Source organism: Ceratotherium simum, chromosome 32 (genome assembly GCF_057802395.1).
Source record: "Ceratotherium simum simum isolate JZ-2026a chromosome 32, ASM5780239v1, whole genome shotgun sequence".
NCBI lineage: Eukaryota > Metazoa > Chordata > Mammalia > Perissodactyla > Rhinocerotidae > Ceratotherium > Ceratotherium simum.
In genome coordinates, this window is record NC_141931.1 from 3,162,369 (window position 1) to 3,450,726 (window position 288,358).

The 288,358-nt window shown below is 40.8% G+C and overlaps 1 protein-coding gene across 5 annotated transcripts; it reads left to right on the forward strand.

The window, feature by feature from the left end:
- Nucleotides 1-107,400: 107,400 nt before the first annotated feature.
- Nucleotides 107,401-241,531, forward strand: NRP1 (neuropilin 1). Of its 5 annotated transcripts, none has more exons than XM_014783549.2 (18): nt 107,401-107,460; nt 107,816-108,339; nt 111,700-111,874; nt 162,530-162,711; nt 168,229-168,456; nt 174,476-174,631; nt 176,451-176,617; nt 199,997-200,152; nt 203,378-203,522; nt 211,245-211,576; nt 216,238-216,382; nt 220,493-220,597; nt 225,093-225,152; nt 230,340-230,477; nt 234,891-235,165; nt 235,655-235,751; nt 237,890-237,940; nt 240,060-241,531. In XM_014783549.2, the coding sequence occupies exons 2-18, from the start codon at nt 108,267-108,269 to the stop codon at nt 240,347-240,349; spliced, it is 2,775 nt and encodes a 924-aa protein (XP_014639035.1). In that variant the 5' UTR covers nt 107,401-107,460; nt 107,816-108,266; the 3' UTR covers nt 240,350-241,531. The 5 variants fall into 5 exon arrangements, with proteins under 5 accessions (XP_014639035.1, XP_004425296.1, XP_004425297.1 ...); XM_004425239.3 differs by having other exon boundaries at nt 234,894-235,165; XM_004425240.3 differs by having other exon boundaries at nt 220,493-220,576; nt 234,894-235,165.
- Nucleotides 241,532-288,358: the final 46,827 nt, after the last annotated feature.

Below are 288,358 nucleotides of genomic sequence, written 5' to 3' on the forward strand. Positions count from 1 at the left end.
GCTTGGCTCCTTGGCTATCTCATATTCTCACTAGACTATAAACTCTAGGAAGGCAAGGATTATGTCTGTACTGTATAATATAATAGTATAACAAATATTTGGTAAATATTTGTTGAATATGTAAATGAATAAGCACCCGCCACACATCTGATTGGCACGAATTATTCTGACTTCAGTAGGGGATTTGCCAGGTTAGATGTCCCATCTGAAAACTTTGTTCTTAATCATTGTTTTAATACTTTCCAAAACTATTAAGAAAGTTTTCTAGCATTTGCCAAGCACTTTGAAATAGTGAGATAAATGTTCCCAGTGAAGGTGGCCTATTTTAAGTAAGACCTGGGTCTGGCTACACAGCACAAAATGGGCTGCCTTTACTGCAATGATGTCATTAAAGGTCATTTGTTGCAAGCATTGAAATTTACTGCTAGTTGGGAAGAAAGCCACCAAGTACATTCAAGGCCAGATTCAGACAAATGCTTGCTGCTGTTTGCGTGAATCGATGGCTGCCTCTGTTCCATGTGCTTTATTCTCAATAACTCGGAGCACAGTTGTTGCCACATTTGGAAAAGTAAGCAAATTAATATAAGAGGTTACCAGATTTCCTTTCTAGTTATAACAGAAGCTCATGATTGAACTGGTTAGCAAATACTCTTTGTTGATAATTAAGTGGTATTATTTATGAAATTTTACACAGAGGCACTAACAATATTAGCTTTTCACTTGTGGTTGCCAGGTTTTCATAAAGGAGGCAGCAAAAATGAAAGACGTTAGGCTCCAGATTATTAGGCTAAGTTAATTTGAAGGCAGGGGAATATTAAATTTAAGCTTAACAAACACAGGCACCTTTGGCAGAGGTTGATCAAGCACTCAGAGAGCCTCCATTTCTTACTGTGCAAATGGTCTGAGTCCAAAGGGACGAGCAGGGCCTGCAGCTAGACATGTGTAGGCATCATTATTTTTATGTGCTTCTTGTCACTGACATAATTGTGGGCTGTGCATATGTATTCTCATTTTGGCATAAGCACTAAGAGAAACCTCTTTAAAATATGAGGTTAATACCACCTAAGTGTGACTCAAGATCTGGAGGTTAATTCTTTAGTAAAGGGAATATTCAGCCCATAAAAAGAAATCCTAGCACTTTAAAGTAACAGCATTTATAGCACACATTCCTTGCAAAAGAAAATAACTGAAGTTCATGATTTCGATGAGGTCCTCTGGTGGAGGTATGTTTCCCGAACCCACACGTGCAGCAGGTTCTAGGTTTAATTTCCACAGTCTCTTGCCTCAACCTAATGAACTAGAAACTTGAGTTTTTTTCTTTACCCCTCATTTTTAAAATGAGACAATGCTATTTTCTTGAGGACCAGAGGGCTAATTACTTAATGTTTGCCAAGCACTTTGAAGATGAAATGGCCTATATTAAGTCCAGAATTATAACTATTATTATCACAAAGCTCAGATTAGGTCAGAAATTTTGGAGTGATGACTCAGGAGCCTACATGCAGGATTCTGGTGAGATTATGTCCTAAAACAGTCAAACCAATTCCTGCAATGATTCAGATTCTAAGGATTTATGGAGTTCAGCATGACTGTATTCCAAATCATGCAGGACTATAAAAATTAGACTGCACTCCTGCTGATAATTTAGAAAACAATTGATCAAAGGAATCTCAAGGACCTTTATGTCTGTGTTGCCTCGAAGGTCAAAGCCCTGCACAGTTAGCCTGACGAGAGACAGCAGCCGGCCAGCCGGGTGAAGGGCAGTGCAAGCTGAAGACAGCGGATGCAGACGAGCAGCAGGAACTGCCCATTACGCCAGATAGAGCATTTCATAAATCTCAATGCTAGGAACTAAGACATTTAGTGGGGACAAAGCCACCTCAGCCCTGCTTCCTCAAAGACCCTTTCCTGGGCACCATTGCTCACACTGATTTCTCATTAATTTTTTTGAACTTTTATTGAGGGAAGATACTAACGACAGGCTTCTTGTAAACGCCCTTTGTCCGATTGAGGAAGTACACTTCCACTCCTAATTTGCTGAGAGTTTTTTTTTTAATCAGGAATAGATGTTGGATTTTTGTCAAGTGCTTTTTTCTGTGTCCATTGAGATACTTATTTGTTTTATCTTTTTCAGTTTATTAATATGATGAATCACATTGATTGATTTCTTATGTTAAATCATTCCCGGGATAAACCCCAGTTGGTTATAATATAGTAATACTTTTATATATTGTTGGATTTAATTTGCTAAAATTCTGTATAGAATTTTGCGTGTATGTTCTTTAGGGACATTGTACTGTACTTAGCTTTTCTTGTAATGTCTTTGTTTTTGGTGTCAGGGTAATGCTGACCTCATAAAATAAGTTAGCAAGTATTTTCCCCTTTTCTGAAAGACTTTGTGTAGAATTGGTATTATTTCTTCCTTAAATACTTGGTAGAATTCACAAATGAAACCATCTGAGCCTGCAGCTTTCTTTGTGGGAAGGTTTTTAACAAAAAATCCAATTTATTTAATAGACATAGTTAGTTTCCAATTATCTAAGTATTTTCCAAACATCTTTTTGTTATTGGTTTCTAATTGTGGTCAGAAAGCATATTTTATGTTACTTGGATCCTTTTAAATGTATTGAGACTTTTCTATGACAGAATATGATTTATCTTGGTAAATATACCACGTGCACCTGAAAAGATTGCTTAAGTTGTTGGCTGGAATGTACTATAGACATCAATTAGAGCAATTGATTGTAGTGTTGTTCAAATCTTCTGTATCCTGATATTCTGTCTACTTGTTCTACCAATTGTTAAGAGAAGAATATAAAAATTTCTGATTATAAACGTAGACTTATCTATTTCTCCCTGTAGCTCTATCAGTTTTTGCTTCATGAATTCCGAACCTCTTTCATTACATGCATAAATGTTTAGGATCGTTATGTCCTCTTGACTAATTGACCGCTTTATCATAAGGAAATGACCTTTTTCTATCCTTGTTAATATTCTTTGCTTTGAAATCTACTTTGTCTAATACTAATACAGCCACTCTAACTTTTTAAAAATTAGTTCTTGCATAGTATATGTTTGCAATTCTTTTACTTTTAAACTATTTGTGTCTTTATCATTAAAATGTGTTTCTTATAGGCAGCATTTAGTTGGGTCTTGGTTTTTTGTAATTTAATGACCTCTGCCTTTTAACTAGGATATTTAAATTACTTACATTTAATATAATTATCAATATGGATAAATGTAAAGCTGTCATCTTGCTATTTGTTTTCTATTTGTCCCATCTGTATTTTGTTCCTTTTTCCCTCCTTTTATGCTATGTTTTTGATCAACTACATATTTTTTTATAATTCCATTGCATATCTTCTAATCATTTCAGATGTTTCTCCCCCCTTGGCTTCAGGAAATTCCTCACATGCATAATCTGGTCAGTACCCAGAGAGATACTGGAGGGAGACGCTCTGCACACCTCCAGAGTTCTCTCTCTCCTAATAGTATAATGTCCTGTGAATTCTAGCTGCCTTGGTCTCCTTGGGGTCTCAGCTCCATCTCCTCAACTCAGTTAGACCACCAGACTCTGCCTGGGTTCCCCTTCCCTACACAGGGGCTGCTAAGCTGGGGCAGGCAGTAGCAGGGGCCATCATAGGGCTTATGTCTTTTGTCCACCAGCCCTCAGGGATCACCGTCCTTTGCTGTCTGACGTCCAGTGTCTTGAAAACTGTTGTCTCGTATGTTTTGTCTATTTTTGTTTATGTTTTTGTTTTGTTGGTTGTTTCAGGCAGGACGGTAAGTCCAGTCCCTTTATCTTAGCCAGAATTGATTGTGGGTGGAAGGTGATATTATTGACAATCATGTATTTTTCTGATGCAAATTGGGTATGTTTTAAAACATGGGTCTGAAGATTTTCTGAAACTTTTCATTGAATGTCCTAAAATATTTAAGAAAACTGGTTGGAACTTTTTCTTATGTTAACTCCAAAATTTATAGTGTCATTAAAATATTAAAGCAAAGTTACCCCGTAACAAATAGCTAGTTCTTGCTCCAATTTAACAATCTCGGCAAACATTAATGTAACCTCACTCTCAAGGGCTTAGTTAAAACGAATGCCTGTTAGATTTATTTCATTTTCAGGAAAGAGAGAGGTCATTATGGCTTAACAATTACCCAAGTCCTTGCTTGATTTAATCTTAATCTATATACACCGGTCTACGTTTTGAAGACTATTATGTTGAATGAAACCAATTTATTATTGATATTGGCAGCTAAATGTTTACCCCAATGCCTGGAAGTTCCACACACAAAGCTAATTTACCACCATGTGTTATTACCCGAAAATATACATCTTCCATGTAGTTTAGTCTAGTACTCTGCAACTAATGGTTTTTTTAAAAAATGATGAAGAAAACCATGCCAATACTTGTACACTTTCCATATGTCATCTTTTTAAAGGGCAGTTTTTTCTTGGTTGTATTTCTCTCTGATTCTTTGAGAACTTTGTCATATATCAGCTGTTTTCCCTTGTTTTTCCCCAAACCCTTCAGTTTTCAAGAACATCTGATACGAACAATCCCAGTGCCCTAGATTTCTGTGTTAAGAGCAATGTCTGAACATTCTCTGCAGCAAATTGCTTAATGACCATCTAACTTGTTTTTTCTGGACAGTTAGTCCTTACTTTTGAATTATTCAAATCTTATATCTATCTATCTATCTATCTATCTATCTATCTATCTATCTATCTATAGATATAGATATACACACACAAGCATACATATATATAGTCTTAAAATCTAACATACATAATACATATTTATAAAATATATATTATATATATATACTTTTTTTTTTTGCCTGGCATTAATTTTCCTTGATTTTAAGAAGAGTTTAAGAAGAGGAAAAATAATGTCCTTAAGTTTGGAGGAACAAAGAACTGTCCTTACCGCCTGGGAGGAAGGGAAATAGATTTGTCAGAGGTTGAAATCTTCCTGTGTTCCATCCCTCTGAAGCCAACAGAGCCCCCCTAGAAGTGACGAAGATGAGGGCTTCATAAGACACTGACTCTCTCCATCCTCTTCTTTCTGCAAACCTGAACAGAATGTAGTCCCTCAATTTAGTTCTTTCTGCTTCAATTTACAAAACCCTAACTGACCTCAGGAATCTCACAATGCCTCTCTGGTTCTGGAACATTCTCAGATTTGGCCATGCCCAGTCTCTGCACTGGCTCCCCTCGAGCTGCACATGGCTTGGCTGACGCTGTGCCCACTCTCAGCTTCTGAGGGCGGACGTTAGCTGCCACCTTGGTTTTCTCTTTGACCTTTCTGTGTGTGTTACTCTGCGTGGGGAAATCACCACCATGGCAATTCGTCCCTCAGTTTCCTGAAGTCCTTCACCCAGTTTATTTTCAATTTCCCATTTCCTATTCATGCTGTGCGGCACTGGTACCGCATATGCCCGTTTTTCCTCTGCATCTCACCACCCCGCTTTGGGAGATGTACAGCTGAATGAGTGTAAGCAGATGGCCAAGGAGGTGGGGAAACTGAGAGAAGAAAAAACTGAAGCACGCTCGGGTAGAAGCTGCCTGCTCCCTAAGCTGTTTTGCCTTTACTGTGACCTCCCGTCATTAAATGAGCTGAGAGAGGGATGGGAGGATAGGGAAAATGGTGTGGAAATTGAATTGGGCTAAGAATTATAAGAAGCAAAAGAACAGATTCTAAACATTTTGCAAAGAAATGGTAGAAAATTGAAAGTTGAGTCAGTTGAAGCGGAGGAGATGGGAGATTGGTGAGGAATGAAAGAAGATACATCATAAAGGGAGCAGGGGAGCCAGATGTGACAGGAATTTCTCACACAAAAAAGCATGTTTTGCTGGGACCAGATTTTGTCCATGTTAGGTATATTTCTGAACTTAGTTCTGTGAAATGTCTGGCCCTACTTTTTTTCTCTTTTTCCACACAAGTGTTTCTGTAGCTGTGTAGGTTTGCTATAAACTGCTTTCAGCATGCAAAGGATTTTTCTGACAGAACCTTCCAAGGTACCGTATTTCAAAACTCTATGTCTGAAAAAATGGTAAACATGAGGACATTGTTATATTTTAAGTGGGCAGAGGAAACAAAGCTGAGGCAGGTGCTGGAAGTGGAGCACAAACGTGGCACGCATTTTCTGGAAGGTAGAGTCTAAATTTGACGTCTTTCACAGAGGGATGTGTGCCGGCCAAAGGAAGACTCAGACACTGATTATTGTAAGAAATCGCGCATATCAAGCTGGATCTTGCGGTCCATATGTATGCAAAACACCAATCAAAATGATGGGAATTTGTTTTGGTAGACATGGCAATACTGTACACAATTGGTATTTATTTCCGTAGCTGCCTCCTAAATAGGATGCATCTCTGACTTCCTAGTTTAAATCTTCTCCTACTTATCCTCCTCTTTGCCAGCCATTTATAGGAAAATAGGTGGGCTATGCTTATGTCACTAATGGTACTCTTGTTATTTATTTATATCCTTTAATTAGGAATCAGTCAGCCATAAGAAATGATGAAATCTGGCCATTTTGAGGCTATTATGTTAAGCGAAATAAGTCAGAGGGAGAAAGTCAAATACCATATGATCTCACTCATAAGTAGAAGATAAAAACAACAAACAAACACATAGAGACAGAGATTGGATTGGAGGTTACCAGAGGGGAAAGGGGAGGGAGGGGGGCGAAAATTATGATTAGGCACATGTGTGGTGATGGATTGTAATTGGTATTTGGGTGGTGTACATGATGTAATCTATGCAGAAATAGAAGTATAATGATGTACACCTGAAATTTATACAATGCTATAAACCAATGTGACTGCAATGAAATAAAACATTAAAAAAAATTAGGAATCAGTCAGCTAAATCACTATAGTTTTTAAAAGTTCATATCATCCATCCATATTAATTTCAACTTCCTTTATGAGGGAAAAGATGCATCTTCCATTTCTCTACCTTTACCAGGACAATAATGGAGCTTCTTACCTTTTTTTTTTTCCTCAAAAACAATGAACTAGGGATCTCCTGCCAGGATGAAGGGGGTAAGTCAGAAAGGGGAGAGTTTATTGGCCATTAGCAAGGTCACATGTCAGTTAGTTAAATCCTAAAGAAAGTTCCATAGGCCTGTGATTGCCTCTTTCTATGTTGTAGATACAATAGGAAAAAAATTAAATATAGTCAGTGCCAACTCCACCACTTAGCGTCTTAAATATTTCTCTCCTTTCTTGTCATCCACCATCATTGACTCAGGGCTGACCTCAGATGTGGAGGAGACAACCAGGCGCAGAGACAGGAGCAGGGAATGGGAAGGAGAGGCAGGGAAAACAGCTAAGTCTTTCCCAGTTTAAGAGGCAGGGTCTGAGCATGGGGGAGTATACGTACTAATTGATTGCAGCTTTGAGCACACTTGAACTAAGGGTCTCTTGAACACTCTCCCTCTCCCTCTCTTTTCTCTTTCTCTCTCTGTACATATATACACCTTTCACAAGTATTCTAAAGAGATGAAGACCTTCTGTACTTGTCACGGGATGTCCAAAACCATTTAAGAAGACTAGTTGGAATTTTTTCTAAAGTTGGTCCAGTTAACTAGGGTAGGCTATTAGACACTTAGTTCCCAATTTCATAGTGTGGTTAAAATTTCATAGATACCGTTTTGGTGGCTTGTATGCACACGTGCAAAGACATAGCCATTTTCCATGGGCAGAATAGCGAATTAGAACAACATTATCAGGAAACATGAAAACACAAGGCCTGGCTTTGACATCAGGCTTGGGCCGGTCACTTAACTCTCTAGCTCTTGGTCTCCTGAGATGTAAAATGGTGGTAGAGAGGAGGAGTCTGGCCAAGGAGGGGCAGTTGGTAATGTTGAACCAAATAAGCTCCTTCCCTTCAAGGCCTCTTATGGGAAACTTGCTTATAACTCCTTCCTAAGCACCTCTCACACCACGAGCACCCCATGACAGGAGGGCACCATCTCTAGGAGAATTATTTGGTTTTTATTCATACTTGTCTTCCCATGAAATGTTTGTCCAGGTCCCAAATATAACTTGTCTCTAATACGACTTAAATTAGTGAATATCTAGCCACAGTATATATCTCCTGAAAAATGATAGTGCAGATAAAATAAGTTAATTTCAGAATTTCATCAAGCATTGTTTTCTGAGACATTTATCCCTCAAATGGGAGATAAATATTCTTTCAGCATTTGAAGATTGACAGAAAGAATTCAAATATATGTAGTTTTATTTTGTCTTGATCTTACTGCCTCTGTCTCGAGTCTAAATGTAAATTAATTGGCAAACAAATTCAGAGTATAAAAACTGACCACATATTTTAAAAAACCATATCTCGAGAACATTGACTCTTACCTGGAGTGTTGTTGACACATTGTCTCTCATTTTTCTCTTTCTATAGTGGTAGTGCCTTTAGTAGAGTTTGTATTTATGTCTGTATGAAGCTAGATTTCACTTTACTTTCTCTTTATGGTCTTATCACATCGTTTACAAACACTTTATCTCTGTTACAGAAAATAAATGAAACTCCAGGCTTTTGATGAAATGTCATGCTGAAATGGATGGTCCAAAAATCTATATTTAGATGACTGACTCCTGTTTGAGGAAGACATGATAAATGTTTCATGCATATAAACTGAAGGATGATGGATTTAATGATCATACCCTAACTGGGGAATGCTATTTTGGAATAATTAAATGTTCCGTCATTTGCAAGTCTAAATAGTCCATTGTTAGTTCCTGTTTTTTGTCTGTCAACAGATTCTTCCATTTTCTAAAGGAAATTTATCATTAAAACAATTGAACTGATAGCAACATCCCACCAGAGTGTGTTAGCAATAGCACGTTTCATGGGACTCTAATTCATAGCTACAGTTGAGGAAAACTTAATTTATGGATAAGTCTGCTTCATAAATGACAAACATGACAAGCATTGTTTAAAGGCTACTGGTAGATATTTATCTTCAGGTATTGAAGAGATCCTTGGCTTGAAAAGGCAGCTTAGACTTTTGGCAGATGAAAAATATCATGGAATAAAAAAGCATTCAAAAAGTATTTTATAATTAAATAATTATAATTTCATAATTTTTGTGCTGATCCTTACATTTTAGAGGTTGTTATACTCTAAATTTCTTTTTAAATCTTATTACCAAGCATTTCAAAATAATTTTATCTAATTATCTAATTTTATATATATGTATATATAACTTAATATAAATTTTAATGTTTGACTCCTCTAGGTCTTGGTAGGCTCAAAATAGTGGTGGAGAGAAGGAGTGGGACTGGGGATTATATTATTTTTGAGATATAAATATATTTATCTCTGAATAATATATTATTATTTTATTACATATATTTAAATTGGAATAAATATAACTTCTTTCTCATGAAAATTCTTTTTCTTATTTATAAAATAAGAAATTTTTCCCCAAACTCTATTAAAATGTTTGTCCTGATGTTTAAGATCTTTATATCTTTCTCTCTCTCCCTCCTTAGAGAGATGATAAATAGATAGATGGAAGATAGAGAGATGTATGTAGATATATCAATCTTAAGTGAGAATGGCATAATCAATGCGTTAGTAATGTATATGAATAACAAGTCATTTAATTGTTGAGTTAATGGCTCCTCACCCTTATCACTGGCACAGTTATGTCTGTATGAATTATTTCCATAGAGCTGTGTTATATGAATATTTTTGAGAACCTAGTCAAAATTTCACTATTTCTGTGATGAGGTCCCAGAAATCAAAACAACAAGATCAATCATCAGGAAAGCCTGGTTACATTACTGCCCAAATTGAATCATAGAATTATTGATTCAGATGCTACTCAATTAATTATTAAGGTGGCTGAAAATACCAGACGGATCATCACCCTTCTAAGAGATTTTGCTTGCATTGCACGTGCTGTGTGGTCTGTATGTGGAAGCCTGAAAATTTGTAGATAGGAAGAACTGGCTAGGCCTGGCCAGACGGACTTCACCCAAGTTAGGAAAATCATTGCAGACCATTCAAAACTTTCTATTATCAACGCAGTGGCAGAGACACGTTGGTGAAGCAATACTAAATTGCTTCTGACTTGATTCAAGCCTCACTAATCATGGAGCAAGTAATTCATTGGAAGCCATGAGAACTCTGTATTGAGAGTCTTTTAACTCTACTTGGACAGGGTTTCTTGCAATCCTTGTTGATTATTTTCCTTAATTCAAGTATAACCAGCCATCTTATTGATTTTGAATGGCCTAAAGCAGTTTCCCACACTTCAGCAGGGCCTTTTGAAGATGCGTAAGTTTCTGCATATAGGCTGTAATGAAACAGGATGATCCAAACCCATCAAACCTGACCTGATTGATGTGGTATTTTCAGACTCTTTAATGACCAAATGTAGTGCAATCCTCAAAACCATTCTTGGAAATTTTAAACCCAATTTATGTGTGATTTCTATCATTAAAGATATACTGAAGCTCAACCATCTGCAATTTAGGAGATTTCATGAAGAGAACTATTGATGATTCAAAGTTTGCCCTCGAAAAGTTAAGGTCTTATACTGAAAATAAGCTTATATCAGTGGACATAAATGGACTTTTTTGAGTTTCCTTGAAAGAAAAAATCTTTAAGGAATGTTTCAGTAAATATTTTGAAAATAATTTAAAGAACAGAAAAGAAAATTCTTAATCATTAGAAATCAGCAAGATAAAGCATTGTGTAAGCTATGGAAAGGTTGATTGTTGATTTGTTATGAGTTATATTGTAAGTATTTTTCAAAATATTTTATTAATAAAAGTGGGACTATAAACATTAAAACACGAGAGGAGGTATGAATATCAAAATCATGCCATGACTCTAAATATTGTAAAGAGAAAGTCAATCCAACGTTATCATCAATGACTCACATGGATTTATTGCAGTCCTTGTTTGATTAGCCAGAACCAGTGATTAAAGATGTCATAAAAATAAAATGTACCCTCAAAATTTTTGATTTAGTGAATCAGTGTAGACATGGCTTTATCAGAGATTAATTGTACTTTAATCATAATTCTAACAATAAATGAACATCAACCATAATTCAAAATTATAGGGTGCTCAAAGAGAAAGTTGATTTAAGGAGGAAGAGAAAGACATAGCTGCCTTCATGCAGCAATGCCCGGTCTGGATTGCAGGAAATATTGTGCAAGCTACTGTAAGCTCCTAGAGGAGAGAAAACATGTCTTAGTCGCCTTTTTATTCTCTCACTGGACCCCACTCAATACCTTCTTGTAGAATTAATGATTTTTAAACAGTTATTTAACTGTTGAAACATTGCATGAGAAAAATAGAAAAGAAAAGAAAGGGAAAACCACTCACTAATTGTTTAAAAAATGGATTTTATTGCTGGCTCTGTCGCTTGCTTGCTGTTTATTGTTGTTGTTGTTAAGTCACTTAGCCTCTTTAATCCTGTATAAAATTAGAACTAGATCTTCTCTGTCTACTTCTTAAGATTGTTGAAATGATCAAACCAAAGATACATATGCAAGTGCTTTGAATATGGCAAGATACCAAAAGAATGAATTGATGATTTCGTTATTCGTATCCCTAATTCAAATTGGACAAGTGTGATTGGCTATCAGAAAGATATGTTAGTGGGCTAAATGCTGACATTGATCACCCAGGAAGGCTGTGGTTGGAATCACCATTCCAGGTGTCTATAAAGCAGACATCTGTCTCTATAGGATGGTATAGATTGAGAAGGGAACAACTGGACAAGAAACCTTCAAGACTTCTATTAATAGTATAGATTCAAGAGTTTTACTCCCATGTCCAATAGAAAATAGAGGATTTAAAATATTAAGCTAGTGTCTGTGAATGTTAGTTTAAAAGCAAACAAACAAATACAACTTTTAAAAAGTTGGGCGTTGCTGTGGACTGAATTGTATCCCCTCTCAAATTCATGTGTTGCAGCCCTAACCCCAATGTGACTGTCCAGAGCCTTTACAGAAGTAGTCAAGCTTAAATGCGGCCATAAGGGTAGAGCCCTGATCCAATAGGATTAGTGTCCTTCTAAGGAGAGGAAGGGAGACCAGAGCTCTTTTTCTCTCCTTGCACACGCACAAAGGAAGGCCACGTGAGCACAAAGAGAGAGGGCAACTGTCTACAGGCCAAGAAGAGGGACCTCACCAGAACCCGATCATGCTGGCACCCTGATCTCAGACTGCCAGCCTCCAGAACTGTAAGAAAATATATTTCTGTTGTTTAAGCCAGCCAGTCAATGGTATTTTGTTATGGCAGACTTATACAGGAGTTATAAAAAACAAAACCTGGATAATTACTTTTGAAGGCTTAAATAGAACCTGTAGAGATCACATTAAGAATGCCTATTTTCAACCATTGTGATGCTTAGAAATTAAGTACTCTATCTGGCTTCTGCTTGCCTTTTGCTTTGTTTTGTGCTCTCCTCTACAAAAAGTTAAGGGAGAACAAAGACATCTGTTCATTTCTGTTCCTTCCCCTCCCTTCCTGAGCAACACAACTTCATTAGTAGGTGGGCAAAAACACTGTCCAAGGAGCCTTTAGTCAATGGCCAAGAAGCTGAAGGAGGCAGCAGAGACTCTCTGCCTGGAAGTCTGAGAAATAATAATCCTGATAATCATTGCCACCTTTGATTAAGTAACTACTAAGTGAAAGACATTGTCCTAGAAATTGACACGGAATGTATCATTTTCACTTAGAAAACAATATAAACTAGATATTTTCTCCTCCTTCCCTCCCTCTTTTCACTTACTCACATCTTCAGAATATTAACATCATTTGTTTTTGTAGAAGTGGAACATGATTGTTATTTTAAAATTTGAGAAATTATAGATCAGGAATAAGAAGAGAGAAAAAACCATCCCCAGTCTACTACTCAGAACCAACCTTATCAATGCCATTCTACTCATGCATGCATAGAGATAAATAGATGATGAGTAGACAAACAGGTATACACACATATATACACGTATATATGTTTATAGACAGACAGAAAAGGGGTAATATATATACAAATAATAAAGTTAACTTGACTAAAATTTAATAGAGGAAAAATGAACTGAAATAAAACTGGAGAAATTTGTAAACTTGATAATATTTCTTCATCAAAAGAGACTTCTTCAGCAAAACATTTGTTCCACATAAGGTTACATTAAAATAAAAATATTTTTTAAAAAGATTAATAAATTAAAGTCGCATTTATTATTATTGATTTCCTACTTTAAAAATGGAGAAATTAGGGGCTGGCCCGGTGGCATGTCAGTTAAGTTCGTGCACTCTGCTTCGGTGGCCCGGGGTTAGCAAGTTTGGATCCAGGCGCTGACCTACAGACCGCTTGTCAAGCCATACTGTGGTGGTGTCCCATATAAAGTAGAAGAAGATGGGCACAGATGTTAGCCCAGGACCAATCTTCCTCAGCAATAAGAGGAGGATTGGCAACAGATGTTATCTCAGGGCTAATCTTCCTCACAAAAATAAAAATTAAAAAAAAAGGAGAAATTAGCACATTCACACCCTTCCTCCCACCATTCTCTCCTCGTTTGTGAGATACTATAATAAGATTTACATTCTGGCCTACTTCCATAATTCCCATAGTTGCCCAGATGTAGTTCTATATGCTAACACATAGGGTATTTTGGCTTTCGTTTTGTTTGTTTTTTACTCCAGTTTCTCTACTCCCTAACTCCATGTTTGGCACATCTCTTTCTTGCCTAGGTTCCATATTTCCATAGATTTTTCAAGGGCTCATGAGAGGTATATTCCCCAAAACTTGCATTCTTGAAGATGTGTCTCTCTTGCCTTTAAATTTGAAGGACAGTTCTCCTGGGTATAAAATTCTTTATTGCTTGGCTCACATTTTCTTTTCTTCTTTTGTTTCATATCACTCCACTATCTTCTCACATTAAGTGTGACTACAGTCAAGTCTGACCCAAATGATTTGCCTGCCTCGAATATGACCTGTTTTTCTCTCTAGTTCCATTCTTGCCCCCTATAATGCACTCTTATCTTAAAAGTTGAAGTGAGCTTTTGAAGATGTAAATCAATCACGTCATTCCTGCTTAAAGTTCTCCTGTTACTTCTCATATTATTTAGATTAGATTCCAAACGTCTCCCAGTGGTCTTCAAAGACCCTCATGATTCCGTCAGTCTCACCAATCCCTCAAACCCCTATTTCTCACCCACTAGCCACCCTGACATGCTCTTCTGTTTCTCAGGCTTCAGCATACCTATCTATTCCTTTCTTGAGGCCTTAGCCATCTGAAAGTTCCTAAGGTCACTGCCTGGCTGGTGTGATTCTCCTCATCACTCATGTTTCAGCATACATATCACCTCCTCAAGGAGGCCTTTTCTAACCACCCTATCTCTCCACCCCACCACCCTAAGCTCATTCATACTGTCTCATTACCCTGTTTTCTTTGCTTTACTCTTCACCCTGTACTCTCTGTCAATGCCCAACTCTGGACCAAAGACACACAATCAATCATGACTTTGTGATCCTCTACCATCCTTAGTTCATGCATAGGCTTTCTTTTATTTTATCGTATTTTTTGCCTCCTTTCTCATCCCCAGTTCCTTCAAAGGCACACATCCTTTTTCTTCTTTTTACTTAACATTATGCTTTTGAGACTTATCCATGGAGAAACACATAGATCTAGTTCATTTATTTTAACCACTATGTAGTATCTCATCATTTGCATGTCTCACATATTTATCCATTCTCTTATTCATGAACATTGAAGTTTTGCTCCAAATCTGTTATCCCAGACAACATTGTATCCACATATACGTCTCTTTATGAATCTCTGTGAAGGCATTATGGAGCTATATACTTAGAAGTAGAATTGCTGGGTTGGTGGTGTGTGCACACTCGAATTCATAAAACACTTTGAAATCACTCTCCAAAATGCTGCACCAGTTTGTGCTCCTACCAGCAAGGGGCCAAAGTTCATTCCCCTCTTACTTCCCTTTATCCTCTGTTAACACTTGATATTGTCTAACTTATACATTTTTACCAATCTAATGTTTATTGGGTGGATCTCACTGTTGCTTTAATTTGCATTTCTCTACTACATAGTGAGGTTGAGTATCTCATAAGTCATTTGACTTTCCACTTCTATTTAGTTTAGTTCTTTTTGCTTTGACTTACAGGGTCCATGTAAAGATTAATCTTTTAGTACGATTGGAAACATCTTCCCTCAGTCTGTCTCCTATCTATTGCCTTTGTTGAGTAGGTGAAATCTTTCATATTTATTCAATAAATTCCATCAATTTTCTTTTATGATTTATGATTTTTTGCATGTTATTAAAGAAACAATTCCACAAAATAATGTCACAAAAATAGCCCCTTACATTGTTTTGTAATAGATATGCATTTTGCCTTAAATGCTTAAAACTTGAAACTATCTGAAACATATTTTGGTGTAAGATGTGAGAAAGGAATATATTTTGATTTTTGTACACATGGTGAACTAATTTCCCCAGCACAATTTATTTAAATATTGACATTTCCCAATGGTTTGTAATTTCTCTACTGTCATGTAGTAGGTTTCCATATGTATGGATCTGCTTCTGATCCATTGCTCTAGTTGTCTGATCATTTCTTAGCACTAAATTACTTTAATAGTATGAATTTGAAATATGTCTTCATATAAGGTAGAATGCGATCTGCAGAAAGGTCTTCTTTTTAAGACTATTCTTAGCTATTTGTGGACCTTTATTTGTTTACATAAATTTTAAGCAGTTGGTCTAACTCTACTAAGGCTCTTACTGGGATATTGATAGCACTAATATTGAATATATACATTAATTTGGGGAAAATTAACATTTTTTAATATGTTAAGTCTTCCCATCTTAAAGCATGTGACATTGTTTAATATCCTTTGAGTTAAAAAATTGTTTTCTATAAATGTCTTGTGTAATTTTTGTTGAGTAGAACTCTACTCTTTCCTTGCCAGTCAATTTAGTTTGCTTAATTCTTTAGTTTCATGTTTACAGGTAGACATTTTTCTTTAGAGTTATTTGCTTAATCAATAATAAACTTGAAAATTTTGTACTTGCCTAGTTGCCAATATTTCATTACTTTCTCGATTCATTTCTCTACTTCCTCATTTAATTCCTCCAAATTTCCTCCAGAATGTGATTAAACATTTAGAGTTATAAAATATATAAAAATTTCCTTACTTTAATCTTGCATTTAAATTATAGCTTAGCTAGGTAAAAAAAAAAAAATTCTTTTCCTTTATACTGTGAAACTGTTACACCATTATCTTCTTTCTTCCAATGTGGCTATTGAAAACTCTGATGCTGTTATGATTCTTGCTCCTTTCTAGGTAATCCTCTTCTTATTTTGAAAGCTTAGGTGTTCTGTTTGATTTGAGTGTTCTTAAATTATTCTGCATTATGTTTTAGGTATGTGACATTTTTTCTCTCATTTGTCTTACATAGTACTCTATGTGATCTTTTAATGAGTTCTGATGTTTTTCTTTAAATTTCAGAATTTTTTGTCATTTTTTTTAATTGCTAGACTTTGTTCATTAATTCCATTTATCATCTTTCTTTCAAAGAACTTGAATTCGTAGTTGTTTTGGATACATTTTGTGGCCGTCTTTCTTACCTTAGGGCTGTCATCTGTCCTTGTTTATGACATCTGCTCATGGTAACCTGGGTGTGTAATCCTCAAGTTGAGTTCGAAGAATGGCTGGGACATGCTCTGCTCATTTTCATTATACAAAAGTATCTTATTCATCTATTTCTTTGCTTGTTTACTTTATCCCTCCTCACCAGAATGTAAACGCCACGACAGCAGGGACTTTGTGTATCCCCAGTTATATTCATCTTCCAAAAATCATGTCTTACATATACTACACACACAAGAACTATGTATTTTATGAATGAATATATAAATGACTCCCTGTACCAGCTAAAACAGGCGAAGTATGCTGTAGAATTGAAGAGCCTCACAATCTTGTCACTTCAAACATGTTCATCACGGGCACCTGGGGCTTTGCTCCAGTCCATGCTGACTCACGTACACAGGCTGACGGAGCCCCCACCACTAGGAGTGCGGTTGCACAGAGTAGAGGAAAGAGGTCAGAAAAGTAGACAGGGGCCAGATCAGGTGACCTTAGAAAACCAAGGTATGGATTTTGGATTTTATTTTTAGTGTGAGGGAATCAAGTGGAGAATTTTAAGAAGAGGACTGAGATGACATGATTTCCCAGGTTACTCTGGCTGCTGCGCAGAGAATGGATTGAAGAGAGACAAGAGTAAAGTCAGAGAGACCACTAAAGAGCCACTAGCAGTATTTCAGACGAGAGATGATGATGGCTTAGGGACAAGCGTGGTAGAGGGAGAGAGATAGAATTAGATGGGTTGGCATATGTTCTGGAGGTAGAGTTGACAGATCTTGTGATGGATTGAAAATAGGGAGCAGGGGAACAAAGGAAGTCAAGAGTGACGCCTAGGTTCTTGGCTTGAGCAACTGGTAGATGCTGTAATATTTTGCTGGTGAAGGGCAGACTGGGAATAAGTTTGTGATAAGAAATCAAGAATTTCTGTTTTGAATGCCAAGTTGAGAGCCTATGACTCATTTAAATGTAGAGGTCAAAGAGGTCAAATGGCCAGAGGATGTCAGGACGGAAGTGATAGATTTGGGATTCATTATCATATAGATGATAGTTAAAGCAATGAGACATGATAGGATTACCTAGGGAAGAAGCAAAGACATAGAAGAGAAGGAGCCTGGGATTATGAGTTAGACGTTGAACAGCGGAAGAGGAGCTAGTGAAGGAGACTAAGAAGCAGCAATTGAAGTGCTAGAAGAGCAGGGTGTCAGGAAACTAAGAGTAGACAGTGTTTCACAAAGCAGGGCATGTTCAAGTGCTTTGAAAGATAGTAAGAGGTCAAGTAAGACAAGGAGAAAGAAATGACCATTGGCGACTGAAGAGAGCAGTTTCAGAGGATGGTGGGATAGAAGGCTGACTGGAGAGGGCTGAGAGCTGAAATGAGATGAGAAGTGGAGATTCACCACAGAAAATTCTTTCGAGAAGCATTGCTTGAAGGGCAGTTGAGGAATTACACAGAAAGGCAGGATGTATTCTTTGTTTTCTCCTTTTGTCACAGAGGAATTCAAGAGTCTGCTCAAGTGAAAGAATGAGGAAAAAAAAAGAAAATCATCACAAAGTGAAATTTTCACAAAATCAAATGGAAGTAAGAAAATAGTTGGTTTTCTTAGACAGAAATTTTTAGGTATAAATTACTGGTTTATTGGGGAAAGAGTTCTTATCTGTTTTGCAAAAGAGCTAAAAAACTATGTAAACAATCAGATTTGAGCATTCATTCATTATTTTATATTGTTATTAAAATGCTGTAATTTTCAGTTATATGTATATAAAGAACTAGTGACATGACTATATTCTTGTAATTTAAAAATTATCGCATGCCAATAAAACTATTAAATTATAATTTTAAGCCATTAAAATGAATAATTTAAAGGCTGTGAGGAAAGCTTTCACTTTAATAAGTTCATAAGGTGTCAAACTTTGCAATTTATTACAGATTCTGTAGCTAATTTCCTATAATTAATGTGAAAGAAAAATATTTCATTGCCTAAATATTCTGTTTATGTATTCCTTTCTAATGATGAAACAAAAGACCTAATTTGTTAAAGATGTACTTTAATTGATTCCAAAGGGAACACTTAGAATATAATTTGCTGACTGGTTCTGTGCAATTCCCGATTCCCATCACTCAATGATGTCCACAATTTTATGATGACAAAACAGTACAATCATATAGTAATGTGATTGCCAAGCACTGGAGTTCCCAGTTAATTTTCACTACCAACCACGTGGTCTAATAGAAAGAACACTGGAGTTAAGACACATGTACTCTAGGCCTTCCTCAGCCACCAACCAGTTGGTTAGATTAGATTTTTAGGAGTTCACCATTTATGATTTACTTATGTAAATAAATTACCATATCTAAACTTTAGTTTGCTCGATGGCAAAACCATGATAGAATTAGGAACCATTCAACATCTCCTGCAGGATGTTTGAGAGACCCTCAAAGATAATGCCTATCTTTGAGAGTTCATACTACTCTACCAAGAGAACACAGCTCTAAGTCTGCTTCAATTTCAGCGTTCAAACATTAAAATTCTAATCACATTGGATATTTATTACAATATGGCCCCTGTGAAGGGTAACTCTTAAATTCTGCGACCCTGAAGAAAAGTTTTGTGATCTGTTCATAGAGCCAAAACTTCTCTTAGCTCTGGAAGTCATGATGGGCAGAACTAATGTGAGCCCACAACATGGTCCTGGCATTAGGAAGTAAACATCACGTGATGTCATGTGCATGGAATATGGAATATGAAAGCCAAGTCATTCTTTAAACCTACTTGTCATATGTTAGGCCCTTTATTAATGTGCTCGGCCAAGATGGGGTCTTTACTACTAAAGAGACATAGAAAATTTGGACTAGGTCCAGTGGAGGACATGACAATTATTAATGACTTAGAAATAGGACCTATGAAGAAAGGTCAGAGAAACTCAGAAATTTTCAGAGAAGAGTTAAGTATCTTCACAATTTAAAAGTGGGAAATTAACCATTAGGAAAGCCCAAATGAAGAAGAGTAGCCTGGCTGTAAAAGTTGTCAAACATTAGAAGTTTCCATGCGACAATGTGGAATCTTATCTGGAGGTGATTAAGCGTTTGATGATCTTTTGCTTGGATGGTTTCAATCTCATGTTATCTCAAGTCATGGGCTAAAGGCCATCTACCTCTTGAGGTCATTTATGAAAAGGGTTGTCAGGTTTATCTGTAGGGAGATATTTATTCCCTTTCTCAGACTTAGAGCTGGAACCAAAATGATAGAAATTGAGACTCTGCTTTTTCATTCTGGTAGCCAAATTGTCATTCCCTTGATATAATATGTTGAAATAAAAATCCACCCAGTACATAAAAAAAATCATTTGAATATTCAATTTTGGTTTCAGTCTTTCTTAGAGGTACCCTACTTGAAGTCTCACACATACTTGCTGAACACCCTGAATTCGCGCCATACTTCCTCATATCTGAACCTTTTCTTATGCTCTCCTCTCCCCCAGGAATGCCTTTGTTCACCCTTTCCATCTGTTAAAATACTACTATTTTATTTCCTATTCCTCAAGGCCAATTCAATTGGCATTTCCTCCGAGCAAACTTCCTTAGTTCTCTCCTTCCACTCTGTTGGAACTAATCTCTCCCATATGCACATATGGAAGTATAGCTTCTATAGCACTTGACTTTGTTCGTTTATTTTACTTCTGCTTTTCAAAATAGATGCTCAATTATTTATTTGCTTTTCTTCTAGAGATAAAGTTCCTTGAGGACAAGAGAAATTATTCATTCTTCTACTCCCCATAGTGACATGCATGTAATAAATAAGAATATTTCTCATAAAATATTCTCTGCAATGGCTGACATTATAAGCCCTTGCACATTCTTTTCTTCGTAACTGGAATATGCTCTCTTATCCTGAGAAAACTAATCTGTTTTTCTCCTTCAAAACTCTGAATAGGACTTATACCCTCCATTATAATTTTTTAAACTAGTCCCGCTGAGACACTGGTTCCCATTATTTTAGACCGTAGGCCAAAATCTGTGTTAGTTACCTATTGCTGCATAATAAATCACCCCCAAAACTTAGTGGCTTACAATTCTTATTATCTCACGATTTCTGTGGGTCAGGAATCAAGGCAGGGCCTAGCTGGCCTTCTGCTTCATAGTCTCTCACAGGTTGCAATTGAGGTGTCAGTCCAGGATCTGCAGCTTCATCTGAACCATCAGCTAGAGAAGGATGCCCCACGTGGGTGTTGGCAGGATTCAGTATCTAGAGGGTTGTTGGCTTGAGGTTCCTTGCTGGCTACGGGGGGCACTGGTCTCGGTGCCTTATTACCTGGGCCTCTCCAATATGGCAGCTTGCTTCATCAAAGCTGGTAAGACAGAGAATCCCTAGAATGTAGAACTTTTGTCATCCCAGTCCCATCCTATTTACTGGTTCTCCAGCCACCTTAAGTTACATGAGCTATTCGAGGCTGAAAAAAATCAATTCTTCTCCCTCTGTAATTCCTGAGGGGGGCACCACAGTGCACAAAGCATGTTTGACAAACAATGTTCCTTGACGAAATTCAAGTTTGAGAAATGCAACAAACTATATAACTCTCTAGAACCTTCACAAAACAAATATATATATATATTAAAAGATCTGTAATATGTTAAATTTCTGTGGTAAAGAAAATGGTTTAACTTTATGTTTTGCAGGGTTTCCCAAATTAATTTCGCAAGGGACCCATTTACCAATCTACAAAATCAGTGCTCTACAGAATGTACTTGCATAAATATGGTATGATTAATTAATATAAGGAGAAGTAATCACTTCTGAGAATGTACCCAAAACACAGAGAAACTGAAAGCACTTGAGAGGAATTTTATTCCATGTAAGCTACCCACGAGAGTGGGCCAGAAGGCTAAGTGGTGCAGTTAGAAGCAGGCATCATTGTGCAAATTCCCCGAAGGAGTTTGATAAGCAGTGGGTTGAGTAGGCTCAGCCCACAGGTGTGTATACATCCAGCCAAGAAACCAAATTATGGGTCTTGCTTGGGAAACCTACTTCAAATAGATAAGTTATTAACTTACTATTGCAAACTTGGGGTGTACCCCCCAACACCCTCCTTTCCCTCCTACTCCCCTCCCCCATGTTTCCAGTCTTAAGGTCAGTGGGTATTGAGGGAAGGGATGGAAAAGAGGGAGCAGTCACATCAGAGTCATGTAACTATTGCTTGGGCTATCATTTATAGAGAATTGAAAATCAGGACTGTGTTTCTCTGAGTAAACAATGCCAAGATAAAATGAGGCGGGGGGGATACCGTGCCATGAGGCACTTCTAGCAGAGGAGCAAAATGTGATGCAGACAGCTATGGAATCTGCTGAGCCGTGATCAACTGCCCGACAACGACCGATTTTATCCTCCCGTGAGGCTTCATCCCTTATTCCTCCAAAGCACAGTATTAATAAATTGTTCTGGAAAACATCAAAGTTATTTGAAAAGATCCATTATGGCATATTATTTCTTTATGCAAAATGGCTGTTTAACAAGATTGCCTCCTTGAACTTTTCACATGAATAGGAAAGCTAATCTCATTTGCTAATGGAGGCTTTACAGCAGATCCTTTCGCTGCCCTTGTCTCCCTTTACCATTATTTTATGGATAATAATTTACAATTTGTGTAAGCTATGGGAGAAAATACCCTAGAGCCTAGGGTGACATTCTCAGCACTGCCATATGGTATGAACATCCCAGAGGTGCATTTTAAGGAAGCCAGCCCTGGCTTGTTGGCAGCTTGAAGGGAAGGGGAGAAGGGCAGATGACCCTTGCCACTGAGGTGAGATCATAAGCTCTCACTAACTTCATAAGCTTCCACCCTTTGCTCAGAAATTCTATTCATAAGACATTGTTTGCATCAGTTATCATTAGGAAGGAGATGAATTCATAAAGAAGGAATTGCACCCCTCTTGCCTGTGATTTGAGCACAGAGAGGATGATGTGGATAATTAGGCTTCTTCTGCTGCTAGTGATTATTCAACTGAATACGGGAATAGGCAAGAGTGAACAGGAGAAATATCTTAGCAGGAAAAAATGCACTGGATGTGGAGCTTACAGAGCACTCAGATTCCTTAGTAACCACCCACCTGAGTTTGGGCACTGGTCAAGAACTAGCTGCTGTTTCTTCAGCTTGCCATCTGTAGAAACTAACTCCCCTGATATCATAGGAAATGTTTTATGTTCTATTTGGGGAATTCCTGTGTAATTTTATGTTAAATGGATGAATTCCCTCTGAGCAGCAAGCAAAGATGTTTTCAATTGCTTTTCAGAAGGGGAAAGAGAGGATGTTGTAGGAGGCAGCCCAGGTTCCCTGGATAGGAGAAGAAAAAAAAGAAGATTGAATTAACTACATAGGGTATAATAAAACAGAAAGAATAGGAAAGGAAATTAAGAAGTTATGGAACTTAATTTTTGCAAAGGTGATGTTATGAGTATTTAAATGATCTTTGGGATGTAATTTTGAGGAAAGTATATAACACAAAAGTGAAGTAATTTAGGTTTAATTTTGGTTTTGGTTCTTCCAGTCACAAGTACAGAGTAACTAAAACAACATTTTGGGGAAGAGGGAGGGGTTACAAAATTACTAGTATGTCAAGATTTTTCATTAGGATAAGAAAGAATGCTTACTTCTGTTGTAACACTTACTTTTATTCATGGATGAGTAGAAAGCTACCAAAAAATAGAATTTTAAGTCTGTTGACACTGACTTTGCCCACATTATGACAATTGTTATTTAACCTCTCTGATTGCCAGTTTCTTTGATAATATGTGAAATATACAGTCCTCTTCAACAGAAGCCGCCTTAATATTGTAAGGAATTGCAGGACTCCTGAGACTATGAGCCTTGGGAAGGAGCCAAAGAGAGGGGAGATGCTTCTTTGCTTCAATTTATTTTGGAGAATTTGATACTTCTTCAGGATTAGCATGATGTAAGAATGCTAAATCAAAAAAATTAGAAAGCAAAATATGTATTTCCTTCTTCAATCAAATCTTTATCCTGTGTAGAATTCTTGAATTAAGAATTAAAATTGAAAATGGACAGTCTTGAAAAACTTTCAGTGGAGGGTGTGTGTGTGTGCGGGCACGCGCACGTGTGTGTGTGTGTGCGCGCGCACACACGTGTTTAGCTAAAAGACCTTTTCTAGCAGACAGAAAAAAATGGGATAAGGAAATGCACCCTTAGAGGAGCAGAGACAAAGGAGACCCAGTATCTAGTGGTAATGCCAAAACCCCATCAAAATGCCTGTGGACAGCAGGTACCACCAGGTGGATGATCAAATTGATTGTACAACTGCATCAAAAAGGCTATGCACCATGTGATCAATCAGGCAAGTTAATATTTACTGTGATTTACTCAGCAAACAACAAAAGCACCAGGCCATCACATGATTTTTACATTGTGTTTATCTATTATTCTAATCAAAAGGTACCAATCACCCATAGCATTGGTCAATACAACAGTCCAAATTAATTCAAATATTTATTGAGTACCTCCTATGTGCAAAGCTTTGTACTAACCACTGTGGAGAACGGAAAACCTGAATGAGACATAAATCCTGCTTCTAGTTGCTTTAAATTTATGGCTATTCCTATCAGAGGATATTTTTGAAGTCTTATTCCCATGGTGGGAGTACCTTGAATTACATAACACGGTAACCCTGAAGAGTTTGTACATAAATGTTCACAAACAGGGTTATACTTTAAATGCTCAAGGAAAATTTTGCTAATTAAAAAAAATCATAAATTGTCTAACATAAGGCAAAAAAAAAAGGGCAGAGAGAGAAAGAAAGAAAAAGAAAAGAGGAAGAACTTTTATTAGTTGTGGTAGTCTGTGTTACTTGTAATTTTTGAATTTCATACTTATTTAAAAGAGGGCATAGGGGCCGGCCAGGTGGCGCAAGCAGTTAAGTGCACGCACTCCGCTGCAGCGACCCGGGGTTCGCCGGTTCAGATCCCGGGCACGCACTGACACACCGCTAGGCAAGCCATGCTGCGGTGGCGTCCCATATAAAGTGGAGGAAGATGGGCACAGATGTTAGCCCAGGACCAGTCTTCCTCATCAAAAAAAAAAAAAAAAAGAAGAGGAGGATTGCAAATGTTAGCACAGGGCTGATCTTCCTTACAAAAAAAATAAAATAAAAACAAAAGAGGGCATATCTATTATCTTGGAGTCGCATTCCATTTTTAAACAAACAGCATAATGTATCCAACCTTTTTTTAAAAAACGCGTAACATAAACATCATCTTTTCACAAATGGCAAAAAATGTTCCCTTACTGTGTTTACCACCAAGACACCTCATAAAGAGCAAAAAAGATTCGTTTCACATGAAAGATAATTTGTAGTGCACAGTGTTGCAAAGCAAATTTCCACTACTTTGCCCATTTAAAGAAAATGTCTTTTGGGCCGGCCCAGTGGCTTAGCGGTTAAGTGCGCGAGCTCCGCTACTGGCGGCCCGGGTTCGGATCCCGGGCACACACCACCGCACTGCTTCTCCGGCCATGCTGAGGCCGTGTCGCACATATAGCAACTAGAAGGATGTGCAACTATGACATACAACTATCTACTGGGGTTTTGGGGGAATAAAGGAGGAGGATTGGCAATGAATGTTAGCTCAGAGCCGGTCTTCCTCAGCAAAAAAAAGAGGAGGATTAGCACGGATGTTAGCTCAGGGCTGATCTTCCTCACAAAAAAAAAAAAGAAAAGAAAATGTCTTTTGTTGATTATGTTGAACAGTACTTTTACCCTGTCCTGTTAAAAAGATAAAGGCATCAGAATACATTTCAATTCCTGTCTTCAGAAATGATATTTGTTTTAAAAATAATATTTTTTCTTCCTTAAATGAATGTGGAAACATTAAAAATGTAATTTAAATGACCCTTCTTTGCAGTAACCTAATGTATTTCATGACATAATGCTAATTTATATTACTACTAGGTTTATAGAAAAACACATAAAGAACAAGCAAACATTGGCTGGTTGCGATTGATATATATACGTAGTATATAGATATGAAGGCTCATGTAAAAGTTTTAACGTGAAAAAATATTAGAACGCTTTCTTTTCATTTATTCTGATGGGCTGTGAAGGTCAAAGAGAGATCAATCCACAGGGGCCAGTAAAGTTAGGAGTAATTTAATTAGGGTTGTCTAGATCTGAAATATCATCTAATCCACTTATTGCTAGTGGGGAAATATGTGTATCTATATTTGTCAAAAGTGATTATGTACTTTTATAACCTGCGAAGAATTATACCACAAACTCCATGAAGAAGACAGCCCTATAGGAAAAAATTAAACTGGCAATATTTAATGTCATGCTCGACATTTTTTTAAAGTACAGAAGCATTTTTTTCTTTCTATATGCAAACTATGCATCAGAACAACCACAAAGGGTCAGTTAAGTGTTTGTGCACAGTCTCTTGCCGCCTAAAGGAAGCCAACTTGTCACACCCACGAGGATGACATTGCATAGTCTTTGGGTTCCTCTCAGCAGGTTACATTTCAATGTCATGTTACTTGCTGGTGTCATAGAACCCACTGTGTTGGAGGGAGGCCAACATGATTCATCACCACCAATCACCCTGCCAGGGCAGTTCAAGAGACGGGACTTCCCGATGAAATGTAATACACAGGCAGAGCTTGAGGCCCCAGACAGGATTTCTGGTGTGCTGGAGCTCTCGATCGCCATTTCCACAGGACCACACATGAGCGGCAGCTCCAAAGGCCTGTGTCATTCGCCTGGGCCTCCCACCCAGCAGGTGCTGTGCCAGCGTGGTGGACAAACGCTTCTGCTTCGTTCCTCCATCTGAGATGCCCGAATGCTGCTGCTGAGCGGGCACTGTTAACTGGTGGGATGTTTGTTTTACAGAAACCCTCGTAATTTTTTGCCCTCAGTCTTTCTTTGTAGATACTAAATCCACAGAGAAGCTGATAAGAGAAATTATAATTAACAATTAATAAATAAAGCTCCTCAGCAAGGAAAGTCCCTTATTCCCCAAAGCTTCTAGATGCATTTAGTGACTAATTGCATAAGCAATTCTGTCACCTGTGACCTTGCATTGAGACCTCTCATTATAAAGAGGGTTTCTCAAAGTTAGTCAATTTGTCCCGGGAAATGGAGTTGATGTAAAATTTCAATCCTGCCTGTAAGAGTTTTCAACGTGCTGATGTATGTTGCCTAGAGTTCAGCTCCAAAGTGGTTTGAGGTTTTTATTAAATTATCCGCATCTCATCAAGCGTTTTCCTAAGTTTTGCAAACCTCTGAGTGAATATAATGTTAGCCTTGCCTTTTTTCACAGGCCTGTGTAGGGCGGAGAGGGAAGATGGGGGGGAGGTGGGAATGAGGTTTAAGTTTATTGGACCACAGCCTTTGAATGGGCCTGACAGGATGGAAGAATGGTCTAACTTCTTCAGATCTGCATTTCTTCTGCAATCCTGAGATCTAAACAGCCAAGGTTTGTAAAAGCTTAGAACTTTTTTTATGAACCAAGAAGACAGCATTTAACTGGCAACAAAGAAGGGAAGCTGGTGAGCCATTCCCATGACTGGCTTCCAATGCCGCAACTGGAGCAGAACAGAACTCGGGGCTTCATACTGTGTTCCAGATTGCCATATGGGTTCAGATGAAAGTTAAAGTCAATGAGCTGGCTACTTTTCAAATCAGATACATGAAAATTTGGTAGGAACACAGGGGTGGGTTTAAGAAAATATACTTTAATTAAAGATCACAACATGTTTTCCACAGCTTTTCTGTGTTTAAGATTGGCAAGCCCATGATGAGTCCGCACTAATGACCATGGACAGAAGGAGAAATACTTGTGTCTCATGTTCGTATAACACTGTTTACAGACTTCTCTTATGGCGCTTACAATTTTATGGTAAAAAGATCTCGAGATGCGGCACCAGACAGACCCAGTTTTGAATCCCAGGCCTGCTACTTACCGTGAGACATCGGTCAAGTTGTTTAACTTCTAAGTTTCCTTTGTGTTCTGTTATTTATTGCAAGCCACTCCAAAATTTAGGCCACTTTAGTATGCTCATGAATTCTGTAGACCAGGATTTCAGTCAAGCCACAGTAGGGATGGCTTGTCTCTGCTTCACAAGGTCTGGAGCCTCAGCTAGAAAGATGGAATCTACAGGCTGCTAGAATACCTGAAGTTTCAGCCGGTACCTGGGTTGGGATGAATGGAAGGCTGGCTCAGCTAGCACTGTCACCCAGAGCACATAGACATGCCTTGGGCGTCCTCACAGCATAGCAGCCTCAGGGCATCTGACTCCTTACATGATGGTTCTGGGCTCCAAGAGCAAGAAACGCTACGGCAGAAGACGCATGGCTTTTTGAGACAACTTGGAAGTCACTTAGTGCCACTTATGCTGTATTCTACTGGTCAAAGCAGTCAGGAGCCTGCCCAGATTCAAGCAGAGAGGATGTAGACTCCACCTCTCAAAGGGACTATCAAAGAACGTGTGGCCATCTTTTAGAACCACCAGTATGACCACCTTATAGGAATCCTGTGAGGATTAAGTGGGAACATATATATAAAACACTATCATGGTACCAGGAAATTAACCGGTGCTTAACAAATGAAGTTCTGTTTAGTATTCTATTACGGTGATTAAGGTCCGAAACTTACCTGCCCAGCTGTGAGCTCCCACAGGACCAGGTCAGGTGGGATGTACATGGGGTTACCCTGCACTCACGCAACACCCTGGCACACGCTACACACAGTGAGCTAAACTTTCACCGGTTAGTTGTTGATTACAAGACTGAGATTATGAATTAATTAATGTACTTTTTGGAATCTTGTAGGAGGCAATGATACCTAAGATAGTTTATTAACAAATATTGTTTATGCCCCAAAGCACTTAAAGAAGGTGCTTTGGAATTACTGACAAATTATAATTTGGACATTGATATTGATAAATGTGCCAAAGCAATGATTTAATGTCATGAATATATAACTGCATAATTCTTTTCAAAAGCACTGGGATCCCTTATTGTCACTTATCAATGCCATTTACTTAGAGTCTTAAGAATACAACTTTTCTTTGAGTTTCGTTTGTTTTTTTTCTTTTAAATCCACACTGCCTGAGATTGTGGAAACCAATGAAAGGAGAGGTTAGACAGGAGAATTTTGCTGGCCAAAATGAGTTTGCACAGCTGTGAGCAATAAAATACAGCAGCCATGGCAACTCTCTCCAGCGTCCCAATAACACATCTGAAATGAGGTTATTAGAATTATTAATTCACATTAGTGGCTATTAAAATTACTACCTGCCGATTTGCTGCCTGAAAATCCTTTTCGTGTGTCTCAAAAGAAGGCCTTGTTTCCAAAGGGATCTAAATACTTAAATAGATGCCATCTATTGTGTGTAAGGGGTTAGAGGAAGACCAGCAGATAACAAAGCTTGCAGTGAGACTGGGAGAGCCGCCGTGTGAGGCAAGGAAAGCAGATGTAACGCTTTGTTCTGACGATGATGGCAAAGGAGCAACCAGGTTCTGATGGCAGGAATGATAACTGGATGCTCCCAAATTCCCTGCAAAGTATTACTTAAAACCCAACCCAGTATGAGCTGTTTCATGAAATTCTGAGTGGCATATAAAATAGTCTACCTTGGTGAAGCATAAACAAAATCAAAAGGAATCAGAAAACATAAGCCATTTGTAAGGAGGTTATGGGGATTCTCGGAAAACCCATGGAGACTTGGCTAACTCCTTTCCATCCCCCATTAACTCAACTCAAAAAGCAGTTGCCTGCTGGTTTAAGCAAAAGAAGAAACACCATTACAGAGAGGCCACGGGAGGAATTAATCAGGGGAAGCAGCTATACAGCTGAGAAAGTACATTTTATTTATGGAAATAAGCAGGAAAACACACACAAGGGAAAGAAAACATACAGGTATAGAAAAGTAACTATGGCAGTGAGACCAGAACCCCGTGTAGCTCACACGTGCCATGTGGTGAGTGTAGACCAGGTGTCCTCAGGAGCGTCTTCCTGGTGACAACAGTGGCCCCAGTGCCTGGAGCAGGAAGGAACCCCATCAATCACGCATAGGGTCAAAGAATGGGAGGCGTGAATAAGAGGACCTGGGCCCCTCTCGAATTCTGTTCACATGAGTAAGAAGAGGATACTCTGCACTTCTGCCTTTCGGAGCCAATCCGTTGAGTTCTTCATCCACTCAAAGGCAGTCTGCCATTGGCCCAGTCATGAAGGGAGCCATCCAGATGTGGCAGGCTCCCTCCACACTGCCAAAAGAGGGAGTCTTTTATAACCTCTGCATAAGGAGCCGGTATAAACTGTTCTGAGTCTAGAGGAAGCGGGGAGACTAAGGAGGAACATCCATAGGCGATGTGTAACTCCAGCTGCCATATTTTGCAACCAGGGCTTCAAACACACAATCCACAGAGGTCTTGGCTGTTGCTTCCAGATTCTCAAAGCAGTCTGAGTCACACAAAGCTCAGAAGTCAGAAATGCTGAAATTGTGGGACGTTCTTATGGTTTGTGGGATGATTTGATAATATGTTTGAAGTTGAGTCTGGCCTAGAAAACCAGAAGATATGTGTGCCCAAAGAGGTCCCACACAGAGACCTTCCTGAATAGGAGTCTGTCATGAAGACTGGCCTCAAAAAACCGTTAACTCCCACCGAAAGAGAAGAGCTTCCATGAGATTTTTCCAGTAGTAGAGACCAGATCGTACCTCTCCGTAGAGTATGTACCTGCAAAATTTACCTCTATTCACAATTCTACTCTATCCAGCAAGTATCTATTGAGTACTTTAAAAATAAATGGTCGTTGTTCTTAGCATTTCGAAGTCACAGTGCCTTAAAGTTCTTATCTACTGGCAAAAATGCCACACCTCTCATGGAACTACATGAAAAAAGATTTTTTAAAGGATTAACTGCTTACATATTTGGGCATTAAGATGGCTTAATCCTCCATTTGGCTTGATTTTCAAAGTTAGCTGTCTTTCTTAATGACAAAAATAAATATTTTTTTCTGACTACAAATGAATTCAAATTTAAAATAATGCAAAAGCATGAAAGTAGAAAATGAATACTAGTCAAGAAATCACCACCTACAGGTAACCACCTTCTAGTCTTTTTCCTTTTGTGTGTGTGTGTGTGTGTGTGTGTGTGTGTGTGTGTCTGGTATTCTTCGAAACTTACTTCTCTGTCTCTTGATCAGTATCCATGGCATCTACTTAGATACAGGTTCCCCAAGTCCTCCCCATGAGTCCCATATGGTTCTTTTCTTCAATCTCAACAATTTTGGATACAATCTCAGCAATAGCGTGTGCATTTCTATCCCTTAAAGCCTTATATTATGTTCGCTTCTAGGTTATTGATCATTTCATTTTTGTCAATTCCCTGCTCATCTTACCTTCTAACACTAGTGCAAAAATCAGCATCAGAAACTCCTCTTCTTGTGAAATCTTCGTGCACTGATTCTGCCTTTAACTGCTGAGAAGAACAGAGTGGGGGTTGCTTTTGTTTCTCTAGGAAAAGGACAGGTGGACCTGGCCATCTGGGTGTCATCTATTCAAAACATTTGCCCGTAATTCCCTAGACATTTTCCCCGATTTCTTCCAGAACACGTGTCCTTTTCCTCTGTCCCTTCCCACCCACTCTCCTTCCATTTCTTCACATCCTGTCCTCTGTCACACTGTTTTTGCCACTTCCTCTGTGCTTTCAAAATCAGTCTTGTTTTTATCTTGTCAAAATCTTATCTGCATTCTTTTTGCCTTCCTTTGTGTTATTTACCAAGTTTCATTCACTTAGATACCCAAGAATTCTGACTTTTATCCTTATCTTTATCCAAGAGCTTTCACCATCACCCCCATTTCTCTTTATCAAAATCACCAAAGATTCATTCTTTCTCTCTACAAAAGGAAGATTCCACAAGCTTGGTGATTCAGACGAATGCACTGAAAGGTACACAGACATAAATGCAATGAAAACAATAAAATCTGGACGATGAAGCCATCGAATAAACTCGCAGGCAATCGTGTTCATGTTCTTCATGTTTTCACCTCCTGTTAAAATCTGCCCTTAAGATGTGTCTTCTACGTTTGTGGAGTGAGTGGAGTTGTCCCCTGGGTGTAGCAGTCCCCTCTGCCCTCTGTTTCCTAGACACATCCTCCCTCAAGTCTTGACTTTTGAATGTTTCTCCCCATACATCAAATAACCAACCTAAAAATGAATCCTGTTTGTTTCCTTTTTAAGACACCTTCTTTCCCTTCTTGACTGTCAATAACACCTCCCCACTTCTTCCAAACTCAGGGCTTGTAATCATCTATTATTCCTCCATTTCCTCCTCTGGCCACATTCATTCCCATAGGACGTTTGCTCCACTTCCTGAGCAGAAATCTTACAAACTGAGCGTTTTCTTTCTCACTTCCACTCTGACTTTAGTTTAGGCTGAAATAATTTCCTGCTCAACCTGTATACAACCCCGACTTCCTGCCCTCCTAATGCTCTTGCTTATCTGTTCTCATTCTTAGGAATCTAAAATTTTACTGTCAAAATATTTTATTTTCTCAGCCCCCTCCACCATATTCCGTCCCCCTCAGATGTGCTCCATTCATGTGTTTTTTTCTCTTAGATTTCCAGATTGATTTTCATTTTTCAATATAAAAGTCAGTATTTCATGATATTTGCATGACCCTCCTTTTCATCTCTTCTGCCACTCACTGTCACTCCTGCCCTGCCATTAACAACCGGTTCTCATAGGCACCCTATTACAGCATCCTTTAACTTCTAGAGTTATTTCATTTTAACACAGTTGACTTAAAGCTTGAGCGCTATGTTATACATATCCTATGTACTGTACCCCCTTCCAGAACAGTTTGGTTACAAATAACAAGGATGCATTATATGTTGTTGCTGCATTGCAAATGATTTCTAAACCCGTCTTGTTTTGAATCACAATGAGCAGTGCCACAAGGCATCGTTGTTACTATTTCTTTAAGATCGCTTCATGACCTTGTACAGGAAATGGGAAGCGGGACGGCCCTAGAATAGCTTGAGGAAATGCTGTGTTGTGGAAACTGCCATGAGGATAGCATGGGACATTTCCTAAGACCCAGGTAAGAGCAGAAATAAGAGAAAGACTGTCTCAGCTGCTTCCCAGGGAGTTTTCACACCTTGAAAACCATGGCTCACTTAATGGAGAAGGTACTTGGGACCTCGGGACCAATTTGTCTAACTTGGGTGGAGTTGGGTTGGTGCCTGATCTAAGCACAAGGACAGAGGACCCAGCAGCCTGCTTTCTGAAATCTTCTCCTTGGTTTCCTCCTGGATACCCCCTCTGTGGTGTTTGCACTAATGCTTCAGCTGGAAGAGCCTTTTGAATCCTCCAGCTATGAAGACCCATATTTCCTCCGTCCAACCTAAACCTGTTCATCCATAATAATCAGTATGATGCATTAACCTTCTCCCTTTGACTTTGAACTCTTAGATATCACCTTCGGAGTCCTTCAGGACAAAGATGTATTGAAATGGCTGTTGCTGTACAACTGTCACAACTTAAAACTTGGTTTAAATGTTACTTCCTGTCCTAATGTTGCCCCAAGCTGGTCCCCTCAGACCGCTCCTGGGGATTCTGTCACAGTTGCTTGTGCTGTTTCATCTCTTAGATTTTAACACATATTAGCAAAATCTAAATGAGATTTTTCACTGAGGTAATTTCAATTTCTGCCTGAAGATCAGCAGAGAAAGCCGCCTGACACTTTGCCAGCTGCAGTTTTAGTGCTTTGATGGAAGGGTGCAAGCTCACTCTTTATCTCTTTATGGATCACAAAGGCCTGAACTAATTAGTACTTATTAGAAAGCCAATTAGAAAAACATTTTATTTCTCCATGTGGTGTAAATGGAGTATAGCAAGGTTGATTGTGGACCGAGACATTCTCTACAGCACTAATGCAGAAATGCAGACGCAGAGTCTGAAGGGCACTGCGCATAGGGTAGGGGGGATTTTCACCAGATAAGTCTGGGACCATGAGATTCTCTCTCGCAGATGCTAATTGGACCCAATGTTCTGCAAATGCTGGGTCTACTGCTAGGATCTGTTTGCTCTTGGTAATGAACATCCTCTCCCAATTTTGATCTAACAGCCCTAGCATTCCAACAGTATTCCTTTTTCATTCTTATTTTTTTCATTCTTACATTTGTCATTGTGGATTTTGTTTAACTGACTTTAGACACCAATAGTTACACATATATGTCATCTATTTTTGAGAACCTTCCATTTTCTTCTCTGACAACCCTCCTATTCAGTTATCCAAAGGTACACAATCAGGGTTGATATATATTTCTCCCACCCGTTTAACCACTTTAACCTGTACTGACTGTAAGTGTGCTCATGATTTTTCCCTAAGGGATCCTTTGCCAATTTTGCCAGCTGATGAATGCAAAGGATTCAGATTCATATTCTTCTATAAATTTTTCATTAGTTCAATTTATATTAGAATGCTAATGACTATTTAAGTATAAAATTCATTATATAACATATTATATATGTATCTATGCATCCATTCATCCATCCATATCTATCATCTATCTATCTATCTATGTATCTATCTATCTATCTATGTTTTTCTTATATGTACAAACTTTAATAGCAACCTATACACTCATGTGTCTTGGGAGGTTGGAAGGGAGATGCTTTTCCTGTCATATGCCTTCTTTGATTCAGACTCAATATGTAAGCCATTAGTGGCCCTCCCCTCACAACATGGATCTGTATGTGTAAATACGTAGGGTGTCACCTCTCCCCTCATTACTACTAGCCGCCACTATGTCCATTTTGAAATGGATATCATAAGCTCAGTAATTTCTATGTGGACAAAAGATATTTGCTAATTATCAGAAGTACTTGCTCAGGAATTTGGTTCTGTCTCACTGTTACTGCTGAGCTGACGAAGCCATCTGCTAGCCTACTTTCCTTTATTGTACAGTTTGGGGCCTCCGGTGTGTCATTCTGAAAGCCACTGCTACTCCCTAAATTGCTTTCCACTGCTCATATTCTTTATTGCCTTTGTCTTGTTTTAGAATCTTAGATTGTTCTCATCCTTCACCTGCCTTTGAGCTTAAACAAAATTGGCCCAGTTGTATGGGTCACTCTTTATGCGTATTCAAAATTAAATGAAAGCTTTAGCACAGAGAGATCTAAGACAGACATGTACTTATTTTATCCTGTAATATCAATTCTTTTTACGGAGAGGGGGGTTAAGGACAGATTTTCAAGGTTTGTGACTCTAAACAAAAATGCCCAAGAAGTTCCATTGCCCATAAAGTACAAAATAAACAGAAATCCACAGAAAAGGAAAATCCTTATGCCCCTAATATTGCCTTCAGTGCACTGGCTACTTGGCTGACATTTACACTGGTATTTTCTTCTAGTTTTTCCATGAGATTTGCTTCCTCCTCTCTTATAGACATCTCCCTGGTATCAATTTGTTATAAGTAGATATCAGTCACATGTTTCTTGTTATATCAGGTGCCAAATAATATATGGAACCACATCTGTCCCTAAAATCAACCCTTCCTTTTCATTCCAGAACATTACGATATGCTTTTTTATCCCCTCTCATATATCTTCATTTTAGACAATCAAGGTTTTGCATCCATCTTGTACTGATTAATGAGCCTTTGATTCCTGAAAGAAAAAGCTGGGACTAGATTTTTGAGTCATTCCTGACCCAGAGATGCTTCTACAATTCCCTATCCTCAAAACCCTGTCTAATGTGAAGAAGGTTCCAATAGAATCTGAGTTCATTTGCCACAAATTGAAAGTGTAATTCTTTCTCTTTTCAAAGACTCTTACGCATTGGAATGCTCAACAATGAGGTCTCCAACTGTACAACATATATCACATCTTCCTTCCTTATTACATATTATTCATTCTTTATGATTTTATTCCCAGCCAAGTTCCTTCTCGTTATATAGTCTGCTGATGCTACATTTTCCATACATATTTCTCGAGCCCTATCCTCACCTTCTGCCTGATGGGTTAAACTCCTGCCTACCTCTTTGAGGCTTGTTCTAGTCACTTGTGTGCATACGTGATTGACCGTTTTCCCTATTCCTCAGGCTTCGAGAAAGATCTGTAAGTGTGATGCCAGTTCTCTCCCCACTTTCCTCTGTCAGGTGATTGGAAGGGTGTTCCAGGATTTGTTACCCAGATCCCCCTGCATCCTGCCAGGACCACTCGGATCCAAGTCGCTTTTGCTCTTGGGATCAGAGTTAGCTCCTGAGATAAACATGGTCTTGCATTTGTGCAGTTTTTCTGAAAGCAGAGGTGGATTGGGAAAGATTGTAGGGTCCCCTGGGAATTAGGACTGCTGGTGTACTCTTATTTTCTGAGTAACTAAAAATGCATTTTTATTATCTATTGCATGTATAGGACATGATTTAAACTTCTCCAGTATAGTTTTGATATCTAGAAATTATGCATATATGTTAATATATTTTTATAGTCTTTGATGGCTGTACACTTTTTAGAATTTGGCAATCCTGAGGAAGTGAGGTTATGTCTCAGGAAGGTCACTTTTAGTTGTTCCTCCTGTCTCTACTCCTTTCTTCACATGCCTGTTCTTTTCTGACTCTGGTCAACTGGAGTAAATGCAGCTTTCCCACCTCATGAAGTCACGAAGCACCACTTCCCTACGGGTACCACTGGACCTGATGCTCACACTTAGAATGTGTGAGTCTGAGAAAATTGTTAATAATAAAATACCGTTTGAATACACAAAGTGTTGGTGTGCAACTATGCTACCTACCTGTAGATATATCCCCCCTCCTTCCCAGAAAATAATTTCAGAACAAAGATTCATGTTCCAGCTTCCCTTTCTCACACACACGCACAATTTCACCCCCACATCAGTTCAATAATCCACAACAAAGCCTTGCTCCTATCCAACCAACCCTGTCACCTCTAGTAAATGTGATCACTCAATAACATGCTAACAGCTTTTATCCTTGGTCTACTTATCAGTATTCCTGCCATTCAGTGCTCATCTTATCCTCCAGGATAAGTCAGAAACTGCTCCACTGTTAAAGCTTACTCCCTCCTCGCAGCTCTGGAATCTCAATCAAAACTAAAATGTTAGAGAGTCACGGCCATAGTTTTAGTAGTAAAAGTTCCCACGACCGCTGTGCCGGTGTGGGCATTCATCGACTTCTTCAAACCTTGTCCTGATGATGAATCAGCCTTTGACTGTCTTGTGATTTTCCCTCTTCCTTCTCATTGACCCTTCACAGTTCAGCTCTTCCCTCAGTCAGCCAGTTTCTCCCTCTGAAACTTTAGAGGAATTAGCTGATTAATTCTATCCATGCCAGAAACTTCAATTTCTTAAACCGAATATGTTCCCATCATGTTAGTCTTCTTTCTACCTTCTTTTTCCTTCAAGCATCAATTACCCTCATGAGGTCTCTTGTACATGATTTCCCTGGCTTTTACTAGTTAATCCTGCTTCTGTAGCACCGCCCACTCTGTTGGTGTCTGCACTTTTCCATGACATTCTTTACAAGCCCTGACTCTCTCTGTGGCTCTCACAACTTCTCTCACCTCCCCGCCTCCATCACTCTCTGTAGTGGCAGGAGGAGCTGTCCCTCTCCCTCTCTTGTCCTTGTAGAGAGTGGCCACGCAGGCTTAGCCCGTGCATCATTCAGATTTTTAGGAACTTGTACAGAAGTATAAAACCTCAATTGAAAGACTGGACTTTTGAGGGAACAGTATCTCTCATCCATCTAAAACTATCTCTTCTAGAATAGACAAACTGAAAAACAAAAGTAAATTTAAGTAACAAAAATATTCACAACAAAACAAAAAAAAATCCTATAATCACGACTTTAAATTACAATTGGAGACAGTGTAGCAGTAAACTGAAAGCTACTAACCATCTCTTTTTGGGTGGATGGGCCAACCGACACTCTGGTCATCTTCCCACCTTCACCCTCACAGATGATGGAATCTTCTGGGTAAAAAGCCACGGGCTATTGGAATTCCTTTCCTAACCCTGCTTTCCCAATCTTTGCACCACTCATTCTTTAAGTGAAAGTGGATAGGAATTTCTGCCTCTTCAGAGCATTAGGGGACCCCGTACAGATCTGAGGAGAAGCCTTAGCCCAACTCCCTTGCCCTGGCCAAGGCTGCACCAAATGGTCTAGCCCTCACTCCTTCAATCCTCTTTTGAATTGCCCAAGCACTGTAGATCCCAGCCAAGCGTAAACTTAACATTCATAGCTTAGTCACTTAATGAACTATTTAGAAGATCCATGGCTTACAGGAACCTGCGATTTGGTTGAGGCATAACTAGTAAGTAAAACTAGATGACCCCTAACAATGCTGATTTTATTGTGCTTTATTTATCATTTAGTTACTTACTATCAAAAAGTGACTAAAACTTCATTTCTTTCAGCTTTGGGTAAATTCATAAGTATTGCTATTACACATCTATACATTTAATAAAGGTGAGTTCATATTAGTTGTAGGATTAATTTTAATAACGTCATATAGTTGTTAGTTCTGCACTTATATCATGTTAAGTTTTGAATGAGACCACTGTATTTTTCAATGATATTTTATTGAATTTTAGAAAGGAGAAGAAATACATTTTATAAAGTGTTTTCAAGTTTAGAGAATTTACAAAGATCTAAAGACATCTTTCATCAGTGTTAAGAGTCTACTCATAAAGTGTTACATTCGGTACCCGTAGCTTAGCTTCTAATTTTACTTAATAGTTTCATCATATTTTCAGTCCTTCTAGCCGTATTATAAGCCCCTTGGTGGCAGAGAACATCCTGCAGGGCCTTGAAGACAGGGACCCTGCTCCATCCATCCATTCAAACCGAGGGGTCAACACAAGGTTTGGCACAGAGAAACTCAATAAATATTTTGTTTGCTTTGCTCCACAGCTCAATCAGTTCATTTTTATTTTCTTTAATCTTATCTATAGTAGATAATAGACAACAATTGGGCAACAAATACTGTTATTTGTGGATGGCTTTGTTCAATTTGATGCACACGCTAAAAGCAGGAGTAGGATCTTAGGACACAGAGACCGAGATGATATTATGAACCACTATTATTTGGATGGTTGCAGGGAGCTTTTCATGTATCTTACAGTCCTTCAGAGATAGAGTTTTGTCTTCTACTTAGTTTTAAATCTCCCTTACTGTCTCATATGGTAATGCATGCCTACTTAGCTACTCAACAAATTCTTGTTGCATGAATGCCACTTTCAGAGACTCCTATATAGCGAATTTGAGAGCTCGAACAGCTCCCTGGAGGAGTCAGCCTAAAATGGGATTGGGGAAACTTTGACAACAGCATAAGGTGACACATTATTATCAAGTGTTGGACTCCGACATGTGCTGCTTTTTGCCAGTTGGATCAGCTGCGTGGCAAACCCCTGTCCGGTGTTAATATTAAATCCTCTATCTCCGTGCTCCTCCCCAGGTCCCCTAAGTCCTATGGCGTGACGATTTGGGATAATGCAAAACAATGGTCGCGCTTGGTCTTTGTCTGATTTCTGATTAGTTTTTCTTGGTTATTTTCATACTTTCGCATTTCATCTGCCTCCTGAGACTTTGATGCTGGGCACATATTTTATTTATCTGAATTTTAAAATGCTGCCATCCTTTGTGAGAAAAGATAAGTGAGTGCTTTTTTTGTTCCTCCTGCGGAGCTGTTCTTTGTTTTATCAGTAACGCATGCGCTAGAGAACAACTTGAATGGGATCTGTTCTGAGTGTCTGAAGGGCATATGCAGATTGGAATTCATTCCCTCAGTGAATTTTTCTAAATTTGAGAAGAATTCACCATCCTCTCTATATCCATGCTTTAGCCTTGCATGCTGTGGTAGGTTGAATAATAGCCCCCCAAAGATGTTCATGTTCTAATTCCCAGAACCTGTGAATGTTATGTTCATTATATGACGAAAGGGACTTTGCAGATGTGATCAAATTAAGGATTTTAAGATGGGGAGATTATCCTGGATTATCTGGGTGGGCCCTATGTAATCACAAGAATCCTTATAAGAGGGAAGCAGAATGGGATTTGGCTACAGAAGAGGAAAAGGTGGTGTGATGATGGAAGCAGAGATTGGAGAGATACACTGAATATGGAAGAGGCGACAAGCCAAGGAAGACAGGTGGCCACTAGACATAGAAAAAGGCAAGGAAACAGTTTCTTCCTTTGAGCCTCCAGAAGGAGCTAGCCCTGCTAACACCTTTACATCAGCCCTGTGAAAGTGGGCTCTGGCTTCCAGAACTGAAAGAGAAAAAAATTATGGCAATTTGTTACAGCAGCAACAGGAAACTAATACACATGCCATATATTGTAAGCATTCAATTCACTTATAAAATGGCATGGAACCCTAGAAGCTCTCATTTAAACAGGGCTTTAAATGCCGTAGTCTAACAGCCCAAGTGATGTTTGAATCCCCATTATGACATCCATGGCAATGATCACTGCATGGAAAGGGAACTATCTACCCAGCATGTGTTCCATTTTGCCTCAGATAGCTCCATTTCAGGGGGATAAAACATATTACAAAATAGTTCTTCCGAAGAGAACCTCGATGAAATGGGAAGAGAGATAGGTTTGAATCTTGAATGCACCTGAGGCTCCTCATCTGCACAATGAAGATAAAAACACGTACCTTACAGGGTTGTTGAAAGGATTAAAGTCCCCAGCATAGTACCTGGCAAGTATTAGTCACTCACCGAATGATAGGCACCATCGTTTTCACTGTGAACCAAATCAATTTGGCCGATAGCTTCACCCTATTGGACAATCTACATTCTACGGCCACACAGCAAAAGTCTAATCCCTCTTCTTACAAGGAAAATCAGTATTTAATATAAATTTCAGTATTGAAAAATAGCAATGTCACCTGTGAGACTCCATCTCTCCCAGTGAAACCTTCCCGAATTCTTCGGCTATAGCTCACATGTCACGGCTTAAAGCTCCTTCATTATTTTCCAGTCTCAAACTCTATCCCATCCCTACTGTAGAAATAAGACACATGGATGAGGACAGGATTCATTGAGGGTTTCACAGAGCCAGTGAATAGGAAGGGAAAGATCAGCACCCATATTCTCCACCAATTTCCCCAGCCAGCTGCTATGACTCATTGTGGGGGCTGGACCTCTAGGTGGGAACACGTCAAATCATAACCTCTGTCCATTGACATTTACAGGATGATCTCTGTAGCCCAGTGCCCAGAGAAGAGGCAGGTTCAGGAGGAACAATTTGATGGTAAAACATGTGTATACAATCATCTCTACAATCTCTGAAGCACGATGCAGTGGCCTCCCTGATTTCACTGTCTCAGGATAGCTAACAAATGGTCTCAGCATGCAGCAAAACTTTTTCCCTAGTTCTGCCTTTCTCATCATGTCACTGGCCTACATCAAACCCTTCAATAACTATCTTTACTTGGCTCTTGCCTACCTCTGCAGTCCTCACCTCCTGCCCCATCCACACATCCCCTGTAATCCTTCCACCATAGCAAACTACCAGCAGCTTGGCAAAGTCTCCCTTGCACCCTTCCACACCTCCATCCACCTGGCACGATCTTCTTCCCCACCTACATCTGCTGAGCAAGTTCCCATTTCACCCTCAAGACCGATCTCAAGATCCAGGATCACCCCATCCAGGACCTCTGCCTTTACCCATCCCACCACATCACCACCAGCGGATGAATCAGAGCTCCTCTGTACGTGAGTAATACCATGTACTTGCTGCCATCATAATACTTATTTATACCCTGTTGTATTTGATGATCGTTTGTCTCTCTTCCACATGAGTTCCTGAACTTTTTGAGAGCAGGAATTTTTCATTTTTCTTTGCAAGTACTTAGTGCAGAGCGAGACAATGGAAAGAGCTCAGTGAATACATGCTGAATACAAAGATGAACATTCCTGTGTTCTCTGGCACTATGTGTGCCTTCACCTACCTCTCCCTATCTGGTTATCTGTCTTTATGTCACTAACAGGGCTTGCCACACACCCATCCCACATGGTGCATTAGAGTACCAACCTGCTGCAGATGCCCGGATCCATTCCAGGACGGCTTCTCTTGGGAGCAAATGCTCAGATGACCCCGCAACCCCAGAACTTCCAAAAATGGAAATGATCTACCTAGGAAAAACTATGTAGAACAATCCTTTGAGCTCTCTACACCAGTTGCCACCTCACAAGCCAGAATCTGGTCTCTGATTGATGTTGGGTGCTTGAATTACTTGACCCTGTCTCCTCTTTAATCAATTAATCATTTACAAAAAAGGCAAAATAATATAAATGATTATTTATTTATTGCTTTGATTCTTTTCCTCAAGCACTCTCTAGACTAGTCCATATTTCAGTGCACGTCGGCTCTCTTAAATCATTTCTTCTTGACACAAGCTGATTTCTGAATTTGATATTTATTGCAACCTACTTAATGTATTGCTCTGTGGGTGTTTTTTTCTTGAGAGCATTGAAAAATATGTGTTTATTCTTCCACAAGAATTGTTACTAATTTTTCAATGCATATTTATTTGATTATTTTTGTTGCAAAAAATTAAGTTGCAAGGTCTTAGTTCTTTTGGTTATACCCCATGCTGGGGAGAAAATCTGCACAAAAGAGTGACCCTGCTCACGTGGAGAAAGTGGAGCAAATTTTCTCTGACACTTTCCAGCAAGAGTCTTCAGTGATTCTCCCTATTCTCTTAAATTAACTAGTTACTAAGGCTTGATCTTACTGTTGTTTAGCAGTTTGTATCAATGCTGATTCAGCAGTTATCACTTATTTAAGAGAGAGAAAATTTATGTCTGTCTCTTGAACTCATTGGATCAAAAACATAAATAGTAAATCTAGGACACATTTCACAGAAAACACCAGAGGAGGTGAAGAGTAACAGATGCTGAAAATTGGTCTTTTCTGAGTGAGAAAATTTTGCCAATTTCCAGTCAAACTCAGATACCTGTACGACTGTCCTCTGCTCCCTACCTGCCAGGCCACCTAAGTCCTTGGCCAACAGTCTCCTTTAGAGATGCACAAATAACAAGTTTTAGTTGGGCCTAAAGCCAGACTTTTTTGCTTAAGCACACGTCCTGTAGTACCAACCTCAGTAATTAGTTGCTCCTCAGCAGCTGTACATATCACAAGGCACTGGGAAAGAGCCAGTGGCTTGGAGGGAAAACTAGCAGGCAAGACCAGCCCCATTTGTTTCTATGATAAAATGACTTATGCATAGTATAATTCAGTCATCTAAATAGAATGTTTGGAGGTTTAATAAGACTTTGGATACTTTTCCATAGAAAAATCTCTTTAGTAAAAACTCAAGATAAGATAAGATTTAGAATATTTTATGGTTAAGTGAATGCACAAGAGGCTGGGAGTAAAAAAATGCTGGAATATAACAATCAAATTAGAAAATGGCAAAATAGATAAACAGACACTTCACTGAAGAGAATATACAGATGGCAAATAAGCACTTGAAAAGATATTCCACACCAGTAACCATTAGGGAAATGCAAATTAAAACCACAATGAGATATCACTACATATCTATTAGAATGGCTAAAATAAAAAAAAGAATCTAGTGCTTGCAAGGATGCTGAGAAACTGGATCCCTCATTGTTGATGGGAATATGAAATGGTACAGCCACTCTGAAGAAGAGTATGGTAGATTCTTATAAACTGAACACATGCTATCATAAGATCCAGAAATTGTACTCCTGGGCATTTATTCCAGAGAAATCAAAGCTTATGTTCACACAGAAACCTGTACACGAATGTTTGTGGCAGCTTTATTCCTAAAAGCTAAAATCTGGAAACAACTCAGATGTCCTTCTATGGGTGAATGGTTAGACAGACTGTGGTACATCTCTATTGTGGAATACTACTCAGCAATAAAAAGGAACTTTGAACTATTGATACACAGAACAACTTTGATAGATCTCAAAGGAATTGTGCAAATAAAAAATAATGCAAATTATGCAAATCGATATCAAAAGATTATATACTGTATGATTCCATTTATATAGCATTCTTGCAACAACCAAATTATAGAAATGAAGAACATATTAGTAGTTGTCAGGGGCCAGGGAGCTGGAAAGAGAGGGAAGTGGCTGCAGCTTTAAGGGTAGCCCAGGGCATCCTTGTGATGGAACTTTTCTGTGTCTGGACTGTGCTGATGGTTATGCAAATCTACACATGGGATAAAATTGCATAGAACTAAATACACACATTTATAAATAAGTGCATGTAAAACTATGAAATCTGAATACAGTTGGTGGAGTGTGTCAATGTCAATTTCTTGGTTGTGATAGTGTAGTATAGTTACCAGGAGGGGAAAACCGGATAAAAAGTACACAATATCTCTCTGTGTTATTTCTTACAACTGCCTATGAATCAACAATTACCTCAAAATCAGAAGTTTAAAAAACTTTTAATGTTAGAAAAATACTTGTAGGCTATTAATTGATAAGATGGAGGTTTTAGGTCAATAAATTTGCTCTTCTGAGAAATGGTCACCCTAGGGACATGTGGCAGATGAGTAAGAGGTTTAAACATAATTTGGGGCACTAAAGCAGTGGATAACAGACCTGGACATCATCCCCAATGTTTCCTTTTCTTCATCTTCTTCCACACTAAATCATCAAGTCCTGCTTTGTGTACATTCCTTAAACCCTCTCTCCTCCCTTGTTTTCACCACCATTGTCTTGCTCCAGGTCATCATCATTCCTTAGATGATGACCACTATTCCAATAGCCTCTTGACTAGCCTCTATGTCTGTTCTCTTCTTTTTTGCAATCCATTATCAAAATTGCCACGGGATAGTCATCTTTCTTAAAAGAAAAGTTGCCTTTTCTTTTAAGGCAACTTAAGATGAGTCTTAAGACTCATCTGCTTCACCGGCTCTCAGTTACCTCCAGGACAATAATTCTTAAGCACTAGGGAGAAGCCCCTGCATGATCACACCATTACCTCATTATCCATCTCCGTTGCCTATCTCCTGTTTCCTCCCTCCCAGCACCTGGTGCTTCAAGGGTTCTGAACTACGTGGAATTGCTATTCACACCACAAGCACTTCTGGTTCCAGGCCTTGCTCCATACTCTTTCCTCTCCTTTGAATGATGCATTTCACCTCTTGTCTTCCAGGCAACCTCCTATTCTCCTGCAAAGACCCAACTTAGATATCTTTTCTATGAAACCTCCCTTGAAACCCCTAGTAGAATATATCACTTCATTTTCTGTCTTGAACATACTGTCGAATTTATAACATTGGCTCGTATTTGTTGGTTTCCATGTCTATTTCCCTTCTTAAACTATAAACTCCTTGAGAATAGCTTCCATGTCCTTTCATTTTTATCTCCTCAGGACCACATACAGTGTTTATTGAACAATAGGCACTTAATAAACCTTGTTGAATTGAGTTGGGGAAAACCTATGGAACTCCAGTAGTCTGAATTGGCTGTGGTGATTTGGTGTCAGTAATGAGAACAACAGCTGTGACTGATTGCACTGATGGCCCCAAATAATGATCTCCCTTTATAATGTGCAGCTCCTCCCACCAAGAGGGGGGTCTATTTCCCCACCCCTTGGTTCTGAGATGGCCTTGTGATGTGCTTTTGCAAATAGAACATAACAGAAGCGTCAGTGTGCCAGTTCTGAGCCTAGGCCTTGAGAGAACAGAAGCGTCAGTGTGCCAGTTCTGAGCCTAGGCCTTGAGAGACCTCAGGTGATTCTGCTTCCTCTCTCGGGACCCAGCCCAGCCACTATGTGCACGAGCCAGGCTGGCCTGCTGGAGGACAAGAGACCACAGGAAGGAGAGCCCACTTGTCCTAGCCAGGCCACGCTAGACAAGCCTATAGTGAGCCAACCCCCAAGACAGGCCACCAGAACTGTCTATCTGACCCACGGTTGACAGTGGATACATAAATGAGCCCGTCAAGACCATCAAGACCACCCAATTGACTTGAAGATTCATGAACAAAACTAAATGATTATTACTGCATGCCACTGACATTTGATTGTTTTTGATACAACATTATTTTGGTAATAAATAATGATGTGGAAATTGGCAACAGAAGTGAAATTCTGATGTAACCAAAATCTAAAATGTGCAACATTGATTTTGGAACCAACGAGTGAGTGGAGGATGCAAAAGCAGTAAGCACACTGTTACCAAAGTTTGGAGAAATGGTGAGGAAGTTGTTTTCAAAGCTAGAAAAATGGTGACCAGTGTTATGTAGTAGCAAAACTACTTATAAAACTGTCACCCCTGCATATTATGCTAAGTGAAAGAAGCCAGTCACAAAAGGCCACATGGTATATAACTCCACTTATATGAAGTGGCCAGAATAGGCCAATCAATAGAAACAGAAATTAGATTAATGTTTGCCAGGGGCTGGGGGAAGGACGTAATGGGGAGTGACTGCTGGTGGACATGGGATTTCTTAGAATGCCAAAAATGTTCTAAAATTAGATAAATTAGAGAGTGGTGGTGGTGGCAGAACCACTGAACTGTACAATTTAGAAGCGTGAATTTTAGAGTATGTGAATTATTTCTCAGCAAAATAAAAGATACTTTATCTATCAATAGATCAATCGATCAATCAATAGATAGAAAGATAAAGTATCTTTTATATCATATATATATATAAATGATAAGAAGATAAAAATATACCTAACAAATAAATGCTCAGATTAGGCTAAGTGGATTCCCCAGCAAGAGTGTTGAAAGTGTTGGTGGGTTGCTTCTAGCTGCACATGGCAAGGTACCTAAGAAAGAGACGAGGTAAAGAAAGAACCAGCCAATTTATAAGCAGAATGACTTGTTGGATTGAAAAATAAAATAGTTACTCATTTCCAGTCTCTTCAAATAGCAAAAGATTCTCAATGTAAAATATAGCCTGAAGGCACAGATCAAATCAAGGGTGTGGTTGCATGACCACGTGTTAAAACTTCTGAAATAATTAAGGTAAACTATCTTGTCTGGACCAAAGGACGTCTAAAATATTAATGGCATAATCTCACAAAAACCTAATCCCAAAGTAGCAGCAAGTAAATCTAGAAGCCATTTCTATAAAACAATTGTGGGTATTGGCTTTGTCCAATGAAGTGAGTAAAATAATCATATTAATTAGGTGCCCACTACATTTTTAAGGAAGTTGTACAGGCAAAAGTGCTGCCATCCTGGACTAAAGGGGACTGAGGTTGTTCACAATGTACAGAGGGCTCTGAGCCTCCTACTTTCTCCAGGCAGAAGCAAGTTCAGAAAGCCAGTCATGTGCCAACATGGGCTATTTCTTCAGATGCAGGCAAGAAGGGTGACAGAAAAAGAAGAACATCTCAGAGGGCAGAAGCAGGAGCCCTGAGACGGCAAAAGAACTTTTTAGAAAAATGAACCAAGGAGCCAGTCACGAGAACCAGAGCCAAGGTCTAATCAGGGAACACTCCCCACCCCCAGAGTTGGAGGACCTGGCAACACTTACCCAGTGAGATTTCAGAATTGCTATGGACCAGTCACTGCTAATGTCTTCCTTTCTTTCTCTTTTTCAAAAGGAATACTTATTGCAATTGTCCTGCCCTGCATCATCATTATATGTCGGGTCTCTGGGAGCAAGTCATTTGTCTCTGTATTTCACAGGCCTCCAGATCAAGAGGAGCCACATACAAAGAGCCCCATGTAGAACTGATATTGAGTTTGATGCCATGATTGGATGAGATTTTGTCAGTCTTAGAAGAGTGTGACTATATTTTGTGTGTAAGAGGGATGTGAATTATTGAGACAGGAGGGCAGACTGTTGTGAATGGGTGCACAGACAGCCTCAATTAATGGCGTCTCTGTATCCGTGCTCTTTGCTGCTCTTGCCTTCAAGAAATAGATGCTAGTTCCCTACCCCTTGGATCTTGCTGAATTTGCTGTTTGCTTTGATTAATAGAATAAGGAGAGAGTAAGGCTATGCCAGTTCTGTGCCTAGGTCTTGAGACCTTTCTCACTTCCACTTTCTCTTAGAATCCTGCTTCCACCATGAGAACAAGCTTGATGATCCTACCACAGTATGAGAGACAAATGGGTCACTCGCTACTGTTGCTCCCTAGCCACTGACTATGGAAATTAACCAACCCCCAGAAGCAGAGCCACCTCGTCAACCTGCAGTGACTGCAGATACATAAGGGAGCACACCCAAGAGCAGATGAAACACATGGCTGAGCCCAGGCTAAATTGCCAGCCTGAAGAATTGACAGCTAAATTAATGTTTGTGGTTTTAAGCTATCAAGTTCGGGCTGGTTTATTGTGCAACAATAGTTAAATCATGCAATAGCTAACATAAATTGAGCACTCACCCAATGTTAGGTATTGTTTTATGCACTCTGCAGATATTAGTTCATTTAGTCCTTACAGACACTCTGAAGTAGGTAGTTTTATTATCTCTATTTTACAGAGAATGAAACTGAGTTAAAGAGAGGTGAAATAATTTGCCAGGGTCACCAACTAGTAAGTAGTGGAATCAGAATTCAAGCTCAAGAAGTCTGGAACTCAAGTCCAAGCTTTCAAGCAGTATACTATCTAATGATTGCATCGAGCAAGCAACTTGAAGACAAACATCTTGATTTATTTACCTTTGTTTTCCCAATGCTTGGCTTCAAGTAAGGGCTCAATAAATATTGAATTTCCCATTTGTATCAAAGTGCATGAGCATAGTCTTAATTTTTGTATATTACTAACTATAAGAAGCAACTACCTGAAGAATAAAATCGAAATTCTTCAACATCTATCCACAAAGTAGCCTACAATGTACCTTCCTCTACCCCTTCCTCTCTATGTAGACACTGTGCACTGGCCGTGAGCACACTACTTATGTGTTCACGTATTCAGCAAACATCGACTGAGTACATATGGTATGCTAGGTACTGGTCTTGGTGCTTTTAATGCATTAGGGAGGGCTCAATTCTCACAACTCTGTAAAGTGAGTACTTTTATCCTTATTTATAAATGTGCACAAGTATATTATTTTTTAGGAGACAAGTGGTTACAATAACAGAACCAAAATATCAGTGACTTAAACAATAGCGAAATTTACTTCTCTCTTGTTTAACAATCCAAATATAAGCTGTCCATGGAAGATTGGAAACTCCACAAGGTAACAGATCCAAACAACTTTTGTCTTTTTGCTATGTTATCCTCAATCCACAATTTTTGCTATACGGCCCAAGATAGTTGCATCCATTCCAGCCATCACATCTGGATTCCAGCCATCAAGAAGGGGAAAAATAAAGGGCAAATAGTAAAGCCTGTTTCTTCCTTTTAAGAACATGACCTAGAACTTTCTCATATTCCTTTTTTTTCATATTCTGACAAAGGCCAGAACTCTGTCACATGCCCACATCTAGCAACAAAGGAGGCTGGGAATTATAATCTTTAGCAGAGCAGCCATGTACCTAGTTTTAAAAAAAATTGTGTGTAAGAATGAGAGCATAGGTATTGGGGACAACTTTCAGTCCTGGTCACATCCAGGTCACAGAGGTGGAGTGTGATGGAATTGAGATTTTAATCAATGCTGGCCTGCCCCTAAAGCCTGCGCTTGGTCCCCGGTGCTGGGGGCCCACCCTCCTCTTTCCTGCTCCCTTAGCAAACTGTCCATGCTCCCATTGGAGCACTGGCACTGCCTTGTGTTACAGTCATTGATGTGGAAATTTGTCTCAACCACTAGACTGCAGTACTCCCTGAGGTCACGAGCTGTTTTTGTCACCATTCTCACCCTAAGCCTTCAATACAACCCTAAGAAGAATAGGGTGCAGGTGTGTGCCAGCCCCTCCCCAGTCATCCGTTTCTCACACGAAGAACATCGTGTTGACATACTCATTCAGAGTCCCGGAAACTGAGGCTTGGAGAGATAGGCAACTTGCTCGAGATCACGGCAACTCGAAAGCGTCCAAACTGAGCTTTGAACCTGGACGGTTTCCCTCCAGAGCCTCTTTTGCACTGTCCATCCCAGACTGAACCAGCCACAGAAAGTCACGACTTGCATACAGCCCTCCCGTTCACTCAGTAAGCCACTTAATTATGCCACTGCAACCATACCTCTGGGAGCTATAAATAAGAATTATTTTTCTGTCCTTGTTCTCCAAGGTTTTCGGGGTTGACTCTATTGGCCTTCTGAAAATGTGCTCCTCTCTTAGCTCCACGCTGGGGTTCCCTCTCTGCTGGCCTCCCGTCTCCTGGGAGCCTCTTTCTGTCCTGTCAAGGCCAGTGGCCCACAAGTGCATTCCCTGACGTCTGCCTGCCCCTCTGCTCCTCTCTCCCTCAAAGACCTCGTGGAGAGCCCTCCCCTGGAAGCTCCGCTCTGGGCAGACATCTCACGAGTCCTCATCTCAGGCCCTGCCCTTCTCCCGAGCTCTCCTGGTGGATATCCACCTGCCTGGGACACTTCCTCCTCATAACTGTGCTCTCAGCCTAAACTTGTCATGTCCAAAATGGAACATCTTACCTTTTGACCCTTCTCCAACCCCACCCCAAAACTAAAATTAAAACTTAAACAAGCTGACTCCCGTTTATTTTCCTTTTTATATCAGGGTGTCAATATTTTCTGAATTACCCAAGCTCTAAACTCAATAGTTGCCTCTGACTTACTTTCCTCCTTAGTCCACAGTCCCCTCCCCTCCTCCTATGGTTCCTTCCTCTCTCCCTCTATTGTCACCCCTGGGTCAGACCCCGGCCACCTGTGCCAGGGCACTGGCCTCTCACAGGCCTCTCTGCTGCCCCAGGTCCGGCCTCGTGGTATGCAACCAGCGTGTGCTGGGAGCCGGGGCCCGTGCCTCTACAGCTCTCTGTCTCCCTTGCTCCCTGGGCCCCAACCAGCCTGCTCCCTGTGGCTTCTGCCCAGCAATCGCTGCTGCCCTCCACTCCCAGGCGGGGCCAAGCACAGAGGTCAGAGTTGTGCACAGTGCCCTGCAGGATCTGAGTGGACCATGGCTGCAGCACCCCCTGACCTGGGCTGGCAGCAGCACCACAGAGCATTTGATGGACAACTCCGCAGAGGTGAGTCTGTCATCCACCCCAATCCAGGACCCTAGCACACCCAGGGGCAATGCCCCGAGGTCACCTATCCACCATGGACTGGGGCAGTGGGCCGTGGGAAGGGATGATGTATGGCCTGACTTCCTCCCCCGAGCCAGGGCCGAGCACGTCGGTCTGGCCGCTGGTGGGAGAGAGAACATGGCAGCTGCGGGACGGGTCCTCGCTGAGTTGTGGGATGGGGTCCCCGGCACCCCCGGAGCACTGCACTTTCCCTGAGAGTATCCTGTTCCTAAGGACACATGATATTAAATAACAAACAAAACAACTCATGACAGGCGGAGAGGCCACAAGAAGAAAAGATTAGCATTCTATTTTAGGAACGTGATGGAACTTTTTCCCTGTTTTAATGGAACTTTCCCCTTTTTTACCAAGGGGCCCACATTTTCATTTTGTGCTGGGCCCCGTGTATTATCCCTAAAACACCCCTTCACTCTAGCATCTCCTTCTCACTTATCGGGTAACCCAGCAAAATGCAAAGCAGCAAGTGCGTTGGCCCAGCCCGAAAGTTGCTCCCTGCTCTGGCATCTGAGCACCTCCACCGCCCTGGCTCCCTGTCTCTCTCCTTCGTCTGTCCCGCGTGCCTGCCTCTGCTTGCGCTGAGCTCCTGGAGGAATGCCAGTGCACGCCCCAGCCCCAGCACAGACTACCTGCCTGAATCCTGCTTCTCCTTCAGGGCCTGGTGACACCCGCCCACCAGGAGGTCTCCATGACTCCCGCGATGAGCTCTCTCCTCTGAATCCCTACATCACTCCCACACATTTGGCTCGTTCAGTGCCTTGTGTTTTTACTTATCTGTTATACACTTATTTCTTTTCACTTTAAGGAGACTTTGAACCCCTTGAGGGAAGTGTCTGGGTCTTAAAGGTTTTTGAATTCCATAAATTTCAAGCAGAGTGCTTGCACCAGTCAACATATGGTGAATAGCCGTTGATTCTTAGAATATGTACAAAAGCATGCGTAACAGGCAATCCGGGCAGGGCGCACAGTACCTGCAGAGGCGTGGAGGGGGCACGAGCATAAAGAAGAGGAGGAGGGTGCAGGGAAGGGCATGAAGCTCAAGGAGGCGACTTCTTGTCAAGAGCTGGGGGCTCTGGTGAAGTGGCAGCATTACAAAAAGTCACATCTCCCTGTGTCTAACGAGCATGTTGAATGTTCTGGAATCCTCACACAATTCTGCATTCCCACTGCAGTGGCCCCAGGTGCTGTTTTCATACACTGATCTCCCTAATTGTATCTCACTGCTCATTTGAAATGTGATTTGCAAATGCAGCCCACCGCTCAGAGCCCCAGTCCTGGAGACTGCCTGTCACTGACTCAGATGCGAGGCTCCTTCCCCCCACCCCCACCCACGTTTGCAGCAAGACCTATCTCTTGGAAAAGGCCTTTGTGCCACTATTTTACAAAAATATTTTGGGTAAAATGTTCAGTTCACTCTTTGTGATTCCAGTCAGACAGAGAGGATCTGAGCTCAGCATGCAAGAAAGGGCAGAGGATCTGCAATTTTCCTTAAAACAGTTCTTGGCCAGAACCCTTGTCTAATTTGTATGATGCATTGCTCGACAATGTTACAAAACACCGTGCTGGCCTACAAGGCTAATTTATGGAAATTACAAACATGCATGGATTGGATTCATTTTTATATTATAAAATGGTTTGACGGTTTGAATTTTTGTTGGCTTTTTAGTCTCCTGGGGATGAGTGAGCCCAGAAACTTCCTGACATTCCCGTACATCAGAATCTTGCTGGTCTACAAGTCCAAAGGCAGCAAAGCTTTTGAAAATGCCTCCTGCACTCTGCTCCGCGTTGCATTTCAAAGTTTCTTTTTGATGATTTTATTTTTGCGAGACCTTCAGAATACTGTTTGTGACTCGGCTGTTTTGTTCACCTCGCTTGATATTTCACTAACATCTCAATAGACACTACTTTCAGCCAAAAGTACCCTGAACTCATACAGCAATGAAATCCTTAATGAAAGTACATTAAAATCAGCCTTCAGGGTCTGACTTAAATCACTAGAAACACATTTACACTGTAAAAAAATTTAATTGAAAGGATTTTCTTTTTTCCAAAAATATATGTAGTCATCTGATCCTGAGGCCCAAGTATATTCAACACCACAAAACCCAAGGTTACCTTTATAACGAAGCAAATAGCTACCGATTTGCTTAGCTTTGAGGATAAATTTTATTTTTCTTCTAGGTACAATATAAACTACTAAGGATTTGTCTATTAGGAAATAAGGATGATGCAGTGGGTTTGTTTCGATTGAATATGTAGGTAATCGCTATTTAAGATAATGTTTAAATAGGTCCTAGATACTCCTTTTATTTCAAGAAAAGTAGCCTATCATCAATTTTTGTCTGAATGAAGAAGGTAACTAAATAATAAAAATATAATTTTTGCCTCTTTAATTAATCCCTTCTTGAATCCTAGAGACCATAAAAACAAAAGCAAAATTACATCTTAAATTCATATATTACTCTCTCATCTTCTTAAATACTTTAATTTCTTTCCTGAAATCTTCCTGTAATTAAGGCCTGGAATATCTTACTTTTTATTTATTCATTCATACAACAGACATTTTCCCTGAGAATTCTCATTTCTCCATTCCAATTTTGGCTTTGCGAGCAAGCCTGCTATTTATTTCTGGGACTGATCGATGTCTCTCAGTTTAATCCTCAAATAATTATATGCAAACACGCAACGAGCACAAATGTAGCAGCCTAACTATTTAACTCAAATTCTAAATCACTAGTTATTCATGTTAATGGTTATAATGAGTTTTTAAAGCATATATTATCATTTTTTAACATGCGTTAAATAACGGCGTTCAGTGTTTCTTTTCGTCACTAAATTTCAGAAACAGCTGGGATTAAAGTCACAGCAAACCCTTTTGGGTGACCCGGGGTTGTGACGGGGCAGCCGTCCTCCCTTCTTATGCCTTTCACCTCCTTTTTCCTCCAATGTTCTCTTATGTAGAGTAAACAGCAACAGAGGATCCAATTTTTCCATATCTTGTCCTCATACTTACGCAGGTCCAATTGGCAAGATAATAAACATGACGATCTTTTTCTGAGAGAAGAGCTTGTGGTACCAGAGGTACTCTCCACACCTTCTTTACACACACACACACATCCAGGCACTGTTACTGCTCTCTGCTCTCCTGCCTTGTGAAATTGCCTCAGCTGTTTTCTGGGAGAACTGGGGATATCTATGCACTTACTCGGCAGTAGGTCAGCTCATTCTGACAATGAAAGACTGGAAGTCAGGACTTCATATTTGGCTTTGTGCTCCTCTCGTGAAGAATCCACTGTCGCCAGACTCTGTACCCTCTCCGCTGCTCTCTCCCACTTACCCTGCCTCATCCAGGTCACTGCCAACCCCAAGACATCAGCAGTAGAAGAGCCACAAACACTGGGGGATGGGCTCAGGCCAGTGGTGGAGCTGCAGGTGCAGAGGATGCAAGTCGTGATTCCAAGAGGACTTCCTGTCTTATCGCTGCTCTCCCCCTCCCTCTCTTGTTCCCAGCCAGGATTCCCACATACTGGCCTGGTAGGGCCAAACTTCTGCCTTTCCTCAACCTCTTTACTCAAGCCAGCCTTTGCTTGCCGTCTGTCCCCATCTATTGCTGTAGGAATCTCACTTGCTTCCCAGAAGGAAGCCCTGAATAGACTATTAGAGTCCATCCTGCAGATTCACCTCCAATTCATGGTCCTTTCCTAAATTGTTGGTCTGCAGGGTACTAACTACAACTGTGACTCTGGAAAGAATCTCCATGTCAGGTGTGCCGTTATTAACGCTCGGTTATAGACAACAGCAGTGGAAGGCTATTTGGTGCATGGGCATTTGTGAAGATCAGCTAGCTATGATACCTTTTATCTCAGTTGTCTGGCCACATGGACGTCCCCTTCTGTCTGACTCAACAAATGCCCAACATTTGAAGTAAGTCAAAAAGGATAATCTTCCTAATACCGATTCTTCCATCAAAGCCTGCATGGATAACAGGCAAACATTCTGGCTTTGACCATATTTTCTTTTTACTTAAGTTGTCTTCTAAAACATATTACCTAAATTGAGCACTACAACTGAGATTTCTACTCGTTCAGAATTAGCTGCCCCGCCTGCCTGCCTGACCACCAAGAACTCAGTGAGAAGTTCTCTCCATCAATGTCAGAAGGTCTTCGGGATCTTCTTTTGACTGTTTCCAATGTCATTCCAAAAAAGTATTCCTTCAGGGCTCTAGTAGGGCCCAGATTTGGTATTCAACAGCACAAAGACCTCACTTTCCTTCCTGTCAACTTGAGGTGCCTCGATAGCTTCAAAGGACAAGAATATTCAGTAACTGCCAAGACTAAATGAATCGGACCCCAAAAGCCACAGTAAAAATTATGCAGGAAATGAGGGACCACGAACACCCAGCACAAAACAATTGTCATTTTAAGTGTAAATTTCATGGCCTTTATGTTACAAAAGAAACACACAAATTAGTAGAGATGTTAGCCCCAAAGAGATTAGTTTGGAATTTAGAAAGAAAGTGTGACAAATATATTTAAGGATTTTACAAAAATTGGCATTTTTATCCAAAGCACAAGTCTTACATTTCATCAAACTTCTCCTTAGAAGATCCTAAAATGTTCCATTATGAATGTAGCAGAAACTTGAACTATTATTTTTGGCTCATTTGCAAGAAAGCAATAAAGTTGCCTTTTCTTGGCTGGTATCTAGATTGTTGTCATTATCTATGACATTGTATGAACCTATATTATCTTTAAGTTTGTTTTTGCAAACCAACAGTCACAAGAAAATCTCCCCTTTTCCACTTAGTGAGTTACTTTATTTTTGATCTATCCTTTGGTATGATCCCAGCTCCAAGGGAAAAGGAGTTGAGAAACATGTAGGAAATTGACAAGGACAAGGGATGCAGTTGGCAGATAGAGGCATGATAAAGCCCTGGAAAATCTATAAAAAATGTTGGTTAAATATCTTAAGTACCATTTTCATTCAAAATCTGCCCCAATATAATGCTAGTAATGAGAAATTCCAAAATTTTGGACAGTGTCGTGGGCAGGCCCCTTCCTCTGGTCACCCAGCACCACAGGGCAGCTATGCTTCAGAAGCTGAACTGTTTTGTATCGGACTGATGAGTGACGGCTGGTCTATCATATGGAGAGAAGGGTTTAGGCCAAAGTGACTAGATTGGTTCTCATTAAGACAGCAACATAGATTATGAGACAAACCATTTAGCGTCCTAATATTCACCTTGCAGTCCCAAGGCCAGTCAGTCCAGAGTCTTGTCCTGCTTCCTACAGCTGAGGGGATACCACTCACAGAACAAATTGGGGCTCATGATGGTGATAACAAGAGGAAATTATTATTAAAAACATTTCAAGAGCTCCAGTCTTTTGCAAGATTAGAATGTGAAGCAAGCAAAAGGAGAAAGCTTCACGTCTGTCAGACAAAAGCCTCCCGACTGAGAAGGGAAATGGCAAGTTTAACACCAAATTAAGGCAAAAAACAAGCAGGGCCAGTGAGTGATGTTGCCAATCAAGGAAGGAGACAAGGAAAAGATGTGGGCAAACATCACCAGGATGTGCAGAGTGACCTAGATGCTCTAGGACCCTCCAGGTCGAAGAGCAATGCTCCTTCCAGGCCCTGTCTTCCCTCTGTCTGTTGGGAGCCTCTTTCTTAAAAAAGCTCATTTAGTTAAAACTTTAAAATATCTACAATAAAATTGAGAGACCCAATGGAAAAGGTCCACCTAGCCCCCACCTAGGGGTGGTCAAGCAAGACCCCACTCTTTCAAGGTCCTGGAGAATGCCAGGGAGTGGGTGGTAGGAGCCTAGAAATTGACACTAATGTCAGTACTGGGGAGATGGTTGTTGAAATAGACTCTGGGGTGGGCATGGGAGTATGCCAGAAATCATGCAATTGGCTCTAATCTTAGAAGTAAGGAAGGAAAGACATTTGTTCAAGATTACACAGTTGCCAGTACAACCTGAGTCTTCTGACTTCCTCCATTACGAAGCACTACCTCTCCCGGACTCAAATTTCCGAGGAATAATGAGACTAATGGAATTAGATAACTCATAACCCAATTTCTCATTTCTCAGAGAGATCAGGAAGGGAAATATGAATTCAGGATGTGTGTGACAATAAGATAGGGCTGTTCAGAGGAGATCAAGGGTAGACAGGGGTTTGTGCTGATATCTATTAGGGAGGTGACTTTTGTCCGGGGTCTGGGAATTCTGCACAGGTATGTGGAAAGAGCTGCGAATTACAGGCGGGTGTGCAGGGGGCGACCACAAAGGCCAACAAAGCAACCAAGACCCACCTGTTCAGAAGTGGTGCTGAGAAATGGATTATTTACTCAAGCCAGGTCAAAGGCTCTTCGTCTCCCCAGTTTTATGAGGTCCCTGCTGTGTACAAACACAAAAGACAGCCCCAGAGAGAGGCAGAGCTTCACAGGTCCTGATAAATACTGCTCACAGCAAATACTGGGTATAGGCTTCTGTGAATGAGGATTTAAAGAATCCAGTAGATTTCCCCTGAATAACCAATTAAACTAGCTTTAATTATTGAGAAGAATGTATGTATATATTAGCTGGGTCTCTGGATACAAGTAACAAAACTAATTAGAGCTACTTTTCATCTAAAAAAGGGGAAAAAAGGAAATTTACTATCAGTATACAAGCCACCCTATGGAACCCAAGGTCAGAAAAGCCTCAGGCTTCAGCAAGGGACCAGGAGTTGCCAGAACTCTCTACTTGCCGTGCCGACTCTGTTCTGTAGATCGCTTCATTCTTCTCTCTCTGCACTCTGATGGCCTCTGCCTGACTGTCCACACTGGGCAGAAGGCGGCCACCCCCAAAGTTCCCGAATCCACAGGTCCCAGCACAGACATAAGGAGATTCTGATTGGCAGGTCCAAAGTCCTAAGGGCAAATATCTGGAAAAGAGAATGTGCTCATTCCAACCAGGTTCCAGAGTCCTAAATGGCCATATCCAGGGAAAGAGGTGCTGAAGACTAAAATGGAGCTGGAGGCTGAGCAGACGAGTCTCAAGAGAAGAGGTGGTGGCAGGGCCCCCGGGCATCTACCATGTGATCATTCATGGAATTTAAAGCCGGGGACCGTGGGAGCCTCCAGGCTAAACCAGCCATTTTGTAAATAAAGAATCTGAGGCTCCAAGAAGTGAAATGCTTGCCCAACTTTACAAAACTTAAAAATTGCAAAGCCAGAATCAACCTGAAGTCCTTCTGTTCCATCATTCATTCATTCTAACTCATGTTGACCTACAGCTGGTCGGCTTACACATGTCAGGCCCTTGACTGTGTTGCAAACCAGACAGGATCTTGCCATTCTTGGAGTATACAGACATGTAGGGGAAGATCACACGAACAAATAAAATTATAACTCTGATCAATGCTAAAAAAGCTAAACAGTGCCAATTCCCATATTGCGGTTTGGTGTCATTGGCCAGGTCAAAAGAGTAGGTCCCAGCATTGGCATCAGAAGAGGAGTTCATCTAAAATAAACTTTGACAGGAGTGACATCACCAAGACGGCGACACAGGAAGCTCCTGACTTCCACTCTTCCTGTGGACACGTGGAGTGTACAGCTACACGTAGATCAGTTCCCTCTGAGAGAAATCCAGAACTAGCTGAGTGACTCCCACACATTGGACAGCAGAGAAAATATTCACATCAAAACAGGTAGGAAAGGCTGAGACACACTCTTGCCATAAACCACACCTTGGGCACAGTGACATACAATAGGAGGGAACCCCCAACTCCCTTGAGGAGCAAGTTTCTCCTTGAGGAGCAAAGGGTTTGGACTACACAAGTAGTGCCCCAGCTTTTCAGGCCGCCACCCAAAGGACAGGTCCCCACAAAGAAGCTGTTGTTAAACGGGGGTATAAGCGCTCCCCGTGGCTATCCTCACAGGCTCGGTGCAGAGGGAACAGGCAAAAGCACTCATCTCCCAGTTTCTCCCTGGAAGGGACTTGACTGCATACTTTCTCAGCTGCTTCCAGCTTCTCACCAGCCTGCATCTAGGTGCTGACTGGGCTCCGCACCTACACTCTCCCTCTGGCGCACTCCAACAATAAAACCAAGTCTCCAGCTCCTGCCTGAAAAGAGCTCGTCCACACATCTAGTGCCCCAACTTTTACGACCGCCACCCAAAGGATGGGCCCTCGAATCACCTAGCTCTGGTAGCCAACGGCGCTTGGTATTCACAGGACCACATTAAACAAAAAAAGCAGTTTTCAAATGGGTGCATGAGCACTTCCTACCGCTATCTCCCTGGGCTCAGTGAGAGTACCAGATGGAAATAAAACAGTCCCATTCACGACAGCATCAAAACAATAAAATACTTAAGAATAAATTTAACCAAGGAGGTGAAAGACCTATACACTGAAAACTATAAAACATTTTTGAAAGAAATTGAGGAAGAGAAAAATAAATGGAAAGATATTCCACGTTTGTGGATTGGAAGAATTAATATTGCTAAAATGTCCATACTACCCAAAGTGACCTATAAATTCAATGCAATTCCTATCAAAAGCCCAATGGCATTTTTCACAGAAATAGAAAAAATAATCCTAAAATTCATACGGAACCAAAAAAGACCCCAAAGCAAATAGCCAAAGCAGGAGGCATCACACTTCCTGATTTAAAACTATATTACAAATCTATAGTAAACAAAACAGTGTGGTGTTGTCATAAAAACAGACACATTGATCAATGGAACAGAACAGAGATCCCAGAAATAAATCCATCCGGTCAACTAATTTACAACAAAGGAGCCAAGAATATACAATGGGGAAAGCACAGTCTCTTCAATGAATGGTGTTGGGAAAACTGGACATCCATATGCAAAAGAATGAAACTGGACCCCTATCTTACACCACACACAAAAATCAACTCAAAAGAGATTAAAGACTCGAATGTAAGACTTGAAACAGTAAAACTCCTAGAAGAAAACGTAGGAAGTAAGCTCTTTGACATTGGTCTTGGCAATGAGTTTTTTTGGATTTGACACCAAAAGCAAAGGCAACAAAAACAAAAATAAAAAATGGGACTACATCAACCTAAAAAGCTTCTGCACAGCAAAAGAAACAATCAACATAATGAAAAGGCAACCTATGGAATGAGAGAAAGTATTTGCAAATCACATATTCAATAAGTGATTAATAGTGAAAATACACGAGGAACTCATACAACTCAGTAGAAAAAAAAACAATTAAAAAACGAGCAAAGGATCTGAATAGACATTTTTCCAAAGAAGACACATAAATGGCCAACAGGTACATGAAAAGGTGCTCAACATCACTAATCATCAGGAAAATGCAAATAAAACCACCATGAGATGCCGCCTCACACCTGTTAGAATGTCTATTATCAAAAAGACAAGTGATAAAAAGTGTTGGTGAGGATGTGGAGAAAAGGGAACTCTTGCACATGGTTGGTGGGAATGTAAACTGGTACAGCCACAGTGGAAAACTGTATGGAAGTTCCTCAAGAAATTAAAAATAGAACTACCATACGATCCAGCAATTTCACTTATTGGTATATATTCAAAGGAAACAAAACTATTATCTCAAAAAGATATCTGTACTCCCATGTTCATTATTGCAGCATTAACACTCCAATCCCATGCAGCATTATTCACATTAGCCAAGGTATGCAAACAACCTAAGTGTCTGTCAACAGATGAGTGGATAAATAAAATGTGTTATATATTTTGCTATATATATATAACATATAATGGAATGGAATATTAAGAAAGAAGGAAATCTTGCCATTTGCAACAACATGAATGGACCTAGAGAACATTACGCTAAGTGAAATGTCAGACAGAGAAAGAAAAATAATGCATGGTATCATCTATATGTGGAATCTAAAAAAAAAAAATCTTACTCATAGAAACAGAGAGTAGAATGGTGGTCACCCAGGGGCTGGAGAGTGGGAGAAATAAGGAGATGTTGGTAAAAGGGTACAAACTTTCAGTTATAAGATGAATAAAGTCTGAGGATCTAATATATACTATTGTGACTATAGTTGATAACACTGTATTGTGTAATTGAAATTTGCTAACAAAGTAGAACTTAAGGGTTCTTACCAAAAAAAGTAGATATGTGAAGTGATGGATGTGTTAATTAACTCAATTGTTGGAATCCTTTTACAACGTATATATCAAATCATCACATTGTATACTTTAAATATACTGCAATTTTATTTATCATAAAATAAACTTCGATGCAATAATTTTGTCAATCAATATAGCTTATGTAGATACAGTATGCCATCTTAGAATCTTGAGAAGTGGTTTAAAAGCAGGCAAAACTGTGACACAGTCCTCAAACTGTGTGTCTGTTCACTAGCAAACAGCATTTTATCAATAGATCTTTATTTTGTTTAATTGGCATTGGCTGAACATTTGGAAACAATGGGAATATTTTATTAAAATATACTGTCTTTTTCAAAGATTCTTATAGTACAACCATCCTAGGTCTTTCTTTTTCAGATATTTGTGACTCCTCAACTAAGATGTTGTCACAGAAATGTAAAAGCCTATGAAAAATTAAAATGACTTTGGTTTGGCTAAGGCCCTGAGCTGGAATAATATCATCACATGTCTTCATTTCTCTTGTCTGTATGGAATTGTACTTTGGAGATTTTCTTTTTTTTTCTTTTTTTTCTTCTTGACTAAAACCAAGTCAATTTCAAAGCATCCAGCTGCCTTTCCTCTTAAGGAAGTACTCTTGATTTTCATGCATCATTGTTCTCTCCTATTAATGCGACAAGTTCCTTCTCTAAACAAGTGGCCTCCCTAATCTTTTCTTCCATTCCAAGAAACATAAACTGAATTGGAAAAAAATAACTCCAAAATAGCATCCTTCTATTTTTGCAGTTTCATATGATTATAACATGCTAGAAATGTCACTATAATTATAGCAACAAATTATTTCAACAATCCTTACAAGTGATGCTATTTATAGACAATCGGAAAAGTATAGAGAGGATGAATCCACTCTGGCAGAAAACCAGCTCATGGCTGTGCTGGAGCCTCGGGCTGGGACCACCTGGTACAAGGTGATTGGATGCGTCCTGTGAAAACAAGAGGCTCCATTCAAACACAGAACATGAGAAATGGAATAAATAGAAGATGACATTTAAATGATCATAGCTTGGCATTTACTCTGCATTCCTAGTGTGTTAGGTACTATTTTAAAAATTACAATGACTGCTTAACTCTATTTCAAGATTTAAAACTGATTGCTCTATCAGAGAGATTTCAGGTTCAGAAGAGGTGGATGACAAGAGAGCAATGTTTAGGTCAGGAAAAAAAAAATAGGATATCCACATATCCCTTATCTGTGATCATTTATAGACTATTATAGTTGGAAAAAATACCAACAGTTATTATGTGCCATGCTTACTTTCTTCATTTCATCTTGAGCAGGGGAAAAGATTTGGCTGGAACTGCTTGTTTGTTATTGGTTTTTCCCTTTTTATTTTTAGTCTCTTTCATTTTATGGTTTTTATATAGTTTTGCTTAAAAAACCTGTAAATTCAGGGATGAAATAAATTTCACAGTGGCTCTTTAACCTCCGCTGCTAGGATGCATTTGCAGAAACTTCAGTTTAGCTCAGAGATTCAGCTTGGGATGGGGTTTAGAGAAGAGGGAAAAATCATTTAACCAAAAGTAATCCCTCAGTAAATCACAATTTGCTCCAAATTCGCTGTGTTTTTGCATATTGGTTAGTGCAGCTCTCTCCCTGGGTCACTGAGTAAGTAGAGTTGACAGTGCTGTCACTCTGAGGGTGATGGGTAAGTTGGTTCCCATCTCTACCCAAAACCCGACCATGCTGCTCTGGGATCCCTCCCAGGGATGTGCGAGCACCAGCTGCAGTAGCTGATAATGCAACCCATGTTTGACTTTTTTTACCTAACAAAAAAGATGTCCCTAATTTTTCTAACCTGTAAATGTCTGCTTTTGTGTCATTAAATGTTCACCTACCATATTTTAGACTCCATCAAAGATTGCTTCTTTCCCATCTGTATTTCTCTGGTGTGCACTATTGCCTCGAGTCCGCAAGGGCAGATTTGCCATTCGTTGGCTGTCATTATGCCGTGGGAGCAGACACAGAGTGAAGCTTAATGCAGGGCACAACTTGAACTTCAGCGACTATTGCATGGCGCCCAGAAAGTGATCCTCGGATATACCTTCTGGGTAAATGGCAAGCGCAGAAAGGTGCCTTAAAGGCAGAGGACAAAGATTTCCAGAGTTAATTGCTGGTTGCTTCTCCTGATCCATATGAAGAACCAACCTAGGGAGGAAAAATAATAACAACAAAAAAAACAAACCCAATAATGTGTGAAGCAGGGACTGCAGCCGCAGCTCCGTTTGGAATGAATAAACATGTGTTAATTATCAGAGTCTGAAACTGATCCCAGAGTACGCTGCATTATAGTACAGACGTGAAAACTGAATCTCTGCACAGACAATGGCTATGAATGCTTAGATGGCAACAAAGCTACCCTTCAAAGTGCAGAGCTTAGCATGAGGTAGGTACATCGTGATGTCATGGGTCACATTCACGGAAGAAGGAGACGAATTTTCCTCAGAAGCAGAGGATGTTCTCTGGCACACAACCTACCGGCTCTGTTACAGAGCTCCAGACAGAAGCTGAGCGTAAGAGACTGAACCCCACGCTAGTTGGACAGCCACCTGACAGCACGGGAAGAGCCTGCAGAAAGGGTCCCTTCATTAGACTCATAATACACCGGCTTATGTGGTTAACTGAAGCCCAGGGCTGGGGATAATTTTACAAAAAGGAAAAAATTTAGCTGCCATGGTAACCTGGACAACGACAGATCTGGATGTGACAAGATTCCAGTGTGAATTACACAAAGTCACCATAAGCCCAGAAAGCAAAATGGATTTAATTAGTTGGTTTAAGTCAGCAGCACAGGAAAAACGGCAACATTTGTCCTTTATTCTCTTTCCAAACTAACAACGCATCACAAATACAAGCCTTCCCAGAAAAGGAACGTTTTTAGCTGAGCACGTGAAGGCAAAATGATGCTTCAACATGGGAAATCCCCAAATTTAAATTCCCTCAAAACACCAGATCCAAATTAGCAGTGACTACTTCAAGGATGCACAGAGAACAGGCTTCATTATATGTCATTTCTAAACAAGAAGTCTTCAACTGTCCCTCCCCATAGCTACAGATGCCAAGATTACCACGTTCTCATTTTAAGTCTATTAAGATAACTTTAGTACAGGAACCTTCTTCATTCTATTAACCAAAATATAATGAGTAAGTACATGATGGTATGGTCTTGAGTATTAAATAAAGCAACTTTCAAGAGAGCAGAGTCCTATGAACTCAGATTTTACTATCCAAAATAATATCTGTGTTATCATAGCCAGATCTGTGGACATGGATAGTAAAGGTCACTGAATTTTTCTAAAATGGGAGGATGTATAGGGCTGTTGCACATATATTTTGCCTTCTTATAATCCTCATTTCCTTGGTGTCTTGGCTGTGTTTTAGACTACTACCATTATACTATTAATTACTACGGCTACTATTAATAGTAATTATTATTACTATTATATCCATTTTTTTAAATTTTGTCCTTTGGTTTCCCTGAGCCCCGTCTTTGACCACTCTGGGTCCTATTCATCGCCCCTCTTCACTGAGTCCTCTTTCTCTCTCTCTAACATTCCTGTGGGCCCTCAGCTTCCCCTCCTGCAATCTACCATTTGATGTCTATACATTTCCCAAGGTCTCCTCACATCCCTAAAATTGAATTCTTCTCCTCTTTTCCGTTACTTCCCTAGCTTTATATCTACGTCATCCTCATTCTTCCGGGGCTTCCACGCTTGGAACTGCAGAGCTGGTTATCTTTACGTCCCACATCTAATCAGTCACCACGTCCTGTGGGTTCTTCCTTTAGATGTTCCTTCCACCCCTTCCACCTGTTTTATACTTGGCAAGATCAGACGAACTCCAGCTCTGTAAACAGACTGTAGCTTCTCAGGTCTGCATGCCCTGGAGTATGTGCTTTAATCAAACATCATGGGTAATTATAATGGAAACTCAAAACAGTTCACAATAAAGGGATATTGATTGTGAAGATTCAGAAAAAACCTCACGCAGCTGAAGGTGGGAAGCAAAGCCCAGCTCGCAGGCCTGGAGCTGAGGACGGGGAAAGTGCCAGGAACCAAGACATCATTTCTCTTTACCCAAGAGGTGCTTCATTTCTTCGTTTGCTTGAAGGCCCACTCTCTCTGTTCATTCATCAACGTGCAAATGACCACCAGGCCTCAAGTCCCACCAGCTCCGCTTTCTATCACCACCTGGCAACATGCCTGGATCTCTTAGTTCAAATTTCAAGGGAAAGAACAGATTGGACCAAATTACCTGTTTAAGCAAGACTGCACATGTGTCTGGTTGCTGGACCACTGGTAGGTCGCCTTTGCGTCAGATAGTAGGTGCCCACCCCTTAGACATCAGCCCTGGCACAGGACGTGGGAGGGGTAAACACCACCACTGTTTTGAGACTGTGGGTGGAGTACGGTCTTTAGAAGGGGCCATGGGAGGACAGATAACCAACAAAACAATTCTTGTCAAAAGTGCTGTTTCCTAGAATAACCTTTCCCCACCCATCCACTCAGAACACTCCTCCTACTCATTCTTTGAAACCCAGACAGGGTCACTCATTTGTTCCACATTTCACTCATTTTGCTCAGAGCTCTGAGCAAAAACAATCACACCCTGCTCTGTGCTGTTACTCTTTCTTGGGCTCACATCTATTGCTGCATATAAATCGCTAAACTGTAATTATTATTTGTATGATTGGCTCCCCTATTGGACTGGGCATCTCTTAAGGATAGGTGTTGAATTTTATTCATCTCGGTATTCCCAACATTGAACACAGTGTCTGGTAGTAAGTGCTCAACAAATGTTTTGTTGACTGAATTGCTTTTAATATGATAATTAAGTAATTAATATTTATGAATGTTGTCTCCCCAGTCTGCCCCTTGCTTTAGGGAATTAATTGTGTGTAATTGAAAGGGCAGAAGTTGCAGTTAGAAGCAATGAATTAGAAGCATCCATAGAAATATAGATGAATCTTAAAAAGCAAGACCCAACAATATGCTGCCTTCAGGAAACACATCTTAGCACTAAAGACAAGCACAGGCTCAGAGTGAAAGGATGGAAGACAATACTCCAAGCTAATGGCAAACAAAAGAAAACAGGTGTTGCCATACTCATATCAGACAAAGTAGACTTCAAGATAAAACAGGTTAAGAAAGACAAAGAAGGGAAATATATAATGATAAAAGGGACACTCCATCAAGAAGACGTATCACTTATAAATATATACACACCCAACATAGAAGCACCAATGTACATAAAGCAACTATTAACAAACCTAAAAGGAGACATCAACAACAACACAATAATAGTAGGGGATCTTAACACCCCACTTACAACAATGGATAGATCATCCAGACAAAAAGTCAATAAAGAAATAGTAGACTTAAATGAAAAACTGGACGAGATGGACCTAGTAGACATATACAGAGCACTCCATCCAAAAACAGCTGACTACACATTCTTCTCAAGCGCACATGGAACATTCTCTAGGATAGACCATATGTTGGGAAACAAAGCAAGCCTCAATAAATTTAAGAAGATTGAAATCATAACAAGCATCTTTTCAGACCATAAGGCTATGAAACTGGAAATGAACCATGAAAAAAAAACTGGGAAAGTGATAAAAATGTGGAGATTAAACAACATGCTACTGAACAACCAATGGATCATTGATGAAATTAAAGGAGAAATCAAAAACCATCTGGAAACAAATGAAAATGAAAATATGCCATACCAAACCATATGGGATGCAGCAAAAGCGGTCCTGAGAGGGAAACTCATAGCGATACAAGCCCACCTTAACAAACAAGAAAAAGCCCAAATAAGCAACCTTAAATTACACCTAACAGAACTAGAAAAAGAAGAACAAACAAAGCCCAAAGCCAGCAGAAGGAGAGAAACAATAAAAATCAGAGCAGAAATAAATGAAATTGAGACCAAAAAAACAGTAGAAAGGATTAATGAAACAAAGGGTTTGTTCTTCGAGAAGATAAACAAAATCGACAAACCCTTAGCCAGGCTTACTAAGAAAAAAAGAGAAAAGGCCCAAGTAAATTAAATTAGAAATGAAAGAGGAGAAATTACAATGGATACCACGGAAATACAGAGGATTATAAGAGAATACTATGAGAAATTATATGCCAACAAATTGGACAATCTAGAAGAAATGGATAAATTCTTAGACTTATACAACCTCCCAAAATTGAACCAAGAAGAAATGGAGAATCTGAATAGACCAATAACAAGTAAAGAGATTGAAATAGTAATCAAAAACCTCCCAAAAAATAAAAGTCCAGGACCAGATGGCTTCTCCAGTGAATTTTACCAAACATTAAAAGAAGATTTAATACCCATCCTTCTCAAACTATTCCAAAAAATAGAGGAAGATGGAACACTTCCTAAATCATTCTACGAGGCCAACATCACCCCGATACCAAAACCAGACAAAGACAATACAAAGAAAGAAAATTACAGGCCAATATTGCTGATGAACATTGATGCAAAAATCCTCAACAAAATATTGGCAAACCGAATACAACAATACATTCCAAAGATCATACACCATGATCAAGTGGGATTTATACCAGGGACGCAGGGATGGTTCAACATCCGCAAATCAATCAACGTGATACATCACATCACATACAAAACAAAGAATAAAAACCACATGATCACCTCAATAGATGCAGAGAAGGCATTTGACAAGATACAACATCCGTTTATGATAAAAACTCTCAATAAAATGGGAATAGAAGGAAAGTACCTCAACGTAATAAAGGCCATATATGACAAACCCACAGCCAACATCATACTCAACGGGGAAAGACTGAAACCCATTCCTCTGAGAACAGGAACGAGGCAGGGCTGCCCACTCTCACCACTCCTGTTCAACATAGTACTGGAGGTTTTGGCCAGATCAATTAGGCAAGAAAAAGGAATAAAAGGAATCCAAATAGGTAACGAAGAAATGAAACTCTCACTATTTGCAGATGACATGATTGTATATATAGAAAACCCTAAAGAATCTATTGGAAAACTATTAGAAACAATCAACAACTACAGCAAAGTTGCAGGGTACAAAATCAATCTACAAAAATCAGTTGCATTTCTGTATGCTAATAATGAACTAACAGAAAGAGAGCTCAAAAAGATAATACCACTTACAATTGCATCAAAAAGAATAAAATACCTAAGAATAAATCTTACCAAGGAAGTGAAGGACCTATACAATGAGAACTACAAGACATTATTGAAAGAAATCCATGATGACATAAAGAAATGGAAAGATATCCCATGCACATGGATTGGAAGAATAAACATAGTTAAAATGTCTATATTACCTAAAGCAATCTACAGATTCAATGCAATCCCAATCAGAATCCCAATGACATTCTTCACAGAAATAGAAAAAAGAATACTAAAATTTATATGGGGCAACAAAAGACCCCGAATAGCTAAAGAAATCCTAAGAAAAAAGAACAAAGCAGGAGGCATCACAATCCCTGACTTCAAAACATACTACAAAGCAATAGTAATCAAAACAGCATGGTACTGGCACAAAAACAGACACACAGATCAATGGAACAGAATTGAAAGCCCAGAAATAAAACCACACATATATGGACAGCTAATTTTCGACAAAGGTGCTAAGAACATGCAATGGAGAAAGGAAAGTCTCTTCAATAAATGGTGTTGGGAAATCTGGACAGCCACATGCAAAAGAATGAAAGTGGATCATGCGCTATCACCATTCACAAAAATTAACTCAAAATGGATCAAAGACCTGAAGGTGAGACCTGAAACTATAAAACTCATAGAAGAAAATATAGGCAACACACTATTTGACATTGGTTTTAAAGGAATCTTTTTGGATGACATGCCTACCCAGACTAGGGAAACTAAAGAAAAAATAAACAAGTGGGACTTTATCAGATTAAAGAGCTTCTACAAGACAAACGATACCCAGAATCAAGATGAACAGACAACCAACCAGCTGGGAGAGAATATTTGCAAAACATACATCTGACAAGGGGTTGATCTCCATAATATATAAAGAACTCACACAACTGAACAACAAAAAAACAAACAACCCAATGAAAAAATGGGCAGAGGAAATGAAGAGACACTTCTCCAAGGAAGATATACAGATGGCCAATAGGCACATGAAAAGATGCTCAACATCACTAATCATCAGGGAAATGCAAATCAAAACAACACTAAGATACCACCTCACGCCCGTTAGAATGGCTATAATCACCAAGACAAAAAACAACAAATCTTGGAGAGGATGTGGAGAAAAAGGAACCCTCATACACAGCTGGTGGGAATGCAAATTGCTGCAGCTTCTATGGAAAACAGTATGGAGATTCCTCAAAGAATTAAAAATAGAGATGCCCTATGATCCAGCCATCCCACTACTGGGAATCTATGCAATGAACCTGAAATCAACAATCCAAAGAGGCTTATGCACCCCTATGTTCATTGCAGCATTATTCACCATAGCCAAGAAGTGGAAGCAAACTAAGTGTCCCTCGACTGACGACTGGATTAAGAAAATGTGGTATATATATACAATGGAATACTACTCAGCCATAAAAAAAGACAAAATCGTCCCATTTGCAACAACATGGATGGGCCTGGAGCGTATTATGTTAAGTGAACTAAGCCAGAAAGAGAAAGACAAACACTGCATGATCTCACTCATATGTGGAATATAAACCAACACACGGACAGAGAAAACTGGACTGTGGTTACCAGGGGCAGTGGGGGTGGGGGGTGGGCACAAGGGGTGAAGGGAGTCATATATATGGTGATGGACAAACAAAAATGTACAACCCCAAATTTCACAATGTTAGAAACCATTAAAACATCAATAAAAATATATATATATATACTAAAAATATATATATATATATAATCCTTAGTGAAAAAAATAAGGAAGATTAGATATATAATTAATATCATTTACATAAATTAAAAATGTATGCACACGAAATAATACTACTCATTTTTCAAGAACACATACAAAAAATAAATACACATCAAACACATTGAAATTTTTGACTATGGAAAGAGAGTTATGGAAAGAGTGTATAGGAATTTTTTAAAGGGATAAAAATAAATAAATAAAATAAGAATGAGGCCTTGCTTGGATTGAAGATGATGATGTGCCTTGAACTGAGGAGAATGATTGACTCAACCATCTGCTTTGACTTCACAGTAAAAAATAAAAATTGGGATGAGCTTTAACATCACGAAGGTTTAGGTTCATATCCCAGCTCTCATTTGTTAGTGAATTGATACTGGGAAAGTTACTTAAATCTCCCTGTATGTTACTTTCTCTATTTATAAAATTGGGATATTATTATCAACTTCATAAGGTTACCTTAACAAATATTTATAGAACGCATGTCACATAGTAACTCAAGAAATGTTCATATAAATGGATTCCTTCACAGTCTCCCTGTCTACCTTTGCTATGGGTTCTTCCAGTTCACACTTACCCACCACCAAATCAATCTGTCAAAGACATCAAGACCCTGCTCAAAATCTTTCTCTTACTTCCTGCTTCCTATATTAACTATTTCCCAATTTATTGGGAATTGGGTGGACAATGGCTGCAAGATAGAGGTGTTAGAAGTCTTAAATCTTGTTATTTGTGTGTTTAATACAGTGGGGGAAGAGGTGCCTGAGGGAGATGGCCTGAGGAGACCCGGAAGGATTGCCCAGTACCACAGAGTGAGACCACTGAATTGGCTGCTATACCTCTTCTATGATGTGAGGAATGGCCTCAGCCATTACCCAGTGATCCACCAATCAGTGCTTAGCAACTCAAGGCCATTCTTACCAACTTCCTTTTATAAACTTTTAGCTCCAGGGAAACTGATTTTGTTATCATCCTCTCTGTAGAAGCCTTGAAATTTCTTAGATCTATGTCTTTACTGAAGAGATTCCACACTTGGAATGTCTTGTCTTCTGTCCCTTATTTCAATATTATCCATTCTTCAAGGACCAGCTAAAACCCCAGCTTCTACAAAAAAACTTCACTAGATCACCTCAATTTTTGAGTAATTTCTCCTTTCAAGATGGTCACATTTATGTGGCTTTATGTATTGCCTTCTCATAAGTTTAAGTCATCTACTCATTCTGAACTATAGCTATATTGAGTGGATAGACTTTTATTTTTATAGTATCTTTGATTGTGCCTAGACAGCAATTTGTACACAGTAAACCCTCAAAAATGATTGTTTAATGAAGAAGCTACTTCAATCATTTAAAATGATGTCATGTTCAGGTGAGTTAGATGAGGACTAAAATCTCAACTTAATCAGTAAGAGAAGGTAGGCAGAAGAAATAACTACCATATATGTGAGTCAATGAATAAATTTGTTCTTTTAAATTTTGAGTTTCCCTCTTTGTCTTTTCCCTAATCCATAGAGGTTTATGGGGACATTATCTTGGGATAAGTCACAATCACAATGGGCCATAGTTTCACCATTTGTAAAATGGAAGTGTTTGATTAGAACTTTCTTCAATTGATATCTTACATGGAAACCCAATCAATAACACAGAAAAAATATATAGCTACTGTGATTGAAGTTGAGGAGGAACTGGGACACCCATCTTGTGCTTGCTCCATTCCCCAGTCTCCCCGAAGCCGAGTTTGAAAACCCCAGGATGAAATCATGCCAAGGCTCTCAGACAGCTATCAGTTGCTGACTCCGTGAATGCAGGAAACTAAACATCCTCTTGCTTCCTTCATGCCGCTTCTCCATTAGGCTAACTTTCAGGGTGGTACAAACTACTTAGTAGGCTGTTCAAGTAGTGGAGCCTCACTGCCTTCCAAGGTTCTGTGAAGACCAGATGAAATACACAGGTCAGATATACTGCCGATAATAGATCTTAGCATGAGCATAGTGGTATTATTCTTATTTAGGTTATTATTGTTGTTGTTTTTACTATTTTTATTACTACTTTGCAACACTATTTAGAGATAGTTATATTAGTTTTACTTAAAGATGAAGAAATGGGGGCTCAAAGAAGTTAACTAAGTTCCTCAAATCAAGCAAATCATAAATAACAGAATGGTGATTCCAACTGCAGGCTTTTCTGCCATCAAAATCCATGATGTTTTCACAACGCTGTGCTGCCTCGAGCTGAATTAAGAAAGGCTACCTAAAGAAAAGAAGACTTTTGAAAAATATGTTTAAAATAATACAACTTATAGTGCAACCCTGACTAACAGCTCTGCTGAGCTTGGAGTCCATTTTGTTTGATCCTCGGGACCACCCTGAGACATGCACAGTGTTGGGGGCGATGGGGCAACAGCCTTCCATGAGCTTGGGCTGCAATAAAAGATGTCATCGGGGAGCAAAGACCAGCCAGTGGAATTTACCAGTGGACGAGGACCACTGCTTCTGGCATGAGTAGACTACTCCCAGGCTATTTCCCTGGCTCCTGTTCGTCGTCTCCCACTCTTGGTGATGGGTTGACACATTCTATGCTTGGTTTCTAGGCACTCCCAAGTTCCTCCTAATAAACTTGATCTTTGCTTCCTGAAGAGCTCAGACTAATACCTCTCATGGGATAGATAAGACCCCCCCACATTCACATGCTTACGCACTGCTTTCTGGGGTCAAATTTGTGTCCTTGTTTTTGATTCTGCCAGCTCAGAGCCCATCAGTCATGACAGGTGGGACATTGATGTTGCCTACATGACTGAAATGAAGTGACTTGCCCACGATCATGCAGACAGTGACAAATTCAGTGTCCGGACCCCAAATCCAGCTGTCTCTCCACAGCGTAGCTTTAGGATGAAGCATTAAAAACTGGCCTGTGTATGACTACATTGCCATCTGATCCCATTAGTGACATATGGGCTGTGCGAATTACAGCGTTCTCCTCCACAGGAAGCCATTTGATTCTCATATAATCAAACACTGAAAATGTTGTGTTTCATGTCCTCACAATTAATACGATGGTGATGGAAATGCAGCCTGTTTGGTTTTAAGAAATCTCTACATGAGAGGTGAAAGGGAGCAGATACTGGCATTTATTCATTTGTTTGACCTTGTGGTTTCTTTTCTTTTGCAAGATCTTTTTAAAATACATAATCAGGCCCGATGAATGAGCCTTTCTTTTCTCTTTCCTACTCTCTTCTCTTTCCATAGCTCCCCTGGGATCCCAAAGACATCTACTCAGGGAAGAGAACCTCAGAGACATAGAGGGGGCTGTGCTTTGGGGAAGGCCTTCAGTACAGGCCCTCTCATGAGGTTCCACATGGTTCAGTAACTTTACTTCCTGGAAGTTTGGGAACAAGAAGTCAAAACTACAACAGAGAGTTCAAACCTCCACTTACAACCTCTGCTCTACTATTTCCAGTAAATCCAGGTCTTCCACCTAAGGTTTCGCTCTTGGCCTCCTTGAATTATATTCAAAAAAGGACATATTTTCAGTGTAATTCACAAAAGCTAGTTACATTTGGTAAATTATTAGTAAAAACTAAATATGCTTTAGTTCAACAACATGTAAACCTACTATCATTAGGTGATTTTCATTTAGAATTTCTATTAAATGCTCTGATTTAGTCTAAAACTAGTAGAAAATATACTTACAATTCTCCATATTTTAAATGTTGCATTTCAATGTAGCAGGAGAAACAGGGACTGAAGAATGAAATGAAATTGTTACAGTCCTAAATCTCTAAAAATGTTCAACGCTCTTTTGCTTTTTAAAAAAACTTGGTTTTCATTTCATTCAAATTAGTGTAGGCACTGCAAATAAAATTTCAGAATGTAGCAGAAGGTCTGTGAAGCATAAATTAGAGGTGTTTTCTCAACTGGTTTGTATGAAGAATTTGCTAGAACATAAAAGTTTAATTCACTAAAACTTAATTCTTATGAAAAATAAACTAACTTGGCTTAAAGAATCACATTCGTTCACTTAAGGAATTTATACTGGGTGCCTACGGTGTGCCAAGCATTGTGCTTAGCACTATGGGAGACACGGATATATACATAAAGAAAATATAATCTCTGACATTAATTGCTAGACAATCTAGAAGTTTGGTTGGACTTATTTGAAAAAGAGGAGGAGAAGGACAGAAAGATACATCTACTATACTGGAAATGTCGGGAAATTCAGTTTTTGTAAATAGATACATGTTGAATTTCCTCTGCCCCACTTTGGTTGCATATACTTTATTTATGAAATGAATATTTGTCCAGTGTTTACGCATTAGTGAAGATATAGTGATGAATAATCCGTAATCCCTGCTCTGAAGGAGTTTACAATCTTGTAAACATTTTGATAACCAGTTGGTTTTAAAGAAAAAGAGGAGATCTCTCCGTCCTCCCAAAGCAAGAATGGATAGCTTTGAATAGAGGAACTGGGGAGACTGGGAAGACAAAAGAAGCAGGCAATATCTGGGTTGGATTTTGTAGAAAGTGGGTGATGTTAAAAAGATTGACAATTGACTTTTGAGAGAAAAGTGCAACACAGAAGAAAAATAGGCTGCAGGGAGCCAATTCCAAACCGAGGCCAAGAATTGACTGTGGCCTGGACGGACGACCCAGACTGAGAGGGTCTGTAAGAATGGCCTCTTTATCCGTACAAAGCTAGATACTTATCTACACTCGGGCCTGCATATTCTTGTCAATAAGGAACTGGCACCCAATGCAGCTATAATAAGTGGTGACTCCTGCCCCAGAAAAGAGGTTCAGAGATGGAAGCCTGGCTCTCAGAAATGAGAACCGCAGAACACACCAATCCTGCCTCCTCACCCCCTGCTGCCCACCCCTCAAGCAGAGCCCTGAGTCCTCCTTCTCAGCACCCAGAGGCAAAGCAAGACCTCTGACAGATCTATGTCATTGTCAACAGCACCACAGGAACCAATTTAGACCCTTCACGACTGTCATCCTGCACTCCTTCCCTACGTAGAATACAGATGAAATAACAAGCATATCAGAGATGAGGTAAGTGAGACATTGAAATCGCAAACTTGGACTTCAAGTCTGTCCCTTAGTGTAACGTTTAAACTTTAGCATTAGAGATTGTCTATCTATTCATAATATACAAATAGCATACAAGTAAACCTTTAAAAAATCTGGATTAGAAACTTTTTCATGAAATGGCAGATTTGAAATAGAATCTATGATGAAGTGCTCTCCTGAAAATACATAAATCACTTAGAAAAGAATCTCATAGAACCATAGAAACTCAAAGTATGGATATTTCCTTAGGAGGTAATACCTGTATCTGACTATGGGATTCTCCTGGGAATCTCTACTTGGGAGTACCCATGGTGGTGGTGATTCTGCCCTGGAGGCTAAGGGCTATCTGTCCTTCAGTGTTTCCCCAACTTCATCCTTGACCATATCTGCCTGTGTAAGAAGCTGTGCTGATCACATTTCTTAAAGGAATTTACAAATGGGATTCAACACTTGCCTCCAAGAGACAGGACAAGGTAATTTTAACCAAAAAAAAATTGAATTCGATCTAGGAAACACATGAGGGAATCTAGTCATTCAAAGCAGAAAAAGGAACTATGAAAAAGGAGGCTTCTCTCCCCTCACTTTTCTCAAAAACTTGAATTTCTGGCATGACCTTGTTCATTTTTTCACTTTTCAAACCCCACATTCTCTGTCCCCAGCTTTTATCTTTTTCTTTAATGTCCTATTCTTCTTACTTAAGGCCAAATGTGGAACTACAAAAAAAGTCATGTTTTTTTAAAGAGAAATAAAATTTGGAGGGTACTGCACAAAACTCTACATTTTATAAATTATAAATCTGAGGCATAAGGAAGTTAGTGACTTGCTTGAAGTCATATAGTGAACATACCAAAAACCAGGGACTCAACTTCTGGGAAGATTGCAGTCAGACATTGCCCCTTGGGGCAGAATAATCATGAGATAATGCTTATGAAGGCTTAACTCCAAACCTGGCATATGGTAAATACCTAATAAATAAAAAGCATCATCATAAGTTTCTGCCCTCAAAGATCTCAGGGTAATAAGTGCTGCAGAGAAAATAAAGTAGGGTAGGGGAGGAGAGCACCCAGTAAAGGGGGCTGCTGATTTCACAGACAGGGGGTCCTACATCAATTCATGATAACCTTGCCTCCTGCCCCCTTCACGCAGCCCCATTTTATCCTGGCTCTTGGCTTTAAGACCACTTGTGGCCTTATACCCTTTGCTTCCTCTGCTTCTCTGAACACTAAACTTTAAATATGCATTAACCAAAAATATCAGCTGTGCACTCAATAAGGAGAGAGGTGAATGACATGGATACAAAAGACTCCTTCAGCAGACTGCATAGAACTCAGCTTAATTTTTGTCAAATATTAAAAAAATAATGCTTTCAAACTTCCAAAAGAAAACCCAAAATATACAGAACTCAATTTTGTTGAAGGTTCATCAGGCTTGGCTCACAGACCTTTCGTTTGTCTCAGGATAGTTGCAGAAAGGTGATATCAAATGCTAACACACTGTGGTCTCCAAAACTGTAGTTTCAAAGAAGCAGCCCCTCCTGCAAGCGCCTCTGCCAGCGCCTCCCTAGCCTACTCTTATTTTCTTGAGTGTCCATCAAATACAGTCCTCCACACACTAAAGCAAAAAAGGAATTCAAGTCAAGGTATTCAAATAACTTACTTAGAATTTCTAAAGCAGTTGATGTCTATTAGTAAACTAATTCACCTGTAGGATAAAACTAAAGCATTTTATGGGCATCTACCTTTACTTCCTTTTTAAAATAACAGAGTAAATTTCTTGATAATCTTTCTTTAACTACTCTACCATGAAACAGAATAGATTCAAAACACTTTTAGATTCTGAAGCAAGAGAGTAAGGGGGAAACAAACCTTTAAAAGCAATTTCAATACCATTCAGAGGTGCTCTCATCAAACCTATGACGACAGCATGAAGTAGTGAAAAAATCTTTGCTCTGAGACACTAGGGGGAAATAACCAACAAGCCAGGGTTTCTAGTCCAAAACTGAGGAAATTTCCTGTATGGTCTTTTAGAAAAGAATTTCCTTCATTTTTTCAGGTCCCAGTTTCCTCCTCTATAAAATGATGGGTTATGTCAGCTGCCTCCAAGTTCAGCTTTAGGATTTTGTGAAACTTGACATAGTTGGTTTTATTTCCTAAATAACTTCCCAATCTTGCTTTCCACCCCCATCCAATCAGTTCTCTCTCACGTAAATGGAAACACCATTTACAGTGAGTACACAGGTGTTCACACCACTAACCTAGAAGATGTCTTCCATGCCTTTCTTTCTCTCACAACTCACATTCAGCCCATTAGCAAGCGCCCTGAGCCCTGATTCCTCAACATAGCCTGCGTTTGACTCTTCCTCACTGTTATAATTGTATTCCAAGCCTCCTCTCTTTCTCTTCTCTCCTAACTTATTTTCCTTCTAACTTTTGCTCTTATAAGGTTTATTCTCTATACAGCAGCCAGAGTGATTCTTTCAAAACATAAATCAAATCCTGCCACTTCCTGGAACAAAACCATCCACACGTTTCCCTTCAATCTCAGAATACTTGTGAAATCCTTACCACGGCCTGCAAAGCCCTAAGTGGTTTGGTCCTGGCTATCTCACCAACCATGTCCACACTCTCCCTCTGCTTCCTGCCCTCCAGCCACAGTGAACCCATTGTTGTTTCCACTCAAGGCCTTTGCACATGCTGCCCCTCTGGCTGGAACACTCTCTGCACAGCCACACAGCCCCCTCCCCACTGCACAGGCCTCCGTTCCAATGTCACCTCCTCAGAGAGACTTGTGCTGACCTCCGTATCTGCAACAACTGCCCTATCACTCTCCAAGGATCGTCTCCCCCATGCTTTATTTTTCTTAGTACCTCTTATCACCAACGTGTTAGATTGTTTCCATAATGATAGTCCATGATGAATCATGGTTCCTTGTACCCCTGCCCATATGTAGCTCCCTCTTACACTGGCTCTGAGCTCATGGGCCATGAGCAAATATGTGCACTTGATAAATGCTTGCTTTCTGGTGCTTGTTCCCAGGAACCCTAAGACCACCCAAGGACAAAAGACCACATGGACAGAGGAGCTTGCAGTCCAGCTCTGCCAGCTGAGCCTAGCCACCAGCTGACCTTCCAGCTCACAGCAGTCACATGAGTGAGCCCAGGTGAGGCCAGCTGGAGAACCCGCAGCTCACCCACAGAATTGTGGGAAATAATAAACCATTGTTGTTTTAAGCCACTCTGTTTGGGGTGGTTTTCTATACACCAAAATACAACCAATACTTCTCCAATGGTATATTATTTTTCTTTACTGTTATCTTCCCACTGAAATGTACACTCCATGTACATGTAGGGACTTGGTGATAGAGAAAGCTGTGATGGAGAAGCGCCAATGAAGATAGGAAAGGTGTCTGAGAAGGTGAGCCCAGCCAGAGTGAGTGCAGGGCAATCAGAAATGTCTTACCACGTCTCAGTTCATTCACACAGTCAGCGCCCATAATGAAAACCACTAGTGTGCCCAGCCTGTCTTCCCGCTAAACTAGAATCCCCTCGACCTTGTGATGTGTGAGCTGAATGCTTGACTCACTGCATTATTGATTTCTAAATATACTCATTGCTGAGCGTCTAGAACAATACACCTTTTAGGTAACAGTTATCTTCTATAGGGTATAATTATAGTTATAAACCCGCCGTTCCTCCCACCACATTAGAAAAATGTTCCCTACATACTTGCAGACTTGGGCTCTGATGAGTGAAGAAGGCCACATTCATGTCAGAGCTCCATCAGTTCTACTGATGATGGGAATGCAGATTGAGAGGCCACCCCAATACCCTGTCCCCTGTACCATGGGCTGGTGGGCTGAGACTGGGGGAACCAACCAGAGGAACAAGCATGGAAGCTTTAAATAGAGCCTTAACCTGAGCCCAGAAGGGAGCTGAATCTGAGCAGGCAGTAGACAGCAGATGTCACTTGTGTCTATGGCCGTTACCCTTAGGGACAGCCTGGTGTCAGGAAAGGCAGATCTATGAACTGAGGGTTGGCTTGCTTGCAAGGTGCTCTTCAGTCTGTCCCACAGGCTGCACGGCCTGGAGCAAGTCTATTCACTTGTCTGGGTTGCAGTTTTCTTACCCGCAAGGTCAGGAAATTGTACTAGATGAGCTCTAGGGCCCTTTTAAGTTTAGACTGTTATGGGACTAAATCGGTAAGACCAGAAACATGCCATTTTACCCCACCTGCAGAGGTGACCATGAAATCACTGTGTTTACCAACTGTTAAGCACAAATTAATAGTCCCATGAAGCAAATAGTTTTTACAAAACTGCTTCTTAGACGTTGTGTTGTGTTTGCCTCTAAAGCAATCATGAATTGATGCATTCTACATGTATGGACTGAGCACTACTGCCTGCTGGAACCTGTGCAAGCTCGGGGGCTGGCTGAGGGGCAAAGAAGACAGCCCCTGTGGAAGGCTGCAGCCATGTGATGAAGGATCTTGAGTCCCTGAAGGCTTCAAAGTAGGAAGTTGCCGGTCAGCGAGGTTCAGAGGAGGATCACTCTGGCTCCAGGGCTACTGGAAGGGGAAGAAGCAGGCGGCAGGGAGGCCAGCAAGAAGGCTGCGACAACAGTGTGAGTGAGCGGCAAGGAGGCCTGTCTTCATCTGCTGTGCAGGCTAACTGTTGTAACAGAGACCCAGGCGTGCCACCGCTCAACACAAGAGGCACTGCTCAGGGCAGTGGGTCAGCACCTGGGGTAGTTCCTGCACACAGTCATTCAGAGACCCAGGCTCTGCTCTCTGTGGCTCCACCACCCCACATGGCCTCACGGTCAGCAGCATTCAGCCAGCAGAAGATGAAAGAGCATGGGAGACTATGTGTGGCGGGTTCTTAGTGACCACGCCTGGAAAAGGGCACATGCTATTTCTGTTCTCTTTCCAGGGGCCTGGTCAGGCATGGAGCCTGGGAAAACCATGCAGGTGGTACAAGAAGTGCCCAGGAAGACTAAGAGAATGGATTTTGGAGAACTATTGGAAGTTTCTGCTACAAGACATGATCTGAGAAAGTAGCAAAGAGGATAAAGATGGGGGAGATGGAATTAGGAGATATTTCTGAGGTTAATCACAGAATGTGGTGACAGTCTAGAAGGAGGCTAGGAAATGAAAGGGAGAAGTTTGGTGATGACCCTGAGGTTTCTAGTTCGGAAAACTGAAATTAAAAATAGTGGCAATAAGATATAATCTTTTTAGAGGTGAACTTGGTGTTATCTACCAAAATTTCAAATAAAGCATATCTTTCACACAAATATTCTACTCTAGGACTTATCCTACAGAACTTATCCTACAGAAAAACTGACGCAATATGTTTACACAAAGACATTCACTGCAGCATTGCTTGCATTGGTCAAAAAAGGAAAACTACCTAAATGTCCATGAAAAGCACGCACTATAGTAAATTACAATATAGCCCCGTAAGTGACAATCATTAAAAACTGCAAGATTGATCTATATGTATCGACATGAAAAGATGTCTAAATTGTACGTCACATTCAAGAAGCAAGTCGCAGAATGATATACACAACTATGTTGGGAATAAAAATATACGACTGCCTGTTCACTGAAGAAAAACTCTGAAAGAATATACCAAAACCATTGACAATTTTGAGAGTTATATATTACTTCAGTTTCTTTTAGAGAGTATCCCTCTTCACTTGGGTAATTAGAAAAATATATTATTTAGGTTTTTTTATTATTTATTTATCTGTTTATTTTTTTAGAATCTATAGGGCCATGCCTGTTTAGGTTTAGGGGAAGGGGCAGGATGGGAGTACATATGTGTGCATGCGTGTGTGTTATTTTTGTTGTTCCTCGAAACCACTTTGTAACATCATCAGTTTTCTCATTTTAGAAAAGAGAAAACAGAGGCTCAGAGAGCTAATGTGCTGTCCCAAGATCACAAACAGCTGAACGATCTTTACTCGGGCTTCATGGGAAATATGGGAAGGCTCTCATCTGCCACCCTTCTACTATGCCCAAGCCCCCACAGGCAGATGTTAGTGGTAGGAGGCAGGGAGACAAAGGCAATGAGCAAAATGAAAAGGGCTGTGTCTTTTTACCAAAGAACATGTGGAATGTCAGCTAAAGCAAGCCCTTTGTCTATTTCCACTTTGCCTTCTTCCTCTCACTTCCCTTTCCTCTTCTCGCTCCTTCCTTCTGATTCTCCCACTTTTCGTCTTCCTCTACCTCCCCACAAAAGAAATGAGAAGATGATGAAGAGAGATGTAAAAATCAACAAACTTTTCAGTTTTCTATATTTTGCAAATGTAGCCATAGGAATTTTTTTGTTTGTTTTGCTTTTGTTTTCGTTTCTAATCATAAGCCCTTGAGACACAGGCAATGCAATTTTGAGTATTTGGTACCCTGTTTCCTATGGGGACACAATCATGCCCATAAAATGCTATTATTAAGCTCTTGATCCCAGGTACCACTTGAAAAAAAAAAGGCAACTGTTGAGTTTTTTAATTATGTATTGATACTCTCCATTAATTTCTGTTTTTTCTCTCCTTTCTTATCAATTCAGTCATCTCTCTCAAAAGTGTTGGGTGAAATAAATAACCCAGTTTTAAATTTTTTAAAAAATTGTTTTAAATTTTTTGCCTCATTTTTGATGAATCATAAAAGGATCTATATTAGAGAATATAAAAGATATTTTATATTTAAGATATTTCATAAACAGTGAACATATAACATAAAATATCACATATATTTGTATAAGCTCACAGAAGCCTGTTATTTCCATGTAATAAGACATTCCATAAGCTACACATGAAATCTGTTTCTTAGCATTATAGTCACTACACACCCACACCCACACCCACACACACACACACACACAGATTTGGCTTAGCAAATATCACTAATAGCCCGTATTGTTGCAACTTCATTCCTATTACTTTACTTGTAAAAACAAATTTAAGTATATATTTAATAAGAGGATGCTTTTGCATTTAATGTAGCAGTGAATTTATTATAAGATAATCATTAGAATGCAGATGGTGATACTTCGTTTCTAAATAAAATTAGCAATAATTGAAACTGAAAATGATTTATCAGGTTCTTTTTAATATATGAAAATAATAAGCCTCAATGTGTGTAGGATGTGCCTGCATCACGCAGGTTTACCTGGAGCATAAGAATGCAGATCGCTTCAAAGTATTGCTGTGTCTTCAGATGAGAAGAAAGAAGGTACAATATTTTAATTAGTAATAAAAATTCATGTAATATCTTTTCAAAAAATAGTATTGTGTATGAATATCTTAAATGGCTATCATTTCTAGGAACTTTCTTCAGCTTTCTCTGCCCTCAAGAAAATCAAATAAATTAGACTAGACCAAGCATTAATTGGTTGCCAAGATTCATTTTTGTAAAAATCATTTTGGAGTTGTAGACATTCATAAAAAGACTAATTGCAATGTAGTTCAAATTATTATTATGATGATTTAATTGCTCAAAACAATTTTCCCTTAGGAGTATTTTTTCCAAGTCATTTATTTCACTTTACCAAATGACCTTTTAAGAAGCACTATAACCAGCATACTTTCTCCAGCCAAAATACAAAATATACAGATATACTGACACTGTCAGCTCTCTTCTCTTCTCTTTTTCTTTGTTTCTTTATGAAAGCCATGCATCTAACTCGAACAGGATAGACATCTATGAAGTTAAAAGCAAACTTCCACTTTAATTCTATCAGGCTACTTTAGCTTTAGGTGAAAAATGAAAAAAAAAATTTAAAATAGTATTCTGAGTATTTAATATGAAAAACAATTTAAGTATATGTTATATATAATATTAATACATAATACAAAATATAATATGTAATATATAAATACATATATGATTATATGATTTTGCACAAATCTTAATTTTCAATGAAGTATAACATTTTGTATTTAAAGTCTCCCTTATCGGGAATCTTGGAAAGCCCTGACAGATGTTTCTTTCCACAGATACAATTTAGTAATGTTTCCTTTCTGTGCACCAACTGGTACCCAGGTGTTTCAGTAATTAAAATGCATACAGAAAAAGAAATTCAACCCAGTATATTTGTATTTGCCTAATGTGAAAAGTTATATTATTTGGCGTGTGAGTCCCCAAGACAAAGACAAGGGTTGGAGACTGAGAGTCCAGCTCATGGTCCCCTTTCTCTCCATCTATTGAGCAAAGGGTCCACCTTCATGTCAATATGAAAATGTGGACCATCTGACCTTCCAATCCTATGAGGAAATTGACAAAAGTAATAAAGGTGGGAAACAGAATGAGATCACCTACGAAGGATCAAACTCAACATTCTTTAGTAGCTAAAAGCTGGATGTACTTAAAATATAATTTACTCTCAATAGTAGTGTCAGAGTTTCACCTATAGAATATAGAACAAGAAAAACACAGATTTATCAGGATTCTCTTTAAAGTCAAGTCTTATCTTGATTTCTAGTCTTCACATGGCATAAGAAGAGGGTGGTGACCAGTGTCACATGTGTACAAAAGAAGTCTTCCACCAAAGAAATAGAAATAAAAACATTGGCTGGTATAATATGCATTAACCACTCTTTAAAAATCTGTGGCCATGGCAGGAATATGGAGGAAAAACAAGGTGAAAATGTAAGCAGATGAAAGGATTTTGTTATAGATTGAATTGTGCCCATCCCCCTAAATTCATATGTTGAAGCCCTAACTCCAAATGTGACTACATTTGGAGATAGGACCTTTAGGGAGGTAATTAGGGTTAAATGAGGTCATACAGGTGGGGTGCCATTCCAATAGTGATGATGTCCTTACAAGAAGAGGAAGAGACACCAGAGATCTCTCTCTCCCCTAGTGCACAGAGGAAAGGCCATGTGAGGACACAGTGAGAAGGCAGCCATCTGCAAGCCAGAAAGAGAGACCTCACCAGAAACCAACCCTGACAGCACCTTGGTCTTGGACTTCTAGCCTCCAGAACTGTGAGGAAATAAATTTCTGCTGTTTAAGCCACCCAGCCTGTGGCATTCTGTTATGACAGCCCACACAGACTAATACAGATTTAAAACATGTTTCCATTCATAAGCTAATGGAAGGCGAATGGAAAAGAAAAGATGGAAGACAGAGGAGAAGAGCAATAACGAATTGAACAAGGTCCCAGAGGAGACTAGAAGTGATGGAGTCCAGAACACAGAACACAGATCACAGAACACAGGTGACCTTCATTGAATAGACCAATTGTTCCAGAATCTTTTATACAGGATTAGAGAACTTAACGAGCATTCTCACTTTTGGTAGGTACAGTATTTTTAAAAACATTGCAAAGTTGCACCCTTTATCTCAGAGGAAGAAATGTCCCTTCTTCTAAAACTAAGCTTTCCACTTGTGCTTAGGATTTCAAAACTTCCCACAACCTGAAGACGTCTTAGACTCGTTCACTTTATTACCTTCCTGGCCATGCCTCTCCTTGAGCTCTCTCCACCACCACCCAGACTCAGATGGCCTGTGCCCTAGTCCCAGAAATTTCCAGCTTCTTGTGACTCATGAACCCTTTTCATAACAATCTTGCAAATAATCCCCCTTAAAATTTTTTCATGGTATAAAATGAAGTAATTTTAAGTTAAAAAGTTTTCTTTAATTTTACATCAGTGTATTATTAAAAATCATATTACAAAATTCATTTAATATAGTCTTCTATCATATTAATTCTATGTATAAAAATGTTTAGCTTTTTCCCATTTGTTATGTGACACATACTGTCACATAACATAAATTAAAGATTTACTTTAATTACATTAGGAAAAAAGATGGTTCGGTAACAAATTTCAAATGATACTGTATGTGATCTGGGGACTGATTAAAATTTAATTATGTGTTACATCATCAGGATTTGACTACTTTAGTAGCTAATGTTTAGAATTCCTGCATTTTGCAGTTTAAAGATCAACTGGTTCATTTTTATAATTGTTAAGTTCTAATGATGGTGTGAAAGGAGTTTTCAGGCTGTTATTTGCAAGCACTTTCCAAATAACACATTTTTATTAGATGAAAAGCCAAGCTAGAGATGATAACTAACATATATTTTATCTTATTTTTTTCTGTTTATTTTTCAAGCATTTGAGACATCTTGATGAGCTTTATAAGAATATTGATATGTGACTTGGGGATCTGGTGAAGATCATCTTGAGGCAAATTTACAGAAATATTATCTCCTGCTTCTCAATAGTTTATATTCTAACATTAACATTCCTTACTTTATGCCTTAAACCAAAGTCCCCTTTTTCAGCCCCAATATGTGGTTTAAAAAAATCAATTAAACACTATATGTTGGTTGAAACCAGTGGTGTTCAGCCAAGTCATAACCATGCTTATTCTAATCTCCACTAACCACCACTCTTACCTTTTGGGTATATGGGGGTTCTTGACCTGTGCTGTCATTGCTACCCCATGAGTCCCTTGGAACAGCTTTGTGAATCTCTGGGGGTTCACAGATCACTAGTTAGAACACATTGCTCTAGATTCATTGGTCTCAAACTTTAAAGTGAGGTCTCAAACTTGAGTGAGCTCAGAAGCAACTGGAGGAATTGTTGAAACACAGACCACTGAGCCTCACCCCCAGAATTTTCTGATTCAGTACATCTGGGGAGGCCCAACAGTTTGCATCTCTAAAAAGCTCTCACATGACACTGATGCTGCTGGTTCCAGGACCACGCTGGGAGAACCACTGCTCCATCACTCCAGACTATTTGTGTGCTCCATTTGCTTTCCCAGCTCCATGCCTTTGCTTTTTTCCTTCCTGGAATGCCTCTGACACCTCCTGTCACTCCCCACCCCATCCTTTGAGCTCTACCTGTTGAAAGCCCACCTGTCCTTCAAGGCAAAGTTTACTGCCATTTTTCTCTAGCCAGCCTTCTCCCATTCTCCCCAGAGCTCCCCACGTTCTCCTCTGTGAGACAGCCAGGAGGATGCTTGCTTAGCACGCACACAGTGAGCACAAACTATGGACCTGGCTCCAAGGAAAATGCCCAGGACACAAAGATGTGTAAGCTGCAGATCTTCCCTTTGAGGAGAACCCCTTTGTGTATCTCACTCTCATTTGCTGAGTTGAAAACTCCTTGATTGTGAAAACTATGTCTTATTAATCTCTATATCCCCTAAAGAGCCTAGTGCACATTTAGGCATTTAATAAGGTTACTTCTAATTTTAATTGACTCATGAAAAATTTTATTTACTTATGCAACAAATACTTATTGGATGTGCCATGATGAATGAGGCAGACCTAATCCCAGCCCTCATAATAATAATGACAACCATGATGATTTATTGAGTACTTACTACCTGCCAGACACTATACTAAATGTTTTATATTTATTAACTCATTTAAACCTCAAAACAAGTCTATATGGAAGGTACTGTAAATACCTTAATTTTACTGTGAGAAAGTGTAAGTAATCTGCTCAAGGTCACACAGCTAGGAAGGAAAGGAACCAGGATTTAGAGCCCAGGCAATCTGGCCCCAGAGCTCATGATACTCTGGCTGATGAAACATATTCTAGCAAGGGAGGTGGGTCCTAAAGATGAGTCAATTAAATAGAATGCTATTATATGCTATGAAGGAGTACAGGATGCTATGACACCACAGGATAGAGGGGCACATTCAGCCTTGGGGGCTGGTCAGGAAAAGCTTTCTTGAGAAAATTGAATTTTAAGCTAAGACTTGAAGGATGAGCAGGAGTTAAGAAAGCAAAAGGGAGAAGGCGAAATGGTGTTATAAGTCAAAGAAAAGGCATGTGCTTAGTTGGAAAGGGGTGTGAAACGTTTAAGGAACTGAAGAGAAACATCGGGGCCAGATCATTTAGAGACTTAGAGATCCTGCTAGGGATTCTGAAATTTACCCTAATAGCAATGGGAAGTCACTTAAGTTGTCTACAGAAGGCAGTTTTAGTGATTGTATGTGCATAGATTGGAAAGGAACAAGTGCAAAGGTGGGCGATGGCTGGTAGGCTACTGCTATAGTCCAGGCAAGAGAGGAAGGCAGCTTATATGAGGGTGTTGGTAGTGGAAAGAGAAATGAATGGACTTTAGCAAGATTGAATAGAGAAAATAAAACTCATTGATTAGCTGAATGTGAGGGCTGAGAGAGATGTGCCAACAAGGATTCTGATTTCTGTCATGCAGTGGGATGTGCCAGAGGGTGACTTTTAAATCGAAACCTGAGTGATAAAGAAGAATTAGAAATATTGAGATCCTGGAGGGGAAATTGCAGGCAGAGGTGAGAGCAAGTTCCAAGCCCTGGAGTGGGAATGAGCCTGATGTGTGTGGAGAAGTGAAGAAGGCAGTGTGTCTGCGGGTAGTGGGAGGGAGAGTGTGGAGGAGGGCAGGAAAGGAGCCTGGGAGACAGGGCTTACTCGGATCATCATAGCCTTGTGAGCCAACACAAAGAGTTCAGAATCATTCTGAATGAAGTGGGAGCCACAGGGGAGTTTTAGACATGACAGAGATATGCATGTACATGTTCAAAAATTGTTTTAGCTGCTATGTAGAGAACTGATAATAGAGAAACAGAAGTACACATGAGAAGACTTGCAAGAAGCTGCTATAATAGTTCAGGGGAGTGAGACTAGTGGCTTAAACTAGGGAAATGGCGAGAAGGGAATGGAATCACAGTATATTTTAGATGTGAATATGGTGGGATTTGCTGATGGATTGTATTTGGCAGTTAAGAGGAAGAGGGAGTCAGATTTCAGCTTGAAGAACTGATGGATGGTGGTGCTTGCTATCTACTAATATGGGAAGCACTGGGGAAGAACTGCTCAGGTGGGGACACATCACAGATTCTGTGTCTGACGTGTTAGTTAACGTGCCCGCTAGACTTTCTAGTGGAGAGTTATACTGACAATTAAGTATGTGGATCCAGGACTCAAGACCAGGGCTTCTAGGGGTATAAGTCTGGAGTCTTATCTAAAGCCATGGGATTGGATAACTTCATCGAGTGAAACAGGGAAGAGAAAAGGGCACAATACTGAGCTCTGGGACACCCTAACTTGTAGAGGTTGGACAGGCAGCAAAAGGTGTGACAAGAAATAACCAGAAGGTCAGGAGAAAAATGAAGAGATTGTGTTGTCACAGAAGCTAAGAGAAGAAACTGGTTCTAGGAGAGAAAAGCTCAAATGTGGGACAACTGAAAGATTAGGGTGAGGCGAGAGAAGTGACCACTGCATATGGCCACCTGAAGGTCATTGTGACCTTGACAAGAGCAAAATCAGTGGTATAGAGGCAGCAATAGTCTCGTGGAACTGCAGTGAGGAGAGAAAGCAGAAGGAGTGATGCTGATAACTTTTGTCCTAAATTGTATTGTGATAAAAACCAAGAGAGTGACATGATAGCTGGATGGGATGTGGGAAATCCTAGGACACATTCAGATGCAAGGGAGAAAGAGTCAGTGAATGAATTGATGCTGCAGGGGGGAGAGAAAGAGAGAAACTGCAGGATCAAAGTCCTAGGAAAGGCCAGAGGAGGTGATGGAAGTAGAGGAGATGGCTTTAGACAGAAACAGGGATAGTTCATCTAGTAACATAGGAGGGAAGGAATACTACACAGCCACAGGTAGTTAGGTTGGTACAGACAGGTGAGACCAGGGTAGATAGCAGTTGGATTGGTAGATATGGTGGAGGGAATATGAATTAATTTGTTTGCATTTTCTGCTTATACTTTCTCAATGAAGTATGAGTTGATGTCATCAGCTAAACAGGATGGGTAATTGAAAACAGATATTTTGAAAGGAGATAAGAAGGTGTGACATAGTCATATAAGCAAGAGAAAAGAGAAACTACCGGGGAAATGAAGCCAGGCTGTATAACAGTGTCCAGCAGAGATTGCGGTTATGAATTTAAGTGAGACCAGTCAGCACAATTGTGTGATATTCTTCCAACAATGTTTAGCCGCTTTGGTGAAGGCTGGAGTAGATGGAAAATTGGTTGAAACAAGGATGGAGCTATACCAGGCAAGTGCAAAGAAGGGAGGGAAGGGCAGAGAAATGAAAGAAGTGATTTGTAGTGATGGGCTATGGAAATTAGGGTGGGTGAGGAGGGAAGGAAGGGAGATCAATGGATTTGAGATCTTGTTGTTTTTTTTTTTTTTTGTAAGGAAGATCAGCCCTGAGCTAACATCCATGCCAATCCTCCTCTTTTTGCTGAGGAAGACTGGCCCTGGGCTGACATCTGTGCCCCTCTTCCTCTGCTTTATATGGGACTCCGCCACAGTGTGGCCTGACAAGCAGTGCGTCAGTGCGCGCCCGGGATCCGAACCTGGGCCGCCAGCAGCGGAGCGGGCACACTTAACTGCTACACCACGGGGCTGGCCCCAAGATCTTGATGATATGTAAGAATCGCTGTGTGAGGTACTAGAACATGTGAGTTAGAGGGACAGGTTGCGGTGGCTCAAGAGAGGGATGTTTAAAATCAAGATAGTTTCTTTTGCATTATAGGTCATAATCAGTTATCCAAAGTCCCTTTGGCCAGATGGGACTATTCAGAATTTTTCAAATTTCACAAATCAAATATGGTGTCCATGTCATATGCCAATGGGATACAGGTGGCAACCTCTAATCAAACATTTTAATATTTCTGTAGCAAAACCATGAATTTTCACACAAAGTGGAATAAATAAAGACTATTAATAGCCTAGGAACAAGTCAGATCGGGTCATCTTGCCAACTGATTTGTCAGATCTAGTCAGGTTTGGCCTCCAAATGAGTAGCCAATAAATAAATAAATAAACAAAGGCAGCGGAGCCATTTGATTTTGAAACTTCAGATAAGAGATTGTGAATACAACTCTCAGTGTCCCAAGTCACGTGATTTTTTATTTCCTCTTCTTTTCTCTTTTTCTCCAAGAGACTTCACACACTCCCTGAGGAAGACAGCCATAAAGCTCAAACAATAGGCTTAATTTGAATGTGCTCTTTCTCTGAAGGTCACACATGTTTACCATTGCTCATCTAGAGGAATAAAGTTTTACTCACAACCCATGAAAAACTTAAACTCCTATAAAAAATATGTGAACAGAAGTAGACTCGCCTCTGTGGGGCTGGGGAGGGGTGAGGGGAATTATCCCAGAGTGTGCCCACTCTGGAGTTGCTCTGAGGTCAGCCCCCATCCTCAGGTTTACATTTATGGGGAGGATCCGCCCAACAGCTGTGCTTCAATCGTCTTTACAGATGCTGTCTCCCACCCTACCCTAAGTTAGAGAATTGTAATAAAAAAACACAGAGTTGAATGTGCTGGGAAATATACATTATGCTCCATTGTACAACTGTGTAATTACTGTACTATACATGCCGGACCAGAGATTGACGGAAAACTAGAGAACTAAGCAAAGTTGTGGCTAATCCTGGACCGAATCCAGCAGGCAGATGAATGGGACAATCCTGATATTTTGCCAAGTCCAGAGCCATAGATAACTGAGCTGGGCATGGGGTAAGAGAAAGAACTAGTTGAGTGAAAGTTTAGATTAGAAGGTTGATGAGTGTGGCAAGTTTGTTCAGAATGATCTCTTAGGATGGGTAGCTAAAAAAAAAACTTTCTATATCCTTAAGTTTTAATAATTTTTCCATGTTTCAAGCAATGTTTCTATTCTAGCATTTAGCAATGTTTCATCTTGTTGACGAAAGCACTAACCATCTTGTTTCTTTTATAATTTACTGAGGTGAATCTGTTTTCCTTTAGGATAATTTTTCTAGCCTCACATTCCCGAAATGCCACAGTTTGCAATGTTGGTTCATTAAGAATTTCATTTTTCCAAAAGCTTTAGAAAACCACATATATAATTATGATAGGGTTAAGTAAGATAATTAATACTGCAAGCATATTGCTGAAAAAGTACATTCCAGGTGGGAGAAAGAGTGAGCAAAAGTGGAAAGATAGAAAGATGCATATGTGCGGGTAGTTCACTTCAGCAGGACAGAGTGTGTAGGTAGAATTAATGGCAGTGAAGAGCAGAAATGAATGTCATCGTCCAGTTTTAAGGCTCTTAAATGCTAACCTGAAGAATTGGAATTTAGTTAGTTTGTTGGCAAAAACAATGCAATTGAAAGGTTTTTGAATAAGAAAATGGCATTATCATATTTATAAAGCTTTTCCCATAGAACTCAAACCACTTCCCATTCTTCTGAGTCATTTAACATGTCTATGGCTTTAGGGTAACATCAAGTTAATTTGAGTCCTTGTCCTAGTTTTTACTGACTTCCAAGACCTGGAATCTATAAATTAGAGTCTGCCAGTGACTCCAACTCTCTGAACTTCATTTTCCTTATGTGTAAGTGGGGATAATAATACTAATTTTATAAAGTCCCTGTGAGGATCAAATGAGAGAATATGTAAACCACATTGTGTAGTATATGGCACAAAGTAAATGCTCATTATAAGTCAGTTCTCCTCCCAGGCCTTCCATGTCTTCTAATAATTAGAAAGATAACATCAGAAAGAAAATATCCGCCACATAAACCTTTCCATTATTTCTTTATTCAATTTGACAGACTTTTATATGGCAACTTGCTAAGCCCTAGGACAAAAAGATGAATAAAATAAGACCCCTTTTCTCAAGGATTTTGTAGCCGAATAAAGGAGGCAGAAACCACATCAGTAACCAGAACACCAAATAAGAAGGAGAATTAACAAAATACTGGGATCATAGAAAGTGGGAACTAATTCTAGCCAGTGGATCTGGGAAGACTTCACAGGAGAGCTGATATCTTAGCCGGGCTTTGAAAAATGAGGAGGTAACTGTGTGAGCAAATCACACAGGCATAGAAGTGGGAGCTCCTAAAACAAGAGGGTGAACCAGGTGGACTAGCACAATGTGATTCCAGAAGGAATCCGAGACTGGCTTATTAGGGAATATATTTATTCTACTATGAATGCGTGTTTTATCCTAAACACAAGGAGAAACCATAAAGGTGTTCAGGCAGATCTGATATTTTAGACAGTGGTACAGCTGGATGGATTGTAACATCAAAGCAGGGGTACCTCCAAGATCCACAGGAACCTTCAAGTCCCCACCTTTTGTATCTCAATGGAAATTGTAACCAAGATGAAGAGGCCAAGAAGAAGAAAAGTTGGGGGAAGTGGCTTGAGGAGTGAGATGAAATTATTTGGGACTCCTTGGATTTGAACTGGCTGTGGCCCACCTAGATGAAAATACATTTGAAGTTCAATAGAAAGATCACAATGGATTCGAGGAATCACACACTATAGGTGAGAGCTGAAGCCCAGGATGTGACCAGGTTCAACCAGTGAAATTTGGAGTGTGAAGGAAAGAGGGCTAAGGGTGGAATGATCACAGGGTGGAACATAGTACGAAAAAAAGAAAGGAGTGATGTCAACAACCCAGATGGAAGAAGAATGTCTAGGAAGTCAATGGAGAAAGGCAGAAAAGACCAATTGTGCTTTAAGCAGAAAGAAGGTCAAAAAGTATTTAGAGGTTAAAAAACATATATTCTTTTATAGCCATGTGAAATGCAAGGTGAAATGCTCATCTGAATTTTTCTTTCTCCATGTCTTATTATGTAATGGCTTCAAATGGAAAAAAATTTTTGAAGAGAATGTTAGTTTTCCTCATCCTTAGTTGACCTAGATGGCACCATTCAGTCTTCCTGCGTCCACTGTCATTATAATACAATCAGTCCCATTTAATGACAAGACACATTTTCCCGAGCCTCTACCAAACATGCTACTTTCCTATTCAAAGAACTTCGAGTTACTCCTAACTGCTTCCAGGATAAAGTATAAAATCCTTTTCTTTGGCATTAATGACCCTTCGTATGCAAGCAACAACCTCATGCCCTGTACTCTAGTACATGAATCTTCTCTCTAAGTCTATTCACTGTCCTCAAACAAATCTCACACATTCCTGCCTCTAACAGTTTTTTAATACTTGATGTAATTCCCTCTATCCTACACTTAGAAATGATTAGAAACTCTGCTACGTCATTCCCACACATCTTTGAAGGCTCAGCTCAAGTCCCGTTCTTACTCAAGTCCACTCTGCTTTCTGGGCCTTTGTAGTTTTTATTTGGTATGCATCAGGCCAGGGACCAGTAGATCTGAGCTGGGCCCTCAAATGACCGTGTGACCTTTGGAAACATCTCTGGGCCTCAGTTTTCTCACCTGTAAAACGAGGTCATTTTTAAGGTTCTCAAGCTCCCAAATCATTTGATGCTATATGCTGCAGTACGTGTGTAGTTAAAGAGATAGGAGTCTCCAAAACAGAACAGAACAGAACAAAACTATGATATTGGGCATGTGTGTGCACGCGCACACACACACATAATAATATTCCAGCAAGGAATGAAACAAGATATCTTCCAAAGAAATTAATGTGCTAACACTAGGACTTCACCAATGAACTTGGGTTTGAGAAAGAACGCACATAGAGAACGAAATGATGGTGACAGAGACATAGACCAATTCAAGCATTTCACAAAATTGGAAGCTAAGTCCAGAACAAACTTAAGCTTTTGAAAAACACTATCAATAAAATGAAGACCCCTATTATCTGACTTTGAGGACCTCTTGGGACTCATCTTATGCACACTGCCGCATCTTGAGGTGCAATGTCGTCTCGAGTCTCTCTCTGAGTATACAAGTCATAGTTTCTGAGTACTTTTTAAGTTCTTTTTTCCTCCCTGAATTGTCTCTCTTTCCTTTGGGGTCAGTTTTCTTTTCTGATGTCTCACTTTCATGCTGCAGGCTTTTCTCAAGTGCTTGGTGACCCATGGTTGGCCCTTCAGATTTAAAAATGAGGAAATAAGAAAGTTGTTTATGTGACCACCTTTCTTACTAGACAGTAAGATCTTCGAAGGAAAGGATTATGTTTTATTCATCTTTTTTGGCAAAATGCTTTGCAAACTTGGGATGCAATATTACAAGTATAGTATTTAGAACATAGTAATTGACCCACTCTTTCCTATTCATACCATATTTGGAGTAAGGGTGACATTAATAGTCGACAAGGAGGACTGAGTCAGTTATGAAATTGTATTCTGTGATCAACAGTTGAATAGTTACATCATTAATTACACAAATGGAGAGGTTTCACCTGGAAAAGAACAGGCAGAGGAAAATAGAGGAAATGAGACATTAAAGGTATAGTCAAATCTTGGAATGACCGTTGTACAAATGCCACTTAATATGTTGGGCACTTACTCTATATCAGGCAATATTCTGAAAATTAAACACTTAACTCTCCCAATCCTATGAAGTAGGTGTTTTTTCCACAGTTTACAAATGTGAAATGCAAAGGCAAAAACATCGAGTCATATTCCCAAGGTCATACTGTTAATAATTGGTAAAGCCAAAATTTGTATCCAGGTTGACTATTTCTAGAATAGTCATTTAACCTCTCTAGACCTAATTATCACATATTAAAGGTTTTAGGATTTAGAAATGGGTAGAATTTATTAGCAATTGGAATTTCCCGGTGATGAATAACAGGATCAAATGGCAGAAATGTCCAGAGGACATACAGTAGTCCCCCCTTATTGGCGGTTTCGCTTTCAGGGTTTCAGTTACCTGCAGTCAACTGCAGTCTGACAACATTAAATGGAAAATACCAGAAATAAACAATTCATAAGTTTTAGATTGCACACAGTGCCATTCTTTTTTTTTTTTTATAATTTTTATTTATTTATTTTTCCCCCCAAAGCCCCAGTTGTATGTCATAGTTGCACAGCCTTCTAGTTGCTGTATGTGGGACGTGGCCTCAGCACGGCCAGAGAAGCGGTGCGTCAGTGCGCGCCTGGGATCCGAACCCAGGCCACCAGCAGCAGAGTGCGCGCACTTAACCGCCAAGCCACTGGCCGGCTCCACAGCGCCATTGGCCCCACAGCGCCATTCTGAGTAGCGTGATGAAATCTCGCATAGTCCTACTCTGTCCCACCCAGGATGGGATGTGAATCATTCCTTTGTCCAGTGTATTCATGCTATATACGCTACTCGCCCGTTAGTCACTTAGTATCCGTCTGGGTTAACAGATCCACTGTCGTGGTATCTCAGTGCTTGTGTTCAAGTAATCCTTATTTTACTTAATCATGGCCCCAAAACCAACTTTATCATTAATTATTGTTGTTATCCTTTACTGTGCCTAATTTATAAATTTAACTTTATCATAGGTATGTATGTATAGGAAAAAACATAGTACATATAGGGGTCGGTACTATCCGGGGTTTCAGGCACCCACTGGGGGTGTTGGAACATATTCTCCGTGGGTAAGTGGGGACTACTGTATTTGCAGTGGTCAAGATGTTAGATCTTCTAGATCTACTCCAAATTCAGGAGTCTCTCATGGTGCTCTAACGCACATTTATGAATCTATCCTCTCCAAAGGAAATGTAAGATTCTTGGGGGTATGGATAATGTCCTATACTTTGCCATGTTCTTCTCTCTATACTGCTCTATATACAAAGTAAGCACAAATATTTGTTGGTTAATTTTGAAATACTTTCCTCTGACTAGCCTCTTAGAACAGGGTCGATTATCTCTTCTCTGTGATGTTTAGCATGAAGGCAAGGGAACAGATTGATGATTTCTAAAGCTCCCTTCCAGGGCTATGATTTGGTAGGAGACAAAAATAGAGAGGAAAAAGTACCAACATCCTATGTCCTTCTGTGGCACAGTTGGAGAGTGCTATGCCAGGGTTTCTGATTTTAAAGGTTGTTTTTCTTAAAAAAAGATAAAATGGAGTTCTGAGCAATTCTCAAAATGGCTTATTGATCATGTCAGCCAGGTCTTCTAAACTCCACCCTGGATATTTAAGAAATATCAAATTGGTGTTGGGAAAAGGAGCTAGTCTTTCTGATGGCCTCAAGGATATGTCAGACATAACAGCAAGCTGTCTAAATATTTCCAGACTACAACATTCAAAGAAGAGAACAGCAATTAAAGATTTTACAAAACAACTGTCAGCAATGAGAACACATCTAAAAAATTATGGCAGGATTGGAGGTAATATCTCTTAAATATCTTTCCAGATTGTTGAAATCATTTCAAAACCATCATTTTGCCTCCAAACAATGGCAATTTGATATGATAAATAGCACAATATAGTAAGTTGAAGTAATTTTGAAGTAATTTTGAAGCAAAAGATACTGAGGTCACTTTGCAAATGACTTTATACTTGGATACATTATTTTATTTTTTAAAAGCTAAATGAAAGTGCAAAGAATATTAATGAGTCACAAAATGAAGAGTATAGGATAATAATAATAACCTTCCAAATCTACTCTTGAAAATTTAAAAATAGTACAATCTACATAACCATTTTCATCCAATAGCAAAAACATAAAGACATGATTTGAGGTAAGAGAACTAGATGTCCTTGCTTTAAGAGAAAAGTGATGAATACTTCCAGTCTTTGAAAGTATCAAATGATCCTATAAGAGTGAAATATCATTGATTTTAAAATTATAATTATACTCACCTTGACTAAGATAGCCCCTAACTTCCAAATTAAGCCATTTACAAAGAATAAGCGATTTCTGCCTACCTGCTGCTCCCCTCTAGACCACAAAGCCATCCCTGGCCCCACTGATAACATCTGTTCCCTCTGACCCTCTTCTTCAAATTGATGTCCTCAGTTCTTAGGGCCTCTCCTTACAGGGGCAATGAAGACTGTGTAACCAACTAATTTTGAAACAGACATCTAGAGCATAACCCATTCCTAGGCTAGGAACCGCACATAATTATAATCACCCAAAATAAGCAGCAGGAGCTGAAATTATAGAACTGAAAATATTCCACCAAGGAAAGAAGAGGAATTAAGATATTGAGAATGTATATTTAATAGTTGTAGCTATAGAAAGAGAAAGTAAATTGGCCAAAAAAAAAAATAAATTAAGAAGGTTTTTTAGGTGCAACTACTAGCTAATAATGCTGTCATGGGAACCCCTATAAAATGCTTACATTGCAGTCTAACAGAGCCCAGAATCCTCCCGCAGTTTAGGAAATCAAGTTATTGAAAATACAGTGTCTTTTATATTTAGAATGTCCTCTCTGCTTTAGGCTAAAAAGTGTGTCAACACTAGATGTTAACAATAACCAAAAAGAAAAGAAAGCAAAGAAACAAAAAAAATCACGTTCTTTGTTCTTCTTTTAAAAGAAAAGCACTAGAAGCAACAGAAAATAACAAGGCCACAGTACTAATCTAGTCAGAACCGAACGGGCACGGAAAGGCCACAATTGTATAGGGTCCATGAACTCTACACCAAGGGGATTTGGAAGTCATTCGGCTTTGATTTAATACTGTAAAAGTGTTTGTGCTTAATTATGGAAGCCTTTGGGGGCGCTTCCTTTTCCTCTTCCAATGTGGGGAGTCACCAGTAATGGAAATTACCTCGTTGTGAGATTAAGAAAGACAATGTGCAGGATGCCAACCAGGGCCACCATGGTTCTGACAAATTACACCCGAGATTCTCTTTTATGGCAGCAGGATATCACTCTGGGGGATTTTTCCATCAGCCAAAGTACATCTACCTGGATTTTTGTAGATGTGACCTTCAATTAAGGCAATGATTTCCTCATTACCCATTTTCCACAGGCTTATTTTACAGAGAAACTCCCAGGGAGCATGAAATGGGAAAACTCAGAAGGAACAAGAAAAGGGATTTTAAAACCAGGGTAGTCATTATAGCCTCAGGCAGAAAGGTGGAATGTTTTGGGAGCTTTATAAAACTTTATTTTATTTATATTGTTTTCCAAGGACAACTTTTACTAAGAGATGTGGGTATCAAAATCACAGCAAAGGAATGCTTTGTTAGATGGATGAAGAAGCTCCTCTCTGACCCCCTCATGCTTTGGGCCAGCACGTCACTGAGGAATTGTTTTATATTAGCAACAAAACCCACCTCCCAGACTTCGTAATATGAGAGTGCTTGCTGTAGCCAGCCACAGCTTAGTCAGTGCAAGCCCATCCGATATCTCTGGAGAATGGAAAATTGCCCCAGAAACCTTGTCTGCCAAAAGCATGGTACTCAGTAGGTAGAGCTCCCATCCTCATGCGCAACTCTGCAATTAAGCTCAAGACTGGCCTAAAAAACGCTCTAAAAAATAATATACCCCTGGTATAGAAGCTGGAGACAACATAAACGGAGACCCACAACCAAGATGTGTTGTTATTTGTCTTCTACTTGACCTAGCACCAGCGATGCTCCATTACTGCTCCCTTAGTGGAAGTGGGAGCGAAGGAGCAGAAGCCCAGTTTGGTGCACATTCTGTTTCCATTGACCAGGGCATCTAGAAAGGCAGGCCGCGTCCAGTAGCACAATAGCATGCCATCAGAGGAACATAAAGAGGAACAGCCATGCTGTAACCCATATTTTCTCAATAAATCTTTTCCTTAAATTTTTAATTTAGTTAACTCACAAATATCCTTCATGAAATAAGTACTCCTGTTCCCAGCTGAATAGGAATATTGACTTGCCCTCTGCTGAAGAGAAATCAGGCAGAGAAGAGTTTTGGTGAGGGGTGTCTGTGTCTGTGTGTTTTGTGGTTTCTTTGTTTGGCTTTCTCTTGTGGTTTTGATCATTCCCTGCCTTTCCTCTCAGAGTATGTTATTCTATTACCATATTTCTTATTGAGAGCTGACAGTATGTACAGAGAGACACAGGACATGGTCTCCACGTCCACTTCAGAGCTTCATGGCCCATGGTAGGAACACAAACAATTCAGAAAGAAAATATACTAAGAAGGTTTCAAATATCAGATGTACAAAGGAGCCAGTGCCAGCGTGAGCTGCTCCATGTGATGTCCCGGTACAGCGCTCCACCCATTCTATCCCAGGCTTCACACGATGCATGACGACACGCCCACTCTGTGCTTAAAAAACTGCTCACACAACAGTAGAATCATTAGACTTTGCAACTGATAAAGTCCTGAAAGACGATTTCATTCAGCGCCTGTCTTTTACAGCCGAAAACACTGTTGGCCCAGCAGGATGTTCAGAACTGCACAGAATTGGGGTAGAGCTGGGACTGAACTCCCACTGCAGTGCTCTGAAATTAAGCTGTGCTTTCTGCTATATGCTTTCAGGGGGGAGACTCTCCCTGTCACTGTTCCCAGCCCCATTAAGCATATATTTAAAAAAATTTTTAAAGCATAACATTTTGTAAAAAAAATTGGCACTACAGATGCGTGTGGGGCCTGTTCCATGTGTATCTCAGTATAGCCAAGTAATTCTGTTCCATGAGGCTTAACATACCTCAAGGAAACATACCACACAAGATCTGCAGAAAAACATACTGTTCCAAGCCTTTCCTTTTATGATGTGATTGCTGTTTATTGCAGACTTCACAACTGGAGTCCACCAATCATGTCACCCTAAAAATTTTTCATTTGTTTGGGAAAATTCTTCAACGATAACTCTTAGGCCACGTCTCCATGGCAATCTCCTCAAAGTTAATATGTCTTCATTTCCCCCTCAAAGCAGCTTAAAATTTCTGAACTCCAGTGGTATACTCTGACACCAATATGCATAGGTTCCTTATTCAGTATCCTTAGAAGGATCCCTGGAAGGTTCCTTGCCTCTAACACCTTCCCCACTTGGATAACATGGCCCCTGAAATCTCCTATACTCTAGGTTAAGTACCGTGCTCTTACAGTGATAAATTTATTTAAAGGTCCTTGTGAGGGAGCAGTGAGAAGAGAATAAACTGCAGGACATTCACCAAAAAGGAGATGGAGATAAAAATGAACTCCTTCACCTGCTTTATAATTTTCCTGACAGCTAACCCTGAAAGAAGCACTAGCCTCAGATTTTAAAATAAAAATTATGGATTCATTCTATATGCCACAGTTGGATATTTAGATAAGAAACTAAAAACAAAGCAAAGCAAAACAAACACACTAATATCAACCCTAATAAAAACGAAGAACCGAACGTTTCATATGCTTTCACTTGAAAACAACTAACCAATAACAAAGAGAGTAGTCTGCCGAATAGTGGACACCTGTGGTTTCTGATGGCCTGGCATTCCTGCCTCTTTCTCCACAGAAGCCAGAGACCCTCTTTTTCTCTTGGAGATTATCTGTCTGCATTTGGCCTAGGACGTGCCCCCATGCCCATAGCCAGGGTGGGCAAGCGACCCAGGCTGGCTACCAAGAGTAACTTATCTCCCTTGACAACTGACTGGCCCAGAAACAGACACATAATCCAAGTGGAGCCAATCCAAATTTTATTAAAGGTAATTATATACTCGGGGGGGAGAGAGCACCTTACCTCTGAATCTTTTCTGTATGATCACAACCTCAAAGGAAGGACCACATAAGCATGGAGCTGCCATTCCCTTTGACACCGCCTGAAGAGTGCTTGCTTGAGAATGAAGCCAGTTCAGATGAAAAGACAGTGATACCCTGCTGCTTGGCACCAATGGAATCTTTGGCCCAAGCTATGCCTGAAGCCAGGTCTACTCCTTATTGCCCCGTTGTGACCATTAAATCACCTTTTTGTTTGAGCTAATCCAGATTGTGTTTCTTGATATGCAGCTGACAGCCCCAATTACCACCCGCTCATATATCCTGGAATTTATGAGATGCTTCCTCTTATATGTGACAGGCAGGTGGTTGTCTTATATCTACATAATAACAGATATCCACTCGACATGATCAGGACTAATAACAACTACATAGATATCAGAGTTGATCTGTCTAAGACAGATAACTGTTTAAAAACCCAAGGCAGACCTTTTCAAACCAAATCCAAAGAATTTTAAAAATCAATGAGACAGGAATTTACTTTGGCAGACAACATTAAGTTTCAGTATGTGTAAATTTGAGTATGAGTTGAATTGAGTAGGTTTGACTACACCCAGTCCATGCCTCAACATAATTCCAAAGTCTGTGAAATCACAAACAGGTTTAAAAATCCAGAAAAAGACCCACAGTGGAGAAATGTCCGTCTGCATACCAGACTAGAGACAGTAGCCCAGTATGAATTTAAGAAGCCATGTGACCTCATAAAACACAAGCCAATGGATATTACTGTGAATTTTCAAAAGAATAAATCAATTGTGTTAGTTAATCTTATTTTATTATGAAGCTTTACTTCCATCTTCTTTAAGATACAAACCTAAATTCAAAACATCAATTTCCCACATTTTATTCCATCACAGAATTGCTGCATAACCTTGCCAAATCTGAACTTGCGATGTATCTTGGTCCTTCCACGTGTGGCGTGAGGGGGAGAAGTGGAGCCTTCAGAGGCTGGTAATACCCAGGTCCACCCTGAACTCTGTGAATGCAGATTTTAATTAGAAAGGTCCAATGTGTGCTGGCTTTTCTGTCTTACATTTCAGAATTCAAAGCTACATATTTTGTCTTATCCAGTCACTTTACAATTTTGCTGTCTCAACTTTTACATTTCTATAATTTCCAGTTTCTATATCTAAAACTTATACTGAAAAAATCAAGGAGAGAAAGTGTAGGAGTGTCTCTTACCAAATATTCTTTCTTCCCGTCTACATTGCTATTTATTGTCCTTCCTGGGGTGTTCATAGCATTTGAACAGGAGGAAAATGTGCCTGCAAAAGGTAACCTGTTGTACTTACAGATGGAAGACTTTTTAAAATATAAAACTTCCCCTTAAGCCTGCGTTGTTCTGCGTGACTTCCTCATGCCATACAAGCTTTTGTGTGGCCTTCTAGGCAGTGAATTTTGCAGCTGGAAATGAACCAGGAAGTATTAATTTATCACCTCCTACATGGGAGGCAAGCTACTTAGAGAATCTGATGGTTTAACATAATAAAGTGAAGGAAGAAGGCTTTGTTGAAAATAACGCCCATTGGCAAATAGTCTACCAATACGTTTGACTGAGCTATCAAGGCAGGAAATTGTGTAACAATTCAAAGCAAGCAAAAAAATCACGTAAATCTCTGTGACAAACATGTGCAATATTGATGGTGATTCTTGACTTGACAAAACTGAAGAAATGTTTTGGTTGTATTTCACATGAATTATCCAAATAAGCCAGTCTGTGGATGTCTGGTATAAGGTATAAATGAAAATTTTAAATTCTTCTTTGGCCCTCTCTAGGAGGATAAAGGAAAAAGTAGAGGATGGGAGTCGGGGAAGGCATTATTGCAGAGAGTTATTCGGAGTGATGGTTTCCTGTACATCAACGGACACATTCACGAACATGTTGTGAACAATGACTAGAAAAATTCTCTTGTTTAAAATTATTTATTGAGCAGCTACTTTGAGTCACTAAAGATGAAATAATACCATTAACATCCTGTTACTACTTCAGTAGGAGTTAAACAGATTTTTGTGAGTTTCATGAAAGACTAGCCAATTTTTCTAGAAACATGTGTTCCTAGCTCAAATTTTCAACCCACAAAATTATGAAAACAACAGCAACAACAACAACAAGAGCTTCTCTGCTCAGCCGGGTCTCCACTCCAATTTCACTGCTCTCCGGACACTCTTCAGCCCCTCTCCCCCTCCCTCTTATCATAGGAGACAGGAGGAGATGCAAGAGGGTAGAGCGAAAATGCCCCCTCTCACAAAGACAAACCCACTTGTAACTACACCCATTCCACCCATTCCACACTTTCCCTACAGAGATAACAGAGCAGCTGTCCCTCTTCCAATCTACGGGAAGTCTGTCCTTCTGGGCTCTGGACTGTATCCCCTCCTGCCTTCTCAGGCAGTTTACACACTGATTATCTTTTCTGTGCCTTATTTTCAACATCTCCCCCAATACTAGATTCTACCTATCAGCATTTAAGAATGTTCAAGAATACCCCACCTCCGAAGCAGACCAAAAAGAAAAAAAATCCACCTCCCTCCACACTAGACCTCTTCCTCCCCTTCAGTAGAAACTTTCAGAGCGAATTATCTCTGCTCATCGTTGCTGTTTCTGTCCCTTTCCTTCACTCCCTAGCCCACTCCAGTCTCTCCTCCAGCCCTGTCCCCCCATTACTCCACTGTAACCGCTCTTGTTACAGGCAACTCTCCGTTACCATCATGCTGCTACATCCAATTGCATTTCAGTCTTCATCCAACTAGAACTTTCGATGCTATTCAACTCCTTTGTCTAGCGCTTCCTTTTAGAAATCTCCCTTCTACTCGACTTTTATGACACTATACGCTCCTGGTTCTCCTCCTACCTCTCCAGCTGCTGATTCTCAAAGTCTTTTGTTGGCTCATCCTGACAACTCAGCCTTTAAGTGTTCCTCAATGTTCTGTCTTGGCCTCCTTTTCCAATTCTCTCAGCAATTTCATCCATTTTGACTATTATATTATTATAATTACTGTATTATTATATTATGATATATTACTATACATCTGTGACTCACACATTTGTATCTCCAATCCAAACCACTCCTCTGTATTCCTAACCCATTTGATTTTCTCAGAAACTAAAAACTGAATCTAGACCAAATCAAACTCATGATCTTCCTTCTGCACTAGTCTTCAAGTGTTCCTTGCCTATGCAAAGGCTATCTCTCACCACTACCCATCCAGTTATGGAAGCTGGAACCTTAAGGGTCATCCCTGACAACACCTTCTCCTTCACTGGCATATCCATCTCTTCATCTGTCCTGTTGATTATACTTTCTAAATACATCAGGAATACATCCTCCTCCAATCTCCACTTCCATGATCCTTGTTCACACTACTCTTATTTAGATTCTACTCTAGACCTACCTGGCCTCTTTACTTCTTCTCTTGATCCACTCATAACCCATTTTCCATGTAGCAGCCAGAGTCATCTAAAAACGCAAAATAAAATTAAATTCTGTTAGAATAAATTCAACATTTCTGGACTTTTTTTTTTTTGGTCTCCATTTGATATTTTTAAAATTATTTTTAATGGTGTTTTCAAAATTCTTTAAAACTTTAGTTCTCTATTTGTATAAAACTATGATTAAATTTTAAGAGATAGCCATTTCCCTATTTGATTGCTCAAATGATATTTTATAGATCATCCTACTTGAAAACAGTCCTTTGAAATTTTGAATATGCTCTCTCATGATGTTTTTATTGATTTGATGAGTGCTTCTACTGGTTATTATTATTATTATAATTTTCTCAATTAAGAAGTAATTCAATGAAGGCAGAATAATCTAAGATTTTTCTTTCAGACAAATAATATACAGTTTTCAAATTCTAGCCCTTAACCTCCAGTACCAACAAATGTTTTGCATCTACTAACGTGATTCAAAATTCAGCATTGTCTTTCTACATCTTGTTATTGCACATACTGTATTACAAAAATTTTGCATTGTAACTTTGTTTTAAAACTTTAGATTGTAGTCCTTTCTCCAATATTTGAAGAATTTTCAAGGTAACTTTTAAAAGGCCAAAAATGAAGGATCAGAAAGTAAAGGTTGTTTATTTTCTTCCTTCCTCTGCCAATCCAAATTAAGAAGATAGCTATGAGGTCCACAAGACACCTCTTGAATGAGAGTCATTTGACGGAAGTGCCATTTTTAATAGAATTATTTTAAAAATAGTATATTAATTTAAATTCCAATTTTTAATCTTTTCCCAGTTTCATTCCTTCCATTCTTACATTTCAAATATAGGTTAGCTCCTACTAAAAATCTGTTGTTTTATTGCTTTTCCAAAATATGTGGGTTTGATGCTTTAAAAATCTTGACTTGATACAGTCTTGAAATACCAACCTGAATCTCCATATTGCATCAACCTGAAATACTTTGAGGAAGTTAGTGGCTTAAGTGGCCTTCTGGGAGCAATGGGTCTCATCTTATTTCTGATAAATTGATGAGCGCTTGATGAAAGGAATCAAACATTTACCACCCAGTCTCTTCTTAATAACGGGCCAGGTTCCAGCCCCGCTCGGGAGGTGGGCTCGGGAGGCGGAAGCGGAGTGTCTCGTTCCTGCAGCAGCCCCTGCGTGGGAGTCCATGGGGCCGGGTATTGCCCACCAGGGCCTCTGCCGGACATTCTGGGTTGATGAATCTCCCCTTCAGTGGAACTGGGTCCTATTTAGTCTGGGGATTTGTGATGTCAGGAAGACTGATGTGTTCATGAGACCAAAATATAATCAACCTAGGAACACTGCCAAATTCTTCCTCTGTCTATCACTTATTCTCACGTAAAGGTCGGTCTGTCTCCCTTGCTAGGGAATTGCAGAAATCTAAACCTGACCCTTTTCAGCAGTTAGTGGAATCCAACAGCAGAGGAAAGAGGTTGTTAGCAAGGACAATTTGCTCTGGACCAACCCACTAGCAGGCAATTATCAATCCATGCGGTAGGGTTCCATTTACCCAGTACTGTGTGGAAACCAAGGAGTCTAGAAAAGCCTCAGATCGGCTAAGACCAGACAACTCAGAGGCAGAACTTAACTACGATATTTCTCCCAGAGTACACAGCGCACGTCTTATTAGTCGGTTGGAGAAAGGCTGGCAAAAGCGCTCAGCTGGTGAGCAAGAAAGGAGACAGGCGTTTTCGGGGCCTTGACCCGCTAGAGGAACGCTTCCCGGGGAAAGACGGGAAGGATCCGGAGGGGGCGAGGTTGCGGAGTGGGGGCAGTCCCTCTCTGAGTGCATGATCTGGTGGCTTTTTTTGTTAGCTTGGTGGGTCCAGGCTGGGAAATGCACACTCAGCAGGGAAAGGGGAAGAGAGATTGGCGGCAGTTTTCTAAAAACAACACAGCTCAAGTCTCCCGCGTGTGCCCCCGCGCTCACCCCGCCGACGCACAGACGGGTCAAAACCGGCTCCCTGGAGCTAGCGCGGCCGCCCAGATCCCACTAGGAAGAAGGCGGGTATCGGTGACTCCAGGAGGCGCCGGCCGCTGCACCCGCCCGGTTCCCCTTCTCTGTCAACCTGCCAGGCTCTAAGAGGCGCCTCTCCCTCCGAGCCTTGTACTGAGGTCGCTCCGGGTCACCCCAAATCTGATGATGCCGCTCGCCAGCGCAGCTGGGAACTGGGACTGGCGGGGGTGCGCCCGGGGCGGAGAGGAAGGCGGGAGGCGGCGACGCGCGCCGGTCGTAGCCAAGCGCCCGGGCTTTCCTCCGCAGCGCCTGCTCCCCGGGGTCTGCGCTGGGAGCGGCTGGCGCCCCCTCTCGCCTCCGGCCTGCCCACGGTCCCGCCCACTCGACCCAGGCATTTGACTCCCGGCCTCGTAGCGCCACCCTCCACCCCGCGCCTCCCAGGGGTCCGAGAGCCGAGAAAAAGGAAACTGGTGAGGGAAACAGACGTTCGTGGGCACGGCCGGCTCGCGGCGCCCAGGGGGCCGGGTCTCCAGCTTGGAGGCGGGGGCGGGCGAGAAAGAAAGCTTGCCTCAGAGAGAGAACGCGGCGAGTGCGGGTGCCGGGTGTGCAGTTCGCGCGGCGGGGGACCCGCGTGCACCCCAAGGGGCGCGCGTCACCGCACCCAGCCGGGACCCGCGAGCGCCGAGCCCTCGCTGGGGGCGCGGGCGCCTTGGGCTGTCTTTCTCTCTTCCGCCTAAACCCCCTAGTCCTTCCGCCAAAACCTTGACCAGGGTCTCCTTGCCAACATTCCTAAATCCCCTTTGCCAGCTCTTTGCACCAGGTAGGAATAAGGCTCTGCTTCCGACATGTCTTCCTGAACGCCAATTCCAGAAGGTGTAGTGACCTTTTCACCTTCCCCACGAACTCCTTCGGAGGAGGTCCGGGGGCATTTACCCCTCCCAAGGGCCTGATCGAAACCTGTTTGTTCCCTGAAATGTCCTTGCTATTCACATCCGCAGAGGCCTTCTGCAGCAGTTCCCGGAAAGCCCTCGGGGATGGAACTGGGGGGCAGCCAGCCCACAGTGAGGACGCCGTGGGAGGTGGGGGTGGGTAGGAGCTAGACGGCTGACGTGACAGTTGCCTGTGGCCGGGAGCGGGGACCGTGAGAGCCCTGCCAAGAGCACCCCTCCCCCGGGATGCACAGAAACGGGCCACTGGACCCCTAATTTCCAAATCCCCCAACACCTGGGCTCCAAGACATGAGGCTGGGCGGGGTCGGGCGACGGCTGCCCCCTAGCTGGAAGGCGCATCACCTCCCACCCTCCGGCGTTCCCTCTGCCCCGGAAGAGAGGGCACCGAATCGCGCTTAACAATGGAGCCCGCGGCGCGCGGCGGGCACCCAGGCGCGATGGGCGCCCAGCAGCGCGCCCTGATACAGGGCAGGGCCGTGTGGGGCTGCAGCCCAGGCTCGCCTGCCCGAGTGGGCTGACTCGGCTTTACGTGCCTGCCACACTGCCGACCCTCGCCCGGCTCTGCGGTGCGTCTCCCACTCCAGCCTCGCTTTCCGCCTGTCCCCCTAGCCCTGGCCCGGAGCGTCCAGGGGCGCCCTGCTGCTCTCTGCCACAGGTCTCGGGCCGGCGCTGTGGGGAGTGGCAGGGGGCTGGCCCCGCGCTCCTCGCCGCCGCGGGCGCCGGCCGGGGGTTGGAGTTGTGAGAAGCAGCCGCCACCTCCCGGGCGCTCGGCACTCCTCAGCGGCTGGATCCCGGAGATCCTCCGCGAGCTGCCCCCTCTCCCCCAGGGGTCTTGAGCGAGCACGCCGAGGTAGGCTAGCCCGACCCTGTCGCTGGCACTGACCTCGATGCCCCGTCCCCAAACACACACCCCCACCGCCCTGGGCGCAGACCCCCAGCGCCTCCCTTCCCGTGGAGATCCCTGTAGGGCCTCCAGGAGAGACGGACAGACGGACGGGGAAAGCACACGGAGGGAAACTTGTTCCTCCCGGTCTCCTGTCAGGCAATTACTGGCGAGCCCGTGCGGGGAGAGGGGAGGGAGGAAGCGAGCGGAGGGCTCCTGAAGGGGAGGGGAGGACGGGGGAGGGGGGAGGCGGGGGTGCAGTTGGTGAAACTCCTCGGTCTCCCGCTCATCTTTTCATTGCCTGCTCCTCTCCTTCACGCAGACACCCCGGACCTCCCCTGGGCGCCAGCTCCTCGGCTGCAACGGGTCCAGAAACAAGCCGGATTTTTTTCTTTTTTTCTTTCTGGAAATTGGCTTTGGTGTGCGTTTCTCTACCTCCCTCCGCCCCCTCCCAGCTGCCCCCCCCGTTTTTTTTTTTTTTTTTTTTGAGACATGGCCCGGGCAGTGGCTCCTGGAAGAGGAACAAGTGTGGGAAAAGAGAGAGGAAACCGGAGCTAAATGACAGGATGCAGGCGACTTGAGACACAAAAAGAGAAGCGTTTCTCTCGGATCCAGGCATCGCCTCGCTGCTTTCCTTTCTCCAGGACGGACTGAGGATTTTACAGCTCTAGGCGGAGTTGAAGCGCTTCGGATTGTTGAGATTCCCCCTTGGCTCGATTTTCCCCGCACGTTCTCGTCCTCCCGCGTCTGCCTGGGGAGCCGGCGAAGGGAGAATGGAGAGGGGGCTGCCGCTCCTCGGCGCCGCGCTCGCCCTCGCCCTCGCCCTGGCCAGCGCTTTTCGCAACGGTAAGTGACAGGCGGAGGCGCGTGTGACAGCGCGGCGCCGGGCTCCCCGGCTCCCGCGTCCGGCCGGGGTTGGGCTTCCCGCCCCAGCCACGGGCTCACGCAGAGCTGCCGGGATGAACCTGGAGTAGCCACCTCCTGGGCGAAGGAAACTTTTATCCGGGCGGAGAAATAAGATCAGTCGGTTTGGGGTAGGAAGATTTCAAGTACTGCGGCTCCCTCCTGAAGTTGGTTGGTTGGCTGTGGGGGTTTTCCTACCTCTGTTACAAGGCAGAGCTGCCTACCTTCCCAGATCGGCACACCAATTATCTTAATAATGTTTCCTCCCAAAGGCAATTAGATGAGACTCCCTTTCAAAAATCTGATGGCTGTTGAAAGTTAATGAACACTTACCAGGAGAACTCCCTGGTTCTCCTGCAGCTCCTCTGAAGTCTTTCCTCTGGTGGGTGCCTGCAAGAGATAGCGGTTTGCTGGTTGATGGAACTCCCTCCTCCGCCTTGGTAAATCGTCCCTAATCCGTCTGGAGCATGAATGAAAGTTACATAGTGTCAATAAAGGAACCTGATATACACAGTGTAAGACACCAGGATATCTGAAAATCCCTCACGTAGCTGCAGTTTCCACTCGGCTTTAAAACCACTCACTGTTAAGTAAATGAAAGACTGTGCTGGGTTATAAACAGAATCCTGAAACCTAAATAATGTGTTTTAAAATGTGATCTGGTTGTAGACATGTTTGACTTGCAGTGTAAAGTAGGTGAAGGCAAGGATATGAAATTCTCTTTACAGTAGGGCCTTAGCAATTATTAACTAATTATCAAATATTTACTTTTGCCTGGCTTAGATTTCAATGAGAGTAATTAGAAGAAAAGAACATACCCTACTTACTGTGGTATATTGTTTTAATAAGAGACCACAAGTGGAGGGGTCCTACCAAGAGGAATTTAAATCATGTCTTTATGATGGAAGTTAATTTCTCTAATATGGTTTTTGGAGGTTTTGTGATTGAAGCAATAGATTTCCCTAACAGCTACCAAGCAGTGTTCTAAAAGATATGCTTCCAAGCAAAACACACACACACACACACACACACACACACACACACACAATTGTGAATGTGGAGTTCAATTTATTAATGAACCTGAGTTGGTGGCATCTTTCTATAATCTGGCAGGGGATGAAATAATATTCTCCTCCAATGGAAAGAGCTTAAGTGGTTATACTTTAGAAATTATAGTAACTCACCCTCTGCCCTCCACAACTCCTGGCGTTAAGTCGGTGGTGGAGATGTTCACAGGATGGATTTGAAGCCTAATGCAAGGAGCTTTCAGACTTTAGGTTGGAAACTCCATGTATATACAGGTATACGTGTATGTGTTTGAATGTATACATATAATTTAACAGAAATCTGGGGAGTGCGGAGAACCTGAGCTTCAGTCCATAAGCTTGCCTGTGAAGCCCTGTTGCTGTGCTTGTGGTGGCTACAGCCAGTAAATGCCTGTGTAACTCAGCAGACCTCTTAAAGCCATGTCCACTCCTTCGAGTACCAGTGTCTGCTAAATTAATTCATTAACCTTATTTAGGACTAATGGTCCAGAGTCATTAGAAATTGCTCTTTCTTAATCAACTGTTAGAGAGATTTAACAGAGCCAGGGAGTCTACCAGTCCACATTATCTTATTACACTGTCACTTTCTCAGAAGTCACAGATTAAAGAGCTCTGGTGTAGTACCAAGTCCACCTAAATGTCTTCTGAAGTGACTCTGTCGAGTGACTAGAAGCAGTGCTGTTTTATTTCACTCTTCTAACAGATGCCAGACACTGCCATGATGTTTGTACAGAGCTGGAGGAGACTTAATGAGATGGGGTCACTTTCCAAGTTTTCTGCACATTTAAAATAATGCAAGGGCCTCAGCAGAATCTCACAACAGAGTCCAATATGATCATTAGCTGAGATTCTCAACTCCAGTTGCAACATCATTTCTTCTTGGCAAACCTTAAGCTTTTAAAAGCCAAGGTGAAGGAAACCAGTATAAGATTACCCTCAGTCTAAAAATCATAGAAACATCGAGCAATTGAGAAAAAACAATGTAATTTATATTGTCTTCTTTTTAATTTATGGGAAATGATTTCTGTAATGCATGTAGCTTTATGCATTTTTGATGTGCACTTCATCTTTCATTTCCATTTGACCTGGTTTTCCTGTAATAAAATTCTGTAGATTTATAAATTCATGCTGAGAGCAAAGAATGCCATTCTCTTTCCACAGGGAATCTATTAGATGCAATATTGAAATCTATATATACCATTACTGAAAATTTGTGATTGATAGGCTTATATATTTCACTGCTTTTGTACCTGTTCCTCTTACACAGTTTATGCACCGAATTTTTATTGCTCAAAATTAAGCATCAATAAATGTGGGAGCATTTCAGGGTGAGGCTCTCCAGCCTGAAATCCATCATAAAAAGTGACAATGAGAATCTATGCCAAACAATAAAGCAGCCCTGAGACTGGTTTATTTGGCTCTCAGTGAATCACTTCACATTGGGAGTTTTTGAAATGCAGGCTCAAAACTAGTTAGCTTGCCTTTCCCAGAATGTGAGAATGGGGCTTACCATGTGGAGCACCCAGACCTCAGGGTGGTGGGGTTTTTTTCAACATGTAGGTAATTAGAATTAATGCTGTGTGGCTATTTATTTTTCTTACCTTCCCATTGCTTTGATCTGGTCTCCAAGCCTGAACAACTTTACTTGGAGCAATAGAGCAGAATTATTTCTGCTTCACCAACTATACTTTGTTCTCTGTTGCTCTGGATCTCAAGAGCAGAGATAACTCAAAATCACTTAGATTTATGGGCAGATAAAACAAAAACAAAAAAGGTTTGTCTTGGAAGACAATCCCCACTGATCAATGACACAGACCAGGCTTATCATCAAAAAGCGACACAAGGGGTCGGATAGCATCTTTTAGTCACCTTCCACTTAGAACTTGCTACTTAATGCGATTACACTTCTTCAGGGATAATTAAGTCTAGCAGAAGCTCCCTGGGGAGCATGTTAACATCCATTGAGAGGATTTACTGTTTTTAATGCTAGAAGGCCTTTTTCTTGGGACGGAACTTTGTGGGGGATGGGGGTGGAGCCGTGTCAGATCTCTCAGTACACTTTCCTCCGGAGCCAACACACCAAAGTGTGTTCTTGGTGGGGTGCTGCTCTCAGCGCCACCTGAAGAACCTGCAGGGACCTCTTGGAGTTCCCTACAAGAAGTTACGGAATGTTTAATAGCTGGCAATTTATACATAAAACTAGAATATCTAACTGGTTGTCAGGAAAAGATCTACTAAAATGTTATTTTTATTGCAGGTAAATGTGGCGATACCATAAAGATTGAAAACCCCGGGTATCTTACATCTCCCGGTTATCCTCATTCTTATCACCCAAGTGAAAAATGTGAATGGCTGATTCAGGCTCCCTACCCCTACCAGAGAATTATGATCAACTTCAACCCCCACTTCGATTTGGAGGACAGAGACTGCAAGTAAGTGAGACCGCATTGGAACAGGGCGCCACGGCACCATCTAGTGGTCGTGGATGGCGAAGGGGGAAATGTCTGTGTGTAGGATGTGGGATATAAATGGATCCAGGAGGGATTTCAATCTAGGCCAGATCGTATGTCAATGGCATGGAAATTAAATTATGTTAAGTGATTTCTGAGTTCCCCATACTAGGAAGATTATATTTAAATGTGTAATCTCTATTCTTTTTCCTGTTAACACTTTGGTTTTGGAACTCTTTTGTTAAGAAATGTATATACATGGTTCTTTTTTTTTCCTAGAAAGAGAAAGAACTAGAAACCTAAACTCTCACTTGAGTTTTGTTAAATATCGTGGGTCACTAACATATATTGCATTGACAGATAGGGAGGTTGAATATTTTTGGACAAATCTGTGGCAAATTTTGTGATTTAGGAACTGTATTTATCCTATTGAATTGGACATGACAAAAACAAATTGTCATTGAACAAAAATAAGGTATATAGGATAAGTTGGATGAGGTGTTCTTATAGTAGGTTAATGATTGCCGGTCTCTTATGGAGAATGCTAGAAAAGAATTGTTAATACACAATGAATACAGTGGGACTCAAATACGAGTCAGTGTTTCATCCATCTGCTTTAGTCTTGCTCTCTCCTTCTATTAAGTTACTAAGCATCAATTTATGCCAGATTTTATTATTAGGAAAACAGTCTCACCATAGAGAGAGTCTAAATTGTATTTCCTCACTTTATATGAAAGAGCTTGTGTGTAGGTTTTCCTTTCCATCGTGTGGAAAGTATGTTTGAACACTGCAGGCCTCAGTCCACCGAGATCCAGGTTTTCTCTTCGCTCTGGCCATGCAGCAGACCGCCTGTCTCTGCCTCATCCACATCGTCCCATTCTGCCACACTGCACACGCTGTATTCTCCAGAGACTTGAACCTGATCATCAATCTTTAATGACATTTAGATATAGAAATGGTTTTGGCAAAGGAAAATAATCTATTTAAATCTCAATTCTAAAGTATTACTTAGGAACTGATATGTTTTCCCAAGTTTTAAAATGGGTCAGTTTGATATAACTGTATACAAAGCATGCAGGCTACTACTTCCATTAGATATAAACATTATTATGCAGGCACATTCGTTATTAAAAATATTCTATTTGCAAACACATAACCCTTTTATGGGAGAACAGAGTAATGGAAAAATGTTTCTACCTGTAGGAAGTCCTTAACAACCTGTTGAGTTGGTGGGGTAAACTAGTTTTTTGTGGTCAGGGAAATAAGGTCATCTAGTTAATTCAACGTTCTGGAACCTAGAGAATTAGCATATCTTTATATACTGTTGATCAGTTTCCAAATAATCAGCATATACTACATTGCAATAAAATTATACTGATTCCAATTTAGTCTTTGTTCTGTGATTCAGAAGTGCCTCAGGGCATTATATTGACTTTTTAATCTTGTGTGAAAGTTGCCATTAATAGAGTGTTCCAGTGACTGCTAGGAAACGGAATTCATTGTTTTTTTTTTTGCCAATATTCTGTATGGTGGTTTTTACAATGTCAATCGCCTAGACAACCTGAAGACTTATTCTGTATTTCATTTCATTTTATTTTGTTTTATTTTATTTTTTGCTTTTTAACAATATTTAGACTGCTATAGGAGATATTTTGAAGAAACTCTGGTAAAACATACTCGAGTAATAACATTATTCCCCAAATAAGGTGCTATTAGATTTCAGTAAACTCATGTTTACTAATTCCTTGTCTGAAAATCATGACCATGTTTGTGTGTAATGTCACAGTTAAAGAACTGAGAGTAATCAGTAGCTATTAGCAGTGGTGTGCTGGTAAACGTTTAAGGACTGGGTCTGGGGAGGGGGGAGTCACGTCCTAATTTGCAATGTTTACCAATTTCCGGAGTGTGAGTATTCCCACTATGGCCAACTGCAGACTGCCCATGTGATGTCACTGTGCACAGACTTGCAAGGAGATGTGCACAACTGGCTCTTGTGAGCTGGTGCAAGGCAGCTCCAGCACACAACTGGGGGACAAGTGTAAGAAGGGGAAGACAGCTGAGTGAGTTAATATATGTAAAGTGCGTACGACAGTGTCTGCCACACAGTAAACCTTAAAGGATTATTTGTCATACATAGCACGATGTGAGGTAGAATCTGGTGGGATTGGGGGAGCACCTTTTTAGTTTTCTTTTTCAAAGATGATAAGAAAAAAGATAATTATAATTTATAGGAAGGGACAGTTTTAGTGATATCAGCAAGGTTTTCAAGAAACTGACGTGGCCAAGAAGATTGTGCTGTAATTATGTTGGCAAGACTTTTTTTTTAATGCCACACAGTAAGCTGGTTTCTTAATTGGAGCAACTGAGGGTTTGTTCTCTGTGAAGGTGCCATCTCCTGGCCAGCCTTGAAAGGCTGATCTAATTTAGCCTAATGAAGTCAATAGAGATTATGGCATGGAAAATATCTTTGTGCCATGTTTTGAAGTGTTGCTACCTGATCGTTTTATCAATGAAAATTCCAAAAATGATATAGGAAGACCAGCTTAACACATTGCCATCACCATCTTTCCAAGCTGGTCCACATGACCCCTCATCATTGTTGAAGGTTACAGTTGAGGTTCTACAAATGTGGCACGATTCTCACAACCTTTTGTAAAGGCTGTGAGAAGAACCTGCAGCTTTAATTTAAAGTTAGAATTCCCTGCAAAGATGGAAAACACTAGAAACTCTTGGAAGAAAAAATTCATAGACTTCAAAAGTTTATGTTGGATGTCCAAAAGTGTAGTTTTTTTGTTTTTCAGTGGGTTGTGGGGTTTTTTTGGTAATTTATATTAGGCTACTTCCAAAAATGTATTTGAGTTGTTACAAAATTAGGTAAAGTAAACCACATTCAGAGAGCTGGTAAACTTTTAGTTGTCATTCCTGTTAAGAATAAGCTGCTTCGCTCTTATGGGAGATATTTAATATCTTTCCCTGTTTCAGCTATGTGTCTAATAACAATAAAAAGGACTTGCTGTACCAGTATCATAAGGTTACTGATAAGATGAAATGGGGTAGTGGATGTGAAACCCCTTTGAAAAGTTAAACGCTCCCCTAAAAAGAAATTATCACTATTATTATATCCTTAACAACTTGGTGATTGTTAGAATATTTGAAAATATGAAACTACCCATATGTCAAACTAAACAGATTGATCTGCATTATAATACACGCTGCATTTTCTCTTGAAACTGTCAGTATTTGCACAGTCAACTTTCACCATGTGAAAGTTCAAGAAATCAATTCCGTAGTGCATTTACTTATTGAGAAAAATTCTTGAAACCCAAGTAAACCATTTTTGTGTGTGTAGGGATGCACAAGTAATTAAATAGATGAATTCTGGTAGAAAAAATATATTTTATTTAAATTTTTATTGTTTTATTTATAATTTAAGAACTCTTTCATAATTTTAACAATAGAGTAAAATGTGTACAATCACAACTTTTCATGCGACCAGCACCACGACTGACCCGGTGCATAAGTAAACGATGGACCTAACCTTCCAAAAAGTTTTTTACAGTGGATGTCAAGGCAGGACGTTTTCTTAGGGAACATGAATGTGCAAGATGTGCCTGATACTTTTAAAATGCAACAATCTATGTTTATGCCATCACTGAATCAGGTTTCATTACAAATAAGCATCAAAAACATAATATTATAACTCCTTGAATTCTTTTATTGAACAATGTGTGGTATCCATCAGTCAGTCGATGGAGCAGTAGAGCATCTGTGTGCAGGGCTACCATTGTGCTAGGATTTCTAGCTAGATATACTGCCTGGTCTTATTGTTATGTTGATATAAGGGAGGTGGCTAGAGAACATTCTGAGAGGAGAAGGTGTTGAGGGAATGGGAGGAATGATAGTTTCTCTTTTTTGCACCAGCAAAATCTTCCATGCTTGTGAAGTGTCAAAGCACAGTTAAAAGCAGAAAAGAAGGAAAAAAGCAACCTGCTGAGTGTTTCTCAGAAAGCAATGTTCATTGTTCGTTGTAAATGGTTCTCAGCATTTACACTGAGCTAGTTAGATCTTACTCCACTCAAGTTTTCTTCGGTGGTAAGGCAGACATCTTGAATCTCATAAAACTTTATATCTGCATAATAAACAAGAATGTCATTGATACAGTAGTTAGAATTTATGGAACTTTTCCGGTTTCCCAGCGGTGCAAACTGTCATCATGATAATTTATAATGGTTTGTGACAAATACTGCTGAGCAGAGAGGTGTGTGGTTACATTCAGATCAGATGTCATCATCTGGGGACCAATAAAAATTTCAGACATGGGGTTAAAAACATTGAGAAAATGAATGCGAAGCTCCAGAAAGAGAGTCTAAAAAGGTGGTAGTGTTGGAGGGAGAAAGCCCAGTCGAGGTCTTCTTACTGACAGGTTCCTGATGTCAATGCCCGACTTGTCAGGGCTGTTTTGTAGGATTCCACCAAGACACAAGGCTAGCAGAGCAGAGCTGCCTTTCTGCCTATAATTTAGATTTGGAATCTCTTCTTTGTATAACCAATAATAGCTGTCTTTTCCTAATTCAATGCAATTAAAGGAAGATTTCATTCTTGTAACTTCATATGAAGTTTAATTATAATAAAATTATAATTAGAGATGATAGTCAAGTTTTGGAATTTTATTGGAATAAATCATGCATTGTTTCTTTAATGCTACTTTTAAAATTACGTAAGTTTACGAACTTTGAAACACTGTTCATTGCATTTATTTTCATAGAATATAAACTCACTGAATGAAAATTAATCTGCCCTTAGTTTCTTAAATCTGATTATTCCTGCAAATTTAATTATACAATGGTCACAGTTGTTTATTGGCAATCTGGGGAGTATAAGTTCCATTTTTGGTTTCCCTAAGTACTGTTTTCTGTTTTGATCTTTTCTTTATTTACTTTATTCAGCATGGATTTTTGCATTACTTTTGATTTTTTAAAATTTGCATTAAAATGTGATTTATCTTGATTTTTGGCTTTTTGTATCTGAGGCAAGTGCCTCCTCTAGTCCCGGTCTTGTGTTTAGAACATCGTGAGACCAAGACAACACTTTGTTTTACAGAAAACAGGGGGTATTTTATGCCAAAATAATTCTCCATTTTTTATATGAAATATAGAAGTATATATCCTTTTAATTAAAGTACAATCTATACCTAGAGAAATACACAAAGTAAATGTAACGTTTGATAAGATTTTACCGAGTGAGTGCATCCGTATGTCAATCCAGAGTACACGTTTCCAGCTCTCCAGGCAGAAGCCCCTGTGTCCACTTTCCGTCCCTGATCCTTGGCTTCAAGGGCACCTGCTGTCCTGTCTTGTGTGATTCCATTTCTATAAATTTCAAAATCAGACAAAACCAAGCTACAGTCTTAGAAGTCTGTATGCACTATCCTTTGAGCAGAGTGAAACTCTTTGGAATGGAGATAGAAAAAGGGGTACTATTGCCTTTCTAGCCAGAAAAACAGAGTCCTGCTGAAGCATTTTCCCATTTTTTTCAGTGACGACTGTAGAAATATCTTGTATTTGTTGCATTTACTATGGTTATGTGAAAATAAACACAAAGTTTTCAGTCTGGAGGCGGCTTGATATGCAAGGCATATTCAGAAAAATCTTCCTTTGCTTTGTTTTTCCTTCTCTTTTCGTTGCTGGTTTTGATCTCAAGTAACTTCCCAATGTGGGCAATGTGAGAGGCACCACCACTAAGCTCAACTCCATTAAAACGCTACTGGGTGGGTAAGACGGAGCCCTTCTCCGCACTGCTGGCCAGTGTTGTTGCTACCAGCTACCACCTGCAGCATCCTTGGTCACCACTCAGGCAGAGAATTATCTGCTTTCTTCCTTTTCGTTATTTTCCCCACTAGCTCTGATTTATTTGAACAGAACCCCGTGTGTTTAATACAATTAATTTTCTTTATTATTTCTTACTATAAGCAATCACACTTGATCATAGTGAATTTTGAGTGGTTGTGTGTTAGGCATTTCTGTAATTTGAAAGAAGCAACCTTTATGAGAAGCTAAAAGAGAAGGTTAGTTGAAATCTTATCAGATTGAATCAACATGTGCGTGGCATTTCCAACCAGATTTCACTTCGGGGAGCAGGCACTTAAAAATCGATCCAAGTGAGACATATGCCTTCAGCCGGCATGCGTGTTCTCAGCTCTTCTCCAGCAGAAAACTTGATACTTGCATGCTTGCTGACATACTTCGGCAGATGCACACACACAAACACATATGTGCATGTGTGTGTGAGCTTGTAAAGGAGGCTACAAAATAAACTTAACTAATTGCCGTTGTAGTGTTCATCAAGGCTGATCATTAAGCCTACAGAAGAACAAGAGACAAGATTAGCGTTCAGATCAGGTTCCAAATGCCTCATAATTGGGTGTTTGTAATCAACCCTGATTGTAGGAGTCGGTGACTTGGCAGAACATAGCACGCCAAAGGAAGATTTCCCCTGCTGTGTTTGATTGATTGAACTGTGTCCAGTATCTAGGTCAGTTAGGGAGGGTATGAGGTCAGTATAACTCTCGGATTGGCTGTGAAGCATGCCAAACGCATTAGGCTGGGTTATGGTTGAAATCATTAAATCTTTACTGACAGCTTAGAAAGTTAACTGCATTCTTCAGAACTCTCCTCAATTCTGCAGAAGAGCAGAAAAAAATCTTATGGCTTTTGTCCATTCAATTGCCTTGTAACCTGGTTTTTCTCCTCCTCAAGCCCAGGTCTGTATTGCACGTATCTTGTATCTTATTTCGTCAACATGTTTTTTCTCCTCTAATTTAAATAATCAATTGAGTGTTTAGAAAGGAATGATCATGGCTGGTTCTTACTGTCAGCTCCTCTCTATATGCTCACCCTGGCACCCAGAAAGTACTCTGTGCACATGATCTCACTTTATCTTCCTTTCCTCCCCATTTTACAGATGGCAGCACCAAGGTTTAGAGAAGTTAAATTGACTGAGCCCAAATGCTCAAGTGCTGCACCAAATATCTTTCCACCTTTTTATTTTTTATTTAGGCAGCTATTTTCTTCTATAAAATACCTCGAGCAAAAGTTTAAGTACAAACCAACTAATTCTGAGGAAAGACTTAATTTTTAAAGTCTTAGTTCAGAGTAAGTAAACATTGGTAAAAAACTGTGCGCAGAAAATTCTAACTAAGTGGTGATTTTCTATTCAGTCAAAACTTGCCTAAACTTAGGAATGAAATCCTGGTGGAAAATATCTAAATTCTAGTCCATTTGGTTGATGGAATTTGAAAATACAAAGCACATATAAATACAATATTTAAGGATTCGATTTACACAGTTGGTTCAAGGGACACACAAGATACCAGCTGCGTCCAGGGCTTTCTCCCAGCCCAGAAGTAGGAAGGCTGTGTTCTCTTCCTGAATCTCAGGCAAATAGCAGAAAAGTCTTGCTCTCCTATAGCTCCCATATTTGTAAACTTTAGATACTTATATTTGCCACGGTGACTCTGCAAGGGTTAAAGAGAGAATGTTTGCTCGGGTTCTGGGTTCCTATGAGAAATAGAAGAGTGTCTTTTGAGAAGAAACTTGCTCCAGAGCATTTTGTTTTTATCTGGTCAGATACTTGTATAATCAGTCAGCCATGTTGGAGATGATGGCTTGTTGCTTCTGTGATAGACTGGCATGTCACAGAGAGGGGCCAGTCCCGGGATGAAAGAGGATGCTAAATGTCTCCTCATTCAAGTTCCTAAATTTCTTTAAAACAGCCAGGGGTGGCAGAGGCCAGTCAACAGAGTCACGATTCTGACTCCTTGTCTGACTGTCCAACCAACGGGAACTATAGCAGGGCAGCTGTTGTGTAAGATACTAGAAATCAGTGAAATGGCATGGAAAAAATTAACCTGTGCTCAAAATCTTAGTCCTAGATAGATAACTTTAAAAAAAAAAATCAAAACCACTAAATTCCCAAATTTAAAGACAAAAGAACACACACTTGACTCAAAGAAAATAAAGGACGCAAAGCCCCACAAACTTGGTAGCACTGAGGGTGACTTCTTCTGATTTGGGATCACGTTGTTCTTTAGAGGTAGGAACACCTGGCTAAATGAGACCAATGTTTTACCTTTTATCCTGGGTCCTACCTGTCTGTCCATTCTTGAATGGTTTGAGAAAGTGGGCATTTATTTGTTAACAAATTTGGTCACGAAAAAGGTTAAAATTTTAATTTCTGGATCAATCCACTGTTTTGGAAAAATGGCAGCCAATAAAAATGACAAATCTCCATTAATTTACAGTCTGACTCTATGGGCACCTCTGTTCTAAGACCCATCTGTTTAGGTTCTTCGTTCTAACTGTATAGGTGAGGGTTTGTCTCCCGGTTGGGTGGTGAACTCTATGAAGGTAGAAACCACATCTTACTTATATTTCTACCGCCCGCAATCCAACAGAATGCTTTGCACATAGTAGCCACCAGTTTAATTGAACTAAACAGCTGACAGTGTTATTGAAATTGAAATCTGATATATGAAGGATAGAGGGGAAGAAACGCAGGTTTTGCATGATTAGAGTCTATGGTTCACAGTAGGCGTTCTGGAGAAGAGACCAGCGAAATTCAGTGAAGGAACAGTGAAAGGGGCAATTTTGATAACTACTCCAGTGGGTGGTCAGTCTGAGTGACCACCTTTCAGAAAGGACTTCCGGCAGCCTGGACGTGGGGGTGGTAGCTGCATTTCTGCATTCAGGGAATCTGCCAGGTTGCCCCCCGCCCCCAGCCACCTGGTCAGAGGCATCAGAACTTGAATGTTGGAGCCCCTGATTCCCAGCAGTGCAGGCACAGGCTACAGATTGTCTGGACAGTGACAGAGCCGTGGGAGCCAGCTCTCCCACACGCGTGGCTGCCCCTCTTCTGTCTGTTTGGAATGGGTTTCAGCCTGGGCTCTACTGGAGCCCAAACATCACCCATACTGTCCTAGCAGCTTCTTCACTTTACAAGGGGTATCTCGTAATTTTATTTCTCAATGACGGTGTTGACGCTAGGCTGAGGGGAACAATGAGTTTTTTAGCACTGATTGGAATTTTTCTTTCTTTTTTCAAGGGAAAAGTTTTGTATTTCCCTTATCCTTTATTCCAGTGCCAATTTCTTTGTCCCTGGCTGGGGACATGACTGAGCAACTGTTAGGATATATTGGTTCAGTCCTTCAAAGCACATCCTCACTTCCCTCTTTACCTGTTCTGGCCTCATACCTGATGTGCATGTGAGTTCACTAACACGAGCTGGCGATTTTTGATTGTCAGGGGACCATGTTAGCAGCTCCCTGTGAAGAGTGTTCTGGTGAGAATTAGGGAGGTCGGTTATAATTGCACCTCTGCTGTTCATTCCCGTCTGTGAGATAAGACCCAGGTTGTAGGGGCTGGTCACAGTCTATGAATGGCTTGATTATGGCACCTTTAACACTTGTGGCTTTGACAGTGTGAACCAGCGTGGCTGGTTAACCAGAAGATGTAACCACATCAGTCACATGACCTAGACACAGCTTCAATTCACCTTTTTCCCTTCTCTTTCTGAAGAAAAAATGCTTTCCTTCCTCCACCTATCTCAATAACACAGTGTTGATGAGATAATGTAGGTGGAAGTATCTTATGAATACAAGAGAAATATGTTAAATAAAGCCTAGGTATTACTACAACAGGAAGTGCATCCGCAGGTTTTGTTCCTTAAAATAAGTCCAGACTGTAAACAATAACGTCTGCATCCTTAGGAGGAGGCACTTATAAATATTTCAAAAGCACGGCGCACATCCACAACTGAGATAGTATCTCATGCTCAGCATGTATTCAGCCAGCGAGAATTTCTGAATGGTCTTATTATAAGTTGGCTGGTTAATCGTGTTATAATTGAAGTCTTCTAAAAATCTAGATGGGTAGAGTTTCTGGAAAATCTTACAAAAGATGCTATCTCAATGTCACAAACATGATAATAGCATTAATGGCTTAAAAAAATCATTATTTTCTCAAGTGTGCCTGAGGACTTATAAATCTATTCAGTACATTCAGACTGTATACCAGCCCATACTTAAACAGGAAGTCAGGAGCCAATGTCATGGTTATTACAGCTGGGATGTCGGTCCTTCCCAATCAGTTAAACCAAATAGTGCCATTATATTCATGTCCAAGAAAGAGGAAACTGTGGATTTTGTAGTATAAATTCGTAGAGAAAAGCAGCTGGAAAAATTAATGGTTTTAAGTTGGTAGTCCCTTCTATTCTCATCCCTTTCCCTCCATTTCTAGTGGCCCCGGGTCCTTTAACATTGCTGTCTCCTTTCCCGTGTCTGGTTATGACAGATGTCCCAATGGTGCGGGGGATTCTCGGTGGCTGGGATGAGGAGCATGTGCACAGGAAGGCCCTGAGGATTGCGGCAGAGAAGAGATTACCACTTAGTCCCTCCTCCCCACCACACCCTCATGAACAGCCTTCTATGATAAAATTATATCTGTAGCTGCTCAGAAGTGCTCTCAGCTTTGTTTTCATATGAAATGACTACAGGTGCGTGTTGCTGGGCGCTCCAGCAGAAGGGGTTTCCTTTCCATTGTGGGCCTCCACGGGTCAAAGAGAGTCCGTAGGACTTTCCCACTCTTGAGGAAAAGAAATCCTCCTCGGATCTTGTTACCCTTCAAACAAATGTTTCACCTCTCTCCTTCTTTCCTATTACTGCCGAGAGGATTGAAAGTGGTGTCTACACTGCAGAACTTCACGTTCTCACTTACTCTTCTCAACATAATTTCTGTCCCATCCAGTTGACTGAAACTCCTTGCACAAATGTTATACTTCAGTTACTCCTTTAAAGCCCCAGCTATTGGCTTTCATTTCTTCAACCGTTGTACAACATTCTACACAATTGGCTACTCTCTACACATTGGAGCCACCTTCTTTCCTGCATCTCATGGCACTGCATCATCTTGGTCTCCTCTCCAGTTCTCTGACCACGTCTCTTTTTGGCTGGTCTCCCTTTCTCCTCCAACACTAAAAACAGGCATTTGCCAACTGTGCCCCAAATTTCTTCTCCTTGAATTGCCTTTTTGATCTTAGTCACTCAGCTTAGCTAATACCCACACTTCTGCCTAGCCCTAGATTTGGCCTAAGCATTGAACTCAGACTTCCAAATTCTTTCCAGGCGATGCTGACTGCCTGGATGATAGGCTGCTGCCACAATGAAAAATCAAATTTTGCACCTTCCCCTACAAAGGACTTCTCTGCTGCCCTTTCGTTCTCTTCCTGATTCCTTTCTTTCCTATGTATCCAAACTTGAAACTCTGGAATGTCTTCTGATTGCTAATTGCCCTCCAAATCTAGTCAGTTTAAAGGCATCTAAATTACGTATCTGCAATGTCCCTCATATCTACCTTTTCTGTTATGTTTCTACTGTTACCACTCAAATTCGAACACTTTTTAAGCTGTTCCTGGTGCCATTGCATTAACCTCCTACGGGGCTTTCCTCTTTCATCCTCTCTGCTTAGAAACACTGAGAGTCCCCATTTCTTCCTTGCTCTGTCTGTGCTTCTCAGCCTCCCACAATGTAGCCCCCACCTGTCTCCCTGTCCTGTCTCCTGTGGTTCCCTCATATATTCCAGCCAAAATGGTCTCCTTGGAGTTCTTCAATCTCCCCCCTGCTCTCCTCTTTATGCCTATTCATGGGGTGTTTCCTTCAGAGATGTGGGAAGGGTAAACGCCCTTCACATACCTGTGTCTTTCTCTCTGTCAAAATGTTGCACATCATCCTAGTTCCATCTGAAATGCTTCCTTCCTAAAGCCATTCCTGAGAACCAACTGCCAATCAAATGTGACCTCTCTACTCTCTCCTCTGACACCCCCAAGAGCTGTGTTTATGTATCATTCATGTTCCTTACCATATTCTGCATTGTGTCACAATTAATATTCTGCTACTATCCACCCAACCAGTTCATGGAGAACTCAAGAACAGAGACTGACACTGTTTCCTCCCACTTGCAGAGCCCAGAGTGCTTCGTATACAGTAGGTGCTCAATTTATATTTGCTGAATTGAATTGACTGACTGACATCCAACGAGTCTTCTCCAGTGTGTTCATCCAGCACAGAAGAACCACATCAGCTCTTTAGGAAAGGCTCTAAGCTAACCAGAGGATGAAAATGCACACTTACACTTCTCATTTACACAGTAAACCCTTCATTTTCCTGGTAGTGGAGTCAAACTTACATTTTTTCTTCTAAAAACCTCTATTTTTAAAAGCCTAGATTTCTACACATGAATAGCTTTAGCTAAATCTCAAAAAATATACAGAGGTAGTGCTTGACTGAGAGCTTTTCCTTCTGTTTCACAGTCACCTCCATAATCTGCTTTGGAGTTAGAGGCATAAAATGTATTAAGATGGTAGGCCTACATCCTGATGGCTGAGTATTTTGTGACATCCCCACAACACATGGGACTTTGTGTCACAACTCTGTAAAGTTTGTCTATTGTGTATTCATATCTGGGCTCACGTCCAAACCACCTTTACACAAATAATTTAGAGCCTTCTTCCGTTCCAGCTGGCAACCCCAATAAATGCACATGTGAACTTCACAGCAGGCTTGCGGGGAAGATGTGTAAAGTGAACTTCCCCATCAGAGAAGTTAACGCAGGATGCATCCCAAGCCCAGATAAATACCAGTCCCACTGTCTTAGTGCAACTACGTAAAGGTGCTACCCTGAGGAGGTGCTTGCCTGAGTTAGCCCAGGGGTCGCTATGGTGGGGTGATTTCTGAAATGGACAGTAAGGGGTTTTGGCGGCTCCCTCGGCTCACCCCTCTCTCGCCGTAGCAGTGTTTCCTAAAGCTGTGTGTCACGATGGGCTAGTGTCAACCCAAGAGGAGGAGACCAAGGAGGAGCAGGTGCACAGCTACACTTATGACAGCAAGGAACCCCCACTGCCATTGCCGGACTGTATATTTATTACAGGCTCCCCAGTGTTACTACCTTACCCTGAGTTTTCTGGGCTATTTCCAAACGTTTCTGTTATCTATCCAGTCTGGAAACCCAGAGCACGCCCTCATTCTCACATCTCTAGTTTATCTGCATCCAGAGAACAGAATGACTTAAATGATAAACTCTTAGGTTTCTGTGGCGGTGACAGATTAGCTGGTGCAGAGGCAGAAGCGCTACCTGACCGTGCCCCCAACTTACTCCAGTCTGTGCCAGGCCCGTGTTGACCACATCCGTAGGTCCCTCAGGAGACCTGCTCAAGTGACAGCGTGGCCTTCACGTGTGAGCCTGTAGGAACCATTGTGATTCTGGATTCCAAGTCGCTGTGGGCTCAAGTGTTTAATCTTTCTGGACTGGCATTTCCTTGTCTGTGAGATGAGAGGGATGGGCTCTGCTCTTTAAGCCCTTTTGCCTCTAATGTAACAGGCTTCCATCCGTGCAGGGGAATCCTGTTGCCAGAAGAGCAAATCCCAAAGATGTCTTTTCTGACCACTTATCCTGGCCCTGATCTCTGCGCCTGTCTGTGGACTTTGACAAGACTCTCCATCCCCCTGCTTTTCTTTCTTCTCTCCTAGAACCGAGCTACCCCAGCCCAGCCCAGACCCTCCCTGCCTTTTGCAACACAGCCCTTCCCCTCTTCCTACTCTTTTTCTCACTGAGACACATATTTTCTGTCAGTTTTCCACTCCTAAACTGTATCAGACATTTTAGACTCTCGTGTGGCAACATTTATACCAAGGAATTGTCCGTTCTTTTACCTAGACCTGAATCTTACCCATTAACAGATATGTTTTATCTGATCAGTTATTTAGAAAAACTGGGAATGTGGTCCTCAGAAATAGTCATTTATGGTTCTGCTGTTGTTGAATGTAAGATTTGCAGGCAGTGGAAATTCTGTGTTAGGAATAAAATTCTGTGTTAGTTCTTGAAACTAGATGAGCCACAAGCCAGGTTCGAGATGTAATTTAACTACAGTTGAGAACCTGAGTATTAACCTGAACTTGGATTTGATCACTAACACAGAAGTAGCTTTTACCTTATCTTTTTGTTCAGCACAGTTTTTCAAAATTAGATTGTAAAGAATAGAAATTACATTGGAAAAAATATGAAGGATCGACAACAGTGATTTTGTTAATGAATCCCACCTCGCTCTTTATGTCTCAAAGGCGGTGTAAGCTATGTAATAAGCTATGTATCTATTTGTAAAACAGCCTCAAATTAAGGAGCTTATTCAGATGCCATTGTAAAAATAATTTTCTGAAATTGTGGTCTATCAACAGGAGATAAGATGGCGCTTGTTGTCGCCTGCTGAGGCCCATTATGAATATTCTATTTCAGAAGCAAATCACACTGTAAATACAATGTTCAGATTCATTTATTCCCACAATAGCATTTTTGCAAAGGTGCAATTTCGTAATTTGACTTAGCATTGATGGCGCATCATCATTTCAAAGCTCTTTATAACCACTGGTTAATTCACACATCCTTGGGAAATTGTTTATTGTACCAGACCCATTTTAAAATGAAATCTCAAAAATATATAAAGATAAAAAAGGCTAGACAGGGACAGAGATGTGATTAAAACTTGCTGCCCTTCTGCGTGTGTCCTTTCCTTAGTCCCTCGGACTAGGGGCTTCCAGACACTTTAAACATAAATGTGTTACCAATAAAGATTCAAGAGCTCTATTACTGATTCTATTACAGGCAGGAAACTTGATTTAAAAAAAATAAATCCAGGGGGCGGCCCCATGGCCTAGTGGTTATGTTCGAACCGCTCTGCTTCAGCAGCCTGGGTTCAGTTCCCCGTCGCGGACCGACACTGCCTGTCAGCGGCCATGCTGAGGCAGTGACCCACATACAAAATAGAGGAAGATTGGCAATGGATGTTAGCTCAGGTGAACCTTCCTCAGCAAAAATAATAATGATAAAAAAATAAATAAATCCAAGTCATTCAAGATTCAGATGTAAACAGGACCTGAAATGAAGGAACATATTAATTATGCTCTTCTCCTGTTTGGCCCTCCTGTGCCCTATTTTTGTTAAAGCAAATGATCAACAGTGGACTAAGGTCTAGAGTTTTTAGCTAATTCTAAGCATTAATTGGAAAATGTCTAGTATTTCTAGATACCACGATAAAAAAAAGAACCAGAACTGTCAGCCCCCCTTATTTTTATCATGACATCTTTCCTGGAACTGACCTTGAGATGTAAACTGTTCATGTTTCTTATCCATGTTGTTTTAGGGTTTGGTTTATATATTGATTGGACAGGCTCTGAGAGGGATGGTGAACCTCAGTTCACTGTTAAACATTCATCACAACACACACTGAGAAAAAAGTACACATGGTAATAAATTCAGAACTCACAGACTTGGAAGTTGGAGTATATTCAGGTGCTTTTCCAAATCATTGTTTATTTGGACACCGGAATTCTTCCTCTGAGCACCTCAACTGTTGCCCACTGCCTCATTCATTCATTCACTCCACAAGGACTTGCTGACCACCTAGAATGGCGAGTTAGTGTTTAGTGACAGAGCAGTGAACAAAACAGACATCACTCCCTGCCCTCATGGTACTTGTATCCTAGAAAGACAATGACAAGCAGAAGAGATCTGCCGCGTCCGGGGCTGTCCTTTGTGCTCTCTCCATGCCCTTCCAGCCTGCTGATCCTCGTTATCCGCACCTGCAGCTTCCACTTGGGACCTGACTGTTGCTCCAGACAAGGTGCACATGAGAGTGTCTGGCTGAGGCAGTTGTTGGCTGAGCACCCAGTTTGTTCCTGGTTGCTCCGTGCTCTCTACTTGCAACCTCTGCTGCGGTTCCAGACCCTCAAGGACTGCAGCGCTGAGCTCCTCTTGTTTCCCAAGTTCACCCAATCTCCAACCCTATATATTTGCCCAGCGTATGCCTAGTCTCCACACCTGGCACTCACTGGCTCATTCTGGTCTTGTCACCTTACCTATAATTATAGGTCCTGGTCAATCCCCTTTCACTCTCCTGCAAGCCCCGAGTGACAGGCCTCAGGAAGCAGTAGACCTGGACGGAGTGAACACGTGGCTTCCAAAGCTTCCCAGGATGGTTTGGGGTTGCCTAGAGTACATGTTTGCCAGAAGCCAGCTCAGTGGGGCTGCTGGAGATGTGGCCTCTGGGTGGTTCATAGATAAGGATCTCTCAATGGGGGACTGAACGCAGTCAGCTGTGACTTTTTGGAGTTGGTTTATGGTCCCAACAGCCATTTTACTGTCTCTTCAGGTGGCACAAATTAGACAGAAAGGATAAAAAGAAACTGTAGGAAACCTTTTCTACCTCATATCCCTAGCGAGGTAGATACTAATAGTTAATTCTTAATTTAAAACTAATAATTCTTCAATAAAAATGTTAATGACTAAATAAATGAGTAGATCCCTTTATCTCACCCTTCCATCTTCATCTCTCCCCACTAAAGGTCCCCATCCCTTTCCTGAAGGCAACTAGTGGCTGTAGAAATAGAAAGAAAGAGACATCCTCAGGGAGACATGGCAGAACTTGACCACTGATAGGATTTGAGGGGAGATGGAGATGTTAATGATTATACAGATGTCTCCATCTTAGGCTCTGAAATAACTGGTATCAGTAACATGGATAGTAAAAAGCAAGACAGTAGGTCCCATTTCAGACATTTTGAGATGCTTTTGAAATATACACACAACATTCTATTGCTTTCGAAGTAAGATGATCAAGTTCAATGCTGATAAAAATGGGTTTGACCATTTAGTCTTAACGGAAGGTGGAAAACTAGAATTAACATGCCAAACCTGTTACGTAGCCGTGCCTAGGATGGCAGATATGTCTGATATCACATGAAACCTCTGTCAATTAGTGGTGGCCTTCCTCGAGGAAACTTCTTGGAAGGGAGTGGCATCGTAGACTGCAGTGTCTGCCACGGGCTTGAGGAAGAAGTGATAGCACAGGTGTTAGAAATCTGCCGGCTTTAATCCACGTGCGGAAGCAGCCTCTTTTGGAAATAGGCTAACCACAGGATGGTAAAGAAGAGTTTTATTTGGAACAAACATTTTTGTTAATTGAATACAAAGGCATGCATATGTATTTTTTTTGAGCACAGAGTTATTGGAAATAAACTTAAAAAAAAAAAAAAATCTCATTGTTATATAAGCCCAAAAACAATTTTTAGATTAATTTCTTCATTTTAAATAAAGTCTAATGTATGTATTCAATAGAATCACTTTTTTAAAACTCAAGGTTTGCAGATTCTTTTTTAAAAAATTATTTTCCTTTTTATAATTCTAAATAAAAATTTTCTCTGTGGTTGGGCAAATCTCATACTCTGTTTTGCACAATAGGCTTTTTATGGAGATATGTATGCACACTGCGGTTGCATATGTATGAGGGAACCATGCTGCATATTTTTCCTTTCAATAAATATTTGAAAAGCATAAGAAAATAAGTCACTCATAATCCTACCACTCAAAGATAACACTATCTATATTTTCATATATCTTTTTTCATTACAGTCAGAAATATGCATATGTTAAAAAAAAATTGAGATGCTTCTCTATAGATGCTTTTTATTGTATCATTTTCTCTTCAAATTACATTTTAAGCATTATATTAGGCCCTTAAATAGTTTTTAAAACATGCCTTATAAAAATCACATTATCTTTTCAAAATAATAATTTTTATCCAAACTGCTTAGGATATTTAGATTGTTTTCAATTACTCAAAATTATAAATAATTGTGAATAATGTGGAGATGGACATTGTATGCATAAGTCTTTATGTATCTTTGAGAATTTCTTTAGAAGAGATTTCTGGAAGTATGGTTCCTGAACTGAACAATAAGGACAGGATGAAGACTCTTGATACAAATTAGCAACTTGCTTTAGAGGGAAATTCTCAGGGATAGAGGAGGTTGGTGACATTTACTTTAAAACCACGTATCCATTTTCAAAGAAATTGATAATTTTTATGACATAAATTGATATTTTAATTAGGAATTGGCACACTTTCTGAAAAGGTCAGATAGTAAATATTTTAGGCTTTGCTGTCACGACAGTCTCTCAACTGCTCAAATCTGCCACTGTGGTGTGAAGGGACTGTAGACAACAGGTATGTGACTGAGCATGGCTGTGTTCCAATAAAACTTTATTTACAAAAACAGGCAGTCAGACAAATTTGCTCTGCAGGCTAGTTTGCCAACCCCTGCCTTAATTGAAAATTCCGCTGTTCTGTGAAAACATCTGAATTTGAGGCTGTCAAGAATTGGGAGCCAAGGTTTGCAGTGTTCCCTTTGTGAAGATTTGAGCTTGTGAGATTGTGAGTCCCAGCTATAGTCTAGGGAAGGAGGTAAATCTGAGTTTGTTGCAGGGCAATTTGGAAACTAAGCAGGGAAGCTATGAATCAGCCTGTTGTTTCAACATATGTAGAGTATGGGGAGTCCATAAAGGCAGGCTTCTGTTTGCCTCTGCCAGGCAGCTGTCGCTCTGGCCTGCATCTCTTCCTAGTGCTTTCTTGAGAAATTTACTCCAACTCCCACAAAAGTAGTCACATCTCTGTATACGAACTAATTTCACTCAATATTGATTCAATCAAGGGCTCTGTCATTTATTAATTCCAGCATTACTACACAATTCCTAGAAAAACAAAGCCTGAAGCTGGAAGGAAAAATCTGAGAAATAACTTTGTTCTTGTGAAACCTACCCTACAGGGAATATTTTTCCCAGATGTTAAGCATACAATTGCTTTTCTTTAGGTGACCCTTTATAGAGCAGCTAAAAGACATCATTGACTACCTTTAGCAAAGGTGTAAAACACAAAGGAAATAAACTAAGTGCAATCTCCTAAATAAGGCTACTATGTCATCGATAATTAGCAATTATCTGTCAAGGAAACTTGCAAACTGACCGCCATGGGGATAAAATATGTTTTATTGTATTATTTTAGTGATTGCCTACCTCCCTGTTCCCTTATCACTTTTGAAGGTGCTTTGAATTCAGAATCTTTATGGCAAAATAGAGGATGAAGTTGCTTTCAGAGACTGTCAGATCTTATGTAGATGGGCACACACACACACACACGCACACTCACACACACACACCCTTCTGACCCCAGGAATGCAAAAGCAGCTGCCTTGGTAAACACCACATCTGAGCCCAGCAGTGGTTTTATGCTCGCTGTTCCTGTCTCTTTTGTTTATGCTGGAGAAGCAGTGTGAGCTAGATGCAGACAGCTCTTTGCCAATAACAGAAGTGTGTTTGCAGGCAGGCCAGCCCAAGCAAGTAACACAGAGTTGGGGGAAAAAAATGGATTTGACCTTAGCAAGTTAGTATAAACAATAACGTTCCTGCACACACACTCCCCATACACGTATAATAGCTGGAGTTAAAATTTGGTCAGAAATGCTTTTTTACTAAAAGACCCAAAGACATAATTCACATTTTTAAAAATGTGTAGAATGTTACAAACATACACATACTGCTTGGCAGCTAGCTGAGATGATAACTCCAGATTTATATTTTCACGCCTGTGTTTGATGGAGGAAGAAACTAGAGTTTCGACAGTGCGTGACTTGCCCAGTGAGTGGGTCTATGGTGCAAGCTCGGTAATCCTGATTTCCAGGACAGTGATCTCTTCCTCTTCAGCCATGTTGCTTTTCTTGTTTGTTGTTTGTTCCAGGTGGTGCATATTCACAATATGATGCTTTGGGGTGCATGCACCCCTTCTGCAGCTACTTTTGAAGGACTACTTCAGAGGATTTAGAACTTACTCTGTTTCATCTTGAAGAGTATAACAGGGACCAATGGGTAGACATTATAGTCCTAATATACCATGACAAACGTAACTTCCATAAAATTTACCTTCCATGATTTACCTGGGATGTCCAGATTCAATCTTGAGTTATTTTAATTTGAAATGTTCACACATTTAAAAAAAATGGTTTTAGGGCCGGCCCCATGGCCTAGTGGGTAAGTTCGGCACTCTTCACTTCAGCGGCCCAAGTTTGGTTCCTGGGCACCGACATACACCACTCACTGGTGGCCGTGCTGTGGCAGTGACCCACATACCAAATAAAGATTGTCAGAGATGTTAGCTCAGGGCAAATCTTTCTCAGCAAAAAAAAGAAAAAAAAGATTTTAGTACATTAAAGCTGTTTGTACAAATGCAATTCAGCACATTATAATAGTTGTTATGCTCCTATATATATGACAGCAAATCTTCAGAACAGAGTTCCCAGTGAGACCACCCTAAATCATTGATTCCCTCTGGTCTCCCTCTGTGTTGTGGATTGGGCCACTGTCATGTCACAGAGAGCTCATGTGTAGCATGGCAGAGCACACCGTCATGGTGCACATTGTTCTATAGCAGATCACTCTTCAATCACAAAGAACTGATTTGATTGTCTACATCCCTTTAGAACAATCTAGTTGAGTGGATGCTTTTGCTTTTTGGGTTTCATTGCTTAGACTCAAGGCGCATGGTTGTCTACTCTATTTCTACTCTGGTGAAGGGCTGTCTCATAAAGCAGTGAGCTCCTCTTCCCCCAGAAGCTTTCAAACAGTGGCCTGATGCCATCTGTGAGGAGTGCCATCCATTTCTGTAAAGATTCAGACCTAGACTGAATTGGGGTCACAAATAAATGGAGATGAGTAGACTGAGTGCCCACCCCATGGCCATTGGTTTAGAAGGAATTATTTTCATTTCATTCCCTGGAGCACGTAGTGAAAGACACAGCTTATCTCAAAGCTAAGCTTGAATTGGATAGTGACATCAGGATGGCTCCTAGGGGACAATCATTATGTACGAGAGTTCTGGTACCCCTGGGTGCTGAAGAGCAAAGGGACCAGTGAGGCAATAATGGGTTCAAGGCATTCCATCCAGGAGGGGTCTTGTAGAGCAGTTCAGAGGTGGCTGATAGAGAAACCCATAGAAGAGAAAAATTCTGCCAAGGTTTTCTTGTGGTGTTTGTTTTCTTCCCCATTTTCTTCTTGGTTTTCTCAATTTTTTGCAGTGATGATGTAGTCCTTGTAGGGGTAGGGATTTCATTCAAACAAAGAAAAGTAAATCAGTGAAAGAAAAGGGAATGGAGGCCAAAAATAGCAAGTGTTTTAGTGAAGACGTGTCTTGGGTCAACTCCTAAACTAATCATTAGAGTATGTTTCAGTTATTTTCAACTGCTTGGCTTTTGTTGATGTGTTAACCAAATGACATTTAGTTCTTTCCCAAGAACAGCTAAGCACACACAGGAAATACTTGTTCCCTCATGTGATTTGGTTGAATCCCTTATTTATATCTTGATAGAAAAATTCTCAAAATTTGAAAAATCAGAATCTTCATGTCTTCTTTCTTGGCACTATGCCAATATTATTTGATCTTATTCAGTAAAAAACACCTGGGGGGTCTATATCAGATGCCAGTACCCCAGTGGGTACTCGGTATAGAAAGATGAATAATGCTTTTATTGTCCTTGAAGGGGTTATAGTCAATGAGAGAGACAGGACTTGTAAACAGATATCTCACGGTTTAAGATGGCAAATGCTGTAACTGAAGTGTAAATAAGATGTTTTCTAAGTTGTTACCCAGTTTGGTTGTGTGGGGGAAGCCTTACTTTCCTCCTGTCCCCTCCGTCACATTTAACATTTACTGTCTTCTCATTAACCACCAACCTCTGACTTAGAGACACTGAAACTGAAAATCCATTCACACGGACAAATTTCAGCCCCATCACTTCATCTCTCTATGGTAATGAAACAAGGCCGTGACCATTGTCAACTGGAAATGAAATACAGTGGAGTCTAAACATGACAGTGTTACTGATGTTAGTGCCTATGGAGTATGGAAGGGAGAGACAAAGAGTTATACTATAATCCCCTGGGATTTAAAAGTGTATAATCTATTTCAGAGGATGGAGTTTATCCAAATAATTAGATAGCAAATGAAACAAGGGAGTCTGTAAGTGCCAGCTGTGTGCTACAGAGCAATGTGTGATAAGGATTCAAACTACCCCTTTCTCTTGTCAGGTAATTAACAAGAAGGATGGGTTCTATAGATAAGACAATGCAGGAAAAAAGGTCTTTTTGCAAATGTTTGTTTGTTTGTTTTGGTACACTTTGATCTATGTGCCCAATTTAGAAAGAAGATAAGGCTTCGATGCTCTTCCTCTCACCCCACCCTCACATAGTGAGGTGGACAGGCAGGTGTGAGTCACTAAAAGGGAATGCAAAGTATTGTGACTGTTGAGGGACAGATTTTGTCTGAATTTGATAGATTGTAATGAAATTACAGAGGGAGGATTCGCTGCCTTGGACAAAAATGTACTTGACTTTGAAAATATGAGCTGAGACTATAAAGTAATAAAGTTGACTCTAAAAACAAACATAACCCGAATTTTACACAGAATGATGTCTCCCACCAATAAGTCATGGACTGTGCTCCCATTTCTCAAAAAAGGTTTTGAAGTGGCCTCAGGCCACTTACTAACCACAAGGATAAAACCAACCTTTTTGTTTAGAGTCATTATTCTTGTTTCCCAACTTTGGGGTCCCCAAGGTTGCCAGAGCACCTCACACAGCTCTCCTGTGCCCCTTTCCTAGTCTGAACTGAAGTCTGATCTGCTTGCCCTCCCTGGCTGTGAACGTGGAGGGGGCTCCAAGCCTGGGCCATTGCTCAGAGGAATCTTTGTGTTTCTCCAGCCCCACCTCCTCATTAACAGACAGAGCAGCTGCAACTTATTCTTCCTGCAATTTCTGTGTGGCCCTTGGACTCCTGGCAAGATGCCCAGCAGCTCTGCCATGGATGGCTAGTAATGTGCCCTCCAACAGAGCATCTGATCTGGAAAGTGCTAATGGCTGAAAATTGGGGGGAAGTCTTATCCAAGAGCCATCTTTTGATCAAGGAGGGGCCCTCTGCCTCAGAGGAAATCTTTCCTGTTTACAGACCTCTGGGGCTTTGAAAAGCATTGGCAGGCTGTGGCCAGGCTCCTTAGCTGTTACGCAAAGGGGCCAAACAGGATGAGACCAGGATGGAAACTGCATATCATAGGAACCCAGAAGGGCAGGAAGTAACAACATAAGAAGGAATTCTTGATTAAAAGTATAATTGGAAAGGTTTGTGTTGGGTGGGTAAGGGTATTGGCATTAAAATGTGTCTAGTTATTGTACACGTTTGCAATACTAGAGCCATCAGCCCACCTTTTCCTCAGTTACATTTTCCTTGTCACGTTATTCTCCACTTGAGAGAAACCCGAAATATTTTTGCCACACGGAGACTCTGCACTAAGTCTATTTGGGAGAAAAGACAATCAAACTTCTCTCTTTTATTAGTATTCTCTACGAGAAATAGAACCTGGGAAAGACCTTGTTGTCCTTCTTGGAATAAATTATTCTAGGATTAATAATTAGGAGATTGAAAATAAGAGAAGTGTGTAGAGGGCGAAGTTGCTACTTACTCTGTGTTTTCTAACTGTTCTCCAAGAATGACACAGATTATGTGAACCTTTAAAAAAAGCCTCAAAAATTAGGCATCACTATGAAAGGAAGAATTGTTCTTGGTTCAAAACCTGTTTTGTGTGTGGTGGTGGCTGTTGCACTGCCGCTTGTGGAATGGGGATCTCCATGAGACGGCTGCTAATTTTTTAATCCCTCTCCTGGTACCACCCAGCCTGTGGTGACCTGGGAGCCACACCCGCCCGGCTCTGTAGCCCCATGACAGGGTGAGCCATGATCATCTGTTTCCAGACACAGTCAGTAGTGACATGTTTTATAATCCTAGTCCTATGCCAACTAGAGAATAAATTGTCTTTACCAGATGGTTCCTTGCTGCCGAAACTGTGCTGGTACTGAATTCCGCGTCGGCCTGCTTGCCTTGCACCCAGCAGGTGATGTTTATGGACTGTTTACAAGTTGCTCACATATGGCATTCTGAAGAGGTTTGTGACTTTTATATGCTGTCATCCAGTTTATTTATTTTATGAAAATCCCACTCCAAAGGTCAGCCTTGTGCTGCCTACCTCTGTAACTTCAGGCTGAAGGAAAATTCCTGAACGTAATCTCAGGACAGAGGAGCTAAACAAACAGACTTTCAGACCCTCTAAGTGAAGTGCTCCCCATGCACAGGTCCCTGGCACGCTGCTCGTCCCGACGGCAGGCGTCACTCGAGTGGGATGGCGTCTCTTTCCTATTCGAGTGATACAACATTCATGTTCTTTTGTGTGGAAACGGCCGCCTGCTTTGGACTAGGTTCAGCTCACATGGAGGGGAGAACGGGGCAGCCACCCTGGCAAGGAGTGTAGTCAGCACGGAGGTCAAGCCATGGGCGCACACCCAAAAGCCGCCTCAGGTCCTCCCGTCGGATGCTCCCCCGAGCCGGCCCCGGGCCGCGGTGGGGGCTGGTCTGAAATCCTCTCCTGGCCGCCATCCAAGCGGAGCGTCAGGGCTCCGGCCTGAGGCGGTGACAGACTCGTCCCAGGGAAGTGTCCTTCCCGACCCTGGTGTACTCTGTCCTGGACATTGACATCCTTGACTTCAGGATCCTCCTTACAGGCGGACACTCGAAGTGTGCAGAGCTGAGATGCTGTTAGAAGGCCAGTGAAAATAGGAGGGGAGGCGTTTTCCTGTCCTTGTGAAAGGTAATCTAGAGGAGTGACATTATTTGGTCATTGGGAACATTTAGTACCACAGATTTGAAGGGAAATCCAGGTGGAAATGAACACATGGGGGTCCCCGAGACAGCGACGAAGAGAGGGGGCAGGTTGTTCAGAACTCGGAGGACTGTGAAGATTCTCGATGTCCTGAAAGTCGAGCCGAGTTTCTAATCTTGATTTGGTAGGAAATAGGAGGCAGCAGAAAGTTCAGAGCCTGAGCCTTTTCATGTGACTTTTCCAAGTCGTGTAGACGACCTGTTTCCTTTTCATGGATTCTCTGTGGGAAAGTAGAGAGCATTTAGTAACCCAGAGTTTAGAGGGGTAAACCGGGCGGCCAGTGATTTCCGTAAAGCTCTACAGCTGCCGTCAGGGTCTGCTGGTGATTCTCGGCCAAGCACACTCCTCAGAGTCAGCTGCCTGGAGTAATTTTTAAAAAATACCTGAAACTGGGCTCTGCCTCGGATATGCCGAACTAAGATCCTGGGGATGGTGCTCAGGCCGGGACCAGAGACAGTTCTGGTGAGCAAGGCAGACTGAGACCCCCTGGTCAGCATCCCGGCCTCTGCCATCAGGCTGGCGTGCTGTGCCCAGCCTGCACGGCTGGTGGCCCCCTGCTTGGGAGAGCTAGTGGGGAGGAAGAAGGTGGTTGTGAGGGAGAGGAGGCACAACTTGTATGTGGGGGTGGGGGGTGCAGGTCTGGCTCATTCTCTAGGAAACGTATGGCATGGTTTTCAGAGCCCTAATTGGGGTCAGACAGACCCAGGGTCAGCCACTTACTCTGTGACCCTGGGCAATGTAACCTGATTAAGCCTCATTTTTCTCCACTACAAAGTGGACCTAAAAGCAGTACCTTGTGGGGCTATTGGAGCGTAAAATGAGATTATGCAGGGAAAATGCCTAGTAGAGTTCTTGGCACAAGGAAGTGCTCATAAACCGTAGGTAGTAGTGGTAACAGTAAAAGTAGTAGTAATAGTAGTAGTAGTAACAGCAGTAGCAGTAACAGTAATAGTAGTAGTAGTAGTAGCCGTAGTAGCGGTAACAGTAACAGTAGTAGTAGTAGTAGCCGTAGTAGTGGTAACAGTAATAGTAGTAGTAGTCGTAACAGCAGTAGCAGTAACAGTAACAGTAGTAGTAGTAGTAGCAGTAGTAGCAGTAACAGTAACAGTAGTAGTAGTAGTAGCCGTAGTAGTGGTAACAGTAATAGTAGTAGTAGTCGTAACAGCAGTAGCAGTAACAGTAACAGTAGTAGTAGTAGCCGTGGTAGCGGTAACGGTAACAGTAGCAGTAGTAGTGGCCGTGGTAGGTGGTAACAGTAATAGTGGTAGTAGGTCGTAACAGCGGTAGCAGGTAACAGTAACAGGTGGTAGTAGTAGTAGCAGTGGTGGTGGTAACGGTAACAGCAGTAGCAGCGTGGTGGTGGTAACAGAATAGTGGTAGTGGTCGAACGCAGCGGTGGCAGTAACAGCAACAGTGGTAGGTGGTAGGCGGTGGTAGGCGGTAACAGTAACGGTGGTAGTGGTGGTGGCCGTGGTGGTGGTGGCAGTAATAGTAGGTGGTGGTCGTGGCAGCGGTAGGCGTAACAGTAACCAGCAGCAGCAGTGGTGGTGGCAGGTGGTAGCGGTAACAGTAACAGCAGTGGTAGGTGGTGGTGGCCGTGGTGGTGGTGGCAACGGCAATAGTAGTAGTGGTCGGCAGCGGTGGCGGTAACAGGTAACAGCAGTGCAGTAGTGGTGGCAGCAGTGGCGGTAACAGCAACGGTGGTGGTAGCAGTTGGTGGTGGTAACGGTAATAGGTAGGTGGTCGTGGCAGCGGTGGCGGTAACAGTAACAGTAGTAGTAGTAGTAACAGCAGTAGCAGTAACAGTAACAGTAGTAGTAGTAGTAGCAGTAGTAGCAGTAACAGTAACAGTAGTAGTAGTAGTAGCCGTAGTAGTGGTAACAGTAATAGTAGTAGTAGTCGTAACAGCAGTAGCAGTAACAGTAACAGTAGTAGTAGTAGTAGCAGTAGTAGCAGTAACAGTAACAGTAGTAGTAGTAGTAGCAGTAGTAGTGGTAACAGTAGTAGTAGCAGTGGACGTATTTTCATTAGTGGGAAGAATATGGAGTTTACATTCTGGCCACGCTCCAGCCTAGGCCTATAATTACAGCAGCTACAAGTCATGTGCTGTCTGCTGTGGGCCCGGTGGTGTGTGTCTATAGTCTTCAATTCTCACAAGCACACTGCAAGATATTATCATCCTCATTTTACAAAAGAGAAAACTAAGTATAAAAAGGTTAAAAGATCTGCCTAAGAATACAGGACTTGAAGTGGCAAAAGGTGAGTTTGAAGCCAGGTCCTTCTGATGCCAAAAGCACCACACAGTCTGGATGATGCTCGGCTAGGTACTCAATTATGGGACCTGGTGTTTCCCGACCAGTGAAACAGTGATCCCGGAGTCCCTGTCTGCAGATCTTCTAGTGTTGTGGATATTTCATGGGCAGTAAGTGAAAAGCACTCAGATCTTGGGGATTCAGGCCCTACATAAGGTTAGACGTTAAATGGGCCTTTCAACTTGGAGGTTGAAAATTCATGAGGCATGTCTCAAAGTAAAGAGTGGCTGTGAAGAACGGACCAGAGGCTGCGCAAGGGGAGGGGCTGGCTGAGTGCAGTCATCTCTCTCAGACCCACCAGACTCGTCAGCCTGGGCAGTATGCCCCATGAAGCAGAGACACAGGGGCCACCTGCACCTCTTATGGCCCAGTAGGGAAGTCCCTGGTCACCCAGGGGGGAAATAAGTTTAATGGGACTCTCACACGCTGCTCCTGGGACAAGTGCTGAAAATAGACTCTCTTGCAAGTTCCCTTTCACCAATTGAAAAAATATTTCCAGGGAATCCCAAGATCTTAAAAACCCACTTGGCTCCAGAAAAATGTATATTTTAATGCCTGCCAAAATGAGCAAGATTAATAGGATAACTTTCGATTGTAAACTGTAGCTGATAAGTATATTATTAGCAGGAAAATGTGGTACTCATTTTCAGAGGATAAAGTAATTCCTAGAAATTTTTCCTTAGAGCAGCATCCAAGAGTATGATTTTCTAGGGCCGTGAGGCCATACCCCATCTGACTATAGGATCCCAGTAAATCACCCAGCGTGTAGATCTGTTTTTCCCTCCCCTCCTGGTGCCCTCAGGGGCTGCATAATTTAGGACAGTTAATCCTACCTTGAAGCCCCAAAATGTTTAAAGAAAAAATAGGTTCCTTGGAATGTACTTTGACTACATGAGATGTAAGGTAGGAAGTGAAAACTGCAGAGGCCCCAGAAATACTCCAGAGTCCTTATTTATATTCAGTCTAAATCTAAAGAAACTGAGAGATTCATAGCAAATGGCTTCTAGGACCTTCCTTGGAGAAAACTGTGAATTCATAGGTTACAAATGAAATATTTATCCCTTAGAAGTGTGCTGCTTGTTATATTAAGACACAGTCCATGGCCAGCACCAAATTTTCCATAAATTGTGTGGCATCACTACAGATAGCAGTGTTTAGTGTTTGGTTTGCATTACAGAGTGTGTGGACTTCCAATTTGTGATTTATAATCAATTTGTAGAGTATTTGAAGTTGTGCCGAATGAAAGAGTTTTCTTTGTTTAAATTGGATTATTAGGACTAAAATGCTAATCCTGTCTGGGCTCTGGTGGCCCCCTGCCTTCCAGGGAGCTCACTGACTTGCTGAAACCAACTTTGGTGTGTAGCTTGGAGCACGCAGCTGTCAAGTTGCCTGTTCCCATCCCATCCCTCGACCTCTAGAGTAAGAAGGAACTCCTTGTGCCACCCCCAGGGCAGTTATTGCTGGAATCAACCCTCCCCAGCTCTCCTGTCTGCATCCAGGCCTGCCCTGAGGGTCCAGAAACATCTTGTCCTTCTCCTCCTCAAAGAACAAACAAGCTGGTTCTGAGATTTCCAGATGGCTCCAGGCTGGCTTGGGTGTAAGGAGCAGGATTAAGATGAAAAGAGTCCTTTTTCATAAGTCCACTTAAAGTAACTCAAGGGAAAAGGAGACTGGAGAGTTCCAGAACAATCAAACTTAGTAGTGAGGTCAGTGGCAGGACGCAGCCTGCCTTCAAACAGACCTTCCTGTCTGGCCGTGGGTTCCTTCCCTGGCTGAAAGGCCTGAGGAAACGGCTGAAAGAAAAAAAAAGTGTTTCTCAAACTTAAAGAATATACTGACCTCCTTTTAAAGAAAAGCATTCTCATGGACCATTAGTGTTGAAAATTATTTTTATTATAATCTTAACATCTATATACAAAAAGTTATTAGTACCTTATTTATGCTTAGTGTTCACATAGAATAAAAGCAGTGCAAGTTTACACATCAATCTCAACATAACTACAAAACCAAAACACTCAGATAACAACATCAATTTGATGTGATGAATGATGGCATTTGGTAGAAACAAAATCCTTGTTATTGAGTAACATGATATAATAGTGTCTGCAATTTTGTGCTTTATTTGTTATTAACTTAATTTCCTTGAGTTTCAGTATGAAGGACAACTCTTTTAGCCATGATCATGGTCTTTGCTGGTTTTTAAATTTTTTTTATTGTTTAATTTGTTTTAGCCCCTGATGGTGCTTAAATTTATAGTGGATTAATTTAATGGTGTACCCCAAATTATTATATTGAAAAAAATATTTAATGAAAAGATCTTCACTGTCTACTTATGTCTAGGGGTGCTACTAATAAGTTTCTAACTACTGCTTAGTTTCCTAGTGACTAGACCATGGTGCCAATGGCCAGGATTGCGGCTCTTTAGAGTTCAGTTCCATCTTACTGCTGGGTTCCCAAGGGATGACTCGCCTCTCCCACCACTGTGTCTGTTTGAATGACTGGGAAGCCTTTGTCCACACAGGGAGCCATGCTTTCGTGTGGTCTGCACTTGGCACTCATTTCATCATAAACACGAATACACATGTGGCTACAAAAAACATGGTGGTATTCCTTATGTGGTAGCTATCTAGATGATCTAGAATATGTTTGCATCATAGTTTTTAAAAGATAATCATCAAAATCGAAACATAAAATTTTTAAATTCTTTTATAACTATTTGATGCTTGAAGAATGACCGGCTTGAGATCCACTGCCCACATCTGACATATCAGAAATGGTATCAGGGCAAGTCAGAGACTCTGGATTATGATCGGAGGCTATGATGAAACCAGAGCACAACATGACTGTTTTTGAATCCGGGTGTGTTGTTGATAGAAAGAGCCTTAGAGATCTCTAGGGCAATCCTCTTAGGTTGCAAGTGAGCAGACAAAGACCCAGAGAGGTAAAGTGACTTGCCTAGCATCACCCAGCTGTTGAGCAGCAGAGTCCGATTTAGAACTGTGCCCTCCCGATTTCTTGGCCAAGGCTGTCCCCTTCGCAGCTGTCTGCTTCAGCTGGGCAGCTAACTCCAGCAGCTTAGCAGATTGGCAGCTATGGCACTGAGGAAATGGGACTTGTGTAATGTCATTGTTATCGCTCAGATACAGAATGGAGATTGGTTCTCTCGCAGGTTGACTTATACTGAGTTAACCCTTCTGGATTTCACAAGAATGCCATATTACTTCTTTTCTTCATCATTAACTTTCAAATACTTACTTTTCTGCCCCTTGTATCTCTCAGCACAGTCACTAGAGGTACGTTTTGCTGAAACATTATGCCGTAAAAAAGATCAAGCCCCAGAAAGAGTGACACACATCAGTAGGAAGTCAGATGCCACATTAGACTTTTGCTACATTCTCACATTCTAAGAGCTTACCGCCAAATCCAGTACTCACTGAAGTGTTTGAGATATATAGGAATTTTACCACTACACAAAACACACATATATATAAAAATCAGTAAGTGATCAGCATCTTACATTGAAAGAAATACACTGATTTTAACTTGAGGTTGCAAACTCACTCTGGCATTGTATGAATAAGTCCTACTTGGTTGAATTTGCTCACACATGATCTTGTTCAATGGTAACATGAAGTAAGGAATACATTAACTGGTATTAATGACTTCTTTGGGTTCTCTGAAAAAAGGACATTATCCACACTGCCACCATGATGTTATCCATCAAAACATACACATACACATTGGGTATGGAGGAGTGAAATTCATTCATTTCATGGTTATAGTGCCACATCTCTGTTATGCACATCAGCTGAAATTTGTTTTAAGGGATTTTTGTGGATTTTGCGTGTGTGTGTGTGTAGGTGTAGGTGTGCTGTTAGCACATGTCAAACTTTCTTCCTTCAAAGATCATGAATGTGTTTTCTGTTTCCTCCCCTTTGCTGAATGCTGAGTGAGTGTGTCTTGATAGAAGCAGTGCTGGATTCGGAGGAGACTGTCGGTCGTGTGACCTGTGGCAGTCCACATCACTTGCGGGGGAGTCTGTTTCCTTATCCGTAACATTTAGGGATCAGAGAAGATGCCCTCCAAATTCCTTTCTGAAATTCTGGTTCATGTTAGTTTTCCTTGTTTCTAGCACAATGAAATTAATTGTATGTGATTAAATACACCATCACCGTTATCAAGAAGTAATAATAGTCCAAACAGTTTGTAAAATTCTAAGGAAGCCCCCTGTTTCTGTTTTTCTCTGCACTGGATGCCAAGATATCTACTACAAGATGTTAGAATTAAAGTTTACTGGGCCAAAAACATTCCAGGGAAGGAAACCCTAGAAAAAGTCCCTGTCCAGATTATTGTATTCAAGTTAATATTTTATAAACATTTCTTATCTTGTTTGAAAAGACATAGAGAATCTAAGTATTCTGGGATAAAAATAGATTTTTTTTAAGTGTATGTGCTTATGTACATTTAAATAAATTTTAAAAAGGAGAAGACATGGTCTGAGACTGGGGCAAGACAGATTGGAACTGTCTTCTAAAGTTTTCTTCAAAGTAGGGGTTATGGCATATAGGAATAAGTTGCTAGGGAAGCTGTAGAATTTCTTTCTTTGGTGGGTTTTTTTTTTTTTTTAATTTTTTATTTATTTATTTTTTTCCCCCAAAGCCCCAGTAGATAGTTGTATGTCATAGTTGCACAGCCTTCTAGTTGCTGTATGTGGGACGCCCCTCAGCATGGCCGGAGAAGCGGTGCGTCGGGGCGCGCCGGGATGCGAACCCCGGGCCGCCAGCAGCAGAGCTCGCGCACTTAAGCGCTAAGCCACGGGGCCGGCCCTCTTTGGTGGGTTTTAAAAGCAGGACAGACACAAATCTGCTCATCTGCCTGAACTAGAGGAGGTTGTACAAATGAACTCAAGGACCCTGTTCAAGCCCTTCAATGTTATGATTCCCACTAGATGCTCAGATGCTTTTTTTCTCTCTCCTGTTGAGGTTCAGTGTCAAAGATAGCATAGTGGCACATACGTAGAAAACTTACGTTCTTCTCTACCTTTATTTGTAATTAAGCATTAACCAAGCCTATCAGAATGCTTGAAAATGTATATTTTTTTGAGTGAAGAATTTTAAAATTACTTTGCTTAGTGTTCAAAAATATGCTAGAAATATAAGAAGGCACACAGTTGTAGAATTCTGTTCTTTAAGAAGAATCAGGAAAGAAGTAAATGTGTAGAGAAAAGTTTGCATTCTTAACCAATACAAGTGGGAAACATGTTTGGTAAGTCTGTGGAACGTTCTAGATAGGGAGTCAGAAGACCTGGGTCCTTTGACGCTAAAACTGACTCCGTGATCTTGGGCAACTCAACCTCTTGGTCTCAGTTTCCATATTTAAAAATAGATTGAACCAGACAACTATCAAGTTCATTTCAACTTGAAAATTGTTATATATAATTGTCTCTCTATATATGTATATATCTAATTCTAATATATAACTCTGCTAAATTTTGTCCCCATTTAATTGATTCTCTGCTTCCAGGAAACACTTTGTGACCTGTGTTTTAACTGTTTATTATAAACGAGTTTGCAAGCTTGAGTTTTTTCTAAAATTCATGCCAACACTCTCTCTTTTGAAAATGATACATTTGTATCCACTTTATGTGCTCCCACTGATTTCTTACTGCACTCTCAATTTCTACAACACAGTTCTGTTTAGTAACGCACTATGGTGCTGTTGTTTGGAGTTGTCTGGAAAAGTCTTGTCTCCCAATTACAGTGGCTTTCTTTTTTTCTTGCCCTGAAGCAACAAATGATGGGAGAAATATGTGTATGTTTCTGTTCTTCAGAGTCAGAGCTGCCTCGAGGGTAAAATTCTTAACCCTCTAGTTTAATCCAAATGCAATGAATCACAAAGTAAACGCCAGCCATGGGCTGCATATCAGGGGGACTGTGAAAGTTCAATTAATTTTTAGAACCAGATTGCATAAGTTAAGCCTGGGATCTTAATTTGTGCTGATGAAAATGTCAAATCAGCCTACCAAGGTGCCTGAGACGTATTGCCCAAATAATAGCTGAAAATTTGAACTTGGCAGTTTTATGGATTGGTTTGTATCTAAAAAGCAGGCAGCTTTTAAAAGCCCTGAATAAAGGTTGCTTTCTGTGGACACCTACAGCGTGACTATTTATAAAAGTACCCAATCATTTTTCCCCGCCTAAAAGTGCTATTGGCAGAAGAGGGCTTGGTATTTAATCCATAGCCCGCTATGCACTGCACCCTACAGAGGCCAAGCACACACAGAGCCAGAACAAAGAGATCAAGAAAGCATTAAAAATGTCAGGCCTCAAGACCATGTTTAAATTATTAGGTGAGACGCCGTCTTGCGTTTAACAATGGCCCGGCACACCTCGAGACCCAACTTCCTCTCCTCCCGCTCTGATTTGATGGGTTATTGCAATCTGTTCTGAAATTGAATTTCAGTTTGTCTCAGTAGCATTTTGCAGTAAATAAGAGTGACTCTGGTATCTCGTTTGTGAATCTTGATGGAATAATCAGAGGTAATTGAAGCATGCACAAACCACAGAGACGTATGACATGTTTTTAAACAAGTATTGACTGATATGAAACTAATTTAACAAAAACTGGAAATCAGACTCCTCTGAGCAGGTGTGCACAGAGGACAGGGTCTGTTGCAATTGCACTGAGTTTGGCTTAAAAAGTGCCATGTTCAAGTTTCCTTACGTTTCCTGAAAGAGTTTGGGTGCAAGTTACTGACAGGCAAGGTTGTGACCGGACGACGAGGTCTAATCGTCTGACGACTGGAGTTAATCATTTATCAGTCCTGTGGTTTGGATTAACCAGGGTCGGCCCTCCCCTCCTGCCTCAGTGGCTCCTGTGGATAAGAAAACCTCCGTAATGGAGGCACACAAAATCGGCTCCAAATGGCAACATTTCGTGGAAACCAGCACAGATCTGGAATCTTTTTGTTTTGTAAATTAATCTTCTTTAGACAGATAAGATTGTAATCTTTTGTATTTATGCTCATGTTTATGCGAACATAAGTACATATAGATTTATCCCATAGAGGCATTATATACATCCTCGCTTGCAAAGTACCTGCTGGACTTACATTCCCTTTTAGTGAAAGTTAGATACTGAAGAGGAGAAATTAAAGAACAAAACCTGTGATTTACGTCTCTAAGCTGTATAACAGACGAAGATTATGAGAGCACGGTGCGCTATTCTCCCTAGGCTCTGGATTTAAAGTGGGGTGAAAGAATTTGAGGGTAAGAATTTGAAATTCAAATAGTGAAAAAATAGTCTAAAATGTTGGTTTCCACAGATGCTGACTTGAAGCACCAATGGCGGGGATTTTTGTGTTGGTACACTAAAGAAAAGAGAATGATTGTGTGTAGTGCCCTCAGAAGATCAGTGATAAAGATAGAGCCTATGAAACCTTTTGCTGCTTTTCCCCTGACTGAAGGAGGTAGAGGAGAGAGATAATACAGGGAGGGAAGTAATGGGGAGAAAATAATTAACAGCTGCATTAGGCAAAACTTACTATTTGTATGTTTCTAACACACTAATGTCAGTTGGATTGAGACTCTACATGGAGCAAATTTCTTTGAAAGATGATGAATTATAGCTCCTCAACATACACTTTGAAATGCGTAAATGTCACTCTTATCAGTAACACTACCAGAGATGGCAGAAAAGATGAAATCTAAACATTTTATTTTTCCAAATAGAAATCTCAAAAGACGTGGACCTCATTAGAACAACCATTCCACCTATGGAAACTGAAGCAGACAGGTTTGACACAAGTGTCTAGGGGTTTATAGACGTAATACTTATTATCACTAATAGGAGTAGGTACCTAAATCCCAGATCGTCTAGATGAGGCTATGCCCCTAAGTATTTGGTGTGCTCTTCTGAAGAGATGTTGTTGTCATGATGGCTATTTTAATAAGGTTTAGTGTAATTGGAACATAAGCAGAACACCCAGTGTCTTGAGTTTTCCCAAAAGTGGTTTATGTCATCTGTAGCAAAAATTTCTCAAAGTGTAAGATATTTTCTTCCAGAACCACTTAGCAGACAATTTAGAAGATTCAGTTTAAATGTTGTTAAAATACGAATATAAAATAATTGGACTACCTGGGTTATGTGATGTTTGTTCTAGTTTTTCTTATTTATTCTTTTTCTCAATAAGCATGAACTTATTTCCAGGGAAACAGTTTTGTTTCTGATTCTCAGGAAAATCCAAGACAAATAGAGAGATATATTTTCTACCTACAGGAAGTATAATCTTATCAGGGAAGTAAATAATCATGGTAACACCTGAAAAATAATTCCAACGCAACACTGAGCAAGCTTGGCGTTACTTGGTCCACGCTGGCTAGCTGAGGGCTCTATACCTTCAAGTGGAGGAAACATTTACAGGTGACTGAGTATAAGAGCTTCACGGAACAAGAGAACCTTGAGTTGGGCTTTGGAAGAATGAATTTGGATCGGCAGAAATAAGAAAAGAGAGACTTCTAGGAAAGAGATGCCGGCACTTTCTGTGCGGTTGTCCTTAGATGAGGGACATCAGGGGAGTGATCCCTGGCCTTTGGAAGAGCTAATACTGTCCGGGGGTGGTGAGTGGGCAGAGTGTGGAGCAGAGACCCCCCCAGGACTAGCCAGGGGAGGGCTCCTCCAGTTTGTGCCTTGAAATGAAAACCCTGCAGCTAATAGCTGGACACGCATTTGACTTCCAGATCGCCCTTGAAACCCATGGGTTGACAAAATCGACTGGCTGTTCTAGTAGTGATGTGGACACAGCTACAGTAAAGACATTGTGACACGTCACAGGATCCTACCTGTTCACCTCTCTTTTCAAGCCTGTAAGACAATGACAAGCATAAAAGCTCTCTCAGCTTTTCAGAAAAGAGAGCTACATAAATATAAGCTATTACTACTTTTTTCACCAAAAATTATATATATATCACACATGCCAAGAATACTTTCCTCCTTAATTGCAAAGCATAATGGGAGTAAAAAGCAAAACTTTTGCTAATGATCTTCTACCATTTGTACTGAAAATTTCCATTGAAGAGATCAATATTATTACTGTTCAAACATTTACATAGCCTGTGTTTAACATGCCTGTCACACATTAAGGGGAAAGTATTTTTGAAGACATTGGATTTTAAAGAAGAAAAATTAGAAAAACATCAAGTTGAAGTTATTATTTTTAATGACTGCCAAATCCAACATTACTTCTGCTTCAGTAGTATTTGAACTGTTAACCCCTGCTTCTGAGTGTATATTCATCAGTGAATAATTAGGGAGGAATTCAGTAGTAAGTAATTGATATGAAAGGCTATTTCACTTCTAAATTTACAAAAGCCTATTTTAAAGTTAAAAAAATGATGAAGGCTATGTGTGTGTTTAGTAAAAATGGGTATTTTGCCTATGTCTGGGAAGGAGAATTGTTACAATCTGAGTCATTAAGAAAAGTATCCTGAATTAATGGCATTTTTACAGTGCAGCGATAATCTTACTATATTACGCACTCACAAAAATGTTAAAAGAACTGTAGGTTGGCATGAAATTACATAGTAGTATGAAGAGAGAGGGAGTAAGAGAAAATTCAACATAGAAATTTAACAATTACAAAAATAGGAATGTTCTCCGTCCAGAATTTGGAGTTCTTGGTTGGCATGCCTAGTTTGTAAAAGAAAAATCAGCAGAATAAATTAAATTCTTTCTTTGGCATCAGAAAGCCAACCCTCAAAGTAGATGTGGAAAATGTTTTTGTTAAATTGTCACCCAGGCATTTCTTTGACCCTCTGGCTCCTGGGTCTATCCACAGGGAGACCTGGATCGGCTCTGCACCTCTCTCCATTTCCTGAATCCTTGCTCCATGCAGCCAATTTTCTGTCCCCATAACAAGACCCTACCTCTAGATTGCCTAGTCCCAAATCAATAAGGAGGGCAGAGGCTGGAGAGTGTTGGGATGGAGGGAGAAGGAAGGCGTAGAGGGTTTTAGAACAGAGAGGAGACCAGAAGTCTAGCCATCCACCTGGCCCTACCCCAGGTCCCTAAAACACAGTTAGAGAGCCTTTGAAATACATGCATTCTTTTCAAAGTGCTCACCATCCCTGTATTGCTCAAATAATGATGTCTCAACAAATTTGGAGCAATTACAGAAGTGGTTTCTTTACTTATCTGTGTTTTTCCTGTTTTTTATAGTGTCAGTCTGATAAATGAATTCCTTAAATTTTTCTCTTCTTACAATACCAAAAATATTAGAGACTTTAGGGACATGACGATTATCCTCAGATTACAGAAGGGCTCTCACATGGAAGAGGGATTAAATGTGGTCTTAGGATCAATGGGTAGAAGCTACATTAAATACTGGAGAATGAGGGAATGGACCCAAGGCAAAGTAGGGGAGACTTGGGTTAATCACCAGAGCGTCAGAGGTGGGGTCATAAAGACATTTTTCATCATTTCCGAAAAAATGAGATGTAATGAATGGTTTGTCTTTCATCATAATACAGTAGAAAGTTCTGGTTCTTCTAACTGGATTTGAAGTATTGTTCCAGTCCTTTTAAGTGTCCTGGGCTTCGGGTTTCTCATCTATAAAATGGAATATTGGTCAATTGTCCCTTAGATCTCTTCCCACAGTAAAATTTTGCTAGTTCTGTTCATGGTGGTCGCCTTAACATTGACTAGATAGTAAAACCAGGGCATTCCTGATTCCTGTCCTCAGGGAGACAAACCAAAGTCAGCTATGCCAAGTGCATTTGCCAGCCTCGGTTGAACCTTTATTACCAAGTATAGGCACAGTCCTGCGTATCAGCCTCATACTTACTGAGCCAGAAACAGTTGCTAAAACAGTTTTTCAAAGCACTGATTCAAATTAAATTCCTAACATTTAAGGCAGAATAGGAGAAGGAATTATGTTGCCAAATTTATCTTCATCTTCTCAAATTGTCATCATTTACAAAGTTGATTCCCTTCCTGAATGTGTTTATGATTTCTGAGCTGTGGCTAGTGCACAGTAAGTGACTTTTCAAAATAGCACATGGAAAATACTTTGTGACGAACACCAGTTCTGCAGGTATTATGTAATAAAAGGTCTTGTGATCAATGAGATTGGCATATGTTGGGTTAAACCGAGTTAAATCAAGTTTCAACCTGTGGGACTCCTCTGAGCCTTTAACATACTGACATAAATTGTGAATATTCAAGAAAGGAACATTACAGGCAGCATTCCCAAATGATTTTGGAAAAAAAATCTTTTTCCTTGAAGCATATTGTAAGGCTAGTATTCTGGGGAACACATTTTAGGGTCAGTTCTCTACTATTTCTGCTTCCTACTGAAAAAAAGGAGCAAACACAACAGATTGGAAAGTGATGAAAACAATAATAATATCATGTAGGTAATCTGCCGTTACTAGAGGAAAAAGCCATCAGAATTAATGAAATATCTGAAATATGGGGTATTTTTCAGTTAATACGACAATTTCAAGAACCTGCAATGTTTTAAATAAGTTTCCCCTGAAAGGATTCTCAGAGAGCCTGTTTTACTGTACATTTATAAGTGAGCACTTATTTGCCCCAAAATAATTCAAGAACTAAAATTCTGAAAAACCGCCTTGTTTCTATCTTACCCTATTTCTTTACACTATCAGTTCTCTTAATAAATGTTTATTCCTCGATAAAGTGCTGTATACTTTAGCCCACTGCGTGAAGAGTGTTCAAAGAAATTAGGCTGTTTAGATTTAGTGAAATGTTAAATCATTTTATGTATTCTGGTTTTAAGTGAAAAAAGCTTCCTTCCCTTATGGAATAATTAGTCAGACTAAGGAAGGGAAAACACACCCTTCTCCCTCCTTTGCCTACCTGTCTTGTTTTTACAGCTTAGGCTTTAGTGTTATCAAGGGGAACTTTTTACTCCTTTCTCAAGCTTGTGTTGTGCTTAGGAGAAGAGTGCATTTGGAGATGCTCCCTTTATGTGACATTTTGTTTTAGCTAACTTGACCATATTCCCTTTTCCTTTCTGTTAAGCTTGTCGTAAAGATATCTTGGGGTTGGAGAGTACTTTAGATGGTAGGATGGAGGTTATATGATCTCGTGGTTGAGTTAAATCCCTGCTCCAAGCACAGAGCCGTTTCCGCAGGCTGACCCTCTTTGTGGTCATATGGTTAAACTTAGCAAGATGGCACTCCTGCTCTTGGGCTACCGGTCATGTTTATGGCCACTGCTTTCCTTCCTTCTAAACACACAATTACTCCTTAAGGTCCATATAAATCATGAGGCCACCTAGGTCATTAAATCCTTTCTTCTCTCCATGAGCTTGTTCATAACACAGAGTTAAAGGCTTGCTCTATACCAATTAGTTACTCAGTCTGTAAGGCAAGTCAGCGATAAGAAAAAATCATGTAAACTAATGGTTAGGCCAATAACCAATGATTCTCTGACTATTTTGTTCTTTAACTTGTTTGCATGTTGTAATATAGAAAAAACCGTAGCTGATATTTGAAGTATTTTATGTCCACAGATATATTTCTCATTATATAAATTATTAGCTATCTTACAAACTGACTTGGGATACAGAATATATGCTAGGTTAGTAAGACTGTTAGTAGCCCAATCATCTGTGGCTGATACATCTGCCTTTTGACTTAAAGAATTTTAAATAATGAAAAACATGAAAAAGAACAAATACTCTAGGTGTGAACGCATTGGACTCTAAAGATGACTTACAGTAAACAGTGGGCTCCTTTCAATAAACACTAGGGATTAAGGAAAAGGAAAATCTCTCTGTGACATGATCTATTTTTCTCCTGTGCATTTCATTCTAGTATCAGAAATGCATTTGACCTACATCTAAAAGATTTGTGTTTCTTGGTTGTGGTTAGCTCAGTGGTCTGTGCTTTAAGTGAACTTCCAGGGATTGCTGAATGGAATAGCACAATTTCTACTTGGGTCAGTGCCCCCGGCCCATCCTACAATTCTGTTCAAACTTGTTCACTACTGGTGACACAAAAACGAAGAGACATCTCATCTCTGTCACTAGACCCATTTTTTTCCAGCATTGTTTGCTTTCTGCTTTTTCAGAAAAGCTGGGTGGTCATTTCAGGGTCAGGAATTTCCCTACTCCAGAATGAGAAATCTCACCTACCTGATGCTGAAGAGATTCTACTATAATTACTGCAAGGAAAACAAACAAAAAAAAGCCTTTAAAAAAAACAGTATTTGCCAGCTTGAGCTCCTGCAGCTCTGATTAGCAAACTACCTAGATCCCCACTGGATAATTACTAATTAATCAGGGTGACTTTTTTTAAACTCTTAAAATTAGCACATTAGGTCCTATAACCTAAAACAGAATTATTGCTTTATTTCTTTTTCCAAAGAATTGAAAGCTTGAAGGTTGTGATTCCATGATGCTCTACGCCAGAGTCGCTGCCTTTCCAGAACTGGCCGTTGTGCCCCCGTGCTTCCACGGTGCCGATTCAGGGGGCTCTGAGCAAATCCAGCGCTGCGTGCTAATAGCGCTTTCCAGCTGCACATCATCACATCAGCTGGGTACAGCAAGGGAAACACTTAACGGATTTAGTGATTAAAAAAAAAAATATATCGTGGTGTATATAAATTGATGTCTTCAACTCCATTACTGACAATGGCTTTAATTGATTGATTTTTGGTGGTAGTACTGGGGCAAGAACTACTGTCATTCCAAATAGCAATTTTCAGAAGATCAGGTTATGGTCATATTCTGAGAGCTAGTCATCTTCTGGTGAGAGATCCCCCTGGGAGATAACAATAGCTAAATTTCCGGCACTACCTAAACTACAGTCTGTTTTGAACTAGGTAGTACATCTTTTGGAAAACAAAGCGGTGCTCCATTTAGCTTTCTGTGTATTTGCCTCTTTCCTTCTCCTGCATTCCACCCCCACTTGGAAAGGGTCATCCCGCCCCTGCAAAGGCCACTCCATATACTATTTCACTTAGTCCCCCCCATCATCCTGCAAGTTAATTATCATTTTGTCCATTTTATGGTTGAGCAGCTGAGGCCCGCAGAGGTTAGTTAGTGACCTGCCTCAGGCGCTCAGCTGGTCAGTGGCAGAGTGTGAGGACTCGGGTCAGAGTCGTCCCATTCGGGCTCATCTGACTGCCTGACGGTCAGGTGGGTGACACCTCCTTGCCCACTGCCCCCATTGGCACTTTGGGGGAGGTCAAAGATGGTGACGCTTCTGGGTAGGTCAAAGGTGAGGAGTGGCTCCTGAGGTTCAGAGCCGGGACCAGAACCCAGTTCTGACTGCCCCAGCTCTCTCCCAACTGAACCATGCTAAAAGAGACTCAGTTAATTAAAAAAGAAACTCCCTTTGGAAGGCTGAGAGGAAAGGACCAGAGAGAATATTCTTTATTAAATAAAAAAAAAACATTAAAATAAAGATATAAGGATTTGAAGTAAGTGAGAAGGAAGTAAACATGTCCCAAACACCCCCCTGTTGCTTCTTGATGGCCTGACTTGCTATATAAACCCATCTTGAGACAATCCTTAAAAGTAATTCTTTTTTTTTTTTACTGAAAACAGTGGAAAGTTGGCAAGAAGTAAAAATTTTCTGTGAAATAGGGAGGCAAACAAGTTGTAAATGATGTTAATATCTTCCAGATGGCGCAGTTTTACTTGGGAACTGAATTTATTGTAATTAAAGGCGTGTGAATTTTTCTGTAAATACGGACTTGCAAGTTTGACCCTGGAGACTCCATCACTCCTGGAGTGGGGCTGTGTTCAGGGAGGCCTGCCTTCTCTCCCGTTTAAAATGTACCTCTGGAGTTTGTAATCTGAGTAAAATCATAGAAATATTTTCCCACGTGAAGGATTTTTTTTGTCTTCCATGCCGATAAATCTTAATTATGAAGTGAATTTCCTCAGAAATGAGAAATTCAAACTCCAAACATTTTCCATTAAAATTATATGTTTTGACCATTATTTTACACATATCTTGAATTCTTCTATATATTTATTTTTGAATTAAGCTATTATCACTTTTCTGTCTTTAGAGATATGTGTTGGACAGTCTTGGAATTTCTGTTTTTGCTGTGATCAGGAGAAAATGGCTCACTCCAGCACCTTCTTTCTTTTTCAGTGCAAGCAATGACTGTGGGCTCAGGGCTCCCAAACCGATAGCCAATATGACATGAGAACACTGAAGTAGCTTCCGCCATTGCTTCAGTCTCCCAATCCTGCCCTTAGTCTTGCCCTGGATCCTACCAGTCTTTGTTCTATTTAAGTGATGCAAGTGGACGATCCCTGCTGCCTTCACTTTCTTCTGCAGCTTCTAGGCTTCATGTGTCCTACCAGAACTTGGTCTGTGTGGTAGGGAGAATCCTAAGAGGCCCCCAAGATCCTCGGTTCCTGATGTACACACACCTTCTCTCAGTTAATCAGCCGTTAATCTAGGTGCTGCTGCAAAGGGATTTTGCAGATTTAATTAAGTTACCAAATCAGTTGACCTCAAGAAACAGAGATTATCCTGGGTGAGCATGACCTAATCAGGTGAACCCTTAGAAGGGACTCAGTTTCTCCTGAAGAGTTTTGAAGCATGAGAAGAGTTTAGCGTGAGGGCAATTCTCTGTTGCTGGCTTTGGGATCTGAGAGCAGCCCCCAGCTGACAGCCAGCAAGGAAATGGAGACTACAGTCCTACAGCTGCAGTTGCAAGAAACTGCATCTGCCACAACAAGTGTGAGCTTTGACGGGGACGCCGCGGAACTCAGGATGGGAATGCAGCCCTGCCGACACCTTGATTTCAGTCTTGTGATATCCTGACCAGAGACCCCAGCCATGCCGTGCCGGCCTTCTGACTTACAGAACTGTGAGCTAACAGACGTGTGTGGTTTTAAGCCCCCAAGTTGGTGGTGATTTGCCCTGCAGCAATGGGAAACTGTCTGTTACCTGCTGGATGTTTATCATCTCAGTTTCTCTCATTCCGGGTCGGTCTGGACCAGCCACGACTCATTGCAGCCCTCATATTCCCTCACACAGTCGATTATTATCCCTTTGCATTAGTACAGTGAAGGCCATTTCATATCTCTTATAGTTTTATTCCAGTAAAACATTTTTGTTTAATATTTTCTTTCTCCACTTTTGTAATACCATATTTCCCGGGACTGTTAACTCTCATACATGTTATGATGTTATCTAACCTATTAATCATCGGTTATTTATAGCTGCAATAAAATTATTGATATCCGTTATTATGGCGCTGAGGCATTTACAAAAGCTTAAGGATGAAAATTTTAACGCGTGAGATTAGCTTTATGAATTTTACTGTACTCTATTTGAGAACAGGTTGTCTGACTATGATATAGAAACCTTTACTAAACTTAATCAGAGGGGCCACATTGTGAGAAAGATGGTAGGTGGACTAGCTGTTGTTAGTGCCATGGAGTGGATTCCGACTCCTAGCACCCTGTGGACAGCAGAGGGAACCCTGCCCGGTCTCTCTGCGCCATCCTCTCCCCTTCCGCTGCTGTATCAGACAATGCTGCCTGCTATTCACAGAGGTTTCATGGCCAATGTTTTCAGAAGTGGGTGGCCAGGTCCTTTTTCCTGGTCTGACTAGTCTGGAAGCTCCGCTGAAACCTGTCCACACTGGGTGACCCTGCTGGTGTGTGAAATACTGGTGGCGTAGCTTTCAGCATCACAGCAACACGCAGCTGCCACAGTATGACAACCTACAGATGGGTGGTGTGGGTCCCTGACTGGGAGAGGAAGCCAGGCTGTGGTGGTGAGAGTGCCCAATCACAACACTAGACCACCAGGAATTTCCTGGAGGAGAATTGCCTAGCAGCCTGTGGACAAGAGTAACACTGTGTGGCCTTTGAGGAGGACAATGACATAACAAAAGACAAAAATGTTTGCAATAATTTTTTTGTCCCGAGAGAGGTGAGAGTTTTGGGGTCCCGTTCACCATCAGTGGAGCAGATGCAGGAGAGATGACTTGGCCTCAGTATATCCAGCAGAGCAGAGCTGCCTGTCTCCTGAGCACCAGGCTCTTCCCCGCTCTGTGGATGGGCCCGACCAGCGGGGGGTCACACCTGCACGCTGGGACTTGTGCTCATTTGGAAGCTAAGCAGACAGCAAAAACCTTGGACCCTCAGTCTACTCACAGATGGAACCCAAGTTTGGATGAGAAGATCAGTGAAGGAACTTGGTGGGAAAATGGAGATGCTGCTAAAATGCTACTCTAGTCCTCAAATGAATGGGGAACCATATGTCATAGGTGGATAACCCAACTGAAAAAATGTAGACAATGTCAATAGCATATTACTTGGTGCAGAAATGCATAGACACGTAACAAGTAGAGAAGTAGTAATGCTTTGGATTAGAAGTTAGACTTGGGGGGAGGTTGTATCAAAAAGATTACTAGAATAGACGAAAGGAGAACCGAATCTTAGAAAGTGTCATAAAAGAAAGTGGAAATGGGCCCCGGATCAAAGACTAATGTCCTACAATCCTGCTTGTAATTCACAGAGTGCATATAGGAAGAAAAAATATATATGCATGTGAAAAAACATAAGTTTAGGAAAAGTATTAATTATTTTAATGAAGGAAAAATTACCTTATAAACTTAGAAACAAACTTTAAAGGAGAATATGATAGTATAATAAACAAAGTATAATAAACAAAGCAATATCCTGTCAATAGTACAAATTTTAAAATTTTATACAGATTTAGAATGGATTTTGTAGAAATTGGCGTTTGACTATAGGCTAGGAGCTGGGAGGACAAGAGCCAGGTCACAGCCCAGTCTCTCTGTTCCTCTGGAAATGTCGAGGGCTTCTCTGGCAGTGCCTCGGGCTCAGGCCCTCCCCCTCCTCTGAATCTAGGGCGTCGCCAGCTCCATCCTGGGTGAGTGCGCCAGGCAGGCTCTAGCCCTGGTGGCAGTCAGAGGGGCCTGCCGCTCCCACTGACTCATATCACGTCTTTACTGGAGCTCTCTGTGTGCAGGCCCAGGGTGCTGGCACCGGGAGGAAAACAGTCGCAGCTCGCATTCAGCACCACTCCAGCACCCACCTCTGCTTCATGTCTACTGCCCAGGCTGGGCTTGGTTCCAGTCGTGTGGTCCCTGAACATCCGTCCTGAGCAGGAGGACCAGGACAGCTCTGGGAGGAAGCCCATCAATGCCACCATCAATTCCCCTGAAACTTTCAACTCATGTGACTCTCTGAAGGCCAAAAGCTCTCTCTGTCTCTGTCTCTGTCTCTCTTTTTCTCTCACACACACATGCACATACACCTTTGCACACACCAAGATGTTTGTTTATATAGCTCTAGGCACACCATTAAGAAAATCAATGAAGTATTAGTCGATGTGGCATTTTTCTAGGAACAATGACTAGTTGAAAAATTGAATTATGAGTTGATAATGAATAATTCTAAAATAATAAACCCTAACCCATTCCCCACACACCCAAAAATATGTATGAAAAGGAATAACAAGAGCAGATATTGGAACCAAATTGCCCAAAAGTAGGCAACGTTGAAAGGATACAAATTATTTCCTGCATGTGTCTCTCAGCCAGTGCTTCCCAGGTCTGGGCTCCTGGGATGGTACCACCTGGTAACTGCCTTCCTGGCATCACTGTAAAGTCTACACTAGATAATACAGCTGAGAGGACTTTGTAACATGGAAATTACTGTACAAATGGCAAGTATTATTGCCAGCATTTCAGAAAGTATGAGATCAAATCCAATTCATTTTAACTTTCTAGTACCGAAAAAAAGAAAAAAAAATCACAGAGAGGCTCATTGATCCAGTTGTTTAACAAAAAAAAGGGCAAAGCCTTTGATTTACTTCCAAATAAAACATCATAAAAGATAGTGTTTTCTAACCAAGAAATATAAAATTGTTAGCTAGGCAATAAAGTATTGATTTGCTACTTTATATATAGGTAATTAATGCTTTTCAAAATAACTTATATCTGATTACAAAGGAACACTTTATTGTAAAACTTTCGAAAAATACAGAAATGACTAAGGAACATAATCTCCCTACCCAGAGACATAAGCACTTATTAACAGCTCCCCATATGTCCTTCCAGTCCCTTTACTACATACAAATAAGAATTGAGATTGTGCTGTATAGAGGGTTTTATGTTCTGATTTTTTGCTTATTGTATCATAAGCATTTTTCCTATGTTAGAAAAAAATCTTTTGTTGAACATGCTTTTTAATGGCTGAATAATATTCCATGATATGAATGTATGTAAATTCCTTTTTGTTCCCTTCCTGTCTGCCTTATTTCCATTTTTCCCCGTTATTATAAATAAAGCTTCAGGCAATACTTTTTTACATAAATATTTGACATTATTCCAGATCATTTCCTTAGAACAGATTTCTAAAAAAATGCTTTCACTAAATAAGAGGCTATGAACCTTGTAAGGCTTTTCATATATCTTGATTAGAACATTGCAAGCAAGCCAGAACTGTTAAGGGGTGAATCTCATGTAAAATTGCTCAGAAACAGAGATGCAAACTAATTGGCTCCTCCTAGCTCCATCATTGTGTATTTTTATTTCCAAATCCTCTTTCTAATACTCCGAGAGAAAATCTGTTCTCTTCTGGGGGATATGTAAGGTAATTCTTGGACAGCAGCACAGTAATCATTTACAGGTTGTTCAGTTGGGATAGCCATTAATGCCTTGTGCAAAATAAACCAAAGATCCAAAGAAACACATTTGTGCAGGTGAAAATTATGTTAGCCAACATCATTTCTCACTCGGGTTTATGATGTCAGGTATCAGATTTCTCCACTATTAATATATATATGCATGTGGGGGTAGATCCACTTGGAAGGAGATTAAAAAGACACCACTACCTAAAATCCCCCTTCATGATGATGTGGGAACGTCCAGAAGCTGTGAGGGGTTGGTACAGTAGCTCCCCGTACAGACAACACCCTGCAGGGGATCAGCTTCCGTTAATGGGCTCCACCACAGAGAGTCAGGGGTCGTTCGTATTCGCAGGAGAAACCCCAACTTAAGTGAAGCACGCTATCCGTCTATTCAGCACTGTGTACCTGCAAAGTCTCTGAACCACTCTGTAGTGACCAAACACATTTCTCATGTCCCATCAATTTTCCCCTTCCTTGGCCATCTTCCTAAAACCGTAATTCAAACTTTCCAAAAGAAAAAATAATCTCTGGGTAATCCGTTCAAGAATTCTTAGAAGGAAATCCTTATTCTTTTATCACTCTTATGGGAAACCTAACTTGTGGTTACTATCAGGATTCAAATGTTTTCACCACCCATATATACCGAGGTAGGATGAGGGGAGGGGATATGCAGCCAAAAGGCCTTTAGTTTAAGAAACATGTGCTCTAAAGCCAGGGACATTTGTGAGAAGAACCACGCAGCATGTCACATTCTAAAACTGCCACCTTGGGAAAATGTCTTTGAATTGTGAAAGGGTTAGATGGAGAGATCTTTGCATTCTTCTCAGGAAATGTAGGCTGCTTGAACATTATTAGTGCCCAAAGGGAAAGCTTTAAGGTACAAGATTTAAGAAAAGAAATGGGAGGATGGTAGGTTGTCTTCTGAATATTTTGAAAATCCACGTGGCATTTACATTCAAGGGACGATGCACGGGGAGGGTGAGGTTTGAGGAAGGACTTTCCTTAGCTGGTACCCATGTTTGTGCTGGGAGCAGGGAAAGGGAGCAGCGCCACTGCCAGGCCCCTATGCACGAGGTTGGTGCCCTTTGGACCCGGACACGGTGGCCTCCTTGTCACCTAGAGCATTCTTTTTCCAGAGCTGGGCTCCAAACAGACAGAGGAGTCAGCCTTCTGACCCCTCCTCTGGCTTTTATGAATTAGATTCCAGAGACACAATTCCCAGGTCTCCTCCGGCAGCTGGAGCATGTCGGTTTAGAATGAGAGTCGAACAAGAGCCTCCATTTTCGCGTTGGTAGGTCTCTGCTGCGGAGACTGGGGATCTTGACATTCCAAGAAATGCAGTGTTTGCCACACTGGCAGCAGTAACAGAGCAATGTGCAGCCGGCTGGGGGATCGAAATTTGCAAACTCAGTCTCCTGGGCCTCAGGCCAACGCAGGCTGGGTGCGTTGCTGGGGTGACACACTTAGTCTCTGGGGAGGGATGCTGGCATACCAGCTGCATTCCTGGCACCACCTTTGCCAGCGAGAAGCTTGTAGAGTGGAACTGGTGTCAACTCCAGAGGGAGATGCTAGCTGCTTTCTTAACTTCTTTGGCAGTGCCACCCTTTGCAACTTGTGCACGTACGCCCTCCCGAATATTTACATGAACTGCTATTTGTGACACCCTTTGGGGCCCTTTTGGATGGTACTTTGAAGGGAAGTGCTAAAACGATAACAGCATTCCAGTTTATAAATGTAACTATTGTATCCCTGAATAATTCAATTTCCTAAAATTGGCACTTAACGATGCAATGACTTATCTCTTGCTGGGAAGAGATTCTAATCCCTCTCTCCCTTTTAAAAATAGCTTTTACTGTTGCCAAGAGGAGGGCCTACTATTTACTATTACAAGATATGTGAATTAAAATACTGGCTTCTTTCTCTGTTGCAATTCACCAGCACTCTATTAGCTGAGGTCTCTCCTACCTGGGAGGTAGGTCTCCTTGCACAAATGCCCTTAGTTCTTCGGAAAGCCTGGCCCACCTCTCTTAGTTGGGCCTGGAAGGCAAAATGCACTAGGATTTGGCCACTTAGTATTCAGACCATGTCAGGACTCAAGTAAAAAGTCTATATTGCAGAGCTGGATGCGCAGTCTCCAGGCCAAACACAGTCAACAGTTCAAATCACAGTTAAATTATAAGTGTGGGGCAAAACATGCAGACCTGTCTAGTCAGTGAAGCAGTGGAGACAAAAGAAGTTGCTACCGAAATGCCAACTGGGGAAGCTTTAAAGAATACAGAGATGGTGTCCTCTCCAGCTGTCCCCAGTTGACTATAAAGGCTAGTGGGGATTTTGAACATAATGCTTTCTTCATCCTCTTCCTCTTCTTCCTTCATCTCCTTTTAACATGAAAGCATCTCTCAAAGATTGAGAAAGGAACAATTCCTCTGTGTATTTCCATAGTCTTGCAAAGGGACAGCGATGCAAAGGGACAGTCATTACTACTGGAAACATCAGATGCAGCCGAGGAAATGAAGTTAATACAATAATTCACATATGTTAATGCTTAGTTCCATCAATGTCAGCTTTATTTTCTTCTTGATATACACAAAGCTGGCACACGATTTTAACTGATGAGGTAATGTCATTTTTAATTTAGAGAGCCTTAAGCTGTCCACTTTAACTAGTGAGATCATCTTTGCAGTTGTCTCATGAGACTTTATGTAAACCTAAGTCATGCGTCCTGGACAGTTTGAAGAGGGATTGTTAAAGATGACATTGGTCATCATGAAGATTTCCCCCACTTTGATCTCTTTTAAATTGCCAGATACAGTTTATATTGCTGCCATATTTTAGCCATTCCTGAAATTAATATATCCCAGGACTTTTGAAACAAGTTAAACACAGAAATAAAATAAAGGTTTGAAATGAATGGATTGTAATGTTTTCGTGTTGGTTCTAGAAGAAAAATGGAAGACAAATCAGATTATCTGGCTTCTGGATGAGTTGGTAAATAAAAAGAGAGGAAAGAGCAAGACACTAAGAAATATATAAGGCCAAACAGACAGAAATCTTCCCATTTTCCTAGGGGATGCTAGTGTATTGGAGATGGTTTTCCACTTTTTAGAGATAAAGAAGGTCCAAGCATATCTGTTATCTCAGTGCAATCTTGAAAGTAATATTTTATTGTCACTTCCTTTATCATTTGCCTCCTTAGTGTATTATTATTAAGCTTGAATTTTTAAAATCACATCACTTTGGTGATTTCAACTGTGTCATATTTCCTTTGCAAACAACAATATTCCTTTAAAGATTCAGGCTGGTGTGTATAAACAAAGTTACTCTCCATTTTTAAATAAACTTTTTTCTTTGGAGAGATTATGTTCTGCAATTCAAGAGTAGTTTTGGGGCAAGATGATCTGTGTTTTAACTACTGTGGATACTGAGAGTTTTTTCTGAGAAGCCTGGAGTTTGGTGGAATTGACTTAAATAGTAAAGAATCTGTTTATTATTCTGTGGCCATGTGTTTAGAGGGTAGCTGACAGAAATCAAAGTATTGTTCATGGAGAACTCCAACCAAGGAGACATTTTGAATTCATAAAAGAACTTCACAGTTTGAAAAGAATGCACAGCATTGTATATTGACACCCTACAACCACAGACAAAGGAACTCAATTTAATAATAGAGAATTGTGCTCACGAGACTTTTCTTTTTCTTGTTAATTGGTTACTTTAACTGACATTGTCTGAGAGTATAATGGACACCATTATTCTTAATAGTTCTGTGTTGCCAGATGATGCATACAGACATGATGTAGTCCATTTTAATTATTTCATTTTGTTGGATTTTTTCTCCCCTCTATGTAATTCAGTAGTGAATGCAAATAGCACATTTTTTTCTTGACAGATTATGCTGAATAATGCTAGTTTCTAAATTATTGAAATTAAAAGGGCATTTCTTGCTAACCTAATGTTTCCTTCCATATTTGTGTGTTAGGTATGACTACGTGGAAGTCATCGATGGAGAAAATGAAAATGGACGTTTATGGGGAAAGTTCTGTGGAAAGATTGCCCCTTCTCCTGTAGTGTCTTCAGGGCCATTTCTTTTTATCAAATTTGTCTCTGACTATGAGACACATGGTGCAGGATTTTCCATACGTTACGAAATCTTCAAGAGAGGTAAGTAACTTACAGTAGAACAAGGATGATTAAATGTTCATTAACATTGATTTCATGAAAACCAAAGAGAAAAGAAAGACAAGAGGTAGTGCTTTTATCCTTTCGTAAAAAACATCATATATTCCCACTACAAAAATATTGGAAAATAGTTTAAACAAAGGAAAGTTATCCAATGGATGGAGGAAGTGTGTTTAAAATTTTTTAAAAAGTATTATTTCAGGAATCAAAATTACATCATTCTAATGTAGTCACCAGTGTTTATAAGGTATATACTCAGTAAAACTCTTTTAAGAGCATTTATCCTTATCTTTATTCTTCAAAAATAAGTTTGATCAACTCTTGAAGTTTGATTTCTTTTGTTAAAAATGCATGAGTCCCTCTTATCTTAAAGCCACATATCTTAAAGCCGGTTCCCTTTATGTTATTGCAAAATTCAAAACTGGTAGTTCCCAGAAAAAAAAAAGCAATCCACTAGCCTTAGAGTTTCTAAAGGTATTGGGGGAAGAAGAGGCTTTCTGTTAATGGAGGGATGGTTGGGGAAAGAACCTCTTGGAGGAAACAAAACGGTGATGCTTTCAATGGCATTCCGTTTAGGAATAAAATATCAGTCGTTCCTGCAACATAATCACTTACTAATCTTCTGTTATAATGGTGTATATTGGAACGGGATAGAATCTGACAAGTCATAGTCTCCCAGCCTTGAGGAATTAAACACACGTATCAGTCAATTGATAAACAATGTATCTTTATCTCAACATCACTGTTTTTTGCAACCGTTTTTGGCAACCGCTTGTAGATTCCTTTTATGTGTTAAATGCAGCCTCCCCTTTTAAGCCAACGTTAGTATGTAGGGGAGGATCCAGGAGGAGAGGCTCAAGACTTGAATTTTATTGTCCTGGAATATAGGAGACTTGAGACTTGAAACCTTGTTTTGTTCTTTCTCTCTTGCCTCCCTACATCTGATATGGCTTCTAGTTCTTTTGAATTTTCAAGGTCTCAAAGAGTTATGGCTTCCTTTCCATGTCCACTGCCTATAACCAAAGAGGCCCGATTTGTGGTTCTCCCCATGTTCTCTTACCCAACACACAGTTTCTCAGTCATCAAGCCACTGTCCTCAAAACACCTATTGCAGGTCTCCATCATCAATGGTCAAGCCTCACTATCCCATTGGGTCAAGGCCGAGGCTTGACATCAACTGCTCCAGATCATCTCCAGCTTCAGCCCTCACAAATACACAGCCTGGCTCCCTGCCTCAGGCTAGTGCACTGGGTATGTTCCCCACACCTGAACGTGATTTTTAATTCTGCCACTGCCTATCTGTGTGAATGTTCAGAGCCTCGGATTCCTCATCTGAAAAATGGATAATAGTCTCTAGCACAGGCTTGCTGTGAAGATCAGTTGAAATGAAAACATGTAGCCAGTGCCTGTCACCAAAGGTGTGTGCAGTAAACACCAAGTGTTACATGATTATGGAGGAAGCTGGTGCCTTCAGAATTCGTCACCTTTGCTCTCCTCTGGTTTATGGCCCTTAACCTCCATGGAAACCTGGCTCTAAATGTATTCTTCTCAGGAAGCTCTTCCTAATTGGTCTATTTTTTCCCCCTACACATATACCCAATTTGTCCCCTATATATATACACACACACATATGCACACATGTATACACATATACATATTGTATTCATACACACACATGCAAATATGTTTCACTTACTAATATGTTTCTCCTTAATATCTTCACATTTCTTCACGTGTGCATGTTTCATTTCCCAAGTAGATTGGTACCACCTGAAATTTGCAAAGAATTAACATCTTTTCTTCCCCTCATTGCACATACTATAGTCCTTATAGATACTCCATAAAAAGTCATTAACTAATATAATGTAGTCGTTAACTAATATAATATAATTATATGTGTATATACATTTATATAATATGCATTTACGTATACATATCCAAGTTCAGGGACATTCTTTCCTGAAAAGCCATTTAATGATATTATAGAATCCGTGAATCTCTATTCTTTTCAAACCATAGCACTTCTTCCAGGGTGCAACAATTTCAGTTTTTCTCAAAACATGTAAGTTATATAATCATAGCTGAATCAATAAATTAATCTTTCACCTGTTGACCTTGAGGTTTTCTGGCAATAGATTACAGTTCTGAGGAAGATTTAGGCTGTCCCTGCATCCCTAGGGCTGCATTTCCAGAGGCCCACCTTTGCCTGACAGTCAGCAAGGCCAGCCCCACCTCTTCCCGTGCCTCCTGGAGCCATCCTGGACACCCTAATTCTCTCCCCAGGTACCCCACTTTCCCTTTCTACATATCTCTTCCAAGCTGCTGAAACCTTGAGCCATCAGCCCTAAAATTATTCCTATTCACCTAGAGAAATTTCTCTAGGAAATTCACAGCCCCCCCATCACCTTGCCCCTGTCCTTCCCTTTACCTGGGTCATGCAGGCCCAAATGTGGGAAGAAGCTGTGGATGTTTTTTCCGTGGGTCTCCCTGTGGTGGAGGGTTGGCATTTATTGAGAGCAAGATTAGTCACTTCATGTTATTTGATTGAGTCAGTATGTTTCATAATAATTCCAAAGAGAGTATCATGGCTCCTATTATTATCCATCCTTATTGTCACTGACAACGACATGTGGCAGTCCTAGCTGCCCACGGTACCCTCACTCTTACAAGTGACGTCAAAGGCATGTGTTCACTGGCCCCCGAGGCTGTGTGTGCACCACTCACACTGGCCACTCATTCACTCCTAGACACACGGCCCCTTGCCCTGCCCCTTGTTTGTTGCTGTGGACTCACCACAGAATTCCTGACCCCTTCCGGCTGTGGTCCCTTTTGGGGAAGTGCTTGCTCAGGTGTGGCACACTTACGAAACAGTGAATCAGGAAAGCATCGAAACATTTTCATGTATAATGGAGGACGTAGGAAACTACAGAATCTTTAAGTTCGAAGGGATTTTTTTCCAAATCCTAAAACCTACCTCCCATTTGTTAGGCACAGAATCTGAGGCCCAGAAAGGTTAAGAGGCCACCCAAGGCCACACAGCAAGTTAGTGGTAAAGGCAGGACTGGGCCTCAGATCTCCTGGTGCTCAATCCAGTTCTCGTCCATTACCCCGTGGACTTTCCCAGGTCTTGTCAAAATACCTTAGAAAACCTGGGCTAGCTTCTAAAGGTATCTGATATGACAAGGGCACATGGAAAGCATTAAAAATTTATTTGATCTTGAAAATATGCCCCTAATTTCTGTCATTATTTTTTCTGTCATTATATCTTAATCTTACCTGAACAATTTTATCTTTTTCAAGAAGAAGAAAATATTAGTGACTGCATTAAATCCTGCTGTTTGCTTTGCCTTACAAGGACTTAGCCAAAGTATTTTTTGCCTCAGGGAGGCGGCTGGAGGTCTCCAGGGTCACTGTCCCTACATTTTGAAAATAAAATTCTAAAGGGTTCCTAATATGATATATCATATATATCATATATATATATAGCGCATATATTCTGTATGATATATATATATATATATATATAGCTCTCACCAGCACAGCCTGGTTTTGTTTCCCTGTCAGGGAACAACAACAGCCATCTGTTGGTTGTTATACTGTGGCGGGTATGTGTTGCTGGGATGCTGAAATCTCTGCCACCAGGATTTCAAATACCAGCAGGGTCACCCATGGTGGACAGGTTTCAGTGGAGCTTCCAGATTAAGACAGACTAGGAAGAAGGACCAGGCAGGGTTCTGCTCTGCTGTACACAGTGTCGCTAGGAGTAGGAGTCCGCTTGACGGCACTAACAACAAATATATATGCGTATGTATGTGTGTATACATATGTGTGTGTATATTCTTTGTGAATTAATGAAATTGGCATAGTCACTATCATCTCAGAAGCTACCAAAAACTTAGAAACAGATTATAAACTATACAACACATTTTATAATCTCTTTACCTGGAATTGACATGGCAAAACACTACGTGTTAGTAATTTTTTACCCAGAATTGATTAGATAAGCATTTGAAGCCATTATGGTGAAGGGTAAGCCACATCCGAGAAGGCTTTGGGAGGTATTTTAAACAAGTCAGACCTCTACAGACCACTTTATGGTGCCTATCTAATAAGTGTTATTCCTCAGCATCTCCAGTGCCGTGGATATCTAATATGTGAATGGAGGGAAAGCAATTGATTTGTTTTCTCAATAGGCTGCCAGATGCACTGCGGTAGAGATTCAGCTTATTAACCCTAGCCACTGAAAATAGAGATTCACTAGTTAACTTTAATCTGCATTGATGCCTAATACGTTACTTGGCACTTTGGGAGAATATTTAGTTAAGAACAGTCTCAACAAACCTCCTTATTTAGAGTTGCGTCCTTGCATGCCATCGCAGGGTGCCCATCAGTGAGACAATGGCCCAGGAAAAGAATTGTGGAATTAAACATCCCAGGGTGGATCCTGAGATTCAAAGGGGTCAAGTCATCTCTGATTCCAAGAGAGCCTTCAGAGCTCTTTGAAAATCATGACAGCAGTGGTGGTGATGAGGAGCAGAGATGACATGTTCACATCCTTGCCGATGGGCAGTTTCTCAGGGGTGTGGTGAATATCACCCTACTCAGCACTGAAGACCATGAATTGAAATTGTGGTCATTCCTACAGTCATGGGGTCAACTTGCAATATATGTGTATATGTGCTTGACCAATTTAAATTACAAATCAACGTAATCTGTAAAGTCTTGATAACCCTGAACAGTCATTAAAATTACACATTATAACGCACACACATATGTATTAACAAATAATTTTAGAGTGGCGTACTGTACCATGGCTGTTACTTTGGGGAAGGTTAGGACGTCAACATTGATATCAGGTGACTTCTAGCCACACGGCCTGTAATCACGGTTTATTGTGCCCTCAGTGACAGCCACACTTTACCGGCACACCTGTGTCAACACCACTCAGAATGAGTGAGTCACCCCGGGTACATGTACGAATTACCTTTCACATTTAGTTTGTCAAAGAGGCATAGGTCACATCTGGCAGAGTTACTGAGTCACTGGTGTAGGAATCTGAAACCCAAACTCCCTCTTCTGAATTCTCTCCCTCACTTTTGTAAATGTTCTATTTCACCAATAAAGGGCTGTCAGCCTCAAGATTTAAAGATTTAAGCTTGCAGGGGCTATAATTATTTCTCTAGGGCTCTGTCGAGATTTCTGTAGCTTACTCATTCATTGTTCCCACATGATTTTGTATTTGTCATTTTTTTGCTCTGCAGCGGCAGAAGTTTTTAAATTACTCCACACAAATGGAATACTAAGGTGAACACAATAAATCTGAACTTGCCTTTCCATACCTATTGCTACTATGAAAAGGCTGAGTAAGGAGTGATTAGGACAGTGATTAGAAGAGTGGACTTTCATTAGAAAGATATGCAGTCTTCGCCCAGGTTATTTTTTGGTGAAGTTGTTTAAGTGGGATTTTTCACTTTGCTTCTTTTTCTCTTTTACTCATAGGTCCTGAATGTTCCCAGAACTACACAACACCCAGTGGAGTGATAAAGTCCCCCGGATTCCCTGAAAAATATCCCAACAGCCTTGAATGCACTTATATTATCTTTGCACCAAAGATGTCAGAGATTATCCTGGAATTTGAAAGCTTTGACCTAGAGCCTGACTCAAATCCTCCGGGGGGAATGTTCTGTCGCTACGACCGGCTGGAAATCTGGGATGGCTTCCCCGATGGTAAGAAGGGCAGGAAGCATCCCAAAAAGGAAGGATTTGCAGGAGGGGCACTGGGATCCTTTTGCAAGTGTAGGATACCTGCATCATTTTTAAAAAATAGCTCAAAAGGAGGAGGGAAACCAGCAAAACGGTAATTCTCTTTATGCAGAGTAGCAATGAAATATTCGAGCTCAGAAAGACCTTAGTAATTATCTAGTCCAAGTCCTTCATTTTATAGATGAGGAAACTGAGGCCATGTAAGATTACGCAAGTTCTCATAGCTATATTTGTGATAGAATTGGGACCAACACATAGTTTTCCTGACTAAAGTATTTTGTTCATTTCATTGAGCTGCCCACTGGGCACTAATTCATAGACTGTCAGAGGATGAAATCTTAAGAGATAATTAAATCAAACCATTCATTTCACAAATGCACAGACTAAAAACCAGAGAGGTTAGGTACCTGATAAAATTTTAAGGGTGAAATATGCATCCACTATGCTACCAAAAAATTTAGAAATTCAGAAGAGGAATGCAAATGTTTGGACATTCCTAATTTAGACAGATTCTTTGTTGGCTCTCAAGGGAATTTTTATCTTTGGCAATTTGAATCACCTCAATACATCCTTTATATTCATTGTTCCTATCATCTAAATTTCTCATACATTTGAAAAATATTTACTGAGCACCTGCCGTGTACCAGGCACTGTTCTAGCCATTAGGTAAACCAAACAATCAAAGATGGCTGCCCTTGTGGAGTTTAGATTCTGCCAGGGGGAGTGAGACAATAAACAATGCACATTACTGTCATGTGTCGCTTAACGACGGGGAGACGTTCTGAGAAATGCATTGTTAGGTGATTTCATCATTGTGCGAACATCATAGAGCGTACTTACACAAACTTGGATTGGTACAGCCTACTACACACCTAGGCTGTGTGGTGCTAATCTTATGGGACCATTGTCCTCTCTGCAGTTCGTTGTTGACTGAAACGTCGTTATGCAGTGCGTGAGTGTACAAATAAATGAATTATGTGTATGGAATCTCAGAAGGTGAGAAGTTTTATACACAAAAAAAGAGTGAAAGAAAGAAAAAGTAGAGGAGAGCAAAGACATGAGAAGTGCTGTGGTTAGGGCAGAGGGATGTGAGGTTGAAACTGTAAATAGGTGGTCAGGGTAGGCCTTGTTAAGAAAGTGCCATGGAGCAAAGATTTGGAGGAGGTGGGGGAGGCAGCCGCGTGGACAGCTCCATGCAGGCTTGCCATTTCAATCCTTGTGAATTAGAAGGTGAATGGCAAAAATACACACCCAAATTCTGAACAGAGGGAGATAATATCAACTAATGTGTTGCAGCTGCGTTAGTTGTCTTGTATTTAGTCTGGTTTAACATGAAGATTTCTCTGGATAACGTACTCTACACAGATCAGAAAGGGCGGCTTGGAAGTTCTAACGAACCATGCAGTTAGAGATGTATACCCATCTATAAAATAGAGTCAGATATTATTATCAAGTTAGGGGAAGAATATTTAAATCAATTGTAAGTGAAGAGCAAGTATAACGTGAAAGAGATTGCCTTTGTCTTTGAAATGACATTAAAATTATCAGTGTAATTCAGTTTAGATATGTTCCTCAACAGTAAGCAGCATTGGAGAAAAACTGGGTTTAGAGAAACCTTGTATTATCATTGGAGTAAATGGGTGAGTTATCCTTAGTTTAGTTTCTTCTTTGCTCTTTTACCATATAAATAGGGTTATGATGATCTTATCGAAACTCATTCATTAAGTAATGAGATTTGCCCAAACAGAGTGCTGATTGATTTCCAAGTATTCAATTCAATAATTAGGAAAACAATATTATAATAGTATTGTAATAATAGTTAGAACATTTAATAATGGGTTTATTTGTTCACAACCCAAATTTGCAGCCTTCCTTTCTAGAACTTACATTTAAATTGACATCTGAAAAGGAGGTCCAATCAACCAACTTATTTAGAATACTTTCAGAAAGAAGCACATTGTTATTAGTGTCAAGGGTTTTTCAAAGTAGTAATTTTCTGGCTCTAGAAAATAGCTGAGTTGAAGCAGGGAACAATTAACAATAAGAGTGATCAGCCTTGCAATTCTCCCATGTTTTAAACTATGGTGCATTTGACTTATTCCCAGAGCAAACTGGCTTTGGAATATGAAACTGTGTTTGTATATTTGTTAATATGTACCTGGCCTCCTCCAGCCGATGCCAGCACGACAGCTCTCTCTCGTCTCGGCTGAATGAGAGACTGCATCCTCCTGGGCTTTTGTCAGTGGAAACATTTTTGTCATAAGTAGTTCGTCACATACAGTTCCTCTGCCAGCAAAAGTGCTTTTAGTCTTTGATATCCTTTCCAAAAACAGCAACCAGAAGGCGCTGAAGGCTTTTAACCATCAAGTGATTTTATGTTGCATTTTATCATAAACATTGAATTAGATGACTAAGTAATTGAAAGCTACCCATTGATTCAGATTGACTTTGAGGAAAAGCAGTTTACTCCCAAACTCAAAATCCGAGGCATGCGTGTTGTGAAGCACACATCCATCCACCACTGTCTTCGCAGCTCTATGGATTCACGTGTAGCGACTGCAAAGTAATTGGTGGAAGTTTACATATGGCTGAGAGCCGTGAGCTAAGCATGTTGCCCTGATTGATGCTGAAAATGCTCGTGCTGAATTACGGAGGCAAACATGAATGCTGAGCTCAGACCACAGGGGTGCAGATGAAGTCAGCCCTCCGTCTAGGTTGGGGAGGGGCTGGAATGGCAGGTGTCACCTACATTCCAAAAATTATCACCAATTTTAGGAATAAATTTCATAAACGATAGATTGAGTTCTGTTTGTTTTTTATTTACCTTTACATTAAAATGAACCTTCTAAAATATAAATACAAAATATAAACGCTATCCATATAAAATACAAATATTCTGAAATATATATGATATAAATGTGCAGTTTTTTTTCTGGGGAAAAGTTGTAAAGTGCAGATATTCTCCACCGAAAGGTTCATTATTGTAATAAGAGTGTATATGGCCTATTATGTACCTTTTTGAAATGATTCCCTTTTTTATTTGTTCAAAATATTTCATTTTAAAAGTACCTCTTTATAGTAGATCATGGCCTTTTTTCCCCACATAAAAAGGTGGCAGAAAGCCAAATTGTGTGATTCTGAGGTAGGGTTGTAATTATTGGGAGAGATTAATGGGAAGATACAAAGAATGTGGTATTGCCATTCCCAGTTAGAGGGATAGCTTTTAAACAGCACAAATACTCCATCACCTTTGCACCTGAGAAGATAGGATCCCTGTAGACCTACCCTCCCTTAAGAGATAGCTTAGTACATGTTGCTTGCTTAAATTCTTCAATAGTACAATTTTTGAATTATCCTTCTGTTTTTGTGACAGTTTTCATTCATCTGCCTGGCCTTTGGGCTCACAATAACGGAAGCAGGAAATCCAATAGCTGTGTTCATGTAAATACACAAAGGAGCGCACGCACGTAAGAGTGCTTCATCCATTCACACTCAGATCAATATTGCATTAGCTTGCTAGGCTAAGGTCTCGCTGTTGTTCAGGAATATTCAATACTTCTTTGTAGTATAGTCGAAAAAGCCTTTCACTCTCCTATCCTGAGGGCTCCTAAAGAGAGTTGCACGCTGCTGTCCGGGGGCAATATTCTAAAGGACAGAAGGCAGATTTACCCAGCATGTCTTAAACATTATAAGCCAGTGAGTCATGGAGACTCTCTAAATTATGAGTCTGCATTACACAAGTTCTCTTCTGTTTGCTCTTTCAAAGAGACTCCCCCCTCCCCAAAGGATTGGGTGACAGTGGAAGAGGGATCAGCAGCCAGAGCTTGGGGGTGACTGCAGCTTCCCTTGTGTGCTTGTATTCTTGGTAGGGTCAGTGGCTGTGGTGATCAGAGATGACCCCAAGGATTAAGGCTGTAAAAGTTTGCCCACAAACTAAAGAAAAAGAAAGTTATGAAACCACAATAATGGAATTTAAATGAGGGAAAAGAGAGAAGGAATATGAATGGACTGTAAGCTTCCTATTAAGATGGCAGAGCAGATTCTTTTTGAGGAAAGGAAAGACCTGAGTTTATGGCTCTAGCAAGATATTTTCATGCATATGTTATGGGCAACTTTGCATTCCATAGGGAAGGAAAAAAGTGTTGAGTTGGTGGTAGGGCCACATTCAGAATGAAGAAAATCTGGCAAAGAACGAGCACTTGTTGTAGAAGAATCTGAAGCCAGGGTTAAAGCTGAAGAGAAATAAAAAATAGCAAGAGTTTCATCTTCTGAGATGCTTTCTTCTGCCAACTGGGAAGCCTAATGCACAAAATTTTCCTCCCATAATGCAAAGCCACTATCCATGACCACGTGATGCCCTAGATAATCTGTATCAATTCTCCTAAATGGGTCAGCCTCCTTGTTTTCTTCATAATAAAGCAATCTGCACACACATAATGTTTGGTTGCTGGAGAATGAGCGGTTACAGTAGAGAGAAAACTTTTGAATTCAGCCAAATCAATTGCTTTGAATGCATAGAGAATTTACCAGATATTCCAAGCAACCATTTTGCACTAACTCAAATACTCAAATATGTAAATCACTTTGGTTTAGTTTCTTTTTTTTTTAAGAGTATTGGCCAAGAGCTGAAAACCTGTTAGCCAAGGCTCTGAGCGCTGTAAAAAGCAGAGCGCTCAGGTTAGCTGCCTACTAGGAACTCAGCTGGTACGTGGGGCTCCAGGGAGATCAGTTCATGCGGGCTTTACTTTTTCGATCACACTTGAACCTTCTCCTAGCCCTCATCAGCTGCCTTCTGCATCCAAGCTGCACACATAGGCCTTAGAACACCACGTCCCTGTTGAAGGCCATCCCTCCAGGGAAAGGTCCACCTACCATGCTTCATTGAACAAAGCAATAACTCTTAGTTGAAATGCACAGAACCATGGGTTTCTTGGAGGGGAAAATGGTCCACACCAGATTGTCCTTCTAAGCCCAAAGCATCTGGTATGTTTTTACCATGTGTGCAATGAAAAAACCTAGAGAAAAAGGGACTTTTTAAATCTTGCTTCTGATCTGGACAGAGAAATAGAAAGAAAGCCAAATAGCAATTTGACTTGAGCACAAATTATTTGGTGTTCACAATCTTTCACTGCCTCAGGTACAACTTTTTTGCTGGTGTGCGCAGTCAAATGGCTGCTTTGGGCCATCTCTTGGCCGCTGGACCCAAGTACAATGCAGTCACCTCTCTTAGGTTTGGGAGAGAAAAAACTAGGACAGAAGTCAGAAAGATGGATTTTCCTTTCGTTTTGATTACAACTTGCTATTTTGTGTAAATTATTGGTATCGGTAGTTTATAATTTTTTAAATTGTTACAATTATTGATTAGTCTTCAGATAAAGCCCTGAGTAGGACATGATCCGTTGTCCTTTGTCCAAGTTTGTGATGTTTGTCATAATGAGGCTCCAGGCCTAGAAGATGGATTGAGGAAGGAAATCGGGGGTATCCAGAGCTGGGTCAGACCCTTGGTCCTGCTCTGGTTCCACGACCAGTTCCCAGGACATAGACTTTCCCAAATCTCCTCCTAGGACTGGAGGAGTGACAACAGGCAGCTCCAAGAGCCCTCAGCAATGACAGCCTAGCGGGAGTCTTCCAGGGCTGGACTGCGTGTGCAGTTTGGTCCTGGAGATAAATGCCAAGGTGCCACTTGACAGCCCAAATCTCATTCTTTGCAATTGAAGCAAGCATTTCAATTCTGTTCCTGGAAACAGTTCTGCTCATTGGGGAATGTGGTTATGTCTGTTATTGCCCTTCTGAGCACACTTTAAAATCCTCTCAGCAAACCCGATCCACTATGTTCACTGCAAACCAATTAAGCAGGGAAAGCTTGCTTTGGGTGAAAAAACACTTTGGGGTTCCGCTGGGACCCATGTTTGCAAATGGTTATTCTTGCATCTGCTCTAGAAGAAAAGTTATTTTAATGTTCTCTGCACTTCTCCCTTTCCAGTTGGCCCTCACATTGGGCGTTACTGTGGACAGAAAACACCAGGTCGCATCCGTTCCTCCTCGGGCATTCTGTCCATGGTTTTTTATACTGACAGTGCAATCGCGAAAGAAGGCTTCTCAGCAAACTACAGCGTCTTGCAGAGCAGTGTCTCAGAAGGTCAGTATTTATTCATCTTGCAAAGCCCTGTGGTAAATACTCCCCGTTATTTCTCCTCACACACCTGCGGCCACATGAAACAAGAAATGTTTTGTGAATTGGAGTGCCAAGTGTTTGTTTTTCCCTTTTAAATGGTTTTTATGAATATCAATAGAAAGAACTGTTTGGTGTGCTTTCTTAATAAAACTATGGATGAGAAGGCTGCTGGTAAGCCTCTGAAATTATGGGAGGAAGTGGGAAATGGCCAAACAATGCCTTGAAACAATGAAATATGGCCAGGCCACCCACCCAGCACCCTCGAATGTGTCTTTGGGCTGGGAATCATAAAAGAACAGACATTGATCTCAGGTGATAAGAACAAATCTGTGGTAGTTCATTGACAGAGCAGTCATATAGCATGGATGGTGTGTGGTGGTTTGGTTTGTGGAAGGCCCTGGGGGAGACCATTTTGTTTTTCTTTTGTACGTGAATGAAAGTGAATATTCATGTAAAAGAAGCATGTTTTAATTTCTGTTATACATTTCCATAAAAGAAAATAAGTAGTGTATCTTTGTATTCTATTAAAATATTCAACTCAACTAACTCAACCTTTTCTCAAAGTTTATGTAGTCACTAGCTTTTTTAAGAGCCCGAGGAAAAAGACTGAAAGAACAATGAATAAACTGTATATTTCATCAGTTCTAGCTGCCAGGTTGTAAAGTAACACAGGGAGAGGACAGGGAGTGTTCAGAGACCTGTCCTACAGATATGCTAGTATCTTTTCTACCAGATCTTACTGGAAAATAAAAAGGCCAATTAAATTTCAAAATCTTATTTGTACTTAATTTCTTTAGTTAATTAATTTATATATTTTGTGCCTATAAATATTTTTTATATTACAAATAACAAACCTAAGCTTAAAAGTATGAAACCAGGGAAAGGAGACCTTTTATGCCATAAAACCTTATCTATTATGATAGAAAATTCAGAAAATGTGAAATTTTGGTTAGTTGAGATTTTCAGGATGGTTGAGAATCTTCAATTTAATCTCTAAAGATTTTTTTCACTTTATTACTTTGGATTCACATTTTCCTAAAACTGATTATTCATTTCTCAATATCATATTTCATATTTCATTGTTTCCCTGAATCTCCGAGGCCTAATGGAATACATGGTCATCATTGTGAGCATTATTACTTTATGCTGTAAAACTGTGGTACTCTGTGGGGCCATGTGACGCTGCGGTTTACCCCTAATAGATACTTTTGTGTTTTAATAAAATAAAATGATAATCATGACCAGGCCAGGGGCAGGGGGCATGAGAACAAATGGAGTCAGGGAGATGTGGCCTGGGTGCCAAGTGCAAGGAATCCGAGAGTCAGAGAGTTAAGGTCTCCTCTCTACTGAACATGGACTGTAAGTGGACACAGAGTCTCTTTCACTTTTGTTAGATATTGGAGGAAATAATTCAATAGTAAAATTTTATTTAAATATAACTTTTGGTGTATACCCATATGACATATCTACATACATTCAACTTTGAAAATAAATTAAAATTTCCATCATTTCCCAATAAATTTCTAATAGTATTTCTGTCAACCTAGGTCCAGTTGGGAAAATAATTAATCACTATAAGATCTTCACAGCTTTGCTTTTGAAAATTATTTTCATGGAAATACATGTATCAGTGCTATGTTCCAATAAGTCCCCTTGCCGTCATCTTTTGTAAGACTGTGTGTGAATATCAAAATGAACTTTTTAGTCTGCCAAATTAAAAAAAGAGATATGCATCTTAGGTCCCCTATGTCTTGATGACTTTGGGCCATTTTTATCCCTTCAGATTTCAAATGTATGGAAGCTCTGGGCATGGAGTCAGGAGAGATTCATTCTGACCAGATCACAGCTTCTTCCCAGTACAGCACCAACTGGTCTGCAGAACGCTCCCGCCTGAACTACCCTGAGAATGGATGGACTCCTGGAGAAGATTCCTACAGGGAGTGGATACAGGTATGTAACATAAGACCTGGGCACACTTAGGGTTAAAGAAGATTTTGATCATTTAGAAAAGCTGTTGGAAAAAAAGTGCCATGCCGAATGTCTTCAAATGGAGAGAGAAGGACCATGGCACCAAGTGTATCGTTCTGCAGGACCATCGTGTGACTAGCCCATCAGAGAAGAGCAGGCCCAGGCAGCGTCCCTGAGCATCCCTTTGTCTTCTCAGATACTTGTATATGAGTCTTCACAGAATTTGAACACAGATGTCTCACTTTGGTAACGACTGAAAGATCTGATTTTTCCCAACAACTACACATTTTCTGTTGAGATGTTTCCTACTTCAACAAATTTTTATTTCCTTGATGAAATATATTAACTCTACTTGTAGACTTGCATGAAATAATTGTTTCTAAGTAAAGAGTTTTTATTTGCTTGTTCAGGGTAGAAGAAGGGAAGAAACAGGTTGAGGTTTACTTTCATGTGGATCAATATAGCACATGCCCATGAAGGAGTGTAATGGAGGGCACTGGGCTCTGTGGATTACGTATATGCACATATGTATGAAATGCACATGCTTCTATCCTCATTAATGAGTAATGTTGCTTCTGCTTTCCTTGTTTTGCCCTGACACTCTTCCCTGCCATAACCCTTACGTTCCCCATGGACTCTCCTCCTCTGCACCACTACTCCGCCCCCTCCCCCACTCCTGACTCATCCCTGGCACCACTCCCAATGCCTAAAGTTGCCGGACCTCTTTGTCTGGATACTCCCACCCAAGGTCTCATGCTCACGTTCTTGACTCTTTCACCCATTGTCAAAGGAAACATCCATATCTGGCTCTGTGGGTTAAACTGTGGGCAAATTATACAAAGTTATTTGCTGAAGGATCCAGGCTTCCTTTTCAGGAGAGAAGGCAGAGCCTGTCTTACATTCATTGCTAGATATATAAAAATGACTAATTCCCAGAGAGAGTTTCTCAGCAAGAAAAAACCAAGATGATTAATCCCCTACTTTCCACATCTATTGCTGTGTTAGTTCTTTGAGCACAAATACCAGATTTTGTTTTACTTTGGAAAGGTCAATATTAGTTTAACATACACTTAAAGTGAAATGGCCTATTACAGGAGACTGAACTCATGCTAACCTCTAAATGATAACACTGAGAAATGTGTACAGGGTGAGAAAAGATGAGACTTTTACCTTGGGATTGCTGAATCCAGCTCTAGATTAAGTCAGAAATGGAATGAATTTGCCTGTGTCAAAATAGCTCCTGGTAACTTGTTTTTCCACATCCTCAAAACAACAAGCAGTTCAGAATGATTGACCAGACGTACCTCTAGAGGAAAGCTTACGTTTTGCAGTGCTAAGCACGTTTGCATGGTAATGTAGTCCTATTCTTATAGTCCTAATGTGGAGAGCACTCAATAATTTAGGGACAGTAGTCTTGCAAGAGTTTTGAAATTGCAACTGTAGCAATTCTTCTATGCCAGGCAATTCCATGTCAGTAGAAATATGGAGACAAAATGGGCTCTCACAAAGCATTTGTCAACGGACAACATTTACATCATTCTCAGGAGTTAGGCACAATTTGAGATTGCTCCAGAAGAAAACATCTCAAAGGGTCCTACTCTTTCTATCAAAGCATAGTCAGGAGAAGCTAGGTAACCAAAAGTCCCAAAATAAGAAGGTTTACTTCTTGCATCTCTGATCAGTTGGGGGTCTGCTCCACATCTTCTCACACCAGGACCCTCACGGAGGGAGCACCCGTCATCTGAAATGTTGCATGTCACCAAGGCAGAGAGAGAAAGACAGTGTGGCCAATCATGCTGGCTCTTGGGTTTCCTCGAAGAGCACTTCCACCCACATTCACTGTCAAAGCACATCTCACAGCCACACTGAACTTCTGGGAGGCTGCAGGGAGGTGCAATTTGACATGTGCTGGAGGGAGGAGAGCTAGAGATATTTGGTGAACAGCACGAATGACAATTGTGCCATTCATAGAATAGTTACCATTTATTGAGTGCCTACTATGTGGCCCGACCTCTGCTGAGTACTTGACGTGTTTTATTTAATCCTCACAGCAATCTCGTGAAGGAGGTACAATTATCCTTATTTTAAAAATGAGGACACTGAGCTTCGGAGAGATTAGATAAATGCCCAAGGTCACAGTTAGTGACCAGACTTGAAAGCAAGGTCTGTCAGACTCCGGCACCTGCTTCTTCACACTTCAGTGTGCTCTGTCTTTATCACTCATTACCAGTCAGATAAATTCAGGTGTACCTTAGGCAGCATCAGTCGCCTCCCTTCGTAGATTTCCTCGTGCTGAGAAGGCTCACACCCAGATGAGCTGGGTGCCTGCTGTTTCTAAACCTAGAGTGCAGGTCATTGCTCCTCCGCCCCTCAGGAAGGTGAATGCCAGAGAGGCTTAGCGTCAGTTCATCTTGAGGTGAAATTCTCTCTCCTTCAGGAGCTCAGTGGGCTAATTTATATGCTTGTTGTGTCTGTGTACATGGAGGGAGCTCTCATCATCCACCCATCACCTAATTATGAATAATTTCGTGTGTTTCCAGCTTTTCTGAAACTCCTTGGAAGTGGTTGGCTTGTTGTTTTCATCGGATAGATGTTTTATAAATTAACCAACAAGTACAGCATAATTGAGCCTGAGAGCAGGACGCACGCACCTCCAATCACAGGAGCGTTAGCACACATACGTTTCTATTTATATGCGCATCAGTATGTGGATGGCATTTGTTTTCTTGTTCAGCTTTTCACATTTTGCATGAAATCTACCCCACAACACATGTTGCTGTAGCAACAAGGACAAACACTTGCATATGTTAAATTAATAAGGCAGTATTGGAAGCCGACTTTCCTCCAAGACAGGAACAGTCTTTGGTTCCTATTGTTTTCTCTAGGAAATTACTTAGTGACATAAAAAAACAATGCATCATTAACCATCGATACGAACGTCCACGTTGGTGCTTCCTGTGAGATCTGTTGTCTGCCAGAAGCTTAAAAACAAGTCAAGAGGGGCTTGAGTGAGAAGGAACATGAAGGGAAGTCCCGAGTTGGAGCTTTGCACACAGTCACATCCTGCTTAAAAGACCCCTTCATATCCTGAGCGGCGAAACCCTCTTAATTGTCAATGGCAGAGTTAATCGCACTGTGAAATTTGCCCATTTTTTTCAGAGTATGCCATTCTGTTCTGTGTCCTAGAACTGTTTATCTTATTATTAATTTAATCTTCTTCTTCCTTTTGTTTCTGGTTAAACAATCAAAGATTCAAAAAAAGACTCTATATCAGTGAGGCTATAAAAATTCTTAATTTTCAAACACATCATTAGAGCCCAAGGCATTAACCTCACTGAAACAGAGTTTCTTTTCTCCATTCAAGCTCTAGCAGGCTACAACACTATGAATCTCGGAGAAATGCATCTCAGTTTTTTCTTTTCATCTCTGCAAACTAAGTGCTTAGCATACGTGTCTGTTCAGGAGACATGTTCTCATAGATCCTAAGTGTAGCCGTTCACACACAAAGCAGAATTTAATTAGTTAATTATTTCAGTGTTTTATTAATGATAGTGTTCACCACACTGTAAACAGATTTATCCTTCTAGCTTTAATTAAAGCTCTTGGGAGTGTTTTCCTCAAAACAACTGTGACTTTTCCCTGATTAAAATGCCAGGAGACAAGGAAAAAAAAAAGGCAGAGACATAATGCCTGGATGGGATATGAACTTTGTTCATCCAAAGAAATAAAAATGGCACCAGGGACTAATCGATTAACACACCCTCCAGTGACTTTAGAAATAGAATTACTTGACAAGCCAACTCAGGCTGAAACTCTACTCTTCTCCAAATTTGGTGGCATTGTCTTCTGTGAGAAAAATTTCAGTACTAGATTATTTATGCCTTCACTTATTCCAGAGGAGCAGAAAGCAGAAAGTTGGCTTCTAAACCACATCCTGTTTGGTTTGGTAAATCAGCCCTAGTATGGATTAATCACACAGAAGAAGGAAACCTCCAAAAAGACACTGTAGTTGTAAGAATACATCAAGCCCCTGAAGCAAAAGTGCCTTCTCACTCCACTACGTTTTCTAGTACAGATGTTTATTCTGAGGTATAAGGAGAAGGAAAGTTCCAGAAGAGAGGACCTAGTGCTAACCTTCTGAGGAAGGTTGTTTCTGTGTTGTCCTTTTGCCTTATATGTGTTTCTCTTGGATAATATTCCATTTTCTAACTGAAGGAACTTTGACAGCAGATACCAGTAACAAAAGGCGTTAGTGTGGTAAGGGGGTGGGCTGAACAGAATCAAAACACACCCACAACAACACATGCACACACACTCAGTCATGATCACTCACTCACAACTACAGTGTCAGAGAAAGTAGGTGCCCTCCTTAAAGTCAACATGCAAAACTGGGCAAATCCAAGATACCTTCAGGTTGCTTTGTGGATTTTTAATATTAATTGTAAGACGTTCTAACAACAAAGCTTTATGTTTCTATAGCACTTTTCCTTTTTAAAAGCACCTTTTCACACACATCCCATTTTAGTCTTAGAATGTACGTTAGGCAGACCAGAGATTTACATCCCCATCTTCATGTGAGAAAACCCAGGCTCAGAGAGGTTGAGTGGTTCACCAAATCCCAACTTGGAGAAAAGATGCAACTTGTGGGAAAAATCAGTCTTACACAGTTGAAGTGGACTTCCTTCCTCAGACTTGGGAAGCAAGTCAGTAGGCACTGAGATCTGGATGGCGGGCAGCAACTGGTGAGTCACCACTTGCGGTCAGATCTGACACAGGCCCAGGGTGCAGCTGGAGTTTGCATAGCTCTTTGGCTGTTCTAATTGTGAGTTTTTTCACCTCATGCTCTTTCAAAGGAGTTAAACGGGGCCAGGCCAACTATACAGAGAAAAATGACAAAGCCTGGTGGCATCTTAAGGCCTCACGGGTCCCAGAGGAGACTCATTCCGATAGCCTGGTTCCTAACCCCTGCCCCAGGGTCTTCCCTTTATTCCAGGAGGTCCTTCGAGATTGACCACCCCTAGGCTCCCCCAACATCCATCCAGGCTGTGCGTGGTTGCCACCAGCAACTTCCAAAGTGGCTCTGTCATGATTCAGAAGTTGAATTATCAGCTACAACTTGCTGAGAATGGAGACAAAAGATAATTTAAAGGCATAGACTTGATTTCAGGAGCTAAGAAGAGGCTAGCTGGATTTCCTTTAAATGCCGAATGGAGTGAAATAACTCACGAATTCTTGGAAATGTTCTCTCTGCCAGTATTATTACATGTTTTTATCAAATTTTAGGTGGGAGAAGTGAGTGCTGCTTATTTGATTAGAATTTGTTATTTGAAAACCTTATTCTTATCTTTAGAATTAGGGCCTCCCAAAATTGAAAGTGGAAACTGAAGTCATTTTTCTTAAAGCTTTAGAATGTCATTTATTTTAACAAGTTTCATATATAATTTTCTTTCCTTCTAAGCTTTCTGGACTAATCTTCCATTCTTTTATATTAATGTGATGAGTATGGAATAGGTATCTCCTATGAAGGAGTTTTTGATTTTTTCATACAATTGCTAGTTTCTAGCAGGTTTATAGTCTGTAATGCTGTGTGCAAAATCGGTTCCATCTGCTAAATTAACTAATCCACAGCTTATATTGAGCCAGGTTTGTAGACACTCGGCTTATGAACCAGACACTTTAGGAGGTGCATTATCTCATTCAGATCATTAGTAAATTGCAATAAAATGATACTTTATAAATGTGTCACTAGAGAACTGACAAAAATAGCTCACTGGGTTACCCAAATGTGGAATGATGCATGTAAAATATAATGTTGGCACATTTAGGGAAAATACAGCTGTTTAATTGAATGTTTATTCCCTAGGTGTGCACTGTGTGTGTGTGTATTTATTGCAACTAATATTAACATGCTACTTTAGCTAAAACATTGATCTGGAAGGGAGACAATTTGTTTTAAAAAAAAGTCTCTGAGGTGAGCCTTTGGTTATCTTATTCTGATTCTGTATTGACTTCCACTTTCTGCAGAAAATAAGTGCTTCCCATTGTACCCTTCATGCATCAGAGGTCTGTTATCTATGACTGGGTTTCCACCCGGGAAATCCATGTTCCAAAAGTTACTGTCTCCTGAGGAATTTTTCCTAATACTTTCTCTGGTACCTTGGTTTTTCACATTTTAGGAAGTCATTTGAAGAAGATATATATAGGAAATGTATATAGAGACAGTGAAATTCAGAGCTTTTTGTTGTGTTTTAAGGAGAATATGATTTGAAGAAAACAACACACATGTGACATAATTAATTTAGACATTTTTAACTGATTGTTTTGTCATATAGAAAATACCAAGATGATTTTAACCATTTTGGTCAAGTTGACCACTTAATTCAGTTTTAAAAATGATTTTACTAATTCATATTTCATGTGAACACACCTTAAAGGAAATGTATGACATTTAAAGAAACTTCTTAGATTTTTAGGATGAGGCATCACTGGAAAGACAATATTGAAAGAACCACAACTGTTTAAGTAGAATTACACTTAAAAATAAATTAATTAGTATAGCATGCACATTCCACGTTGCTTACAGTTTTAGTTTCTTACTGTTTCATGCCAGTGTCTATTAGGAACCAACATTCATAGTTACATTCTAGAGGAGAAGTTTTTTTCCTTCTAGGATATCCCAACTTTCAGGATAAGACTAAAAGCAGATGCAAACATCATTTTATCTATTCCTTATTTTGCATATGCTCAGAGGTTAGGTGATTTGTAAGACCACCTAGCAAGTTAACGACAGAACCTGGACCAGAATCTTAGATTCCTTGCTCCCACTTCTTTGCTACAACTTAATTGTAACAGTATGTGAAACTGGATTTGGGTCCCTTTTTGAAGGTGGTTTCCTGAAGACCAAGCAAGCACATCAGAATCCAAGCATATCCCTATTTAGCTGTTGATCGGCAAATGATGTCTATTAAATTGAACAGTTACTGCAGAAGCTTTAGCTTAAACAAATGATTGGGCTGTGTCTAGAGCAGGGTTTCTCCGTCTGGCCAATACTGACATTTTGGATTGAATAATACTTTCTTGTGGAGGTTGTCTTGTGCGTTGTAGGATGTTTAGCAGCATCCCTGGCCTCCATCCACTAGAAACCAGGAACTTCCACACACACCCATAGATCATGACAATCAAAAATGTCTGCAGACAGTGCCAAATGTCCTATTGGGGGCAAAATGAGCCCCAGTTGAAAACCACTGGTGTAGAAGATGCCCAAATCCTAATCAAGTCACTTTTTAAGTAATTAGACTGGTCAACATTTTGAAGAAAAAGTAACTGGTTGCTTGATTGGTTTCTGTAACATTTCAACCACTTATCGTAGGTATTATTTGAATAGAACTGTGGTTCTTTGTTTTCCAAAAATACAGATGCATCTGTTTACCTTATGCAGGGAAATAGCATCATAAACCTCTTTTCTTATTTATCTTAAGCTTCCTATTTTTAGCTTTCAAAAGTGAACTGTTTTTAGCTAAATAAATACAGATGTTATTTTAGAATACTGCGTGCTTGGGTCTCAAAGTGCACTGATAAGGACGGGATTAAGAAAAGGAAGCGCAAGGATAAAAATCACAAATCATCGCTGACAAGATGTAGGAAAAATCAGACTGAAATGAGCTCCTCCACACCTGGACGTCGTGCGTCACTGACTTTGCCTACTTATTGTAGTTTTTCTGCAGTATATAAATCAAATGTGTTTCTTTTTTTTTAACTTCAAATGTAATTAAGAGTAAGGAACTGTGTTTGAAAAGCCTGTCTATTGCTTATGAGCTTATCTTTTCATGGGAAAAATACTATTAAGTTTCCAATTCAGTAACCTAAACAACAACACATAAAGAGCTATCAATTACTAGCCAGTTTCATATCTGTGGACCAATAAGAAGGCAAGGCTGATGGTTTCACATCTGTTTTGGGTGAAAGGCTGTTCCTGTCTGTGGTATTTAAAATTTAAAGAACTTTTGTTATTATACAATTGGGAATCCTCAGGGAGTAAAATGTTAATGAAATCCATAACATGCACAGATTTTATGATAGCAGTTTTAAGAAATTCCTTTGGTGGGGTTTGTTGATTTCTGTCCTGGCGGTAATGATTGTACCTTTTACAGAGTGCATTAATGTTCTCGTTTAGGAGCAATGGCTACGTTTATGCAGCGTGTAATGTAACACATGAACTCCCAAGCTTTAAATAACTTTCCTATTGTAATTTGAAAGCCCCAGAGCAAAAAATGTATGTTCTTCAGAATTGGCAGAACCCACAGTTTGAAACGTTTCTAGCACATCCATGGCAGCCTTCTCCAAAGGGGAAAAAGGTGCACCCTGGAAATTTTAAAGCCAGGACATGGATGGTATTTGGTCCTCTCACATATTTCTCATTTAAGGCACCATTTGAAAGCGCCACGTCAAAACAGCGGTTTTGGATGCTGACCTGAAACACACACACACACTTGTTTCCTTTCTCACCCTCACCCCCAGCCTTCTAATATCATTGAAATTTCACGTTCAAATAAAGAGAAGAAAGTAGATTAAATAAAAACTGCTCTATAACTCCCAATAGTAATAAAATGCATTATGCTTTTATATTTCCAACTCTTGAACACGATAAGCATTTGCGACTAATTGCACGTTAGGACTCGGAATAATCACATATGCACTTGTGCAAGTGACTTGTGCATTATTTTTTCAGCTCTCTTTGCCTCAAGGGGTCAAAAATGCATTTATGGCATTCTAATGACCTTCCTTCAGAAGAATGAAGTCTTAATTTTACCAAAGTTTTATTTTTCTTACAGTTCTAATGCTTTGAACTTCTAACTACATTTTCTGGATTTAGCAGAAAAATAAATAAGCCCCTTTATTCTTTTAGCAAGCCTGAGAGGGCTATAGATGGAATTTTTCAGGGGATGGGTGATTGGACCAGACAGCTTCTGAAGTCCTTTCAAGCATTTAAGATTTTGTGATTCTATTAAAAATAAATTTACTCTATCAGCTGGTGCCCTGGGCTTGCCTAAATGAAAATATAAATATATGAAGCATTGCTGGAATTCGTTTTAAATACTACTGATAATCATGTGAGGCAGCACATAGCAAAAATTTTTTTTTAATTAAAAAGATTTTTCTTTCCTTAGATCAAGTAATTGTTTAGGTTGGCTTCACCATGAGGCTTATCTGAGGATTTCACATAGAAACTTCACTAGTGGAGCCTGTTTTCCTTGGTTCTTTTGTGCTAACTCACAGGAAAGTGCAGCCCACTAAGGAAGATAAGATGAAACCTAGCCAGTTCATCTTTCGTGTCTCTCCAGTCTTTGAAGGAAATATCTGTAAGGCATAGGCTTACCCGCCATTACAGACTGTCACACCTTAAAGTCCTGCCAATACTTGGTCTTTTTTCTTTCCTTAAGAAGACAAATACCACGTTCAACTCTGAGCATGTTACAGGCCATGATAATAACCCAGAAAAGTAAAGGGATAAAAGCTGCCCCAGGGATCCAGGTGTATGAAGAAAGTCATTAGAGTTGTCTTATGTTTCTAAGACTTGATACGTTTACGTAGAGCTAAAACTGATGCAGGTAGTCCCCGTCTCAGAAGAGAGAGAGAGACAGAGACCCAGGTAGACGTACAGGCTGATGGCTACAGGTGCAAGAAATTTGACAGAGCCTGAAGTCTGAAGATCTGGAAATTAAATATAAAATTTGCAGTGGGAAATACTCATGATAATGAGAAGTTAACAAATCATATGAAATGTGAAACACTGAAGAAAATGGTATTTCAGGAGGTACGCAGAGCTCATGGGGAGAAAAGAATTTTTTTTTAAGTTCCCAGTCTTAAAAAGTGAAGATAGAGTATGAAGAATTTTCGTGGTCCAGTTTTTTAAACATTATTTTAAAAATCTAGACTAGTCATTGCTGTTCTCAATCAGCAACATTTTATAGCACATACATTATACTATTTCTGTAGTTTTGTGTTTCAAATATTGCATTCATTTATTAGGATGCTGTTATTTATTTAGAAAGCTCCAATACCAAGGTGGTAAGAATTCATTTATTTAACAATTATTTACCATGTAAAGAAAAATCAGTCAATACATTTGTTCATTTAACACATTTCGTCTAAATCATCCACTAGTAAATAAATGAATCTCATTTATTAAGATAAATCTGAGAGCATCTTACATGACCTCCATCTGGACATTCCTGTGTCTTCTAGGGAGCAGAACAAAACAGAAAAGAAGGCAGGAATAGATAATTGGAGGTTCAGCCTGTATATGCTGAAATTCAACTCTCATTATCACCTTCTGTAATAATAATTCAGTTCCCTTAGTCTAAGAACTTTGCTGTTTTCCAGAAGAGTTTATGTGAACATCTGTTTATCTACTTATCTTTTTTTCAAGTGTCTAGATTTAGAATATTCATGTGTCTCATATAAAATTCATCTCAATTAAAATCTTTTTATCAAAAGTAATTCAAACAGATTAAGAACAGTTCATTCCATTTCTTTTTAAACACTGGCAGTTTTATTAAAACCATGCAAAGTGATGCATTCTCATCCTTAACTTTGCATCTAAAAGTATAGTGATGATGTGATAGTATTCTTACTGCTCTGAAAACCTGCAAGATTATATGAAAGGAATGCTTTTTTCAGCACTTTCAAAGATGTGCCTTAGCTCTGTTTTTTCTGTCGAGAAGCCCTGCCCCTTGCCCCTCACCACACACACAACAGTGTGGCTATGTTCACCAAGAAAACATTTCACCTCTTGTCACCTCCAAATATGTGGTTGAAATAGATGTGTCCAACCATGTGTTAAGAGTTCCAGTGGATAAATGCAAGTCCCAGCTTCCGTTATGTCAAGGACTTCGGGTGGTGCTGGGGGAGAAATCACATGATATGTTTAGCATAGAATCTGTGCTTGTTCTCCTGTGGTTTGAAGGTAGTCATGCGTTTTTCCCATTGTGTGACCCAGGCTGAAATGCATGAATGAATGTAGATAGATTTTTTTTTCAGAACGTGAAAAGAATTTGCAGTTCTGTCCACTGAGTGCATTTGGATGGCAAAGCAGCATGTCTTCAGAGCACAGAACGATGCCACACCTTGTTACTTCCTTCTGGGTGGATCAGGAAATGACTGATATTGTATAACATTTCTCCCTTCCTTCTTTTCATTTTTCAACTCCATCCATGGAGTCTCCAACTTGACTGCCTTTCTCCTGCCATAGGCTGGCCTTTGCTCAGTCCAAAATTATAGAATATCAATTGTGAATTGTAATTACAAGTGATTCTCTTAGAGAGTAATTCTTTGAAAATGCATGATTTCAAGCCTTTTTTCACTCCTTTTATAAGTGATCTTCAAAAAAGAATCAGTATACACTTCCTTCAAAAAAGAATCAGTATATACTTCCTAGCTGAATGGTGAGCTTCCAACAGAGAAAAACACTGTTGACCAAATATTAAATCTCGAAGTTCATTTCATCTGTTCTCAGGAATGATTGGCATGCCTTCAGAGACTAACTGTTTATACACACTTTCTGACAAGCAGCTGTACCTAGGCAGCCTGTTTTTTCTCTTCTTTCTTGTCTCCGGGGCAATATTCGTTATAACCTTAGGCGGGTGACCAACTTTAATCTCAGTAATCCCATCAGCTCCTTGCAGGATTTTTAATGCCAAGTAGAGTTTTCTTGGACACGTGCACGTCCAGATTCTCCATCAGCACATGAAACTCTCATTAACGTGAGAGGCCCACCTAGAGCACTGAGAAATACATGGAAAATCGGTGTAAAAGGATTCTGTCAACGTTTATGGGCCAAGAGACTGATTTAGACCATCACCCCCATCTGCAAGTCTTTAGTTTCCAGAAATTCATCCTTGTGTTTGTTTTTGAAGCCAAGCTTTTGAGAGGAGGGAGGAAAATTAAAGGCGTGACTTACTGCAAAACTAATAATAAACAAGTCATTTTGTTTGTGCTGGAACAGACAGATGCCGTTTAAGTACAAATGTGTGTTTATCTTGAGTCATTTAGGAATCTCTCCAACTGTGCAGATAAAACTTTGTGGGTAGCATAGAACACCAACTTTTGAAACAGAAATATACCTTACCTGTACATGCTATTTAATATTTACTTGGTCTTTTAGGTTTGAAAATCTCTTTAAACTGCTGATAAACTAGAAAGAAGTGCATCCCTAACCGAGGTCACTGCACCTTGGGAAGGCGTTATGCCACCCCTCCTCAGTGCAGAGCCAGCTCCAGTGCCTCCTCATGAGGCTTGCTTGTGAGGCCGCTTCTCAGAGCCCATGAGACAAACACAAAGATCACAAAAGACCTGAAATCTGCATTCATTCCCTAGCCACACAGAACTATAATCCAACATCTTATAAAGATCACATGTTAGATGAAACCATGGAGACCTATAGTTAACGCAGTGACATTTTGATGTTGTTACTTGTTGAAAAATACAGGAAGGGTATGGGAAAAGTCTAAGATACCATGTACGTAAACATCCAATACAAACATCCTGTGGACATCATGCTTGCAAATAAGTTAGCTCTAAAATAAAAGGGTTGAGAAGAGGTTTGAGTGAGGTATTTGAGAACATGGTAGATAGAGTCAAAAAGTGATTTAAGCCCTTCTGCCCTTTGGGGTAACTTCTGGGAAGAGGGATACTTATAAAGTTAATGAGAGGTCATTGGAGAAATAAATGAAAAGGAATACTTCACACAGCATGGACCTTGCCCCGTCCTTCAGCAGACTCCAGCTTTAAGTAGTGGACTTTTCAAAGGACTGGAAATTTTATGAGTAGTTATAATATTTGTGGTTATAAACACCAAGATAAGAATAATCACATTCCTAGCTTAAGAGTACAAGTTAGTTGCCTAAATGCTTTAATATTGACTTTAATGACAGGCAGTTGGTTTTTGTTTGGAAGAAAAGAGTTTCAGATCTTGCCAGCAATGCTGGACTTAAACTGCATTGAATGTAAATTCAACAAACTTATAGAGCATCTGCTAAGGATTAGACATTGCATGTAGGGCTAGGTGAATTTAAAGTTAAAGAAAACTCTCCTTCTTTCAAAGGAGTTGTAATCCAGGTACTACGAGCAAATCTACACACACACTCGCACGCGCACACCCACACACATGCACACCCCAATTACCCAACTGACTAAGGGGAAAAAATATTAGGGTCACATTCTGATGGTGAATGTGTGTATGACGGCATCATTATGCTCCTCATAATAACCATGAAAAGTAACTAAATGGGCTAAGCATTGGTATTTTTGTTGGAGAGAGGAGGAGACTAAGGCTTGGAATGGCTAATTAACTTGCTTAACATTGTCCAGGTCACTCTTTAATGTCAAAGCCACAGAGATACTCCTGGGGCCTGTGCTTTTATGCCATCACATGCTGCCTGCATCACCCCAGTTTTTTCCCTGTAGTCCTAGAATTCATTGAGTATTTTTACTGCAGTCTGTTTACGCTATATGGAGATTTGTCATTTACTTGACTTTTTCCCTCATGACTGAAGGGCAGGAATCTGGTACCCTTCCCTCTCTTTCACCCAAGTGTCTAGCACTTATTTGTGTTATAAATGAATAATTGCCTTCACCAACTTCCCTCCTGAGTGCGATGGATATTAGAAACAAAAATACCCACCATTATAAACTCATGTGCCGAACTCACTGCCCCCTCCTTAAATGTTTGAGGAGCAAACAGCATGATTTTGATAGCAGTGTGAATCCCTGAAGAAAACATCACGCACTTTATATGCCATTTCATTGAAATGTTTTATTTTAAATGTAGCTATAAACCTAGGGTAGGACCGCAGAGTGTGCCGTTAGGCTCGAGAGAGGCGTCTCTGACTCATGCAGACTGAGGTTTAGGTTCCCTTCCCAGGAATGCTCAGATTCCCAGAGGCAGTGAGAGCACACATTTTAGCAGAGTTACCTCAGCAGTGCAGTGCATGGTCATGAGCTCCAAGTTTAATCACAAATAAGATTGCATTGTCTCTGTCACTAACCAAACACTTCCTGCCTAGGCTCGCGGCCTTCATGAAGGCCCACACAGAGGGTGACGTGTGTGGGGAGGGGGATTGGAGAGGGGACTCATCTTCTCTCTCTAAAGGAATTTTGCCAGGAGATATTAGATAGAAGGAAAGTATTCATCATATCAGATATTCTGAAATGTAGGCAGTTGGGTGGGATTTTTTTTTTCCTCTTCCTTCTGCCTTTAGCTCACCAACCTTGGCTCTTTCCCCAGCCAAAGTCTTATCCTCGCCCATGAGGTCCGGTTTTATTGATTCAAATGACCTCTTTTCCACAAAGCCCATTCTTTCCCTTTCCACAGTGCCACTTTTGACTTTCAATCTTGTGTCATCATTATTTCTGCAGAGGCCTACTTGCTTCCAGAGCCTGGCATATAGTAAATGTGTGTTGAATTTAATGGATTAAAAGTTTTAATCTGGACACTTGGCGTCTTTCAGTCTACTTTAATTTCTACGATGTGTGAAGCACTGTCATTGAGCTTTAAGACACATCTGGGTGAGCATGCACCCTGGCTCTATTTATTAGTTGTTAGCTTGCCCCAAAATGTTTCTAATCATAACAACAATAATGGTAAATGCTTTATCTACGTAATACAGTCCTACTAAAATTATGTGCAGAGATAATAAATTCTGCTATTAAGTTTTCAAGTGATTGTAATCCAGACCATCCTTTATCCATTCTTTCATTGCTGTGCCCTCTTTGTTTTGGCAGAGACAACGTCAGTAGCCAGAGATCTGTATACACAATCTTGTTGATCTTGCTCTCCTATGGGGCATTTAACTAGGAGATCTATACATGTTTATATATATATGAAGCTGCTTACAATTTTTTTTTTTAAACCATAGCATACTTATTTTTTTCTCTTAAGAAATTCCAATTAAGTAATTTTATTATAGAGTTTTTAAGTTAAATTCTTAACCAAGTTTCTAGGGATTACATTTGGTCTGTTCTGAGTACTTGTCCTCTTTCCAGATCAAAGGATTAGGCTCAGGTTTTAAATTTAATGATGTAACTTACAAACAAGCATTCAAAAAATGTTAATTAGAAATATTAAGTCTCTGAGTCTTTTACTGCCCAGCAAGAATGCCTGAGTATCTTAGTTGGAAGAAGGGACCATTTAAATGTCATCTTCTTGACTGACCTGTTAAGGGTTTCTGAGGTTCCCATCTGCGAGTTAACATGGTATTAAGCAAAAGACTTCATTTTAAAGAAGAAAAGAGTTCACAAGTCAATGTATGTCTTAAAAATGTAAACAATCTTTTCTAAAGCATGTGGATTGATCAGCTTTTCTCTTTAACTTGACATGGGAGTTTCGAGTTGTCTTAGATGCTGATTACTTGTATTCCAGAGTCTATAGGAAGCCCAATATGATTTCATTTTCCTCTCGTTTGTTATCAGAATATATTGTGTCCTGATGTCCAGATTTTACAGGTTTATCAAGAGAGGAATTAAAATGGAATATTTGTCTGATTTTTCTGAACACAATTATATCTGTAGAAAATATGGAAAGAAAAAAAAAACCTAGATTTTGCATAGACTGTGTGGAGATACTCCTCCTATATTTGTCTTAAATATGTTTTATAAATTAAGTTGAGCATTTTCGAGTGCATGTCACAGTCCTGTGCACTGCCCTCAAACAAACGTCCTTCAAAGCCTAACGCTGTCTCCATCACACCGAGGAAACGAGACCAGTGGTGGTATCTCCATCCCAGAGCAGCATTCTTCTCCTCCACATTCAGTCTTGATGGTTTCCATAGTGGAGTGATTTGAGTAGCTGGATTCTGGAAATGTCTCTGGTTGAAATGCTAGAGTATTAACAAAAGGGAGTCCCTTTTGTTTCTTTTAGCCAATGCTGCTTGCCAATTTTAACAACTACAGCAGATTTTACTATTCAAACAGAACCAGATGGAACTCCAGTTCAAAGAACATATCAGAATTAAATATTTCTTTTTTAATTAGTTTCTTCTGATTTATGCAAAAAAAAAAAAATTAACACGAGAGTGAGAGAATGTGCCATGAATCCAGACGCAGCGCAGCCCACGTGAGCATTGTCTCTTTCTATTGGCCAAAAAAGACAAAGGGGCAGCCCTAGTTTGGGGACTTTGTCTTTCTTGCCCCTTTTCTTGCTGTTTTTCTGTTGTAAGTACAGCGGCAGTCAGGGAAGTCAGCCTTCCCACTGCATCTGTGCTGTTATAGCGTTATCTAATGTTGTTCTAGCTGGCTGGCTCACATCTTCTGATAGGAAAGTTCATCTGTTCATTCACTTGGGATTGTTTTACTATCAGCACAGGTTTTGTTGCACCAGTAGTTTGTTTCCACCCAGGAAAATGCTTTCCTTTAATTTAACTATGGAAAAAAAAAAAAAGATTCATTCAAGCAGTTAAGACTAGAATAGAAAATTGGTGAGGTTCTTCCTGCTTTGCACTTTTCTTGTACTTGGATATTTTTATTCTTTTACCAGAATTTTAAAACGTTTCCTCATTATCTTTTGCTAAAAATGATCCATCACTACTGTCTTGTTTTTCAACAGTGTAACTGAATCATTTGCAAAGTTTTGCTTTCCAGTAGCCAGTGTAAATTTTAAACTGATAGTCAAAGCAGTTATAGATGGTTTCATGTTCTCTATAATTATGCAAAAATATTTCATTTCCAAAAAGAATACCAGATTTAATTATTGTTTACTAAGAAATTCTAAATAACCTTTTGATAATCATGGTTTTTACAATACGAATTGGGGAACAGCACAGGTGTAGTGGTTTGTGCGTGGGCCACAGATCTCATCTGGGTTAAGTCGTGGCTCAGTCACTGGTAAGTTATGTGACTTGGGCAAGGTACACACATCACTTTGTTCCTCAGTTGCTTTATCCCTAAAACCTTCCTTGTATGATTCTTATAAGAATTGAAAGAAATAATGTATGTAGATTTAGCCCCTAAGAAAATGTCTCACATATAGGGGTTGCCCCATGAATTTTCTACTAATAATAGTAATTTTAGCCATCAGTGATTTTTCTATGTAATACAGTAATAGTGAAAAAATGCATAAATAGATAGAGAATTATGTCACTGACTATAAAGTGGTTGTCTTCCAATTGGTAACTATAAAAAGCCCAAGATCCTAAGTTAAGGAACAGAATGATCAGGTGCTGTGAATTAAGCCCACAGATCCTAGAACAGCATTGATGTTCAAATGCTCAGGCTCTATCAAAAAACACGTGTGTTATCTAAGGAAATGAGACAATTGCTTAAAAATATTTTCTTTAGCTTGTAGTGTCTAGCGATGAATTAAACAGCTCTTTGAGTCATCAGAGATGCTCTAAAGAAAAATCCGACACACTCCCCCCCAACAAAAAATATTTTTCCTGTTTTTAATCAGACTTCTGTTCTTTGTCCTTTATTTTTTCAGGCTCTTGTATTGACCTGCCTTGGGAATGTTAAAAGCTGGTAAATGCTCCCTTGCCAATGCTAGCTCAATGGGCAGTATTTTATTGAGCAAGACAGATTTTCATTTTAGAAGTGAGGCTTTCCACATTATGACATTACCAATAGCTGGTTATGTATTATTATAGGAAGCCACGATACTCATTTCATGGCTCGGAGGCTGCATGCTGGTGTTTAACCAGCAGTTTGCAAAGGCTTGCTACATGATTTACTACACAATGCTAAAGCATGTGCTTTGTCCTCCAGCGATTCCCAGGAAAATGCGTGCCTCTCCTGGCTTCTCTTTATCTGGGGAATGTGTTTCCTGTCATTACTAAGACAATGCCATGGCCGTAAAGTGCATGTGGATTATACCTGGAGACATTTTACAACAAAAAACGAGTCTGGAGCATAGTCAGACCCCAGGCCGTGGGGGCCCTCACCCCACAGGAGCTGCTAGGACACTGTCCTCTTACCCCCAAGAGTGGATGAGGACAGCTGTTTTTTCTAGTGGTGTGCCTCTCCCCACCCAAAATGAAAGTTGGGCTTTCTTCTTCTGTATCTGCTGTCTAGCAGCGTCTTCTCTTTGTGTGTGGAGCGCAGTTAAAGTAAGATGTGGGTAGACTTTCTACCGGGAGTATTAGAATTTTATATTTATATTGGAAACAGGATACCATGTTGGGTGACTTCTGTGGATGGTGCTATAAAATAACTCAGAGAGTGGCCACTGGCACTCAAAAGGAGTTTGATAAACTTCTGTAAAATGGTCTACATACAATCAGATGAGTACCAGATGTTTGTTTGTCACACACACAGAGTGAAACGTTCAACGATTTTAGTGAATGCATTTGATGTTCAGCTCTGTGTGTACCCCCTCCCATCATCACGCCCCCTCACCATCACCCTTGATGTTAAACAGAAGTACATCAAACTCAGATGTGAAATCATGTCCATCTTCTAATTAAAAATAAAGCAGCTGTGAAATAATGATATTCTTTCAAAATATGAAAATAGTGATTGGAGCATAGCTGATTGGATTTAGGAAAAGCAGGTTACTTAATTATGATTACTGTGTGTCTGAATGTTTATGGAAAGAAAGGAAGTATTGTTTAGGGTGATGGACCCTCCAAAACGCAGAGGGGTGGCATTATGTAGAACTGCTCTGGTGTTGTAGCTTTGTCTTTCCAGCTGCCTGTCTGGGTGGCCAATCTTGTCGATTAGAATGTGAGGTTGGTGAAAGCTCATCATAATTCAAAAAGCTAAACCACCAAGAGCATGGCCAGTGGCTGATTTTGAATGGTTTTCTTGACAACTGATTATTTTAGCTTCAAAATGACCAGAGCACAATACTTTTTAGCGATCAATATATTTGTTAACAAATAATGTCTATAGTGGTGAGGGAAACATGGTAGGTTGTTTAGTGTCCGTTATTTCATTAATTCATTTCCTCCTCCTTGCCTCTGCACTTGCTGCTCCTCCTTCCCTCTAGAACATTCTTTTCCTCTGTGTCCACTTGCAAGCTCCTACTCTATATCCTTCAATCTTAGACATCAAAGTCAGCTGTGAAATGTCTCCAACACGCCTACCTCCAATTCTCTGGTAAAGTATTTACTCTTTCCTCTGTGCTGCGTCTCATTTTATGTACATTGCCCCATTCACAAATCAAGTGTTTGAGTTTCTCACACTTTACTGCTCTTTATATCCTCACCACTTAATACAAAACTTAGCAGATAAGTGGTATTAAGTGTCCACTGAATGAATGTCAATCAAGTTGAGTAAAAATGTTCACAGGTAGCAGACCGATTAAATAGATTTTGCTACAACCATACCATGGCATACCATGAAGCCATTGAAAATGATAATGTAGAAAAATATTTTTGGCATGGAAATATATCCACAAAACCAAACAAAAAGCAGGTTTTCAAACATAGAATTAATATGACCTCATTTTTATGAAAAAAAAATACAATATTCACGTATATTTTGCCTAGGAGAAAAAACTCTGGAAGGCTATTATCAGTGGCTATTTCCTAATGGTGGTCTTATGGAGATTTTATTTTCTTCTTTAATCTTTTCTGCATCTTATGACTGTTCAATAGGCATCTATTACTTTTTTATATAGAAAAGTAGATATTCCTTAAAAGAAATCATCAAAGCCTGGATGGAGGTAAAGCAAAAACACAACACGGTGAATTAGTGATGGAGACATGAGCTATGCACTAAACATCTGGGGTAAGGAGTGACTTACTCTGCCTACCAGACCAGAAAGAGGAAAAAGTCATTTCTAGTCAAAAAAGAGGAAAAGGTTATTTTAAGTCAAATTATTACATGTCAAGGCATGCCAACAGAAAAGGCTTATCTTATGTTTGGAATAACAAATAGTTTAATGTGGCTGGAAGATATGGCTGGAGGGGAATAGATACAGCAGACAAGACCATAAAGGTAGATCGGGGCCAACATCATGATTAGCAGAGACAGCTTCACGGATGAGAAAGGTATAAACACCCAGGCGTTGAGTCCTCCTGGGTCTCCTGACACAGCCACCGGCAGTGTGAGCAGGGGTGCTTCTGAGGCTGAAAGTTATGTATCTCCTCCCAACTCTCAGGCACTTGAGGGTCCAAAGGGACCTAAGAAGAAAAGACTTAAAAGAACTTCCCTGCTGTGGCCAGTTGGAGTTCCCACAGCGCTGGGGAGGCTGTGTCTTGTTAGAATTCTGGGTACCATCCGATTTTAATTGCACTGGTTCAGGTCCAAGCCCAATCGTTTTATGAGGTTGTCATTCATCCTTACTAAACTCAGTGGCAGTAATGTTAGGAAGAAAAATGAAGTGAAATTTCAAGTATCCCAGTGTGGTAAATAAGAGAATCTGCAGAGTTTTAAAGCATAGCAGGAAACTTTTTGCAATTACAAGGGGAGGTGACTAATGCATTTCATTGCTGCTGAGAAAAGAAAATATCTTTTCTTTTTTATGATTGATTCATGCATATGCTTTTGGGGCCTTTCTATCTGGGACCTTGGATGTTCTGTGTTGGGTCCCAGTTAATTCTAGTCAATTGCTCCTCCCTTAAAGTAAGCACTTTCTAGTCCCTAGGATTCCTCCAGTTGACTACCAGTTAACGTCTTTCCTACCTGGTAACTAAATCTTTCCCTACAAACAAAATTTTAAAAATAGGAAAAGGACAGCCAGAAAATGAAGTTCTAGAGTTCTTTCAAATCAGCCTAAGCTGAATATGCACTCTTGGGAATTGAATCATTTCCAAACTGAAGAGCCATTTGTAAGTTGACAGGAAGAGTTTATTTAAATAGCTCTGCTTCATGCTCCCTTGGACGTCAAGACTTGAAGGGCCCTTCAGCTTGAGAGTGGGTATGGCATGGGCTTGATTCAGTGGACAGTCAGTGAAGCACTGAGTGTTCTGAGAGCGTTTGAAAGTTGTTGAAATTGTTCAGTGCAGCCATGTCCAGAGTACCATTAACTTCCAGATTGCAGCATTAGGAAATCAGAGAGTTTTTGCAGCAACTTAAAATCACCTGATTGTTTGTCTGGACTAGAGTTAGATTTAGGGGTACCAGATACCATACAGAGCACCCAGTTAAATTTGAATTTCAAACAAGCAATGAACCAGTTGTTAGTATGTCTCTAATACTGCAGGGACATACTCATACTAAAAATATTTGTTGTTTATCTGAAATTCAAATTTAACTGGACATCCTGTACTTTTATTTGCTAAATCTGGCAAACATGGATTGCCTCCCTTTTTTGAAATTTGTACACAAACTTGTACAAAGCATTATGGTTCACTTTTGAAAAAAATGCAAATTTCAGTTAACAAGTATAGGCACTTGATAAAAATGTGTTGGGTAAATATTTATTTGTTAAATTAAAATTTGAAACATCCACCATTATTATCCTAAAAATATTAATTTCTATTAAAGTCTTGCTCCTTTTTCTCTTAAATATGGTGAAGCAGTCAGAGCATTCATTGACTTGACATCTCTAATCAAGTGATGAAATAAAATTTGTTTTACATTGAATGGTACCCCCTTCCTTTCTAGATAGAATCTCCTATTGTTGATTCGAGTTGGCTTCTATGTGCCAAGGATATTGCTGTTTTTCCTGGATGTAACTCTTAATTCAGTTTTAAAGGAATTGGCAACATGTTGATTTAACTAATCCAAGGGCCTCCAGGAAAAAGCAATTCATAAAGACAATAGTCATTCTTCATGAGACAGGCTGTGCATAAAAGGAAATTCTTTAGTGCCTATAGGCACTGGAAGGTTAATTGAAATATTGTTTTCTGAAAATTGGGTTGTCATGTATTAACTGGAGAGCAGGATTCAGAAGTTGTGGTGGGATAGTGTTGGGGTTTTTTCTGTTTTTCTTTTCTGGCTTTTGTTGCTGTTTTCAGGAAAAATGGCATTCTCTTGCCTCTTAATAATGAATATACTATTGAAATATCTTGTTAATGTTAATCAGTTGTAATGTACAATTACTTTCTGTGTCTTTTAAAAAATATTTGCCATATATATGTGTTTCATTTCTTTAAAGTTTCTGTATTATACAGAAATGCAATAGATAGAGGGTATAATAAATACAAGGAAACAATTTTCTAGGAATAATCAAATGTATCCATAAAACAAAACTGAAAATACTCATAATATATATAAATTAGTAATGGTTTTGTTTTAAGATTATTCTTGGTTATTAATTTTGGAAATAAAAATAAAGAAAAAAACTATTTTACTTTATGAAAACATGGAATCATAGGAAGTCAGAGCTGAAAGGGGCCTTTCAGCTTATCTAGTCCACCTTCTTCATTTTACAAATGAAGAACTGGAAGCCTAAGGATGAAGTGAGTCAGCCAAGGCCCAACAGCTAGCTAGTGGCAGAGCCAGTGCTAGAACCATGAGCACCTGATGCTTAGATCTTCGTCCTTCCGTCTCACATCACAGGGCTGTAGGAACAACTCAGCCGCTGTAGGAACAACTCAGCCACTGCAGACCTCTGGGATGAAGTCATGGACCTTTGAGGCTTTGGTCACCCTCTGGCCATCCCCACCCCGAGTGGCCCAACCTTCATATAGGCTAGCGAGAGATGACGGCAAGGCTGTTGTGTTGAGGAACTTCTCCATTGGACACTTACCAGTAGAAGCTTGCAAGCTCTAGCGGTTGTCGCATGGAGGCATCAGTCCTTCCCAGATGATACCTTGGAATCCACCTGCTTCTCAAGCTGAGCTGCAAGAAGCAAGGCCATGGGAAGACATGGGAAGGGGAGGAATTTAGATGAAACAAAAATCCTTACTTTGCCCTCCTCCTCTCCACTCCATTCCACATTACAAATCTATGGCCCCTTTCCCAAACCACAACGCTCATACTCAAAGTCAGCGTTGTTTCAGTCTGCATTCTATTTGGAAGGAGGTAGGATGCTGAAGAATGACAGGCAATAAGTCCATGTTAGACTGGAGTTCTAGTCCAGGCTTCTCCAGTATCCAATATGTGTGTTTGTCTTGATTTTCTGTTTGTAAATGACATATATTAATGTGCTTTTTGGAAAGTATTTTTAATCTCTTAGAAGGTACAGCAACATGACATTGAACCCAGTTTTCTCTTTTATACCAAGGATCAAGCAGTCTTGGTTGCAGCAATGAGAAAAATCTCTTCCTGGCAATTGCCAACCTAAGGCAATTGCTGTGTTATCATGTCTGTGCCTTTCTTTAGAGGGAAAGGAAATGGGGAATTAGGGTTTGTTAATGCCAGCTGGAATTAGGGTCTACTGATGCCAGGTGGATGAAAACTACACTGTGGAGCCCACAGGAAAAGATGCTCCAAGTCATAGTGCAGGGATGGGTGAATGACCACACTTGTCTTGTCTTGCAGGTAGACTTGGGCCTTCTGCGCTTCGTCACTGCTGTTGGGACACAGGGAGCCATTTCAAAGGAAACCAAGAAGAAATACTATGTCAAGACTTACAGAATAGACATTAGCTCCAATGGGGAAGACTGGATCACCATCAAAGAAGGAAATAAACCTGTTGTAAGTTTGGCTGCCACTCTCTCAACCAACTCAGTCTTTGAAATGGATGATCAATTTTTGCTTGTTTGTTTGGGAGCTTTCTGTCTGGCCTGGTTTATTTTTGAATTGATTTTAAATGAAGAGTGCAATTAGAGATTTAAATCTGACCAAGGATGTTCCCAGATCCAGAAGCCAAAAGGAAATTATATGGCTGTTTCCAAGAAAAGTCAATACCAGCCAAATTAAGTGTCAGACTCAAGAACCACTTTAAACCTCCCAAGGGGATGAGGACTATGCGTAGGATAAACGCTGCCCTCTTAGAAACTTAGGAGTTGTTTTGTTTTGTTATTTCGCTGTGTTTCTTCATTCTCTTTCATAGATTCATTCTTTGTTCCTTTCTGTAACAGGCTGAGTTTAGAAAACTCCTTTTCATCTACCCGCTGTGGCTCACAAACTAATTTACAAGTGTGTTTGGCTGCTTCTGTGAGAATGAATAAAACTGAAGGTAGCTCATTGTGTTCCCTCAGATCACACAAATGACATGCTACCTGCTCACTGCTTTCAACCAAGGAGGCCGCGAGACCATGCCCTGCCCCCTGGGTGCTCTGCCCCAAATCGTTTGCAACTGAGATGTTTTTCTCAGCCTGCCTGTTTATTTGAAGTTATACTTGCTCTGATTTACTAATCAAAAGATTTCTGAGAACTCATACTCGCTGTTTCCCAAAACTAAAAAGCTTGCCCTGAAGGCTGAGTAAAACGCACGGAATCGACAAGAGTAGTAGGAAAGATCCAGGTAACTTGAAATCTTACATTTAGGAAGAGGCCAATTAACGTATCCTTGTCTCTCTTCCGTGCACTTATGGTCTTGGTTTTCTCCTTCTGGATCTGGATCTGAGAAACCCCTCCTGGGTGTGAAGTGAGAGAGCTATTAATTCCCTTTCATTAGCTGCAAAGCCCCCACTCTCATTTAGGCAAGGTGGAAGCGGATATATTTCCTGTGAAAGAAAAGTTCTATGGACAGGCAAGTTCAAGGCCACTGGCTATCCCTGCAGGACATGAAACCAGTCCTACATCAGGGGAAGAAAACCCCTCACAGTCAACATCTGTGGAGGTTAAGCAAGTAAATTTTGGCCCTGAGTTGCGTGGCTTATTCTTATTTTGGAGTAGACATGCTTTAGTTTCAAACAAGCAAAAAAAAAAACCCCACTCATGCCAAGGATGCACCAACAAACTAAAGAACCCAGAGAGAGTAGGGAGAACTGACCCCAGACCTTCAGGCCATTTCTTTAAAAAATGACTGCTACTTCTCCAAGACTTCTTCTTTAGCCATTGTCCATGGTTGTCTGCATGGCCCAGAAGGGGCTGTCAGAGAGCACACACAGTTCTGAGGGGGTCTGACAATGCACAGCTCGCTCTAGGTCCACTGTCAGGAGCACCCTGCACACAGAAGCGCTTCCAGAGTCAGAGGCAGGAAGAATAAAGAAGGATTCAGCGAAGATTAGATGCGGCATCTGTCTGAGCACTTTCATTGACCTAAATGAAATCCAAACATCCACCTGGAGACTAGGTAGTGTTGCCTACCCTGCCTTTCTCTGTACTGTGGGGGCTTTCGGCCACTGCCCTCTTCCCTCTTCCCTACTTTCCTCAGGAGAGTTGGCCATACCTCAGCAAGAGCAGCCTTCCACCAATCACGCCTCCAACAGCCTTCCTTATGTTGAGTGGAACCTATGGCCTTCCATGGTTTTCAGCAAACATAAAATTCCCTCGGTGTGAGGCAAATGTGCACCCCTCCAACCTATGTTGGAGCACGCAGCGCTCTTAACAGACTGCCCGTCTCTCCCTGAAGTGGACTTACTGACCCTTTAAGCACTATGGTTTGGGACTCTACCTCTTCTGGCAGCTACTCATCATTCCATGTCACACAAAAAATGCTCCCACACAGATTGTTTCCCAGAGAGATTTGCTGAAATAAGGCAGAAATCTAGAGGCCATCACAGGCCAGGATAAATTATGATATTAAATCGTCTCTGGAGAGGGATCAGGCTGACGACTGGCTTTGTGAAGCATTTGACTACCTTCAGTTGTGCAGGCCACTTAAGCTACATGAAGTACAAACAGCCCCCCAACTTTTACAAGCCCTTTCTCCCAGGGGAAGAGCAAGCCTTGGATAACTATGGTCCTCTTCCACAAATGTACCCGGAAAAGTGGGGAGGAATCTCCAAGCCTTGATGGGCCCGGTAATGCTCTAGTTACACCACCTAAGAGGAGGAGGGCAGCCTGGCTGTGTGAGAGGCAGAGTGCTAGGTACACGAGGTTACCCCTGAGGGACGTTACATGGGCTGTCCCCAACCCAGGGCTGAAGAAAAAGCCAGGAAAGTAGGGGCTTTCAGTTCCAGCTGAGGCAGGTCTAGCGCCCGAGTGTTCCACCACGGCAGACAGGCTCCATTGCTCAGAGATCTTGCTGGAGAACACTGCTGCAGCATCAGGCCCGGGCAGAGTGGCCCCTACAGATACTTGTGGGAAACTGGTTCGTGACTGGCGCTCATTACATTTGCAGTTACGTGCCTCATCATAGTTAGAATAAGATGACTCATTTTTAAAACTAGAAGCAGAAGCCCTGGAATAGCTGATTTTCCTTACATATCATTTATAACTCAGTTTTGATTTTGACCACTAAAACATAATTTTACCAATAACCAAAGAAGATTAAGTCATTAATTAATGTCAGGGATGAGATTTTCCATCAAGAAGTGGAGTTGAAAGAGAGGAAGCTACTTGACCTAGTGCCACTGCTGGGAACATAACCTAGAATTTTCAAAAAGCCACACCCTACACTGAACTCAAAAAGCCCTCCTTCCGGGGGTTCCTGGGAAAGTAAAATAGTGAGAGTTCCCGTGAAATGTCTGTGGTATTCTGTAGGTCCTTATGATAAAGTAATAATTTCCCACTTTTTTGGGTAATAGCACATATTCGTTAACCAATGTTATCCTTGTAATAGTGCTTTTGGAGGCTCTAGCCACTCAGAAAATTGAATAGATGATGAGGACAACATTCTATATTAGACATGCTCCTTTCCGATTGCCATCATTTGGAAAAATAATGACTAAGTTCTTAATGCCACCTCAACCTTGATAGACAATACTGAAATTGTAAATAATTTTTACAAGAATTTATGAAGACATATTTTTGGATTTGTTTTAAATCCAAACAGGCTGTTATTAAAAGGCCCTTCCTTTTTCCCTGTAGATCTTTCAGGGGAACACCAACCCCACAGATGTTGTGCTTGGAGTTTTCCCCAAACCACTGATCACTCGATTTGTCCGAATCAAACCTATGACTTGGGAGACGGGCATATCATTGAGATTTGAAGTGTACGGCTGCAAGATGACAGGTGAGCTCCAGCCTGAAGATTGCCTAGTTTTGATTTGTGTAGACTTTTCAATACAGGGAGAGTAACTTGTATAAATGCCGTCATTTTCATTCGGTAGCTAAGAGCACACCCTTTGGATTTAGACGAATCTGAGTTTAAATCTGACTTGCTCTCTCACTAGCTTATTTCTTTGGGCAATTTAGTGCCTTTCAAAACCTTAGTTATCTCACCGGGAAACAGTCCTAACGGTGTACACCAGGCAGGGTTGCTGTGATGATGGGTTAGCTCGTGGATATGGAGCACTTTGCACAGCTGGCGAGTGGTAGGTTTTGAAGTGGTGCCTTTCCACTAGACAGGAAGATCCATGACGACAAGCACCTGCCTTCCATCCTTGTCTCCTGGGAGCTCAGCACACTGACTGGTACTTAGTAGATTTACAGTAAATAACTGTAGTATGAAATGTTCTTCCGCTGCTTTATCTTCTTAATTTTGAAGTCTCGAGGTGGCCCTGTTGGCTACAGATAAGGAGGAGTTTAACTTATGAGAATTTTTTCTTTTACTCACTATCTACCCTGACAACTTTCTCTTCGGTTTTGTCTCAATATATACCTACCTTTTGTTGAATGAATATACAGTCATCCCTCAGTAAGCTCAGGGGATTGGTTCCAGGACTCCCACAGATACCAAAATCCATGGAAACTCAAGTCCCTTATAAAAATGGCTACTTGCATATAACCTACACACATCCTCTTGTATTCTTCAAGTCATCTCTAGATGACTTATAATACCTAATACAATGTAAATGCTATGTAAATAGTTGTTACACTCTATTGTTTACAGAATAATGACAAGGAAAAAAAGTCTGTATGTATTCAGTACAGACACAAGCATTGTAGGCCTTTCCATCGGTGGTTGGTTGAATCCACAGACATGGAACCCACTGATACAGAGGGCCACTGTACTAACAGTAGATATCAATTTATCAATGTTTCTAGTTTTTTAGTTTGTTTCTTCTGACACTAATAGGGTTTTAAAAGTCTCTGTTAAGTTTGCAATGAGTAGATGGATTATACCCATTTGAGAGATGAAGAAGGTATGATACTAAGAGATTAGGGCCAGGTCAGGACAGAGCTGGAAGGAAAAGAATGGTCCTGACTGTTATTCTCTCTGTATTTCTATGGTGATCAGTACTGTTTTTACTTGTCCACTGGTCTTGCTATATGACTGCTCTGTATTCTGAAGTAAACAGTAGTCTAATTAGAATTTCTTTCCATTTAACCAAATACATTGCAATTTTCTTTAAAAAAAAAAAAAAAAAAAGGCAGGGCCCAGTCCCGTGGCCAAGTGGTTAAAGTTCTGTGTGCTCCACCTCGGCGGCCCAGGTTCGTGGTTCGGATCCCAGGCACAGACCTACTCCACTCACCAGCCATCCTGTAGTGGTGTCCCACATGTAAAGTAGAAGATTGGCACAGATGTTAGCTCAGTGACAATCTTCCTCAGCAAAAACAGAGGATTGGCAACAGATGTTAGCTCAGGGAGAATCTTCCTCAGAAAAAAAAAAAGGCAGTACAACGTAACCTTCAGAGTAAGCTTAAAAGTTCATGAACAGAATCAGCAACTGATTCACCAAAAAGTATTTAAAAGTGAACAACTTTCAAAAGTCTATGAACTATTTTTTAATATTATGTTAGTATGCATATTGAGGCATTGACTTTTTCATTCCATGAATGCCAACACTATTGTTTTTATTTTTATCCTCTTTAGTATAATTATTTTTAGAGAATGAAAATACTGACTTTTGAAGGAAAAAAAAAAAAATCACCTGGGCAATTTTCCATGAAATTACAAACAACTTGGAGAAGAGCTAACTAAGGAGAAAAAAACTATACTTGTTTACAGTACAGTCCATTTTGGAAACTAAAAATTGATATCTGATTTCTTAGCAAAATTTTGTTTATTACCATGCTAGAGAAAGACTTGTTTATTGTTTTAGGATCTAAGACTTGGAAGTAGGAATTGGGTGGAGAGGCGTTTGGAGGAAGAAAGGACACTGAAAAGTTAGATATAACCTTGGCTTTATTTTTAATCAGCAATTACATAAGAGAAAGTTCTAGGTCATTTTCAGAGCATTACAAATTAGAGAAGCTACCCATAAATTCATAGAAACAAGGCCATTTGATGTCAGGGTAGAAATTTCTGGCCTTTTCCTCCAACCTAATTTCATGTCACTGTACCAAAAAAAAAAGTGAGGTAAATTTCATAAAGATTCCAAACGTGTTAATCTGAACTCTGAATTTCCAGGCTCTCCTTTTAGTTAAATAAAATACTTACTTAAACCTAAACTGCTCTTTTTCATTTTCACAAGAATTTCCCAGACAGTTAATTCTAAGAGTGTGAGTCTTCATATGTAACAAAGGCAAATAATTTATTGGATTATTAAAAATAGTTACATGACCTAGTTATTTAAACATAGATGTCTAAAATAGCATATTCTGATATTTTCATGCATATTCTCTTTTACAATTATTTTAAGTATTTTTTTTTCAAATAGGATACTGCTTTTAGGCTCATAGTGCTCGTCTTTTAATCATGGCCCCTGATATATTTTAGATACCTTCTCTCTTGTAAGATAACTACAGTCTCCAAATAATTGATCATGGCAGGTTTTTGGAGAGGCCAGCATGTTATGATGATGGTCACATGGATAGATATGTCTAGGCTTCACTCTGGACCGTCCACTTGATCAATGTGTGACCATGAGCAAGACATTTAGTCCCTCTCATCTCCATTTCCTGGTCAGTAAGATATTCAGCTGTAATGAGGGTTAAATGAAAGAATATTTGTAACACACCTGGCTTAGAGTAAGTGCTCACAAAATGGTACCCACTAAAGTGAACAGTACTCAATAAATTGAACCTAGAATATGCCCCAGCAAGCAGAGCCTCTAATGAGACAATGATATCAGGGTTTTCTTCTTGGTACCAGAAGCAGATAATTTTCTTCTTTTAGAGGCTGTGGTCCCCTCAGAGTGGAGACTATTAAAAGAACAGGAATTTCTGCTGAACTGGAAGATCCATGAGAGCGGGGCCATGTTTGCTTTATTTCCTATTGTGCCCTGTGTACTTGGAGCATAATAAATACTCCATGCACTTATTTTTGAATGAATGAATGAATTGCAGTTTTATCCAGGCCTTCTGACAAACAAGTCATGGATCTCAAAATTCTACCCTTTTCTCTTGAGTAGGCATGTCCCAACTCAATCTGGATTTTTAAAAAGCTGTTGAAGTAAAAGTTACCATGTGAATACATCACTTGACTTCCAAAGTCTCCAGAGCCCCTAATTTTAACTTAATTCTTATATTCAGAAAGTATTTTTTAGAAATACATAATCTTGGAAAATGCAGAGTATACAATTTTGTGTCACCATATAGAGATGTAAAGAAAACAAGATTAGAGCAAAGGTTTCTGCCTTATTGGTGATTGACAAAGGAACATTTTCATTATTTTGACAAACCAGGCTTCATCATTTTGGCAGAGATGGAAATTGGTGACTGTGTGATGTATGAGAATACACTGCGAACTCTGTTGACTTGTATTTGTTAACGGGAAGTCTGTAACTGGTGCTTCTGCACACATCAGCGTGCTCCTGTGTTAATCCAAGTTCACAGTGATGATCTCAAGCACTACAACATCCAGAGGTACTTTCTGAGTCATCAAGGGAAGATTAAATTATGCTCACTCAGGTTCTCCCATCAAATGCAGTTATTACCTTCTCCTTCTTTGAAAATTGGTCAACTGAGTATTTGATTTACCAGTATATCTGTTTTTCCGTTAAAGCTGAGTACAGAGATTTTATTGTAAAATAGTATCAATGAAAATAACCACCTCGATCCCCCATCACAGAACTCATCTCTCCCTCCCAGGACTGGTTGTAAGCTTTGCAAACAGGGTTGCCAGGGAAAATACAGAATGTCTAGTTAACTTTTATGCAAATTAAATAACATAATTTTTTTCTTTTTTTTAACATTAGAGGTTTTTTTTTTTTTTTTTGCTGAGAAAGATTCTCCCTGAGCTAACATCTGTTGCCAATCTTCCTCCTTTTTTTTTCCCTCCCCAAAGCCCCAGTATATAGTCATGTATTCCAGTTGTGAGTCCTTCTAGTTGTTCTGTATGAGCTGCCACCACAGCATGGCTACTGACAGACGAGTGGTGTGGTTCTGTGACAGGGAACTGAACCCCATTGAAGCGGAGAACGCCGAACTTTAACCACTAGGTCATTAGGGCTGGCTCTGAATAATTTGTTAGTATAAGTATGTCCCATGCAAAATTGGGCATATTCATACTAAAAAATTATTCATTTTTGATCTGAAATTTTAATTTAATTGGGCTTCTTTGATCTTGTCCTGTTGTCTTTGTTTGATTGTTTGCTAAATCTGACAACACTATTCCCAAAAGATTTGACATATAGCCAGGCTAACACTCATCTGAGCCAGCCTACTATGGAGGAACAGAGTTAGATCCTAGCATCTTATCCAAACCTTAGACTGCTAGTATAATTTTTCTCCTAATCATTGCTAAAAGAGTCACATAGTTTTCAGTCAAAGGCAAATCCTCATCAGTCTTTTTGGATGAGGCAGACATACAGAAGGAATGACAGTCTAACTGTGCATTATGGACGTGTTGGCTGAATGGGGCAGGGGACCACTAGGTGTGTCAATATGTAAACTGTGCCCCAGCCAGCTCTGCATTAGAGAGAGGACATCAATCTGGTAAAGGTTCTGTGCTCCTTACAATATTCAAGGTAATTGTGTTTTTCTCCAAATAGTAACATCTGGTCTTCATTACCAGCTAAACATTTTCTTTATAAAAACTGGTTTTGAATCAGTCAGGTGTGACCACAGTGACCAAAAATGCGACTTCTATTTTTAACACTATAATTTCATAGTCCCTCAGTAAAATAGTTTTTGTAAATCTTTTTTTAATCCCCTTTAAATTTATTCTTGGTTTCCAGATCCCAGCCTGGAGCAAATACTGTGGCTGAATTACAGGAAAGGGTGCTTGGGAAAAATGACAGCTGCCTTTTATTGTGTTAATAAGTTGATTCATTCAACAAATATTTGTTGAGCAAACACTATGTATAAAGCAGGGCGCAGGGAGGCATAGAAAATTTTTATATATAACGTGGCTCGTGCCCTCAAAGAACTTAAAATCTGGGGAGGCATATAGCAGCAATCCAAGGAACCGAATATGGTCGTCAATATATGAGAAATGTGGATGAAGTGTCATGAAGACTCCCAGAAAAGGAAAACCACGTCTAGTTGGAGAGATCAGGAAAACTGAATAAATGAAGTAGCATTCGAAAATGAGTCAAGATTTTAAATGGTTTAGATAGTGGAAAGGGCAGGATGTTGGGGAATTCCTCGTGGAGGGAACAGAATGAGAGGAAGTCTCCCCTACCACCCACTGCCCCAACTCCCTCAACCCCTATCCCCTACCTCCAGGTGAGGAAGTTCTTCATTTCAGTTGCCTCTAGCCAAAGGGGTAAGTGAGGAGAGGCCTTGCAAGGACCTGATACGGAAGGCCTGGCATGCTTGGTTGAAAGCACATGCATAATTCCTAGGCAAGCAGGCACTGACTGTTTGAGTGAAGAAGTGACACGATCGGAACTGTACAACTCAAGTGGAACGTGTCTGAGCGATTAATTCTTAAGGTTCAGCTGATAACATGGACAGGGTTTAATTACATTGGATACATACCTCTCACTTAGGATGGTTATATTTTTAGGCAAAATTTTGATTATATTATGCAGAACTGAGTTGTTTCAAAGAAAAACAGGTTATCACTCCTGTGCATGTCCTTGCTTGAGATGTACAATTTTGAAAGGAGAATAATTGAAGTGTTGCACATTTTGTTATTAAGCACCAATCAAGTAATCAATTATTGATACTCTCCTTGTGTTCAGAAGCTACTTGGGCTGTAGAAGATATGAAAAGATCTATGATGCTGTTCATTGCCTTTGAAGAATTTATAATCTAGCTGTGGATACAAGACACCCCATCTTAAAACATGGAGAGAATGCTTTAATGCTAAACTCTGTGCTGTGTCCTGTTCATGCAATCCTATTTCTGAGAAGGGAAAGCTCCAAAGAAAGGCTAGAGTCATTTGAGAAGTTTTTGTGAAGAGTCTTAAGCTGGGTTTTAAAGTTTGGGCAGAACTTACCTCTGTTAACAGGAGGATGGAGGGTGGCAGGAACATTTTCAGCAAAGGCAATGATGAGAATTATATCTATGGTATATAAGAAGAAAGTGGATTAACTGGAATATACTGTCAGTAATAAGACATAAAATTAGATAATAGGGTGAAACCAAAATGAGAGTCTTGAAAGCCAGAGAGAGACTTTTGATATCATCCTATAAATAATGGAGAGACATGGAAATTTCTTAAAAATCTCTCTCTTTTATTATTGTGGTAAAATTCACATAACATAAAGTTTACACTTTTACCATTTTTAAGTGTAAACTTCAGTTGCACTAAGTACAATCACTTTATTGTGCAATCATCACCACTATCCATCTCCAGAACTTTTCATCTTCCCAAACTGAAACTGAACCCATTAAACACTAACTCCTCATTCCGCCTCTCTCCAGCCCCTGGCAACCACCACTCTACTTTCTGTCTCTCTGACTGTTCTAGGTACCCCATATCAGTGGAATTACACAATATTTGTCTGGCTTATTTTATTTAGCAATGAATATTTTTGAGCATAAGAATGACATTGCAAAAACAAAATTTTATGAAAAGTTGTATGGCAGTTATGTGCAGTGTAGATTCAAAACTGGGGTCTGGGAGGCCAACCCAGAGAGCACTTAGCACCCTGGCCATGAGTGCTCAGACCATGATTATGCCCAAGGAAGTGGAGACTGCAAGGCAGGTCCAAGATATCTTTTTTTTTTAAGAAAACATGACAGGATTTGGTAGTAGAACAGGAATGGAAAACATAAAATAGGGAAAGACAAGATGACGAGGCAGGAACTAGGTGATGGGTGATGCCACCGATTAAAATACAGAGCTCAGTAAAAGGATTCAGTGTCCAGGGGAAAGGGCTGTTTCAGTTTGGACATGGTACCTTTGAGAGGACAACAGGATATTCGCATGGAAAGTTCCTGATGCAGTTAGAAGTAGGGGTGGGGAGGGCGCCTGCGGGGGTGATGGGCACTCTCCTTCAAGACTCAGTCCCAATACCTGCCCCCAGGAGGCCCCTCTCACCTCTTCAGACTGAGTCAAGCATGTTCATTCTCTTCACCTCCTCATCACCTTCTTTTTACCTTTGTTTAGCAACTTTCTTGCTGTTGGAATTATTGATTTATGTATGTCCAATTATCATAATCTGAACCACTATTGGGCAGGGCCTACACTTCATCGAGGGATAACTTCTCAACACCAAAGGGACTGGAACATCAAGAGTTTGACGTTAAACTTGAAAGAACTAAAAAAGAGGGAAATGTATGTTCTCATTGAAGATTTTCTTTATTGGAATATGAGTGCAGGGAGGGAAATTCTGAAGGAATAGAAGAAAGGTTTGAGGGAGCAAAGGCTCTAGTTTAATGTCAAAGAATCTAGAGATTTAAAAATGTGTATGAATGGGTACAGACAGTGTTTTTATTCAATATGTTGTATTCTCTTTCTAAGCATGGAGAGTTCTTGAAAACCATTTCACATGATCTATTTCGTTCCACTCTCTAGATTACCCTTGCTCTGGAATGTTGGGTATGGTGTCTGGACTTATTTCTGACTCCCAGATTACAGCCTCGAACCAAGGGGACAGAAACTGGATGCCTGAAAATATTCGCCTGGTCACCAGTCGCTCTGGCTGGGCCCTGCCGCCCGCGCCTCACCCGTACGCAAACGAGTGGCTCCAAGTGGACCTGGGGGAGGAGAAGATTGTGAGGGGCATCATCGTTCAGGGGGGGAAGCACCGGGAGAACAAGGTGTTCATGAGGAAATTCAAGATCGGATACAGCAACAACGGCTCGGACTGGAAGATGATCATGGACGACGGCAAGCGCAAGGCGAAGGTGAGGTCCAGAGCCGGGAGCGCCTGCCTGGGAGGAAGTGCTTCCTCACGTCCTTGACTCACATCAAGGACCTCCAGCATTTTCCTGAGGAAGCGCGACTTCTTATTTCCTTTCAGCTGTGGGATCAGTGGAGGTGTGTGACGGTGTCAGTGAGATCCGACTCTAGGGCAGGCAGGAATGGGGAGCCGGAATGGTGTCCGAGACAAGCCGGGAAAAGAGCCGCGTACCGGTCGCCTTTCCCTCCCTGTGGGGGGCGCGGGGAGCGGGGCAGCCGTGAGGGGGGCCGGCGGCTGACAGCACAACCCGTAGGAACTCAGTCTCTCTGCAGATCCCAATCTCTCAGGCCCCCACCCTTTTCCTTTTCCCCTTCTCTCACCCATCCCTCCTTGAAGTGTGTTTCTACTTTTTTTATTTTTAATTGTGGTGAAACACACATTACAGAATTACCATCTTAACCTTTTTAGGTGTACAGTTCAGTAGTTTTAAGTACATTCACATTGTTGTGCAACCCATCTCCAGAACTTCGTCATCTTGCAAAACTGAAACTGTGCCCACTAAGCAATAAATCCCATCTCCCTCTCCCCCAGCTCCTGGCAACCAGAATTCTACTTTCTATCTCTATGAATTTGCCTTCTCTAGGAGCCTCATATGAGTGGAATCATACAATAGCTGTGCTTCTGTGACTGGCTTATTTCACTTGGCATGATGTCCTCAAGATTCACCCATCTTGTAGCATGTGTTGGGATCTCATTCCTTTTTAAGGCTGAATAATATTCTGTTGTATGCACATAGCACATTTTGTGTATCATTCATCTACTATGGACACTTTCGTTGCTTCTGCCTTTTGGTTATTTGTGAATAATGCTTAAGGATATTTTTTATGCACTGGAACCTTTTAAAGTGCAGTTGGTTCTTGATGATCCAGTGAAAGGAGAAATATTCCAACATTCACCAAAACATGTGGTATAATTTTTTTAACCAAACAGATATTCTTTAGTGATGGTGTTTTGCTTAGGCTGTTGGTTAAATTTATTTGCATTCTCTTAGCACACAACACCAACTAGGAAAGGATGCCCAGGAGTATGCTGAGTGGCCTGGCAGCTGGTTTGAGATTAAATAAGTCACAACCCACAGTCTGCTGATGATACTTCTCACACCAACACAATTGGCCTTTTGGTCCAGCCCCTCCATCCCTGCTTTGTCCAGGACTTGCTCCTTTTGTGAAAAGATTTAGCTCATTGGAGGGAACATTATTCTCGCTCCCACTCTGAGCGAGTGTGGGAATGTGGCTTAATATAGCGCCTCAGGCCAAAGGCGTTGCAGGCAGGAAACAAAAGCCAGGTGGTGCCGCCAGCTCCCTCTGCCCAGATGTGGGGCTCTGCAGAGACTGCCCCGTCCCCCACGGGCTGCGGGTCAGCAGCGGTGTGGCGCCACCGACAGGGCCCATGTGGTCGGAAGTGTAAGAATTCCTCTCCCGTCTCTCCCCTAGTTAACTGGTGCTTTCTACCACCTTTCTACTGTGTTTGTAATCTACTTGCAGCTACTTTCTTTCTTGTGTTCATTTCATTTTCCCTTTTTATGCCCGCCCCTCTTGTTTTGGTGAAAGAAAAAGTAAAATAAATATCAGAAACGGGAGTTCCCCTAAGAGCCAATGTTTTCTGAGTTCTGAGGCATAGGGAGCCTTGACTTTATCACCAAGTGTGAATATGCTGCAAATCAACAACTTCCTGGAGCTGCTGTCACATGGCAGTGCGTGCTGTTGTGACATGTTCTTCATCACTAGGGTTCTCAGAGAGAAAGAAAACAAATCACCATATGCTTTGGATAGGATACATCGGATGCTTCCCCGTCTTTGTTATCGAGTCCACACGTCTGCAGTCAAGTCTGAAGCTCTCACTCGACTGTAGTTCATTGCATAGAGAAGTCCACAGAAGCCAGCACACGGTTTTCAATTTTAACAAAAAACTCCGTTCAAGATTGATTGAATGTGTTAGATTTTCTTCCTAAAATATGAATCTATCAATCATTGTCATCTTCCTATGACATTTAAAACCATAAAGCTTCTGAATTGTTTATATAAAGCCTAATCTATGATTTCTAACATATCCTTCCCCAGAAATAAAATCTTTAAGATGAAAAAGGAAACTGGTAACACCTTCAATTTAGGAGCTGTACGTGTTTCTAAATTGTATAAAGATATTTAAAATATACTATGTTTAAACTTACAAGTGAAGGTTACCTGCTTAGGATGCCAAGTGCCTTTTATGTAACAGTCATATGAGTATGGCCAGCCCTGGTAGTCTAGTGGTTAAGATTCCTCGCTCTCACCAGCAAGGCCCAGGTTCGTTTCCTGGTCAGGGACCCACACCACCCATCTGTCAGTTGTCACACTGTGGTGGCTGCGTGTGGCTGTGATGCTGAAAGCTTTGCCACCAGGATTTCAAATACCAGCAGGGTCACCCACGGTGGACAGGTTTCAGCGGAGCTTCCATAATGAGCCAGACCAAGAAGAAGGTCCTGGGCACCCACTTTCAAAAAAGTGGGCCATGGAAACCCTGTGAATAGCAGCAGAGCATTGGCTGATGTACTACCGGAAGGTGAGAGGATGGCACAGAGACCGGGCAGGTTGGCTCTGTTGTCCACAGGGTGCTAAGAGTCGGAATCCACAGCACCAATAACAACAAAAAAACAAGTACTCTGTTTTGTGAAATAAAACAGCACTTTGATGGATTTAAAATCCTCTATGCCCTCTCCTCACTTCCTACCCTCAAATAGTGCATGATGGACAAGGTATATCAGAGTCTTTCAATTAACTAGACTTTCCAGACTTTTCAGGAGCAGATAGATCTAAACACTCAAAGCCGCCTTCTTCAAAAACGTGATTAGTAAAAGGACACAAAATTATTTCATAAACAGTTTCATTGTGAGCAAAGTTAGCCTAGTTCCATATGGCTCTTCATTGCTAATATTCTTCCCAGTTCATCACTGACAGCTTTTATAACGTATTCACGTTGTGCTAATTTAGGAAAAGAGCCTGGGATTCCATAGATATAAGTGATTTTCTCCTATGATTGTTGGAGCTATGTTAATGCAGACAGAACTTGCATGTGTAGTAATACTATTTTCATTATAATTAATATCTTAGTGATGACACTTAACTGAGCCTGACAATAATATGTGTCAGATTCTCAATTGCTGGCAGCAACTGCAGTTCTATCAAGAGTGTCAAATGCCAATAGTGAATTTACTCTTGAAAAGAATAGAAGGAAACTTTAATTGGGAGAAGCAGGCCTATGTTAGACACTTACTTTTAGATTCCTGGGGACTTTTCTGAGTGAGAAGAGAGCAATTAGTTTATGTCTAGAACTCAGAAAACCTCTGGTTATGTCACAACCTACCCAACCTATCTTCTCTTACGTGTGTCCTCCATTTGGTCATGATATTTCCACCACTGAGTGATCGCATCTGTGGCTGGTTTATGACGTCTTGACCCAGCTATTGGGCGTGGGTGCCGCTCCAGACTGACACGGCCTGGGGCTGGCCATCCACTCAATCCGGGTTTGGTAGTCCAAATTGCAGTGCATTTAAAGAAAAATTAATGAAACTAAATGTGAGGCCTTGGGCATAGACCTCAGTTTCCTGAACTTCAGTGTTTTCATCTATTAAAATGAGGAGATTAGACTATGTTATTTCTAAGGGCAGAGGCATCATAGTGTGGTAAAGGGCACCAGTTAAGATTGCCTAGGTTTGAATCCTGGCTCTGCCACTTACTATACATATGGCCATGGGAAAATTTCTTGACCTCTCTGTGCCTCATTGTTAAAATGAAGGTATGAGGGTAATGATAAAACCTATTTCATGGAGTTGTCTTGAGGATTAAATGAGTTAATATATGTTAAGCACTTAGAACATTGCCTTGCACCAGTAAACATCATATGATGTTTGATATATAAAAGGATACTCCCAGTGAATGAGCTTCAAAAAGAAGTGCCGACTCATACCCAAATTCAACCAGGCATCATAACATCACTTAACAGAACCCTTGTTACTTTGCTGAGATGAGAAGGTCTTTTATCCACACATGCCTCCACCTGGTGGTACTGCTTAAGTACATAGCAATTTCAGTGGGTTGGAGTAACCCAAGTTCTTGACTAAACAGCACTTGCCCTACATTAAATTTACTATCTCTTACTTCAGGGATTTAATTCCTCCCTCTTCTAGAGGACCAACTTTTAGCAAAACTAGGACCCGCTCATTGAAGAGAATGTAACAGGAGTAGTTACTGAAAATGTGGCGTCTATTATAAGCTCTGAAAAATGTTGACTTCTCTTCCTGAGTTATCTTCCTCCACCTCAAAGAGGTGGTAAAAGTGTCATTTCTCCCAGGCACATCAGCATATTATTTAAAAACGTGTCTCAATAAATCCTCATCTTCTGGTATAGCCTCAGTGTATGCTCCAAAGTTTCTGAGAAATGACATCTGTCACTTCTTAGAGAAAGTTTAATTGTTTTTTTCCTTTCTCATTTATGAACGGAATGTCAGTCATCTACAAAGTGGTAACATGAGCCCTGATTTCTCTGCCCTATTAAGAGTCTTGAAGGAGAGACTCTTCTGCTAAAAGGGAGATTTTATTAATAACTGGTGTTTTTCATACTTCGCAGTCTTTTGAAGGCAACAACAACTATGATACACCTGAGCTACGGACTTTTCCACCTCTTTCCACACGATTCATCAGGATCTACCCTGAGAGAGCCACTCATGGTGGGCTAGGGCTAAGAATGGAGCTGCTGGGCTGTGAAGTAGAAGGTAATTGCAGTTTCCAGAGTCCCCTCTGGTTTCCTAGTTTTTTTATTTCCTTTTTCATGCATTTATGCCCTTGATGGTGCTGTCGCAAATTGCCACCTTTTCCCCTGGGTGATCCTGCATCTCTCTGTGCCTGCCAGTGCTTGAGGCTCAACATCCTAGCACACGCCACAAAACAGTGCCTTCCCAATCCTGCTTCTGTCCTAGTTGTTGGCATAACTCTCCTCAGGTTCTGTGGGGTTATCTCCTTTCACTTTTTTTACAAATAATTTACTGAGGTGAAATTCACATAACATAAAATTCACCACTTTAAAGTAAACAATTTTCAGTGGCATTTAATACATTCACAATTATTTATGCAACCACCACCTCCATCTAGTTCCAAAACATTTCCATCACTCCAAAGTAAAACCCCCCACCCATTAAGCTGTTTCCCCTACTTCCCTCTCCCTCAACCCCTGGGAACCACCAATTCCTTCAACTTTTCGTGTTGTTTAGAGGTCTATTCTGATCCAAGTTTCTGTTTGCAGTGTTGACTACCATCACATTCTAGCAGGAAGCAGCATTTGACAGACTGAAATATCAAGACATTATCTTGGATGAATTTCTTAGGCTTCTGCAGAGAAACAAAACTTTATGTGAAATAATGTATATGAATGTACTGTGTGGTCTATTTAAGGATGTTACTGCATAAACTTATGTTATCATATGAAGGTCATATCAAGAATGTGGGAGATCAAAATTGACAACCCTGAAATATGTCTCTTTACCTCGATTAGTTTCTCTGACGGACATTGACCTCCCCCAGACTGCTAAAGAATTTAACGTAGAAGACCTGTTTCAGCAAAGAGCCACTATCATATGATGGCTGTAATATAATTTAAAATAGATGTTACAATAGGAAAGGTACCAAGCCCCTCTTATCAAAAATTCTGTGTCTCCCAGGCCACATTCTCTAGGTGGCCCCGGAAAGAGTTGCCAGACAAACATTTACATTTATAAGGGAAATCTCCATTTGTAAAGGTATCTCCCTCTCTGTAGTGGGAAGAGGGGGGATGACTTCATCTCTAGAAACTTATCAATGTGGAAGGTGAGGCTTTAAATCTGCATAATAATCTTACTCTTGTTTAGTGTGCTTTTCTGGTAATCTCCCATAACTAACTTCTCCCACCCCCAACATCCTCCTTTGTCTTTAGCTGAAGATAGTATTTAAGATGAAAATCTCTGCCATTTTGTTGAGAAATTCAGTTTCCCTGGTTTCTTCCATGTATACGTATTATTAAACTTGGTTTGATTTTCTCCTGCTAACCTGTCTTTTAATTATTTGGCCAGCCAGAAGAACCTTAAGGGAACGGGCAGAGAGGGATTTTCCCTCTTGCCCCCAAGGACAAATTCGGTTCACATGCTGACTTCAAAACTGCACTTACCTCTGCATTTTTTAATCATAGAATAAATGAGATGAATGTTTGAAAAAACTATATGATGGCTGCTTATTGTACCATTTAATGCTTTTGTGCATTAGCATTCCCATCTGCCTTAGATTTGGGCATAAATGAGTAACTTTATACCAACTTTTCCGTGCCCATAAAGGTCTTTTTCCAGGTTGCTCAAAGAATGGCTATTGTTGGTACCCAGATGTTAATCAATTGAGCATATGCTCATAGTTGTTTTGAAGAATGCTTTTTAATATCACCTTCTTGTGGTTTCAAAATTATTTGTGTTTTAAACTACCCAAATATAATTACATTCCTGAGCACATTAAATATCATAAAGCTTTTCTTATGCACTAAAGAATCTTAAGCTATAAATCACCATACTGCTAAATAATTCATAGCTACTTTTCTATGTGTTTATTTAAAAGCAGAGCATTATCTCCCATTCTTTATTGTGTAGTTATTTCCATATCTGTAGTCATGTCCCAGACCTCTGAATTATCTGGTCACTATTCACGCAGACCAAGAATGACCATGTGCCAGGACTTTGGCAAAGATGTCAATAAAAAGCAGGGGTGGACAGATTGAACCAATTGCTGGCACGTTAGTTGAATTTTCTGAGAAATGTGATCATGTGGAAAAGGGAATCTGCTGCTCTGATGCAGGTCTTCAGCCTGGATTCTGGAAAGCAACACTGATTTAGGAGGTGGAATGAATGGATGGTTGAAAAGACTGAGCCTGGTGGCAGTTTGCCAGTGTCAACTCTGTATGAATTGTTGGTGAAGGGATTTGCTACAGATGTTCCCAAGCACTCGCAAAATGAGGAAGTTGCCCCAAGCCACATGAGAAACCAACATCCGGGAAAGTAATGTCAAAGGGAATGTTTTTCTTCTTCCTTAAAACAATTAACAGACCCTTATTAAATATCTACTTTGTGTGTTGTTCTATGGGAGATACCTAAAGGGATACAGAAATAAGGTGAGGTACCACCCAGCTATCCATGAGTGTCCATCTATTTTGGGCTAGCACTTATATTTAAGAAATAATTAGAGAACCACAGAAGATAAAATATTTTCAAGTAGTACAATTGGGGCATAAAAATTATTTGCTTTTTGGGGCCAGCCCAGTGGTGTAGTGGTTAAGTTCATGCGCTCCACTTCGGCAGCTTGGGGTTCGCAGGTTTGGATTCTGGGTGCACACCTATACACCACTCGTCAAGCCATGATGTGGCGGTGTCCCATATACAAAGTAGAGGAAGATGGGCACAGATGTTAGCTCATGGCCAGTCTTCCTCACCAAAAAAAAAACCAAATTATTCACTTTCTACTTTTTTCAATTTAATCCAAGTATTACATTTGGCTCCTTCCAATGTGGAACTCCTCCTTTATAAATACCATAAACAATGCAGAAAAACCTGCAAGATGAATAGAGAGTTTAAAATACTTAAAAGTGGCACATTATCAAGAGCAAGGACAGTTTAGGGAACAAGCATCTGGATTGCCAGAGAGGATTCTGTTGATTCAGTGATAGCAATAAATAGAGCCCAGAATGTGTGTGTATGCATTTTACAAAGTCAAGATTGTATGCCTAAATGGCGTGTACCTTATCTGTACGTGTTGATTTCCTAGTTATTATTGTTGTATGTTTGGGACTTTTGAGAAAGTGAAACTAGCTACATTCCTGCATTTGTCGTAACTCTGGCTCGGTACTTACACACAATAACAAATAGTGTCAGATTTTTGTTGAGAAAGCAGCAGTTACCAGCACATTCCTACTGGCCAGAAGTGACGAGAGAGCAGGCCCCCACTCCCAGAATCTTGTCTGGTTCTCAAACATCCAGAGAACCGTATATTATCTCAAGTCTTGTGAAGTGAAATGTAATGCTGGAAACTGTAAAATATTAAACAGACTGCAAAAATGAGTAACAGGCTGAAAAAAAAGAGACCCAACTAAATTTAAAGAACTTCAAAAGCAGTCTTTGATTAATGTTGGCTACTTTTCAACTATAAACTCAAAGATATGGGAAGACCTGCCAACAGTGGAATGCAGTCCTCTGGGAGTGAAGGTGAAATGACCCCAGGACATCTGAGACAACTCCTCCCACACACCTGCTGTGGAGAGGGATCACAAGATGAGACGCTTACTTACAAGGAAATGGAGTCCTCTTTTTTTAAAAGAAAGAACAATATTGTACTAAAAGTGAATGTTGGGACACCCTTTTGGGGAAAAAATTATAATATAAACTTAGCAAATTTGGTAAATACTCAGAATATAAAAGAATTCCTGACAAGTGAGTTTTCTAGCACCTTGAAAATGAAAGGAAAAACAGTTCAAGCAATATCTCTATCATCAAAGTTCTCAACTCTAGGGTCACGAATAAATAACCAGTGAGAATTCAAGAACTTTTGAGAAAAAGGATGTTTATGTAGATAACAAGGTATAAAATGCTAAGGCAGCCAACTCTACTCAGCAGATATGGATCAAATACCAAAACAAAGCAGTCCCCAGTGCATTCTGCAAAATCCAAGTATATTTAGCTCCTAAAAGAGAGGCAAACCATGCTCCCGGCCTTCTTACCACAGATTAGAGTTTTCTGCAAAAGCATTAGCAGATTCAACAGCCAGAGGCTTGAGAATCCGTTTCAGAGGTGTGAGATAATAATCGTTGGATCTTGTTTCAGCACCTACAGCTGGACCGACTACTCCCAATGGGAACCTGGTGGATGAATGTGATGACGACCAGGCCAACTGCCACAGCGGAACAGGTGATGACTTCCAGCTCACAGGTGCAGAAACCATCTTCATCCCATTGCTATGCCATTTCAGTTCATGTTGTAGTGGAAACCAGCTAATGAATCTCTGTTTGCCTTTGCATAACTCCTCATGACAGTGGGCATCAGGGTGGTGGCAGAGCTGCCCCAGCAATAGAGGCAGCCTTGCCAGAACACGTGCATCTTCATTTCCTCATGTCATCCATGTAAACAGATTGTTCTGAATAGCCACAGCCATTTGAAACAATAATTTTAGCCATTTTCAGAGCCAAAGTCTAGGATTATCTTAATTGAATAAGGCATTCTCCTTGGCTAAAAGTGCTAAACTGATCCTCATCTTCAACCCTCCACCATAACACATGCACCATGGTACATAACCACGCTCTGTAGAATGTTTATTTTCATTTTCTAACAAGGATAAAATTTTTTGAGTGGATCCTTTATCCAACTAATTAATGAAATTAGGTTTATATTTGAAATGCAGCATTTAAGTTAGGATTTTGTAAATCATTTCACATTAAAATTTACAAAGGCAGCATTAGTTGTTATTCATATCACCATCGACTAGCAAATATATCAGGGATGGTGTCTGCCAAATGCCTCACTAATTAATTTAGAGTATGACTACATAATATTTTAAAACCCTAAAGCTAGAAAGTGACCTTCTCTTCCACTTGGAATGGCAGAGGAATTATTAGGCAAGTGGAGAAATGGAATTGCAGCATTGGAAATTGGCAGGGCGCCAGAATTTTCACCCTATTGTTGCAAAAGGTACTGTGGGACCTTTACTGCTACCCAGGTCAAAACACAGTTTCATACAGCATCTGACTCTCATTTCAGATTAAACAAGAGCCCTTGGATCCAGGTCTGTATTTTTACCCAGAAGGGACTCAGAGAGCCCACATAAGTAATTTCCATGGGCAAAACTGAAGGCGTTACCATGTAGCATCATAATAGTGCCACGTTATTGGCTAATGCATTACTGTAAAATCTGGAAGGAAATTTCCAACAGTCCATTTCCGACTACTTCAAAAGCTCTCCTCTGAAGGTGTGAGAGAGCTCTGCACTCTGAGATGGAATAAGGGGTAAAATCTAGCTCAGACATTTAGTACCATGAACTGGGTTTACGTTTAAATCCCACTTTCTAAGGCTGTCTCCCTCCAAATTTCCAGGATAATCACTTACAGTCATATGGCCAATAAATGTTACATTACTATGGGCTTTTGAAAACATATCTTGTATATAAGTAGCCACAAGCCACAGAAATTACTCTAATTAATGCAGAGGCATTTTCTTTGTAAGATGTCAAGTTCAAGCTGAAAACTCTAAAGCTGATGTTAAAAACGGCGCACCATTCTGTGAACCAGGTCCTGTGGAACCTTCCCAGGGTTGCCTGTAAACTCTGCCACAAACCTCAGGCTTTTGTGGACCCTGTCACACATCTGTAGAGAAATTTCTCATAAAAAAGGAATGGCTGCAGTCATCACAGTATACCTTTTCAATTACCCTCTTGTGGAAAGGGTTCTTTTCTTTATAAACCCCAAAGTGGTCAGTTAATATTGATTAGAAACAAAACCTCAGATTTACTCCTCATATCAGAACAACCAACCTTCTCATTTTTGCATCAGTTCGTGACTGAATCAATTGAAACTAAAGCCTTTGAATGAAATAGGGCAAGTATGTTAGCCTGGAGCAAATTGTGTATGGCAATGAGTTACAAACCACAGAAAATGGATCATTTATAGTGGAAACACTGACACTCCTTTAAAAGTACAAGGTTATAGTTGATCTACAGCACTTAAAATCATTTATTGAATAGATAGAAAAAAAGTTCATTCTAATTTTTTTTACATGTTACTGTGGCAGAAAAAAAATTATTTTCTCAGGCCAGCACATTTGTCTCAATAATTCTATAAATACATGCATATATTGAGAACTTCTGGGGGTGTTGATGATGCCCACTCCATGCCTCCACCAAGAAGAGGTGATTTTAGAAGGCATTCTCATGCTTCATATTCGTTTATTGCATTATGGCCAATTTGTCCTTTTTTAAAACATATTTTGCTTTATGAAGCTATTTGTTATCATTCTCTGAAAAAGGTTGTGCTGATATGTAAATGTTTGCAAGCAGCAAAACCTTCACCTAACCCAAGCACCTTTTCACATGTAAACAACTCACCTCCTGGGCTCATGCACAACTCTGCCCTCTCTCTGCTCATTCTGTCACTGGCTTTACTGTCAGAGCTGCAAACTTTGAATGTTCCGTGTAATGAAACCACACTAAAAGCATTCTCACTTTAACCCTGGTAGATGGGAACATGGAAATTGGGATCAATGCTCTCTTTAACGGTGTTTGGTTCCTGAATGCAAATGGTGTCACTTGAATTTCTCCTCCTGGGGTGACCCATTTGAAAATAGTGGGAGATAAGTATTGTAGCAAAATGCTCATTTCTTACAAACAACACTGAATTCCAGGTGAACTGTACCAAATGCATGGAAATGAGAAGAGAGTTTGCTCTCCCATACTTGCTTGCCAAGGTGAAAATTCATCCCTGAAGTTACTCATTTGCAAATGCCTTTGAAGTCATTAGATAATACAATTGGCTTCACAGGCACCAGGAGGCCAAATTTCACATTGCCTCTGTGTGTACCCAACAGTGGAATTTGGCTCCCAACCTATAACAAAACTGATAATGCATATCAGTTTTAAAAAGTGGATTTTCACCTTGAGTCTTTCTCCTGTAAGACCACTGGGAACAGAATGCTAATGTATTCTGGCCTCCCTCCAATTCTGCCATTATAGAGTCACCTTCTTAACCCATAATATATATAATTCCTTCTTCCTAGCGCCTGCCTCATTGAGGCCACGCACACGTGTGACCACTCATCCAGCATATTTACTGGGAGAGCAGGAGTAACATGACTTGGTGCTACAGTCGATTAGCTCAGAAATCTTCAGACCATTTCAAGAGCACGATTTTATGGCTCTCTGATGCATGATCTGGATGATTTCTGATCTGTGGGAGCTGTAGGATAGGACTAGGGCTTGGCCAGAATAGAGATGATCACAACCTTTATTAAATGATGCTATTGGAAGGTGTACAATGGCACCGTATAACTACCTCCAGAACTTTCCATGATAGTCGTGAGCCTACCCCATACCCTTACCCTGAGTCTGCCTAGGACCTCATCTCTTGGGATAACAAATTATCTGCAACCATAATCTGCAACGCAGACACACACAGAAGGAGAAACAGCTTTCTCAAGCACTTAAGTAATAGATAGCAAACCAATGTTTCCCAAGCTTAGTGGATTATAAGACTCACCTGAGAAGCTTTCAAAAATACAAATTTCAGGGGCCAGCCTGTTGGCATCGTGGTTAAGTTCATGCACTCCACTTCGGTGGCCCAGGGTTCACAGGTTCAGATCCCGGGCACGGACCTACACACTGCTTATCAAGCCATGTTGTGGCAGGCGTCCCACATATAAAGTAGAGGAAGATGGGCATGGATGTTAGCCCAGGGCCAATCTTCCTCAGCAAAAAGAGGAGGATTGGTGTTGGATGTTAGCTCAGGGCTAATCTTCCTCACACACACACAAAAATACAGATTTCAAGGCCTTATCCCTAGAAATTCTGGTTCTCAGTGAGGTCTGAGGAGGTAAAGTGGATTGGAAACTGTGATTTCAGCGAGCATTCAGGTGATGCTTGTGGTTGGGCAAGTTTAAGAACGTGACTTTAAAACAGAGGTGTACTGATGAAGAACGGAAAATGGAGGAGCTAAGATACGGAAGACAAGAGGGTACAGCTGTTTCCACGTGGTCCGCTGACCAGGAATTCCAGGGTCGACCCAAACTGATTGACAGCTCACAATGTTCAGGGTGTTATTTGTTCCATCTTCCAGTTCCTTGGGACTGTGAAGAAATGTTTCTCCCTTCCCCTTTTCCTGCAGCTTCTCCAAACCACACACTGGGCAGAATATTTGTCCTTGGGAAAAATAAACAACTACAGCAGCAAAAGAAAGGAGGAATCACTGCCATCCACTTCAAACCTTCAGTTTTTAAAATAGATTTTGGGCACCAGCCTGTCAACTCCCCTGAAGGCATACATCTGAAACCTTGGGAAACTGTTTGAAGCTTAGAGGTCTAGGTCAAGTTGAATACCCGAGTCACTGAGGGCATTTGGAAGCCTTTGCTTTTCACTGTTGCAATTGTATGCCATGCTGAGTCTGGGAATCAGGGAATACTCTTGGAACGAAGCCTCAGACTCTCCCCACTGCCTGGATGTTTTATAAATATGTGTGTTGGGTAAAAAATAGTGGTTTATTTGAATTTGATATTGTGGTGAGCAAAATTTAATTAAAGCAATTGCTGTCGTTGGAATTAAAGGAAGAATTTTCTGTCGAAAATGTTTTTCTCTAATAGATGTATGTAAGCATAGTTTCTCTGCTGCTATATTACCTACAATGTTTCCTTGTTCTCATTCTTGTATGTTACTATTCTTGTTTTTCAGGTGGTACCACTGTGCTGACCACAGAACAGCCAACAATAATAGACAGCACAATACAACCAGGTATCAAATGAAATAGAAAACGTGGTAGATTTCACATACGCCTCCCCTCCCCACCCAAATAGCGCATTGCTGTGCTTCTTGGCTTCGGTTTCCCTCCGAGTCCTAGAAGGGAGATACCATGCAGCCTCTGGCCTCCAAGCATGAGCCGTAAATATTGCTTGCCTTTCATCCACATGTATATGCAGCAGGGAGTGCGATTTCCTTCTCCATCAGTAATTGCCAAATGGTGACAATCCCAGCTCTCAACTGAGGGAACTGAGTAACATACTTTGTTTAAACGCAGCACATCTAGGACACGGACTGTGTTTGCAAACTATAGGAGAAGGAAATCTCACAGGCAGCAGCCTGACTATTTATTTTCATCACAATTCTGCAAAACCGAGACAGGCAAACTTTGTCAATTCTGTCTGCCACAGAGTTGGCAGCTTTACAGCAGCGTTTCCAGTGGGCACGCCACGAAATGGGGTGCAGGAAACCACGACTATAATTGTGCGCGGGAGCGGGGACCCTCGGGATCGGCACCTCCACATCCTTTTATGAATAGAAAAGCGTAATGACTTTTAAAGCCCTTGGTTGGCTGTTTATCGGAGGCCAGCCACAGTGAAATGGTGGCCTCCTTCCCACTCTCTTTTGTATTTTGTTAGTATTCTGTAAAATTCTTCCCCACAGACGCACACGAAGGGAAACAGTCAGTATAAGCAATCAGAGGTTTTAAATACTTTAAAGTTAATCATTAGAGTAAGGTGAACAGGTCAGTTTTCCGGCTTCTCCCATTTCCTTTATTGAAGCTCACTCAGCCTTGGCCTCCGCAGTCATCTGTTAATGGGGCGTGTGGTGTGTATCAATGTTTCCTCAACAGTGTGACACTACCCAGCGAGGCAGAAAGTAGAAAGGACTGCTCTAATTAGTATGCTTCCTTAAAGGACGCTGTCGCTGTTGACCTGATTAAACTACAGAACAAACTTCTCTTCAGTTGAACTTAACCCCACGTTTCCCTGTGGTGTGTTCAGGTTGACAAAATTCCTGCTACCAAGCAGCTCAAACACCCCCAGATGCCGAAAGATGTACCAAGAATAATCATCTAAATTCTAGAAACACTATAGCCCAACCCACATCTTTTCAAGCTATAAAATGCAGCCTTCAGGGTTGTGCAGCCACCTCAATGGTGGTGCTCCCTCAGGAGTGAAGCCTGGCTTCCCACCTTTCCTGAGAGTTCTCAGCCCCCTCAGGGGAGTTTCTGTGGAGTCCCCCCCAGCTGGTTCTCTAGGACCTCTGTAATGCAGAAGAGGAGTGAGGTGGAAAAATGAAGTTCTAATAATGTAACAAACCTTTTATCTGTTGTTTTAGATTTTTCTCTTGCCAGAGAGTTAATTAAAACCACTATGAAGTTGCCAACTAACTTGTTTCGTCTCATTTCTCTTCTTGCCTATCAAAAGAGCTAGGGATCATTAAAAAAAGTAGAAGTGAACAACAGCTGTGGAGAAAATGGACCGGTATATCCAATTCCAAAATGGGGTCATTCTTCCTGAATGTTGAAGGTCTATGTTATCAGAGCAGGGATGACTTTGTGAATATATTTGATGTGTGCATGAGCTCAAAGCCATTGGCATGATGGCTTCACAGAGGAGCTCGGGGCCAGACGGTCATCTCATAGGGCCTACTGTGGTCAAAGGGCAGATGTACAAATCATGAACCAGTAAGACCCATAGCTACCACCATCTGAACAAGTTCATGTCAAACCACAGGGCTTACTGATCGGGTCCAGTTTTGAATTCCACGCTCAGCCCAGAGTCCTTTACAAATCAGCATGGTTTCCTGTTTTCCATTGTCTGAGTCATAAATCTGGCTCCAGGTCTTCGTTTGTGGATAATGGACTGTCTGACCTTCTTTGAGGAGTTCTGTTCATTGTCACCTTCTGGCTAGGCCAATGCTCAGAACGCTTCCCAAGGACCTGAGAGGGCATTGAGCCACAGGCCAGGTCTGACTCTGAGGTGCTCCCCCAGTGGTCGGATCCACCTGACCGATACTTTGATCCACCTGTTCTGCAGGCTTCAGATTCTTCAGGCGTCTTTACAAGCAGCAGAAAATCAGACCCCTAAACCTTCATCATAATTCAATCTTGCTGAAGCCGTTACAGACTCAAGCAGAGTCTCATGATTTCATTTTGAGGATTCTTATCAATATAATAAACTCAGTGGGCATATAATAGTTATATACTCTCTGGGTTGTAATCAGATACATAAAAGCCTATTAACGCTCTGCCAGGAACTGATGAGAATCCTGCATTTTACATCCAGCTCCGCCTGGTGAAGCCTCTTGCTCTCTGAGGATCCTAAACATTCCTATAGCAGCTCAGAGTATACTAGTAACCTATGATTACGTGGACCTCAGCACCTTGTTTGGACTGAAAGACCAGTCATGAGTAAGCGAGTTAACATTCAATAGAAGTTTTGGAAATCAGATTTAAAAATTAAATCTGTGTGCATACACGGTGCTGATGATTCAACTGCAGGCGAGAGAGGTCGAGAGCAGCTGGTGCTGCTCACAGCGGCCGTAAATTTAAGTTCAGAAGATTGTTTCCTGCTATTTTTAAGAGTTGAGAGGGGATTTAACCAGATTATTCCCAATGAATTTAATGAGAATTATGCAGCTACAGGGCCTGGGTAATATTTTGAAGATTTAAAGGTCAGTAGTCCTATAGACTTACTTCATTTGTCCATTTTCCTTTTTCTTTCTTTCTCAACCCTATTCTTCTCTTCTGTCCTTCTCTCTTTCCGTTTTTGTTTTTGTTTCTTTTTCCTTTCTATAAATGTTTATGTGTATTTTGTATGTTTACTAGCCATTCTAGCCAGGCTTGAATTTTCAACATTGATCTACTCTCACTCCATACCCCTCCCCCACAAAATGCATGGATTTTCAAAAAATTTCTTTTAAATAAGCGAGATTGCCAAAGATAAGTTATATCATTGGGACAAGAAAATAAAAGAGTAGTAAAATACAAAAAAGTTAGAGTGATTTGCCTTGCTAAATTTCTAGAATTGGAAAGAACTGGCATTCACTGCGGCAGGAGAAATGCCTATTGCCATCTTTTCAGGCAAAGCCGTCCCGTGTCCTGGTCATTACAAAAATATCCAAGTTCGTATGTTTTGTGATATCACCAGAATATTAATAGCCAAAATAATGGATGATGTGGTTTTCTGTACTATACAATAAATTTAATGTAATAACAAGGCAAATATAACCAGAAATGTGTGTGCTGTAATGGCATACTGCCCTCCTGTATGTTCCTGTCTTATATACTACATTGAAGGAGAAAATCCAAAACCACACACACATTAACATTTTCCAATATTAACATTTTCTAACATGAGATTATGCAACAATACATTCCTGGGTCGTGGGCGTTGACCTCCAAGGTTGCTCAACCATTCAGTCACTGTTCAGTTGACTGTACTTCATCTGCATAATTCAGTCTTGCTGCACAAAAGTGTGGTAAATTTTGGAGAGGCTTTCTCATGCTTTCAGAAGTCCTATTTCATGGTCATGATAGACTAGACATGAAATATCTCTCCAATGATACCGCAGCTGTGAAATATAGCCCTTTTGCACTAACTGCAAGTGCTCACATTATACACAGCACATGGCTTACTAGTTTACTTTTTCAAACTGGCCCTGTGTGCCCTTTGAGAGGGCACATTGTCATTGGAAGGGAGAATCCATCCTGCTCAGTATTGACAATTCATATGGTGCTTTCCTTCCAAAATTTTCCGTTAGTATTTAAAAAGAGTTCCTTGGAAACTAAAAATGGGAAGTAAATCATTTTTATCTATTCAATAAATTTTTCCATTAAAATTCCTCCTGCCATTGTTAAAGTGAGGGAGGGACAATGCAGCCCAGGCAAGATATTTTGTGTTAAACACTTGGGCAAAGTTAAAGAAAAGATCAAAACGAGATATACTCTCAGCTTGACCCTAATACAGCATATAATGTCACACTTCCCTTATTGTGCATAGGGATTGTTTGAGACTTCTTTTCAAGTTCAGTTGGCGAGCCTCCCCAGGCGCCTTTCTCTCCGTTTCAATGCTGCCATCTTGTGGACCACCTAAACTCAATGGGAAGCCATGACCCTCCTCTGTTAAAGAAAACGGCTGCTTTTACGTGTTTCATTTAATAGGGAAGAGGAGTGAGAGTAGCAGAAGCGGGAGAAGTTCATCTTTAGGATCATTCTACTTGTTGGCTTAAGTTTACCAAAAATAAATTCCAAGTCTCAAAGACTTTATTTTCTCCATACTTTAAAAAGTAAAGCTACTTTCAAAAAAAGGGGTGAGCAAAAAATAAGGCTACAGAGGTTTAAAAAACACCGTAGTCAAATAGCACCTTGTAGAATACCCAAGACAAATTGTTCCTGAGGATCCAGCCATACTTTCTTTTTAGATTCCAAAGGAAGCATTTTGAATGTTAAAAAAAAATAAAAATGGGTAGCTATTCAAATATGCTTTGGCTTTACATGACCTTGCATTGAAGTTTTAAATGGGGTGAACAATTTATATGCAAATTTTAAAATTCACTAAAAAAGTGGAAACTTGCATTTAAAATTAATTGTCCTGATATAAAGCACAGAAGTGAAAAATAATCTTAAGAAATGCTTCAGAGATCTGACACTAAAGACCCGAAGCATAAGCTGGTGTGGTGAGACTACAGATAGCCTCCAGGATGAGACATTCAGCCAAGTCACATCTCTAGACTTTTGAGGTACACAGGTCAATCTCTAATTAAGATTCTTTTCATTGGTGGATATCAATTTATATGATTCATTCTCGAGAACAGAGTGTCTTTCACATTAAATATACTGTGGACAGAGGGAGAATGCTCCAGATGTAATATACATGCTTTGGAAACTAACCTTCCTGGAAATTTTATGTAAAACCAATTTGACAGGCAGTCCATAATCTTTTTAAAGCTGCATAAAAAAAATTACTACACGTGATTTTGCAAGCATTTTGACATCTCCATGCATCTTTTGAGTTTCCTGGTAATCCTGGATGTTGTGGCTTTCCCAGAATTTTCGGACAGACATTAAGTTATATAAATTGAGCTTTCCCTGAATGAATTAAGGGCCTTTCTGACCTAAATGATTAAATTTGTCTTTCTCTGTTTGTCTCTCTGTTTCCTTTCCACCCACTGAAGAGTTTCCAACATATGGTTTTAACTGTGAATTTGGCTGGGGTTCTCACAAGACATTCTGTCACTGGGAACATGACAATCACGTGCAGCTCAAGTGGAGCGTGCTGACCAGCAAAACGGGACCGATTCAGGATCACACAGGTAACGGCGAGTTCACCGCAGCCTTGTTTCTCTGAATTGGAGAGGGTGTCACTGTGGAGAGTTTCTGGGGTCTGTGAATTTAGGGGGTTTAGAAAATACTGCAGAACATTAACTCATGCTTTTGTCGGGGGAAGAGGGAGAATCTCCCTCTGCCCTTTCCCTTAAGGTTCTTATGGCTGGCCAAATAATTAACAAGACAGGTTAGCAGGAGAAAATAATACCAAGTTTAATAACATGTATACATGGGAGAAACTCAGAAATGAGCAACTCGTCCCTCTGTCTAAGCTGCTTGCTTAAGTATTGCAGCTAAAGGCGAGGAGCGTGTTGGGGGCGGGTAGTGGCCTGGGACTTCAGAGGGCAGGAGGACAATTCTTTTCGGGGTCATCTATAGATAATGTGGTCAGGGAGAGACAAAGTTTTTGATAAAAGAGGCTTGGTGCCTTTGCTATTGTAACCTCTATCCTACATTATCTTTATAGCCATCATGATAGAAGATCTGTTCCAGGAAGGAGCCACCATGTCAAATTCTTTAGGCAGTTAGTGGGGGAGGTCAAATGTCCCTCAGAGAAAACAATCAAGGTAAAGAGATATATTTCAGGGTGGCCAAATCTTGATCTCCCACACTTTTATTTTCTGGAATTAACAAGATCTCCTTCCCTAGCAGAGATACACTTAGGCCAAGTAGTAGACAATGCTGACTAAGTTTGGCAACTGATTGGCCTCCCTGAAAAATAGCAAACTGGGCAAAGATGTGTGAATTAGTATCACTTTTATACTTTTTCTGAACATTTTTATGGAAAATTTCAAACGTATTCAAAAGTAGAAAAGAATTAGTAAAATGCACACTATATGTATATAACCCAACTTCACAAATTATCAAATCAAAGGAATCCTATTTTGTCTCTATCATCCCTGACCCTGGATTATTTTGAAGCAAGTCCAGACATATATTATATCTTCTCATCTATCTTACAGCTAAAGAAACAATAAATGAGCCTAATGCTTGCTCTCCTCTAGATTCTTGAAGTGGAAGTGGAACAAGGTGGGGTAGGATTCTTATTCTTTTGAAGAAGATTTTAAATCTTACCTTACCACACCCCAGCTCACAACCCACCCCACCTCCTGTCTTACTTCCTTCTGAGATTAATTACTGGGGGAGGGGTGGGTTAGATCACACAGGGAGCTGACACCCGCTCCAGTGAACTCTTTCATCCACCACCATCCCGTCTCTTCATAGTCATTCCATCACCCATCTTGAGGTCTGGTATAAAGAACCAGCAGCATCCTGTAAAAAACACACACACGTACACCTACACACACTCACAACAAGCCCCCAACCCACAAACTTCTTCCCTACTCAGCGATACTTACAGGAATGCTTACTCAAGTGTGGCTTCCCAAAAAATACCCCAAAGGGGCGTTTGCTGATGCTGAGAAATCTCAGTAAGCCAAGTTCACCCCGTGCTGGTGCTTGGGATGAGGGGGTCAGTGGGCTGATGGATGGGCAGAGGGTACTTCATGCCTGTCCCATTTTTTCGTTCACTTTTTTCCCAGTGAATATAACCATCAAGTAGGTTAACTAGGCCTCCTTCCACCACAGCTAGCTCTTCACCTAACGAGAATGACAAGGAAATTGGGTAAAATTGGACTCCTTCAATTCTGAGACACTTCCAATTGAATCTTAAGACATGCAGTTTTAGAAAACTTAAAATACTTTGACTGTAAATGGTACTGTACATATAAATGGCATCAAATTAACCAAATGCAATTAGCCGAAATGAAGGCAGTAATGGTGGAAAAATTGACGCAAAGTGAAGCAGAATGGCTCAGTAGGATTTGACATTCAAAGGAGGTTAAAAGCTGTGTTAGCCAGAGACAAAGGCTAAAAGGCTCGCAGAAGTAAAGTGCTAATTGAGAAAGTGAAGGCAGAGTTCCCGACCCAGAACTCGGATAAAACACTGAAAGGAAAAATATCAGCGCCTTCTGTGTTGGAGTAGCAGAAAAGGAGGGCTTGTCTTAGATTAACAGCTGAGAAGTGCGAGTCCTTCAGAAGGATTTGTCTCTTTTGTTCTCCCAGACACCCAGATCTACTTGGCTGTAGAGTCAAGTCTGCCCTGACTAGCAGGAGCCTCCCGCGGTGCTAGAAACATGATCATTTGCCGAGAGAGATGGGTCAGCCTGACATCTGAAAGGCAGGAACGTGTTAACATGAAAAAAATCGGATGGAAAGAACCCTACACACGGCACGCATGCACACAGACTGACATTAGATAGTATGCAGCACCTTGCAAATCAGACGCTGAGATTTTTTTAAATTAACACTATCTAGGTAAAATATCCTGCGGCCCAATTTTGAATTTATTTAAAGGAACCCCACTTGGTTTTCTGCATTTGACCTCTAAGAATGAAGCCATGTACCTCCTTACAGAGGATTCCTGAGACCCAGCTTCTTCCCCTGGTTCACTGAACAAATGTTATTTGAGTACCCCCGTTACATGGCACATGCCACATTGGGCACTGGAGATGCAGCTATAAAGGAAGGGGGCCCTGGCCTTGAGGAGCTCACGGTTGGGTTGTGGGTGGGAAATGGTTACAGTGCCGTGGGAGTGAGGGTGCCCGATGGCAGAGGCCAACGGCGATGGTAGAAGATAACATCGGAGGGACAGAGAAAGCAGTCCTGCCTCAGAGACAGTCTGAGCTAGGCTTGCCTAAGGAACGGCATGCACAGAGGCTGGAGGAGGGACAGATTCCTTAGTGAGGCAGTGAGACCGTGATGGGACGTGCAGCCGGGGGTGCTGTGTGAAGAAGTGTGGACAGGCTGAAGGCAGTGCAGGGAGGAGCCACTGAAGACTTTTAAGTGGAAGAGTGACATTAGCAAATTCTTCAAACACCAGGCAGCAGGGCGGAGACGGACAGACTTCTCAGGCAGCCTTCCTCCCTCTACCCATGTCCAGTTTTCCCCTTCTTTCTACCACCTATTCTCTGACCATCCCAAATAAACCTCATGGGCTCAGTAAACGTGTTTCCCCTCTGCAGCATCTCCAATTTCAGTCTTTTTCTCTAAGGCTGTGGGAGCAGAGGCAAGATAGGCACATTTTTTTCCTGTCCGTCTTAGTGGACTGATACCCTACTCATCTCAGTGAAATGATGCTGACACACAGGCAGGCGACCACCCCCTGGTAAATTAGTGGGGTAGAACAAACCCCAGGAGTGACTGAGTCAGCTTGGTCACAGGGGACACTCCACAAACACAGAGAGCATCCAACATCCCGCTGGAGATGTGATTCTGATTTCCATCCTCCTTTTATTACTCCGCCCATCGGTTTTATTAAGCATGCTTTGGGGCAGTGCATATAAGCAGCCAGGTGAGGGAAGAAGGCTGCCCAGTGACACATCCACTTCCACTGGACCCTGTTGGCACAGGCGAGCAGACACGAGGATGTGCCCACACATGCACAGTGAAAAAGCATCTCACAAATATGCAAGCCTCCTGGGCAGCTAAGAAAACATCCCGCTGCCCACTGAGGCTCGAGCATCAGATTCACACTTACATCAGGTGAGCCGGTAGATTAGGTGATTTCTACTTGCAGAGCAAACAGTGAAACATGAGTTGTGTGTTTAGACCAGGTGGTGGAGGAGGAAATGTTCCCGCTGGGGGTAATTAAAAGCAAAGCCAGGAGTAAGTCCTCATAGCTCGGCAAGTGTCTACGTTGCCAAAATGGCATGTTCTAGTGAGCCTCAAAAATACAACCTTGCCTCTCCTTGAACCAGAAGCCCACATCAAACAGGAGCAGGGCTCACAGTTAAGATTCAAGCTCTCAGATATATTTAAGGAATTTATAAGCCATTAAAATTAACCAGGGAAAAATAATCTGAGTTTGGGAAAAAAAAAAAAAGATCGCTAGATTATTTGGAAAAACTGCAGCTTTATTATTACCAAGTGGTGACCTTATAGTGACCATAGTGTCAACAACCTGAAGTCCTGCTGCTCGAATGATAAATAAGAATACCTCTAAATTATTCCATTTAACATCTGTGTCCACACGGGTGCTTCTGAAGCAGTCTGAAAGTTGCGTGGAAATCGGTCTGCCCTGACTTCCAGTCTGCTTGCAGCGGTGCAGAGGCCGACTGGAGTCAGAGCCTGTGTCCATGTGACAGTGCATGCCAAGCAGGTGGGATCTAGCCTAGTGCTGTCTGGCAGCTATCCCCCAAGCAAACGTCCATTCACAGGAGCTCAGAGCGGTGTCTTAGGTGCCAAGACATCCCCCATAAGTGCACACAGTTCCCTCCCCTGGCATATTTCTGTCCTTGTGCTCAGCCCAGGAGAGAAGGTTTGAGTAGTAGAACTTGAAAGAAAAGAGACAATGGAGTCATAAATTTGGCCACGCTCCGTAACACAGCGTTTTGTCACAGCAGGAGATGGCAACTTCATCTACTCCCAGGCTGACGAGAATCAGAAGGGCAAGGTGGCTCGTCTGGTGAGCCCTGTGGTCTATTCCCAGAACTCCGCCCACTGCATGACCTTCTGGTATCACATGTCTGGCTCGCATGTGGGCACGCTGAGGGTCAAGCTGCACTACCAGAAGCCGGAGGAGTATGACCAGTTGGTGTGGATGGTCATCGGACACCAAGGAGACCACTGGAAGGAAGGGCGGGTCTGGCTCCACAAGTCTCTGAAACTCTATCAGGTATGCCCCTTCCCTGGGCTGGGGACAGCAACTGCTTCAGGGACACTGGGGTAATATTTTGAAGGTTATGCAAATAAGATGCAGAATTATTCCAAAAATTATTTCAGGGGCTTTCCGAAACTGAGATAATGCTGCAAGGATGATAATCGCAGTAGTGTATTTCACGGTCTTCTAGATTACAGGAATAGAACCAATTTGCTGAGAAGGAAGAGAAAATGCTACTTTATAATCTCTTTCTGGGCTGTCACAATGCAGCATTCCTTTTATTGGCTGCTTTTCCAGTTGTAAATGTTGTGTTATAAACGGAGAGCGAGGGGAATTTTATGCCATCACCAGGCAATTAATGTGGATTGATGAGCAAAGCATGTACTTATGTGAAACCTCACGAGTTTAATTGACTTGCCATAGCTTGAGCTGAACAAGCATTTGTAAACACTGCTATTTGGGACCAAACATTTAAAATCTGTGAAAATGATCTCATTTCATTAGGTGATTTTTGAGGGCGAAATCGGAAAAGGAAACCTTGGCGGGATCGCGGTGGACGACATTAGTATTAATAACCACATTTCACAAGAGGACTGTGCAAGTAAGTATGAGCGGCTGCAGAGACCAGTGAAGTGCTCACCCAGGGCACCATTCTCTCCATATGATAGTCTTTGTCTTGTTCCTGTAGACCTGGAATTTCAGTGTGGGCTATAAGCACATCATAGGAAATGCGTATTCTGGTGCAACAGGGCATAAAATTGGTCAATTTACTTTTAGCTACTCCGTTACCTGACCTACTTCATTTAGAATGTCTGGTTGATGCCTACAAAATCATGTAAATAATGTGGAATCCAAAGATCATAGCAAAGAAGAAACACAGTTTACAGGCTATATGCGCCATGCCCAAACATTTTGATAAAAGTGGAAAACTCAGACATCTGGATAATTCCAAGTATCAGGGTGCATAAACAAAGCAGCCAGCCTTGGAAAATTTTGCTTGCACTGAATTTCATTAAGATTGCATTGTTAATGAATCATAGAAGCCATAATTCTTTGCTTTATTACAAATAAGTAGATGTTTCTGACTCTAAAAATAGTTGAAATGACTCAAAAGAATAAATGAAATTTAGAGACTTTGTCTAGTATTCCAGAGTTTATAGTTTTTATTGGTCTGGTATATATGGATTAAAGTCTGACACAGAAAACCAATTCATAGTCCCTAGTTCTTGATGTATAATTATAAATAGTATCACTAATGGCAATGTAATAGCACAGTAATTAGTCTTAAGCTCCATTTGCTACACTTAAACTTTTTTTATATATCATTATATAATAGGATGTTAATTATAACAAAATGGAATAAGTCTATTGGGCAAATTTAAAACAAAGGAAGCCTGTTGGCTATAATGGGTTTTTGGTCATTTCAGCAACTTACAAAGCTCTTATTATACAATATATTGAATATACGTAATCCCTAAAGTGGCAATAATTTGATAGGGTCGATTGAAGAAATTGGAGAAAAGAAAGAGCAGTGAATACAGGTCTGCTCCTTCATACTATGTAAGGAACTCTATTTAATGCCACACTAATTAGCAAATCTTCACAGGAAATGATAAGGCTCAATATTTCGGTTGCAATACTTTCAAATTACCCACATCCAAGTGTACACTGCTGTTAAAATATATATTTTATGTAGTTACGCAGTGCATGTAAATGCTTTCCTATTCCAAGGTGAGAGTGATGATGGGGGTGGTTTTGCAATGTGAGAGCAAACTCCACAAACTAAACAAAGAAATAAAATTCAGTGCCATTCAGCAGGTTTTAACTGACCACATACTGTATGCAAAGCAGCACTGAAATGCTCCTGTGAAGACAGAGATGGCGCAGGCCGTTCTCTGAGCCTTCTTCTTTTCATGTGACTAGCAGTAGTTGTTGCTAGGCATTGTACTCGGGAAGTCACTACTAAAGCACCATTAAAACACTTTATTTATGTTTCTGTAACAATAAAAAGATGTCTAAGATAACTATAATTATTCATCAAATATGTATTCTTGAAAATTTAGCCATAGATGCTATGGGATTATCAACAATTTATTCATTATTCATGCATTAATACAACAAATATGTATTGAGGCACCTGTGATGCTCTGGGACACTTCTAAGTGCTGGGGGTGCAGCAGTGAGCAAAGCCCCTGTCCTCTGCGCAGAACCATAGTGGACACTGGGACGCCACTTCTTCCAGACACTTTTTTTTTCTGTGTTTTGGTAAGACACAGGCCAGTCTCTTGCCTCAACGAGCTGACATACTATTTGGGAAACCAGACTAACACCCATTAAACTTAGGAAGCAGTTGTCTACACAAGCACAGGATGGTGGCCATATGTACAACCCCACTTCTGTTTCCTGTTTTCACCAGATTTCCCCCACACTCCAGATGCCAAAACCCTTTCTCTCCACCCTTCTTTTCTCCTCAGACACACACTCTGCTAACAGCCGTGCTACCTGGACTCAGATGTGACCTGATCTCACAGTCCTTTACCCTCACCTCTCTACTGTCCTGCAACTGCAGGGTGGGGTGGGGTCAGAGTGCACTAAAAACTCCAAAGGAAACCCAGCAGAGCCGTGTGTGTGTGTGTGTGTGTGTGTGTGTAGGGTTTATGTATAGGGTTTATGTAGTTTGAGTGTATTGTATTCTGTTGGCAGTTCAAATATCTCTTTCAATTTTGTTTGACTTGTCAGAACCGGCAGATCTGGATAAAAAGAACCCAGAAAACAAAATTGACGAAACAGGTAAATTTGTCTTGCTAACCAATTTTTTTAAAAATTTACTATGGCTTTCATTTATGAAGACAGTTTTGGAACTCTAATCCACTGATATATCAAAGCAGTTCAAATAAAATAAACATTATGCCCACGGCCCTGAGTTGGGACTGTGGGTTGGACTGTTGTCACAGAGGGCCCTCTCCGAAGCTGCCCTGAAGACTTGGGGAGCCGCCGTGACAGGTCTGGCTGGTGTGAGTGGCTGAGCCCTGAAGAGGTGTGCTCATCCTGGCCCTTCCCTGCCTAAACTGGAAGAGGACTCAGAGGATAATCTCTGATTTTACAGCTCTGGAAGCAGGAAGCTAGTGATGACTGACTTACCCAAAGACCTACAATGATTTTCATGCAATAATTTGAAACCAACCCAAATTCTTGTCTGGTTGATACCCAGATGGGATCTTTAAAGGACTGGAGCCCAATTTGGTGACAATCTGTTGTTTGATCCCTCTGTTCCCATCCTGCTCTACTGGAATCCTCGATTTGTGATAATGATGATTCAATGATGATGATGATGATGATGATGATGATAAGGATTTATTGAGGAGCTAGTATATTCCAAGCACTTTCCATACGTTATCTTTTTTAATCCTCACTGCCACTCTCCAAGGTCTGTTTATCCCCATTTTATAGACGAGGAGACTTAAACTCAGAGCAGTGACTTGCCTTAGGAAACATAGTTAATGAGGTGATAGCCTCGGACTTTAGACTGATTAACTTGGAAATGTGTGTTTTTTTGTTGAGTACTGCTTGGTAATCAAATACAAGACGTGATCAGAGTTAGGCCTTGCCTAATGTTATTTTATTCCCAGAAGTTTCCACACCTCTCTGCCAGCAGTTGTGGGTCGCTGGACACTTGCCCCGGCTTCACTCAGCTGCTGCCAGCAGTTCTGTACCCTGCCCATCAGCATCAGCACCTGTTAGAAATGTGGACTCCTATAGCCAGACTTGGACTTGATAGAGACAAATAAATATGGCACCATACTAGGCTGTTAGTAATATTACCACACGGCTCATTTAGCCGAGTTACACCGAGATGTAAACTTTATTAGAGGTTGTTTCAAAACAATGTTTCATCAAGGGAGAGAATATTAATATGCCCCATGGCTTGTTTTCCCCTGTTTAGGGACTTGCATCTCATATTTTTAGTTTTCTTTGATTGGAATCTTTGTTGATCAGAACACCATTAGGTCAACACCATGCATGTTGCGCATTAACATTTCAGTCTCGTTTCTAGTACCAGGTAATTAGGCTCAAAGCTCCTATGTTAATAATTTCTCATGTTCCACTCTAAAGAAAACATTTCCCCAGTGACTGAACTGCAGAGCGGTGTGACGGTCTCCAGTGAAACCACCAGGGCTGCAAAGATGCTGATTATTAATTGTGTTCTATTCAGCACAACACAGACGGTTTCTAGATTTGAGGCGTAGCCCATTTGAAATGTCAGCAGCGTGCATTCCTCTGTTCTGAAAGATCTCTCCTTGAGTGAAACCACTGTAGACTTGGGGGAAGATTTGTTTGACTTGAAGGTTTGATGTGTAGAAGAACAAACACGTGTGTAAACCTCGCCTGGACACTGGAAACACACCATATGAAAGGGCAGCTTGGAGGGTTTCCTCGTGCCTGGCTTGGGGATCAGGCAAATGCACAGGGAATGGTTAAATCCCCCAGCTAGACAAATGTGTGACTAAGCATTTTGCAAAGCTTATTGACCGCATATCTGGCAAGGTCTGTAAACACAGACTACAATCTAGCACAGATGGCGGGCTGCGTGAATCTGAATTAGATTAGAAGGTAACCCTCACTGCTTACTTGGAATCAGTTGTTTCCATGTGCTGAGCTGTCTGTCAGAGTCACACCACCAACTCCCCAGTACCCTTGCCTCCCACACCTCGATTCCCAACAGTCAAACAAAACCTTGGTGTTGCCTAGCAATGAGGGGGCCAAACCCCACTTCAGGCTCTTGTGAGACGATAGGCAAAACTGGAGCATGCGATTTCTTCCTTTTTCTTTCCTTTTCCTCTGTTTTTCTGTCTACTTGCATCTGGTACATTGGCAGTGCTCATGGAGTCAATTTTGTGTTTCTCCCTAGGGAGCACCCCAGGATACGACAGCACAGGAGACAGTGATGAGAACATCTCTAGGAAGCCGGGCAATGTGTTGAAGACCTTGGACCCCATCCTCATTACCATCATAGCCATGAGCGCCCTGGGTGTCCTCCTGGGTGCTGTCTGTGGGGTCGTGCTATACTGTGCCTGCTGGCACAATGGGATGTCAGAAAGAAACTTATCTGCCCTGGAGAACTATAACTTTGAACTTGTGGACGGTGTGAAGTTGAAAAAAGACAAATTGAATACACAGAGTTCTTATTCGGAGGCATGAAGGCAGACAGAGATGAAAAGACGAGTCGGAGAATTGAAGTGGAAGGACGTAACTTGAACGTGCTGAGGAACTGTCGATCTTTCACTGTACAGGCTGGGAAGTGTGCCGATGACGCTGAGCCAGGCTTTTCTCAGGAGCTTCAATGAGTATGGCCGACAGACATGAACAAGTTAGCTGTGTTAACAATCGGAATCATGTACAGTCAGCTTTTTTCTGTTGGTTTAATTTGAATAATCAAATGCTGGTGTTGAGACCAAGTATGATTGACTTAATAATTCATTTCAACTCCCCTTCTCCTTCTCTCTCCTCTTCCTTTTGTGGATTCTTTTCAGAAACTGCAAAATCCAAGATGCTGGCACCAAGTGTATTCAGTGGGGCCCTTTTGACGGACATGCTACCTGTAGCCCAGTGCCCAGAATACATTAGAATAACCGCATTTCAGTGGACTCCTGAAGCTGTACTTGTGTATAATTGCCCGCGTCCTGCATAGGCAAAGAAGGATTATGATGTTTTATTTTAAAGTACTGTAGCCTCAGTACCAGTCTAGTGTGTCAGCTCTGTTTACGAAGCAATACCGTCAAATTTTCTTGATATTTTCCAGTGTTGTACTAAACCTTGTGCTTGTGAACTCCATACAGAAAACTGTGCCATCACCAAACACTGCTGGCAACTGGGTGTGCTGCCGACAACCACAACGAAAAATCCTTGGCACTGGCTAGTCTATGTCCTCTCAAGTGCCTTTTTATTTGTACTGTTTCTCATTGTGTTACATTAACGACCCGCTCTGTTTCTCGCTGGTGAAAGCCCTACTCTTTAATCAAACCCCGGGGGCCCACTGACTAAGAAGAAAGTCTATTTTAGTGTGACGTCAGCCCCCGGGAAGGCAAGGGCTCCGAAGACTTGGCAACGTGGCTTAATTTTTCTGCTTTTTCCGTAGTAGTTCAATTTCATGTCTCTTGCCCCTTTTGTATAAAGCTGCAATATTCTCTCTTATTGTTCTTTCATATGGAATGTATTTTCAAATGTAAACTCTTTTTCTCTTCTCTCTGTCTTTTTTCTCTCTTAGAATTTAAGCATTTGCCATTGTCCAGAAAAGAAACTTGCAGCTTTAACCTGCTGGTAATGGCAAACAGTTTTATTAGACCTTATGTTTAAAAATAAATAAATAAGGGAAATTCCTAACTTTGCCCTCCAAAGTCTAACTTTGGTTTTCTTGTTAACTGGTTAAAGTGACAGTATCTTTTTTCCTTAAGCCATTTGTCTGTCTATTCCAATCAAAATGATCTTTGATAGAAATATTTGCATTTAATAGAAATAGTGATAAGCTGAGGTAAGAAATAATACTAATTGGCTTTCAAGTGCAACCCGAGGAAGGACTGGATAAAATTCTCCAAATATCCAAGAACATGAGACTTTTACATCCACATATGCAAAAATGACCCATGAGAACCTTCATATTTTGGTATTGAGTCAGACAAGGGAAGTGGAAGAAAGAACAGTAAATTTAAGAAAGTGACTATAAATCCTGGTGCCTGGGGGTGAAGTATTTTCAGATAAGAGGGGGGAAGAAAACCAGCAAAGTCAAAACAAATGTTTAAAAAATCCATTCAGCAGCAATCCTGTAAAAACAGAGACTTGAATGAATGCTTCTAGAAACTTCCAGTGGCTCACACAGAAAAAGCCTGCCTTGGGGCTGGCAAGACCTAAGCTTCTAACAGCTCAGAGAAGTAAATATCTTATCAGGCAGCGTGTGAATTAATCCAAAGAAGCTTTCGTTGTTCTTGGTCTATTGAGTTATGCCATGTTGTACTAAGAACTTTTAGATCTTCCTCCCTTCCTGCATTGTTATAGGTCTCACGCAGATAAATTTGCGGGAGTCGCATTTGCATCATGGACGAGACAGTCCATTCATCTTGGTTTAATTGGATTGAAAATGCCTTTTGTTTCCAGGAAAGTATTGATCACTATGAGAGAAGACTAGATTTCTGTCCCCAGAGGCATTCATTCAGTTGTTATAATCATAGCAGGACGAAAGCACTAAGTAAGATTTGATTTTTTTTTTTAAGGCAACAGACTTAAAGTTGTCTTCAGCCAAGGAAAAATGATACTGAAACTTTAAATTTTAAAGTATCTTGCACTGATAAATATATTTAAAAATTATATGTTTATAAAGTTATTAATTTGTAAAGGCAGTGTTACAAAATGTTCAGTTTATATTGTTTTAGATTGTTTTGTAATTTTTAAAGGTGTAAAATAACGTATTTTTTTCTTTATTGAAATCTATAAAAATTTCTGTAGTAAAATGTTTTCATTTTACTGGTATATTATTGCTTCATGTTTTGTACCATCATAAAATTTTGTGCAAATTTTTTTTACAGAAATTTTTATTTTCTATGACAATATGACACTTGTAAATTGTTGTTTCAAAATGAACAGCGAAGCCTTAACTTTAAATGACATTTGTATTCTCAGACACTGAGTAGTGTAAAAACCATATGGAACGGAACTGTAACTTCAATTCCAAACTATGACTACTACATTCCAAAGAAACAGTTGAATTAAACATTTTCATAAAATATCCCAAACCTGATGGCTTTTATTATATTAGCTTTGTTATTTTTAAAGAAGTTGGTATTATTCCAGTATCAAATAACTCTCAAGATTTTTTAAGTTCTCTTTTAAAAATAATATCCTGATGAGAGAAGATTAAGACATTTCCTGAAAACAGACTATGAACCCAAACTGGACACCTGTCAAGATAAGGAATACAGAATGTGGCCTTATAAATGGAAAATTTTCAACCCCAAATCCTGTGTCAAATGTTCTTATTCCATTTGGTTAAGGTTTTTTTTTTTTAATGAAATTCACAAATATCTGTTGGTAAGGTTTGTTCTTGTAGAAAATAGGTAATAAATCTGACAGTGTTTATGCATGCACCTATGCTAAATTTAGATACAGGTCAAAATTGAGCATGGCATTACAACTGGCTATTTGGCAATTCTAGGAAAATTTCTATTCCATCTGAGACCAAAATAATTGTAATAATAATAATACTGACAGCAACAACAAAGGCATCAAAAGTATTGAGCCGAAGCATGCGGAGTAGGGACTCTGTAGAAAGCTTGTTAAAACAAAATTGGCCTACCCTTATCCCCACTATCCACAGACCAACAATTCTTTCTTTCCCTTCCTCTGATTGCAGGAAAACTCGACTCTGAAAGCACAGGGACTGCTTGAGGAGTGGGCTGCTCTGGACAGCTCTTGCTGGTGAAGCAACGGTCCTGCTTTTCTCTGGACGCTTATGCCTTTGTGTCTTCCAAGATTTAACCAAGAATAGGATATTTTCCCTATTGAGTGGATTGTGAGGTCTCTCTGCTTAGAGAAAAAAGTCAGAGATAGAGACAGAGCCAGGTAATCACTTTACTGAAGTTAAATTCTATCTACATTCATGAATGTTTCCAGAAAACATGACAACTTGCAAGAGTCTATAAGAATTAAAGAGATACTTTCTGAAAAATGCTACTGGCCACAGATTAATATTACCTCTGTTTCGTTGTTTGAGAATATCTTAAACATAGATGCTGTCACCCCCTTTTTATCCCTAGTTGGCTGCTAAGCTAGGCTTTTCTTACTGGGTTTCATGAGCTAAATCACTGTCCAATACTTCTCAAAGTCAGGAATTAAATATGTCATGAGGACTGAAACATTTAATTTAAAACATGAAAATTATTTATTGTTCCATCTCCTGTCTTCCCTGCTAACTTACTAATTGCCACTTGGGCTGAATTGCACTATATTTTTTTGCAAATCAAATGGATTTCATAACATTTCTTAATATTCCTGCTTTCCAATGGTAATTATAGCTGTTGTGTTGCATTAAAAAGCAGTGACGCCGGGCCGGCCCCGTGGCTTAGCGGTTAAGTGCACGCGCTCCGCTACTGGCGGCCCAGGTTCGGGTCCCAGGCGCGCACCGACACACTGCTTCTCCGGCCATGCTGAGGCTGCGTCCCACATACAGCAACTAGAAGGATGTGCAACTATGACATACAACTATCTACTGGGGCTTTGGGGGAAAAAAAAAAAGGAGGAGGATTGGCAATAGATGTTAGGTCAGAGCCCGTCTTCCTCAACAAAAAGAGGAGGATTAGCACGGATGTTAGCTCAGGGCTGATCTTCCTCGCAAAAAAAAAAAAAAAAAAAAGCAGTGATGCCAAGAATCAGCTCTATTTCCCTAAACTACATCCACTAAATGATGTTTAGCAGCTTTTCAACTCGGGGGTTGAGAAACCTGAGTGAAGGGAGCCTCAAATTGAGTAGAACTGAGCACCAAGAAGCATGTGAGACCCGGATGATAATTGACTTTTTTTTAAATGTTCCAAAGAAACATTGCAAGATGATACAGATGAGAGGATCATATTATCACATGCATGTCACTTCTTAGCCAGCAGTAAAGGTCCTGTGAACCGATCCTATCATGTTAGGAGAGGAGTAAACTCCTTTTCCTGGGAATCTTCTATGGTGATGGGATTGTACTTCTTTAATTTGAGAGCATTAGCTATTTTCATAGCAGCTCTGTGGGGTAAGTTTTGTAACTATTCCACTTGATAAATGAGAATCCAAAGTTTAGACAGGTTGAGTGATGGGTCCAGGATGTATCTGGCCTCATCTCTCCCTCCATCGCTCCTGCCCCTCCAGAGCCCTGTGTTGTCTTGCAAGGTGCTCACATAGGGCCTTGCTTCTCAGGAACCAGCAGAGCAGCAGCTGCATTTCCCGGATGCCTGCTAGAAATGCAGAATCTCAGGCCATAGCCCAGACCTACTGAGTCATTTTAACAAGATGTCAGATGACCTGTATTCCCATCCATTCAGGTGTGAGAAGCACCAACACAGTCTGCAGTTACATGGAGCCAGGTGTGTGACACTTTGCCTTGCTCCCCGTGGTGGTCTTGGCACACTCACAGACAGGGGTAAACCCGCCTGCAGGTTTCACAAAGCACTTTTCAGAAGAGTCTGAGCACAGTGCAGCCTGGAAAACAGAAAGTAAAATTAGTAAATTGGAAATCTCACTCAGAAGCACTTTGTGGCCATTCTGCCTGACTGCCTGTGAGGGGCCTAAACGTGGGCTTTTCTGAGAGGGAAGAGACAGTGCTGATGAAACGTTTTGCTGGATGAAAATTTGAAAGTGCTACAGAAGCAGAGCAAATACCCTACGACTCATCACAGTGTGCTCAGGGGAGAAAGGGGAGGACCAGTTTTTGAAGAGCCAGATCCTCCTGCTCAACAGAAGTTCCCTCTTCATCACACAATTGACTACTTTCCAAAGATGTTAAGATCCTGAATGACACAACTAGACAGAACCCTATTTAATCTTTGATGATTTCTAATCTTGTTCCTTAGGGTCCTTGTTACAAATAAGTGAGAAACTATCAGATAATAGAGCTTTGTTGTCAAATAGTGACTCGAGAGAGAGGGTTTTTCTATGTAGAAAGATTGTCTCATCTCCACATCTAAATGGAATGGTACCTATTATGATGTAGGAGTTCAATAAATGTGTAACATTCATAGCCGATACCTAATTTTATCACTGCCCTGTTAATGGAGTTGGAAAGTCACTGGCTTTGGCAGAATGTTGGGTTGGAAATGGACATGCTGTCCTGGAATGATGCAACTGAGTCTCACCCTTGTGAGGCTTGAACGAGACAACTTGCTGGGATGGAGGCAGGTCCTGGTGCCTTGTAATACTCCTTTCAGTGATCTGGACATCTTCCCACCCCATCATTTTTTTTTCATTGATGTTTTAATAGTTTTTAACATTGTAAAATTTTGGGTTGTACATTTTTGTTTGTCCATCACCATATATATGACTCCCTTCACCCCTTGTGCCCACCCCTCACCCCCCATCCCCATTGCCCCTGGTAACCACAATACAGTTTTCTCTGTCCATGAGTTGGTTTATATTCTACATATGAGTGAGATCATACAGTGTTTGTCTTTCTCCTTCTGGCTAACTTCACTTAACGTAATACCCTCCAGGTCCATCCATGTTGTTGCAAATGGGACGATTTTGTCTTTGTTATGGCTGAGTAGTATTCCATTGTATATATATACCACATCTTCTTGATACCATCATCAGTCGAGGGACACTTAGGTTGCTTCCACTTCTTGGCTATGGTGAATAATGCTGCAATGAACATAGGGGTGCATAAGCCTCTTTGGATTGTTGATTTCAGGTTCGTTGCATACATTCCCAGTAGTGGGATGGCTGGATCACAGGGCATCTCTATTTTTAATTCTTTGAGGAATCTCCATACCGTTTTCTATAGAGGCTGCACCAGTTTGCATTCCCACCAGCTGTGTATGAGGGTTCCTCTTTCTCCACATCCTCTCCAACATTTGTTGTTTTTTGTCTTGTTGATTATAGCCATTCTAACGGGCGTGAGGTGATATCTTAGTGTTGTTTTGATTTCCATTTCCCTGATGATTATTGATGTTGAACATCTTTTCATGTGCCTATTGGCCATCTGTATATCTTCTTTGGAGAAGTGTCTGTTCATTTCCTCTGTCCAATTTTTGATCGGGTTGTTTGTTTTTTTGTTGTTCAGTTGTGTGAGTTCTTTATATATTATGGAGATCAACCCCTTGTCAGATGTATGTTTTGCAAATATTCTCTCCCAGCTGGTGGGTTGTCTGTTCATCTTGATTCTGGGTATCGTTTGTCTTGTAGAAGCTCTTTAATCTGATAAAGTCCCACTTGTTTATTTTTTCTTTAGTTTCCCTAGTCTGGGTAGGCATGTCATCCGAAAAGACTCCTTTAAAACCAATGTCAAATAGTGTGTTGCCTATATTTTCTTCTATGAGTTTTATAGTTTCGGGTCTCACCTTCAGGTCTTTGATCCATTTTGAGTTAATTTTTGTGAATGGCGATAGCAGATGGTCCACTTTCATTCTTTTGCATGTGGCTGTCCAGTTTTCCCAACACCATTTATTGAAGAGACTTTCCTTTCTCCATTGTATGTTCTTATCACCTTTGTCCAAAATTAGCTGTCCGTATATGTGTGGTTTTATTTCTGGGCTTTTAATTCTGTTCCATTGATCTGTTTGTCTGTTTTTGTACCAGTACCATGCTGTTTGGATTACTATTGCTTTGTAGTATGTTTTCAAGTCAGGGATTGTGATGCCTCCTGCTTTGTTCTTTTTTCTTAGGATTGCTTTAGCTATTCGGGGTCTTTTGTTGCCCCACATGAATTTTAGTATTCTTTTTTCTATTTCCATGAAGAATGTCCTTGGGATTCTGATTGGGATTGCATTGAATCTGTAGATTGTTTTAGATAATATAGACATTTTAACTATGTTTATTCTTCCAATCCACGTGCATGGGATATCTTTCCATTTCTTTATGTCATCATCGATTTCTTTCAATAATGTCTTGTAGTTCTCATTGTATAGGTCATTCACCTCCTTGGTAAGATTTATTCCTAGGTATTTTATTCTTTTTGATGCAATTGTAAATGGTATTATCTTTTTGAGCTCTCTTTCTGTTAGTTCATTATTAGCATACAGAAATGCAACTGATTTTTGTAGATTGATTCTGTACCCTGCAACTTTGCTGTAGTTGTTTATTTCTAATAGTTTTCCAACGGATTCTTTAGGGTTTTCTATGTATAAAATCATGTCATCTGCAAATAGTGAGAGTTTCACTTCTTCATTACCTATTTGGATTCCTTTTATTCCTTTTTCTTGCCTAATTGCTCTGGCCAAAACCTCCAGTATTACATTGAACAGGAGTGGTGAGAGTGGGCAGCCCTGCCTCGTTCCTGTTCTCAGAGGAATGGCTTTCAGTCTTTCCCCGTTGAGTATGATGTTGGCTGTGGGTTTGTCATAAATAGCCTTTATTATGTTGAGGTACTTTCCTTCTATTCCCATTTTGTTGAGAGTTTTTATCATAAATGGATGTTGTATCTTGTCAAATGCCTTCTCTGCATCTATTGAGATGACCATGTGGTTTTTATTCTTTGTTTTGTTGATGTGATGTATCACATTGATTGATTTGTGGATGTTGAATCATTCCTGTGTCCCTGGTGTAAATCCCACTTGATCATGGTGTATGATCTTTGGAATGTATTGCTGTATTTGGTTTGCCAATATTTTGTTGAGGATTTTTGCATCTATGTTCATCAGCGATATTGGCCTGTAATTTTCTTCCTTTGTATTGTTTTTGTCTGGCTTTGGTATCAGGGTGATGTTGGCCTCGTAGAATGATTTAGGAAGTGTTCCATCTTCCTCTATTTTTTTGGAATAATTTGAGAAGGATGGGTATTAAATCTTCTTTGAATGTTTGGTAAAATTCACTGGAGAAGCCATCTGGTCCTGGGCTTTTATTTTTTGGAAAGTTTTTGATTACTATTTCAATCCCTTTGTGATTGGTCTATTCAGATTCTCCATTTCTTCTTGGTTCAGTTTTGGGAGGTTGTATGAGTCTAAGAATTTATCCATTTCTTCTAGATTGTCCAATTTGTTGGCATATAATTTCTCATAGTATTCTCTTATAATCCTCTGTATTTCCATGGTATCCATTGTAATTTCTCCTCTTTCACTTCTAGTTTAATTTACTTGGGCCTTTTCTCTTTTTTTCTTAGTAAGCCTGGCTAAGGTTTGTCGATTTTGTTTATCTTCTCAAAGAACCAATTCTTTGTTTCATTAATTTTTTCTACTGTTTTTTTTTTGGTCTCAATTTCATTTATTTCTGCTCTGATTTTTATTATTTCTCTCCTTCTGCTGACTTTGGGCTTTGTTTGTTCTTCGTTTTCTAGTTCTGTTAGGTGTAATTTAAGGTTGCTTATTTGGGCTTTTTCTTGTTTGTTAAGGTGGGCTTGTATCGCTATGAGTTTCCCTCTCAGGACTGCTTTTGCTGCATCCCATATGGTTTGGTATGGAATATTTTCATTTTCATTTGTTTCCAGATAGTTTTTGATTTCTCCTTTAATTTCATCAATGATCCATTGGTTGTTCAGTAGCATGTTGTTTAATCTCCACATTTTTGTCACATTCCCAGTTTTTGTTTTTCACAGTTCATTTCCAGTTTCATAGCATTATGGTCTGAAAAGTTGCTTGTTATGATTTCAATCTTCTTAAATTTATTGAGGCTTGCTTTGTTTCCCAACATATGGTCTATCCTTGAGAATGTTCCACGTGCACTTGAGAAGAATGTGAGTCAGCTGTTTTTGGTTGGAGTGCTCTGTATATGTCTACTAGGTCCATCTCGTCCAGTTTTTCATTTAAGTCTACTATTTCTTTATTGACTTTTTGTCTGGATGATCTATCCATTGATGTAAGTGGGGTATTAAGATCCACTACTATTGTTGTGTTGTTGTTAATGTCTCCTTTTAGGTTTGTTAATAGTTGCTTTATGTACATTGGTGCTCCTATGTTGGGTGAATATATATTTAAAGGTGATATGTCTTCTTGGTGGAGTGTCCCTTTTATCATTATATATTTCCCTTCCTTGTCTCTCTTAACCTGTTTTATCTTGAAGTCTACTTTCTCTGATATGAGTGCAGCAACACCTGCTTTCTTTTGTTTGCCATTAGCTTGGAGTATTGTCTTCCATCCTTTCACTCTGAGCCTGTGCTTGTCTTTAGAGCTCAGATGTGTTTCCTGGAGGCAGCATATTGTTGGGTCTTGCTTTTTAATCCATCCTGCCACTCTGTATCTTTTGATTGGAGAGTTCAATCCATTTACATTTAGGGTAATTATTGATATATGAGGGCTTAATGTTGCTGTTTTGTCACTTATTTTCTGGTTCTTTTGCATTTCCTTTGTTTCTTGTCCCATTTGTTTAGGACTGCCAATTCAGTTTGGTTGTTCTGTCTTATGACTCTTCTAGTTTTCTCTTTGTTTATCATATGTGATTTTGTTTTGATTATTTGTTTAGTGGTTACCTTGAGGTTTGTGTAAAAAATCTTGTGTAAGCGATAGTCCATTATCTGATGGCCTTCTATTTCCTTATACTAAGTCAATTCAATCACTTTTCTCTTCCCCTTCTAGGTCTTTCTTGTTATACCTTATTCTATCTTGTGTTGTGGCTGTGTGTTTACAGTGATGAGGTTAAATTTATTTTTGGTGAATTCCTTCCTTTGATCTTTGATTTTGGTATTTAAGTGGTTGCTAACCTATTCCGGTAAAGATCTACTATTTTTCTGAGTTTATCTACCTATTTTTCTCCTTGCTCCAAGATTTGTATTCCCTTTCTCTTCTTTTTTCAGGCCTGAGGGCCTTCTTGAGTATTTCTTGTAGTGGGGGTCTTGTGGCCATGAACTCCCTTAGCTTTTGTTTATCTGGGAGAGTTACTATTTCTCCATCATATTTGAAGGATATTTTTGCTGGATAGAGTATTCGTGGCTGAAAGTTTTTGTCTTTCAGTATTTTGAATATATCATTCCAGTCTCTCCTAGCCTGTAAAGTTTCTGTTGAGAAATCTGCTGAGAGCCTGATGGGAGTTCCTTTGTACGTTATTTTTTGTTTTTGTCTAGCTGCCCTTAATGTTGTTTCTTTGTCATTGCCTCTGGCTAGCCTTACCACTAGGTGTCGTGGTGTGGGCCTTTGCCTGTTAACATATTTAGGTGACCTGTTGGCTTCGCTTACTGGTATTTCCTGCTCCTTCCCCAGATTTGGGAAATTCTCAGCTATTATTTCCTTGAATAGGCTCTCTGTTCCTCTTTCCTTCTCTTCTCCCTCAGGAATACCTATAATTCTTATGTTACATTTCCTAAAAGAGTCAGATATTTCTCGGAGACTTTCTTCATTTCTTTTTAGTCTTAGTTCTCTCTCCTCTTCCATCTGGAGCATATCTGTATTTCTAGCCTCTAAAATGCTAATTCTTTCCTCCATATTATCAGCTCCATTCTTTAAAGATTCCAGATTCTCCTTTATCTCCTCCATTGTGTTCTTCATCTCCATCAGTACTGATTGGTTTTTCTTTATGATTTCAATCTCTTTTGTGAAGAAACTCCTAATCTCATTGAATTGTTTGTCTGCGTTGTGTCGTATTTCATTGAGTGTTTTTATGATAGCTATTTTGAAATCTCTGTCGTTTAGGTTATGGATTTCTGTGTCTTCAGGGTTGGTTTCTGGGTGCTTGTCATTTTCCTTCTGATCTGGTGATTTCATGTATCTTTGCATCGTGGTTCCTGCTTTGGCTTTGTTTTTCCTCATCCTGGAAATCTCTGGTTGCAATTTCCACCCGCCACCACTGTGTGGGAGTAAAGGGCTGCATAATCTGAGCCCCCGTGCTCTACCATGGTTTTTCGCTGAGATCGCGGGTTGCTTGGTCTGGTCTGGTTGGCTGAGCTGCAGGGTCTGGTTTGCAAGGGGTGGGAGGGGGGCTCTCTCTTTTGCCCACTGGGTCCCTGGCGTGGGGGGCTTCCCGTTTGCCCCTCGTTATCTGCTGTCTGGGGTGCTCCCATAACAGTTCTGAGTCCTCTGTGTGGGAGTTTCCCACTGGCTGAGAGAACGTGAAGAGCTACGGTTTCCCCACAGAGGGCCGCCCCTTCTGCTTGTCTGGGAGCCACACGGACCGGGATCACTGATCTGATGGGGAGGGAGAGGAGTTCTCCTCACCTCTCCCCACCTCCTCCAGGGGCCCAGCACGTTCCACTCTTAGATGTGTGGCAGTGTGGATCCTTCTGATCCTGGTTTTCACTGTCTAGGATTCCGTTGTTGGTCTGTGACTGTTCCTTTTGTTGTATCTTATTGGGGGAAGAGTTTACAGGAAAGCTCACTCCGCCATGACGCTGACATCACTATCTCCCCACTCCATCATTTTTGACATGAGCTAATTCCACACCTTTCTTCAAGGCCCATCATCATCTTGCAGAGATGTGATGTGGGCAATGCTAATGATCTTGGTGTAATCCCATCAGAAAATTATTCCTTCGCTTATTAAGGCTATCATTTCTCTAATTTTGTCCAACTTCTGAAAATTCTTAATGTTGATTAAATTGCTTCTCCACTTTGAATATGTGCTATATTTAAAGCAGACGCAGTCACTCTCCTCAAATCTTTTGTAATTCTTCTGCCATGATTCAAGCCCTCCATCTAAAAGGACCTTATTTTTTGAGTCTTACATGTACTTTTTCTTGGGTCAACTTTTAATTTTATATATTTAAGTCACCTAAATGCCTATTAGTTATAAGAAACACTCTTTCTGTCATCCAAATAACAAATCATCCCTTTGATTTAGTTTCATCTACTTAGTAGAAAGTTTGGGTGGTTGGAGAGGTCCAGGGAGTGGCACTGGTTTGGTCTTTTCTCTGTTCCATAAGCACACAGAGCTACGACATCAAATACGTATGCTTCAACTAATCAGAGAGCACATTATTGAATTTACTCTACATAAACTTCTTAACTCCTTAGCATTGTGACCACTACGGTTTTCTGAATGTTTACTGTGTACCAAATTTTACTAGATGCTTCAATTCACCCTTAAAACAACCTTATGATTTGAGGTTACAAAAACTGAGGTTCAAGATGCTGAGCAATGTAACTGATATCACACAACTAGTTAGTAAGTGGCATTTCCAAGATTCAAAACCAAGTCTGTTGAACACATCCTAGAAGCTACACTGCACTGTCTCCTCAGTGTGAGGAAAAGATCAGTGGTTACCAGATGTCAATTGTCATAGGAATCCTTTGGAATATGTAGTACTATGATCTCACTCTACTATTAGGCCAGGTATCAGTCAGCTCAGGCCAGGCTATGCTGCGCTAACAAATAAACTTCTAAATATTAGTGGCTTAACACATAGAGGTGTATGTTTTCCTTACACAAAGGCTCTTGTGGGTTCAGTAGCTCCACAGGACAGCTCTCAATTCCATGCAGTGATTCAAGGATCTGGGCTGTTTGCCTCTTGCTACAATACCAACCAGAACATGTGGCTGCTAGTCTCTGTGCAAGAGAGGGCTAGAAAGTTGCTCACTGCCTCTTAAACGCTACAGCCTGGGATTGACATAGGGACCAAATTTCAAGGGATCTGAAAAAAGTAGGGGAACACATGTATATTCAATAAGCTGTGGGTATCTCTGCCAGAACTTGCAAAAACAAAGCCACTCTCCTGCTGCGGGAGTGGATGAGATCATCCACTGCACCTGCCACATGGAGAAGTGAGGTGTCTCTCAGACTGGACACTAATCGTAACTTAGGGAGAGAGAGAACTTAGCAGGAGCTGTCAAATGAGATAAGATGTCTCATGTTGAAGATGAGACTCCTGAACGCTGGAATGTGAGGGGGCATCCTCCACGTGGAGGCAGGTCAGGGTAAAAGAAGTGAGGACCCTGGGCTAAGGGCCTATGAAATCATTTCAGCCCTTTGCACCCAGAGAACAGGGATCTTAGGAGGCAGTATGTGAAAGGTGACAGGCTCTGTGACTCCTGGGAGCAAACTTTTATGCTTCCCAAATGTTCTGTGTATTTCTGTTTGAATTTCCTCTAAGATTTAGTCATTTAGTATTTAGTCATTTTAGGACTAGTTAGTAATTTTTAAAGTCCCCATGCATCTCAGCTATCCAAATGGGACACAGAGGAAATGTTTGTGTCCATATGTGGCCAAAACATAAGAGAGGAACCTAAACAACACCCAGAGCCCTATCCCTATCCACAGTAGCTCCCTTCTCCACTCTCTATTTTTTTTCTTTCCATAGAATTTATCATATTTTAGTATACTATATACTTCACTTATTTATTTTATTATCCATCTATACTAATAGACTGCAAATTCCAAAAGGGCAGTGATTTTCATCCGTTTCATTGACACAGTATCCACAGCACTCAGCACAGTTCCTGGCACATGGTAGGTGCTAAATAAATATTTGTTGAATAAAGGAGCCACGGTGAGCAGCTGGAGTAAGCGATCCTCAATGGAAATAGGAAATGAGGAGACAAAGCTAGGAGTGGGTTTAGCCTACCCTAAGAAGGAGATTCCTCTTCTGGAGCAGGAACTTGGAGGGTTAGTGTATTAAGATTTTTTCTTAAAAGAAATTTCTTTCACATCCTGCTTGTCATGGAATTTCTCTATAACAGGATGATATCTCCTCTAATACTTATCTCTTGCATAGAGACGAGCAATCCCCCTGCCTAAATTTCTCTTTTACTTATCTCTACCCAGTGGCAACATCCTCCCATATAGAATTTATTAAGTGAGAAGTCATCCATGGTCTCATAGAAGCCCATCTTCCGGCAACTGTGGGAAGATGAACTTTCTAGACACCTAGCTGAAAATGGCATAGAAGTTTAGCTCTCTGTGATACGAAATTAGAGATAAATTTGGGGAACACAACTGGGCTACTCGCAGGATCAGTTAGCAAAGCAGACATCTCCCTGAGTGGTACTGCTTGAGGATTACTGGAAAGTCTCAAAAACCTAGCTTTGACCCTGCTTCTAATTCAAAAAGATAGATTAAGCATAAACCAGTGTTTTCCTCTCTCCTAAGATTTCACTTTATACACAAACATGATACTTTTAAAATAATAAAATTGTAATATAGCTAGAAAAACAAGTACAATAGCAGAATGGAAAAGTTGAGGAAGTATAGGAAGATAGAAAATGAGTAAGAGAGATTATGGGGCTTTTGAGTTAAAATAGTGAATAGTTTTAGCTGCATCAGGTAAGTGTAACGGAGAAAATTAAACAACAAGGGAGACAGGGAATGCTGGGAGGACGTTTATAAATGGTGAAAAAGAAAACAGAGAAAAACAGTAGTAAAAAAAAAATCTGTGTTACAAACCTTCCCTCTTCTGTTAAGTATGAAAATGAGATTAAAATAGCAAAAATAATCACCAAAAGCAACTAAAAAAGGAATGACCACAACCTACTTCAATAAACTTCAAAACCTAAAACCAAACAAACAGAAAACTCTAGAGCAGCCAGGTGCAGCAGGGAGGGGCAGCACAGCCTGGCTTCTCATCTGATTCTACCCCCAGAGGGACATATACAGGTGGGTCAAAGAAATTGCAAGGATTCTTGCTAACTGCCAAATCTTGAGTACGCAGACTGAAAGGATGTTCTCATCTTTTTCCTTTTTCGACTGAGGAGAAGTGGAAACTACTGGAAATTACTTTATTTCCCAAAATAAAGGAAAAACTCATGTGATGGGGAGAGGAGAGTAAATTGATACCAAACCAAGTGGGCTCGCCTCCTGGTGTGTTAAATAAGACTCTACATCAGTGGAAGTTGTCTCGCAAAGTAAAGTGTATTTGCAGCAAAGAGGAGGCCATGAGGAATCATTTCCAAAGCCATGGCTTCCCCGAACAAAGGAAAGCAGAAACTTTTATTTGGTTGGGAGAGGTGGATATTTGCTTGCACAGGCTCAGTTGGAGAACATGCTTCCACGTAATGAGGCCTAAGCTCCTCCTGGAGAGATCTTTGCATTAAAAATAAGGCAAAGGTCATGGGCATAGCTGTTGTAGTGAGGCTTGGTCAGTTTCAGGATGGCTGGTGGTTATACCTCCTTAATATACAGAAGGAAAAGAAACAACTTGGAAAAACAGTTAATTGCTTCCAAACCCACCTTTAAGTTTTTCAAGGCACCTAGTCGGTGACACTATGAAGCTCTCTGAAATGACAAAGCCATATGAAGCCCAAGAGTACCCCCTGCCACCCTGGGAAGAAGCTACATCCCACCATTAGGTGAGGAGAAACCTGGTGGGGCAGAGCCAGTTGGTTCTCCAATTTCTTCCTTTAATAATAGAATCCCCAAATTTCACCTACACACATGACTTCCCAGAAGAAAGACTACATTTTCCAGGCTCCCTTGCTGCTAAGTGTGGCCATGTGACTTCCCAGAAGAAAGACTACATTTCCCAGCCTCCCTTGCAGCTAAGTGTGGCCATGTGACTATATTCTAGACTATCATATGTGAGAAGTGATGCTTGAAACCTCAGGCTCATGTCTTGAAAAAAAAGAGATCATGCCCTTTCCTTCTTCTTTTTCCTTTCACATTGGCTGGATGTGGATGTGCTGGTAAGAGCTGAGTGCCATTCTAATGCACAGAAAGCTTGACAGACAACCAGACAGAAGAATTCAGGATCCCTGACACCACAGAGCTGCCACCATGTCTGTGCCACCAACCTGGACTACTTACATTCAAATAGCTATGTAAGAGAAATACGAATTTCTATGTTATTTAAATCACTGCTGTTTTGGCCTTTGTAGCTAAACCATTATCACATCGAATACCTGATTAAATATCTAGTTTAGAACATTTAACAAAATCTTAGATGAGAGAACTGAGCCTAGATATTCTAACAAAGACTGCACACCAACCAAGATGATCTTGCCTCCTTCATTTTTCATTTCCTCATGCTATATATAGGTCAGATATAGTGGGAAGAGAGTCAGGAATTACCCACTCTATATCAGAGCAAAGACAAGGTCCAGGTGGAGTGGTCCAAGCATAAGAAAGATAAAAAGAGGAATCTTGGCACCAGGCAAACTAACAGAAAACACAAAACATCATGGAAAAAAAACAAGTTAATATATTCTAGAAGAAAACATAAATCAAGAAACAAAAGGGATTTACTCACAATTTCTTGATATTATATATAGAACATAAATAAATAAATAAAAATCTATAATTAGAAAAAGAAATGACAGGATATGACAGAAATAGGGCTTGCAGACTTAAGACAAATTAAGGAACAAAATAGCATTATTACAGGTTTAATAAATAACTTAAAAAGCACAATACTGTTGAAAATAGAATTACTGATACAAACGGAAAAGTTTGAGATAGTTATGATAACTGCAGATGAAAAAGAAAAAGATATTAAAGCAATTTGATTAACACTAAAATTAATGGGAAAATAAAAGGCAATGCAACTTAAAAAGATACTTTGTGTCCCTAAATTAGAGAACTCACCTAAGGAAAAGAAGATGTATTCAGAGATATAATACAAGAAAATTTCCTTGAAATAAAGAGTATACTGAAGCTGTTAATAGAAAAGAATACTGTTTCAATAAAATGTGATATAGAAGTTCAATACTGACCTATATCCTAGTTAGGCTGTTGGACTACAAGAATATTAATGAATGTTTCAGACATCCAAGTAATAAAGGCAAACTACTAAGAAAAAAGGAAAAAAATCAATCTGGTCTCAGCCTTCTCCAGAGTAACATACAAGGCTCCATTCAAAACACTGGAGCAAAGTCTACAAAGTTCCAAAGAACAAGAACATGTAACACCAAGAAAACTCTGCCAATCCAGGATGTTATTCAAAAATAAAGGAAACAGGCAGATATTCTTAAAATCAAGAAAACTCAAGGACTACTGTATCCATGAGCTACTATTGAAAGAACTACTGGACACTGAAATTTAGATAATCCAAAGATGAATTGAAAATAAGGAAGCCAAGAATAAAGAAAGTGGTAAAAGGTAAAAGTTACATTCGAATTAAAGTCATGCAACAGAATGTGACTGTTATGAATTTGAATAATGTAAAAGTAATAACAAAATTAATACTATATTAATAATAGTTATTAATAATGTAAATTTAATATAATGTAAATTTAATAATATTTTGAATAATATAAAATTAATAATATATATTAGAATGTGGGAACAGCAAGGTGAGAGAAAGTGAGAGATTGCTAATGCTCTCTGTTTTCAGAGCCAGGATTCAGTCTATATTGTTTTAGATTAAAACACCTGTTTGTTTTTTTTAACAACTCTAACTCCTGGAAATTTTCCCCAAACTCCTTTGTTGAACATAAAGCGATCTTTTAGTAACTAATATTGCTAACAGTAAAGAATCATTTTTCAAAGTTCAACATTTCCTTTAACTTTTTCCTGTTACCTTTAAGTGAAATTAAATTCAATCATTTTTATTAAAATTTCATCTATAATATAATCCCATTTATACAAAAATAATTTCATCTTTCCATCCATTTATCAATATCTATTATACCTTTACTGCTTTCATAGTAGGAATATTAATGAGTGTTATTTTTTTAAGCTGTATTTTTCTGTACTTTTACAAATTTTCGATAAAAGAAAGAAACTGGTATTTGACTGATGAAAAAAAACTAATGTGCCTGGGCGATTTATTGAACAGTAATATGTGCTTGTTTTACTGTCTATTTTTCCTTTTCCCCTCATTTCAAACAGCAGCCACCTTTGCAATTCCTTGCCTCCAGCATTTTTGCTAAATGAGAGCAGCAGAAGTCAACTTTGTAAAAATATCAATCCATGAAAAATTAACGTTAAGTATCTTACAGAAAGTGAGGAAAGGAAAAAGATTTGGGGGACAAAGAATGATGGAATTGAAATTCGCTCAGATTGGAAATGGAAAAAACATATCTGGGTTCTGTCCCCCCCCCGGCAGCACCTAAGAAGCAAGGTGAGACCCTACTGGCATAGGTCTCCCAGGCTGCCTAAAATTTCTCATGCCCTGAGGGTGGGAACATGAGAGAATTTTAAAACAAAATTCAAATTAATATTTATTTCTTTCTAAATAAAAAATAAATTGTATTTTTAAAATAACAAAAAGCATTACTGTAAGTTAAATTCCACATGTCAGTTCTCCTCTCAAGTCTTTTGTATTTCTAAGAAGATAATGTGTTAGCCAGTGAACACATTGGTAGGAATTGCTTTATCTCATTACCGTAGTTCTATCCACCATCACTGAAGGAAAGCTGGGTCTAAGAAGATGGATCATACCAAGCACACACGCTGGAAAGGAAGCAGACCCGGAGCACGGTATGCCTCCCAAGCCAGGAAGAAGAAATAGCTCTGGGGTAAGGCAACCTGGATACCAAAGAAAGTATCAAGGAGAGAAAGAAGATTCCACAAAACAGAAGGAGGCAGGAAAGCCAAAAGAAATTGCCCATACACTCATTTCTGAAACAAGTCTCAGTGGGAGGGAGAGTTTTTTCAAACCAGTAGGTTGTCAGTCCACACTGGAGTCACCTGGTGGGTCAGAGCACGAGGACAGCCTGGCACAACGTAGGAGCTCAGTGAGTTGAGAAATAAATAGGGAAATGTCCATAATCCATGAGAGTGTCAGGTACCATGGAGTGGGGTCTAGGTGGTTACGTTTGGCTCGCTAATGATTTGACCCATGTCAATCCCAAGAAAGTGACAATGGCTTATAAAAGCATCCAAATGCTAAAGGCCTCAGGAGCATGTCTGTTTTTGAAACCACAGTAGAAGGAACTCACTCTACATGGGAGATGCTCTGGTCAGTATGTCAGAATGGAGTGGCCTGTCTTTCTCCACCTGAGAGCCCGAAAACATCACCCTCCACCAGTGTGCACGTGAGAGCCTATTGCTGACGGACCCTCGAGGCTCCCGTACAGGTCAAAAGAGGGCACCCACAGTCAACCTCACTCCATTGTCAAGTTCCTGGCAGCATTTTGGGCTTTCAAGGTCATCTTTAAAGTGGCATTATTTGTTCCTGCACGTAACAATGTTACCCCACAAAGTCATTCTAGTTGAGAACTCCTGGTTGTAAGGTCCTGCATTTACACACTTTTTAGCTTATGGGAGTATGCAAAGGCAGAGCACTTTGCAGCTGAGCACCTTAGAAAAGGAGCTTTTTAAAAGGAAATATTATTATTAGGTCCAATTTTCCCATCATGCTCAGAATTCCTTTTGAACTCAGGGAAAGCTCTCTGTGGAGTAGCCCCAGCACAGAGCTGTGCCAACACGTAATGTGCCTGCTCACCTTGGGAGCCATTCCTCAGTCCTGGAGGTGCAGGGAGATGGAGCGAATGTTTATAAAATACAGATCCACAGACAGACATCTGCAAGTGCAGAGTATTCTTATTCTGAAACCACAAGGTAAAGTGCACCTCATAATGCAGAACAGCCGATCTGTCATGCTGTGTTGTAGTCACTTAGGCTGTTACTCTGAGCTCCGGAGAGCAGATTCTGCAAAGCACGTGTCAAACGCTACCATTAAGCCCCTCTCACCCGTTCTTGGCAGCAAGCTGGGCAGAAACCATAAGTGCAAAAAGCTACAAACACAATGATCTATTATTTAAATAAACTAGAGCACTATAATCTTAAAGAAATTCAAATGATTCCATTTCACTTCTTAAATAAATAAGTGATCGTTAAAGTAAAACAATGCAAAATATTAATATTTATATAGTGACATTTCAATCAATTCAGTCAATTGTCATACCTAGCTGGCAATGGGTACTTTGAATGATTTGCATTGTACAAATCTTATTTCTAAGTTCATGCACTTCTATTTAAGCAGTGGAAATAAATTTGTTTCTTAAACTTTGCATTAATTCTTCATAACTCATGCTAACTTGCAAACCAACACAGATTATTTTAAATCAATATATTCATATTTCCTCACACAAAAGAAGGATAAAAACCAGAAATACATAAAAAAAATTCAATGTAAGTTTGTACTTCGCATTCTGATCAATAATATTCAAGATAGCATTTAGTATAGTGGAGGGGACAAGGGCTTTGACCTCAGGAGACCTGAGTATTTAATTCCTCCTTTCTTCCCTTCCTTCCTTCCCTCCTTCCTTCCTTCCTTCCTGCCTTCCATCCTTTCCTCCCTTCCTTCCTTTCTCCATAAATATTTTTTAAGCACCCACTTGCACAAGGTGTTATGTGATACAAAAAGATATATAAGATCTAGTTTATGCCCTCAAGTGATTTGTAGATTTGTAGGGAAATGTGAATGATAGGATGATGAAGAAGATGTAACATGGGCTTTGAAACTTAACAGCCCTAGAGGAAAGTATGAACCTAATTGTTTACTCATTGTGTAACTTTATTCAAGTTATTTAACTTTGCTGACCTTCAGTTTACTCATCAAAATGAAATTTACGGGCCGGCCCAGTGCTGCAGTGGTTAGGTGCGCGCGCTCCGCTGCGATGGCCCGAGGGTTCACAAGTTCGGATCCCGGGCGTGCACAGACGCACTGCTTGTTAAGCCATGCTGTGGCGGTGTCCCATATAAAGTAGAGGAAGATGGGCATGGATGTTAGCCCAGGGCCAATCTTCCTCCGCAAAAAGAGGAGGATTGGCATCAGATGTTAACTCAGGGCTGATCTTCCTCACACAAAGAAAAAAAAGTGAAATTTACTCATAAACATTTTACTTCATTAAAATGAAGATAATACTATCTGACTCAAAGACTGGTTGTGAAGACTAAATTGGCAATATATCTAAAACATCTAGAGAACTGTGCAATAATTTCTTTTCTTTAAAAAATTCTGGACTTGCAGTCAGAAGAACTGGTACAAATTCTGTAAACTCCCCAGATCCCAGAATCTCCCTCAATGCAAGGACAGGATCAAATCAGATGAGCTTCAATACCTCTTACACTTCTAAAAATGACTTTTATCTGTTCCAATGGAGAGACATTTGAGATTTTGCCAGAAGAATGACTTAGGTTGATTAGAAAGATTAATTTGGTAGCAGTAGGGTAATGGGGGTGTGTGTAGAGTTAAAAGCAAAAGACAAGAATATCTGTTAGGAAAATCTCTTCTCTCCACATGACACAACACCCACCCAAGTAGGGAGCACAAAACCTCTCATCATTTTTTGGTTCCCCCAAGTAACCATGCACATAGGCTATTACTTATAGCAGAGTTTTATTTAAAGTTTGGGAGTAAAGTGTGTGTGTGTTGGGGATGGGGTAGTAGAGAGCTGGCAGAGGAGCCACATGATATTCAATGATTTAAAACAGAATTGTATATAAGTTTCTTGAAAGTCCTTAAGAAGCTATTTCCAACACTGGGAACGTCTCAATGCGCTTCTCTTCTCAGAAAGCCCCTCGCCCCACACGCTGCCGTATGCTACTCCACTGCTACTAAGACTCCTAGGAACATATTCTCTTCCTCCTTGCATTTTCCGTGCTTTGCTCCTTCCCCATTTTAACCCTAATAACAGCTGATATTTATTTAGTGTTGATAATATTATTGATATTTAAGAACTATTTTAAGCACTTCGAATTCATGTATTATCTAATCCTTTCAACAATTCTGTGGGTTAGAGATCATTGTTATCATCTCATCCCCATTTACAAAGTATGAAACTGAGGCACAAGGAGCTTAAGGAATATGACAAAGACAGTTCTGTGAGCATGTGGAGGCAGGTTCAGAGATAAGCAGTCTGCCTCCAGGGTCCTGTGGTATGCCTTCCCTAGCCAGCTATGCCTCTCCTAACCAGAGATCCTTAGTCCCTGCTTTGCTGACCTTCCAGGCCCCAAAAGAAAAACTCCTCCCATTTTTTGATGCTCAGAAATGTCAGCTTTTTTTGTCTTGTGCTAGCCCCACACCATGGGTTTGTCTAAGGCAGGCCCGGTCTCAGGCCTCTGACTGATAGCCATCGTTGGCCTCTCCCCGGTGCTCTTCCCGGGCTGAACTGCTTTTACCTAATTCCCGCTTTCCCTGGGCAGCATGGGCTCCTTTGCAAAGCTCCCTGGCTTCTGGTCCAAAGCCAGGGTCAGCAAACCACTCCCAGGACACAAGGAAAAACATGGATGGACCTTGAGGGCAAAATGAGTCAGACAGAGAAAGACGATTACTGTGCGATTTCAATCATAAGTGCAAGATGAACAAACAGATGCATAGATACAGAGAACAGATGGGTAGTTACCAGAAAGGAAGGGTGGCGGGAGGGCTAAAGGGGTAAAGGGGCACATTTTGCTGGTGAACACAACGCAGTCTATATAGAAGGCAAAATATAATGATGCACACATGAAATTATATAATGTTATAAGTCAATATGACCTCAATAAATAAAAAAGGAAAGAGTGAAGGTGACCTGGTGTCCCCTCACCCATAACTGCAGGCAGACTGTCACCCATTTCCATCCGAATATAAACAACTGGATGAAAGGTGACTCACAGCCAGGTCATCCATTAATTTCCACCAGAAAATGTGCCAGACCCTAGAGTTTATTAGAAAGGGCTTTTATCTACACAAGTGTCTTTCACCATCAGGGAAAGAATCAATATACTAACCTTGGAATAAGAAAAAATTTTAAAACCCTACTCATGTCTGTGGCCGTCACTCTTCAGTTATTTTATGAACTGAACGTTTCTGTGACTTTTGTTTACTTTTCAAACTCATTTCCTAACAACCTCATGCGGGTGCTATAATCCCTTTTTGACAGAGAAAGCATAAAGGTCGTAACCCCTGACCAAGTTCATCCAGATACATAGGGGCCAATGTAGGAAGGAAACGAAGCCTCTTCTAGAGAAACCTCCCCCTAAATTCACCACCATTTGTTCTAACCTCCTTCTGCACTAACCCGTCTCAAGGACTAATCATGCCCGCCTCTGTGCAGCTCCTGGAGGAGTTGTTCGTGAGGCACAGGATGGAGTGGAGAACAGGATTTCAGAGGGGACCAGGGGGAAAATTTGGGGATCTTGTAATATTAAATCATGGAGAGGTGATCACAGAAGTTCCCGGAATCCTAGAGGTTCGAATTTCATTGGCTCTTAGAGAAATTGTATCAGAATATGATGCAGTCCCAATGGGATTGAAATTTGTCATTTCCTGTTGAGGAACAATGATTTTCATTTACTAGGTGGCAAGGTATCTGCATGCTGTTCTAACACGTAAAGAAAAAGTACATTCATGTATCACTGCTGTTGAAGAGTCAGGAGAATGCACGTGGGAGGGCTGCGTGTCTAGACAATGCCGCAGGGCATTTTCACTTCCCTGGTACGAAGACTCTCAGAACCGCAGCTGGTGGCCATCTCACTCCAAACATGAAGGAAGGAGGAACAAAATGTTGCAGAAGGAACACAGGAACTGAAGTTAGTGGGCTGAATGAAGAAGACAAAAAGAGAGACAAGCCCTTCACCAAAAGTCTCCTAAGGAATCTTGGTTATTTAAAATACTTCTAAGAAAAGGATTCTGTGGACTAATGTTTTTGGGGAATGCTATATACAACTACATCTATCTTGAAGAGTCATAGCTGCTTTGATATGCTAACGTACACTTGCATCTTTAATTCAGAATTCCCTACACTTATCGACCCATGGAAAAATGTTTTGTGTGCAATACTTTGATAATATCCCCATTCTGAGAAATGGTTAGATAGTAATAGACTAAGAAATATTTTTGGTTGCATGAACAAAAGACAGGAATAGCAGGGCATGTTATGCTTGGAAATGTTGCCCCAAGATGTGAAGTGCTCCTTAAGAGCCTTTGTGCTAATTGAGTGAATAAAGGACCACAAAACCTAAGAGAATTGTTGATAAGGGGGACACAGATGTACAGGAATCTTAGGCAATAACTCTTGACCATAATTTACTGCTTGTTCCCTACTTCCTTCTTTCAACGAATTCTTTACGCTAATGAGCCTGGCATTATCCCTCATCATCATCTCGTTGCTTAATCACCCTTGATTGCCTCTGTTGGGCCTTCATAACCTCAAGTTAAACAATGCAGGCAACACTTTCCTCCTCCCTGACTGTGACAATGTATCATAATTGAGCCATTTCTGCCTCTCTGGTCACCCTTGTATTCTCCAAGGTGCGTCCTCTGTACACTAATCTGCTAGTTAAATATTGATAGCAAGCCTCTCCCTTAATATTTACTTTGTTGCTCCATTATTGCTGCAGGCAGGGTGATTTTTTGTTTCTGTCTGCTCAGCCTGTTTAATCAGAACTGAGTCAACCTTTCCTATGTTTAATCTTCTTGTCCAATCACAGTTGGAGAGTGTTCTGGAGGTGTTCTGACATCAGCTCTGAAATAGTTCTCTACACTCGGTGTATGTGCCATCATAGCCAGTAGGGGTCAGAAGGGCATTTCTCTCTGGGGTCAAGTGGTTGGTGGTGAGAAACAAAAGCCCTGGAGGCATTAACCTGGGGTGAACATCTCTCTTTGAACGTTGTCTCCTAAGTAACCTAGGAGAAAAATGAGGCCGCCCTGGTCAGCTTTTGTGTTTTTATGAAATGTTGGCCCTGGAGCTCTTGTAGTATGTAAACTTACAACGAGAGTGGCCATCTTGACAAGGACTATGGAATGGCAGAAAGTGTCCCTACCAAAAATAAAGAGACCTGGATGCAATCCCTGGTCTTGATGAGAGTCTATTGAAGGCTCTTGGCAAGTAACCGAACTCCCTCCATTTCATGGGAGAGCAGTAAGTAATAAGTGAACAGGAAGCATCTTCGAAAATATGCTCTGCTTCTAAAGAAAGATGCATTGCAGCATAGAAATGTAAATATCCTCCTTGAAGGCAAGCAAATTCTTCTGCTTTAATCAGAATGTGTGAGTGGCAGTTTTCAACTCGCTTCCCACAGACAGGCCGCGTTGCCTTGTGTATGTCTGTGTTTTGAGGAGGGGGTGATGATTAAATTCTAGATACATTTGTGTTACTAGCAAAAGAAAAAGATTAAACAGATGTGCTCTGGGACATTTCCAAGCCCTGGGTCTGGTTCATTTATCAGTGACTCGGGAAGTCTCTCTGCCATTCCACCTCCCAGCAGAATGGAGGCAAGCAAGAAGTGAAACTTCCAGAAGGTCACCATCTGATTTTCAACAACAGAGCGCCTTGCAAATTAGACACTTCAGGTAACACAGGTATCATATGTGAGTACACAGTTTAAAGTTTGCCCAGTGGTTGCTGATAAGGCAAATAGTCATTTGTTTGCCTTGGTAGGGTGAGTGGGAGGACACAGCACTAATTTTTTCAGCTACTTCCAGGTGATTCCTCCCTTCCTCTGGGGAATTTAAGGCTTCTGTGGCAGTAGTGACATCTGTAGTCATAGAAACTAGAATCTAAATAGTTAACCTCCGAGTAGTCTCCTTGTTTTGTGCCCGACCTATTCTTCAATGGTTTTTGATTATTTAACATTCCTCTAACACTCTATGTTCTGTCGCATTGCCACGCTTTTTGCAAATGATTGCAATCTCCCCCCTCTCCCTCCTCCTGCTTCTTCCTCCTCAGTTGATTGCTTTAGAACTTCCTACTTACTCTTGGAGCTGCAACTCAGATTTCCCGTTCAGTATAAGCCTTCCTGGTCCCAAGTGAGAAAGAGGCACCATCTAGGTCCCCATAGCGCCTTGCATAGACCCTGTTTATAACAGCATCACATTAACTTTCTAACTATTTGTGTACTTTTTGTATTGATTAGCCTACAGACAATAAAATAAAGCTCATTCCAGGTAGTTCAATAGGAGGAATTCAAAGCAACAATCTAGTTACAAAGGTGTTGAGAGAGTTGATAAGCCAAAGAGGGGACAAGGAGACAATTTAGTTACACTAGGAAGCTGCTCTCCAGGCTGCTAGAGATGAAAGAACAAAGGTAAAAGGAGCTGTTACCAGAGCGCAGAAGCCAAGTCTACCTGGTCAGATCTGGTCCTTGGGACCTGAGACCACTGCGACACCACCCACAGCAGAGAGAGATGTGGATGGCTATCCTGGCATCTCCCTAACACCCATCCTCCAATCTCCTGCCATTGCTCCCATGCCTTAAATGTGGCCCAAAGTCACTTGCTAAGGGGGTCTGGGAGATGCAGCTTTCAGGGAAAGGTCTAAGATTGGATCTGCAAGTAAAGAAGCAAGTGACTAGCTTGAATACTTTCCTCCCTCAGTAAACACTGAGTTTCGCTTTGGTATCACCAGCACAAGAAAGATACTATGTAAATCTGTTGAGTAAAGAACCGACTTACTTAAAGTGAGATCTATTTTCTTTGTACTCTTGTCAAAGGGGCATGTGCCTTTTTAGAAAAATAATATCAACCTTCTTAGCCTACCTTAAACCATGTTCTTTCTCATCATCAAAATGAAAAGTTCTCCTTTTTTCCTTGAACTATGGTATTTCCATCTTTGTCTGTTGACTTTTTACAGTTTCCATCTTCCCAGAGTTCCAAGAAGATCATAAGAAGCCGCTAGCAATCTTGTTTGAAATTTGCATTGAGTTCAGTCGTCTGCTCCCTGGGGCCCCTCTCTGTAGGCCAGTCAGGCTAAGAAAGGAGCTTCTTTGCTATCAGACACTTTTTAAGTCTTTTCAGTATCAATTCGCCAGTACTGCACATAATGAGGTCTTGTAGTAGCAGATAGGGAATTCATTTCTCAGCCAAGTGGCTGAACTTGTAGCTGCCAGATTGTGGAACATTATCTGTAATTACTTCATGGGTATTTCACAAAGATAATTATCTTTGTAAGATAAAAAAGGCAGGTTTTACTGTACGCTTTGTAGATTAAGCCCAGGCCAAAGGAAGATGAGCTGGTATTGATTTCTAAGAGGGGGTGTTTCTCTTCTCCAGGACGAAATCATTTGGCCTCTGCCTTACCCTTCGGTGAAGTAACTGACAGTGACCATACAGATGGGTATTTACTGGTCTCCAAAACTCTGGGTTCTTTGCTATTTGCAATTTTTATGTGTAAGTTCTCTGTCAGTGAGTTTCTATTTCAGTCATAACTTGCCTCAGATCTTCCTTATAAACCAGCGAAGTGCCAGATTTCTCACACAAACTCAGGGAATGAAAAGATCATAGAGTACTCCGTGGAGAAACAAATTCTGGAAAACTCAATGAGAAAAAAAAAAAATGTCCTTGCTTGAGGGAGGTGGATGAGAAGGTAGCAGTGGTGTTCTGGAGCCCACTTGTACAGACTTGGCGAAAAACTCTGCATTCAGTGAAGTCATATTGGTAGCTTGAAATCGACCAGAGTGGGAATATTTACACCACACAAATTGGCAAACCCTAAAATCAAGGCTTTTTTCTTTTCCTTCCTTTTCAGAGATCTAGTTGTAAAACATTTACCAGTGCACCACTGGGAGGGGAAGAATTCTATTTTTGCCTACCCCTAACCTTTGATAAAGCCCCTAAGATAAAGACCACCAGGAACACATCTGCAGCCAAACAAATTTAGGTTCACTAGCTTGTTACACCAAGGCTGATGGAATACCACAGAAACTGTGGGGCATCTCATTAAGAGGGAGTTGGGAGGGGTTTATCAGGGGGTTTGGGCTTGTGTAGAATGGTTTTTAAGAGGGACTACAGAATGGGGAATGGCTCTGCATTGGAGGCTGCCATGAAGCAGAGGGAGTTTAGAAACTGGGTATGCAGCAATGTCCAGGAGGAGGAAGAACACAGTGTGGCTGAGGGAGCCACTGGGAAAGAAGCTGTCATTCGGTAAGAAAGCAGTCATCACTCAAAAGGAGACAGGTTGCCCATCATTTCACAGCTGTGGTATTGCCTCGGGAGACACCTTGTTGATGTGGCCTTGGCCAAGTCCCATCAGAAACTTTTTTTTGGTTCTATTAGCAACATCACAGTCAGACTACTAGCAATACTAAGAAGCGGACTTAGGGTCCTGTTTCCTTGGAAACTGCCAAGTTAAGATAACCGTGGAATGCTGTGTCCAAACCCCTTATCGCCTGGTTTGGAAACCAAGGCTGCTTCCCTGTGTCAAAGTGACCCACAGGCTCAGAGCCTCCGGGCAAGAGTGGACTGCCCGTTGCCACTGCATGAATCAGACAGCAGAGCTCTCACAGTCTAGAATGGGAGAAAACACAGTTTCTCAGCACAGTTTGCTGGTATCAACGAACAAGAGCAGTTGTTCCAGGTTCACAATTGTACCAAACTGCACCTGCTTCCCCAGACCATTGAGTGGCCTGCCCGCTGGATTCACAGGGAACACGGTTGCGTTTTTACCCGAAGGCAGTACAGACACAGTGAAAGTTTTTAAGACCTCCAAGTCTTAAACATCTTTTGTCACCAGAACCGGGCACAGCATCTGGCACAAAGTAAGTGCCTAATAAATACTTCTGAACTAAATCCAAAGGAATGGGGGTTACTGAGGAATGAAATGGGACTCTGGGCACCTCTCAGGCCACACTGTTTGGACAGGTCTCCACTCCATGCATTTATAGATTGTTTGTTACCATCATTGTCAAGTTCCTTTTTCTGTAGAAAGTGCCACTCCAATATCGCACGGATAGGAAGGGAAGTGTGGTGTCTGCAGCTGTGCCTTCTAGGTGTGGTCCTTATTGCTAGTAAACATAAAGCATGATCTTCTTCTCTAGTTCAAATCCGACAGGCCACAAATTACCAAAACCTTTCAGCAGAGTTTCTCTTATTTCGGTCCACAGACCACCTGGACCAGGATCACCTGTGATGCTGGTTTTACAAAACACAAATTCACGTCTCCAATCCAGATCAACTGAATTGAAACCTCTAGCCCTGGAAACCAGGGTCTTCATTTTTCACAAACTCCTCTGCGTGATGTTTGTGCACACTACGATTTGAGAACAGCTGATCCAGACGGTGTGATTTTTTTTCTGTAAGTTCTGCTCATCTAATAAATCAACGAGAATGTATTGATTCACTTGTCCATTCAACCCGCATTTACTGAGGGCTAGGTACAGAGGTAACTACAGTGAAAAAGACACTCAGGGAACTCACAGTCTTCCAGGAAACTCACGCCGAGACTATGTGCCCTGATCTGAGAGAGACTTTGTTTTACTTTTTTTAGACCAAAAAGAAAAAAAATGGCAGCACACTTCCAGACCAGCTATCAGAATTGCTAATACTTACAAGCTCAGCTGTTCATAGGGGTTACTTCTCAGAGGATGGAGTTGCTTGGGAATGGGAAGAGAAATATACTTCATTGCACTGCCTCAGTTTTTATTGCCTCTCCACCATAGTCCACTCTCCACCACCCGACCCCCAGCTGATAGCTCAATGTGGAGTCTGACGCCCAGGCCATTGCCTCATCCCCTCCCACTGCCAGCTGCCTCGGCCTCTCCCAGGCTCCACTGTACCAGCCATGGAGGCAGGACCAACAAGAGCTCCCATGCCTTGGCCCCACCTGACCAGACCCCCTGGAGGGTCTGCTTCTCCCATCACTTCCAGACTCTGAGAATGCTCTCTGTGGTAAGCAAGATCTCACTTGCTCAAAGGCTGGTAGGGCTGGTAGTGTCCCACAGAGGGCAATCTTTGACCAATAAGGGACAAGGCAGGTGAGAGCCATCAGAGAAAGAGCTTGCCATCCCACCCCAAACACACCCCCATGGACTGCACCCTGAAGTCTGTCAGGAGATGTCTGACCCTGTCCTTTCTTCATTATTGCTGCCCTAGGAGAGCAATAATGCACAGAAACTTTGCCTCAGGCTCTGTTTTCCAAGGAACCCAGGTTAAAACTGTCTCCATAGCACTTTTTAAAAATTAATTTTTTCCAATTTGTCTATTAAAATATTTAAAATGTCTAACTTTGGCATTTGATTAATAATGTTATGGTCATGGTTTATAACTGTGTGTCCCTCTCTCCCTGGAAATCGGGGATGGTGCCTGGCTCATATTTGTTTCTCCAGCCCAAGGATCATGCCTTCAATACAGTAGGAATTCAATAAGCATGCATTTAACTGAATAATTCCAAGTCTCTGCCCTCAAGAGGTACTTGGTGCCATCCATGAAATCACCTTGGTCCCTCAACAGTCAGGCATCTGAACAACAGCCAGAGCTACCCCTTGTGATCATGCAACATCAGGAGTACAAAGTGGGCGAGAACAAGAAAATAACAGAGATTACGTATTATAACTGTCAAATTGCCGCAACGAACTGCTGAGTGGACTGCAATTTTCCTGGGCTGTGACAGTCACCTGTGCACCACGGGGCCCTCTGAATCACCTTTCTACCAAGAGCAGTCTCTTGAAGTCATTTGGAGTCTCATCCCATACGAGAGGATCTCTGATTTTAATACGCAAATCACCCACAACCTTATCTTTCAAAGAACTCTTTGTTTCATAAATTTTAATAAATTGAGAATACTCTCTTTGGTTAATTTATATTTTTATCAAACACAGATATTTGCATCATACATGGTTTTTAAAAAATAAGATCATTCTAAAAGGCAGTCTTTGGCCCCTCCAATCCCAGTGATCCAGGCATGGTCCCCGAGTTAACTATAATTAGCTCTTTTGGTTATTCTCTTAAGTATTAACAGTCACATTTCTAAACAATATATTGATATTTCTAATTCTTGATTGTCAATTTTAGACATTATCTATTAACATCCCACTGTGGTATATAAGAACTCACCTCTCACTCCCCGTATCACTGCTGCCTTCCCCCACCCTCCCAACATAGGGTTATTACAGTATTTAGCTATATCAATAGTCAATTGCATATGATTATGCAATTACCATTCACTACTGAGCCTATTAGCACACAGGTCAATACTCCTTCTTACACAATTCTCTTGCTGGAGTTAATAATTACTCCATTTAATTCGTTTGCCTAGTTTTCTTTGTACATATCCCAGTTTCTCTCCAGATACTCCAATAATTCTGGCATAAGTCTATAAATTTCCCCCTGTCATACACTTATGAATATTTCCCCCACCCACAGTTCTCCATCCTGTTTGGACGTAGCCTGGGTCCCTCTGAGCTTGCCTAACTGTGCAGCTGTCATCTTTGGACTCTCCTACTTTTGGGTCTTCTGTTTCTTAGATTATTTACTATCCAACAAATTTAAGTATAGAATAAAGACATTTACCGATGTGTAGGGACTCAAATTTTCCGTTTCCCTTGGAAGTGATTGGAGGATGTGCTCCTGCCAAATGAGAGAGTAAACCAAGAAGCAGGAAGTCACAGGACCTGAGACATAGGGATTCAAAACCAGGATAATGGCCAAAGGAAGCTGGGTAATTCCCCTGCATTCCTTCTCCACTACAAGAGTGCTTTAATGCTGACCTAAGGAGCAGATGACCACAATGTCCACACATCAAATCACCACGACGTACGTTTTAAATATCTTACAATTTTATATGTCAATTATACCTCAATAAAACTGAAATTTTAAAAAAAAGAACAGATGAACTGAAAACACTTTTAAAAAGTTTTTGCTAGCAAAGATTCTTAGTCTGACTGGCCGGCAGAGCAGGGAGTTGTTCCATAGGGAACAAATAATCTTACAAGAATTCAATGCAGACTGCAACAAGATTACCAGCATATTCTTACTGATTGTTTGGCTGGCATAGATTTTTAGGTTGGAAATCATTTTCCCTGGGTATATTGAAGCCATTGATCCATTGTCTTCTGGCTTACTGTGCTGCTATTGAGAAATCCAATACCATTCTCATCCCCAATCCTTCGTATGTGACCTGTTTTCTGGAATCTTTCAGGGTCGTTTCATTATCCCGAGTTCCAGGATGCCTCTGTGTGGACCTTTTCTCAGGCCTCAGTGTCGTTCTGAGCACATCATGGGCCCTTTCAGTCCAGACACTCATGTCCTTTAGTTCTGGGAAATTTTCTTGTATTAACCAGTTAATAATTCTATGAATCCCATTTGCTCTATTTTCTGTTTCTGGAACTCCTGTCAGTCAGATGTCGAACTTCCTGATTTGATCTATAAGTTTCCAGTTCTTCGTTTCCGTTTCTCTATTTGTCCTTTTATCCTCCTTTTTTTTTTTTTTTTTTCTGGGATATTTCTTTATCTTCTCTTCTAATTTTTCTGATAAAATCTTGAAAGATGGGGTTTCCTAGTTTTAATTTCCATGACTTCTTTCTTGTTCTCTGATTATTCCCTTTTTTTAAATTATGCTAAAATACATGTAGCATATACACTTTCCATTTTAACCATTTTTAAATGTGCAATTCAGTTGCATTAAGTACATTCACAAGGTTGTACAACAACCGCCACTATCTCTTTCTAGAACTTTTTCATCATCCCATACTGAAACTCTACCCATTAAACAACAACTCCCCATTCACCCCTATCCTGTCCCCAATAGCCCCTGGCAACCACCATTCTACTTTCTGTAGCTATAAATTTGACTACTCTAAGTGCCTCATATAATACTCTAGGAATCACACAATATTTATCCCTTTCTGTCTGGCTTATACCACTTAGCATAGTATTTTTTAAGGTTCATCCATGTTTTAGCATGTGTCAGAATTTCATTCCTTTTTAAGGAATTCCTTGTATGCATATAGCACGTTTTGCTTATCCATTCATCATCAATGGACATTTGGGTTGTGTCCACCCTCTTGCTATTGTGAATAATGCTGCTTTGAACATTGATGGACGAATATCTTTGTAGACGTTAGTGTACAAACATGTTCAAGTCCCTGCTTTCAATTTATGGGGGAGTATTTACCCTAAAGCAGAATTGCGGGATTATACGGTAATTCTGTTTAATTGGAGGGGGTACTGCCATACTGTTTTCCACAGTGGCTGTACCATTTTATATTCCTAAACGCACAAGAGTTCCAATTTCTCCATATCCTCACCAACATTTGTTATTGTCTGACTTTCTTTTTTATACTAGCCATCCTAACAGTGTGAAATGTTATCACATTGTGGTCTTTATTTGCATTTTCCTAATGATTAGTGATTTTAGGTAACTTTGCATGTGCTCACTGGCCATTTGTATGTCTTCTTTGAGGAAATGCCTAATGAAGTACTTTGTCCATTTGTAAACTGGGTTGTTTGATTTTTTTTGTTGTTGAGTTTTAAGAATTCTTTATATATTCCGGATATTAATCCTTATCAGATACATAATTTGCAAATACTTTTTCCTATTCTGTGGGTTGTTTTTTCACTCTCTGATACTGTTCTTTGATGAACAAGACTTTTGACAATGTCCAATTTATCTATTTTTTCCCTTTTGTTGCCTGTGATTTTGATGTATGTTTTACTTCCTTAATAGTAATGTGTTCTACTTTCAAGGATGTGATAGCATCTCTTATCTTGTAAGTATACAAATTGCAAGTTTGTTTGTTTGATTTTTACATTTTCTTCTGTTCCCTGCATTATCTCTGTTTTCTTCAGTGTCACTATTCCTGTTTTTTTGTTTCTGTCTTTGTTATTGTCTTTCATGATGAGGTTTTCCTTAAGTGCTTGCTAAACTTTAGCAGTTATTCAGATTTAAATGTGAGGTACTAAAAGCCTGACGAGGACTCACTGGGAATGAGTGATGATGGACAGAACAAAATAGTGCACTTTACTTTAAGGCAATCCAGCCTTTTTAAGGGAACAATCCCCAAATGTCAATACATGCAGGCATTTCTCTCTGGGGACCTTAGCCTGGCTACTAGTACTATGGAAACAGGGTTGGAAAGGGGATCATCCATTATAAATGCATATACTTACTCTCCTTGTTTTCAGGTGTGTGCTTATCCTTTCCCCACCCTCTACACCTTTGTCTGGTGTCCTGGCATTCAGAGCCTCTCCAGTTCAACTTCCCCAAAGAAGAAAGAACTTCTAGTTCTGGATGGGAGAAGGGCTTGAGACAGGGGAACGTGGCCAGGGACCTAACCTTTCCTCATGCAGACTTTCTACTGGCTTCCCTATTACAGCACATTAGTCAGCTCAGAATGCTAAAACAGAACACCTTTGACTGAGTGCCTTATAAACAACAGAAATTTATTTCTCACAGTTCTGGAGGCTGGAAGTCTGAGATCAAGGTGCCTGGATGGTGGGTTTCTGGTGAGATCCCTCTTCCAGGTCGCAGAATGCTGACTTCACATTGTATCCTCACATGACAGAGAGCAGAGAGAGGAAGAAAGGTCTCTGGACTTGTGTAAGCGCACTAATCCCATTCATAAAGGCTCCATCCTCAGGACCTCATCTAATCCTAATTACCTCCCCAAATGCCCCACCTCCTAATACCATCACATCGGGGGTTAGGGTTTCAACCTGTGAATTTTGGGGAGTCGCAAACATTCAGTCCATAATAGTATCTCATCTAACCAACTATGTTACAAAGCAATATCTTGTGCCTCCGGAGTCTGAGCCTCCCTGGTGCTGAGGACGAATCAGCTCCGCTCTCTACAGTATCTCCTTTCAGGAATCTAGGTCTTAGCTCCCTCCACTTTCCTAAGTCATTGTCACCGTCCTGGGCTTCTCCTTTCCCAGGAATTCATTGTAAGCCTTTGCCCACTGTTGTCTTCTACTGCCTTTGAGAGTTTATATCTTTTTTATTCCTTTGCTGGCACATTGGGAGAGGAAAAAGAGATATATGAGGTCAATTTACCTTGTCTTATCAGATCTTACCAAAGTCCCTACTGTCGTCTTGAGTACTCCTGCATGTCTTTTTCTTTGTGATTGCTGCAGTTCAGCATTTCCCAAAGGACCTTTTGAGGAACAGTGGTTACACGGGCTGTCAATAAAGATTTATAAAGAAAGGATACCATGGCCAAATAAGCGTAGGAGATATTAGACCATAGACATCTTCCAACAATGCCAATATCTTTCAAACAAGTTGAGCAGCACTCTTCAAGAAATGCCTTCAACTTGGAAACAACCCAAGTGCCCATCAACAGATGAATGGATAAAGAAGATGTGGTGTATATATATATATACAATGGAATACTACTCAGCTACAAGAAAAGATGAAGTCTTGCCATTTGTGACGACATGGATGGACCTTGAGGGTATTATGCTAAGTGAAATAAGTCAGATGGAGAAAGTCATATACCGTATGATTTCACTCAAATGTAGTGAAACAACAACAACAACAAACAAATGCATAGATACAGAGAACAGATTGGTGGTTACCAAAGGGGAAGAGAATGGAGGGAGGGTGAAAGTGGTAAAGGGGCACATGTGTACAGTGATGGATGCCAGCTAGACTTCTGGTGGGGAACACGATATAGTCTATACAGAAGTCTAAATATAATGATGTACACCTGAAATCATATAATGTTATAAACCAATGTTTCTTAATAATAAATAGCTAAACAGCAAAAAAAGAGAAATGCCTTCAGAGCCAGCTTAAAATCCACATAAGAAAACCATTCTCAATGCATTATGGTATACCTCTTTTGTGATTACAAACACACACACACACACACACACCCCTACATTAGACTCAGCTTGCATATCTATCTTATTCCCTAGATTTGGCTCTAAATTATTTTAGAGCTAAAATATTTAAAAGAATACACTTCAGTCTCTGAGACGAATTGCAAGCATGTTTTGAGTAATGACATAAGTCAGCTTAAGTCTAGACTCACCCAAGATAAGGACTTTAAAAGAGACAGCAGACAATTGAATACAGAAGCCCTGCTTATGAATATTTTTTGTCATTTGATTTTATGGCCACACTCAAATGAGGCACATCCTGGATGGTGGCTTCCAATTTCCTAAAAAACAAGAATTCCTCTCCCTCACTGACCAATGAAGTCGTATCCCTTGACAGGCATCAAACCATCAACGGCTTGGGCTCTGTTTTCCTTCTTCTTCCTGTGAAGCTCTTCCTATGAAGTTGTCCCACATTTGATGTGTTCTTTGTTAAATACCACTCATTCTCTGCCAATTTAGAAAACATGCTTTAGTTCTACTGCTACAGGTGAAAGGGAAGATAAAAGAGGGCCTGGGATTTTTTTTCAGGAGTGGGTGGGGAGAAGCATTTCCAAAGGCACCCAGTGATTTTCTCCATTCCTAATTTTGACATTTCTTTCATGGTTTGTCTCTTTTTCTGAGAAAGGACGTTTCTTGTATGCCAAAATGCCACTTGTTACAAATGCAATCAGCGTCCCTGAAACACTCATAGGGTAACTTCGTGATCTGCTGAAGTGTCTGGCTGACACACAGTGCAGCTCAGCTGCCAGGACCCTAAATGAATGCCGATTACAATTAAATGCAAATTAGTTGCAGTAGTACATACATAATTTCTTCAGCTGCCTCCATACTCCAAGGCACAAAAGCCATTCCAGACTGTTATAATTAATTGCCCCCAGATAAGTGTATGGTAAGGATACCCCCATCATTTGATCTTCCATCATTGATTTACACGTCTGACATGGGAAGCATGTCATTTACCAGTTAGGTGGTTTAATGAGGTTAATTGACACAGACCTCAGTATGCTATGGAACTCACTAGACTCTTTGTCACCTACCTTGTCTTTACACAGCACAGCACACTCATGCTGAACCACAGCTGAATCCAGACACCAAGCCTGCGGCGGGGTAACCCTGCCCTTCCGTCAGTCTAGTTCACACTGTTCTCCAGGGCTCAGCACAGTGCCTGGCACACAGTAGGTGCTCATTAAATTTGTTAAATAAATGGATGAATGAATGTTCTAGAGCCTTACTTTCATCACCACAGTGCTTTACTTCCTCAGGAAATCAGAGAAGCTCTGTGAACAAAGGGGCCAGAGGATACGTAGAGAGAATAGCTGGTGAGGGCAGAATCTGTGACCACGTGGCCCACCTTGCCTCATTTCTGCAGCCAGCAGGCTGAACCTAAGGTCTGTCTCGCCTGGTTGGGTCCTACTGGAATGTGCTCAAGTTGACGCATCAGAATGCCGTCACCACATGGTGCACCACATGGTCGCACCCTCCGTGAGGCAGAACCTCAAGTGCTCGCAGTGTGATGCTGCTTTCTCTGCCAAGTGTCTTTGCAGATTCTGCGTTAGACCCGGGAGCACGTCAATGGGCCCATTCGTGAAATGGAAAAGCTCCTTATTGCATGTTGCAGAGGTTGCTATCTACAACCAAATTGAGGGCTTTCCTGTCATCATTGTCACTTTGAAGTGGCTGCCCAGCTAGGGCTGTATTTTCTAAGCTCTTCTTGCATCTAGATGGCCTCATTCAACCAGTTCTCACCAATGGATTTGTGGCAGATTGTATTATCCAAAGTTGGCCAGGCCAATAGATTCCACTTCACACAGTCTTATAACGTGATGTTCACTCCTGTATCAGCAGTGGGGTCTCTGTTCTCTCCTCTTCATCAGGGTGGGTTTGTGAGGCTTATCAGGCCAAGTCATAAAAGATGACACAGCTTCTGCCCAGTCCTTTTGGGACTCTTGGAACCCAGCCATCACAGGAAGTCCAAGCATGGATGTTCTGGCTACAGCCACAAGTGACATACCAGCAGACACCAGCCTTCGGTAGAGGGAGGTGAGTTGGCCAACGACTCCAGCCCTCAGCCTTCCAGCCATCCCAGGAGACACCAAATGGCACAGAAACAAGCTGTCCCCATGGAGCCCTGTCCAAATTGCAAACTCATGAGCAAAACAAATGTTGTCATTGTTGTAAGCCACTAAGTTTGGGGTGACTTGTTATGCATCAATAAAGAACTGGAACAGGAAAGTGAGTGGAAATGATGTGTGTCACTTCCAATACAAGGCTTTTGAGAATGAGGGATGCCTTCTCCATACACTCTCTATCTCCAAGGCCCTATAGGGCAGCTGGACCACAAGATGGAATGACCCAACTATCCTGATTGCCACACTGTCGTAAGTTTTCCATCACTCAAGAATACCTGCATCAAACTATTCAGGAGATAGAAAGAAATTTCTGTTGTGTTAAGACATTAAAATTAAAGAGTTTATGTTTTTACAGCATCTAGAGTTATCCCAACTAACTCAATTCATTTTTTTCTAATCTGTCCCAAATCTTCTCCTCTTACCAGTATCTTCCCCTCCTTTAGCTTCCCAGTTGTCTGAGTAACACTAACTGTTTCACTTGGGTTTCTCTTCAATTATCCTCACACCAATAGATGAGCCTTGTGTAGTATCAGAAGGACAATGCTTAGAAACTTCGAATCTCCTGGGTGGTGTTTACACAGAGGGCAAAGGTGGGGTAGGAACACATCCTTCTTATCCTTCCTCAACATCTCAATGACAAGGGCAGTACTAGCCCAAGATACCAGAGGGAAGGAACCACCATGTTCCATAGAAGTAAACCAACACAGGTTAGCAGCCTGGATCTCCAAGCTCCGTCCCAGGGGCAGCCTTGTATGGGGAAGCTGGAACCATCCACGTGGACCTTTAGAAGTCGACTATATCGATGGCCTTGCCACATTACATAATGAGTTTGGAGAGAGCAGATAGATCTTAGGCTTCCATGGGCTTTGGTGTCAGATAACGGGCTAAGACAATTTGAGAGTCAAGGCAGCATCTGCACCCCCAGTGTCCTGCGCCTTGCCCACAGGGCTCAGGGATCTGGGTCCACTGCTCATTTCTTGAGCTCTCCATTGACCAGAATCTTCCTACTTCCCTGGTTCTGAAGGCCATACGCCACCAAATCCTCCCGAATAATAACGCAATGCCCTAGAGAATCATTCCTGACACTTGGCAACACAAAAGCAGGGAATACCTGCTCGGTTTTGTTTTTTGACCCCAATTTTGCAAATAATACTTCATATCAAATAATGTTTCTTACTGTTTTTTGAATGTAAGATTCCACAGTATAAACTCATTGTTTGATATGGAAATGGTGTTTTATTTTTTAATGTTCTCTTTTAAATTAATATTATCAAGCTCAGCCAGCAAGCACCACGCGGCAGAGAGGACCATCCAAGCGGGGGACTTGCTATTGCTCTGCTGGCAGCACATCCACACCACCCGATGCTATGGTCACTGTGATGACCTAGTCCCAGAGCAGGTCTTAGAAATTGTAAACCAGGTTGCCTTCAGAGGAAGAGTGACAGATTTGGGGGTTTTTGTTCCTATTCCTCACTTCCTTTCTCCTTTCCTCACATAGGCGTAAGGGCCTCATTCTCAAAAATGAACGATGAGGGGCCAGCCTGGTGGCGCAGCGGTTAAGTGCACGTGCTCTGCTTCAGCAGCCCGGGGTTCGCAGGTTCAGATCTCGGGCGCACACCGACACACCGTTTGTCAAGCCATGCTGTGGCGGCGTCCCATATAAAGTGGAGGAAGATGGGCATGGATGTTAGCCCAGAGCCGATCTTCCTCAGCAAAAGGAGGATCGGCATCAGATGTTAGCTCAGGGCCGATCTTGCTCACAAAAAAAAAAAAAAAGGAACGACGAGCCAGCCCTGACGGCCTAGCAGTTAAAGTTTGGAGCGCTCCGCTTCTGTGGCCTGTGTTTGGTTCCCCAGCGCAGAACCACACCACTGGTCTGTCAGTAGCCATGCTGTGCTGGCAGCTCACAAAGAAGAACTAGAAGGACTTACAACTAGAATATGCAACTATGTATTGGGGCTTTGGGGAGGGAAAAAAATGAATGAATAAACAAACATCACACTTGAGAACATCATTCAACACTGTGGCCAAGACTGCTCCTTGCATTTCAGTATTGTCTCCCCCCCATTTTCTTGGGGGGCGACATAGGGCACTATGGGTGTTTTTTTATAAACAAGTTTATACCCCTTTTCATTTCTCCCACCTCCCACACTCTGCCTCTGGCAACTACCAATCTGTTCTCTGTATCTACGAGCTTGTTTTTGTTTTCTTTTAAATTCCACATATAAGAGAGATGATGCAGTATTTGTCTTTCTCTGTCTTATTTCACTTAGCATAATGCCCTTGAGGTCTATCCATGTTGTTGCAAATGGCAAGATTTCATTCTTTTTTGTGGCTAAGTAGCATTCCATTGCGTGTGTGTGTGTGTGTGTGTGTGTGTGTGTGTGTGTGTGTACCACAATATCTTTATCCATTCATCCATTGATAGATACTTAGGCTGTTTCCACATCTTGGCTATTGTGAATAAAGCTGCAATGAACATAGGGGTGCATATATCTTTTTGAGTTAGTGTTTTCATTTTCTTTGGATAAATACCCAAAAGTGCGATTGCTAGATCACATGGTAGTTCTATTTTTAATTCTTTGAGGAACCTCAATACCATTTTCCATAGTGGGTGCACCAGTTTACATTCCCACCAACAGTGCACAAGCATTCCCCTTTCTCCATATTCTTGCCAACACTTGTTATCTCTCATCTTTTTGATAACAGTCATCTGACAGGTGTGAGGTGGTATCTCACTGCTCATCTTTAAATATTAACATGAGTTGGTGCTACAGGAGGTGGATGATGAGCTTCAGTGGCTCGCTTTCAGCATTTCTGGATTCTGAGAGAACCCAAAAGGCCTTGCGCTCTATCTAGTATTAAAATTCACCTCCTGACCTGAAACACATTAGGAAAAATTGGAGGAATTCTGCTGGGGAGCTCAGATTGCGTCCCTGACACCCTGGATGGGGAGTCTTGGTGTGAACCACGGTGTTCCAGGAAGTGGCTTTTTGAATGTTCAGCATAAAACATCATTGCCCCTGACCTGACACCTGACCTGCGCATCCCCCTAGCATCAAGGGACCCGCCCCACAGCCACCCGCAGCTTCCTTCCCGACGGTATCTCTCACCTCCATTACTTACAGCTGCCTAGAGCCTTCTCTGCTTAATTTTTAATTTTTTCTTTTTTCAAAACTGAATGACAGCTGCCCAGGGAGCAATTGGAATCCAATCCAAGATGAAAAAGCTTTACCACTAAATGGAAAAGTACAATAAAAATACCCTGGTTCATGTTTACTTTTTGAATTCCAATAAGAACTCGCTTCATCAGTGAATTCTAAATCCCCTGATCTCACAGGTGCCTGGCGTTTCAGGGTGCGATCACCGATGGGAGCCTGTGGGGCTTGCTCTGTGTTGCCAGCCCTGGAACAGTATGAAACAAGATCTCGTGCCATTTCCCCAGATGGCCTGTGGGAGAATTTTTTGTTTTTTATGCCTCAACAGAGACCCCAGAGTGGAATTCAGCTTTTCACAGTTCACTCCTAAGTTGAACAAACCCCTTTTCTACAGGGACCTCAAGAATGTTAAAGATTCCCTCATCTTTCATGGTTCTCAGCCAGGTCTAATCCTTTATCTCTTCATGAGCTATTGGGCTCATGCTGTTTTGATTTCACCGGAACGGCTGAGCCTCTGAGATCCTGAGCTCCGGCCTCCTCTCTTCAATGGGTCTCTGAGGGCCTCTGAGCTTAACGTCTTCAATGGAGATCTTGTGGGATAACGTTTCCAAATTTGTTTTCCAGAGCCTCAGCCCCTGGGAGCAGGCTTGCCTGGGTTCTGTCAGGCTCTGCCCGGCCTCTCCTCCTCCTTCCCGTTCTCCCCTCCTCTTCCCCCTCTTCCCCCATCAGCAGCTCGCTCCCTGTCGGCTCCATCACTCACTGCTGACCTCGGAGGAGTGATAAAGGCTTTTGGTGGCTGTGCTCAGCTGGGGAGACTCAGAGGTGCCAAAAGCCCATTTCTCGTGTTCAGCCTCCTCCATCTTTCATAGCTTCTAACAGATCTGGGGGTTTTAAAAGCTCTGTCAACCTATGAGACCTCTTTTCACTCAACCCCGCCCTCGAATCTCCTGGCTACACAGGACCAGCCCCCTGTTGACAAGTCCCTGCTTCTTCTTAGTAATGGAGCCAGGCCTGATCTGCTTTTAGGCAAACGGTGGCCTCACCTAACCCCCAGGACTAGATAAAGCCATTACCCCACTTCTGATGAAAAATATGTGGGGGTGGGGGGCTCTCCCGGTAGCCCTCCCACCTGTGCTGCCCTCTCCCCTCCTACAGACTGAGGCTCTGTTTCCACTCCTTGGATTGCTGTGCAAATAAGAGCATCTGCCTGAAGAAAATGAGCCAGGAGCCTCGACAAATCCAGATTCTCTAGCAAATCAGATGAAGCACATTATGCTTCAGGCCCAGTGCCACTCAGGGCCCGGGCACATAGCTGTGTGGTTATTTCATGCCTTCAAGTTACAATCAGGGTTCACATCTGACCCTCCACATCCTGACAGCACACTTCACATGTAGAAGCTGTTAGGGGCTTAGAGTCACCTAGGAAATGAAGGATGAGTGTTCTACCAGCATATTTCCCAGAGGCAGACACTCACACCAGAGTATCTGACTTGCTCAAAGCCACCTTGGAGTCATTCGTGCACTCAGTTTAGAAGCACTTATGACAAAGATGCTGGAGCCGGGGAATGTACACACCCACAGAAATATCAAGAAACGCTCATTGAGAGCTGCTTATGTGCCAGCCACTCTTCTGGGTGCTGGGACTATGCCAGTGAACAAAACAGTTAAAAACAATCCTGTTCTCATGGAGATGGTGGGCCTTGATCTTCTTGAATAGGGTCCAGCTTGGTGGAGAAGTGGGGGAGGGAAAGGATATTCTAAAACCAGAGAAGAGCAGTGCAAGATGAGAGAGGCTTAAGTGATGGATGAAGAATGGCTCTACTGACCAGGGATGGAGGGAGGGTAATAGATTGGAAGGCAAAGGAGGAGTCTAGAGACTAAAGCTTCTGCTAAAGATGCAGAGAAGAAATATTGAGAGGGAGAGGAGGAAGAACCAAGGGGATAAGGAAGTTAAGACAGGGGCTGCAGAGTTTGCGTTGCTGATGATGACAAGGTCCAGGTAAGGCCACGGGAAGCTGCACTGACGTGGAGTAAAGCTCATGGGAGTGAGGAATGGCTGGGCAGGGTGGCAGGAGCAGCCGTCAGAGAAGGGAGGTCCAGGGACCTGGCCATCTACTGAAAAGGAAGCAACATTCAGCCTTGTTTTTGCATCTTCGCCCTATGAAAGGACAAACTGTTACCAGCTGTGAACTAACACTAACCCTTGTTACCACTTCAAGCATTTGGGGTTTGTTTTCTTTCTCTTGGAATGAAAGTAACCAAGGGTAGGTATCTGTGGGTCTCAGTTTCCCTCTGAAAACCAAGCTGTTGCTGAATTTCCTTAACAAAGTGTATTCTTTCCTATAACCAGTATAGAATTGAAAGAAAGAAATTGCTGGAAAGTACAACTTTATTCCGTGCTCTACTCCTCTAGCTAACTAGAGGCTAATACAGGAATTTCAGTCTTAGTCTGGGATCTCAAACATAGAAAACTCTCTGAAATATGCATGTTTGCTCTTAAAGTTTGTCCTGAAAATAATATGCTGATAAACTCTATGCTCTTTTCTTGCATATTTGTCAAATTCTGGTTCTTAATTACAGCTTTGCATAACAAAAAATGGTTATATAACTTTTTTGTTGGTTTTTTTGTTCTGCTTTGCTTCGCCTTATTTTACAAATTTGATTGTGGTTTCTAAAATGTCTGGCATTCTTTAAGTGAGTTATATTATTTGTGTAGATGAATATCTCTACCTGACAGGCCTAGAAGCTGGTGCTAGAAGTGCTGACCAAAAGATAGATGCATAAAGATAGATTTGTAACCCTTGTCTCCCCAGAAACTTCTGTTAGGAAGGAAAAAATAACTGAACGACCGAACCTACAATCACAACGACATTTGGTGCCAGCGTCTGTGTGGTTTGGCCAGGGCTCTGCAACTCCTCTCTCAGCTGATCCCCTTGTGAAGCAGCAAACAGTGAGGCTGGGAAGGCCTGTATTTGCATCTTGGATCTGCCACTTTGTAAATGACAAAGACTCATTTTCCTCAATTTCACATTGAAAATAGAATACCCTTTCTCTCCCCCACCTCCCCACCAAGCTGCATACTATTCAAGGAGATAAGGCCCACCATCTCCATCAGAACAGGAATTTTTTTTTTTTTTTTTTTGCACCACCATAGTCCCAGGAAACAGAAGAGTGGTTGGCACATAATCAGCTCTCAATCTCTTGATTGAATGAATGAATGACTTCATTACTTAACCGCCCTGGTTCTCCTCACTTTTCTCTCCTTCCCTCTGGATGGGTGAGCTGCTCCCACTTTGTTCTCCATCACATTCTGTGTGCACTTCCAGGACTTCCAGACACCGAGGGAACATCAGGACAATCTGTGGCATCTAAACACATGTGCGTCTCGAGGCCCAGCCCGAGTCTCAGTGAGGTGTGGGCTGGGGGAAACCCTGTTTCATGAGTGCTTATGTCTAAGTGTCTGGCATGTAGCAAATAACTACAAGGGTAGCTGTGTGAACATTATGATCCTGATGTCTATGGGTCTTCTCACCCCCAGAGGCCCAGGAGCCTGGCAATCAGTCCCAAAGTCCCCTTCACAGCTTCTTCCAGTCAGTGGGTCCTCAAACTGTGGGGGATCTAACATTGTGGCTGAATGCCCTAGAGACCCTGAGGCAATATGGTAGCCTGCACATCGGGTCCCAAAGAATCCTGGAAAAGAAGTCGTGTCCCTATGGTCTGTATGATTTTCCAAAGGAAGATAGTATATGTGAGAGGAAAGAGCATTGAGTTTGTGGACATGGGACTGTGGTTTGAGATATTTCCATCTCTTCCTAGCTTTGTGACATACAGTGACTCACTTAGCTTCTCTCAATTGTCCCTCACCTGCAAAAGAGGATATTAGGAATAGCCATCTCCTGGGTTCTTGTTAGAATTACATATAAACGTCAAGCTCAGTGTAAACACTGACCAAAAAAAAAAGGATAAATCAAAACATAGGTGAGTATCCCTTAATGGTTGCTAATTAATCTGTTTTCCTTCCCTCCCCTCCCTGCCAAACACACACCCAACCCCTGGTCATTTCACTGCATTTTCCAACAAAAAGGAAGTATAAGAAACATGCATTCTTATTTTAAAATTCTAACATATTACTTAACAGAAGGTGGAGGAGGCTGTCTGTTTGGGTCGAGAGGAGTTCTATGAGCGAGCTGCAGACTGCTCTGGTAGCCAGGCCCGCCCTGCAGTTTCCATGGAGAGAGGCTGCACCCGGAGCACACACCTGTCTCCTGTCATGTTGCATCCAAGTCAGTTCTTCATTTTACACTAGCGGGCTTTCTCTTCAAAATGCTCCCATTTTGTTACTACACGACCCCCTCTCGTGCAGGGGAGTTTGCCACACACCACTCATCAGCATGAGTCTGTGCACATAGTTACACCGTCTCTGGGTTTTGGCACACCTACGTAAATAGCTTTGATTAGTTTCGGTCTCTCTTAACAGTAACAGTGGTATCCGCCAAGGGAGGCTAGACTTGAGCTTAGACTAAACCAATTAGCAGCAAGACCCCCCACCCCCTGCCTTTCTGTTCCGCTCCTGCATCAATGCCTGAATTTGCAGCATGAGCAGTCTCCACAGCGGCTGTGCCAAGTTCTAAACCAGGACTTTCAAAGCCCTTGCCTGGCTGCTGTCACCACTGGACACAACCTGAGAGCACTGGCCAGTCTGGGCTGAGCATAGCTGTCTCCACAGTAAACGACCTTTAATGCAAGAGGCTCTTCTAAGAGTGTCTGTACCTTATATCGCAGCTGAATGCTGGCCTCTAATTTTAGCTTCACCCAGTAGAGCAAAGGAGCATGTTTTTTAATGTTATTTCAGTTATGTAATATTCTTTAAACTCTGAAACACACTGAATATGTAAAAGCCCCCAATTTTAGCTCAGTGCCAAGAGGTTGCATTGGCGATAGACACGACACATACCGTGGGTTATGTGTAAGCTGGCAGATAGGCTGGAAGTGAAGGTGGTTGCTTTGCCACCTCCGGTCCCTTTGAGCTGGCCGAGACTCAGCGCTGGAGCTCTAAGCAGAATCTAGAGATGACTGGTTATCTCCTGTTTATTGATGATCATGACTGGAAAATATTACTGGGTGTTGAACTGGCACCACTTGATCTTGAAATGACTAAGCCTGCACGAGGAGGATGAGTCACAGGCCCTGCCAGCTTTTAGGCATGGGACCAGGTTGGGGTTTTTATTACCTTGTGGGTTCAGGCCTCCCCCAAGTGGGACTCGGGCTGTCCAACCCCACTTCTTCCATTAGGAAGGAGGTGATGGAGTTCAGCGCAGCATAGGGTGGATGACAATTTTACCCCCCGGGAAAAGTGAAAGTTTTGCCTCCTGCTCATCATCTCTGATAAAGATTCGGCAAGTCTATGGGTGCCTTTGCTCCTTGCTCACAGCCAGAACTCAGTCCTCTCTGACAGTCAGAGTTGATTCCTTTCCTTACTTAGTCACTAGATCCCAACTCTGAAACCTCAGGAGATTTACCTTCAATGACCAACATGTCATTTTTCTCCTCTCTTTGTATTTTATTTCCAAGGGGTCAGGATGGTAGTGGTGTGGTGCCTTTTTATTTAATTAGCTAAAAGTCTCTGTGTCTATCTCTGTCACCCATAAATTAATGCCCATTGTAACACGCCATGTATGGAAATATTCAAGGCTAAGATTAGAATGTCAAGAACTAGAGCTCGATCTTCATCATTAGTCACTGTCCTGTCCAAGGAAAGCAAGTGACTGAATAGACCACGAACAAGGATCTGCGAATCATGTAACATCACATAAGCAAAGTAGGCTGTGGCAAAGAAAACACATTGTCACCAGCTAATATGAGCTACTGCAGGACTGAAGGCTCCAATTGCTCTGCTAAAGGTAAGCTTAGGGTGCTGGGAACCAGGGAGGGACATCCACCAGCCTGGTGGAGTGAGTGATGGAGGCGATCCTTGAGTTGAGTCCCAAGGTTCAGTAGGAATTGGCCATGCGAAGGGTGTGAGCTTACCATCCAGAGGGAGCAGCAAACATGAATACCCAGAGGAGAGAGGAGCTCCGGGTAGTTCAGTATAGCTGCAGAGGTGGAGCGTGGTGAACTAGAGAGGAAGGCAGGTCTGGATCCAGAAGGGCTCGTGGGACTTACATGCAGGATTTTAGGCCGGGGAGCAACATGATCAGAAGGGCAGTTTACAAAGCTCAGTCTGGTGGAGGAGCGGAAGGGGGCAGGAGTGGAAGTAGAGCGGCCAGGAGAGAAGGCAGGAAAGAAATGTGGATAACTTAGAATCTAGGCAGTGGTGGTAACGAAGACAGGAGACAGAACAGAGGAACGGTGAGGTCGGTGAGATGCGGGGGTTGGTGAGGGGCAGCGGGTGCGCTTGGTCTCCGAGGCTTCTGGCTGGGTCATCTGGAAGAACATCAGAGCCATTCACCGAGACTAGGCACACAGGAAACGGGGCAGGGAGGGAGAATGAAGTGACCACAAGATCCATCTGAGACATGCTGGACTCCTCGATTTCCGGTCATATGCAGCACGCACTCATGTGGTCTATTCACACATGGTTAGGTAGCTGTGACACCCTCTGTGCCCCATGTGACCCCTCATCCCCATTCCCAGTAGGGACAGAACAGGATGAACTGTGGATAAGTATAGTCCAGGGCTGGGAAAACTGGTCAGCTATGAGTATTCTCTGAATCACATCATCACACCAAAAGATGCATTTGTGCACATCATGGAAATGCCGTGTAGTTCATGAGATTAAAAAGACAACAATCTTTTTAATCCTAATATAGAAGATTATAATCATTTTTGTCCCATGAAGCAAAAACTATAGCCCCATTATAAATTCTGAAAGAGCTGACTGGTGGTAATCAATTTTGCCACATTAGTAATGGTATCAAGATCCAGGTACCCAACC

What these genes read in the sequence shown, in the direction of transcription:
- NRP1 (XM_014783549.2), top strand. Translation starts at nt 108,267, where the DNA reads ATGGAGAGGGGGCTGCCGCTCCTCGGCGCCGCGCTCGCCCTCGCCCTC. An exon ending in GGCCAGCGCTTTTCGCAACG is followed by an intron (nt 108,340 to 111,699) that starts GTAAGTGACAGG and finishes TTTTTATTGCAG; the next exon opens with GTAAATGTGGCGATACCATA. An exon ending in GCAGAGCAGTGTCTCAGAAG is followed by an intron (nt 174,632 to 176,450) that starts GTCAGTATTTAT and finishes TTATCCCTTCAG; the next exon opens with ATTTCAAATGTATGGAAGCT.